Here is a 267,606-nt window from a genome sequence, read left to right on the forward strand (position 1 = left end):
TAAATTCGCCAGCTGAATTCATAATGGTCGTCCAGATCCAGTTTGAAATTTAGTTTGGGTGCGAGCTGCATTCCACTGGGCACAGTAATGCTATACCGTTTATGGCATGTTTCATAAATGTTTGCACACTTTAGTCAACGGAAATCGGTTGATCCGTTTTTATTTTATTTTATTTCTTTAATGGCGCTGCACTTTGTGGCATGTATGGGCCTGTCAACTTGTTCCTGGCTTTATTGCCTACAACTCCTTGGCCTGGAAATTACACATGTATATGTTCCGTCCCGACTATTTGGGGACCGAATCTGACCGTGTTGCGCATCGTAAATGACTAAGAATGCTTTAACAGGGCTAATGTTTGACCAAGCGACTCATGGGGGGCTAGAGCAATGGTATAATAAACATGTACTGTAACTAACATTTTATGTCTTTTTTTTTAACATTTACCACAATCGTTTAGCCAAGGAAATTAGTCATAGTAAAAACCGTTTTGTACGTTGGCTTGATACAATACAATTTATTTAGTCGGGTTGTAAAAAGTGTTTAGAAGTCCAGGTCATATTCTTGTTAATTCTTCAGAAGACTCTTATTTTATTATCTAAAAACAATGTGCTCATTCCTTCTTATGCTCGCTCCCTTTAAAACATTTTGGTATAGAAGAAGGGTTTTGGAACTTTAGGCATACACTTACCGCCGTGCGAAATTTGTTTTTCTGAGCTTTAGATAGTTTTGACCACATCTTGGCTGCTCTTTGCAGCCTTTTCTTTACGTCTCCGGTGGCGTTCCTCCTTTGGAACTCTCGCAAAAATCTTATGAAGGCGTGGCTCATTGCAGGATTCGTGATAGTGTGCGTTGGCTTGGCCAAGGGTCTTTTTCTCGAATGATAACGACATTTGGGGACTGCTTTCTTCTTCTGGTTAATACGTTTTTTTTTTGCTGCCGGCAATATTCTTTTTACGGTGTTTTCTTTAGGTCTCTCCTGCTTAACCGGCGTTTTAAATACTGTGGCGTAGAATCACAATTGGCTGATACTTACTTCAAAATACTTCTTTTGATGGGGCAAAAGCTTTCCCCAGGCATTTTCTCCTGACCTTTTCACCTCGTCTTCGTCTAGGTCGGCATGGTGCTTCTTGTAACTCTTCATGAACTTCTTGATAGCCTTGCATTCCGCTTCAGAAAAGGGCTTAACAGTCGATGCTCCCATGGCGATGATAAACTGTACTTCTAATAGCTGAAACCATAACAGTTTTTGTCCAAAAAGAATAACTCAAAGTTTAACACACTTGCTGAAATGTCCGTACTTATATTATATGGAATTTTTAACATAAATTTCGGTTTTAATTTGTTAAAAATTTAGCCTATTAATATTGTGTTCATCCGAATACTAAGTGTACAATCGATGCCTCCTAATTTTCCCACACTGGATGAAGTCAAATTCCAAGCTCTATTACTTTAGGCATGCTTCAGGCTCACAAGTTGGTAATTAAATTTATTTGCAAAACAAAGGTCTGTGTTGTTCTTCTCGAGTCATCCTTATTATTTTGGGAAGTAATTAAGCAAAGTTTCTACTGTATTTTCTTACGTCTTCATTTGGTGTTTTTATTCCTAGGCCATCACGTTTGACGAGCCTTGACATGGCCAACGAGAAAAGGAAGAAAAACTTGGGGCGGTGGTGAGATAGGAAAAGAAACCAGAACCAGAATGGGCCTCAATTTTCTACGTGCACACCATAAAGTTGATGTGTAATTTTCTTTTATATGCATTCAACAGAACTTGCCAAATTCTATTACAAGTTTACAATTGTGTTACTACGGCGGAGAGCTTTCCTACTCGTCTTCACCTTAATAAACCATAACTAATGGGGTCGCACAAGCAGAAGTATCCGTTTGTGAGTGTGTGTGTGTGGAAAATGTTGCAAAATACTTGAAGCAGTCGCCTTTAAAGCGTCAAAAGCAGCTTAGCAGCTTTCAATTTCGCACAATAACAACGGTAGGATGAAATTGAGTGAAGGACCGGCCCCTCGGAGAGGAAAAAAGCAAACAATTAAATGAAATTTCCGTTTTGAGCTCTTCCTACTCAGCTTCCTTTTCGATCGTTTAGTGTATCAATAACTGAATAACAGGCTGAAGAGACTGTGCCCTGCGATTGTTTGGCTGCTTTGTTTGCTGTTTGCTTCTGCAATTTGATGTGCCGGAAATATGCTTCAGCTTTATGGGCTTCTGCGCATCTGAAAGCCAGTTCTCCTCTCACATACATTGCTGGCCAAAAAGTTGGCTCAAATTACTGCGTCTAGCCGCACTGAGAGTAACATCCCAGCTCCTCAGTGAAGATAATATCTTTTGATTAGTGGCAACCGCAAAAACTTTAATTAAATTCGCACACAATTCTCTGCTGGAAAGTTTATGCAGCATTTGTGCCATGTCACCAGATAAGTTTCCACCGCCTGGACACACGCATGTGGACCGGGGAGTTTTAGCTTTTGCTTTTCCCGTCCAGACCTGCGCTTTAAGTTTTACAATTCGAAAACACAAAGTTATGCGGCGGGAGGAAAGTCTAATGAATTAATTAGTAGAATTCAGATGAAGTCAGAAAGCGTCCGCCAAACCAGAAACCACTCGAAGTCGTAATCCATTGAAAATTCGTCGATTAATTTATTTTGTTTACTTGATTCCGTTCGGTCACAGTTGATTTAATTTGACTTTTCGTCTGAAAATCCTGAATTGTATGGTCACTTCAAGCATTTATTACTCCGATACTTTTGTTCAATTACTGGCGTTCATATGTAGCCCGTTTAAAGCCCCACAGGGGTTGTAGCTACAAGTATGTAAAAATGCCTTGTTATATTTTATACATTTTATTTATTTAGCTCTGGTAACTTTAAAGACACACGAGTATATACTCTCTCATATTCCTATGCCATAAATTTAAACCAAGGCGGATCCAGGACAAAGGCAACGGCAGCCAGCGACTCGCAACACACTCCCCAGGAATAACTCATATCGAATTGCACCATTTGTTGTTTTGTCTCCCGAGAGGATATTGAGTTACGCTGCCTGGGATGGGGATGGCACTGGGGCTTGGAGGGTTGTGGCTCGTTGGCTCCCGTTGCCCGATGCCGATGGATTCGCGCTTGGTGGCATTTTTATTCAGTTTAGTGTTTTGTTGCTTCGTTTGACGCTTTCGATTTTGATAGATTTATCACAGCTTACAAAAATAAGGCACAAGTAAAACAATATAAAACCAAAAATGAACTCTATGCAAATGAAAAATCTAAAATTATGTCCGTTAATTGGATGGCGTAATGGCCATCCAGATGCATTGAGCCACGCCCACGCACCCGAGCATTAAGTTTATTCTTCGCTCGCACTCTTTGATCGGGGGTCGTGGGCATCGCTATCAATGGGATGCCACATTACATTACACCATCCTCACATTCGTCATCTCTACTAAAGTACAAAAAGCTAGAAAATCAAGGGGGCTCTCCCCGTTGCGTTGTTGTTATATAAAATACAATTGAAATACGCTTAACCTACGACTAAAGTGTTTCTTATTTCGTTGTCGTTCACCGACTATTTGGAGCTCTTCTTCTTTTTGCTCTTGGGTAGTTCCGCCCACAACCGGAAGAAGTACTCATCGCGTTGAAGCAGCCTGCCGCGGGCATACGAATGGATATCCGCATCCATGTGGTGGTCACGCAGCCACGAGGAGGTGTTGCACGAACTCATCTCCGTGCGCGGCTCGTCCGGCAGGCTCTCATGACCTGGTTTTGAAAAGAATGAAATGTATTTAAGTTTTGAGTATTTGTCAGGACCACAGGTGGTCCTGCAAGGGAAGGATAGGTGGTGTAACTCAGTCAAAGAATTAATCGATACTAAAAACTGTCAAGTAATACAACCTCTATCCTTAGCCAAGTTGTTTTTGGTAAGTATGAACCTATGTTTATACGAACGTCGCCACTTACCAGCAGTCATAGCCTTGTAGGGCTCCTCCGATTCCAGAGGTTCACTCAGACCAATCTCGTTCTTCGCGAATATGCGAATCATGTACTCGTGGTTCTCCTGCAGGTCTCTGATCTGGAACTTCTGCACGCCAGCTGGCACACGACCCACCTCGATCCACATGGTCTTCTTCATGTCACGTATAGCAATGTGGTAGCCGAGCAGAGGCGCACCTCCATCTGACTCGGGTAAACCCCATTCGAATATGTGGGCATTGGCGGCGAGAACGCGCGCCTCCAGTGGGCCGGTGGGTGGTGAGGGTACGGCTTTAAGGAAACCAAATTCAGTAAGGGATCCACAATTACGAACTACCAATATGAACTCACTTGCATGTGTCTTGAGCGATATGCTCTCGGTGACGGCTGGTGCACCTAATCCAACCTCATTCTCCGCTGACACACGGAACCAGTACTCACACTTCTCTTTCAGATTGTCAATCGTGTAGTGCAGCTGGTGAGCATCCAGTGTAATAACCTTTGTCCAGTTTGTAGATGTTGAGGAACGTTTCTCCACGCAATAGCCTGTTGGAAGAGTTATGAGTATGAGTGAGGTGATGTCGTGGACACCTTCTTAAAACTATGTTACCCGTGATCTCTGATCCGCCGTTGCGAGCTGGCACCTCCCAATCCAATGTAACACTTCGGCTAGTGACATCTGGGGCCCTCAAGTTTTGAGGTGGCGATGGCGGCGCTGAAATTTTGCCAGTCCAAAACCATTAATATCCAAGCATACTGAAACTTTGAACTCCTTACGTACCTAAGGCTTCATTATCGTTAGCTGTTGTCGTTTTGGGGTTAGAATTGCGCATTTTCAAGCATTAGTGGCGTTTAAAAGAAAGCAATTTGCGAAAGCAATAAGCAATTGTGATAATACGAAAACCTGTCGAGACTTACTAATTTTGCGGCCCATGACAATCTTCTCCGTGGTCTCAAACGCCTCGCTTGTGCCAACCTCGTTTTTCGCATATATGCGGAAGAAGTAGCCCTTGTTCCTGACAACCTTCTTCACGTGGATGTTGGTCACAGTGCCCAGGGTTACGCCCACCGATCGATAGGTGGTTTCAGTCTCTTCCCTTATCTCCACGATATACTCTATGATCTTTGAACCGCCGTCGGTCTCCGATGGCTCCCAAGCCAAATTGAAGGAGGTGTCGTTCATGCCCGACACTGTGGTAGGACCACGAGGAGGCGATGGTTTTTCTGTTCATTTTAAATAAAAAATATATGTATTAATTTTGATTTCAAGTAATCTGACCCCGTTTTTTATCGGGTTCCTAGTGAGCTTACCGAATTTCTTCGTTATAGTAACTGGATCACTTTCCGTTGGCTCAGACTCGCCAATAGGATTAGCGGCCACCACACGGAACATGTATTGCGCGTTCATCGACAGTTTCTGAACAGCATACGATTTAATGTCTTTGTTAAAGTCGGACACCTTCATCCAAACATTGTTTTGAACGTCGCACTTCTCCAGCGTATACTTTTCAATATCCAGACCTCCATCATCGACTGGTGGGGTCCACTCTAGGACAATGGAGTCCTTTTTAATGTCCTTGATCTCCAGAGATTGGGGTCTGCTGGGTTTATCGATCACCTGAACAGTGCACTCTACGTACGTAGTGCCCGACTCATTGCTGGCGGTCACCTTGTACTTGCCGGATTGTTCGCGGGTCACCTTCTTTACTGTGTAAGTGGAAGTGGTCTCCGTGGTCTCAATGGTTACCGACTTGGTGGTCTTCTGCTCGATCGTCTCCTTGTGCCAGGTCACAGTGGGCTGTGGATAGCCGCGGACCGTCGCTGGAATGGTGAGAGTGCTGCCCGTGCGCAGCTTCTGCGTCAAGTACTTGTCCTCCACCTCGAGGACCGGCTTCTGCTGCAGTTTTAGGCGACACGAGGTCTCCGCGGAGCCCTTCTCATTGGTCGCCACGCACGTGTAGGTGGCTTCAGTCTCAATGGTTGTCTTTTCAATGGTGTACTTGGCCACGCGATTTTCGTAGCGTATGCTGCTCGATTCGAACACCTGACCGTTCTTCTTCCACGTCACCTTTGGCTCTGGAATGCCGCCGAACACGCAGGACAGAGTCACCTCCTTATCCAGTTCGCTAACCACATCCTGTAGTGGTTCTTGTACGCTGGGCGCCTTGGTCTCAACCTTGGGCACCAGTCGGATGGGTGGCGATAGCGGCGAGGGCGGGGATGGCCCCACTTCGTTTACGGCAATCGAACGGAAGACGTACTCCGTGTCGATCTTCAGCTTGCTTATGGTATACGTGGTGTCCTTGATCTTTCTAATTTCAGTCCATCTTTAGATAAAAGTAATAATAATTAAATGAGTTTCTCAACGTACAATTTATAATGTAAATTGAAATCAGCATTCCTTAGTCTAATAATAGATACAAAAAATTAAGTGAATTGGTTAATTGATTACTTACTTTTCTTCCTTAACATCGTGATACTCTAGAATGTACTCAATAATTTCCGACTTGCCATCATCCTCTGGCGCCTTCCAGTAGAGCGTTATAGAGTCATGCATTATCTCAAGGGGTTGGGGTGTGCCAGGTGCCGTTGGCTTGCCTAAGTATTTGATTGGGGTATACAGTTCCGGAGCAATTAACTTCAAATATAAGCAGGGCTACTTACGCATTATGACCAAATGGAGGCTGGCCTCCGCCTCGCCAACCGGGTTGACAAGCTTGACGGTGTATTCGCCCTCGTCATCGTCAACAACCTTTTTGATGGTTAGCGTGGCTGACTGCTCATCGATGGTCGGGATTGTCCGCTTTGACTTGGGTACGACAACCTTGCGCGTGGTCCAACAGGCCTCAGGGGTTGGTACGCCTGTGTACTTGACAGAGAAGGTTACGTCGTCGTTCTCCTTAACCTTGATGGTCTGATCCTTGTCAGAGGTAATGACGGGTGGCAGCTTGAGCTCCTCGACGCACAGCTTAGTACTGCTTGTGACGTTCTCTGCAACGCAGCTGATCTCACCGGCATCTTCGTCGCTAGCATCGTGGATGACCAGTCGGCGGACAGTGCGCTCAACGAATACCTCGTGCTTCTGGTTGGGCTTGATTGGCTTGCCCTTCTTGCACCAGGTTACCTCGACATCGGGCTGTGATAACTGCACCGTGAACTCGGCATCCGTTGTCTTGGTGGCAAGCGTGATATCCGGCAGGCGGATGACGAAGTCTACGAGGGGCTCCTCTATTGTCAACTTTGCCTTTGATGTCTGCTCGCCCACCTGAACGGAGTATTCACCCACATCTTCGGGCTTGGCTTTGACAATGCGCAAGGATTGTTTCTTGCCATCGATGGCCAGTTGAATACGCTCATTGAACACAATTTCCTTGCCGTTCTTGAACCATTTGACTAGGGCATCGCCCTTGCTAAGTTCAACCTCGAAAACAGCATTCTCGCCCTTGGTCACTGCAACGTCATTCAGTGGCTCCACGATTTCAGGTGGTAGCTCGATTACAACTAGCTCGCAGCTACACTCCTGTCCCTCGATCTTGCATGTGTACTGACCCTCGTCGTGGATGGTGGCATCGCGGATAACCAGTCGGCGAGCCTTTCCATCCTTGATGAACTCGACGTTCTTGTTTTCTTGTGTGATTTTCTCGCCGTCCTTGTACCAAGTGACTTCAGTCGCCTCGGTAGTAAGCTCCACATCCAAAATGGCGGTATCTTTTTCGGTTACCTCGTAATCCTCCAGAACCTTTATAAAGTCCGGCTTACGTTGCAACACCTCGACAGTCGATTGAGTTTCTTGCTTTTTAACCTTGCAAGTATAGGTTCCAGAGTCACGTAGATTCGTGTTTCTGATCACCAACTTGTGAGTCTTGCCATCCTCAACCACGACGCGATGATCCATTCCGCTAAGTTCCTTGCCATTAAAGAACCACTTGGTGGTAACTACGTGGGAGGTCTCGCACTCCAGGGTGAGAGATTGCACCTCTTCAATGGTGATGGTCTTCTTAAGCTTCTTCGTAAACGTCACTTCATCGACCTCGACAATCACACGGGCACCGTGCGAAGTTTTACCTATGGGATTGCTTGCAATACATTTGTAGTCTCCCGAATCGGTTTCTGGATTGGCATCCTTGATGATAAGCTCGATGTTCTCGCCATCGTAAACCTGCTGGATGCGCTCGCTGGGGAACAATGGTGTGTTGTTAAAGAGCCATTGAACCTCAGGCACCGGGTTACCGGAAACCTTTGCTGGCAAGCGAATTTCGCCCTTTTGCGGAACATTCTGCTCCTCAAACCGTTCCACGAAAAGTGGTGGCTCGGCATTACCGCCAGCAGGCTCTGAATTAGGAAATAATTATAGTTAGTACATATTGCAACAACACTTATAGTAGACCTTAACATGAAACACAGAACTTACCTTCAATGGTTAGATTAGCAGTGGTCTCGACGCTACCCAAGGGGTTTACAGCCTTTACCGTGTATTCACCCTTCTCAGACTTTTGTGGTGTTATAAGTGTTAGGGTATGCAAATCCTTGTCGGATTTGGCGTTCTTGACGGGCTTGCCATCCTTATACCAAGTTACCTTTGGCGGCGGATTACCTACAATTTGCGTAGATAGTACGACACTCTCGCCTTCACGTATAACCATGTTGCGCAAGGGCTCCAGAATTTGCGGCGCCTCCTTGTCGGTAGTGCGAACCTTGAGGGTGATTGGCAGACGTGCCTCGCCCTCGCGATTTGTTGCGATAACCTCGTAGGTACCTTCTTGCGATTTCTTCACCTTGGAGATGTGCACCACACTGCAGTACATGTGCATGTCGGATTCGGTAACGATGCGAACGTTTTTAATCTCTTCGTCGTCAATGTCTTCGCCATTAAAGGTCCAGACAATATCGGGTTCAGGCACGGCCACCAGTCGGCACTCAAGAATCACATTTGTATTCTCGTCCACATATTGAGCCTTGGGTTTCTTGGAGAAAGTTGGTGGAATGCCCTCCAAAATGTCAGCCAGCGAGGATTCACGAGACATGCTGCGTCGTGAAAGAGCTGTGGCGTCAGAGCCGTGATCAGATAGTGGACTTTCTACAATCAGTTCCGTTGTGCTGGAAGTGAATCCAGCAGCATTCTTTGCTACAACTGTGAATTGACCGGCATCCTCGGGGAAAACCTCGCGAATGATCAAGGTTGCAACATTGTCATCATCATAGAACATTTGGAAGTCTTGGGAGGGCTTGATAATAGCAGTTTCGCGGAACCAGGCAATCTGTGGTCGTGGATTGCCCTCAACCTTACACTCGAATTGCACCGTGTAGCCGTCAGGAGTATGAATCGGCTGTAGTTTCTCAATAAATCTTGGGGCAATGGGCTTGTCTTCTGGTCCAGGACCTTAACAGTTGACAATCACAACAAAACACGAAATAATTTGTTAATAGACCATACGCGGACAGTGACAAATAATTTTAATGGCTGACATATAACCCTTATGTATGGGCAATAACTTACGTTCAAATACGGGCAGCTTATCGATTTTCTCGTGCAGCTTATTTTGCACATACTGCGCGTATTCCTCGGGCTCCATCAGATATTGAGCTGGAACCCATCCTTCCTCTTCCGTAGTGCTTTTCTTGACGTACCACCACTCAGAGCTGTGACGCCCAACGACCGTCACCTTCTCACCCTCGACTAGGTTTATAGCCTCATTGTTGTCGGCAATATAGTTGCAGATAGAGTACATAACGTTGAGATTCTCAGATTCTATGTTTAAATGAAATGATTGTTTATATTTAATTAAACAGTTTATAATGTAGAATTACATACCTTCAACATTCATTTCTCTGGTAATATTAAGAGAAGCTCCATCTGTGCAAAAAAATTTGACATTAGTATTGAATCTAGAATCTAACTTTAATTATTTTTAAGGTGTGAGCAGTGAATTGTTATAGCGTTAGCAACCAACATTTATATTGGGTATTTTTACCTTGCCACTCTGATATCATATAAGCTGATATTTATTTATGTAAAAGTAAAGCATTTTGATTTTTACACAATTTACCGTTACTGGCCACATAAGCCGACTTACCTTCATTGAAAAGTTGTTGCACAACCTTACGCTTCTTTTTAAAGGTAAGAGAGTCCTCGTCGTATGTAACCGAATCGCGTTTGGGATGACGAATGCCAATCAGGAATTGTTCTTCCTCTTCATCTTGAATGGAATAGGCTGGTTTGGGCTGCTTCTTTGGCTTAAGCTTGAAATCCACTTCGTCTGGTGGCAATTCCTCAACAAAGTACTCTTCTGGTTCCTCGACTTCATCGATGGTATCCTCGTCTTCTCGAATTTCTTCTATAATGGGTTCTTCACCATCGTCGAAGTCCTGAATGATCTTGATCTTGGCTTCATCGGCTGCTTCAGAGAAGGTCTTCTTGATAGGCTTCTTTAACTTCACCTTTCCAGACATGGAAATTTCCTCCTCAGCATACGAGTCCAGGGCAATGTTGAACTCCTGATCGACATCTTCCTTGGTCTTGGTACTTCTCGCACGGAATGTGACGTTCTCAACGTCTGCGTATTCGGGAATGTCTACTTGCTTTCGACGCTTTAGTTTCTTCACTGTGTAGGCCTGCTCATCCTCTTCCGTGATTTGCAAAGGCTTTGGCTTTCTTTGCTGACTGACGACGAACTCTTCGATATCCTCGCCCTCTTCGTATTCTTCTTCCTGACGCTTAATAGAAAGTTCAGCTGCAGCTTCATCGAGAGTAGTGGGCTTGACTGGTCGTTTTTTCAGAACTGTGGCGGCCTCCTCCACGCCCTCATTAATGGTATGGGGTTTTTTGAAGGTGAGACTGAATTCTGTTTCTTCGAGATCTTCAACAGTCGGCTCGAAGGGCTTCTTTGGCTTTTTGCGAACTACGATTGCTTCTTCAACGATCTCTTCTTCTTCAATTTCCACAGGTCTTTCCTCAACAACAGTTTGCTGTAGCTTAAGCTCGTCCGCAGCCTCTTCCACCGGCTTCTGCGTCTTCTTCTTTTTCTTGAGCTGTACAGTTTGGTCTGAAGTTTCCTCTGTAATTTTCTTTTCCTTTGGCAGCTTAACATCAACAGAAAATTCTTCCTCAGTAACCTCCTTTTTGGCCTTTGGCTTAAGGGTAACGTCAGCCACAACATCATCAGCATCTACTGGCTCAGATTTTTTTAGTTTCACAACCGCAGTATCGACACTGTCCTCTGGCTCCGGTTCTTTTGGTTTCTTTTTAATTTGGATTTCTTCTATCACTTCTTCTTCTACAATCGGCTCTGGGACAACCTCTTCTTCAACCTTGACCGTGAGTTCGTCGGCTACTGCAACTTCGACGGTTTTCTTTGGCTTTTTCTTTACTATCTTTGCTTCTTCCTGAACTTCCTCCGCCTTTGTCTTTGGTTTCAAAGTTACTTCAGCTTCTGGCTCTTCAACTATTGGAGCCTTTAGTTTCTTTTTCGGTAAGCTAACTTCCTTTTCTTCTACAGCTTCTGGTTGGCTTTCCTTAACTTCGATCAAATACTCTGCCGGTTTTTCTTCCGCGATCTCTTCGATTTCCTCGATAATTTCTTGAACTTCTGGTTCAGTGGGAATTTCTTCAGTGATAGTTACTTTAAGCTCTGCCGCGGCCTCTTCATCCTTTACAGGTTTCTTGGTCTTCTTCGTTATCTTAGCTTCTTCAGTAACTTCTTGGACAGGCGTCTTTGGTTTAACCACGAACTCAGCTTCGGGTTCTTCAACTACCTCTGGTACTGGCGCCTTCTTTTTCTTCTTTTGAATCGTAACCTGTTCCTCGGGCAGCTCTTCCACAGTCGGCTTCTTTTCGGAATCCTCTGTGACGAAGGTGAAATCCGTTGGTTGTTCTTCAGGGGCCTTTGGTTCCTCAACGATTTCAATTTCTTCAATTTCCTGAACTAGTTCTTGTGGTGGTGTTTCTTCTTCAATGATTGTTATCTTGAGATCAGCGACATCCTCCTCAGTCGGTTGTTCTGGAATTACAGCAATACTGGCCATAGCTTCCACTTCTTCGACAGGCTTTGGAGTAGATACAGTAACTTCCGCCTCGGGTTCTTCTTTAATTTCTGGCTTAGGCTTCTTTCTGCGAATTACCTTCACCTCCTCCTCAATGACTTCCTCAACCAATTCCCGAGGTGTTTCCTCAATGACTCTAACCTTGTGTTCCTCAAAGACTTCTGGTTTCGGTGCTTCCTCAATTGGCTCTGTTACCACCGGCTCCTCCTCGACAATTACCTCGGCAGGTTTTTCCGGCTCCGTTTCCTTGATGCCAATTTTGTATGTCTTCTCTTCAACAACAGGGGCTGTCTTCTCGGTTTCAGTGATCACCTCTTCCTCCGAGACCTCATCCACTATGGGAATTTCCTGTGGAACTTCCTCAGTGATCTTAATCTTTAGCTCCTCAGCTTCCACTTCCGTTACCTTCTTCTTTGGCTTCTTGGTCTTAATATGAGCGTCTTCAGTGACAACTTCAGCGGGCTTGCTTTCCTTAATAACGATTTCAGTGGCAGGTTCGTCGGCGAAAGTAACAGAAGGCTTGCGTTTTTTAACTGTGAACTGCTCGACACTTGGCTCCTCGGGCTTGCGTTCTGTTTCAGAAACGCGAATTCTGAACTCTTTAGGCTTTTCTTCTGCAATAACTTCCTCTTCTACAATCACACTCTCAGGAGCTTCATTGAACACTTCTTCGGCAACCGGGGCTTCACTTTCGACAACCTTAATTGCTAATTGAGCTTCCTCTTCGTTTTTCTTCGGTTTTTTCGTCTTTTTCTGTTTGATTGCAGTTTCCACGGTCGTTTCTTCCACGATCTTCGGTTCAGTCATTACAAACTCGGCCTCAACTGCTTCAGGTTCCTTGGGTTTTTTCTTGAATACAACCTCTACAGGGGCTTCATCCTCGGGCTGGTCGTCAACTGTGATTACCTTTTCTTCATCAGTTTCTTTTAGAGTGAATTCGTAGGAATCGAATTTCTCGGCAACCTTTTTCTCTACAACCTTTGGTTTTTCCTCAGGAGCTTCTTCAGCCACTTCTATTGGCGTTTCTTCAAAAGATTGCGTTTCAGATATTTTAAACTCGTAGGATTTTGGTTTCTTTGACTTCTTCTTTTCTTCCTGCTTTTCAACCTCCACGATTGTTTCCTCAACTGGTTGCTCCTCTTCTTCTGCCTTAACAGGCTTGGTCTTGACCTTTTCCTTGACTGCGATTTCCACATCATTGGGCTCTTCTGGTGTAGTTTGAGTTATTTTAAGTTCCACCTCATACTGTTCTGGCTTCCGTTCGAGCTCCTCAATTGGCAACGAGATTTCAGCTGAAACTACATCCGGGTGTATTTGTTCTTCTTTTGGCTCCTTTAAGGTGACCTCGAACTCTTCAGGTTGCTGCGGTTTTAGTTTCTTCTTGCGCGTCACGACCTTTTCTTCAATTACCTCCTCCGTAGTTTCTTGACGCTCGTCAAAATCGATGACTTTGACTTGATGTTCCTTTGGTGCATCCTCTGGTTCCAAGACTGTAGTTGTTATCTTGTACTCCACAGGTATTTCCTCGGGTACTTCTTCTGGTTTTGGCTCTTCTTCAAGAACTACTACTTCGGACACAGGAGCTTCCTTGGGTTTCTTCTCTTTCACCTTAACATCTTTTGGTTTTTCGATTTCAACGGGTTTATCCACTAGAGCTTCTTCCTCTTTCACCGATACGTCAAATTCTTGGGGCTCTTCCTTAGTAATCTCTTCCTCCTTCGGCTGCACCTTTTTGGGCTTAGATTTCTTCGCTTTCTTTTCGTCATCAATGGCCTTATCTTCGATTTCTTGGGGAATGGGCTCCTCTGCCTTAGGCTTTACTAGCGCTTGTTCGTCAGGTTTTTCATCCTTAGAAGCCTGAGGTATAGGCCGTAGCTTAATTTCAGAATCGGTCTCTTCTGGAGCATCTCTCTCGGGCTTACGGAACTTAACATCCTGTTCGGGAATTGCCTCTTCTTCCTTTGGAACTCCGGCAACAATCTCCGATACAATGGTTTCCGGCTCTGGCTTAGATTTATCTTTAGGCTTGTACTTAGTCTTAGACGGCTTCTTAACTTTCTCGGGCATCTCTGGATGTTCGATCTGCTCAAGTTCATCGGGTACATATTCAGGACGATCAAACTCAGATGGTTCAAATGGCGGCACAACGAACTCTACTTCCTTGGGTTTCATTGTTTGTTCTTCAACCATATCAACCTCCTTTGGTTTGTGTTTAAGTTCAACTTCCTCTTCAACTTCTTGTGGCTTTTGCGGAATGTTTTTGAGAGTAACATTTTCGGGCGCTTCTTCCTCCTTTGGCTTTTTCTTACCCTTGCCCAGCTTAAGTTTCACGTCCTCTGGTTTTTCCTCTGGTTTTGGTGCCTTTTCTGGTTTCTTATATGGAGTCTTTTCCTCTGGTTCTTCCTCGCTACTAATGTATTTTTCGTACTTTTCGAGCTCGACCTTTTCTAAATCATCCTTGATCTTTTTAATTTTCTTAGTCTTATGCGGTTTGAACTTTAGAACTTCCTCAGCCTCTTCTATGTTACGAGACAGTTCTCCATTGTCCTTAATGGCACCAATATCAGTAGTTTTAGGAATTAGGGGAGCCGGAGGGTATTCAACCAAGACCATACGGGCCTTAAGTCTGAACTTTGGAAGTTGAACGGTCAGTTCCTCGGCAGGTTTCTCCTTACGTTTACTTGGTTTTAGCTTCACGGTTTTAGGAACATCAGTGGCATCGAGAATAGTCACCTTTGTTGGCTTCTGTTCTTTGCGCTCTATTTTTATTGGTTCCAGAGCAGTGAATTCTGGTTTGAGTTTCTTGGGAACATCAAATTCAATTTTTTCGTATTTCTCCAGTTCCGTCTTCTCAATTTCCTGCTCCAGCATCTTTTTGATGAGTTCGTCATGGTCATCGGTCTTCTTTTTAACCACCTTCTTCTTTTTAGACTTGGGTTTTGTGACGTCCTCTACAGTTTCTTCTGTAGCTGGCTGCGGTTCCTCCTCTACGACCTCTTCCACAATGGGCTGTGATTCTTCCGCCTCGGCGACTTCATCGATAACTCTAACCTCCAAAATCTTTTCGGGCTGGTCTTCCTCGACAAGCTCTTCGTGGATGATGCTAATTTGATAGTCTTTATGAACCTCTGGTAGTTCACCTGTTATAAAAAATGCATCAAGGTTTCAATGAATAATGCTTAATACGATAAAGAAACCCGGGGAACCACGCATTGCTTTCGCAAAGCAAGCTTTCGGTGAACTGGACAAAATACATAATTTGAGGCTTTATTTACATGGACAGCAGTTGAAGGAAAACATTTAAAAACTGAACTAAAAAATAAACAATTACATTTTTAAAGGAAACTGTTAAAGACGAACATTATTAATATGTGGACATGTGGTTTAGTGTGTATTTAGTGTGAAATCATAAATGTCAAAATTTAATGATGTTAATTTCGTTCTGTTGCTTTTAATTTGTTTCAACTGTTAACGCGTGAAGATCATAATGGTAAGGAGAATGTAGGACAACACTTTTATGCTACATAATGGTTTAAAACATTTAACATGCATACGATATTATTATGTAAAGTGATTGTTTTTGGAACTGGTTAACTTAAAAAGATTAGGACTCAAATTAAGATATCCCAGATAAACAGCGGAAAAGAGAAGAGAAATATAGGTGGGAATAGGCGTAACAATTGGAAATCAACGGTGTTTCAAGGGGGATAAACAAATGCGAAAGACACAGACAAAGGAGCAGAAGGTACTGCAGCAGGATTTGGTGGCTCCAACAACTCTCTTCTAGTGACTTACTTGTTTCAACGCTTTTTTGTGTGTCTGGTTTTGTTTTCTTATGTTTAACTGTTTTCTGAATTGTATCTTTAGTGTCATCTTGAGTAGATGTATCTTCTTTTGCGCTTGGTGTAATTTGTGCAGTGGCTGTGTCCTCGGGCTGTGGAGTTTGGGTTGGTGTAAGCTCTGGTATGTCAGTAGTGTCTACAGTGGTCTCTGTCGGTTCGTCCGGTACTTGCTGGTCTGTGTCTTCTGTCTTTGGAGTCTTGGGAGTCTTCGTTTTCTTAGGTTTCGGTGTGTCGGGTAGTACTGATATTGGTTGGGTTTTCTGAGGTTTTGATTCTTCCGGAATGGAATCAGAAACAGCAAGTTTATCTGGTTTTTCTGGCATTTCTACCTTTTCATATTTTTCGAGGTCAACCTTTGGAATTTCTTCTTCAATTAGTTTCTTTACGTATTCGTGTAAATCGTCCTTTTTAACCTTTCTTACCGTTTTCTTGGGCTTTGGCGCTAGCTTTTCCTCAGGCTGTTCGAGATGTTCTTTGATAGACTGTGGGGAAGCTATTTCTGGTTCTTCGTCAACAATAACTGTAACCGAATCGTTGTCCTCGCTTTCAATTGTTGTAATCTTGAAAGTTGTTTGTTCCTCGGGCCCCATCTTCTTTAAAACTCGCTTGGTAGTCTTTTCATGAACCGGCTTGCCATCTTCAGTTATAACCTCTTTAACATCTACCTCTACGGGCTTAACTTCTAGAATTTGGACTGGTATTTCTGGTTGCTCGGGAGCTTCTTCCTCGACAACTTTGACCTTTGCATATTGATTCTGAACAGAAGTTTCCTCATTCGGAACTTTTGTAGGCCTTGACTTTTTATCTTTTTTCGGCACTTCTTTGGGCGATTCGTCCAAAACGTCGATCGGACTATCGACTGGCTTATCCTTGACTATTGGTTCGAATTCGATTTTCTCATACTTTTCAAGCTCCGACTTTGGTGTTTCCAAGTCAATTAACTTTTGTATGTAGTCATGTATATCATCCTTTTTAACCTTTCTGGTTTTCTTCTTAGGTTCTTTGGGTTTTTCATCTTGGTTCAATGGTTCTGGCTCATACTCCACAATAGTTATTTCTGCCTCAGGCTGATCATCTCTAACAACTTCAATAATCTCTATTTCACCTTCGCCAGCAGGTCGTCGCAACATTCGTTTTGTAGTAACTTGCTTATGTACTTTTCCGGTGTCATCTTTGGTTTCTTCTACGTTTGTTTCGCTTTGTATTACCTGAACTGTAAACGGCTTTTCTTCTTCAGGCTTCAGCTCTTGTTGCGTTACTGATATTTCGTATTGCTCCGTAGAAGGCTGATTTGGTTGTTCGGCAGTTATTTTAGAAGACTTCTTCTTTTCAGGATGAGTATGCTTTTTCTCTTCTTCCTTAATAGAAACACAGAATTCCTGAACATCTGGGTTTTCCAGCTCAGAATCCTCTTGTAAAGCCTCCAAAGGCTTTTCAACAGTGTCTTCTAACACCTTTTCCGCTAGAATTTTAGCTGAAGATATTGGTTTCTTTTTCTTCTCGGGTTTCTTAGTATCTTCAATTTGATTAACTATTTTTTCTGGTTCTTCTTCGATTGGTACTGATTCTACCACAGTTATAAGATCATCACTAACGGGAGAGTCCTCCGGAACGGACTCAATTAAGAGAACTTCATCCTCGTGTGGCGTTTCTTCCTCAACGGAAGTGTGCTTATCTTTTATTGGCTTCTTTTTCCTCTTCTCAGAACTTGGTTTGGGAACGACATCCTCGATAACCACTAGGTCCACGGGCTCTTCCGTCTGTGGTGCCTCCTCCTCAATAACTCGTTTGACAAAGTCTTCAACTTCGTCTTTCTTAATTTTCTTTGTACGTTTTTGTTTAACTGACGGTTGGTCCTGATCAGGTGTCTCCGTGGGAACGGTGGTCGTGACTGTTATTACAGATTCGTTTGTATCCGTATCGATTTCCTCGACTATGTCATGAACTACTTCTACAGAGCCTCTATTCTGCTTTATCTTTTTAGTCCTAACCACCTTTTCTTTTACTTTTCCTTCTTCATCTGGCTCCTGATAGCTTTCTACCGTTTCTTCAAGTACTACTATTTCGAATGGCTTTTCTTCTGGTTTTTCTGGAATAAATTCCTTAACAGCAACCGTTAGCTTTGGTTCGTCACTTCCAACTTCAGAAACTTCCAACTCCGAAATCTTCACAACGGGCTTATCCTCCATTGGCTCTTCAGTTTCTTCTTTTGGTTGCTCCTTAGATGGCTTGACCTTTTTGATAGGCTTTCTTTTTATTTTTATGGGCTCGTCCAAGTCTATTTTTTCATATTTTTCCAGTTCAGTTTTTGGAATATCTTGCTCAATAAGCTTCTGAATATAATCCTGAAGATCGTCTTTTGGAATCTTTTTCGCTTTGCGGACTGTTTTCGCTTTTTTCTCCTCTGGAGCTTCCTTGGTCTTCTCTTGAACCTCTTCAGTAGTTACAATGACTTCATACTCTGGAGTGTCACCTGTCTTAATTTCTACAATTTCAATAATTTCTTCCTTGGGGCCAACTTGTTTTTTGATTTTTCTTTTGATTACACTTTGCTTCGTCGTTTCTCCTTTATCGTCGGTAACTTCTTTTTCCACTGCTTCGGTTTCGAGTTCTTCTACCTGGAAAATTGGTTCTTCAGAGGGTTTATCTTCTGCAGCTTCGGTTACGGCATTATCTTCAGGGATTGGTTCACCTATTATGCTTTCTGAAGATAGCACCCTTACAAGATAGTCTGGGCTTTTATCCACAGACGGCTGCTTGATGGACTTGGGCTTGCTTATCTTCTTGGGCTTTGGTTGTTTTTGTTCTTCACCGACGCTTTCTTCTTCTACACTGATGGTATATTCAAGCGGGTTTGAAGGCTTCTCTAAAGCGCACTCAATCGGTTGGTCTAAGTCTTCCTTAACCAACGCATCGTAATTGCTATTGTTGTCTTCTTGTTCAGTGGCTATGTACGTTGTTGGAGATTTCTTAGGTTTTTTAGTTTTTTCCTTCTGGACCTTTTCTACTTCACCTTCAACTAGGCCAACTGGAATCGGCTGTATAAATTCTTCGATAATATTAATTATATATTCTTCAACGTCATTCTTCTTTAACTGTTTTGGCTTTTTAACAATCTTTCTTTCATACTTCGGCTTTTCTTCAGAATCTAAGATCTCGTCGCTTGACAACTCAACAACTGTAACCTCAGCCGTGGGCTGATCCTCACTTGTTGTTTCCGTAATTTCAAAGATGTGATCTTTAGACCCCTTTCTCCGCGATACTTTTCGTTTCTTGACAGTTACTTCTTTAAGTGTTCCATCCAGCGTAGGTTCAGCAACGACTTCAACAGTGTGATCATATGCTTCCAATGGAACAGGATTCTCAATGTCCTTTTTCTTTTTTAATGGCTTTTCTTTTTTAATAGGTTGATCCTCAGTAGGCTGTTTCATTGGCTTATCAGCTTCACCAAATTCATCAGAAATGTTAACAAGGTACTCGGACGAATCGTCTGGCAGTTGTGGTATTTCCTTGATTTCGTCTAACAAAGTTTTTGGTTTTTCCATATCCTCAGGTTCTGGAACTATGTCCTCAACATTGAACTCGTGAATGGTTACTGGCAGCCCATCAATAACTTCAATGGTTTTTTTGTGGTGAGACTTGACCTTCTTCTTGGGCTTCTTCTTTGATTCCATTTCAGTTGGTTCATATTCTTCTAGAGGAGTTTTTGTGATTTCCTGTTCGATTAACTGTTGTATGTATTTGTCTAGATCGTCCTTAACAGGCTTCTTCTTTTTCACTTTCTGGAGAACTATGACTGGTTGATCGTCAGAGGCATCAGGAGATCCCTCAGGAACCATTTCCGTAGTAGTTATTTCAATGTCGCCTTCTGGCTTGTTTTCTTCATAAGTTTCTTTTATTTCAATTATATACTCTTTAGGGCCTTCCTTTTTCTTAAGTTTCTTCGTTGTCTTAACTTGTTTCACTTCCTCTCCCATTTCGTTTACAATATTTTCTATGACCGTTTCAGGAGCCATTTCTTCTATAAGGATAACATTTTCTGGTGCCTTCACAATCGGCTTCTTGGGCGTCTTCGTTTTTGTTCTAGTTTCAAGTGCCTCTCCATCAGTAGGCTTAGGACTCTCAAAGCTTTGTGGCTCACAAAACTCTTCTAAAACATTAACGACATAGCTTTCGACGTCTTCAGGCTTCAATTTAATTGTTTTCTTGATTGGTTTCTTCTCCTTAGGAAGAATAATGTCTTCTTGAGACTTGTCACCACTGAGCTCGAGGATTGTAACTTCAGCCAAAGGTTCATCACTAGTTTTTGTCTCGATGATTTCGAATACTTGTTCTTTCGTACCTTGTTTGCGAGAAACCTTTTTCTTCTTAACCTCAACTTCCTTGGTTATGCCATCTTCTTCAGTAACTGGTACAATTTCAATGGATTCAGCAAGGTCCTCAATAATTGGTTTTTCGGTATTCTCAGGCCATTGAGGCTCATTAAACTCTTCCAGCACATTAATGACATAACTTTGGATATCTTCAGGCTTCAATTTTTTTGGTTTCTTTACTGTTTTCGTCTCTTGAGGTATAACAATGTCTTTCTTTAAGCCTTCTTCTGTTAGTTCTACAATTGTTACTTCAGCTAACGGTTCATCACTAGGTCTTGTTTCGATGATCTCAAAGATTTGTTCCTTCGGACCATGCTTGCGGGAAACCTTCTTTTTCTTAATTTCCACCTGTTTCGGTGTGCCGTCTTGTTCAATTATTTGTACAACTTGCACATCCTCCGATATATCTTCAATTACTGGTTGTGGCCTGTCATTTGCATCTCCCGGAAGTGTTTCGAATTTAGTGGCTTCAGTTAACTCTTCAAGGACTTTAATTACATAAGTATTGACATCTTCGGGCTTTAGTTTCTTTTGTTTTTTAATAGATTTCTTTTCTTGAGCTACTAAGACTTCTTCTTCAGGCTTTTCTTCTGTAATCTCCACAACAGTAACTTCAGCCAAAGGTTCATCAATAGCTTTTGTTTCGATGATTTCAAAGACTTGTTTCTTAGGACCATGTTTGCAGGATACCTTCTTTTTCTTAATTTCCACTTGTTTTGGTGTGCCGTCTTCTTCAATTATTTGTACAACCTGCACATCCTCCGATATATCTTCAATTACCGGTTGAGGTTTGTCTTCTTCAGCGGTTTTAAACTTTAACGATTTTTCTTTCTTTGATTTAGGCTTCTCTTCTGAGACCTTCATTTTAAGATCTTTGGGAGCATCCTCTGCATTCTCATTATCAATTTCCTCTAGAGTGAATGCATCTGGCTTAAAGTCATCTTCATCAGGCTCGCTCTCTTGTATTGTTACCTCAATTACAGTAATCGGAATGCCGTCGACAACCTCGGTAGTTTTTTTGTGATGTTTCTTGATTTTCCTTGCCTTTTTAGACTCTGGAGAGGTCTCTAGTACAGTAGCCTTAAATTCTTTATGATCTAGCTGAGGAATTTCTTGATCTATCAGTTTTTGAATATAATTGTCCAAGCTTTCGGTCTTCGGCTTCTTTTCCTGTACGATTTGTATCTTGTGGTCCTCCTGAGGCTTCGAATCAATGGATGGTGTTGTCTCAATGGTTCGAATGACAATATCTGCTTCTGGATTGTTATCTTCATATGTTTCAGTAACTTCGATTAAGTATTCCCTCGGCCCCGCTTTCTTTTTGATTTTTCTCTTGTTAGTGACGCGTACAATTTCCTTCCCGTCTTCATATATTTTTTCAGTGATAGGTTCCGGTGTTGACTCCTCAATACGAATGGTATAAAGCGATATAGGGCCAGGGAGAGATTCCTCCTTTTGCTTCTTTGTAGATTTCTTTTTGGATTTTGGCAAACTATCTTTCACGTCTACCAAATATTCATCGGCTTGGAGATTTTCATCATGTTCTGAAAGCTTTGAAGAATATTCCTCGATAGTTGAGTCTTCTGAGGTTGGAGTAGGTTCAAATTCAGATATTTTTATCTTTTTCTGATTATCAGTTTTCTTTTTCTTATCTTTTGGAACGAGAACATCGTCCACGGATTTTATTTTTTCGGATAGAACAGGCTCTACTATTTCGTCCTCAACCACCGTAGTTGTAAATGAACCGATATCCTCTTTCTCCGAGCTTTCTCTGACAGGAGGTCTTCGAACATCTTCATATATATCAGAGAAGTGATCTAATGGAGCTTCCTCAACTACATTGACAATGAACTCCTTTAGTTTTTCTTTCTTCACCTTTCTGACAGATTTTTTCGGTGCTTCAATAGTAGAAGGAGCAGGTCCGTCGATTGTATCACCAGAAACTTCTGTGGTTATAACTATGACCCTTGCTTCATCAGGCAGGTCTCCAGGTTTCTCGGTTTCAATTATTTCTATTTCGTACTGTTTCGAGTCCTTTTTAGCTCTGACCTTTCGTTTCCTTATTATTTTCTCATCTTCTAAGGCGATTACATCATTGGCCAATGGCATATTCTTGTAGTCTTCTTCAACTACCACAAAAGGTAGGCAATCACTTAAATCTGCCAAGACCTTATCCACTACCGGCACGATATCTTTTTCCGTTTCTTCAATGATTTTTTCTTGAGGACGTTCCGACTCAGTCTTGTTGATGAGGTACTCATCGTATTCTGGAACTGCTTCGTGTTCATACATTTCTTTTTCTATTACAGATTTCTTTTCCACCGGTTTTTTGGTTTTTATTTTTTTGGTTGGCTCATGCTCTGTGACTCCAACTTGAAGAGTTTCGCCTTCATCAATTATTGGTTTCTCGGGCTTCGCCTTTAGCTTTTTCGGTTTTTTTGCTTTACCATCTACATCGATTTTTTCATATTTTTCTAGTTCTGTTACTGGTATTTCGGCATTGATCAGCTGCTGTATATATGCATCGAGCTCATTCTTTTTCATTTTTCTGGATTTCTTTTTTATCTTATCAGTTGTTATTTCTTCGCTGTCTCCTTCGGTATTTTCACTAGATATTACAGTTATTTCATAGAAAGGTTCTACACCGGGGGCCACCACGCCTTCGACAATTTCCAGAACCTGGACTTCGTCGCCCTTTTCATGTCTTAAAATACGCTTTTTAGGCTTATCATTGTCCATCTCTGACGGCAATTCGGTCAGTTTTACCTCATAGAAATCTGACATGGTAGTCTCATAGACCTCCTGATTTGGTTCCTCCTGTAACTGTGTGACAAAATCATCCAATTCCTGCTTATTCATTCGCTTTACCTTTTTCTTAGAAATTGTGTTCGCTTTTGCGTCATCTTGAAGAATTTCTGAGCTTGTGACTGTAATTTCAAAGATTTGTTCATCGTTATCCACAGGAGAAAGTGGTACGATTTCAATTGTGTTATCTTCTTGTTCCGTCTTAACCTTAATCTTTCGCTTTTTCTTGGGTTCCTTTGCTATTGTTTCACTTAAAGGTACTGTTTCAGTTTGGGCGCCTTCGGGTTCCAGATCAAGCACTTCGAACTTATAAAATGGTTTTAGTTTGGTATCTGCCATATTGTCATCAGGCCTTTCACCTTGGCGTTTGCGCAGATTAAGGTTATCTTCTGGGGTTTCTTCAAATTCCCTAGGTTGCCCCGGTAATATTTCGTACTGGTTTTTCTGTGGACTAGGTGTCACCTTCTTTTTCTTTTTATATATAGGCTTCTCCTGCGTGGAAGTATCTACAGACACAGATGTGTCGGATTCTTCTCGGATATCAGAGGTTCTTTCCATCTCTTCAAATTCAATGGGCTCAAATTGAAGTCCTTCCTGAGGCTTGGAACTCTTTTTGGACTTCTTCTTCTTGACAACTTCCTCTTCCTGTGTCTTTACTGGCTTTTCACCGTCTTCAATCTCTGCGTTATCAAGCTTTACTGGCTTCAAATTGACTTCCTCAGAAGCTTCCTCATTTTGTGGAACTTTGCCCTTTCCAAACTTAAGTTTCCTTGATTCATCCGGAGTTTCGCTCTTTTGCTTTTTGGCTCGTTTGTATTTCGGGTGTAATAGCTCCTTGTTCAATTTTTCGGAATGATCAGATTCATATGTACCTAGATCGGCTTCTTCAAGCTCAGCCTTTTCGGGCTTCGGATGCCTAAATTTCCTTGGGCGCAATTTCAATATCTCTTCCGCTTCCTCAACATTTCGTGAAAGTTCCCCTACTTCGCGATTAGTTTCTAATTCGGTAACTACATACGGGAAACAGTACGGTGCATACGGTACAAATCTTATCCAGCTCTTCAACTTTTTGTTTTTAAATGAAGCTTCATTCTTCGTCTTTTTCTCTTCCTGAGGACGTTGTTTAGGGGCTTTAAGTTTAAGCATTTGTGGGAACTCTACCACCGAACTGATTTCAACCATTTTGGGCTTTTTGAACTCAACTTTCTCAATTTTCATTGGAGTAAGCTTGAGTGGTTGCTTAAAAGAAGAGTCACGACGTGCCCTCTGTGGAAGTTCCATTTCGGTGCGTTGGTACGGTTGTAGAACAGTCTTTGGGATTTCTTGGTGTATGAGAAATTGTATGTAGTCATCCATTTCATCCCGTTTTGTCTTAACCACTTTCTTTTTCTTTGCCTTTTCCTTCTTTTCAATTGGTTTTTCATCGACAGCATCTACCTGAACGTTACCCTGAACCTTTTTTGGTTTTCGTTTCATAGCTATCTTGTCAGTTTGTTCCCCTGTACCCTCATGAACAATAACAGTCTCGTCAGCTTCCTCAATTGGAGTTTCTAGTGTCTTTTTCTGTTTTGGTGTTTTGTCTTTAGTTGGTTTTTGTAAGGCGTCTGCACTTGCCTCTTCAGGTTCAGTGATAGTGTACTCTTTGTAGTATTGGTCTGTTTAAGAAAAAATTATGTGTTTTGTGTTAGCACTAAACTAATTTTTAAATTTATATTTGCATTTTGTATAATGCTTTACAACACACAAACTTTGTATGGGGAACAAAGTTTTGCGCTTAGAGATGAGTTGGTTAGAAAACTGATTTTATTTAATTGCGGGTTACGCTTTTATAAAACTAAACCACATTATAAAAAATATTTACAAAATACTTTGATAGTTTATATGGTCGAAAATTAGTGTTTAACCACTTAAAAGAAAAGTCAAACTTTTCGCTTTCTTTTTGCAAATTATGTTTAGTTTATAAAAGTTTAACCCATGTACGTATCACACTTAACGGTATATAGTTTTAAATTAATGTCCCACGTACATTAGATAAGTTAGTAGATATAAATTTGACAAAATATCGATCATGTTTTCATGTGTGCAGATTTGTTATGAAATATATGCCTATAAATCCTAGCCTGATAAATTTTTTCAACCTCACATTTTTTAAACGTTGAAAGTTACCTACAATTTTTTGTGCATGTATACATATTAAATACGTGTTTATAAAGAAAAAATCACCTGTTGGTTCGCTGACTTCGGTTATTTCGAGGTGTAATTGTGTTTTGTCTTCTGGAATGAGTTCTGTATCGCTGAGGACTTCCTCAACAACGATGCCTTCCTCCTGAGAAATTCGCTTGTTTTCAGTTTGTATGGTTGTTTCTCCATCTTCGTTTTGTACAGACTTAAATGTCGTAATGTAAACTGGGTGTTCCGTTTCTGTGTTATCGGCCTTTGGTTTATCCACTGTATTAAGGTATTTTTGTGTTTGTTTGTGTTTTGTAAAATGATCAAAAAAATATGTTATTGAATGCCTATTTCAAGTATTAAAAAATAACAGATATATAACAAAACAATTATGAATTGAAATGTCGAAGAAACAAAGATTTTTTGCGTATACTTCAATTTGAGTGGTTTTTGCTAATTGAGTGTTTGAATTGTGTTTCTTTGTGTTCTTACCCTTATGCTTGTGTGGCTTTTGTTTGTGTTTTAAAACCTTTTCATCATCAAGTTTACTAATATCAATAATATCAGCAATATTTTCATCGCTAACAACTCGAATAAGCGAGATGGGCTCCTTGCCCTCTTCGTCAATTGTTTGAATTTGGAAATATTCATCGTCGTCTGGACCTCGCTTCTTAAATGTTCGTGTTTTGGTAGTTTTCTTTTTCGGCTTCTTATTTTCGTCTAATTCTTCGGTAAATACGGTTTCCTCGGGTAATTCTTCTATTGGTATGGGTGTAATTGATATCTCATCAGAAGGCACAACTTCTATGTTTACTGTAGTTAGTGGTTCCTTATCTTCCTCCTCTATTATATGGATAGTTGTAACTTCGTCAAGATCATCGTCTAGGCTCTTTTTGAAAGCTCGGGATTTAACGGTCTTTCTCTTTTTTTTTCCATCGGGCAAAATAACTTTTAGTTCTGTCACATGTTCGGGAAGCTCGATTAATTTACTGTCCTCTGGCTTCGATTCCGTTAAGGGTCTTTCTTGTATTTTAACAGAATATATAGGCTCCGCATTGTCTTGCTCAATAATTCCTATTTCAGTTACTTCTTCAGTGTTATCAAGTGCAGGTTTTTTCATGATACGCTTCTTGGTTTTGATCTTTTGTAAACGGCCTTCATCATCAACAGCCTCAGACTCAATAACTTCATCAGGTAACACAACTACTTCAGATAGCCTTTCTTCGGGAAGCTCTGGGAATGGGATATTAAACTTCTCTACTGATACTGTAGTTTGTGGTGTTTTCTCATACTCCTCAACGGTTTGAACTTTTGTCACCTCCATGTTCGGACCTTGAATTTTTTTAATGATTCTTGTTTTAATAACAGTTTTGGTTGGAGTTCCATCTTCTTTTTCTGAAAGTATAACTGATTTCCGCTCAGGCAATTCAAATACCGTTACAGCGTCTTCGGGTTTTTGAACGATAACCCTTTTTTTAAGTTGAACTTTGCCTACACTGGGAGCACTTAATTCAGTTTCTTCGACTGTTACCGTTGTTTCTGCTTTCTTGTCGTCTTCCTCGACGGTTTCAATTGTGGTGACCTCTTGCTTGTCACCCTTGACCTTATTAATAACGCGAGTCCGGATCTTCTTCTTCTTAGGCTTGCCATCTTCCGTTATGGTTTCGACCACGCGAACGTCCTCTGGAAGCTCTTGAATTTCCTCAGGTATCTCTTCTTCATACGGAAGCTCCTCCACGGTGACCGTTGTTTCGGGTTGCTTGTCGTCCTCCTCTACGGTTTCAATTTTTGTTACTTCTTGCTTGTCACCCTTGACCTTCTTAATAACGCGAGAACGGATCTTCTTCTTCTTAGGCTTGCCATCTTCTGTTATGGTTTCGACCACGCGAACCTCCTCTGGAAGCTCTTGAATTTCCTCAGGTTTCTCTTCTTCAAACGGAAGTTCTTCAACAGTAACCGTTGTTTCGGGTTGCTTGTCGTCCTCCTCGACGGTTTCAATCTTGGTGACTTCTTGCTTGTCACCCTTGACCTTCTTAATAACGCGAGTACGGATCTTCTTCTTCTTAGGCTTGCCATCTTCCGTTATGGTTTCGACCACCCGAACCTCCTCTGGAAGCTCTTGAATTTCCTCAGGTTTCTCTTCTTCATACGGAAGCTCCTCCACGGTGACCGTTGTTTCGGGTTGCTTGTCGTCCTCCTCGACGGTTTCAATCTTAGTGACTTCTTGCTTGTCACCCTTGACCTTCTTAATAACGCGAGTACGGATCTTCTTCTTCTTAGGCTTGCCATCTTCCGTTATGGTTTCGACCACCCGAACCTCCTCTGGAAGCTCTTGAATTTCCTCAGGTTTCTCTTCTTCATACGGAAGCTCCTCCACGGTGACCGTTGTTTCGGGTTGCTTGTCGTCCTCCTCTACGGTTTCAATTTTTGTTACTTCTTGCTTGTCACCCTTGACCTTCTTAATAACGCGAGAACGGATCTTCTTCTTCTTAGGCTTGCCATCTTCTGTTATGGTTTCGACCACGCGAACCTCCTCTGGAAGCTCTTGAATTTCCTCAGGTTTCTCTTCTTCAAACGGAAGTTCTTCAACAGTAACCGTTGTTTTAGGTTGCTTGTCGTCCTCCTCGACGGTTTCAATTTTTGTTACTTCTTGCTTGTCACCCTTGACCTTCTTAATAACGCGCGTACGGATCTTCTTCTTCTTAGGCTTGCCATCTTCCGTTATGGTTTCGACCACACGAATCTCCTCTGGAAGCTCTTGAATTTCCTCAGGTTTCTCTTCTTCATACGGAAGCTCCTCCACGGTGACCGTTGTTTCGGGTTGCTTGTCGTCCTCCTCGACGGTTTCAATCTTAGTGACTTCTTGCTTGTCACCCTTGACCTTCTTAATAACGCGAGTACGGATCTTCTTCTTCTTAGGCTTGCCATCTTCCGTTATGGTTTCGACCACCCGAACCTCCTCTGGAAGCTCTTGAATTTCCTCAGGTTTCTCTTCTTCATACGGAAGCTCCTCCACGGTGACCGTTGTTTCGGGTTGCTTGTCGTCCTCCTCGACGGTTTCAATTTTTGTTACTTCTTGCTTGTCACCCTTGACCTTCTTAATAACGCGAGTACGGATCTTCTTCTTCTTAGGCTTGCCATCTTCCGTTATGGTTTCGACCACACGAATCTCCTCTGGAAGCTCTTGAATTTCCTCAGGTTTCTCTTCTTCATACGGAAGCTCCTCCACGGTGACCGTTGTTTCGGGTTGCTTGTCGTCCTCCTCGACGGTTTCAATCTTAGTGACTTCTTGCTTGTCACCCTTGACCTTCTTAATAACGCGAGTACGGATCTTCTTCTTCTTAGGCTTGCCATCTTCCGTTATGGTTTCGACCACCCGAACCTCCTCTGGAAGCTCTTGAATTTCCTCAGGTTTCTCTTCTTCAAACGGAAGTTCTTCAACAGTAACCGTTGTTTCAGGTTGCTTGTCGTCCTCCTCGACGGTTTCAATTTTTGTTACTTCTTGCTTGTCACCCTTGACCTTCTTAATAACGCGCGTACGGATCTTCTTCTTCTTAGGCTTGCCATCTTCCGTTATGGTTTCGACCACACGAATCTCCTCTGGAAGCTCTTGAATTTCCTCAGGTTTCTCTTCTTCATACGGAAGCTCCTCCACGGTGACCGTTGTTTCGGGTTGCTTGTTGTCCTCCTCGACGGTTTCAATCTTAGTGACTTCTTGCTTGTCACCCTTGACCTTCTTAATAACGCGAGTACGGATCTTCTTCTTCTTAGGCTTGCCATCTTCCGTTATGGTTTCGACCACGCGAATCTCCTCTGGAAGCTCTTGAATTTCCTCAGCTTTCTCTTCTTCAAACGGAAGTTCTTCAACAGTAACCGTTGTTTCAGGTTGCTTGTCGTCCTCCTCGACGGTTTCAATTTTTGTTACTTCTTGCTTGTCACCCTTGACCTTCTTAATAACGCGAGTACGGATCTTCTTCTTCTTAGGCTTGCCATCTTCCGTTATGGTTTCGACCACACGAATCTCCTCTGGAAGCTCTTGAATTTCCTCAGGTTTCTCTTCTTCATACGGAAGCTCCTCCACGGTGACCGTTGTTTCGGGTTGCTCGTCGTCCTCCTCGACGGTTTCAATCTTAGTGACTTCTTGCTTGTCACCCTTGACCTTCTTAATAACGCGAGTACGGATCTTCTTCTTCTTAGGCTTGCCATCTTCCGTTATGGTTTCGACCACCCGAATCTCCTCGGGAATCTCTTTAATTTCCTCAGGTTTCTCTTCTTCAAACGGAAGTTCTTCAACCGTAACCGTTGTTTCAGGTTGCTTGTCGTCCTCCTCGACGGTTTCAATTTTTGTTACTTCTTGCTTGTCACCCTTGACCTTCTTAATAACGCGAGTACGGATCTTCTTCTTCTTAGGCTTGCCATCTTCCGTTATGGTTTCGACCACACGAATCTCCTCTGGAAGCTCTTGAATTTCCTCAGGTTTCTCTTCTTCATACGGAAGCTCCTCCACGGTGACCGTTGTTTCGGGTTGCTTGTCGTCCTCCTCGACGGTTTCAATCTTTGTGACTTCTTGCTTGTCACCCTTGACCTTCTTAATAACGCGAGTACGGATCTTCTTCTTCTTAGGCTTGCCATCTTCCGTTATGGTTTCGACCACCCGAACCTCCTCTGGAAGCTCTTGAATTTCCTCAGGTTTCTCTTCTTCATACGGAAGCTCCTCCACTGTGACCGTTGTTTCGGGTTGCTTGTCGTCCTCCTCGACGGTTTCAATCTTAGTGACTTCTTGCTTGTCACCCTTGACCTTCTTAATAACGCGAGTACGGATCTTCTTCTTCGTAGGCTTGCCATCTTCCGTTATGTTTTCGACCACCCGAACCTCCTCTGGAAGCTCTTGAATTTCCTCAGGTTTCTCTTCTTCAAATGGAAGTTCTTCAACAGTAACCGTTGTTTCGGGTTGCTTGTCGTCCTCCTCGACGGTTTCAATCTTGGTGACTTCTTGCTTGTCACCCTTGACCTTCTTAATAACGCGAGTACGGATCTTCTTCTTCGTAGGCTTGCCATCTTCCGTTATGTTTTCGACCACCCGAACCTCCTCTGGAAGCTCTTGAATTTCCTCAGGTTTCTCTTCTTCAAATGGAAGTTCTTCAACAGTAACCGTTGTTTCGGGTTGCTTGTCGTCCTCCTCGACGGTTTCAATCTTAGTGACTTCTTGCTTGTCACCCTTGACCTTCTTAATAACGCGAGTACGGATCTTCTTCTTCGTAGGCTTGCCATCTTCCGTTATGTTTTCGACCACCCGAACCTCCTCTGGAAGCTCTTGAATTTCCTCAGGTTTCTCTTCTTCAAATGGAAGTTCTTCAACAGTAACCGTTGTTTCGGGTTGCTTGTCGTCCTCCTCGACGGTTTCAATCTTGGTGACTTCTTGCTTGTCACCCTTGACCTTCTTAATAACGCGAGTACGGATCTTCTTCTTCGTAGGCTTGCCATCTTCCGTTATGGTTTCGACCACACGAATCTGCTCTGGAAGCTCTTGAATTTCCTCAGGTTTCTCTTCTTCATACGGAAGCTCCTCCACGGTGACCGTTGTTTCGGGTTGCTTGTCGTCCTCCTCGACGGTTTCAATCGTAGTGACTTCTTGCTTGTCACCCTTGACCTTCTTAATAACGCGAGTACGGATCTTCTTCTTCGTAGGCTTGCCATCTTCCGTTATGGTTTCGACGACGCGAGTCTCCTCGGGAATCTCTTGAATTTCCTCAGGCTTCTCTTCTTCAAACGGAAGTTCTTCAACAGTGACCGTTGTTTCAGGGTGCTTATAGTCCTCCTCGACGGTTTCAATCTTGGTGACTTCTTGCTTGTCACCCTTGACCTTCTTAATAACGCGAGTACGGATCTTCTTCTTCGTAGGCTTGCCATCTTCCGTTATGGTTTCGACGACGCGAATCTCCTCGGGAATCTCTTGAATTTCCTCAGGCTTCTCTTCTTCAAACGGAACTTCTTCAACAGTGACCGTTGTTTCAGGTTGCTTGTCGTCCTCCTCGACGGTTTCAATCTTTGTGACTTCTTGCTTGTCACCCTTGACCTTCTTAATAACGCGAGTACGGATCTTCTTCTTCTTAGGCTTGCCATCTTCCGTTATGGTTTCGACTACGCGAACCTCCTCTGGAAGCTCTTGAATTTCCTCAGGTTTCTCTTCTTCAAACGGAAGTTCTTCAACAGTAACCGTTGTTTCAGGTTGCTTATCGTCCTCCTCTACGGTTTCAATCTTGGTGACTTCTTGCTTGTCACCCTTGACCTTCTTAATAACGCGAGTACGGATCTTCTTCTTCGTAGGCTTGCCATCTTCCGTTACGGTTTCGACCACGCGAACCTCCTCTGTAAGCTCTTGAATTTCCTGAGGTTTCTCTTCTTCAAACGGAAGTTCTTCAACAGTAACCGTTGTTTCAGGTTGCTTGTCGTCCTCCTCGACGGTTTCAATCTTGGTGACTTCTTGCTTGTCACGTTTGACCTTCTTAATAACGCGAGTACGGATCTTCTTCTTCGTAGGCTTGCCATCTTCCGTTATGGTTTCGACGACGCGAATCTCCTCGGGAATCTCTTGAATTTCCTCAGGCTTCTCTTCTTCAAACGGAAGTTCTTCAACAGTTTCAGGTTGCTTGTCGTCCTCCTCGACGGTTTCAATCTTGGTGACTTCTTTCTTGTCACCCTTGACCTTCATAATAACGCGAGTACGGATCTTCTTCTTCTTAGGCTTGCCATCTTCTGTTACTGTTTCGACCACGCGAACCTCCTCTGGAAGCTCTTGAATTTCCTCAGGTTTCTCTTGTTCAAACGAAAGTTCTTCAACAGTAACCGTTGTTTCAGGTTGCTTGTCGTCCTCCTCGACGGTTTCAATCTTGGTGACTTCTTGCTTGTCACCCTTGACCTTCTTAATAACGCGAGTACGGATCTTCTTCTTCTTAGGCTTGCCATCTTCCGTTATGGTTTCGACCACCCGAACCTCCTCTGGAAGCTCTTGAATTTCCTCAGGTTTCTCTTCTTCATACGGAAGCTCCTCCACGGTGACCGTTGTTTCGGGTTGCTTGTCGTCCTCCTCGACGGTTTCAATCTTAGTGACTTCTTGCTTGTCACCCTTGACCTTCTTAATAACGCGAGTACGGATCTTCTTCTTCTTAGGCTTGCCATCTTCCGTTATGGTTTCGACCACGCGAATCTCCTCTGGAAGCTCTTGAATTTCCTCAGGTTTCTCTTCTTCAAACGGAAGTTCTTCAACAGTAACCGTTGTTTCGGGTTGCTTGTCGTCCTCCTCGACGGTTTCAATCTTGGTGACTTCTTGCTTGTCACCCTTGACCTTCTTAATAACGCGAGTACGGATCTTCTTCTTCTTAGGCTTGCCATCTTCTGTTATGGTTTCGACCACACGAATCTCCTCTGGAAGCTCTTGAATTTCCTTAGGTTTCTCTTGTTCAAACGGAAGTTCTTCAACAGTAACCGTTGTTTCAGGTTGCTTGTCGTCCTCCTCGACGGTTTCAATCTTGGTGACTTCTTGCTTGTCACCCTTGACCTTCTTAATAACGCGAGTACGGATCTTCTTCTTCTTAGGCTTGCCATCTTCCGTTATGGTTTCGACCACGCGAACCTCCTCTGGAAGCTCTTGAATTTCCTCAGGTTTCTCTTCTTCAAACGGAAGTTCTTCAACAGTAACCGTTGTTTCGGGTTGCCTATCGTCCTCCTCGACGGTTTCAATCTTGGTGACTTCTTGCTTGTCACCCTTGACCTTCTTTATAACGCGAGTACGGATCTTCTTCTTCTTAGGCTTGCCATCTTCCGTTATGGTTTCGACCACACGAATCTCCTCTGGAAGCTCTTGAATTTCCTCAGGTTTCTCTTCTTCAAACGGAAGTTCTTCAACAGTAACCGTTGTTTTGGGTTGCCTGTCGTCCTCCTCGACGGTTTCAATCTTCGTGACTTCGTGCTTGTCACCCTTGACCTTCTTAATAAGGCGAGTACGGATCTTCTTCTTCTTAGGCTTGCCATCTTCCGTTATGGTTTCGACCACACGAATCTCCTCTGGAAGCTCTTGAATTTCCTCAGGTTTTTCTTCTTCAAACGGAAGTTCTTCAACAGTAACCGTTGTTTCGGGTTGCTCGTCGTCCTCCTCGACGGTTTCAATCTTAGTGACTTCTTGCTTGTCACCCTTGACCTTCTTAATAACGCGAGTACGGATCTTCTTCTTCGTAGGCTTGCCATCTTCCGTTATGGTGTCGACGACGCGAATCTCCTCTGGAAGCTCTTGAATTTCCTCAGGTTTCTCTTCTTTAAACGGAAGTTCTTCAACAGTAACCGTTGTTTCGGGTTGCTTGTCGTCCTCCTCGACGGTTTCAATCTTAGTGATTTCTTGCTTTTCACCCTTGACCTTCTTAATAACGCGAGTACGGATCTTCTTCTTCTTAGGCTTGCCATCTTCCGTTATGGTGTCGACGACGCGAATCTCCTCTGGAAGCTCTTGAATTTCCTCAGGTTTCTCTTCTTCATACGGAAGCTCCTCCACGGTGACCGTTGTTTCGGGTTGCTTGTCGTCCTCCTCGACGGTTTCAATCTTTGTGACTTCTTGCTTGTCACCCTTGACCTTCTTAATAACGCGAGAACGGATCTTCTTCTTCTTAGGCTTGCCATCTTCTGTTATGGTTTCGACCACGCGAACCTCCTCTGGAAGCTCTTGAATTTCCTCAGGTTTCTCTTCTTCAAACGGAAGTTCTTTAACAGTAACCGTTGTTTCAGGTTGCTTGTCGTCCTCCTCGACGGTTTCAATCTTGGTGACTTCTTGCTTGTCACCCTTGACCTTCTTAATAACGCGAGTACGGATCTTCTTCTTCTTAGGCTTGCCATCTTCTGTTATGGTTTCGACCACGCGAACCTCCTCTGGAAGCTCTTGAATTTCCTCAGGTTTCTCTTCTTCAAACGGAAGTTCTTCAACAGTAACCGTTGTTTCAGGTTGCTTGTCGTCCTCCTCGACGGTTTCAATCTTGGTGACTTCTTGCTTGTCACCCTTGACCTTCTTAATAACGCGAGTACGGATCTTCTTCTTCGTAGGCTTGCCATCTTCCGTTATGGTTTCGACGACGCGAATCTCCTCGGGAATCTCTTGAATTTCCTCAGGCTTCTCTTCTTCAAACGGAAGTTCTTCAACAGTGACCGTTGTTTCAGGTTGCTTGTCGTCCTCCTCGACGGTTTCAATCTTTGTGACTTCTTGCTTGTCACCCTTGACCTTCTTAATAACGCGAGTACGGATCTTCTTCTTCTTAGGCTTGCCATCTTCTGTTATGGTTTCGACCACGCGAACCTCCTCTGGAAGCTCTTGAATTTCCTCAGGTTTCTCTTCTTCAAACGGAAGTTCTTCAACAGTAACCGTTGTTTCAGGTTGTTTGAGGTCCTCCTCGACGGTTTCAATCTTGGTGACTTCTTGCTTGTCACCCTTGACCTTCTTAATAACGCGAGTACGGATCTTCTTCTTCTTAGGCTTTCCATCTTCCGCTACTGTTTCGACCACGCGAACCTCCTCTGGAAGCTCTTGAATTTCCTCAGGTTTCTCTTCTTTAAACGGAAGTTCTTCAACAGTAACCGTTGTTTCGGGTTGCTTGTCGTCCTCCTCGACGGTTTCAATCTTGGTGATTTCTTGCTTGTCACCCTTGACCTTCTTAATAACGCGAGTACGGATCTTCTTCTTCTTAGGCTTGCCCTCTTCCGTTATGGTTTCGACCACGCGTACCTCCTCTGGAAGCTCTTGAATTTCCTCAGGTTTCTCTTCTTCAAACGGAAGTTCTTCAACAGTGACCGTTGTTTCGGGTTGCTTGTCGTCCTCCTCGACGGTTTCAATCTTAGTGACTTCTTGCTTGTCACCCTTGACCTTCTTAATAACGCGAGTACGGATCTTCTTCTTCTTAGGCTTTCCATCTTCCGCTACTGTTTCGACCACGCGAACCTCCTCTGGAAGCTCTTGAATTTCCTCAGGTTTCTCTTCTTTAAACGGAAGTTCTTCAACAGTAACCGTTGTTTCGGGTTGCTTGTCGTCCTCCTCGACGGTTTCAATCTTGGTGACTTCTTGCTTGTCACCCTTGACCTTCTTAATAACGCGAGTACGGATCTTCTTCTTCGTAGGCTTGCCATCTTCCGTTATGGTTTCGACGACGCGAATCTCCTCGGGAATCTCTTGAATTTCCTCAGGCTTCTCTTCTTCAAACGGAAGTTCTTCAACAGTGACCGTTGTTTCAGGTTGCTTGTCGTCCTCCTCGACGGTTTCAATCTTTGTGACTTCTTGCTTGTCACCCTTGACCTTCTTAATAACGCGAGTACGGATCTTCTTCTTCTTAGGCTTGCCATCTTCTGTTATGGTTTCGACCACGCGAACCTCCTCTGGAAGCTCTTGAATTTCCTCAGGTTTCTCTTCTTCAAACGGAAGTTCTTTAACAGTAACCGTTGTTTCAGGTTGCTTGTCGTCCTCCTCGACGGTTTCAATCTTGGTGACTTCTTGCTTGTCACCCTTGACCTTCTTAATAACGCGAGTACGGATCTTCTTCTTCTTAGGCTTGCCATCTTCTGTTATGGTTTCGACCACGCGAACCTCCTCTGGAAGCTCTTGAATTTCCTCAGGTTTCTCTTCTTCAAACGGAAGTTCTTCAACAGTAACCGTTGTTTCAGGTTGCTTGTCGTCCTCCTCGACGGTTTCAATCTTGGTGACTTCTTGCTTGTCACCCTTGACCTTCTTAATAACGCGAGTACGGATCTTCTTCTTCTTAGGCTTGCCCTCTTCCGTTATGGTTTCGACCACGCGTACCTCCTCTGGAAGCTCTTGAATTTCCTCAGGTTTCTCTTCTTCAAACGGAAGTTCTTCAACAGTGACCGTTGTTTCGGGTTGCTTGTCGTCCTCCTCGACGGTTTCAATCTTAGTGACTTCTTGCTTTTCTCCCTTGACCTTCTTAATAACGCGAGTACGGATCTTCTTCTTCTTAGGCTTGCCATCTTCCGTTATGGTTTCGACGACGCGAATCTCCTCTGGAAGCTCTTGAATTTCCTCAGACTTTTCTTCTTCAAACGGAAGTTCTTTAACAGTAACCGTTGTTTCGGGTTGTTTGTCGTCCTCCTCGACGGTTTCAATCTTTGTGACTTCTTGCTTGTCACCCTTGACCTTCTTAATAACGCGAGTACGGATCTTCTTCTTCTTAGGCTTGCCATCTTCTGTTATGGTTTCGACCACGCGAACCTCCTCTGGAAGCTCTTGAATTTCCTCAGGTTTCTCTTCTTCAAACGGAAGTTCTTCAACAGTAACCGTTGTTTCAGGTTGCTTGTCGTCCTCCTCGACGGTTTCAATCTTGGTGACTTCTTGCTTGTCACCCTTGACCTTCTTAATAACGCGAGTACGGATCTTCTTCTTCGTAGGCTTGCCATCTTCCGTTATGGTTTCGACGACGCGAATCTCCTCGGGAATCTCTTGAATTTCCTTAGGCTTCTCTTCTTCAAACGGAAGTTCTTCAACAGTGACCGTTGTTTCAGGTTGCTTGTCGTCCTCCTCGACGGTTTCAATCTTGGTGATTTCTTGCTTGTCACCCTTGACCTTCTTAATAACGCGAGTACGGATCTTCTTCTTCTTAGGCTTGCCATCTTCCGTTATGGTTTCGACCACGCGAACCTGCTCTGGAAGCTCTTGAATTTCGTCAGGTTTCTCTTCTTCAAACGGAAGTTCTTCAACAGTAACCGTTGTTTCAGGTTGCTTGTCGTCCTCCTCGACGGTTTCAATCTTGGTGAGTTCTTGCTTGTCACCCTTGACCTTCTTAATAACGCGAGTACGGATCTTCTTCTTCTTAGGCTTTCCATCTTCCGCTACTGCTTCGACCACGCGAACCTCCTCTGGAAGCTCTTGAATTTCCTCAGGTTTCTCTTCTTTAAACGGAAGTTCTTCAACAGTAACCGTTGTTTCGGGTTGCTTGTCGTCCTCCTCGACGGTTTCAATCTTAGTGATTTCTTGCTTTTCACCCTTGACCTTCTTAATAACGCGAGTACGGATCTTCTTCTTCTTAGGCTTGCCCTCTTCCGTTATGGTTTCGACCACACGTACCTCCTCTGGAAGCTCTTGAATTTCCTCAGGTTTCTCTTCTTCAAACGGAAGTTCTTCAACAGTGACCGTTGTTTCGGGTTGCTTGTCGTCCTCCTCGACGGTTTCAATCTTAGTGACTTCTTGCTTTTCTCCCTTGACCTTCTTAATAACGCGAGTACGGATCTTCTTCTTCTTAGGCTTGCCATCTTCCGTTATGGTTTCGACCACGCGTACCTCCTCTGGAAGCTCTTGAATTTCCTCAGGTTTCTCTTCTTCAAACGGAAGTTCTTCAACAGTGACCATTGTTTCGGGTTGCTTGTCGTCCTCCTCGACGGTTTCAATCTTTGTGACTTCTTGCTTGTCACCCTTGACCTTCTTAATAACGCGAGTACGGATCTTCTTCTTCTTAGGCTTGCCTTCTTCTGTTATGGTTTCGACCACGCGAATCTCCTCTGGAAGCTCTTGAATTTCCTCAGGTTTCTCTTCTTTAAACGGAAGTTCTTCAACAGTAACCGTTGTTTCGGGTTGCTTGTCGTCCTCCTCGACGGTTTCAATCTTAGTGACTTCTTGCTTGTCACCCTTGACCTTCTTAATAACGCGAGTACGGATCTTCTTCTTCTTAGGCTTGCCATCTTCCGTTATGGTTTCGACCACGCGAACCTCCTCTGGAAGCTCTCGAATTTCCTCAGGTTTCTCTTCTTCAAACGGAAGTTCTTCAACAGTAACCGTTGTTTCGGGTTGCTTGTCGTCTTCCTCGACGGTTTCAATCTTTGTGACTTCTTGCTTGTCACCCTTGACCTTCTTAATAACTCGAGTACGGATCTTCTTCTTCTTAGGCTTGCCATCTTCCGTTATAGTTTCGACCACATGAACCTCCTCTGGAAGCTCTTGAATTTCCGCAGGCTTCTCTTCTTCAAACGGAAGTTCTTCCTCCTCGACGGTTTCAATCTTTGTGACTTCTTGCTTGTCACCCTTAACCTTCTTAATAACGCGAGTACGGATCTTCTTCTTCTTAGGCTTGCCATCTTCCGTTATAGTTTCGACCACGTGAACCTCCTCTGGAAGCTCTTGAATTTCCTCAGGCTTCTCTTCTTCAAACGGAAGTTCTTCAACAGTGACCGTTGTTTCGGGTTGCTTGTCGTCTTCCTCGACGGTTTCAATCTTTGTGACTTCTTGCTTGTCACCCTTGACCTTCTTAATAACGCGAGTACGGATCTTCTTCTTCTTAGGCTTGCCATCTTCCGTTATAGTTTCGACCTCGCGAACCTCCTCTGGAAGCTCTTGAATTTCCTCAGGTTTCTCTTCTTCAAACGGAAGTTCTTCAACAGTAACCGTTGTTTCGGGTTGCTTGTCGTCCTCCTCGACGGTTTTAATCTTGGTAACTTCTTGCTTGTCACCCTTGACCTTCTTGATAACGCGAGTGCGGATCTTCTTCTTCTTAGGCTTGCCATCTTCCGTTATGGTTTCGACCACGCGAACCTCCTCTGGAAGCTCTTGAATTTCCTCAGGTTTCTCTTCATCGAACGGAAGTTCTTCAACAGTGACCGTTGTTTCGGGTTGCTTGTCGTCCTCCTCGACGGTTTCAATCTTAGTGACTTCTTGCTTGTCACCCTTGACCTTCTTAATAACGCGAGTACGGATCTTCTTCTTCTTAGGCTTGCCATCTTCCGTTATGGTTTCGACCACGCGAACCTCCTCTGGAAGCTCTTGAATTTCCTCAGGTTTCTCTTCTTCAAACGGAAGTTCTTCAACAGTAACCGTTGTTTCAGGTTGCTTGTCGTCCTCCTCGACGGTTTCAATCTTGGTGACTTCTTGCTTGTCACCCTTGACCTTCTTGATAACGCGAGTGCGGATCTTCTTCTTCTTAGGCTTGCCATCTTCCGTTATGGTTTCGACCACGTGAACCTCCTCTGGAAGCTCTTGAATTTCCTCAGGTTTCTCTTCATCGAACGGAAGTTCTTCAACAGTGACCGTTGTTTCGGGTTGCTTGTCGTCCTCCTCGACGGTTTCAATCTTAGTGACTTCTTGCTTGTCACCCTTGACCTTCTTAATAACGCGAGTACGGATCTTCTTCTTCTTAGGCTTGCCATCTTCCGTTATGGTTTCGACCACGCGAACCTCCTCTGGAAGCTCTTGAATTTCCTCAGGTTTCTCTTCTTCAAACGGAAGTTCTTCAACAGTAACCGTTGTTTCGGGTTGCTTGTCGTCCTCCTCGACGGTTTCAATCTTTGTGACTTCTTGCTTGTCACCCTTGACCTTCTTAATAACGCGAGTACGGATCTTCTTCTTCTTAGGCTTGCCATCTTCCGTTATGGTTTCGACCTCGCGAACCTCCTCTGGAAGCTCTTGAATTTCCTGAGGTTTCTCTTCTTCAAACGGAAGTTCTTCAACAGTAACCGTTGTTTCAGGTTGCTTGTCGTCCTCCTCGACTGTTTCAATCTTGGTGACTTCTTGTTTGACGCCCTTCACCTTCTTAATAACGCGAGTACGGATCTTCTTCTTCTTAGGCTTGCCATCTTCCGTTATGGTTTCGACCACGCGAACCTCCTCTGGAAGCTCTTGAATTTCCTCAGGTTTCTCTTCTTCAAACGGAAGTTCTTCAACAGTAACCGTTGTTTCGGGTTGCTTGTCGTCCTCCTCGACGGTTTCAATCTTTGTGACTTCTTGCTTGTCACCCTTGACCTTCTTAATAACGCGAGTACGGATCTTCTTCTTCTTAGGCTTTCCATCTTCCGCTACTGTTTCGACCACGCGAACCTCCTCTGGAAGCTCTTGAATTTCCTGAGGTTTCTCTTCTTCAAACGGAAGTTCTTCAACAGTAACCGTTGTTTCAGGTTGCTTGTCGTCCTCCTCGACTGTTTCAATCTTGGCGACTTCTTGTTTGTCACCCTTCACCTTCTTAATAACGCGAGTACGGATCTTCTTCTTCTTAGGCTTGCCATCTTCCGTTATGGTTTCGACCACGCGAACCTCCTCTGGAAGCTCTCGAATTTCCTCAGGTTTCTCTTCTTCAAACGGAAGTTCTTCAACAGTAACCGTTGTTTCGGGTTGCTTGTCGTCCTCCTCGACGGTTTCAATCTTAGTGACTTCTTGCTTGTCACCCTTGACCTTCTTAATAACGCGAGTACGGATCTTCTTCTTCTTAGGCTTGCCATCTTCCGTTATGGTTTCGACCACGCGAACCTCCTCTGGAAGCTCTCGAATTTCCTCAGGTTTCTCTTCTTCAAACGGAAGTTCTTCAACAGTGACCGTTGTTTCGGGTTGCTTGTCGTCCTCCTCGACGGTTTCAATCTTAGTGACTTCTTGCTTGTCACCCTTGACCTTCTTAATAACGCGAGTACGGATCTTCTTCTTCTTAGGCTTGCCATCTTCCGTTATGGTTTCGACCACGCGAACCTCCTCTGGAAGCTCTTGAATTTCCTCAGGTTTCTCTTCTTCAAACGGAAGTTCTTCAACAGTGACCGTTGTTTCGGGTTGCTTGTCGTCCTCCTCGACGGTTTCAATCTTTGTGACTTCTTGCTTGTCACCCTTGACCTTCTTAATAACGCGAGTACGGATCTTCTTCTTCTTAGGCTTGCCATCTTCCGTTATAGTTTCGACCACGTGAACCTCCTCTGGAAGCTCTTGAATTTCCTCAGGTTTCTCTTCATCGAACGGAAGTTCTTCAACAGTGACCGTTGTTTCGGGTTGCTTGTCGTCCTCCTCGACGGTTTCAATCTTGGTGACTTCTTGCTTGTCACCCTTGACCTTCTTAATAACGCGAGTACGGATCTTCTTCTTCTTAGGCTTGCCATCTTCCGTTATGGTTTCGACCACGCGAACCTCCTCTGGAAGCTCTCGAATTTCCTCAGGTTTCTCTTCTTCAAACGGAAGTTCTTCAACAGTGACCGTTGTTTCGGGTTGCTTGTCGTCCTCCTCGACTGTTTCAATCTTGGTGACTTCTTGTTTATTACCCTTAACCTTTTTTATCAAACGAGTTCGAATCATCTTTTTTTTCGGGGAGCCGTCTTCAGATATTGTTTCAATAGTTTTTATAATTTCAGGCGATTCTGTGATCTGATTCGTGCTGGATGCTAGTATTTGTGTTGGTGTTTTTTGTTTTATGTGTGTTGTGTCTGTGGCTTGATTTGTATCTGTGTAAAAAAGTGTGCATTTAGTATATTGTATTGTATTGCTATTGTGGCATTGCTTTGTTTTGTGTAATATGTGCTTTGGGTTCGAAGGGACGGTGCTAGTGAAAGTAATACGCCTTTTTTCAACTAACTAAATAAAACCTAATTATATACTTACCCGTGTCCACTTTTACCGTTTTGTCTAAGCTCTTTGTCGCAAAATGTTTATACTTTTGAACATCCTGCATTACTTTTTTTCGAGAACTATCAATGTCATCTCTTAAAGCGTGTGTTGTTACTAGTGACTCAGTGGTCGTTGAATAAGCCTCTTCGTGTGTTCTGGTTTCAAAGTGTGCATTTGGGGAAATCTGTGGTGAAATTTTAAGGATCGACTCTGATGCAAATTGTGAAGTTTGTAAAGCATTTTCTAATTTTCCTTCTGTTATGGTTGGCATTTGAATCGATGCGGCAATACACGTGTTGGGTTGTTCTGTTGTGACTGATATTTTGTTTTCTTCTACGCCTGCCCGAGTGTTAACCAATTTAGCTTCCTCTACAGTAATCTGTACATATGGGCTTTCACCTTCCTCGCTGTAAGCAAGGTTTTTGGATGATTTTGTAACTGGAACTGCTTTTAACTCCTGGGGCTTGACCGTTGCAAGGCTGCCTAAAGATGGTACCGATGTCACCTCTTGTACTACCGAAACCACTAACTCAGAATCTAAATTTGAATTTGAACGCAGGTTTACAGTTTCCGGCTTAAAATCACCATACCCTTCAATGTTTTCATAAATATTAACGGTTGCATTTTCGGCTGGCTTAAGAAATGTCGTTACAGAACTAGTAGTTGCTCGTGTTAATGCGTGCGGCTCAAACGCCATATCAGGAGTTTGTTCATAAACAAGTTGCTGACAAACATTTACAGAATTCTGTGGAGTTTGCTGAGTTAAGTTAGCTGTTTCAATCAGTGGAATTTGAAGTTCATATGTTTCTTGGATAGAGCTAACGCTCACAACTTCCTCGGTTACCAAGGATTGAAGTTCCACATTAGCAGCTTGAGCTGTACCCTGGAGAATGTTAGGCTTGGGTAGGATGTCCTCTTTTAAGAATGTCGATTGTATTGTTGTTAAATAAGCTTTGCTCGAATCAGAATCCTCCGATACATTAGCAAATAAGCCCTGCTTGCTTTGATCTTGAATTGCTTTAGTTTGTTCGTAAGCATTAACCTCAGACACGTTTGTATGTACGTGGGCTTCAGCTGACTTAATCCTAGCTTGGGCAATGTTGTCGTAAGCAGCTTGAGCTTCACTTTCCATTTCTAAGGGAACTTGTGTATCTATAACGTGCGATTGATTTAATATATCGGTAGGCGTGAAAGTGGCTAAGAATGTAGATGGCTGTGGGACTAAATGAATACCACCCACATTATCTATTGGCACCACTTCGATAACAACTGTTTCCCGCTGAGTGCCTTCAGTAATTGGTTTACAAAAATTCTCCATTTTGTCATTTTCAAAAATATCTTCTTTATCCATAACTTGGTTATCCATTTGAACGTGAACTTTATTTGACTCCACCTGAGCGACATACTCTTGTTGCGCCTTCTGCCCAGCGACATGCGTATCTTTTATAAGTACAGATGATTCTAAGGGAATGACATCGAATGTGGTGGCGCCTTGAAGTAGATTTAAAGATGGTTTTGCTCTGGCCTCCAAAGGGGATACAGCCGGTATTGACAACTCCTTATCGAAAACTGGTGGTTGATGAGAATGTGATGTCACCTTAAACGTAATGTCTATCGACTCGACAGCAGAAACAGGAAGTAATCGTCCATCTGTGAGTTCTTCGGATTCCTCTATCGCTTGAGTTTCTCTGACATGTACTTGATGCTTTGTTTCTTCATAGTTTGTCTGGGCAAGCGTTGGCTTTGGAGGCGAACTTAACAGGACATCGATTCCTTCAACAGGGTGCGTCTTTGTTGTCATCGCTAAACCAAGCCGCGATGGAATAATATCAGTTGTTGCTGCCACATAAGATTGCTCAGGACTTTTAATCTCTTTTTCAGCCTCAAAAGTCTGTTGGAGATCGGTTGCATAGACTTGAGGTAGATCGTGAGTGATCTCCGCTTGTTGTATGTTATATTTATCAACTTTTTGCTCCTGTCCCATGGCTTCATAAACTGTTGCTTTGTCCACGAGCTTAGCATAAAGATTTCGGTCATCCTTCAGAAGTTTGGATTTTTGGGTGGGGGTAGTTTCTAGACCCAGATTTTGTTCAGACTCAAATGTAGTTTGGTCCTGTGCGATTATCGATTGACTAAGGCTATCCTGCACATTTGTTGCAATTTGTTGACCGGCAGATAAGATTTCTAAATTTTCAGATGCATGAAAAGCAACGTTTTCTGTCACCATTGTATGCCGATAGGGAACCAGAGATTTTTGAGGCACTATACCAGCTGGGAACTCGGAATCAACTGAATTTGTCGAAGAGTCGTACACAATCATTTCAGATGACTTTGTTTCATATAAATGATCAATTTTAGGAGACGCACATTTGTTTGAAACTTTGAAATCCACCATGTCACCGGTACCTTGTTGTTCTTGCACGTATTCAGTTAGAGGCAACCGAAGCAACTCTGAAGAAGCAGGTATTGCCTTCTCTGGCAGAACTGAGGGAGATGTAAGGTTCTCCTCATGCTCGAGTGTTTCTTCTTGTCGAACTTGTGCGATGCCCGTCGTGCAGTCCAAAACAATTTTAGCCAGACGGCCACTTATTTGATCAACATCTTTCAGGGACTCCTCTTTCTCTAAAATATCTGTCTCTCTTACATTTATCTCGTGTAAACTTTTTATTGAAGATTGGATCATTTCCAATGTGGGTAATACTGGGCTCAGGCTCGAAACATGTTCAAGAACATTTGTCTGCTCGGAAATGGAGATTTTCTGATCAGATTCATAAGGCTTTGGCCTAATATGAACTGGCTGAGAAATGTTTAGGTCCTTTAATTCTTCTGTACTTTCACTTACAACAGCTGTAGTCGTTTTTAACGATGTTGTGCTTTTAATTAACTGCACACGACTTATAGATGATTTATTGTAATCTGGTGTTTCCAAATCGCTGAGGACATCAAACGAAGCGATTTTCTCAACGTTTGGTAAAGTGATTTCCCCAATATTAACATTTGCCTGATAATAAGGCACCTTCTGTTCATCTAGCCTCTCCAAAGATTCCATATGCTGGGGCCTCATTATGTTGGCCACTTGCAGAGCTGACGAAGTTCCAATGGCAGCGCTTTGTTTAGAATGGGGCTCTTTAACTGATAGAATGCTTTCTCCCTCTAAGGTAACACATGAGCTGGTTTCCAGAGGTTGCAGCAATCCAAACTGGCTTTCTGGTGTTTGTGTCTGAGGCTTTAAATCCTCCGTGCGTGTTTGAGTACTTTCTAGCGGCTCCTGTTCTCTAACATCTGTTCCAAATTGTTCATGCATGCTTATATCTGCAATTACAGCCGTCGGTTTGGTATCTTCGGTTTTATCGATTGTCGACTCCATCGAAAGTACAACTAGGCCCTCAGCATATTTAAATGCATCGGTGACAGCTTCGGCTTTAGTAAGCTTTTGATTAGGAAAGACATCAATAATATCCGTACTTGACTCGGTTATCTGCACGTTTGTTACTTCCAAAGGTTGTTGGTTTTCATCCAGAACTGTGTCACCCGTTCTGAAGTCAGGATGTTGAAAGGCATCAATGTGACTAGTACTCTCTAACATAGCTGGCTTACTAGTAACTCCAATCGACATCGTCTCGAAGACTTGATTAGCTGATACAGACTTTGTTTCCTCCGTAATAATATCACTTGATGTCGCACCTGGTTGAACTTCGTATTTGCTTGTAACCTTTAACTCAGCAGGAAACATATTTGATATAGCTAACTGAGGTGCCAGTTCTATATTGGGAAATAGAATTTCCTCCTTCTCCACTGTCGTGTTCTCCTTAATCTGCAACGCAGATTGCTCGACGAAATCGAATTTGGCATCCACCAGCTTTGGAGCTACGGAAACAAATTCTTCTTCAGTGTCAGTCACCGTCGTGGTCTGAACTTTTGCCACATACTCCCCTTCGCTAATATTTACTTTTCCTTGTTCTGTTTTGCGATTATCGCCTGGTACCAAGCCGAGTGATTCGAGGAGCGTCTCTTCGTTACTCTCGGCTGTGCCATATGCCTCTGTTAAGGCGCTCTTAGCTGGTTTTGTTGATTCTACATTTGGTTCGATAAGCTCAACTGCCGTTTCTACAATGTTCATCTGCTGCGTTTCCCCAATAGTTAACGCATTGGATTGCCCCAACGTGCCCTCGGCCATTTTCGGGGTATCAACTGCTGTCACGTCCTTAACAGCATTTTCATTGGAAACAGTTTCGAAAGTTGTTACGTGGTGCTGCATTTGCATATCTAAAGTGGCTTCCTTTACATCTTTCTCAAAAATAGGCAAATCCTCGGCTATTGGACTATGAGAATCAGCGGTGATACTGACTAGACCCTCAGCTAACTCGAATAATTCCAATGCATTACTTTTGGCAGTCTGTGTTTTGGACACCATTTCTCTTTCCAAACTATCAAAAGTGGTAATTTCGTGCACCTGAACGGGAACCTCCTCGGCTTTAATGGTATAATCAGCTAAGCCCTTAGTCGGCTGGGTTATTAATGGCATATGGTCGACGCTCTCCAAAACTTTTAGTTCTTGTCCACCAACTGCCTTCGATTCCGTTACCGACATCGCAGGTGTCTCCATACGTTCTTTAGCAGCATGTTGCATTTCGCCTATAGAGTCCTCCAGCTGGCACTCGGTTATGCAAAGACTCATGTTGGGGGTAAGTCGAGGCAAAATAGTTTCTCCCGGTGGCCTAAAGTCAGTGACATCCCTTCCCACAGTTTCGGATGGTAAAACTTCCGCGATAATTAGCGCCTCCTGGTTCAGTAGTTTCTGCTGAACGGTGTCCTCAATGGCAGAGGTGGGTTTTAGCTTCTCAATGGTCTCCAGTGCATGGTGCTGCTCCTCGGTTATCTCATGCGAGAACAATATGTCGCCATGTACCTTCTGCGAAACGGCCTTCGGTGGCTTCAGATCCTCGATAGCTTCTTCGGCGTTCGGAGCTTCAACCAACAAGGAGCATGACTCTTTCATCTTTCGCTGGGCTTTCACGGATTTCGGTATTTTGGAAGGCAATTCCTTTGAAGACTCAGCCGTCTTTGCTTGTGAGACATTAAGGGAATGCTTTAGCCTTACCTCCATATTTTCGGTAAGCTTGTTTTCTTCGGGTCTGGGAGATTCTTTTCGTAGGGCAAACTCATCGAGTTGTAACACCTCCTCATTGATGGCTAATACCTTTTCAGGTAGAATCTCCTCCTGTACCCGCGCCGCAAGTGGTTTTGGAGTAGAAAGTTCTGCCGTGACTGCAACTGCAACGGTTTCAAGCGTGTCTTTTGAAAGATTTTGTATGGGTAGTGTTTCGTATGTGGGCAGAGACTCTTCAATTTGCTCAAGAGTTTCCGCCTGTGGTAATCCCGCGCTTGTTTCGTGAGCCAGTGTTTCTTTTTGTTCGTATTGAATTGTTGTCTCGGAAACATCCTGTTCTTGTTGTTTGTGTTTTTTATGCTTTTTGATTTTAGTGTTCATTTGCGCAATTTGTTTAGTCTGAACCTGAATTTCCACTTGTTGCTCTACATTTTGCACATGTTCTTGTTCTTGCTTTTTGAATAGTTTTTCCACTTTAGTGGTTGCTGTTTCTGTGAATGTAATGTAATTAAACAATGACAATGTCGACCTCTCTTTGTGTTTTTGTTAATAACAACAATAAAACAATGATGTGGAACAGCTATAAGCCGTGCAGGCATCATTCATTTAGTATGTCTGGTCAAATAGAGACAGCCAATGCGAAATGAGTTGCACAAAAAACGATAGGATAAGAAATGATACATTTTTCGTTGGGTGTTTTAATGATTTTCAAACAGACAGAAATGGGAAATAGACCTTACCTCATTTTACATCCAAAGAAGTCCAGCTTGGCGTGCAAGGGAATAAAGCTCTTCTACTCTTAAAAGTGAATGCATATTGCAAAAGCATTAGAGTGTGCGATAGTCAATAATAGTTAAGCTTATATGGTACAAAGTAGCAGCAAGATATTGAAGTTAAAACCAGGTGGATATAGCTTTTAGTGGTAGTGATTAGCGGTTAATGGGTATATTTATTATTCGGTGGCGTCTTTTTAGAATATACACATGATTTCTTGGTTTGGCTTAACAAAATTTAATTGTTATATTTGTATACACAATATTTATTATTGTTTTTGTATTTGTATTTTTTAATAATATTATTAGACTGTAGTTGAGTAGTTCGTGGGATGGTACATCGTTACTGGTGGGATTTATATAACTGGTGGTTTGTTTTTTTTTTACAGGACATCTGTGTTTATATTCAAACCTTCTTGGACAATTATCGTTCGTTCCTCGACATATGTTTCCTCTTTCGGATTTGTTATGGGATTTTATTGGCCACGTGTTGGGATTGGCGCGAAAAGCGTAGGTAAGTTTACAAAGCAGAGTTACATATTAAAAAAAGAAATAGATATAAACTTTTTTTAGTATGCGTATTACAAAGGTCTCTTTATACTAATCGATTTCAGTTAAGGAAAATCCGAACATTTTCCTAGGCACTCACCTATTTTCACATGTGTGATGGCCTCGTGACTTTCAATTATTTGCGAAGTCTCTACTATTCTCTAGATTTCAGTGCATCAAATTAAATAGAAATGTTTAAAATATGTAAATAATTATCAGCCCATTTTTTTTCGACATAAAATTAAGTTGAAATGCGAAAATTAACCCTCATAAAGGAAACGAAAAATAATTCTAAAACGTTTTTTTTTTAGCATTTCAACTATCTGCACAAGAAATTTCAAACGAAACAAAAACACATTGAACAAATTTCAAACCTCCTTTCCACATATCTTCCAGTCCTGTGATATGAAGTCCTCCCTAACAAACTTTCGTATGACGATCTCAATCGTGATTTCGTACGTCTGAATCATGCGTATGAAGGCCTTGAAGCCCACAGTTGCTGCTAGGATGGTCTCGTCCTCGTTGGAAGACTCGCTCAGTATTTGGGAGATCAGTTCTTCGTGGCCTTCTCGTTCGACGAGCTGCACCAGGGCCGATTGAGACTCTGGCTTCTTCAGCGATATAAATATGTTTTGCTCATACATATATGTGATTTCGTAGTGCTCACAGCCATAGCGCAATAGCAGACCAATAGTGGCCAAATCTCTAAGGGCCGACTCTCCAATTTGGCCGAAAGACTCGGCCTCTATGGACTCGAGCAGCCATTGTACCTCCTCGTGGTGCGAAAGTACTTGAACATCTTCAATTGTTATGATCTTTTCGCTAATTTTTGTGCGTATTTGCTCCACCGTTTTAGTTATCTCTATTTTCTTGCTAGAGGTATATGATTCCTTCTGCTCTACTTGCACCTCAACTTCATCCTCCTCCTCATGCTGGACTTTCTTCTCAATCTCTTCCTCCTCTTCTATTTCTTCAATTAATTGGCTACGACGCTCTTCGGCATCGGCAACTTCGCGATCTTTCACGACTAAAACCTCGGATATTTCGCTCTTTTCTACGAGTATGGATACGGGTTGCTTCACCTTGATCACATTCATGCTGGTCTCTACCGCGCTAGTTGGAATAATACGGATTTCTGTCTTTTGCACGTTCTGAGACTCTGAGGTGCCGGATCTTTTCACAATGGTTTTCTTGCCAGACTTCTTCTTGACGGTAGTCTTGGCCTTGGTTTCCTCAACTATGGAGCTCGTGGATGATATGTCGAACTTGGCCCGAGTCATCGTCATGCCGATCTCATTGATGAGCTTGCAGTTATAGTAACCGCAGTCTTCGCTTGTTATTTTCATTATTTCTAGCGTAGCTTCCTGTTCCTGCACTACCATGCGATACTTTTCGGATGCCCTAAGCTGAACGTTGTTGAAATACCACTGAATATCTAAAGTCAAAGGGTTAGAAACGAAACCAAGCTACATCAGGTCCCGACACTAAAACTCTTTGGCATACAATACCTGGTATCGGATTGCCAGCAAACTGTATCGAGAACTTGGCTGTTTCACCTAAGGCAGCACGGCAGTCACGCATTTCGTTTAGTAGTGAAGGCGAGCATTTAGCAGCTATAAGCACACAGATTGCATAATATCTATAGATTAGACTCTAAAGGGAGATTCTAGAAGCGGTAGGGATGGTTACATTGTGTACTTACACAGATCGGTTTACAACATGTTGGATTTCGTGTGACTTTGAGTGCATATACTGGTGTCTGTTTGTTTTTAGTCGTGTGATAAATATGCTATGATTAGTAACACTTAAATGTTTTTGGATGCATGCAACATTGGCTTCATTTCAACGAAATGATCTGAAGAGCAAGCAGCGTTCTGGGAATGTTATAGAATTTCTTTGGGTTGGATTGAACACTTTTTAAAAATGGTGGGTTAGTTAAAATTTTGAATAAAACGCTATGAATTCGATAAACCAATTACTTGTAGATGATATACAGAAATCGATACTGTAAGAGATACATTTTATATACGAATGATAATTAATTTAAATTTATACTATAAGTTCTATATTGGCGTTTACTTTTCGGATAATATTACTCATTAAGGGCGTAGTTGGGTTTGGGAAGGGGTCAAGCCTTAGAGCAGTAAAGGACTGAGACAATCACAAAGCTACAATATCTTGGGTAGGGCAATTCACATGTTTAAATATTTGTTGCTGTTGTACGATACATTGTATTATACATGGACAAATAAGAAATAGAGACAGAAAATAGAATAAGACAGGAGACAGAGGACAGACTTTGTGAATTTTGTAGTTTTGTGGTTTAAGACAAAGGCACAGTAGACATTTGTGTGTTGGAAACACGAAATTAAAACACATATACACATAACAGTGGTAACAGAGCTGGCATCAGTCGAGAATACATACCTTTGAGAGCCACCTGCATTTCCTCCATTTGAGACACCCATTCCGGCTTGCGGTAATCCTTCGAACCCACGATGCCTTTTTCGGTATAGATGAAAACATAGTGGAAGTAATAAATACGAATTAAATTATATATGTTCTTGGAAAAGCTGAGCAAAAGAAATTTGTAAATTTAGTTCAGTATTCCTTAAACTAGAAAAGTATTGCCTATTTGAAGTTTGTTTTGTGTATAATTCTGTTTAAAACTAAAGTGTTAGGGGGGTTTGGGGAAATTAAGAGAGACTGGACTCGAGAGAGTTCGGGAAATATTAAATAACGCAGCTCCAGACATCTGAAAAAGAATTTTACTAACAAAGCCAAATAACAGTTGATTCATATTATAGATTGCACCATATGCCGAATAAACCATAATAGTACCTTCGACCGCAAAGAGCGCCGTAGTCACAGCCACACCGAGTGGATTGTATGCCTCGAAACTAATTGTACCCAAATCATCGGGATAGACGTGGTTAATGACCAGCACTGAGGTGCCGTCTTCGAAATTTTCGATCTGATATTCCTCGGAGGCGAATATCTGCTCGTCGTCGCGCAGCCATTTGACCTTCGGTTTCGGTTTTCCAACGACCTTAACCTCCAGCTTCGCTTGCTCGCCTTCTTTTGGCTCGATTTTCTCCGGTAGTTTTTTAATAATTTTCGGAGCTTGTTCGTCGATTGAGAGGGTCTAAAATGGTTTTCGAAAAATCCTTGGTTTAAGTTCTCAAGTACAACAGTTACGCTTACTCTATCAAGTAGATCCTCCTCAGATCCTGTGAGTCCAGTGATTTCAGAATCGGGGATATATTCAAATGCTAAAAAATACACATTTGAAAGCGTTATCAATATAAGCGTGTCTCGGCACGAAGCTTTCTTGAAACGAACTCAAAAAACGAAAAAGTATTTACAAAAGACGGGATCAGTGGGTTGATCGGAAAAGTTGGAGATACATATTTTATGGAATTGATAGACAGTAAGGCTTTTGAACGAGTAGAATCACATGCAGGCCCACAAGGCCAGTTAGTATGGAAGGGATTTAAAAAATTCAGTTGTCAGGGGAAAGTGTAGTTATTGGAAAACCTATCTAGGTGTGGGATGCATGTAGTGTGTAGAGTGGCACTACTTCCAGCCGGTTAACTATTTAACTACCGATAGATACCACTACAAGTACCTTGTATTTTAACGTTTGTCTTGCTGACGCTCTTGCCAATTTTATTTGTAGCCACGCACTCGTATTGGCCTTCGTTTTCGGGGAAAACTTCCGTAATCTGCAGCTGGCAAACGCCTTGCAAGTCTTGCGATATCGTAGTTTCCTTATTCTCAGTGATCTTCTCCGCATTGTGGTACCACTCTACCTTAGGAGTGGGCTTTCCTGTTACTTGACAGGTCAGCAGCAAAGCCTCGCCATCCATAACCTCCACGGGTTGAACGAGCTCCTCAACAAAACGCGGTGACTCAAACTCCTCGGCTTCCTCTTGGGGGAGAGATTCAATTAGGTTAACGGTTGCCGTTGACGTCACTGATCCACCCACATTCTCGGCCCGGCAAGTAAAAGGCCCCACAAACTTGCTTTGGAAGTCTTCAATCAGCAACGTTGACTTGTTGGCCTGGCTAACGATACGCACTTCGTTTGAACTCTTGATGGGCTCGTTGTGCACAAACCATTGGAAGGACGATAATGGCTCAGACTCCACAATCGCTTCAATAATGGCCACCTCGTGCTCGCCAAAGTACTTGGGCTCCAAGGGCTGAATAAATCTCGGTGGCTTTATTTGCTCATCGGGCTTTTGATCTGAAACCACCACCGAACCAGAGGACTTAGCTTCACCCACCTTGTTCTTTGCCCAAACTTCATATTTGCCAGTTCGTTTGCGGGTCATATTGACAACCTTTATTGTGGTGGTTGTCTCTGTAGTTTCTATGATAGTCTCCTCATTCTCGATAATCTCGCGGCCATTGCGCATCCATTTCACTTCTGGCCTAGGCAAGCCATCGTATTTGGCTTCGAAGAAGAGAGTACCACCCGTGGGTACAACAACAGCACTCAGTGGAGTTACGGTAGGTGCCTTCAGTATCTCCCGGGGAACTTCATCGACCCGGCTTAGGATATTGGCATTGCCAATGGCACGTCCAAACTGATTCTGCGCCTGCACAGAGTAGACAACTGCTTCATTGGGAGTGGGGTTAATAACCTCCAGGGCCACATCGCCGGTTTTTTCGTCATAGAACATCTGAACTGTTTCGCTGGGTATAACTTCCTCTATTCCTCTATACCATTTGACCTGAGGATTCGGTTTTCCCGTCACTTGACAAGTCACCGTAACCTTAAGCCGCTCGGGCTGCTTCTCCTCAATAAACTCAATCTTAAGAGGTTTTGTAAACTGGGGGGGAACTCCTTGTTCTTTTTCTGTATTCAATGTGAATAAGTGGAATTTAAATATTTTGTGTGCTCTTGGTAGAATTACAGGGAATTAGGGAAGTATATACATAAACGTTCGGATTAAAGGTAAGTTAAGTTAAGTTAAGAGCGCTTGATCGTTTGAAAAAGCATCACAGAAATAATCATTATACTCATATGGGGATTAAAGAACAATTTCCGTTAAGCGCGAAATAAAATAAGTTTTTGTAATTTTAAATATATTGTCGTTAAGCTTGGTCACGGAAATCTCCCTTAAAATAAATACTATTGTTATTGCAACCTTACCTAAAATAATGTTGGTACGACTTGTGGCCACTCCAGCCTCGTTCTTGGCCTCGCATGTATAGACGCCAACATCACTGGGCGTGACCTTGGCAATCTTCAGCTTCGCCACTTGCTCGATGACAGTGATCTCGTACTTCTCAGAAGCAAACAGAAGAATGTCGTTGAAGTACCATTTGATTTCTGGGAACGGAACTCCTTCCACTTTGCACTCCAGCACGGTGGGTTCCTCGGGAACACATTGGCGTGGGCGCAATTTCTCGGTGATCCTTGGAGGCTTAATCTCCTTCTTCTTCTTCTTGACAAGCTTGCGCTCCTGGCCGATAACCTCAGAGGTAGTCGTCTCCTGCTGGTTTTGGGTTAGCTGCTGGTCCTCTATAAGCTCCTCATCGGCCACCTTGTCTATGCCCTCTTGGATTCGTTTCTGGGTAATCAACTCCAGCTCAGGCAATGGTTGACTGTCGTCCAGCACCACGCGACGCTTCTCCTTCTTAATGATGTTCGATGTGACCTTCATTTCCAGATCGCGTCGGACGTCCTCCACATCCAGCTCGATAAGCTGTTCAGTCGTTATGAATTGAGGTCTTGTGTCTTCAGTCTTCTTAAGTAGGGTAATAGTCTTTTGTGAGATCTCGTGGGATATTTCATCCACCTTTTCGATTTCAGCAATAGCCGCTTCCAGCAGCTGAGGTTGATCTTCTACGGAGGCCTCCTTTAGTCGCTTTGTGCGCTTCTTGTGTGCCTTCTGCTTTGCCTCGGGAGTCTCCTCTGTGGGCACAACTTCCTCTTCAGGCAGTACGTCTTCCGACACTGCCACGACCTTGACATCGTCCACTGGCATCTCTTCCACTTCATCTTCCTCAGCAATGGGCTCGTCGAAGGGCTCGGCGACTTCCTCGGACACCTCATCTACTGATGGTGTGGCCTTCTTCAGCTTGGGCTTCTTCTTCTTCTCTTTCTTAGCCTTAGGCTCTTTTGGCTGCTTGTCTTCGGGCACCTTGAGAGGTTCAAGTTTCAGTTCCTCCTCTTCGCTTTCAGGCTTTTCTTCCGGCACAAGTTGCGGGCCAGGTATGGCCTTTTCTGGCTTTTGCGGTTCTTCAATTGGTTTAGATGGAATTGGCTTCAGTTGAATTTCTTCCGGCTGCTGTTCAGGCAATGGACGGCGTTTACCAGATGGCCATTTCTTTTCCTCCAGGACTTCCTCAACAGGCTGTTTCTTCTCGCCTCTCTTCCATGGCACCTGGGGCTGGTCTTCTTCGGGCTTTGGTTGCTTCTCCAGTTCAATGTGTTCAGCCTCTTCCAGTTGCGTTGGCTCAGCATCGGGAATTTCCGGCAAGTCTTCGTGTTTTGGCTTCTTTACCTTCCTGGTCTTTCGTTTCTCTTCCTGAACGATTTCATCCTCTTTCTTCTCCACATGCTGCAAGTCCACTTCCTCAAGTTTGACTTCTTCGGGCTTGATAGAAGTGCGTTGAGTAGGCTTCAAACGCACTTCTTCGATGGTCGCCTCTTGAGGTAGCTCCTTCTTTGGCCGAGTAACTCGTTTTAGAGCAACTTCTTCAACCTTCTCGATGATTTCTTCCTTTCTAGGCTTTGGCTTGGGTGCCGTTTTATGTTCATCAGCAACTTCCTCTACTTGTGGCTGCTCCGGAATTTCCTCAACTGGTTGCACTTCTTCGGGCTGGGCTTCGTCTTCTTCAAACTCTTCGGTTTCTTCAGCTGGTTCTTCAGTGGATTCCTCAGCTGCAACCTTTGTTTTGGGCTTCTTCTTTTTAACACGCTTCTTTGTTACATCCAGTATATCCTCTGTAGTTGTGATGGCGAACTCTTTCACCTCGAATTCTGTTTCAGGGGTTTCGGGTTGTTCCGCTTCCGAGACAGCAGCAATCTTTTTCAAGGGCTTAAGCAAGACCTGCTCCATTTCTTCTTTTTCGGGCAGAAGACGCTGTTTTCTTGGCGCAGGTTTCAGTGAAATCTTTTCGATTTGCTCAACGTTTGCCTCTTCAGGCGCAGGCTTAGACTTTTTAAGTTCTTCGGTTACGGTTTCTTTCACCTCTTCGGCTTGCGATTCTTCCGGCTTTTCTGTCTGCTCTGCCTGTTCCACTGTCTGTTCGGTTACAATTTTCTTGGGCTTTTTGATAGTTTTTAATCTACGTTGCCTTTCTGTTATTTCTTCCTGCTCCTCAAATCTTATTTCTTCTTGTGGAACTTCCTCTTCTGGTTGGTCTTCTTCTCTTTCTATTTCGGTCTTTTCTATAGTCTTCTTGGGCTTCTTTGCCTTTTTGACCTTTCGCTTTTGTTCCTGGATATTATCTTGGTCAACGATTTCCTCCTGTTCCTCGATGGGCTCTTCTTCTGGAGCCACGTCTTCTGGAACTTCCTCTGCTGGAACTTCCTCTGCTGGCAATTCCTCAACATCAGTCTTTTCAACTTTCCGAGTTGGTTTCTTTACTTTTTTAACCTTTTTGCTCTCTTCAACGACTAGTTGCTGGTCCTCAGCAGTTTCTCCCTCTTCAACAGTCTCCTCTGCTGGGATTTCGTCTTCTTCGAGCTGTTTCTCCGCGACAGTCTTGGGTTTCTTCACCTTTTTAACCTTCTTCTTTTCTTCAACTATCTCTTCCTGTTTTTGAACCACTTCTTCAGACTCTTCGATTACCACTTCATCGGGCTTTTCTTCTTCGGTCACCTGCTGTGTAAGCTTAGGTTTCTTTGTTTTCTTGAGCCTACGTTTTTCTTCAACAATTTCCTCAATTTCTTCAATAACTTCTTTCTGCAACACTTCCTCTTCTGGAGATATTTCCTCTTCCGGCTGTTCCTCAAACAACTCCTCGGTAACTTCTTTCGTCGACTTGGGCTTTTTGGTTTTCTTGATTCGTCGTTTATCTTCGACAATCACTTCATCTTCCTTAACTACAGTCTCTATTTGGGCATCTACCTCATCGGGATGCACTTCTTCAGTGGGCTCTGACTTGGGAATCTTCTTCTTACCACGCTGCCATAGGACAGGCTCTGGCTTCTCCTCAACCTTAGGTTCATCAGGCAGAACATCGACTGCTTCTTCATATGTCTTCGATTCTTCTTCGATTACGTCTTGAGGTTGCGGTTTCTTCTTCTTGCCGCGTTCCCAAAGAACGGGCTGTGGTTCAGGCTGAACGGGCTTGATAAGATCCTCTTCTATAGTATCGACGGCAATCTCCAGACTCTTTGGAAGCTCCGGTTTTTGCTCATCAGGCTTTTGAGGCTTCTTTTGGCCACGAGCCCACAAAACAGGTTGCGGCTGTGTTTCTATTGGCTTCGGCACTTCCTCCTCAAGCGCGTCGACTGAAATCTCAAGAGTTTTCGGAATCTCGCTCACTTCCTCTTGGGGTTTTTGCGGCTTCTTTTTGCCACGCTCCCACATCACAGGCTGCGGTTGATCCTGTAGTGGAGGTAGTGGTTCTTCGGGCAACTCATCGGTAGCTTCTTCGTAGGCTTTCTGTTCCGTCTCCACTGGTTGTGGTACGGGTCTGGTGCTCCTCAAGGGTTTCAATTGAATCTCCTCAGCCTTTAGAGCCTCCTTAGGACGAGGGCGAGGTGTTGGTTTCAAGGTAACCTGCTCCACCTTCTGCTCCGGCTCCCTTGGTGGAATTACTCGTCTAACAGCCGTTTTCTTTGTTTCCTCAACGATCTGCTGTTCGACTACCTGTGATGTTTGTACCACTTCCTGGGATAAAACTGTCTCCTGCTGAGCCACCTTCTTCTTGCCACGTTCCCACATGACAGGCACTGGCTCCGGTTGCTGGACAGGAGTGGGTTCAACCAACTCGTCGTGCGCCTCTTCGAAGGTCTTCGCCTGGGGCTGGGGTTTCTTCTTGCCTCGCTCCCACATAACTGGCACCGGCTGAGGTTGTTCAATCGGAGTTGGTTCAACCAGCTCGTCGTGCATTTCCTCGTACGTTTTTGGCTTCTCCACGTATTCTTCTTTAACACGCTGCTCCTTGGGTTGCACATATTGTGGCTGATCTGGCTTTTTTCTGCCACGGTCCCACATGACAGGCTCTTGTTGCAGCAGCTGCTGTTCCTGCGTATCATGACGTTCCTGTAGGTGAAGCAACGAGGAGTCTTCCACCTGAATAAACTTTTGAGGCTCACGAGGCTGTCGCCAGCTAAACGCTTCCTGTTGTGTGCGCTGGTTTATTATCTTTTGATGCTCATACTGCTCGAGGCTCATCATCTGGGAGTCCTCGACCTGCACAAACTGCTGGCGCTGAGCCTCCTCGATGAAGCTCTGCTGTTGCACCAACTTCTGTCTCTCAGTAGTCTGAGAGATTACTGTATCCTCAACCGAAGTCAGGGGCTGCAACTGTGGGCGCTGTTGCTGCTGGCGCCAATTTACAGCCTGCTGCTCTCGTAACAATCTCTGAGCTTCTAGCTTCTCGCGCTCCGAAACATGCATAATGTTAACATCCTCAGTGGTGATAAACTTCTGCTTATAGATATTGGACTGATCTTCATGCTGCAGCAGTTCATCGCTACGAATCACTTTAGAGATCGAGCTCTTGGAGCTCTCATCAATCATGACGATAGTCTCCTCGGCTGTTCCAGTTTGATACTCCTCCGTGATGGCTTGTTGAGCCTGCAGGTGACGGAGCTCGACTTCCTCAATCTTGAACTTGTCAATCTGCTTGGTAACCCGCTGGACACTCTTGAGCTGCTGACGCATCTCCTTCCAGGGAATGAGATCTTTAGCGTTTTGCTGCTGGGTGATCAGCTTATCGATCTGGTCAGTCATCTCCATAATCTCAACGCTTTCCATGCTCTTCAGGCGCTGGATTTCCTTAGTGCGCTGCACCTGCTCCACCTGAGCCTGTTGTGGCAGCTGCCCCTCAGTTTCAATTTGGCCTTCAAGTGGTTGCAGATAGACCTCATCTAGATCGAATTTGTTGAGCTGTTGCTGAACACTCTCGACGGCCTTAAGTTTTTCACGCATAGTAATCCAAGGAATGGCTTCCTTTTCGGTTTTTCCAGCAATGATCTGCTCCAGGGTAGCGCCTAGACTCATGATGCCCTGATCACGTTCAGTCTTGATAGACTTCAGTACAACCTTTGCTGCCTCAAGTTTTGGTGCTGGCTTTTTCTTTTCAATCGGCGTAGCCTTTAAGCTAATAGTCTCCTCAGTCCAGGACTTGACCGGTTCAGGCTTGAAGCCTGGCAGGAAGACTCCCTTGTCCAGGGAACGGCCTCGAGTGGGACGTGATGACTTGCGCCATGGTATCACCTTTGTAGCCGGCTGCAGGGACTTGCTGCGTACCTTGGGTTTCTTTTGCCGCGATCTTCCCTGATGCTGACCCTGCCCGTTGACGCCCAGGAATTGACCAAACTGCTGGCCTGGTTGCTGGCCAGGTTGGAAAGCGTGTGGCGACTCGGGGGCACTGTCCTCCCGGCCAGAGGAAGAGGACTCATCCTCGGCGGAATCAATCGTTCGCAATTGAAAGGCCGAGATGCGTCGTTCTAAGAGGGATTAAGTGGAGACTTTATTTAATATATCCCTAAGAATATAAGTGGGAAAATGACAAAACATATCCAGAGTTCGATTGGGACAATGATTATAATAGTTTGTCATATGCGCTTAATATAAGAGCAGAGCTCTAGTAGAGCTTAATATTAAAAGCAAACTATTAAAACAAATCCATTTGAGAAATATTATAAAATTAAACCTCCAGCAAGAAGTGTTCATAAGAAATATGAATAATACTAAATAGCTTGTTAGTTCATTCGCAATGAGATCGCAAGCCATTTAATGTAATGCCTCAAGGAGCATCATCCAGATGTTAAGTTGATGCAATTTTCTACCACTTACCTGCTTCTCTCTACGCAAACATATATATTATTTATTCTGAGCCATTAAAATTAGTGTGCTGAATAGCATAAGGCTGTTCGGACTCGAGGAAACCAAAAACCCTCCATCTAAAAGGTGCGTGGTCACACCCACAAATCACAATTCCCCGGCTGACAGCTCATCTGCGTTGACCGTGAATAAAGCATAAATGGGATTGGGCCCTAGGTCAATACATATTTTTGATAATTGGCATTGATAAAAATAGGTGCGAGTAGTCAGTCAGAATGGCGCGGAGTGAGTGAGTAGGACGATTATCTATGTTTCGTGATTCACTAATCGGGTGTGACGAATCCACTTGGTGGTAATGGAAACTGCATTAGCCTGCACCTAAATCTGGCACATTGTCATGGCAGCAATTGAGCAAGTCGTAACGAATAGTGACATTCGTTTGACTTCAACTCATCATCCTCGTCATCGTGATAGGGTGGCGGAGGGGTTTGGGCTTGTGGCCAGGCAAGTGTACAATTGAGAGCAAACAATTCAAATGCCTGTGTATACATTAAGGCCAAAAATAGATATCTGATTAGTGGCGGCTACGTCACCAGGTGGGGCTGTTCAGTTCGACCATCGGCAGAGCTACCACAGATTTATGGGCAGGGTGTGTCCGCTCCGATGTTCTCGGGGCTCATATAGACATAGACCATCCATATAGCCAGAGCGCAGTGCGGCGCACTTCAACGATCTCAGTCGGATGTAGACAACAATCGGCAGCAGAACAGAACACATCACAAGGTAGACAGATCTTATTGGGGCCATACTTATACCCCGTGCATCGACAATACCTACCTGTATTACCTGAGCTCCTGAGATTCCGGGCGACATGTGGATGACGGGAAGCAAGCAGCGGCGGTGCAATTTTAGCAGTAGCAGAAGGAATGTGGCAAGAAGGACATTTGGCAGTTGTAAAAACAAGTTTGCAATCGTTATGCATTTTGCTTGGATTTATTTATAGACGCGGTATTGGTTTTAAGTATTAAATACATGAGAGATACAATTAAACAACAAAAGAGTGTACGCGAGTGTTGGTTCTTACCAAATATTCAAATGAAAACAAATCAATTCAGTTTCAAAGACATCGTAAAGTGATCGAACATAAAAACACATCGGATAAACATAAACATTACAGATAAAAGACAGATAAGACTTAAAACGAAGGTCGCATGAGTTTTTATGATTAATTTTTTAGTAAAGCTTCTCGCCACAAAGGAAAACGTGTAACAAAAAGTATTAAAATTGGCGCAAAAGCGGCATTTACTTCGAGATTCGTTTGGATTTTGTACACGAAATGGATGATTGATTGCTGGTGATCGATTACGAAAGTGTGTGACAAACAATAGAGTAACGAAACGAATTAGTAATAATAAAAAGCGGTAATAAAAAATGAATAATAAAATCTCATGCAACATCACTACAAAATAAATAAAATTCAATTAAACGTAAATTCAATTAAAGTAAACAATATAATAATCATTTTAACATCGTCTACTATCGAAGTCATCATAGATGGACCGAAGGACTGGAGCGTACGATTGTCTGTTCGGAGTTGCTGGTAAAAGTCATATATGATAATGTATCTTAAAGCCTCCTGTCGAACCCTTTCTAACAATGATTTCACTTTCAGGGGGACTACGGAACCTTAATCATCGCTTAAAATTCGAAATCTGCCTGGCAGCTAAATATAAATATAAATCTCGGTGCATCTATGAATCACAGAGGCTCTCGGCTTGATGACTGAACAGCCGTAACTGATTAATCTAATTAAATTCTTTTCTGCACCATTAACAGAATCATCAATTCATGTTCTTCTCTAATGACCAAGAGGATGAGTCGCCCGACTAACATCGGTATATCTCTCATCTCTGCCTGATCCACCTTATAGCAGCAGTAGCAACAACAAGAGGTAATCTATCATGATGTTTTCCTATAGAACCTAGAACCTAGAACATAGTACCTAAACCATCCACGTATGCCTAAGCAAATATATTTATTCGGTTTCGTTGCTTTTTGTGTTTTATTGAAAGAAAATTGAAATAAATTTCAAGATTTACTTGAGAAAATACATAAATGTTTTTCATTGTAGCTGAAAGCCTGAAATCCAGACAGCACCGCGTGACTAAAAATAGCGTAACGGATTTCGAACGCTAATCTATTGGAAATTAGTTCTCGACAGCCAAACATTCACGTTCTCCAAAAGAAATTGAAAATAGAACACCCGCTGGGCGGCGTACGTATGTCTGAGAAAATTCGGCTGGCAGCTGAAAGGCTTTCGATATTTTCTGTTTTTTCTACAGACTGACTCGATTCGTGCTAGTTTTTGCGCACGTTCGAAGGGGGAAATTGAAGATGAAAAATAGAATATGGGAAATGTGTATCTGGCAGATACAAGATAGCGCACCACTGGCATCGCCACGAAGCCCGCGGTGTGTGTGCGCTAGATGTGTCATCCATAATATTTTATGCTAATATTCAAATGAAAAATACAACTTTCATGCTCGAGCGGAGGCGGGACAAATGTGCGTTTTGCACACGGCCCCAAAACTATCCTACTCATAGATGGGGCACATAATACCTATGTATGTGCTGCATGGCTATAAGTATTTAAGTATATTTACGGACGACGGGTTGGGTACTGAAAATATTATTATGTGTGCGCTTAAAGTGGCCGCTGGTACATAAGCAGCCGTATTTATAACTCAACTCGAGGGGCTAGAGATCCTCTATCCGCTATGCTACATTTGGTTTTGAGTCACTTCCACTTTCACTCAACTCGCTACAGAAAATTTCAAATTTCATTTAATGCCTGCTGTTGTTGTTGCTTCTGTTGTCTTGGCTGTGCCAGAAAGAAAAATGGTCTATAAATATTTATGTTGCAAAATACTTGTAATGATTTTTATTATTTTTCAATTAAAAATTGTTTTCATATTTTTGTGCTGCTTTTTCGGTTACGTTTTCGTGTTAGACATCTTTAATTTGTTCCTTATTTTTTTGTTTTTGCTGCATTTCACTTTTGACATTTTGCAATGGTTAGTAAAAATAACTCGTTCGTTTGATAGTATAGAAAAATCCTTGAAAGTTTCGACAGGCTCGCTCTAAAATATTCTTCACTCAAACTTTTACGACTAGTAGTTGATCATATATATAGGTAGGTTGAGGGGTAGTAGTAACTGTATGTAATACGTCAGTAACTCGGGGATTAATAGTTAAAGTTCTTCTCGGTCGTTGTTTTGTTTCTGTTCATTTCATATTTTCTTTTTTGAGCATTCTTTGGAGTTGGTTTGTTGATGTTGGTTGGTTTGTTTGTTTGAACACGGTTCGCTTACGTTTGGTTTTGCTAGGTTTCGAACTCTGGTTTCGGTTTTGGCTTAGCTTTAGTTTAATCCTTACTTTTAACAGTCAGTTTGGCTGAGGATTCGACCTGGCCGGTGGACGAGGTTACGCGCACAGTAAAGATGCCCGAATCCTCCTCGTAGGTGGTGCCAATCAGGAGTACAGCGCTGTTGCCATCGAAGATCATCTGAAAGTATGGAAGAAGGGCGTCAGTTTAAAGGGCAACAGTTATTAAAATGTATATACGGCCCTACCCTTTGCACCCCCTGCTATCAAAAAATAATTGAGAAGCGCAACCCACCTGGAAGTCCGGTGTTTCGGGAATCAGCTGACCTTCGCGGAACCATTGCACGCTAGTGGCTTTCACTTTGCCGGTCACCGTCGTCTTAAACTGAGCGGGCATGCCCTCGGTAACGGAGACATCCTTAAGGGCTGTGATAGTAGGCGGGGCGTCCAGGTTCTCGATTGGTCGAACCTTAAGCTGGGCGCTGGTCTGAATGCTGCCCAGTTTGTTCTCAGCCACGCACTTGTAGGTACCCTCATCCTCGGGGAAGGCCTCCGAGATGACCAGCTGGTAGTACTCGCCTTGCCGGCTCATCTGGAAGTAGCGTGATGGCTTCACAAAGTTCTCGCCACGCATCCAGCGGGCAGTGGGAGTGGGCTTGCCATCCACTCGACAGCGGAAGATAACCTTGTTTCCCTCCTCCACGGACTGGCTCTTGAGCTGTTCCACAATATGTGGCGCCTTCTCGCTGCCCGGAGTAGTTGGTTTCTCTGGTTTGCTGGGTGACTGCACTATGCAGTCACCATCGCAGCGGGCCTCACCAGCGGCATTGACGGCCACACACTCGTAGCGGCCGGAATCCTCGGCGAACGGCTCGATGATAAGTAGAGTGTGAACACTGTCCTCCTCCAGCATCTTGAACTTGATGCTCGGCTGAATCTTCATGCCGTTCTTAAGCCAGTACACATCCAGTGGGCGAGTGCCCGTAACCTTGGCATCGAAACGAGCCAACTGGCCGGTGGCCACAGTGGTGCTCTGTATGGTGGTCACGAAGCTAGGCGGCTGAATGCCACCCTTTCCGGCGCGACGACGTTCCTCGACAACAAGGTTGGCACTGCACTTTGCAGTTCCTCCACGGTTTTCGGCCACACACGAGAAGACTGCAGAGTCCTCAACGAACACTTGGCGGATGATCAAAATCGACTTGCCGCTGAAGGTGTGGATCTGCAGATCCGGAGAGTTCTGGATGGGGAAACTCTCACGGTACCATTTAACCGTAGGATTGGGCTCTCCTTCGAATTCCACTTCAAATTTGGCCTGCTCGTTCTCAAAGACGCGGCATGGCTGAATCTTCTTGGTGAAGACCGGTGCCTTGGCCGGTTTCACGGGTCCCTGAACGACACGCTCCTGAATGGTTCCTTTATGCTCAACCTCGGTTGTTTCGGTGGCGGTTATCTTGCGGGTAATCTCAAGGTCACCCTGGATCTCCTTCTGCACCTGTTGCTGCTTGTTCATGTGAACTTCGCGACCATGGACGGATGATTCGGATGGTTGGGCAGTACCCTTGGGTGGAGCAGCCAGTACTTGAGTGGTGCTCGTTTTCTCTTGACTAGAATTGAAGGAGTCAGTGTGATCATATTTAGCTTTTAGGGAATGTAATAGGTACTCACAGATTTTCTTCGTAAGACTGGGCCATTCCCTTGGCCTGAGAACTGCTCACGACCTTCTCTCCGGGAATGGCGTACTGATGGGTATCCCTCCGCAGGTTGGTCTCCTTCAGCAGCTGTTCAGTTTCCAGACTCTGCAGCTTGTTGTAGTAGTCCTCGCTCTTCTTGGCCTTGACATTTTGCTGCCAGTCCGGGGTGGGTGGCTTGTATTGCTTGGGCTTCAGGTGCTCCACGCCCTTCAACGTGTGGGAGCTCTGTTCGGAAAGCACCTGCTTACGCTCATCGAATACCTTTTCCAACTCGTTCTCCTGGCGCTCCTTCTGATAGGCAGCTAGTTCGTAATCGTACCAGGCTAAACAAAGATGCGGTTATTATTAAGTGCCGCCAATAATTCTTTTAAACAGTAATGCTTGGTAAAGGCAGTTATAGCTCAAACACATGCACTTTCGGTTGATCCATAAGCGTTAGCAAATAAACTAGCATGCATTAAGAACTTAAAAATTATATACAAGTGGGCGACTTAAGAAAAATAATGGCTTATAGGTTTAGATATAAATGGGGCTTTCACAGAGGTTCACTAACTCTTTTGGTTTCTTCAGAGGGAACAGCAAATGAGTAGAGACAGAGAGAAGGTCAATGACTAGCTGGATGATAACCAGAGTTTAAAACAGACGGAAAGTGCACACGCAAAACTACGTCATAACCATATTACCCCAGGTCCGGCAATACTTAGGGAGCCAACTTCCTTGGTTTCCTTTGCGTGATTTCCTCTTCTGAAGCCTCTCGCTGACTGGAGTTCGACAATCGTTTCTTTCGGAGGATTTTTGAGGACTTGGGGACATATCGGGATTGTTTTTTTTTTTTTTGGAATTTGGATATACTTGTGCATGTTGTTTAAAATGTTCAAACTACTTGGAATGTGGTTATAGTGAAATAAACTTGGGTGCTACGGCTACGTAAACTTGTGTGGCGTATAGTGTGTTGGAATGTTTATATTTACAATGCGTTTTTGTTTGTGAAATAGCATGTAGTGTCCATATTTAGTTTTTCTCATTTAAAGACTACTGCATTAAAAAGTGGTTAACGCTCTAATAGCTGTTAAATAAGTAGTGTTTCCAGAATTTCTGGGGTGTACTCAAAATTAAACTTACGACGTGGCGAATTCTTCAGCACATTACGGTAATCGTCCGATCGTGCAACAACCTTCAGTTCAGTGGTGGCAATCGATTCGCCCACAGAGTTGCGAGCAATCACCTCTACCTTGCCAGTGTCGTACTGACGTGTCTTCGGGACATCCAGATGGAACATACCATCGTTCGTCAGCTTGTAACGAGAGCCCTGAAATAACGAATAACTTGTTTCAAGATTGCTTCAAAACGAAATTCCATTAAAACTTACATGAACGACAGTGTGACCGTTGATCAGCCACATAACCCTCGGACGTGGGTGGCCGGTGACACGAACACAGAATCTAGCTGGGTCACCCTCCTCCACAGTCTGGGGCTCCAGTTTGCTCACAAACACTGGCTTGGTCCTGGGCTTGGCATCGGGATCAACCTCATCGGGCACCCTAAAGCGAGAGCAATATAATAATATTGAGTTCATAAGAGGTGTTTATCTTCCGACAATCTGTGCGACATTCGGCTTGGTTCATACTTACACCTGCCATGAGGCTTCCATTTCGCGGATGCGGTCAATGCTCTGCATGTGAGCGGGCAGCTGGGAGTCATAGACGATTCCTGGCTTTCCAGAAACCTTAATGATGGCACGAGTCTCGTCCTTGCCATACAAGTTGGTGGCACGGCACACGTACTCTCCGCTGTCTTCGGGATAAACCCAGCCAAAGTTCATTGCCACATAACCAAAATCGTAAATGGGCTGGAAGCGGTTCTCTGCAGAGAATTAAAAATTACTTAGATAACGTTCGAGTTAAACAATATTTTCGTAATGCTTACTGTGCAGCAATGGCTTGCCATTGAAGAACCACTCGACCTTCATGTTAGGATCTCCCACGGGAGCCAACTGGCATTCGAATTTGGTGACGGCCATTTCGGTAAGAGTAAGCTGCTCCTTGATTTGGGTGACAAAGCGAGGAGGCTGCTTGCGATCAGGATCGAATAGATCATCCTCTGTCAAATGGACTTCGGATGTATATTTCTTGATGGTAGCTTCCATTTGGGTTAGAGCATCTGAACGCTTCATGCCGCGAGGAACTTGGTTCTGGAGTAAGATGGTAGGGAGTTCTGGAAAAGAAATATTGTTTTAAAGACAATAAAATTAATGTGTGTATCCGAACTTACTCTTGCAAGAAACTGTGGCTCTGGTGCGATCCTCGCCGTGGTTGTTAATGGCACGGCACACGTACTCTCCAGAGTCCTCTCCATAGACATACAGAATATCCAGGGAAACAAAGCCCATGTCGAAGATATTTCTATAACGATGTCCAGAAGGCAAGGGCTTGCCATTGCGGTACCATTCCACGCGCAGGCTGGGATCCGTCTTGGGTTCCACCTGGCATTCAAAGCGTACGGCCTCGGCTTCATCGACAGTCACAGAAGTGATCTGTGTGGTGAACTTTGGCGGTCCAAACACCTCCTCAACCACCTTTGGAGCTTCTGGGATGCGTCCACGCTCCAGCTCCTTCAACTTTTCGGAGGTCATGCCCTCTGGCAACTGCGACTCGTACACAATATTGTGCTTTCCCTTGCAAGTGACCTTTGCGCTAGTGGTGGCAGTGCCCCACTTGTTGGTTGCCCGACAAGTGTACTCGCCTGAATCCCTGGCATAGATGTAGTCCACATCCAAAGCAATGAAGCCAAAGTCGTTGAGCTGATGGACCCTAGATCCAGTAGCCATAACATGACCATTATAGAACCACTCAATGCGCATGGTTGGATCGCCGACAGGCTCCACACGGCAGTCAAAGTGAATTGGACCACCCTCAGGAACATCCAAATTGTCCTTAATTTCCTCGGTGAATTTCGGGGGATTGGGCTGCTCGTCTTCAGTCACAAGCTCCTCACGCTTATGCATGGTCTCCTCCAGCTTCTGCAGACTCTCAGTGCCGGTGCGGAAGTTGGAGGGCAGCTGGGGCTCCATAACGATGCCTTGGCGACCCTTAACCTGCAATTTGCAAGAGACCGTGGCCTCACCATGCTTGTTCGTGGCCTTGCAAGTGTACAATCCCGAATCACGCTGATAGCAACCAGCAATTTCGAGGATTACGAAACCGAAATCATTGATGGTCTTGATACGAGAACCAGCCCACAAGGCCTTGCCATTGTGGAACCAATCCACACGCATCGATGGGTCATTAATCGGCTGCAGACGACATTCGAAGTGAGCCAAAGCGTTCTCGCCGATAACCATATCGAAGGGAGAGGTGATAAACTCTGGTGGCTTGCCAGTATCATCATCTGGTACGAACTCGGTGCTGCGGGAGCCCAAGCCCTCCAGTTCGGCGATGCGATCGATAGTTCCCTCCATGCCCTTGGGCAGCTGAGATTCCATGATGATGCTGCGCTTACCCTGGATCTTCATGGTGGCAGTGGTCACTGCCTCACCATACTCGTTGATCGCGCGGCAAGAGTACTCGCCGGAGTCCTCAGGATACACAGGAGAAATCTCCAGGATGACAAAGCCAAAGTCACAGAAAGTGCGGAAACGAGAACCGGCCTTCAATGGACGACCGTTCCAGTACCACTCGACCTTCAGTTTGGGATCATCGGCCGGGGTAATCCTAGCTTCAAAGTGGGCATTTTCACCCTCGCGCACATTTTCAATGTTTTCCAGGGGAACAGTAAAGACGGGAGCCTTGCCCTTGGTCTCTTCGGTGGTCTCTTCGCGAGTGCGGACCATGCTGTACTCCAGGTTGGCGATCTTCTCCAAGCCACCTTCCATTCCTCGAGGCAACTGGGAGTCCAAAATGAGGCTTGACTTCGAGGCGCACTTGAGCGAAGCCCTAGTAACATCCTCTCCATACTTGTTACGGGCCCTGGCCTCGTATACACCAGAGTTCTCTTCGTAGCAGTATAGAATGTCCAGGATAACAATGCCGAAGTCGTGGAAGGTGCGGAAGCGGTGACCATGGGGTAGTTTCTTGCCGTTGAAGTACCATTCCACCACCAAATCTGGATCGGTGATTGGAGTCAAACGTGCCTCGAAGTGAGCCGACTGTCCCTCCACCAGCTTAGTTACATCGACGATCTGGGTGATGAACTTGGGTGGCTCAGCAACCAGAGGAGCCGAGGTATCTGCCTGTTGTCCTTGTGGGCACTCAAGCTCCCTAATCCTCTGCAGTGAATCCGGCTGCAAGCTATCATAAAACACTCCGCCACGGCCTCCACAATTGAGGGTGGTACGGGTAAAGTCCTCACCGTACTTGTTCCAGGCTCTGCAAACGTACTCTCCACTGTCATGATCCTGCAAATAGGAAATATCCAAAACGACGTATCCAAAATCGGACACCGTCTTGATGCGGTTGGAGTGACGCATCAGCTTGCCATTGTGGTACCACTCCACCTTCAGATCCGGATCGTTGACTGGGATCAGAGTGCACTCGAAGTGAGCGGACTGTCCGTCCTTCAGGCCCTCCAGCGGCTGGATGTGGGACGTGAAGCGTGGCTTCTGGCCCCTCGGCTTGTCCACGCACTCCAGGTTGCAGCTTATCTCTGCAGTTCCATGCTTGTTGGTCGCGCGGCAAGTGTAGGTGCCGGTGTCTTCGATCTTGGTGCCAAGAACCTCAAGGGCAACCGTGCCAAAAGCGTAGATGGTACGCACACGATGGCTGGCCTCCAAAACCTTGCCGTTGTAGAACCACTCAATGACCATGCTCTGGTCACCAACAGGGATAAGATTGGCCTCAAAGTGAGCCAATTCACCCTCCCCGATGTCTGCAATATTAACGAATTCAGTGGTGAAGCGTGGTGGGATGCCGAGATCCGGCTGTTCTGGCTTAGAGCCGTCCTTGCGCAGGGAGTCTTCAAGGTCCTGGATTTGCTCAAGGCCTTCGGCTCCCTTCGGGTGCTGAGTTGACTCGATGATGTTCTCCTTGCTCGAACAGAAGATTGTGGTGGAGGTAAAGGCCTCTCCAGCCTTGTTGTACGCTTTGCAAGTGTAGATACCCTGATCGCGCGCATATACCTCGATCATATCCATGGTAACGAAACCAAATTCACTGGTCATCTTGAAACGAGAGCCATGGTTCAGCATTTTACCATTAAAGTACCACTCTATAAACAGGTTGGGATCCTCCTTGGGCTCCACGTTGGCTTCCAAGTGGATGGGTTGGGCCTCCGACAAATGGAACTCGGCCTGCAGTGGCTTCGTCCATACTGGTGGTGGATACTGTGTCTCGGGCTTTGCCGTTTTGCTGGTGTAGCGATTGGCCAGCTCCTCCTCGGTTTCCTGCACAGCCTCAAGACCAGCCTCTCCCTGCGGATGCTGGGTGTCTAGGAACATGGTCTTGCCACCAGTGCACTTGAGAGTGCCAGAGGTGGTTGCAGATCCCTTGCTGTTAGTAGCCTTACAGGTGTAAACACCGCTGTTCTCAGCATAAGAGTTGGTCAGATCCAAAGCGCAGTAGCCGAAGTCGTAGATGGACTTAAATTTGGCAGCGGCCTGCAGCGGTTGTCCATTGTAGAACCACTCGATGGACATGGTAGGATCACGAGCCGGTTCCACGTTGCACTCGAAGCGCACATTGTCGCTCTCCTTGCACTCAATGTTGTTAAGATGAGTAATAAACACAGGAGTCTCGTAAGTAGGCTCTGGAGCCTCTGGACGTCCCTCCTTGGGCGCCTCAAGCTCTCCAATGCGAGGTAACGAATCTGGGTGCAGAGACTCGGCCTGAAGCCAGTGACGATCTTCGATCTTAAGAGATGAGGTTGAGACAGCCTCGCCAACCTGGTTGGTAGCCTTGCAGGTGTAAATAGCGGAGTCATCAGCACGCAATCCGTTGATGGACAGTGTAACAAGTCCAAAGTCAAAGGTACTGCGAATTCGGGAGCCAGTGGTTAGAGAAATGCCATTCTTAAACCACTCAATGCGGAGGTTAGGATCCGCGCGGGGCTCAACTTGGGCTTCCAAGAGGACGTGCTGACCCTCATGCAGCTTGTCGTAGCTCTGCAGATGAGTGGTGAAGACCGGAGCTTGTTGGGGTGTCGAGTCAACAAACATCTCTGGTACACGATTCATGGCAGCCTCCTTCAGTCGAATAGCCTCCCAAGACTCCGGGATCAAAGGCTGACCATCAATATTCGACTTGGTCTTAACCTTCATGGCAGTAGAAGATACAGCCTCACCGGCGGCGTTGTAAGCACGGCACATGTAGACACCGGCATCCTCTGGTACCACTGCAGTAATGTCCAGGGTGACGAATCCAAAGTCGTGGGTGGTGCGCAGGCGAGAGCCCATTTGGAGCTCCACGCCGTTGATGAACCACTCAAACTTCAGAGAAGGATCTCCCACAGGCACGACTCGAGCTTCGAAGTGTGCATGAGCACCCTCCCAAAGCTCCGAGGGTCCAGTGAGCAGTTGAGTGAAGATGGGCTTCTCAAACAGGCGCTCTGGTTCAGTGGGGCGTGGGGCCAGTGGTTTCTCCAGTTGATGGATGCGACTGATACTGTCCGGATGCTGAGTATCCATTTGGATGCTGGCCTCGGATACCACACGCATAGAGGCGGTGGTTACTGCCTCACCCAGAGGATTGACGGCGCGGCACATGTACACGCCCTCATCCTCCTTGCGAATATGCGAGATGTCCAGCGACACAAAACCGAAATCGTGCTGCTTGGTGATACGGGAGCTATCTTCAATGATCTTTTCGTTGCGGTACCACTCCACCTTCAGATTGGGATCTCCAACTGGGATCAAGCGTGCCTCGAAGTGAGCCGTCTGGTGTTCATTGATTCTGTCGATGTTCTGAAGAGGTTGAGTGAACACTGGGCGCTGGCGAGTGCCGGGGGTCTCAGGCTCCTGGCGCTGATGTGGCGCAGTCGATTCCAGCTTGCGGATCTTCTCCAGTCCCTCGGGATGCTGGGTGTCCGAAATGATGGTGCCACGCGGAATGACGCGCAAATTCGTGGAGGACACAGCCTGGCCCAGAGCATTAACAGCACGCACGGAATATTCTCCGGCGTCCTCGGCCACAGCATGAGTAATATCCAAGGACACGTATCCAAAATCGAAGGTGATGTGGAAGCGAGAAGCGGACGGCAAAGGCTTGCCATTGTGATAGAACTCAATGCGCAAGTTAGGATCGTGGACTGGAGCGACCTGGGCCTCGAAGTGAGCGGTCTGACCCTCGTAGATCTCAGTGGAACCGCGAAGTTCGGCGGTGAAATGAGGTGGACTGATCGGAGCGTCTCCAACCTCGGTACGGGCATTCGGCACCTTCGACTCCAGCTTTTGAATCTTTTCCAGAGCATCGGGATGCTGGGTATCCAGGATCATGCTGCGGCGGTTCAACACGCGCACATTGCAGGTGTTTACAGCCTCACCCAGCTGATTGGTGGCCTTACAAATGTAGGTGCCGGTGTCCTCGCCATACACGTAGATAATGTCCAATGCGACGTAACCAAAGTCGTGGGTAGTGCGGTAACGGTGACCGGTAGGCAGCTGCTTGCCATTGCAGAACCACTCAATCTTTAGGTTGGGGTCGTTGATCGGTTCCACTCGGCACTCCAAGTGGGCGTGCTCGCCCTCCTTCAAGTGTTCTAGGTTGCTTAGAGGTGTGAGGAAAATGGGTTTCTGGCCCTTCTCCTCAACGACGGGCTTAGGTGGAGGCGCATATGTTTCCAGTTGGCGGATCTTCTCTAAACGCTGAGCATCCAAGGTGTCCAGATCGAGTGTCTTGTTTGCTGTTAAAAAGAGTTTGAAAGTGGGTTAGTGAATTACGAACAGGTTATTTTTTATTTTCAGTACCTGTTACGTTTACAGCACAAGTCGTGACAGCTTCTCCAATAGCGTTCTTGGCCTTGCACATGTAGGTGCCGGTGTCTTCGGCATGGGCATACAGAATATCTAACGCCACGAAGCCAAAATCGTAGGTGGTCTTGAAGCGGTGACCAGTCTGTATGGGCCTACCGTTGCAGTACCACTCCACTTTCATGGTAGGATCATTCACAGGAATTAATGTGGCCTCCAGGTGGACGGGAGCTCCCTCGTTGACCTTGGCATTACGCAGAGGGCGGCCGAACTGAGGACGTTCGGCATGGAACTGCTCCTCGTCGGTTTTCCTCTGGAATCGGGAACTATCTTCCAGATGCTGGATCTTAGTCAGAGCCTCCTCGTGCTGAGTCTCGTGAATGATGGATGAGCGTGAGGTGACGTTGAGCACAATCGAGTTGATGGCTTCACCCAGGTTGTTGGTGACTCGGCAAGTGTACTCGCCGCTGTCCTCAGCATAGACAGTGAGAATATCTAAGGCGGCAAATCCGAAATCATACGTGGTGCGGAAACGATGACCAGTGCTCAGTGGCTTTCCATTGTGGAACCACTCCACCTTAAGGTTGGGATCCGGGTAGGGTTCAATGCGGCACTCGTAGTGGGCACTTTGACCCTCAACTAGTTTGCTGGGTCCAATAAGCTTGGTAACAAATACCGGGGCGGTGGTCACCGTGTACTCCTCCTCCTCCCTGCGTTGGTACCTGCTGTGATCCTCCAGCTGGTGGATCTTGTGCATGGCGGCTTCGTGCTGGGTCTCCAGTTGAATGGAGGTCTTAGATTGCACAATGAGCGAGGCGGAGGTAACCGCCTGACCCAGCTCGTTGACGGCCCGACAGGTGTAGGTTCCAGAGTCTTCGGGATTCACATACTTCATGTTGAGAGCCACATAACCAAAATCATGCATGGTGGTAGTGCGGTTGGATGCTTCAATAGGTTGACCGTTGCGCAACCACTCAACCTTTAATTTCGGATCTCCCACTGGAATCAAGCGAGCCTCAAAGTGCACCGCCTGGTTCTCAGCCACACGCACATCCCTTACCGGCATGGTGAAGACAGGTGCCTGGGAGACGAATTCGTCCTGGACGCTGATGCGCTGGCGCTTGGAGCCATCCTCCAAATGCTGCAGACGTGGCAGAGCTGTTTCGTGCTGGGACTCCAGGTAGATGGACTTCTTAGTGTGCACAACAGCTACAGCAGAGGTAATGGCCTCACCCACAGCGTTATAGGCGCGGCATGTATAAGTGCCGGCATCTTCGGGCAGAGTGGACATAATATCCAAGGCCACAAAGCCGAAGTTATTGGTCTCAGTGAATCGGGAACCAGATTTAAGTGGAAGATTGTTATGGTACCATTCCACGCGCATTGACGGATCAGAAACAGGAATCAGACGGCATTCAAAGTGGGCCCTCTGGTTCTCCTTGATCTCAACATTTTTCAGCGATGTAGTGAACACCGGAGCCTGCTTGGTGCTTTCATCGATTTCCTCACGTCGGGTATACCGCGAACGATCCTCTAGGTAATGGATCTGCTCAAGACCGGCCTCGTTCTGGGTGACAGTAACAATCTGCTCACCACTGCGGCACTGCAGCTCCACTTGGGTTTCGTCAGACCCAATCAGGTTAACGGCCCTGCAAGTGTAGACACCCGAGTCCTCCGCAATCAAATGGACAATGTCCAAGGCCACATAACCGAAGTCATGAATGGGACGGAAGCGGTGACCCACAGTGATGGGACGTCCGTTCTTAAACCACTCCACCTTGAGGTTCGGGTCAGTCACCGGCTCGATCTTGCACTCGAAGTGAGCGTGACCACCCTCTCGGGTGTTGGTCAAGCTTTTGGGATGGGTGAGGAATCGTGGACGAATGTTCACAACCTCGTCGACGAACTCGCTGCGGCGATGGCGGGTCGAGTCCTCCAAGTATTGGATCTTCTGAAGACCCGACTCATTTTGGGTCTCCAAAATTAAATCATTTTTAGCGATAATTCGCACGGAACAGGAGGTTACGGCTTCACCCAATTGGTTCCTGGCCTGGCAGGTGTACACGCCAGAGTCGATGGCGTAGCAGCCAAGCAAGTCCAAAGCCACATAATCGAATTCGTACGCTGGACGGAATCGATGTCCTGTCTTAACAGGCTTTCCATTTACGAACCACTCGATGCGCATACTAGGATCTCCCACGGGCTGCAGGCGGCACTCCAAGTGCACGTTGGTACCCTCAATAGTTTCAATGTTGTGCAGGGCCCTGGTAAACTGGGGCGCTTGCATGATGGTGATATCCTCCTCCTGGTGATGACGGCGCCTAGAGTCCTCGAGCAATTGGATCTGCTCCAGCGATTGTTCGTTCTGAGTCTCAGTCACAACGTCCGTGTGGTCGATCACACGAACGCAGGCTGAAGTGTGGGCAGTACCCAAATGGTTGGTAGCCCTCACAGTGTATTCGCCAGAATCGGCGGCCGTGGCCTTGATAATATCCAAAGCTACGAAACCAAAGTCATAGTAAGTGCGGAATCGGGAACCCACAGTAACGGGGCGACCGTTGTGGAACCACTCGACGCGCATGGTGGGATCACCCATCGGTTCAAGGCGGCACTCCAGATGGATGTTCTTGCCATCGTGGATAGGCTTTGGATCACTTAGTGGTGTCACAAACACCGGCTTTGACTTCGAGATCTCTTCGATGTCATACTGAGGCTCCACGAACGGCTTGTTTTCCAAGTTTTGAGTCTTCTCGTACAGGCCGCGGTGCATGCTAGATGTGTCGATACTGGAACGAGCTATCAAGAAAAAAACAATTTATATCGGTTCTCATAAGGAGTAGTGCTGGGTTTTGTACTTACTTTCCACTATCATCGTTGCTTGCTGCTGAGCTTCACCTAGCTTGTTCCTAGCCACCACGAGGTAGACGCCAGCATCTTCAGCGCGAACCTGGGAAATATCCAGGGCGACATAACCGAAATCGTAGTATGTCTGGATGCGATTAGCGGCTGTGATGGAGCGACCGTTGTGGTACCACTCGATCACCAGACCCAAATCGCTCTGGGGCTCAACACGGGCCTCAAAGTGAGCGCGCTGACCCTCGAGGATTTTGGTTGTTCCCTTGAGGGGGCCGAGGAAACGGGGAGCCTGGGTGATGTAGGTCTCCTCCTCCTCGCGACGCCCGTAGCGCGACGAGTCCTCGAGATGCTGGATCTTCTGCAGACCACCTGGGTGCTGCGACTCCGAAACGATTTCGTTCTTGGAGATAACCGTAAGCTGAGCCACGGTGGTATCCTGACCCATCGCATTGTAGGCGCGGCAGGTGTAGGTGCCGGCGTCATAGATAGTCAGTTGCTTGATGGTCAGCGCCACGTAGCCAAAGTTATGGTAGGTGGTGATCCTGGAACTGGCTTCCAGAGGCTGTCCATCCTTCAGCCACTCGACGCGCATGGTTGAATCTCCAACGGGTTCAAGTCTTGCCTCGAAGTGCGCATGCGCGTGCTCGCGCAGATCCAACTGGTTCTGGATCGGTGTCTTGAATTGGGGCGGGGCAATAGCCTCGGCAGCCTCTTGGACATGACGCCGCTGCTGGGACTTTCGGTAATCCTCCAGTTCCTCCACCTTTTCGATGTATCGCTGCTGTTCGGGTATACCCAGATCAGCAGTAACTTGGGAACGAGAGTGGACACGAATTGAGGACTGACTGATGGCTTCTCCAATGCGGTTCACTGCACGCACAGTGTAAGTGCCAGCATCTTCGGCTCTCAGGTGCAAGATGTTCAGGGAGACATAGCCGAAGTTGAAGATGGCAGTGATGCGGGAGCTAGCCGTGATGGGCAGTCCGTCCTTGTACCATTCCACTCTCATGGATGGATCATTCACAGGTGTAACCTGAGCCTCAAAGTGAACGTTCTTGCCCTCCTCGAATTCGCCCAGATCGCGGAGTGGGCGGATGAACTGGGGCGCCTGGTTGAGCTGCTCATCGATGCTCTCTGTGCGCTGGTAGCGCGAGTAATCCTCCAACTGGTTGATGTATTGCAGACTGTTGGGGTTTTGCGAAGATTGTTCAATGGAGGGGCGTTGCACCACGGACAGAATAGCGCGAGACTCAGCCACTCCGCTGGCGTTGGTCACGCGGCACATGTACTCGCCGGAGTCGTGACCCATAATGCTCAGAAGATCCAGAGCGATAAATCCGAACTTGAAAACGGATGTAGCGCGGGCACCTTGCGATAAAAGGGAATAATTTTGATAATCTTCTTAATTTCCGTGAATAAGATTACTTACTGGCTGCCAGCGGACGGCCATTGAGGTACCACTCGACGACCATGGTGGGATCGCCAACTGGTTCAATGCGGGCCTCCATGTGAACACGGCCACCTTCGGTCTGCTGCACATTCTGCAGCGGGATGATGAACTGAGGCGGCGGATAAACGCGATCCTCCTCACCAGGGCGCAGGTGGGGCTTGGCGCGCTCCACATGGCGAAGGTAGATGATTTCAGGGCCAGGAATGGGTCTAATATGCAAAAGATAACTTTTTAGATAATTTGTAATCATAACAATGGGTCAGTAAAACGTACTCTGGCTCGATGACTTTCGTTGGTCTCGGGAGATTGAGACGACGCTGCTCGTAACTTGGTTGTTCCCTGGGAACCTCTACATACAGCCTGGCCCTATTGGCCGTGGATCCAGCGATGTTCTGGGCGGTGCACTGGTACCATCCAGCGTCGTTGGCAGTGACGCGTGGAATCTCCAGGCAGGTGGCTCCTCCGTCGATGCCCACAAAGCGGTCGGCGGTGGACGAGATCTGGACGCCGTCCTTCTGCCAGGTGATACGTGGCTGCGGAGTTCCAATGGCATTGGCACTCATGGTGATCGGCTCGCCTTCGCGCACAGTCATGGTGCTAAAACGTTGGACAAATTGTGGTGCGACAACTTGTTCCTTTTCCAACACGTTTAACTGTGCCTCGATGGCCACTTCACCGGCCTTGTTGCGGGCCAGACATTGGACAGCTCCGGCATCCAAACGCGTCACATTGGTGATCATCAGCGAGTGGCTGCCCGATTCGTTGACTAGAATCTTGTGCGAGGCATCGTCGCGCACTTGCCGGCCGTTGATAAGCCAAAAGACCTCGGGGTAAGGATTGCCAGTAACGCGGCAATCAAACCTGGTCATGCGACCCTCGGTAATCTCGCGATCTCCGAAAGCCTTCACAAAGGCTGGCGGCAAAGCTTTGCCGGCCTCCAATTGCTCGGCCATTACGTCCACGGGCTTCGGTTCGTAGGCGGTTTCCGCAGCAGGTTCCACGGCCAACACGGCGGATGAAACCACGCAGCCCTGCAGATTCTCGGCGAGCAGGGTGTAATGACCGCCATCGCGAGCCGTGGCGTTCTTCACGCGAAGAGTAGCCACTCCACTCGAATAGGAGATCTCGTACTTCTGCGAGGCCACCAATCGCTGGCCATTATGGAACCAGGTGAGCCGGGGCTTGGGGTTGGATCCTACGCGTGCGGTGAACACGGCATCGGATCCCTCGATCAGCTTGGAGCTACGCGGCTTCTGCGAGATTTGCGGCGCCTGCGCAGGACCCTGGTTGCGGTCCAGCTCCTGGGAGAGCTGGGAGTCCTGCTCGTAGCCAGATCGACGGGTGATGGCCTCACGGAAGGAAACCTCGCGTAACAGCCTGTACTCGAACGTGTCCACACGGAACTCCTCCTCAATGGAGGTGTACGAGTAACCGTTCGAGTAGATGTTCTTCTCCAGATTCTGGATGGGCTGCAGGGCGGGCATCGGTGCTCCCTCCGGCTGGATGTAGACGCTGCAGATGGCCTCGCCATACTGATTGCGGGCAGTGCACGTGTACTCGCCCTCGTCCCCGGGTCCGATCTGATTGATCAGCAGGGACACATCGCCGGTGGCTTCGTTGTAGCTCATCCGGAACTTCTGCGACTCGAGCAGGGGTGCGCCTTTCCTGGTCCAGGTCACGAATGGCTTCGGGTTGCCACGCAGGCGTCCCTCGAACAGGGCATTGCCGCCCTGGGCGAAGCGAGCGTTCTTGAAGATCTGCTCGAAGACGGGCGGCGAGATGTCGCCCTGGGCGTACACGTGTGTCAGCGAAGGGGGCACGTAGGCGCCCCCAATGCTGCCACCATGATGTTGTTGCACTGTAAGATCAAAGCACTCTCATTAGGATTGATAGGTTGTGGATATGGATGGTCGTGGAAGTACCGTTTTCTATCTTTTGCCAAAAAAAATTTTAATTGCATTGTAATTTTGTTAAATGCGGTATTTAATTTACCTTCAAGTGTATTAAAATTAAAAGAAAAATCGGCGACTAAAGAACCTAACCCATTCGTAATTGTAAGCTTAATTTTCATATCGTATTTTGTATATAATAAGTTTTGTAATAAGATATAAAACTATAAAAAAAGTATTAAATGCTTTTTATTTAGTTTAGAATATGAATAACTTGAATAACAAGCGAAATATAAAATTCAAGTGGCAAATTTCTCCAAGACTGTGCTGTGTTGCACAGTCATATTTCAATTGTTCATTTATATTAAATTTAATTTAATAGTTAATATCCAGGCCAATCTGGTTAATTTAATCTGAAATCTAACTCAGTCCAAAAGTATCTTAAACTTGCACTATCACTATGATTTAGTCTTGAACCAAAACGTTTATTTATTTTGTTGCGTATATTTAGTTTGCACACACGGAACTATTTATTGTTGTAGTCACCCAGAAGTAAACAACTCTAAATAAATACCTCTATTCGCATCAGCACCTGTATATTTATAATATATATTAATTTGTTTATCACTTGAGGATCTTTAAGTGTGTCATGAATGTAAAGAACATATATGTTCATGACTTTTAAAACAGCTGATCGGAAGCAAATAATTACAATATAAGCTTCGGCTTTTCACTTCGGGAATTCATCTTCGTGTTCTTAAGTATAAGAGATTCTCTTCCTTCTCTTCTCAAAAAAGAGAAAATTTTTCTCTTCTTCTTTCGCTTTTTTTCTCACACACAGTGTTGTAAAGCGTTGTTTTTTGAAATTTTATATTTGGACACTAAAATTGAAAAAAGTAAACAAATGGCGAGGTATACAAACTCTTATACGATTTATATATAGCATCGACATATGTATGTCAGTGCAATCGTGGGAGATGAATAGATATACTTATAAATACACCACATTTTCCCTGTATCCGTCAATTAAGATTTAAATGATGAAATATAAGTTGACACATGAATTATATTTTGGGAACAAATTTTGGATATTCTTTTGGCTTTAATTATGACTCAAAATTTTCATTAGTTTTGGAATTTTTCCAAGGTAGATTATTTAGGAAACATAAACCAGATTCATTCGAATTTTAAGCCAAGTGAAATGAACAAATGTTATCTGTATTTCAATCGCTAGAATTTTTTAACTAGTTATTTTCAATTAAGAGTTTCCTGTTTATTTCAGAACTGTGAAAACTATTTTTGGCATAGATTAATTATCAGGCTGTTTGAAAGATGGATAGAGTTTAAAATCATTTGTTCTTGCGTTTGGATCATATCTAAACAAATATGATATGCGATTATTCAATTATAGGGCTTGTTCGCGAAGAAAATAAAGAAAGTTCTAAAAGCATAAGGCAAGAAAGTTGGCTCATAAATCTGCAACAATAGCCTCAATACTTAATAAAACAATATACTACAAGATTCTCTGACGCAGGTGCAATATAAAACAGTTTTTTGATTTTTTCCCAAGTAATTTTCGCCTGATTCAATAAAATCAATCTTTTAAGTTTGAAAAGTAAATTTGAAAGCGGACCCAATGCGGTACTTCGGTTAAACAGAAAGTAGGATTTTCCTACATTTGTAGTCGGATTTTATTCAAAAAGTAGTCTGTATTAAAGTAGCTTATGATGATAAAATTTACGGAAGACTTTACACGGAGGAAAGTATGATTTTGTATAGTCTGAGCAATAATATTGCGATAACAATGTAACAAAAAGAAAGCAATTAGTCTATAGCGCCTTATAAAATAAAACTATACACCCTTAACTATAAATCTATTAGCAAAACTTTTAGACAAAAATCACTTTAAATCAAGTGATAAAACCCAAACGATATGCTTTTGTTTTTTGAAAGAGCTTTTAGATTCGGCCAGCAAGAAATGAATGATATCAAGGCCATAGCAGTGAAGCAACAAGCTTGATGATTAAATGCTTTGTCCTGGATCCGTCGGCCATCCAGCGGAAATTGCTTGGGGACAGTGGGGATTCTAAATCCATGGTGTGAATCCCACCGAGCCCTGCAAAACTTCCCTGGGATCGGCCGACCCCAACGGGGGACATCCAAGGACACAGGGGACGAGGACTGACCTTGCCGCTGGGTGGTGACCTGGCTGCGCTGGACGTGCTGCTCGGTGCGGCTAATCCTTTGCTCCTGGTGCTGCTCCTGGCTGGAGTGCGAGTACTCCTGGCTGGAGAACTGCTGCACCTGCTGGTGCTGCTGGTTTTGCTGCTGGTACGGGTTCGGATTTTGTCGTTGCATTTTGCTGCGTTATATATCACTATATATCATTTAAAATGACAACCAAATCGTGGCAGAATGAACTGCACTGTAGAATTGAACACCTCGCGATCACTCTTTCTTTGATTTGCTTCTTCACTTGATATACTTCTATATATATTTATCTCTCTTTGGTCGCTTCTTTAAATTGCTGAAATAGAAATAATAATTGGTAGGAACTTTCACTTTAATTGAGCAACGAAAATTCACGACACTGGTTATTTATCACTGCGGTTTCGGCCAACATTTATTTTCATTTTATGGCCTTGCATCTTTGAATTTCTTTTATGTTTGGCTGTCACACATTTTGTTTAATGGCCTTAACATTTCCTCTTCGTTATACGAGTAGATATAAATCAGGCGAGATCGGAGATCTTCGCATGACGTTCATATCAGCCATCCTTCTTCATATTCATTTTCATATTCTTTGCCTGTGAGGCATTTCCAACTATTTTTAGCCCCGAGAATATTTCACTGCGACACACAGATACGCACTCACACACAGACACACACTTGTTCTCATACACACAAAGAAACACAGTCGGTGGTAGCTTCTTATTTTTCACGGGGCTATTAATAAACTTTTTTCTGGTTTCCCCTATAGGAAAACCTTGCATTGGCCCAGTGATCTCCGCTTGAGAATGTTCACGATTTTTCAGACACTATCTTGGCTGCTCCAGCGTATAATCCTTGCCAGGATCAGCCAGGATAATGCACATCGCACACATGGCAGAACCGCGTATACGTGATCTTTTGATTTGTGCAGGTTCGACTATATATATAGATGGCTTGATATCTGTTTGCACACGATTTCACAGTCCATTCGTTGAATTGGGTGCGGACCCACGAAGTGGAGCCACCGAAGCACCGATCCGATACGATACGATCCGAATCGGAATCGGAATCCGAAACGAAGCACCCGATCGGGCGATATTTTTAGATATTTAGCGCACTGAAAAATTCTTTCGGCATTTTTCTTAAAGTGATTTCGTAACCAAAGAAAATTTTCATGAACACTTTTTCCATTCACAATTCCTGCAGGATTTGCTTATTTTTCACACTTTACACTGATCCTTACTCGAAATTGCGATATCCTTTCGACGTTCTATATATATTTGCGTGTGTGCGGGGCTCTAAGCGAACGAAATGGCTGCGAACGTATACATATATCTGTACCGTGCGGTGCGTTTAGATATAGATATATGTATGTTCTTTTAAAAAATATCTATTTTCAAACTGTTTCAAGTCATAATCCCCGAGACTGAAACCAAGACGTTGATCGTTTCTGAGGTGCGAGCGAAGAATGACAAAATCTCTCGGAAAATGCGATCAAGTAGCTGTGCCTGCCCATCCGAACCTCGCCCGAATCCACACGATTCCATACGATCTCCCGCCGAGAGAGAAAATCTTGCTCCACATGAGATATTTTTGCATTTTCCTCGGGAAAACAGTCTCACAGCTTTTAATGCACTGCACAGCACGGTGGGGTGTATAGGTTTTCCGGGCATGTTTGGTATGTTATTCCAAATCTTCAGTAGATATTGTCTTTCAAAGCCATTGGATACCATCCTTATCCTTTATATATCTATAGCTAGGTTTTGGTTTTCTTATTGGAAAATTGACCTAAACTTAATTGCTGGGTGTCCAATAGTTCGATGGAAAATTGGAAAAGAGTCTCGGCCATTCTCGTTGAATCGACAATGAGATATATCTCTGAGGATTTCAAAAGTGTTCGGGCTTTGAGTAAGTTGGCTAAAAATATATGCCGATTTATTTTTGACACGTATTTTTCAACATTGTGTGCACGAAAACGAAGACATCCTACAGAAATACTAGATACTGTAAGAGTCAAATGCATACACACGGCACAGATCCGTATCTATTGATTCCAGCTAAAGATTCGTTTAGAATGCTCCCTCCAAACCGAAACCGAAAATCAGAAGGAAACATCTATCAGAGTCGAACTTGTATAAATAAATAAGACAGCAATTGCAATTGGATCTTGGAATTATCATTTGCACAATACAATCAAAGGCTTAGGTGATTTGGCTCGTGTTTGCTTTGCCTTCGGGATTTTTCACATTTTCCACATCATTTATTTTGTTTGTCTAAATTTAAAACCACATAAGATGTATAGATATGTACATATAAAATTTGGCTCGTCCGTCCGCTCGATACATATAACTTGATTATTCATTTTGTCTCTTAATCATCAGCACCGAGATGTGTTTCAGTGACCAATTGGCGAAAAAATGTCGCAACTTTCTATTTCTTTTTAGCCATTTCAGAAAATCTCAAATACAAATTGCACCTAAATCGACAGTTGGCTTTGGCCTTTTATGGCGCGGAGTTGTCCCAAGGCAGCCACTATATCGCTGTATACGGCAACCCGGTTTGCAATGGTCATGCAATATTGTTTTTTTTATTGCGCACAAATTAATTGTTAACATGGCCAACAGTAGAGTGGCAGAGCGAGCCCAGTAACAGAATCATTAAATTACAAACTCGGCGAAGTTGATTCTAGGCAGCCAGGCGCAGCGACGGCAAAGTTTCGACTGTCACCGACTAGGTACAAATGTATCTACAAATGTATCTACAGGCATTTAAGTGCCCCGGGCAGAGATAAGCCGAGAAACAGAGACAGGCAGCACGCATCGCGGCTAGCTTTCTTCTGGTTCTGGCTAAATTATATCCACCGAAACAACAACAGCAGGAGTAACAGTTAGCCGGTTCTGCAAGGCAGATTGCAAAGACAGTTTGCGTTTGTTGCTAGCGATGCGCTACGAAAATGAATGGCATGCAGTGAAAGAAATATTTGCATTTAAATGGTACATTGTGCCCGCCATTATAAAATACTTTTAAAATTAGTTCGAAAGCTTACAAGAACTACTACATATAGTAAACTATTAGATCTTTTAATTTTAAATGCTGATTATAGGCTTGAATTTGTCACTTTATTTTTGCAAGTGCACAGCTTTTCCAAGCAACCATTCGCTTGACAGCTGTCCGTAAGATTAAGAGCACTTATCTATCTGACCAGGCTGAGGCTGTATCTGTATCTTATCTGCATCGCAGATACTTTGTGCAAAAATATTCGCCCAATTATGTCACTGCCCGAGAATGTGCCAACAAACACAACACTTGTACAAGAAAACATTTCACTTGTCTTTTAATTAGTATTATTAATGGTTTAGTATACATAATAAGGCAACAGTAGGTTTAGTTCGTTTTAGTTTTGCTCAAAAATTAGTTTGGCTTCTCCCAGCCAGCTCTCGAACTCGGCGATGCATTCAATTTACTGCAAACAAGAAAAAGAATTCGAGTTCAATTAACGATCGTACTGAAGACCAGATCGACAGGATGGAACAACAGATGCTGGATGAGTTGACACTTGAGCGTTGGAAGCGAGCGGGCAGAACATGCAGCATGCAACAGGCAGTGGGAAAGATGGATATAAAGTATCTCTGGATTATGTATGAGAATGCCACCCCCCAAGCCGATGAGCCGAGCTGGCGACCCCAAGCCAAGCCAAGCCCATCTTAATGCTATAAATACACTACGGAATGTTCTTTTCTTTGCTTTGTTCTTTTTAACGCAGATGTAATGAGTCGCGTAAGCAGATCTGCATTGCCAGAGTTTCGTCTGGCATCGAATTTCGCGACCATCGCAGCCAGCCTCAATCTCAAACTCAAACCCAATCCCAATCCAAGTTCCAGGTCCCAGTCCCGGGCTTGGGCCCCTCCATTCAGCAAAACCATAAAACCGAAACGAAACGTCGACAACTACGATGTTGCGACTACTGCGCCCCAAGAGCACTGCATGCCAAGCGGCAATTTAGGTATAAAGTGTCCAAACCTGGTTGACTCCAGCCTTGGAACAGGGTATCGGAACAGTCTAGTACATGAGGCAAATGTTTAGTATAACATGTAAACAAATTACTTGCTAGACTCTGTAAAGCATTTTTTAACATATTTGAAAAAAAATCTATTAAATCGTTGATTATAATTATACTAGAAGGAAGTTCAAGAAACCAATTAATAATTATTTAGTTAATTGAAAGAGTATCCCGAAATCGACTCTACATGGCTGTTTCCCTTATTTCTTTAGCCTTTTCATATCAATTGTTTATACAATTAGACACACGAGTCGCAGTCAAAGTCCCCACCTCCCTTTCTGGTAAATGAAAGTTGCAATGTGGTGCAGAGCGGTGGCTGTAATCTATATTTAGTGATTTTACATGCGGTACCTCGAAGATATTCGAAATATGTGTGTATGGATTGCGTGACATGCCCATTTTGTAGCTAGCAATTTTCCAGATCGCTTGAGGATCGAAATGATGCATTTAGCCGATGATTAATTATGGATTCAATATGGAAACAGCATTCAATGTAAACTAATCGGCCAATGCCATTGAAATGATTGATATTGTTTACCTGTTTGCTCACGTAACTGCGGCTCCTGGCTAAAATCCGAAATGGACACGGTCTTGGTGCTCACATAGCTGATGGACTCGATCGTGGTCTCCCACTTCTGGAATGTGTTGATGGTGTCGCTCCGCAGTGCCCGACTCGACTGGGAGTGATTATGGCTCCTCAGGGGCGTCGAGGAGCGCAGCGACATGGTCGATGTGGCCGAACCCATGGAGGAACTGGCCGGCGAACTGGTCGACGTGGATGAGAACGACGCAGATTTGCGCAAAGGCGTTTTATTGACGCCATTACCCAGGGGCTGATCCGTGGCCTCCGGTGCCGGTTCCTCCTCGGTTATTAGCAGGCTATCCGTTTGAGTGCCTTGATCTGCAGAAATGTGCAGGGAAAGAAATGTCAGTGTTTCGTATGGAATGGATTTTTTATATATATTTCTAAAATTACCATTTGAGTATTAAATATAGTTAATATGGGAATTTACTTAGCTAAAGATATTACGTGTTAAATTTAGTAATTGAACAGGCTTTCGAATTTTCGACACTTGTTTCGTACAGTGTAGCGAGAACTGGGAATTTTGGCGAGTTAGAAACGCGGAAATGATTGGCTTCTTCAATTTTTATGGCTTCACTGCTGCGTTTTTATATTCCTGCTCAATTAGCTGAAAACAATTAAATTCTAGCGCCTTTCTGGCAATTAGGGGAATTCGTGTTTATGCTAAAACTTGGCCCCGTGCTTTCAACGGCACAGAAATCGCTGCACATTTTCAGCACACCAAGTTGTCTATTGTCTGCTATTTTTCGCTGTTTTGTTTGCTAATTTACAGCGTGCGTAGAAATAAATATGTTGCCAAGATTCCTATTCCTTTCGCCCCGAACAGAGTGACTGACTTGGCCAGGGTCATCAACGCGTGGCGGCGCGGATGTTTGGGAACCCATTCCCAAGAAAACCCAACTCATTCCTAAGACGAGGCAGCCTGTCATCGGGGATTATGCAACTGAGTTCGCGGATCTTTCAGGGCGCCAGTCTCTCAGCTTGCTGCGCCCAATTAGATTAAATCTATGCATATAGACATTAAAATATTTTCGTGTTTGAATGTTTTCATGTTTGCGAACTGAAGTGCTAAATGATTTTGGCCAACATCTGCGCAGTTCTGGGCCAATTCCTTAAGTTCTCGAACTGCTGCTGGTTTATTACATTTTTCTGCTGGTCGTGGGTGTGAGCAAAACAATTTTACGAGCCTCCCAACTACTTTATAGTATCGGATTCGAATGCCTTTGGCTCTTATCCAGTTTATAAACATATATGTATATGTTTATACGTTTGGCTAATGTGCCTATAGATTGTCGTGCCAGCCCAAAAAATTTTACTGAAACCAAAGCGGAAACAGTCTTATTAAAATTTATTTGCGGCAAGTGCGCCGGCGGTCATACAGAACACTCTGCCAAAAATTATTAAACGTATTAGACAAATATCTATATTTCGGCGGTATTACGTAGTTAGCTTAAGGATATACTTAGTATGAATTTCATTATGTCTGCGACGATACTAAAGAACCTAGATTATTATGCATTTATAAGAAGTGCGACCACGCCTTTGCCATGTCGACCGATTTGATATAATATCATAATAAACCACTCAACTGGATCCCACAAAAAGATCCCATCTAATGGATCACCAAATTGTTTCCTCATCCACAAATTTCTGAACAAAACAAAGAAAAACCAAGAAAATATGAACGAATTTCTGAAGTGGCAAAGGAAAATTGAGTTGTGTGTGTGGTTTGTGACTTGTTGCGCTGAGTTCATTTGCTATTTTAAGAAAATTACCCAATTAATTTAGGAAAACACAGGAACCATAATGCGAATGTTTGTGTAGCTGCGGCAAAGACTCATCACAAAAAAATGTGGATGGGACACTTCGGTGGTAAAAATGTAGCACATATTCTGGCACTGGTGCCCAAAATCCAGGCAGTTTAAAAACGTATTCATAGAAGCGTTTATGTTTGGCTTTGGGTATTGAAATCTGGCGAAATAACATTTACCAATTCGCACTGGCAAAACATTTGCCACACGATACCGAAACACAGAATTTGTGTTTGCTCTACAACGAGGGAAATTTTGCGAATGTGCCAAATAAAAAAAAAGGTACAACGAATGAACGAAAAAAATATACTAAACAGCCGGACACGGCCCGTATATTTCAGTTTCGCATTGAAGAACGCCACACGCGGGATGTTTTTCATATTTTCGTTTCGAATTTTATTTTGACAGTATGTATATATGCACATACATCTGACAGCGTTTTATCGGTGCGGGAAGCAATTTTCTGAATCATTAAGGTGCAATATCTGGCCATATGTTCGCATTCAAAATCCGATCTCATCGAAATTACCGCGCCATTATATTTTCGTAAAAGATGCACTAAGCACTGGCCATGATGATGCTGCAAATGACTCAGAGTGCCTGCATTTGGCCTCTGAGTAGGATCTAATTTGTTTCTTGGACCGCTGCCTAATGACTCGAACACTCTGGCCAGGCACTAAGCACACAATTAGAATTGGCAGATTGGCAGGCGAGGAGGAGGAGGAGGACCTTGAACCCCCAAAAACACCCAGTCAGCCAGAGACCACCCACCATCCACTGGCGACTAATCAACGGCAGAATCGACAGAAGTGTGTCATATGCCCCAAAGTGAGTCCGTCTGTTTTTGGCTATGGGTTGATAAGTAGGTGTTGTCAAGAAAATTAATTAAAGAGTTATGTTTCATTGAACCCAAGGACATAGTTTTAATATTACTGAAAAACGTGTATTTGCATAACTCACAAAAATCAATAAATCCTATTTTCCCTGGCGACTTTCTGCCACGTTGCACTAGTTGGCAACACTGCCGGCGATTTGTGTTTGGTGTCAGTGTCAAGGACTCGCAAAGGCCTACATACTGGTGGGCCCATGTGTACTCAATTGCCTTGACAGCCGAGAGTGTTTATGTCTGGCCTGTCCGAGTTTCAGCGCTGCCCCTTTGTTTCGTAGAATATTTCGCATTTCGCGCGCTTTACTCGCCACTGATTCTTGGCAAGCGATCGCGACAAAAAAAAAGAAAATGCCGAGAAAATTAGATAAATAAACATTGCCGAAAGGCAAATAAATCATCTGCGAGCAGCAAAGCGAAACAGTCGGACTGTCAGCCGCCCACCCAAAATATTTTATTCCACACATATCCAAACATTTGTTCAGATGATGCCTTTCGCATTTTTTGAATCACTTTCTGACCCGATTTTAAAAGTAGTTTTTTGGCCTAGTTAAAACATTTATATGGCAATGAGTAATGAAAAGCAAATGACTGAAATTAATTGATGGACTAAGAGCTTAAAATGATATATGGGACTTTAAAGTTCTGTAATTCATTTAGAAATCTAATTTGAAAAGTTCTTTGCGGTGGTATACAGGGAAAATTAATCTTGAAAAGAGATCAAAGCTGATCAAAATTTATGTCAAAATCAATCTACTCAATTCATTTTAAAATTTTTAAAATTGTATCGTACTTTTTCAATATTCTAAGATCCACGATCTATTGGCGCCATCTAACGCCTAAACATTTCGAAAGCTTTTTCGAACATTTGTTCCCAGCTTTTTCGAACATTACGGTCGACCCCAAATATAGAGAGCGCCACCATTAAACTTTTCACGATCAGCTGAGTAAGGAAAAGCCAGAAAAATCGCATATAAAAGGTTCCTTTTCGTTTAAATATTTGTTTATTTCATTTTCGACAAAAACACAAGTAATACTATATTCCTTCGTTGTATGCATGTATAATGTGTAGTTTTGGGCGACATTTTGTAAGTCCATCTGCCCACAAAACGAATAAGTGACGCGGGCACAGTAAATACATACACACAATAAGGCGAAACTTTGGCATTGAACAAATCATAAAGCAAATAATAATAATAGTTGCATTTAAACAAGCTTAGTATCTAAAGCCGCGGTTTGTGCTCGAAACGGTCAAATTTCCGCTGGTGGTGGCCGCTCCCAGAGGATTCATGGCGGTGCAGGCGTAGCTGCCGTTGTCATCTGCCGGATTCCGAGCCATTCCAGAGGATGCCAACCATTCCAGGAGGAAGCGAGGAATAGAGAAGGTTGAACGATTAATGAGCTGCCCGGATATGATTGTACACAGAACGAAATTGGATCGGACTCTAAATATGGGGAAATTGCACTTGAAATGTCTCTTTATCTATCAGTATCTCAAGGATTGCATTTTCTGATAACTTGATAGATATATAACCATTAGAAATTGAAAGTAGTACTTCAATTGTTAGTTAATAGTTAGACGTTAAAGAAAGTCTATGTGAATAGTCCCTCCCATTTGGTTCTGTGCATCTTTGGCTGACCTGCTTGTCCGCAGTACTCACCCGGATAGGCCTGCGGCAGGGTTAGTCGGCACACGCCGTTCCGGTACTCGATGCAGTGCCTGCTACCCGACTCCAGGAGACCGCCGTTGTGCGTCCAGTTGACCTGCGGCTGCGGATGGGCCTGCACAATGCACTCGAAGCGCGCTGTGCCTCCAACTCCGACCGCGATGTCTTTCAGCGGCTGTCCATTTATCCGCGACGGGGCGAAGTGGGATAGATCGGGGGAGAGATTGAGGGGTTTCAGTATTCCGGGTCGGACACGTGGGTCGTGGGTTAATGACTCTGGCTTACCGTTATGAATAATGGCTGCCTTTGTGCCAGCTCATCGCGACTCAGATGCGCATTGACGGGTTCCGTATTGGGCAGCTCCGGCACTGGAGTGTGGGGAAACCATTAGAATCTCTGGCTCAGCGTTTTCAAAGCGCATCCATTAGTGGGATTAGCACGCGGCAAGCACGGAACACAAACACTTCGACGTACGATTCACTTTAAAGTTTAAACACATAAAACGCAAACAAACGCAAATTTCATGCAAAAACAAGGCGGCAAGCTGGATTCCATCGGGTTAGCATGCTTTTTTTCGAATTTGAGGGTTAGAACAACAGGACCTGTCTATTTACACACTTAAACTACAGGCGATGACGTTTTGGGTGTTAATCACAAGGGCACTAAGCCACGATTGCCTCTTTAAACCTCAAAAGACATGAACTATTTTTAATTAATTAGTTTTGATTAACTAGTTTAGTTCATATCTCTGAGCCAGCGACAATCTCGATCACAACATAAACGTGTCCTAGACTAATTGACAACATCGATAGCGCTAAGCCATTCTGACTGATGGCTTTCATCTGGTGACAGCTTTCCGATTTTTGAGTGCTTCAGTACCTGTGCGGATCATCTGATCCGGAGGCAACCGAGGTGCCTGGGCATGGAGGCGATCCAGGTGGATGTAGAGGCTGTGGCCACTGGGCAGGCTATAGCGCTTCTGGCTGTTGACAGTTCGTGGGGCCATTGGCTTGGTAGTCGACCAGTTCCTGGTCTGACTCCTTCGCTGCACCTCGTTATCTGAACTATATCCTTGAGCGGATCTCTCGTGCTGAACAGGAATCACCAGCTCATTTCCGGGGGGAAGTTTCAAAGGATATGGGGAGTGACGTCCATTTTGGATTGGCTTGGCATTGCTATTGCTGTTGCCACTGCTGTTCCACTGGCTACTGACGAACTTGTGACCCTCGCCAGGGAAAAGGATGCCAAATTCATAGCCAAAATCATACTTGAAGTATATCAAACCGGTATTGGGGTCGACGCATTTGGTTCCTGATTACAGTTTACAGACAAACATACACGATAGAGTATAACTTGATGATTGGGAGTTGTTAGGTTTCGATACAAAAGGGAAAAAACATTTCCCAAGGCTTATGAACGCGTTATAATGAATGATTCAACTTAGGACATATTTACAAATAAAAAACTTAAAAGTAAACATAAAAAAGATGTGGTTTGCCTACGCTTAAAAATATAAATAAAAAGTTTTCAGAAATTATAAGTATACGAATTGAGATTAGTTCGGATTCAAACTAATAAAATAATGTGAACAAAAAATATACAGGTTAGTAAAGGTCTTGTATATAAACTGTTCCATGTAATACTCGAAACTTGATTAATTCAAAACGTAAAAAATGATTATTTTTTTAAATTTGAACCTTATAAACAATAATAATAATGATCTTAACGTGATAACGGATTAGTAATGGCTCCGGTATGTCCAACGAATGCAAATTTCTCAATCCAATGTAACCGAATTCTCAATATTCAAATTTAAAATCTCAAATACCAATTCAAATGAGGGAAGCTGCCTCCAAATCTCTACTGCGGATGGGGTCCGGAGATTGAAGTAAAGTGGGGACTTACCGTATTGAGAGACGCGCGACTCATCCCGGAAGGCCTGGGGTTGCTGGCTGCTGCCCTCACTGGGAGCCCTTTTGAAACCCGGACGGATGCCGTTAGAAGCGGAGCTCCTGACCTCCCTGCTTACATCGTCGACGAACTGATGCGATTTCTGGAGGAAGGTGGAGCCCATGCGACGACCCTGATTCTCTGCCTGCTGTTGGAGGGAACTATAACCATATCGGGGCAGAGTTCCGGCCCTATCAATCTGATCCATGGACTGCTGCTGCTGTTGCTGTTGCTGATGTTGCTGCTGTTGCCTCATGGTGGTGTTCCTGTTCAAGGATTGAGTACGATTTTGGGTGGTCACTGTACTGCCCCCGCGTTGCTCTTTCCTCAGGGTGTTTATATCCACGTGGATTTTGCTGGGCATCTCGGGACCTCGATCGAATTCCATGGGGGACAGGACCCTTTCATAGGTGCGTGGCAGACTGCACGATCTTCCAGCTCCTTGAGGTGGTGCCACTCGTCTAAATCCTTTAGTTAAACCATCGCCGTATGGAGACCACAGTGGTTGGATGCGAGCTCCATCAACCTCGCTCTCGTAATCACTCTCCCGGAATTCTCCGGGCACAAATTTAGTGGGCGTGGCTGGCGGTGGCAGATGGGATTGCCTTGAAGGCGTACGACTGGTGGCGGGACTGTAGGGGAAGGGTTCCAGGATCTGCTGATCCCTCTGCTCCTGCGGACTATCAAAATGTATTATTCTCTTGGTCTGTTGCATGTTCACCACCCGCTGTGAACTCTCAGTGGACTCGTGCATCTGCATCACGTTCTTGGTTTCGGTGGCCACCTTGGCCACGTGCATCGGAGCTCCAGCAACAGCATTGTAGTACATGGTCGGACGGGATGTGGCTTGTGGCTGCTTCTGCTGTTGTTGTTGGGTTGCCGCTATAAACTTGGCAGCCACAGGTTTCGGCTTAAAGACGGGCTGGTTCTGCTGTTGGTTTTGCATAAACTTGGATTGCTTGGAGCTAGTCTCCGCCTTGATTTCATGGCGTATCTCCTTGCTAATCGGTTCAAATTTGGGCCTGGCATAGTCCTGAGGAGTGGGTTCAAATTCCATTGGCGATGGAGTTATTACCACTACTGGCGATTTGTGGCCATTGGTGGCTATGTTTGTACGAGGAGTAGGCGTGGGTGGAAAGACCACACGATACCCCTTGATCTCTGCATCGGATTCATTGGCGCGGGATACGGAACGGAAACGTTCGTCAATCTCACTGCTGTAGTCACTGAACTCCGCCGCCGGGGTTTTCCTCTGTGCAGGAATAGGACTGGGATAGGTAACCACTGGTGGCGGTGCTGACGTTGAGGAGAACTTGGTCTCGTGATGGGAGGAGCTGCTGCTGCTTTGCATGTTGTGGGAGTAGTTACTGGTCATACTCGAGGAGGTGTACTTGTAGCCCTAAAGGAATACAAATAATGTTAATAAATAAAATAAATATGATACTTTTAAAAGAAATCATACATAGAGGGTTATGCAAGTTAACGAACGGATATCAGGCAGATGCTGAACTCGATTAGTTTGATCAGTTTAGAGTAGGGTAAATGAAACATCAATCAAATGAACGAACAGGAACTGAGTTTGAACCTTAACATTAATGTAACATGTGCATGATAATTAATGAGCATAGTGATTAATTGGAGTCTTTTGTGGAGTTTAGGTGTTAGCTAGTTAGCTGATGGGAACAACAACGATACAGAGGCTGTTTGCTGGTGTAAATGGGAGCAATCTTTTGACCTCCCAGTGCTAGCAACAACGACAATGAACGACAATAGTAACGACACACAGATAGACACAGAGACGATCTAATCCGAACCTTCGCCTCCTGACTGCTAACATTCGATTGAGGTGGTGGCACCTGAGGTTGCACCTGCGGTTGTGGCTTCGGCGTGAAGTAAATCGGTGCCGGTGGCTCAGGCTGCAACTTCGGGAATTGCGTTTGCGGTGGTGCGCCTCCCACAGTGGACGATGACTTGGTTTCGTAGAAACTTGACTCCGATTTGCGGTAGCTAGAATGCTCCTCTGTATCAGCTGTGTAGCCACTGGACTTAAAGGAAGTCTCCATGGTGTTCAGTTGTGGCTGCTTGCGAATTCCGGGCTCCACATCCGATTCACTGCCACTATACTTGTACCGATCACTCTCATAGTCGCTTTCGTAGACTCCCAATCGGGTGGGAAGAACAGGAGGTGGTGGTCTGTAAGTGGTGTTACCCAAAGGCTTAGGCTGAACATGTGGTGCAGTGTTTGGTGTAAGGGTGGGCACCGAGTGCGGCAAAACCTTGCTGGGTCCTTGGATCAAATTCTGTTCGAGCTTCTGCTCCATAGTTTCGACCAAAGAGCGACGACGAGTTTCTTCTACCTTGGGGGCAAAGCAAATCTCTGGTGGTGTGCCTGGTTCCAGTTCCACATTCACCAAGTGCGTTACGGGAGCAGTTGTCGCAGGTATGCTCTTTGCTATCTGATTTACCAGGAAGGGTGCATTCAGCTCCTTGGTTGGAGTTGGTGTGGCCAGCTTGGAGATTACTGTTTTCTCCGATTTCTGCTCTACATCACTGGTGTAACCAGTAACCCCAGTTGGTGTCCATAATCTTGACATGGCCACTCCTTCGGCGGAGGGTTTTGGAGAGGGTGAGCGTGGGTTCTGCTGGGCAGGAGTAGCTAACACCGCCGCAGGGCGCACAATTGGTTGTCCATACTCCACCTTTACCTCCTTTGTGGTTGTGCTTTCGTGTTGCACTGTTTGGAGACCCAGAGGTGGTGGAAAGACCGGTACACCACCCTGTGGTGGTGGCTCCTTGGGCTGGACTTCGGAAAGTATCTTGATTTTCTCAGTAATTAGGGGTATCTTGGGTTCGCTTCTTTCGGTTTTCGGTGAGTAACAGAACTCTGGAGCATCTCCTGGTATTAGGTTAAGACTCCTGAGCTCCTCCGCCAGAGATTGTGCCTGAGGCTGTCGTACGACAGTCTCCAGGGGCTTAAATGTTAATGGATTCGGTCGCTGGATGATGGTCTCTTCATCGATCTTCTTGAAGTAGTCGAACGATGAGGACGAGGTGGTTGACTTGTGCTCGCTCTGCTCGTATCTGGTGCTGGTCAGCGTCTGCGGGGGTTGCTGCTGTTGGCCAAAGGTGGTGGCCACCACTGGCGTACAGGGTTTGGGTGGCACTGGCGGTGGGGCTTTGGTGGAGGTGGTGGAGATGGTGGGATGTGTCAGATCTGGCTGATCCATGCTGACAGTGGCAGTGTTTGTGGTGATGGTGATAGTATCGTTTGTGGTTGGTGTCTTGGGTCGCGAGGTCAGCTCGGGCAGATCCAGGTAGTTCGATTTGTGCTCTAGACGCATGGTTGCCTCGGTGGTGCAACGATGCTCAGTGATCACTTTCGACTCGGACAGACCGTGGAGATCATTGGCACTAGTCACTTCGGTCTGACTGTTCTGGTAAGACTGTTGGTTTTCGCTGTTCTGACTTTGATTCTGCACCTGAATCGGTTTCAATGTGTTTTTTGTTTCAGGATGGAGTGTTGATAACCCGTGGAATGAGCAAAGCGAAACGAAAGAACGAACGACGTTGACATCATGAGAGGAGAAAATTCACAAAAGTTTGGTTTATTATATTGATTGATAGTAAAGTAAGTTAACAGAGTTGAAAAGAAAGATAGAATAGATCGGAGTAGATTGAAAGAGTTGTAGGTGATCGTGGAGGATAATGCATAGTAGTCGGTGGTTAGATATTGAGCACATGCACACTTACTTCGGTTTTGAATTCGCTGGCCACAGGGGCCACAGGACCCGTCTCATAGACAATCGTCTTGACCACCTCCTGCAAGCGCTCCGGCGAAGGCTCCAGGATGGCACAGTCGGCAATGCTCTTGGCCTCACCTCCCGCATTTGTGGCGCGAACCATGTATTTTCCGGAGTCCGTGGTTTGCGCTGATTAAAAGATGCATTTTTAAATCGAAAAATCAATTGGCATTACTAATTCTATTGTACTGAAGATATTTGCCGGCGCAAATAAAATTAAATAGCCAATGAAAGCTTATATAAACATGTTTTGAGACCTAAAGACTTTGTATGAGATGTTTGCGAAAACATTTTAGTGCTGAATAAAACATTGCAAAAATGTGGGTTAAATAAACAAAAATCTTGTTGTGCCATTTGGCTGTCATTTCCTGGCTAATTTCGAAAGTGAAATTTCTAAACGAAAAACATATGTATACATACCCTTTTCGATGATCAGCCTGTAGGAGTTGCCCTGGGCTAGCAAGCGATGCTCGGAAATTCCAGCATCCTTCAGTGGCTTATCGTCCTTCAGCCAGGTGACCGTAGGTTCGGGCAACCCGGTGACCTCCACCTCCATGGTGAGCTTCTCGCCCTTCTTGCTGACCTGAGCCTGAAGACGTCGGCCAAAAACAGGCGGGAATATGGTCTCTAGATTTCGGGGAAAAGAAGACCAAAACAATGAGCATTAGCATACGCGAACACATATCAGCAGCCTTTGTGTGTCATTGCAACAGATTTGTAGCTGAATAATTTACTCGAACAGCCGTCCAATAATCGGCCATAATGAATAATTCGTTCAGACAGCCGACAGGCAGTAAAAATAATCTCAAACACACATTGCAGGCAGCAGCGACAAATCTGCAAACAGCCCGAGTAAATAAACGATCTCGGTCTTTAACGCGATTTACATAATAATAATTGCAGGCATCATCCCACAGCCCCAACCCCAATCCACAACCATGTCCACGTCCACATCCCGATGAACCACCACCCCCACGGCTGCCAGAAAATATTTATAAATTTGTGTAAGAAAATCTTTTGCATTGGCCAAGAGATCTCATCCCCCTCACCCGGGCACGCCAGCCAACCGACCAACCAAGAGAACAGATTGAAATATAAACAAAAACAATATAGCCGGAATCATCATCCTCCAACCCCGTCGACCACTAAAAACTCATCAATATTGTCGGGAGCAGTCGAGCGGCGTTCAAGGCATTGACGTTTGAAGATCTATTGACGGTCTAGGCCCCTCGTCCCTCGACAATGACACTTTAATGCTCTCCACTGATTGATGTGGTCAGAACAAACGCCAACATATGATATAGGGTCCATTCCGGGGAACATGTGTATGCGGTTTTTTCGAGTTGTGCACACTTTTCGACAGCTTTTTAGTTCATTTAATTCTGGGAAATTGATTTCTTAAAAAAATATCTGAGCGTGCTGGTAATTTGATATGCTAAATTAGGTCGCGTATCGACAAACGTTGGGGCGCCATTAAAAGGAGCAAATCCGTTTATGCAATATTTTCCATGCTTTCTAGGAATATTTCGCTATCAATTGAATTATAAATAAATGGCCAAGGTTTTTCTATTCGAATATAAAAAATTTTCTCGTTTGTCCGAAAGCATGAAATCGTTTAATAAATACCTTCCCTTAAAGAAATAAGTTCGGTACTCACTTTTAACGACCAAGTCCGCTGTGCTGGTGGATTGACCCACAGTATTGGAGGCGGTCACCGCGTAGCGTCCCGCATCGGCCACGCCCACCTGTTTGAGTTCGATGGTCACGCGATTGCACTTGTTGGAGATCCTAGTGTGGGCATCCTCGAACAGCTGACCTCCGTTCTTCTCCACCTTGATCTCGGGCGAAGGAAAGCCATCGTAAATGGCCTCCATGCTGACATCGGCACCCTGATCCACGATTTTACCACTAAGGGGAGTGGTGAACCTGGGAGCTATTTCTCGTCTAAGGCGAGTGGGGGAGTCCGGTATAGCTACTGCGGATTGTCCATTGGCTCCACTGGACTGAATAAAGCTGAAGGACTTTTGCTGCACACTGGGGCTGCTCATCTCCTTGCTCTTGTGCAACTCCTGATAGTGATGACTCTCCACGATCTCCGGCCGTTGCTGTCCAAGTTGCTTTAGGGACTGATCGATGTGGGCGGAGGAGTGATGAACCTCGGTTTGAGGAGCATTTCCCTCATAGGAATTGACCTGCGATGTGGAAGTGGTGGTAAAGGTCTGCTTTTTGATCGTGACCCTCGAGGATTCGGTGTTGTGCTCCTGGCTCACGGTCTGAACATCACTGGATGCGGGCAAACCACTTCCTCGGATATTCAAAAAGGCCACACAGGTGGCCTTGCCCGCCTCATTCTCAGCCACACAGCTGATCTTGCCCACTGCATCGTGGGTTAACTTCTGAATGGTTAGCACTTGACGTTCCCCACTTGTAGAGACCAGGAAATTGTGACCGTGAACGGGTTGATCGTTAAAGAACCAATGGACCTTTGGTGTGGGCTTGCCCTTGACGATGCACTCGAACTTGATAACCTCATCGATTTCACCTTGTTTGTCACTGAACAGTTCTTTGAATTCGGGACACTGGTGACGCTCTATGATTTCAACCGATGATTGGCTACTTCTACGGTTTTCGGGAGCATTCACGGACTTCACAATGAGATGCGAAAAGCATTTGGCATCTCCCGCTGGATTGGTCACCTTAACAGTATACACTCCCTTGTCATCGCCACTCACGTTGTTCAGGATGAGCTTAAAGACTCCCAGTTCAGAGTCGGATTGTGTAGTTATTCTCTGATTCAGCAGGAGTTCCTTGTTGGTCAGGAACCACTGTGCCGTCAGGGGTTGATCACCACTGGCCTGCACCTCGAGAACCACTTGCTCGCCTTCATCGGCCAAGACATCGGATAGAAGTCTCTCGAACTTGGGCTGCGAGTCTTTCGGTAAGGATTGCCTCTCCGCCTGCGCCCGAGTGGCAGGTTCCGCTTGATTCAGAGGAGTAACCTTGAGTTCACAGCTACTGGAAGCTTCGCCAGCCGAATTAATGGCCACCACTTTGTAGTGTCCTGCGTCTTCTTGGTACACCTCTTGGATGATGAGGGAGCATCTGTCTCCTTGGAACAGCAACTGAACATCTGCGGACTCCTTGACAGGTCGCTCATTGTGGTACCAGATGACCTCGGGCTCGGGCTGACCCACAATCACGCAGTCCAGCCTCACTGGTTTACCCTCGAATATGGAGACATCCTTCAAGGGCAAGTGCACGGCGGGCTTGATCGGTTCAATATCGCTGGCCATCTCGGAATCGGAGGTTTCGTTGGGCAGTCGACCCTTTACTATCACGTTGCAACTGGTATAGGCTTCGCCAGCCAGGTTCTTGGCGCTCAGGACGTAGGATCCGGCGTCGTTGGGATAAGCCTGCGGGATTATCAGCGTTACGCGGCCGTATTCGTACTGAAAGTGCAGAGAGAAAAGCACGGAAAGCCAAGTCAGTTTGAGTTTCGGTATTCACCACACCCCAAAACAAAATTTGGTGGATTTTGAATGCTTTCGTCTCGTTCTAGCTGTGTGCTTTTTTTTGCAATTAAATTTTCCTTCTTTTTTACACCGATTTTAATCTTATTTACGAGTGTCTGTCTGTGTGCACGGATGAGGCGCATCCGGCGGATTGGAGGCGCAGACGCGAGCAGGTTTTGTTTGTTTTTCCACAACAAATGATCTTTGTTTTGCCCCAAATTGCAGGAAGCACCTGAGTTCAGGTGTTCAACGCTTCAATGGAGAACAATCGAAGATTCGTTGGCATAATTGAAATGGTTTAATTCATCAAACAGAACAGAACAGAACAGTGAGATCATGTTTTGTCAAACAAGCGGCGACGGCGGCAATTAAAAGTGCGGCCAATGAAATCATTCTCCAATTTTTAATTTTGCCCAGATTTTCGTTTTCATTTCGCTTCTTCGCCAATATGAAAATGAAAATCTGCAAATATGTGTGCGCACATTTGTATACACAATGTTGGCGCCCACAATAAACAAATTGCCTGGCCTGACTGTGGTGAATTGAATTCGCCATGCTCACATGGCTCGTTGCAGCTCGGAGGAGCTGCCAAAAATTGCAGCTATTAGATATTATTATTATATGGCGGCTATATGCTTTACCGACTTGTGCAGCGCACACTCTGTCCGTAAAATGCGTTGGCGTGTTTTCAAAACGATTGCCTTGAATTCGGTTTGACCAACGATCATCTTTTGCTGAGGGATCGAGAAAAACTGCGTGACTGACGTCAGTCCGAACATTTCTTTTCGATTTTTGGAGCATGCAACGCCCACCGCAAAAATTATGTGGATTCGGTCTGCTTTTTCCAGCCAAAGATTCTCATCTGATACACACACTGATTCTATGTATATGGAAATGGTCAATAGCCAGACAGTTGGAATTGCTCTAGATGGTATGCCCCTCGATTTGTTTACCCTTTGCGGGGGGAATCTGATCGCAAACAATCGGAAGAAAGTCGACGGAAATCTTTGGGGGTTTCCTTTCGAAGCCAATTAAAATGAACATATTTATGCTGGTTTTTCTACTGGAAATCATTTGAGTAATCTTTTACAGTGGAAAAATGGACAAAAGTGTGTTTAGTATAATTTAACTTTCTGGTTTAACAAAATATTCTGGGTAAAATAATTCAGTTTTCCGGTCAAATTGCTTGCAAATTCCTTGAAAATTATATGTCAACACTTTGTCTGTTCATATTAATTTATGCATCCCAAAAGGGGACAAATTATTGGTCGTCTGGCAAAAAGCCTAAGAACCAAAATATTCGCAGAAATTATAAAAATAAAATCGGTAAATTACGATCTATCAAAAAGCTGAAGCATATATGCCCAGAGAAAAATTTCCAGTACAGTTTACCCCACGAGATTTTTGACCTTCTAATTAAACAGCCGTCGAACTCACTTTGGAATCGCGCGGCTGGAAGGGTTTGCCGTTGTGCAGCCAGTAGACTTCTGGCCTGGGAATTCCGCCAACGATGGCCTCCAGCTTGATTTTCTGACCCACACGAGCCATGGCATTCGAAAGGGGAACCTTGAAACTGGGTAGCTCTGTGGGTTCCAGAGCTAAAGTAAAAGATATAGTATTAAGATTTATTGTTAAGCAATTGAAGAAGCAATCAGATATATAAGTTTGCTACTTACGTTCCACAATCAGAGAAGCCGAACAATGTTCAATGCCCGCCGGATTGGAGGCACTGCAGGTGTACACCGCGTCGTCCTCCAAGAAGACCTCCTCGAACTTCAGAGTGGCCTCTCCATTGTTGTAGCTGATCACATAATCCGGAGAATCGTCGATGCACTTGTCATTTTTGAACCACTGAACAGTGGGCAAGGGAACTCCAGCCACCACGCAAGCAAACTGAAAGGAGCTTCCCTCGGTGGCCTTGCCGCTCTGCAAGAATCGAAGGATCCGTGGTGGAACCAACTGCACTTCGGCGGCATTTTCCCGGACGGATAAAGTGGCATTAGTATCGCAAGTACCCACCAAATTCGAAGCACGGCAACTGAAGCGTGCTGAATCTGCGGCAAATGTCTCTTCGATCACCAATCGGCAGATTCCCTTATCGAAGGTGGTCTTATAATCGGAATTTGTTTGGATACTGATGCCATCCTTGAACCATTCCACGGCGGGCTCTGGAGTTCCCGTCACCTCGCATTCGAAGACGAATCGGTCGCCTTCGCGGGTAACTGCATCTTTCAGAGGCCGAGTGAAAAGCGGAGAGGCATATCGCAGCTCCGTGAAAATGGAGTTAACCTGAATGTCCTTTCGAATGTTTTCGGTGACAATTCGCTGCTGGTCCACCTGATCGCGTAGGGTCTGGAGTCTGGTAATCTCCTCGCGCTGAATGCGGGCTTCCTCTTCGCGTTTGGATCGTGACTCGTTTTCTCTACGGATACGATCCTCCTCCTCGCGGCGAATGCGGGTTTCCTCATCCCTGATGTTTTGGAGACGCACTTCCTCTTCCCTGCGGGCAATATCTCTGAGCGATTGGATACGCAGCTCCTCCTCCCGGGCAGCCTGTTCCCTGGCCAATTGTTCCCGCGTGGCCTGCTCCCGAATGGCCTGCAATCTGGCCTCCTCCTCCCGGACAGCTTGCTCCCTCAGAGCCAATTCTCTGGCTGCCAATTCCCTTTGAGCCTGCTCAATGGCAGCCTGCTGGCGCTGGTTTTCTAGGCGGGATTGCTCCTCTCTGTGCAACCTTTCCTTGGCCTCCGCTTCCTTTATAGCCTTTTCCCTTTCGGCTTGGTCACGAGCATCCCGTTCCCTTTGCTCCTTCTGGCGCTGTTCTTGCTTTAGCCGTTCCTGCACCACATTAATGTCCATCTTGAGCTTGATGAAGGACTGGAAGATGTTCATAACGTCGTTGTATAAGGACGACACCTTGTTCATATCGTGGGCACATTGCGAGGCACTATCCAACTTGGAGCGCAGAGCCGCCTCCCGACTGGTCACATAGTTTTCGATATCATTGACCAAATTTCCTGCTTCCACTGAGTCGCGCAGATATGGAACCTTGTTGGACACGCTGGTGTAGAAGTAGCTAATCTCACGGTACTCCGCGTCGATCTGGGAAATATTAACAGGTTATTAATATCAAACGGAACACTTAATTGTGAATAAAGATCGTTTGTCTCTTAACATATAATTATGTGATTTTAATTACCCACCTTTTCGACCACCTCGAAGAAGTCGGTCGCCTGGTTGAGGCTCTTTCGTTTCTGCTTCACTTGATCCTTGAAGCTCTGCCATTTGTCGTTGAGTTTCCGCAGCTCGTCCTTGACGTACCGCTCGCTCTCGGGATTGGTAATAAAGAGCTGTTGGCTCGTGGACTCCGTAAACTTCTCGATCCGCTTCTCGAGCAGCTATTTTGTGTGGGTGAAAAACAAGTGATGTGGTAATCTTTAGAGACAGCCGGAAAAATATGCACTTAGGCAGCAACTAAAGCGTAGTGTGTCTAGGCGAAATGCAGCCAAGCGGGAATATATTCTCTTACACGGCGGAAAATGCTTAGAAGCTCTCTGAATGTATATAGTTCGTACAGAAACGCAACATTGTGTATATTTTGTTTTGGACATTCCTATCGGAAATGATTTGGGAAACTGCATAAAATTGTGATACTAATTTTTCGATTTTCCAATTCTCATTCGTGCATTTCCACATCCATCCGCACTTTGGCTTAGTTGGTCATTAAAATTGGAACGCCAGAAGCAATTTATAACAGCAAAAGCCCAACAGCAAGTATAAGTGCATTAAAAAGTGGTCTGAATGTGTTTCTGTTTCGGTTTCGGCCTACTGTATCTGCTGTATCCGTATCTCTGAGTTGTATTTCATGTATCTGGCCCAGAGTTTTTAATTACAAACTAACGACAGCTGCCGCTGTCTGTCTAAAGCCCATCGCCCGCCGCTGACAGCGACAACATTTTGAAAGTTGCGATATTTTCGAAATGTCATCCCGGCAGTGCGTCGTTTCCCATTTGGAAATTTGATGAATGCTGTGGGGCTGCCAGTTGGATGGGTGGTCACCCATCCGCCCAAAAGGGTAAGCGGGAAGTGATGCAAAAATAAAGACCAACCAACACACAACCCAGTCGCATGCAGGGATCGATCCGGTCTGTATCTATTCTTCTATCCATCTATACATCTATGGTCTATAGCTATATATTCATGACTATTGCTACCTCGATCGTGTGGGCTGTTTGGCCCCAGCGTCGCTGATGGCGCGTTGATTTCAATTGCCTGGGCATTGAACACTAGAATGGGATTAGATCATTCAATAATTTTAAGCCCATCAAAGTCGACTCGAAATCTATCAGAGATCTTTTCGGCGTCGTGTGGTGTCATCATTAAAGAAAATATGTAAATTATTTTCAAAATTTATAGTTCTCTACTCTGGATTGTAGTCACTGGCAATCGAGAGCGAACAGATCCCCTGCACTTCAACACTTTGTTGCATCTTGTTTACGCAGAGAAATAAATAGTGCCGCCCATCGCCCGATCCGAATGATCCTAACCCACCTCAATAATCCGATCGAAGGCAGTTCACTCACCTCTATGGTCCGTTCAAAATACTCAAACGCCAGCGACGTGGTCTTGGCCGCCGCCAGACTGTCGACGCTCTGGTTGTTGATCTCGTGCAGCTGCTGGCTGACGCTGTCCAGGCTGCGATCGATGTCCTCGAGATCGGAGCGGAACTGCTCGATCTTCTCCAGACGCTCCAGGGTGGACATGCGTGCACTGCTGTTGGACTCGAAGTGCAGGCGCAGGTTCTCGAGTAGCTTCAGTATGCGGTCGGTGTCGATTTCGCGAGCTCCCGGCGGTTCCAGTACGCGCACCCGATCGATCAGCAGTTCGGATTGTGTGATTAGCGATCTAAATTTATCCATGCACTGATCGCGGAATTTCTCGTGCTCAGCGATGCTGCGATCCGCGCCGGATGCGGGTTCCTTCTGCTGCCTGGCGAAGTAGTCGTCGATTTCGCGGCGCAGCTGCACTATGTTCTCCAGGAACTGAACCACGCTCTCCACCAAAGTGCGATAGTCGTACTTGATGCCATCCAACTTGGCCTTCAGCATGCGCAGGTTGTTGATCACCTGCTCGATCTTGGCCAGCGATGGCTGATCCTTGGTCTGGATGCCGAGCGTGGTCTGGATGCGCTGCTGTATCTCATCCTGGGCCCTTTCGATGTCCTGGGTCACGTTAGACAGCTTCTCGCGGGTGCTGATCAGCAGCTGCTTGGAGTCCACGCTCTGGGAGGTGAATACGGGATATAACTGCGTGTCCACCTGGGTGCTCTTGGCCACGGTCTTGAAGGAGGAAATATAGACAGGGAGTTATTTATGAGACTAAGGGCAGATTCTTTGATCTGTGAAAGTAAGATCTCTCACTCGAAATGCTTTTCAAACCAACTTCCTCGGGGAAATGCGAATTTATAAAAATATACATTAACTCTATTAAATCCTGACTAGACGCAATTAAACTCAGAGATCCCGATCCCCGATCCACTCACCTCCTCGTTGTCGCTCATGACTTTCTCGAGTAGGTATTCGACTTCTCGCTTCTCCGCAATGCTCGTTGTCCAATTCTCCAAACTGCTCGTCACGTCGACCTGCCGCTTACTGAAGTCGTTCAGCGTCTCTTGTACCGCCTGTGCCGAGGATTTGGTCTCGAGATATGGATCCACAATCTGCGCGGCGCGCCGTTAAAAATAGCATGGAAATAGATGGTTTTTATTTTTATTTCTATTTGATTTTGGTCGCGTTTTGTTTTATATTATTTTCTGTTTGGCTGCCGTTCTATGTCGCGGGCAAGAAGGGAATATTCCGAGAAAAGGCGGCGCGTGGCACGCTTCTGTGACTTGACTGACTGTGGCCAGGGTCTGGTGCCTTCTGCCACTGCTGCCGCTACTGCTCGAGTCCAGGCCAGGCCAGATCCGACCGACCCGACCAGCACCATACAGCCTATCTATAGCCCGGCAGCGCAAATTGCTTTCTTTATTTATGGACTCAACTCGAGTCGAGTCGAGGCGAGTATAGAGTCGCATAGAGTCGAGCCAACAACTCGCGACGCACAAAACTCGCAGCAGAATCTCCGCAAAGAGCGAAATTTCTAATTTCAAAAAATTTCTTTTGCGCCTGTTTGGACGCATCTTCCCGGTTTTATGTTCACGTATGGGGCGAAATGACGTTGTCGTTTTGAATACATGTTTATGGGCAAGCAAATCATATTGCTCATAATTTATAGTCCCCGAGCGGGCTGGCAAAATATGAATGGAGGTCTGGGAGTGGCGAACTGGAATACCCTTTCGAATACGATTGTGATATGAACACACACAGTTGTCTAAAACTCAAAATCAGAACATTAGCTGAAGCTCTTAAATTGTTCGCAGAATTGTACTTTCGCCGAATTTTTGCATACTTTCGGACAACTTTATAAACCTCATTAGGTTTTCTGATACTGTGGTCATTCAGAAAAGCAAAGATGCTATGTAGTGTAAATTCATCCCAGATCTCCAAGTCAGAATGCCTCATCTGCCCAACTTTTCGCGATTGTTTGTGCAGCGTCAGCAAGCTGCTTCTGGGAGCTGATGGACAGCGTGCAAATGCCCCAGCTGTCAGCAGTTAGTTGTTCCAAAAGCAAAGTTTGCGAGCATAGATGAAGCATGCATAACCAAGCAGCGCCGCCCTGACATTAGAGAATTCCTCAAAACTTAGATTAAATAACTTAGGGAACTAGCAGGAAGTGTGTCGGTTCAGCCCCCTCCCCTGATACAGACTTTTAGGTTGATGAATCGCTGTCCACGGGACTTCAGTTCGCCGAAGGTGGATGCGATGCCCGTCCAAGTGGCCTGGAGGAATTGCAGCTTGTGTTCGTCTGGAGTTTGCTGCAGCTGGCGCTGCAAGTTGTCCAACTGGCTGGAGAGCTCGTTGGCCAGCTCAAAGAAGTCTATCAGCAGGGACACATAATCCACGCGCTTCAGAACCAGGTCCTTAAGTTCGATCCAGTGCTTGTGCAGGGATTCCGCCTTGGAGTCCACATCGTAGCGCTCTTGCGGACTCAGGGACTCCAGATGGACCTTGATGGATTCGAGCAGCAGGTTGATCAGTTCGCCTTTTATCTAAAGGGTAATCAAGGTGATTTTTGTCATTAGTTTAGGTATCTCCTTCAACAAAATACATCGTTCTTTATGAGGTATGGCATGGCGGTCAACTTAAGTAGTACTCCAGACCCACCTGAATCGCACAACAAACGTAAAGAAACTCTTTATAAAGCATTTCGGTCTATAATTTTTTGTCGAACCATTTTTGTATAAAGATTTTCGATTCGTAGGTAGTCTGATTCATGTGAGTACTAAATGTCGCTTAATAAATAGTATAAAGGATATACAAGATTAAAAAAAACATTACTTAAAACCACAAACCTCCAAATCTTGCATGAGTTCATGGTGCTGGAGAAGGAACTGCTTGGCCTGCAGCAGATTTTCTCCCATATCCACGCTCTGCTGCAATTGGTGTTGGCCGGATGCTCTTAGCCAGGCCAAAAGCTCATTGTGATGGCTCAGGAATTCGCTCAGTGCTCGCTGAACCTTCTGCTGATCCTCGCTGCTGTTGGCACAGATGCCCTGGATGTAAACTTTCCTGTTTTCCAACTCATCAAGGACTCTCTTCACACCTTGAGTCTCCGGCTGAGTGCGACCCACTTCGTCGAGAATGCCGTAACCCAAGCGCAAAGGTTCCTCGGTAAAGTTGCGAACATCGCGATCCACTTTGGAGTACATGGCATAACTCTCCGGGGAATGGGGAGGCAGCTTCACGCTGGTCAGCTCCAGTTCTAGTTTCTCCAGGACACTCACAGTGTGTTCAGCCTTGGCGAAAAACTCCCGGGACTGATGCAGCCAGTGTTCCCGTTGGTCCACCAGATCTAAGTGCTCTGTGCAGCCACTCAAGACCGCATAAGCCTTAGCACATGCGTCCTCTTCGGTGAAGTGACCAGCGGATTGAACCTTCTCCTTGGCTCGCGTGATCTTAAGAGCTCGATCCCGGAGGAGCAGGGCCTGTTGTTTCCACTCCCTGTATTTGGTGAGCATCTCGTTGGCTGTGTGTTCACACTCGCCCAGGCTGTACATGGTATTCAGCTTCATCCTGGCCTGCTGGAGAGCGGCCTCCAGGTCGACTAATTCTCTGCCCAGCAAAGCCAATGCCAGACACTGCTCCATTTGGATTTTCCTCGTCTGCCAGGCGAGTTCCAGGGAGTTTCTGCGGTCATGCAGGGCCTCCAACCACTGCTGAACTTGGTGAACTGCCCTCGTAGCATCTCGTTTAATGTGTTCCGGTCTTGTGTCGAGAGTCTCCAGCTTTTCCAGTTCCTCCAGCTGGGCCAGCAGCTCGTTGCCATCTTTCAGGGCTGCCATCACACCGGTGAGCATGTCTATCCTCAGCTGCTTGAATCTGTTCAGGAATTCCTGGACACGGGGCACATCCGGTGGATGGAGTGTCTCCTCGCAGGCCATTTCCAGTTGATCCATCTTCCTGAAGCACTGTGTCATCTTATCGTGGAACTGTGTGCATAGTATCAGCAGGTGTTGACGATCCTGCAGAAGATTCAGTATGTCCTGCCAAATGATGTTGAGCGTATCGGCCATGGCATTGACCAGTTCGGAACTGATGCGCTTGCTGGCCAACAGCTTGTCCGCCTTCTGGACGAACTCATCCATTGGTCCCGGCAGGCTCTGAAATATGTTCGAGGTTATTTAAATGTTTAATTTGATATTGGAGATAAACTCACCTGTAGATTGCGAAGAGTTTCATCATGCTCCCTTTGCATGCGCAGAGATTCATCCAGATTATCCCCAAGCGCTGTGATTTTCGGCTCCAGTTCTACCACTTTGATGTAGATCTTTTCCGGACTCTGGAAGAGTGGATGATGTTTAAGGTGTTCTATGATTAAGTGCATTTAAGTGTGGTTTAGAAGTATTGTATGACTAAGTCATACTAAGTAATTCATTTCTTTAGTTATTAGTAATTGGATTTTGTTTAATATTCTTTATACAACGAAAGATTCTTGCCCCAGTGAACTAATTCACATTTCCCTTCTGATAGTATCGTTTACGCATTCTATATGACTGGAGCACCCAAATTCTCATACGTTGTTTTCGCAATTCCCAGGTATATCGCATAGGACATGAGCAATTCAAAGATTTTCTCCCACAAAGGTCCGCTGCATTCTTCGCCTGCCCCCAAATCCGTTCCAGTCACGTTCCTGGGCTCCCAGCAGCTGGCTGCATTCCCATTCATGCGGCTCGCAGTTGACATCGGAGGCCAGGAGACGTGTGCGATGATCTCGTGCAGCGATGGAAAAGCAAACCTGATCCCGAAGCAGCTTCTAATTTTGGTAGCACCACCAGAAGCTGCCTCCGAACTCGCACAAGTAGCAGAAGTAGCAGAAGTGGCACCACAACCTCAGCTCTGTTTGATTGCAATGAAGGTCAGCATCGGCTGTTTATGGTAATGGCATCCGTTAGTTTTTCCTGTTGGGATGAGTATGTGTCGATGGAGATGCAGCTGGAGCTGGAGCTGGGGAAAAGTGCCACATGCCATGGCGAAACATGAAGAACTCGGCTGATGGCCAGCAAACTGTTAAAAGGTCTTGCCACTGCTTGGGTTTTATGTCTAGGGAAAGCTGCGTGGGCGTTAATTTGTTCGACGAAATAGTTTTGGGCTCGGTACAGTCGTACCTCTGTAAACGGAACTCCACCATGAAAGGATTTGATACCCCAAACATATATTTATTATATAGTTTTAAAATATTCGATATAAGCTGGAATCCTTCGTTTCAGAGATACCCTATAGTAGATATATTTGAAAGTGCTTCTTGCCACAGATGTTGCGCTGTAGACTTCCAATTTAGTCGCTCAAGGGTTTCGATTTAGATCTGCGACTGCCATTAATCAATTTACAATACAAATTAATAACCCGGCTATTAAATTAAATTGTGTGCCCCACTGGCAGCGATGTAAACCGATTAGAAAAACCAGTCAAAGTCGCTGACTCAATGCGACGTGAGTGAGTTTTCAATATGCCATGTGCACACCAATAATTCTCGGAAATCTGAATAAATTTCGAAGTGTAACGGGCGGCGTGGTGGTGGGAGTGGGGGAATAATCACGCCGTCTAACTGAAATTTGAACCATAAATGGCATGACATCACTATAAACAGGCCGACCATAACTAAGCTTATGTACGTGTAAAGCATAAAATAAACCATTATGCATATGGACGGGCGCCTCACTGCCTACTTCCCCTCCCCACCAACAAACATACGTCACTCATTGCGAAATTGAATCGTATTTCAAGTGGCACACGAACACGCACCCAGCCGTTAAGATTCGTAATATGCATTTGGACATTTAGAAGCGTCTTCGCCCGGCACTTGTGCAGCTCCACATGGCGGAAGTGCTCCAAGATCGTGGCCACGTCGGAGTAGGATTGGGAGTGGGAGTGCTATACCCCCATCCAGAGACCCGGCAATGACGGCGATGATATAATGCCGAAAGCCCCAACGGCGGTTCAAAACAATAACACCCTGGAATGGAATGCAAGCGGCGGAAAAACGACCATCTATATACCCAAAATCCAAAATCCATTCAGATTGTGATGGTTCTGTCAGATGGAACATGTATGTTGCTGCCATTGAATGATTACCCCTGCATTTCAAAGCTGGTTAGGGTATCTACCACTGATTCTTCCCAAGCCGGATAGAATGATTTAGGGCAGAACGATGGCGGGAGGGGCAACAAGCGTCCTCTTCGAGGCGCTTAGCGTGAAACACGTTTTTGGCTTTTAAATTAATACTTTGCGGAGCGGATAGAACACGATTTCGATATGAAATTACCTCGATGCCGTGGCCGTTGTTGTTGCTGCCATCGTTTTGTGTGAAATCATTGCGCATTTTTATAGAGCGCCGGCCTTCTCGGCTCTTTCATTACGGCCATTGGCAACGATATCCCAAATACCGATCACCGATCGCCGATTTAATTGGGAATCGCAATTTGCGAAGGCGTTGGCTTGTTGTACCTGATTTATTTGACCAGATTGCCACATGTAAGGTGTGTAGCATCCTTTTCAAGAAGAATTACTTACAAATCCTGGAGAATTCTAATAAATTGTTCAGTTTCTTTAGCAGTTTAGTTATTTGAATACATTGGCCAAAATTCGGTGAGTTCTTCCTTAAATATAGATTTGAAAGCGAACATTTCATCATCGCAAAAGTTCAGCAGCCAGCCTTGACCCAAAAGCCAATGTCTCTCTCGTCTGGCCATTAATATGCAATTTAGGTACATTTACGCATAGCATGTTTGGCTTTTTGCAACAATTTCATTTTGTGGCTGTGCTGGCGAGTGCTCCCATAAAGGTGAGCTAATTGAATACACATTGAAATTGGCTAATTAAAGCGACATAAATCAAATGCTCGCGAGTGTTTGTTCTGCTCCTGATCAAACATAGGCCACGGGGGCCATAAAAAGTGTGTATAAACAGACTAATAAAAAACCGCATCAATATTCGCATGTGTGTGTGTTTGATGGAGAGCAAACAGCATTAATGTATTGTACAAATACCCATATGCAAATGAATTTACTGAATCTACTTCGGTGTTTTGTGGATAGCACGCTCTGACGCGCTTACCCTGTGCCTCCATTAAACCCAACTTGATTTTGTCATAAAACAAAAAAAAGCACACAATATTCAGCTATTTTGTTATTGTTCACTTAGCAGAGGTTCAGCTTTTGTGCCGCGATCATCAGCCGTGTGTGGCAGAGTGATGTCAGACCTTTGGGTTCTATAAATACCCATCGAACATAAAACAATTTCTGTTCAGGCTTTTGTGGGTCGCACTTTCCCAGGCCGACGGTGAATTATGAGCACACGTATTGGGCAATCTCGTTGCTGCCATCGAATGCAATTTAAATTTCAATTTAATTCGCGGCCAACAAAAAGATAATTTCTATAATTGTTTCTACAAATTATTGGCCACGACTCGCATCTACCATCCGCAGCATCTGCAGCAGCAACATCTCGGCGGCTGTTGCGCCTTTGCAGTTGCAGCAACAACAGCAGCAGCAGCAGGAGTCGCTTGCAACGCGCGACTTTCATTGAACGTTTATCGGCGACTATCAGTTGCCATGTAAACATGCAATATATTTCGCGTCTCTAACTCGAAAACCACCGAGCCGTCGCTTCCACTCCGGTAATTACAGCAGCTGGATCCCCTACAGTGGACCCCCGGAAAGCGGAAATTGCGGGGTAACAGCTTTTGAACTATCCCATGAAATTGAACGTGTATGCCTCTATTGAGTCGATGTAAGAATTTCCCAGTTAGCGATTAACAGCGATAATGGCATAATAAATGGTTAAATACAAAGTATCGCATTGTGCTATATAAGATTCACATATGCTGAGAGCCCACTGTATACTTTGGCGTTGCAAATTTATGCTTCTCCTCGTGGAAAACCCCCCTTTTGCATAATTTTCCGCGAACCGCTTTCCTTGCTTATCAATCAGTGCGTGCCAAACTGTTTTGTCAGTTGCGCTAAGTAGCAGCTGCACTAAAGCCACCGATAGACGGCATATCCCCAGCCGGCTTTCGAGTGGATCCCGATCCTCCTGCCCCCATCCGATGCGCAGACCCATCCGAATCCCGAACACCAAGCCAAACTCAATAGGCAAAGAGACAGTGACTGCGTCTGCGCATAGAATACGTTATTTTTAGAGCTTTTGGTGTTGGATAGGGTTAGGGCTGGAATTTTTCAATTACTGATAAGATTTACGGACAATTCCCGTGACACGCCATGGGGCAAATGAAGAAGTGCCATCGAAAGCACTGCCAGCATAAGGCGTGGATTTAAATCTTCTTTTTATGGTTGTTACCTCTTAGATTAAAACATCGTATTAAAGCTAGTGCGCTATATAAGCTAACATAAAATCTGCAAGTAAAATGCTTTTGTTGAGACTCCAAATAGCTGCTATATATTGATTTTGCAAAAACTGACAAAATTGCAACCCAGAAAGTGACAGCCGCGTCCTTGCCGTTCGCCTCGAAACAGCGATCATAAATCACAGTGACAAATCGCAATCACGTGACTGAATGGCAGCTCTGAACGCGACCAAGTCGCAGTTTCTGGCCCGTTCGCTGGGGCAAAATGGGATACCGCGACTCTGTGCCGAGCGGGCGGAATGCGCAGCTTTTCATGCGTAAATTTATGTGCCTGCCAAGCGTCGTAAACATTTCTTTCTTTTGAGCCTTGGTGCGGCTTTCTATCGCCCGTCTCTCTCGCTGTACGTGCTGCCATCTCTTTCGTCCATTAGACAGTGCGCACTGCGCAGCTGCGGCGTTTCACCCACGCCGAAGGCCCAAGGCAATGGCACATACATATGCACATAGCTCGTACAGTGCCGGGCATAAGTATATGCTCATATGTCTGGCCAATTTATGAGTGAAATGCGGCGACTTTTACAAATGAAAACGCCATAAATTCAATTAGAGTTTTACGTCTTACTTCACCCCCTGGCGCCTCCTCGTGTGCAAATCAGAGCAGATCGCACCAAAAGTCCGATTCGATGCGATTCGAGATTGCGCAGACCCAAGATCTGGAATCGAAAATCCAAAGCAGGTCGCCAGTCGCGCCCCAATTGCTTCATTATGGCCAAAGCAAAGGCTCAAATTAGTTTCGCGCATTAGATTCAATTAAAAGAGATCTTCAGCATTCGTGGCACGCCTCGCATTTTCAACGAAAATCGGAAAATCTATTTATTTAGAGAGAGTTTAGCCAGGCAAACATGTAAATCTTCTGCCTTTGAAGTTTCTTTTTCCAGCTTTCTTCAGCCTTTTAATTGCCCTGAAGCCAATTTTTCATCTCAGAGCCACAAGAACATAAAAAGAAACGTTTTGTAACCAGGCCCAAAACATTTTTCCCTCATTTCAAACACTTGTAAATATTTTCCTGTTGCATCAACAAACATTGTAATCGAAATTTGCGTCAGAGCCAAAACCGAATCATCATCCATTGAGATTGATGCCCGGATGGCCGAGAAGTTGAATCGTCTTGGTTAATTAGCTCTGGGTGGGGCCCGTCCAAGAAGTTGATAGTTTCTTTGGTGGATATGTAAATCATGTCAGGGCGATTTTAATACAAGATGATTTGGGTTGCCTATGGAGATAAAGATCCAATTAAACGCGCTCTGTCGACAGACAACGTACTTTGTATCTTCGTGGAACCTACCACATGTCTTAGAGTTTTCCTTCAGCGGAATATCTTCAACTGTTTTTCACAGGCAAATAAATGTCATTTAAGTAGTCACCACAAAATCGCATTGTGCCACTAAAAACTTGGCAGATATTCATATTTTCTGCCAGCACTTAACATTTAAAATCTTAATAACTCAACTTTGTTGTGAGTTGGAGTATGGGTACACAGAAAGAAAAGTAACTTAGTTCTTAGGTCTCATAAGTTTAAATTGGTAAAAATGAATATACGCATAACAGATAGTTAAAGTTAGTTTAAAAATACTTTAAAAATGCTCCTTGCTAAGATTTATTATTGAATTACAATATCTTGCTACTTGTAATTTCTTTCTGTTGAGGAAAACTAACTGAAAGAATTGTCTGTTGCCTGTTTCGAAAAATAAACCCAGAAAGGAAGGAAACTTTTGACATATTTGCATAGTTTTAAGCATGGGGCGCGGGACGAGGGGGGTTCTGCCAACTTATTGTTTCCTTAATCTTATGCTGAAGCACAAAGTTTAAAGAACTTCTGCCGGCTTTCTTCCCCTAGAAACAATCGCCCACCGCCCACGTGGAATTTATAACAATAATAATAACGAGCTGAGCTCATCGAACATTTTTTAGCCCATACATTTGTTTCATTCTGTGTGTGTTTGTTGCACATCTGTTGGCTTTTATTGTGGAATATTGTGTATTTATTTATACTCTTTTGTTGTTCTTATTTCAGCTTTTTTTGGCTCTGTTCCGTTGCTAATTTGTTTACCTGCGAGAATCGGGGAGAGAAATCGCTCTTGTTTATTTTCAACAGCATTTTTGGGACCAGTTCGAGAATAACGAAAACAACGACAGGTAAGCAACAATTTAGTTTCGTTTTCGAATTTCAATACTGTTTCCAAGCAGGCCAGCGGAAATTTAAAGAAATCTGTATATTTTTGGGGTCGCGAGTTTTCAATTCATGGAAACACGAGTACGTATAAAGCAGAAACGTGTTGAAAGGCTCGCCAGTAAAATGTTTTTGCATAATTTCCAGAATCAAAAGTGGAGGGGGGAAAAAAAGTGGTAAATCAAATCAAATGTTTAACACATGGAGCCGTGAGTCTCGAATGGCAAATGTAGCTAAAATAATTATTCTGATGGCCAGAAAAAAATGGCACAAAGTGGCACACTGAAATTTCAATGGACCGTTGGTTGAATGAACAGAAAAGTTGGTACAAAAAGGGGCACATTCCCCTTGCCCCCTGCCCCAAAAAACCCATAAACCATTTACCGATGCCCATAATTATTGAATGTTTTTTGTTTCGGGGCATAAAACTTGTAGCGCTTCATCAGAAATGTTTCTCAATCTCAAGTTCAAGTCGCAGCTTCAAGTTCGAGCGATTTGGAGGTGTGGAAAAGGGGGGAATTCTGCGGAGAAGACCCAAATAAAGTTTCTCTCTCAAGAAACTGATTCAGCCAGCTCGAAGTGGACCCAGACAGGTAGCAGCTGCGCCTAATTGTCGAAAGTATCTTGCAGATACATTTCTTTTTGTCACGTTTAGTTGGCTTTTGTGTCTTGCTCTGATGTCAGACAACCTTGAACCTTTTGTGGCGTTTGTTTTTCGGCTGCCGCTTTTCAAATATTTATAACCGCTATCAACAACTTTTGCTTTCGTTGCTCGAGTGCTAATTGGCGCGGAAATCGCTGGAAGCCGGTTTAAACAATCGAAAACTGTAAACCAGTTTTGGGCATTAGAAGTTCATGAATTTTTCAGTGCTAAAGTCACATAGTAACTATGGGATAATTATAGGAATTTATAGGATTGGTAGTAAACATGTGCTTGGTTGGAGGCTGGACTATTTAATAATAGTCAAACGTTGTTTTATAGTGAATGATAAATGATTTGATAACAATCTGAGATAGTGTATCTATTGAACAATTTTCTTTGCCTTGCATCTCTTACACTGTTTTTGCCCCACTACGCAAAATGAAAAAATGTAAATATATAATTGCACTGTCATTAATAATGAACGAAGATTATGTCGTCATTCAAATGATTAGCTCATTTATATTGATAAAAGGTCATTATATTTAGACTGGCTTAATTGGTTGTGATGATTTTTTATAGCATCGCATAAAACTGAGTCGAATGCAGCTGCTTTTATAACGTTTTTCAATGACCAAAGCTTATCCTAGATGTTTGCCCGTGTTTTGGAATCCTGACTGCACTCCTAGATTTATGATTTATTCAAGATCTCCCAATGCCCCGTCCCAAATCTCTTTCGAAGTCCTCCCAGATCGCCTTCCGCATAAATTTCCGCGCACTTCAAGAGCTTTCTCCGAACACTTCTCCCGTATCTAGATAAATGTTTCTTCATGTTTGTTTTCCATTCCTTGGCCTTTCTGCTGTGTGTTTTGTTTGGTTTGGTTTCGTTTTTGTTTCCTATTTTTATTGTTTGCGGGGTACAATAGTACAACTCACTTGTAGGAGCGCTATCACCAGCTGGATGGGTCCGCATCGGACGACAACGGTGCCAATGGTGGTGGCTCTCAGGGAGGAGGATGGCGGTGTGGTGTGGGTGGTGCCGGTGCCCGTTCCCGTGGACATGGCTGTGGACATGGCCTGACTTGGAGTCGGCGACGATGATGACATTGTTGCTGAATAATTGAAGGCGTCTAGCTGGGACTGCTGAGATTGCTGGGACTGCTGCGTCTGAAGTTGGTGACCGGTGTGCGGCTGGCGGGGATTGGGATTCGAGGAGGAGGCGACCGAGTAGAGCGAAGACATCGATGAGTCTAGGGCTTGGCGGCGTTCCATGGTTGCTTTTCTTTCTATCTGCTCTTCTCTACTTCTCTGTTATTTTATTTTTTTTTTTGACTAACTTTCGAGGATTGAGTGCTTGTAGTTCGGTGTGTTTTGCGTGGGCGTTTTATAATCTCTGTCGTTTAGTTTTTCTCGTATTTTGGCTTATTTCCCCTGCTCGACTCGCGTGTTTTGCATTTTGAACTCTGCTCGAAAGTGGAACTATTAGATTGAGTCACTCGCGTTCGGATTTAATGTATTGGGTTAGTTATAGCCAGGGGATTCGATTCGGCGGTTCCTTCGGTTCGTTGCGAGCGCTATCAACGCCGGCGATCGTCTGAGAACCTCCGCGAATCGGTAGATTTTCGAAACGGAGAATTCTTTTTGCCCGCCGCGGTGACTATGACTTCATACTCGCGCTCTCCTTGTCGCTCTAGTGTCTGTTTATTATTCCGTAGTGTCTATATATACGGTTATATAGCCGAGAGAATCGTGTGTACTTTTTGCATATTGAGCCTGAGAAAATTGACTTTGATGCGTGTGCTAGTCTCGTTGTAGAACCCCTGAAGACCCCCGCCCCGCCAAACTCAAAGACAATGCTCGATTCGCGTTTATTTTTAAAACAACAAACTATTGAGTAATTTTTGCGGCGATTTCTGCCACGAAGCTAAACTGTTGTTCTAGCCCAGATACTCAGATACTGGGATGCTACAGACACAGGCTACTATAGCTAATAGATGAAGCGCACGGATGTGCGTCAAATCTGTAACATGTGCCAATTGCATTGCAGTCAATCATTTTTCATAGATTTTTCGATATTTTTGAAAACATTACGCATACGCCGCGTATGCTCGTGTGCAGCCAGCTGCCTCCATTAGGTAATTTTTGGTGTTTCTCTCAATTTTTAATAGTCGCCGCCGTTGCTGGCGTAATGTAAACTATTTTAATTGTACTTTGCGCTGGCTAAAAATAAACAGCGAACAAAAATTGGGAAGAACAAGTTCCCTTTATAAAAGTTTACAGTAGCGCAATCGAGGAAATGCTTTGCCTCCATATGTTGTTGTCCAAAAAATTTAAAAGAAAGAAAAAATGGGAAATTGTTGATTGAAATTTTCTGGGGCGTGGACTGTTGTAGTGTATTGAAATATGCACATGACTCAAACAAATAAGCTTTCAATGCATCAGGTCACCGAATATTTTTGAAAAATATTTTTTGCGCATTCTGTGTCGTTTTCTATTTGTTAAACATTTTGTTTGTGCTTTCTGAGGGTCGTCACAAAACGGAATATTCGACAACAACAATAAATTTAGCACACTTTGTTGATTTCATCTTCAGACGAGTGAACGAAAAAAACTAGCGCCAAGCATTTTTGAATGTCAAAAATGTTCTAGGTAAATTATGGCTGATTAATTTACGTTTCATTTCACTTTTTTTTGAAGTGCCAAATTTATTGTCTTCTTCCTCGTTTTCTGCCTAACTTAATTTACATAGATATGTTTTTATTCGCACATTATTCGAGCGGAGGAGATGTGGAAAATCAAAACGCGCGCGCCGCTTTCCCAACAGCCGAACAACCGAACGCCGCGAACTTCGAACAAGACTGACCAAAGATCGGAAGACTGAAGACCGGAGACCGCAGACTGAGCAGATTCTACGGGAAGCAGCAGATCAGAAAGAGAAGAAGAGCGTGCAGCCCATGAAACTTAACCGATTCGCTCAATTCATTCATGCAGGTTGGCGTTCTCTTGTTTTGATCTCTTGACACTCGCTAAGCTCAGTTTTGAAAAGCCGGCTTGTGTTTTGAAAATGAGAGAGTGTGAAAGAGAGGGCTGCAGACGCTAGAGGAGGAGGCAAGATGCGGGGCTTCAGGGGAGACGACATAAATAAACAAGTGCTCTTGGCATTCGCGGCGTCGTTAATTCATGATTTCAATTTTTAATGCCCTGCGCCCGGCTTTTCAGCAATTACAATACGAAGAGAAGATATCGTGATATGAAGTGAGATTGTACCCTGTAATTCTTAATTTAAAGGGTAACTTTAAGCGAACTGTTGTTACCCTCTTATGCCCGCACTTTATTCATTCCCATTTACTTTTGAATATTGGTATAAGCAATTCATGAAGAATCAAACTTAATATCTTAGGTGTGGATGAATTTTCCCCTTGGCATGGCATTTTTCTTGTTGGTCTGATACACCCTACATAAGACAGGGTACCTTAAACCACAACATATTCAAGTGCAGCTTTTGTACTTTAATAACAGGGTGAAGAGTGGAAGATCAAAATAACAACACCAGAGCAGCGGAGGAAACCAGACGATATCGTGTCTTAATGCAAGGCAAACTGACCGCCCGCATTTAAATCCCCTCACCTCCCATGAAACTCTATTCCCCAATTTATGAAGTATTTTTCACCCAAAATGCGTGTCTTGCAGCTTGGCTTTGGCTCCGGATTCCGTGCAATATCCAACGTGCAACATCCGACGCTTCTTGCGTGCAACAGCAGTTGCCGCAGTTGCGGCAATCAATGCGCTGCAGATGTGTGTTATTATTTTTCGCTATCAACGATTCGAACTTATCGAATTATGCTTTCAGCGCCAGCGCGTCAGAAAATCTGGTCGAATGGCATGAAAAGAATCTCATAGATATTTGGTTCGCCTTTCTGGATGATCAGCTCGTTATGTATAAACTCTTTTCACTCACTCACCACACTCAGAGCGATTTATTTATATGTTTTTAATTGAGATTAATGAGCCACTTGACGAAGCTCACAAAAGCAGCCAACCCCTCTTAACCCCATTTCCCCGCTTCGCCCACCGGCAGTTCACATTTCAGATAATTGAAATCACTTGAGGACCACTTGTTAAATGTTTGGAGAAGGGGCCACCCACAGAGGGAAATTGAAAAAAATTATTTAGGGTGGAAAAGTCGAAAAGAGCACTCAAGGGTTAAGTGCAGATGATGGCAATGACTTTTCTCGGATGCAGCCCAAAGTTATGCAATGTTTTCATGGATTTTCGAGATTACATTCAAATTTTCCGGTTACTTACTTGCTTAAGCATAAAATTTAAAACTAAATATCTGAAAAGTTAGGAGGTTTTAAAAAAATTATATATGATTAGCTTTATTTTTGGGGTAAAACATGTTTGATATTAATTGCACTATGTTTTGTGACTGTGTGGGAGAAATAGTTATAAATAAATATTAAACATACGATTAATGGCAATAATTTCGACTGGCTGTAACTGAATTAAGATTCTTACTTAAAATATTTCAAATATATTTTCTAACCATTTGGGAATTCTCTAATTTTGCAAGCCTTAGACTTAATTTGAACTAACTAAATAAATATTTCTACTACTATATTTAAAGCAGAGAAAATAAAAGACATTTTTCAAACATAAAATATTTAAGAATCCTCTTCGCAGGCATTTTAGTATATCTTTTAAGCTAAAGTTCAAGCGAACTAATAAATTTTGCTAGAAAACAGTGAACAATCATGCAAAGTAAAATGGCAAACAAAACAAAACAGACAAAAACTTTTAGCTCATGGGCTAAAATTGGTTTTGGGAAAACAGCAAAAATAATATGCCAACTAATTAATGGCAAGAATGTCGAGGATCGGCAGAGAAGCAAATGGCGCTGGTTAATTGGGCGGGAAATCGTTTTGTGTTCATCTTTCAGCTGGGACAGCTGGTCCAGATCTCTCAGAGAAATCCCTTGATCGTCTGTTTCGTTATGTTCTCGTAGTATTTGCTGCGTCGCCAGGAAGGCGGCGGTTTCGATTCGTTGGGGTTAGTTGAAGCCGGAGCGGTGTTATCGGCGGATGATAGGTAGCTCACCTCCGGCGTGTGGGCGTTGGACATCCTCGGCACCTGCTCCGTCGTAATGCCAGTGGCTAAACTGAATCCTTCCACCTCGCTGTCCGATTCGATGGCCTGCGGCAATGGTAGTGGCAGGAGCAGGTGTTGCTGCTCCTCGTTCGGAGTGGGCGTTACACTCTGACTATGCAGCTCTGCCACGCCCGCCACACTGTCCTGATCCTCATTTTTCATCCTCTGCTGACGGGCGGAGAAGTAGCTAATTTCGGAGCTATCGAAGGACATATTGACTGGCGAAGGTGGTAGTTCGGGTATTTCGAATGTGCTCAAAGTTGAGTCGTCCGCCTCATCAAAGGAGTTCTTTGCCGATCCTATGTAGGAGCTAGTGCGTCCCGAGGCTGTTTGAAAGGATGAGGAGTGCGAGTTCGGCGTAAAGTTGCCTTCGGAGGCAGTGGCGAAGGATTCGTCCTCGGTGGAGCGGGATTGCCAGTCCTAAAGCGACGAGATAAGTACCATTTTACACAATCGGAAAACGAATCAATATTTTGGTTTTTAAACTTACCTCAATGCTTCCCAATTTTTTGATGACATGTCCTCCAGTGCCATTGGTGATTCCATTGCTAACGACGCCCTCCTGCTGCTGGACATCCCGGATGACTGCGTCCAGGGACTCGGCCACCTCGGCAATGGCTCCCAGCTTGTGGGAAATGGCGGCGCAGGCCAGTTCGTTGCTGCCTGTGGGCACCACTTGCACAGTGGCTGGCAGGGATTCCCCGGGTATCTCGCTTCCAGCACTGCTGGTCCTTCCACTGTCGTGGAGTGGACTTGGTGCAGTGCAATCCAGGGGTAGTTCATCGGCCACTACACTGAAATCACCAGAGAGACGGGGATTATCGGGAGCTCCGGAATCCACTGAGGCAGTGCGTGAGTGCGATGGCGTTTCATTGTCGGTATAGTCGCTGTGCGGATATGTTTCACTGTCGTTGCGAATGAGGGCCTTGATCTTGTCCAGACTCTTCAGCGGCGGTCCAGAATCCACCTCATCCTCCTCCTCTTCGGTTTCCTCCAAGATAATGTCCCTTTCTATTGAGGCCTTGGCTATTTTGGTCTTCACACTTGAAGTACTGGCTGTCTCATCATCGTCTTCATCCTCGTAGTCCTCATCTTCAGCTTGGCCATCTTCGCTGCTTAGTTCGGGTAGCTTACTGGCCTCGTTTATAGCGTCCAAAAGACGACTTAGATCGCTGGAGGATTCACTTAGAATCTCAGGGGGGCTCTGTACCAAATCCTCCTCTTCGCTGGCCAAAGGAGCAGAGGCATTAGCCTGATTAGCAGCTTCATCTAGGGATTTATTTTCACCTTCCTCAACTGGAATCTCGACCTCATTGGGCGGTTCATCCACCACAATGCTGGGCACATCCGGCCTGGGTGTAACCTCCTGCTCCACTTCCTCATCTCCCTTTGATTTGGCAAACAAATTACGAAATCTGGCAAACATTTTGAGCTTTTTTGGGTTCGCTGCCTAATTGGCGCCTCTTTTTTTTTTGGGCGTGGAACAATTGGTTTGACGTAAGGGGCAACAACACGCGTTTGGCTAGTGGCCAGTTGAAGTGAGCTACGTCTCTCTGATAATTGTAGATTTAATTATTCACTTTGCCGGGATAAGCATGCAGATATTTCGAGAGTGGAACCATGAAGACACTTCTATATTTATCACCTTCCTATCACAATGCTCCCCACTGTCAATGCTGACCCACTTGTCACGCCTGTTCTCCAGGAAATTCACTCTTTATCTGGTATATGCTTTGACAAACCGACAGTTTTCTTGAGTTTTCCCGCTACGTGACGAAAAACAGAATCGAAGGAGGACCGAACGACGACCGCACTGGACCACGCACTGAAATAGACTGCTTGGATTTGGACGCCGACTCTTGGACGGAATGAGCTGCTATATAGAATAGTTCTTTTATTTTATTTCAATATTTTTTGTGCTTCTTTCGAATTTTGGGTGGTGGAACTTTTGAGTGCGTCGCGGCAGCTTGACATTTGTTTCATTCAGTCAAAAATTATTTTTGGCTGTCTAGTTTGTGGTTACTTGGGAAGTGTGGTTCGGTTTGATGGACTTCGAATTGCTTTTATATGACTATAATTCTTTCCAAAGTGAACAAGTTATATGTGATTTAATACATTTGGTAGGTGTTGTACACGTGTTAATGGCTTTTGAAGAAATCGTTTTATTTGTCGTAATTGAAATCTGTTTTTGGAACTATTTAAATTTTTATAGCGTATTGCCAAGTTGCCTTTGTACTTTGTTTTCCAAATACAATTTATCATTTCTTTTAGTTTTATTTCTAGCAACTTGTTAGCTCTTTGCTCTTTTCGTTGTTGTTTTTCCTAAGTTAATTTGCCGCGAGCTTGTGGGATTTGAGTGGAAATCTTTCTCGTGTTTTATTTGATATGCAGAACGTTTTGCTGTTTTTGTTTCTGCGTTTTATGCGTTGAGCATAATGAAGTAGCCGCCGATGCAAAGTTAAAGTCTATGCACTCACGCAACTGCAAAAGTATTGTAGAATGTTATTCGCTATAACTCACCTCTTTCCTGTTAATGCGTCCAGAACGAAGGGCTCTTTGAGTCGCTTCTTCAGCAGTCTTCCCAGTCTGACCATTCTGCCCACTTCGACGAGCAGTTGCTCCCTGGCCACCAAGTGCCTCTGCAGTCGCGGAGGCATCTCCCCCAAAGGAGACAGCTCCGATTCCAATTCTGCCTCGGCATCGCTACTTATTCCACTGCTGCTTCGGTTGTGCTGCTGTCTCTGCTGCTGCTGCAGTTGGGCGGACAGTTCCTTGGTCAAAAGGGGCTGAAGTTCCCTCAGCTGGCGATAATAGGCCTCCACACTGCGGTGGAAAACGGCGGAGACGCGCAGTCTGGTCATTTGCTCCTGGGCCACGGACTGCAGACTGTGCCACGTGTGCTGCAGTTCGTCACTAATGAAACCCTGACTGGGATTGCTTTGTGACCTAGATGCTGATGGTTCCAGTTTGCAGCAGAGGCGCAGCGTTTGGGAAGCCTCCAGCAATTGGCAGCCATAGTGGTAGATGCTCTAAAGCAAAAAGCATAATTAGTACATATAAGCAAAAATTTTAAATTAAAAAGACAATGCTTTAGAGAACACTTTTATCATTACCCTGGAAAATATGTAGATACGCTAGTTTTTAATGAATATGATACAGCTAGATAGAAACCGAGATAGTTGTTTAGCCCAATAAGGCCTTGATCTTCAGCCAGGTCTTAGTATATTTTCGGTCACTTTGCCGTTGGCCAAACTGGCACTCCCTTTCTCTGTCTTGCACTCTGGATGGATTTCCTCTATCTTATACCTCCAAAAAGAAGTCGCCCGAAAAACGGGGGGAAAACTCACCCGTCCGGTTTCCTCGAACCCCTGCAACTCGTCCTTCTGCAGCTGAATCTCGTGGATGTTGCAGCCGACATGGGAGTGGCAGCGCAGCAAGACGGCATACAACTCCTGCAGCCAGTCCCGCGCCCGCCGCGCGTCCTCCTCGTAGGCGTGGATGTGGGTCACCTGCTCCAAGGTGAGCCGCTGCAGCGCCAGTCGATGTCCGCACACCTGACAACGACGCCGGCTCTCGTCGATCTGCCTGCGCAGCTGGGCGATCTCGGCACTGTAGTCCAGCTGGAGGTCACGGCCCAGAGCGTCTTTCACCGGCATGGCCAGCATGTCGCTCAGCTTTTCACCTTCACGCACAAGTTCGCGCTCGACGTGGCCTGTGGATGTTGGAAACATGTTTAGAGATCGGTTGGATGTTGGATATAGCATGTTTAGAGATTTGTTGTTTACGGTTCGAGTTGGGACAGACCTAAATACACAAATATGATTTTGTTATATTGTATACTATTTCATATGATACTATTATTTAAGTTAATTTATGTTCTTACGGAACGGTTCGCTGCTAAAAACAGTTGAAACAGATGATGTTAGAAGCTTCTGTGTTGGAACTTAATAGATCGAGTTCCAGCAGATATTTTGAATGCGGTCATATTCACCTTCTATTCATTGAAATTTGAAATCGTGACACTTGTTGAAAGTGTTTGGTATGATTTTATGATCACACTACTTTTTTGCCATATCCATGGTAATTATCAGAGTAATTCTGGCATATTTTTGTCAAGGTTCGCTGGCTATATATTTCGAGTGTAGTTGTCAAGGTTGCATAAATATTTCTTTACCAATATACAAAATTTCACTTGCTTGTTATTATAATCTAACTCACCCAACATTTCCTGGTTGTTATTGAGCTGCATGAGTAGCTGCTCCGCCTCGGGCCAGTCAAGCGATCGACTGTCCACCTCCACCACATGGTTACCGGTAGCAAGCAATTCCTCAAATTGATCGAGGAGGCGATGGAACCTCAGGGCGGTCATCAGGACATTTCTTCGTCGCTCCAATCGTTTTGCAAAGGAGCGACACACAAACTGCATGAAGTCTCGCTGCGAGAGAAGATCCTGGCATCGGTCCATATCCTTTGAAGATGCCTGCCTTTCGGCGACAAACTTTTCGATCTTGTAGAGCAGCTCTGCATAGCAACCGTAGGTTTCCCGGCACTCCAGTTCCAGTTGGTCGTGAGCAGAACGCAGGGCCTCACATCCCCTAATATCACCTGCAACGCTCCTTTGGCGGCTGAGTAACAGCTCGGCCTCCTGCAGGATCCAATTGGTGACGAAGGACACCCCCTCCTCCAAAGTGCTGAGTTCGCGTGCCTCCCTCAGAGATCGGAGTAGTTCCAGCCATGCAGTCCGGATAGCCGTCTGCTTCTTTTCGATCTCATTCAATCGCAACTCGATGCGGGCGCGTTCACAGACGAGATCGGGTGGCAGGAGGGGCTTCTGGGGGGAACCTGCACTGGCGGAGTGGGCAGCGATGGGCGGGGGACCCGCAGGGGACTCCGAGGCAGGTGCGACCGCTTGTGACGGCGGTGAATGCGTCTCGTAGACCTCGTTGAAGCGGGCCAAGATCGCGTTACCTGCACAATGCCGAGATGCAAAGAGAAAAGGGAAAGGGGATGAGAAAATAGCACTCTGAAAAATATACTGTTCCTACAAAACATTTTATATTTTTAAACGACGCCAGGTTATCAGACCCAATCACTTAATTAATACATTCTTGACTGAAATTGGTAAGATTACAGACTTTAGAAACTCAATCATCGTATTTCTCGGAGTGTATTTCACGGTTTTCATCACGGGGGGATCGGATCTAGCGCTATTCACACATCCACAAAAGTGAAAACTCACGCCCGAAGTGGTTTTAAATCGCAGTCTGGCTCTTTGGACTGTGGCATGTGCCACCATTTCGTTGCGCATCACCGATTTTTGTGGCTGTAAGTGAAAGGTCACGATTGTCGTTGTTGCTTTGGTTGTCGTTTTGCCAAACCCACGCACTCAAACCAGAACTCGGTCGAATTTGAAGTCGTTGTTCGAAATTGAAGTGTGAACAGTGTGAAACACGGTTTGCTCACGGCGCAATGATCCTCAACCGCAAATAATTCTCGAAAATAACTTAATGAAGCCAGAAAAGTATTTGATTCTTAGCTGTGGCTTTCATAAATTTTGTATTAGTATGTGGAATTCATGAAGTCATGATTGTTAAGGTCTTGCGAAAACTGATAATATTCGGAATGTCTGCCATTTCCAATCAATCAATCTTTCTAATTTCACAAACAATTCTCAATTGTCAAATCATAGCCAAAACAAAGACTATTCAACTCAACCCCGTAAAAACTGTAGATTTTGAAATTATCTTATCAAAAGCCGCATTTCTACCTAAAAGACCTTCTGTAGGCCTCAGTATACAAGCTCTCCAAAGGCAATTTCAATGTGATTCAGTGCCGTTAAAATCAACCCACAATAAAATCGACAACAAACGGCGCGAAAAACGAGTTTGCCAAACGTGGATCATTTCTAATTGAAACACACACACAAAATTTAATGATTTACTTGTCACATGTGTGTCTTTCTTCCCGTCTCTGTCTGTCTCACTTAACTCGTTTGCTTCGAGGGCAAACCGAATTATGTTAATTGCTCGCGGGCAAACAAAAAACAAAAGACTCAAGCGACGAACTCGACTCACCCAAGTCGATGGCGGACTCTATGTCGTTTTGCACACCGGCATGCATCTGGGCGCACTTCTTCAGCTCCACATCCGCTTCCGCCGGCCGCAGAGACTTGTGTTCCCGCAGAAGAGCCAACAGTTTCTCCATCGAAGACAAAGTCTGCACATGCGACTTGGTGAACTCGTCGATGGACTGCGAGAATATAGCCATTAAGTGCCGTTCGAACGGTGCATAAATTGGGGCACTTACCTTGCGCTGCTGCAGCCACAGATCGTAGTTGAACTGCAAGGTGCCGCCCAGTTCCTCGGGCAGGTTCTGCGGCTCTATGAACTTGAACAGCCTCGCCTTCGACAGCACCAGCGGCTATTTAGAGAGCACAGTGAGAAAATAATGAGTACAATGTTAAAACTCTAATTACTAGGTTGCAGTTTATTATGGTGTTAATGGTTATCACATATTTTATTATGAAATAAATCGGTTTAATTGGAACCGATCCTCCAATCTAAGTTATCAGCTCACCTCTCCCTTGACCTGGGACTTGGTGCACGGCTCCACATGCTTCTCCCAGAAGCCCTCCGCCCTGACTAGATACAGATCCACATTGATGTCGCCCCCAAAGAGGGCGTAAATCTGGCGCACCTGCTGCCGCGATATCCGCGAACTGCTCTCCTGGGCATTGACCACCACACTCACGCCATTCTGTAAAACCGAAGCGCTGGAAGAGATTAATGCCAGGTTGTTTAATCGGTTTGGGACTGAAGGAAAGCGTCTTTAAGCGCTTCATTAGCTTGCCAGTTAGGATTTGGCTTAGGATTTTGGCTTCCCCACTCTTTTTCAGGGGAAGTCATGCCAGTTGATTGATCACAATCAATATATCCATAATTCATGTGGCTTCTTCCATGTATTTAACAGAAATGAAAGTGTGTTTAAACTGACTGAAGTATGTATCAAGTTACTCTGATCTTATGGACTCTAATATAATCGAAGTAATATTAAGGGATGTTAAAAGCAATTTCCATTCAAGACAAATCATTTGACTTCAGAAATTTTAAATTATTTAGTCGGTTTTAAATCTCTGGCACTTAGCATATAAATAAACCCGTTTTCAGACTCCTCCCAGAGAGCCGTGTCTAATGAAAAGTAATGCATTAAAGGCGACAAAAAATGAACCTTCATCATCTGCGGGCTATTTGCATATTTCGGCCATATGCTAATGAGTCGTCGGCATTTCCACTGCCGGTTTCTAAAGTTTCTGTGCCTAATGGCAAATGCCTAATACCACTTAATTCCCGATTCTCACCTGAGAGACCGCTTCAGATAGTCCAGAGTCACCTGCAGATAACGGCGATTCCACAGCTGCAGATCGTTGAACGCGTTGACAACGAAGATGATGCGCTTCTGGCGATCGAATCCGCCGGATAAGTAAGCACTGCGCGTCTGCAGGGCATTCAGTACGTCCTCCTCCATCTATAGGGAGTTTAATGATGGGATCGCGATGACGAAGCGGCTTTTCTAAATGCTAATTGAGCCTCTTGTCGCCGCGAACATTTTGCTGCTGAGAGAACGCGGGATTAGGATTTTCTTTTTGTTTGCAGTTGGCTGTTTGGAAAAGCTTGAAAATTAATACAAGTCACAGTTATGCGAGTTGTTTTCGTTTCTGTGGCTGCTGCTGCTGTTTTTCTTGCCGCTGCACAATGCTGCACATTTCCAAATACCGCGAGACTTTGTTGGGGAACACGTTTGACAAGTTGCAGCCTGAAACTTCGGTTGCCTTTACTTTACTTTAGTCCGGTACACCGAGGAAAATTGTCAAACGCTTAAATCGATAGTTTGGCTTAAATAACTACAGGCCATTTACCCGAACCAATCAGCGCTACTTCATTTAACGAATAAATCTATGAATGGCGTTATTGTAAAATACTTTTACGATCCACCCAATTTCTCCCAGTGCCTAGCTAGTCTCTCCACATGATTTTCACTGTTTTCATGTTAGTTTAGGAGTTTTTTGTTGGCTTTTTCAGTTTGGGTCTCTATCTCTCTGGCCTAATGGAAAAATTCCATTTTTGCGCATGAGTATTTTGACACAAATTGGAGTTTTAGCTCTTTTCCATGCCGGCCAGCAGCAGCAGTTTGAACTTAATTTGTCGGCTGATAAGGGGCGCGGCAGACCCAAACGCTATGTGGCATGTATATGGTACATAGAGGAGGAAAAGAGCCGAGTAATTCTTTCACTTGTGAGCCAGAAGTACGTGCCAGAAATCCTGTTTGCTGCCAGTCTATCTTACAGTTATGCGTAAGTGGTCGATGCCTCTTTTCCTGTCTCTCAGTCTGCCCCATCTTGCTCCGCTTATTCTTTACTCTACCCAAGAGTATTTGGATATCTGCTGGACTCTTTTTTTAATGTCTTGATATATATGTTTTTCCAAGTAGATTCGAGTTATATAATACCAGAATTGCTATTATAGAAAGTTGCACTTGCAGCAGTCACTTATTCAAATCAAAGTATATTTTTGAATTTCTGCCTTATAAGTGTATTTAAAGCTCGGTACTGCAGGCCCAACTTCCTTTCCCGTTTTTATGTTCTATGTTCTATGCTAACCAATTTGCACTACTTGGCTTGACTGCGAGTTTTGATGGCAGGAGCGAGAGCAACCTGTTTGTTTGCCCGCTTTTGGGAAGATGTAATAATTGTCATAGCGGTCGGTTGGCCCCTACCAAAAACCCCTTTTCAATGCACTTTACTACGCCCCTTCCGCATTGGATTTCAATTAATGGCAGAGGACAGGTAAAAAACAACCTTGCAGCAGCAACTTTGGAATGGGGCATACATACTTCTGGTTTCAAATGTCAGTACGAAAAATACTTGCAAATATGAGCGGAGTTATGTCTATATTTTTATATCCCACCGAGCTCAGCGAAAAACTCACGAAAAGGGTAGCTGAAAATTGAGAACCCCGTGGGGCTCGTAATGCCTCGAATCTTTGGAATCGGGCACACCTTTCGGCCTAAAAAAAATAGATGGCAGCAGCAACAAAAACCGTTTGAGCTGCTGTGTTGTTTTCTTTCAATTTCTTTAAACTTTCTTGAGAACTTTTTTGGGTTTTGTTTTCCTCGGCTGGGCTTTTTTATTTTTGTTTTATGATATGGCGATAAGATCTATGCCAACGACGACGGGCTGTTGAATTAATTGAAAAGTTCAGCGGCAGCAGCAACGAAACTCATTAGCATTTCTCCACACAAAATTTGTTTTAACAGCTGACAAATGTGTTCAGCTGTTTCGAAATGAGTTTTCAGTTCATTTTGCGTGTTGTTCCATGTGAAGTAACTCGACTTGGTTTTGACATACAGAGCGACTCCTTATCGATTGGGGTCTTACTTCTCAGTATTTCGAAACGAATTTAGTTCTTATCGCTCTTTTCGACACCTGAATAACACCGACAAGACACCACCGATATCGTTCATCCGCCCCGTCCGCCCGCGTGGAATTCTCGCGCTCAACTGAAAGTTTCCAATCTAAGTTTCGATCTTAGCCACGATCGTTGCCAACCCGGTTTTCGGTTCGAGTTGCGGCTCGAAGGGCGTTCGAGTTGCAGTTGCTTGCATGTCAGCTGTTTTTGTTGCATTCCAATTGATCGTGAACTGTAGTATTTTGTATTTTTTATTTTTTACTGCACTGGCTGATTATTACCCGCACGTTTTGCCCCTTTTTGGGGGGGCGCCTTGCAAACCGGTTGGGATTTCTTTTCTTCCGAGTGCAAAATTAATACAAAACATGCGTTTTGTCTGCCAATGGAGATATCGGAGATTCTGTGGGAGCACTTTTTTATTTTCATTACTTCCACTTCTTCTCTACTTTTATGGGTATGATGAACTTGGCAAGAGAGTTTTATGTGTGGGAATTTATTTATATGGATGATCATTTGGCGAGTTCATTAAAATACGAGTTCTAAAGTTGATAAGTTGTGATTAAATGCTTTTTATTCCTAATTCATTTTCGATTCTCAGTCAAATGTTTTTTAGGGTATTATCCGTTCGATTCAGTTAAATTTCCTGCCTCACGCACTCGTTTTGTTGTTTTATTCATGTATCCCTTGACGTGGGAACTTTTAATTGTGTGTGCTGGGAGTTTGCAGACAATGCCAGGAATTGTTGTCCACTTGAACATCTTCCGCCTCGCAAAGGAAACGTACTGGAAAGTGCAGAAGGATATTTAGTATGCTTCCCTGACAGCACAAATATCAAAGATTTATTTCTCTTTGCGGGGTAAATGAAAAAAGGAGCAGTCCAGAACCGTTTTAGGCTTCACTTGTTTATGAAAGGGGACAAAAACAAACATCTCCACCAGAAAAGGGTCACTCCCTGGAAAAACGGTCTAGGGAAGGGGTTCTGTGGGTTACGACCCTTATAAACATGTCAATCACAAGTAAATTGTTGCAGATTTAATGGTCGTCCAAGGAATGTGGGTCTGGCAATAGGAATCCCACCCGACAGCCCGGACTCACTGAAATGCAAACGGATTTCCACTGCTGTGTCAGCAGTGTCGGAAAACGGCGAGAAATACAGTGAAGCTTCGACAGATGATTTAAAAGTTAACTAACAAAAAAAACATTTTATCTAACCAAACATTAATTATTATTAATTATTATCTGCATTTCGTTTATTAGTATCGATTACATCTAGTTTTCCGACAGCACACTGTACCAAATTGCGTCCGCCATAGATTTTGCTTTCCATTTCACTGACTTCCATGAATTTATAGGCAATCTTCGGAGGCCTAGGCGCGATGGTTTTGTTTAATGAAACTTAAAGTGCGTGCCAGAGTGCCCGGGCACGTATCCTTGAGCTCCTTGAGGGATTCTAGGGGGCTGAGCAGAGCGGAACTGGAAGCTGATGAAGTCAGGGCTGCACTCAATTGCAATAGCCGACCGCAAAATGGCGTCGAAAGGACTTCCGTTCGAGCAAAAAACAAGAAGTCATTCAACTGGGCATCATCGGACGTGAAAAGCTTCTGTTTTCCTTTTTATTTTTGTTAATGTTACTGGCGGAGAACGAGGAATGGATTCCCCCACCCCGACAGCTTTAACGGCTATTAGAAAATTGCGAAAATTGCGCACACGTTTTGGCTGAGAAAAGCGGGAACGTTGCATGTGGCAGGGCAATCGAGTGCAGTTTGTGGCCTCAGATTTATTGCACCGAGCTGGAAATATTCGAGATGGCCGGCTCGCATTTTAAACAGTTTTCGTTAAGTTTGGTTTATAAAGCCCCACGCCAGGCCTCTGCATAATTCATTCGGTTTAAGGGTTTTCCACCAATTCATTTCAATCAGGCCGAGGGAGCAGAGAGTCTCGAGTCTCGGCAGTCCGTGGCTCGTTTTAAATCATTTAGTGTGGTAGTTCTGGCCGTTTTATGGGCCCGTCTAAAGGAGTGCCAGGTGATGTTTATTGGACGTATGCATTCCGCATTGAAAGTGCTCCAGAATCGCTTTAAAGTTTGCCGGCAAAATTTACGGACTTCACCTTGAACACTTTTCTCGTTTGCGGTAAAAGTTTATGGTTGGTAAATCTTCTTTAACTAGGTTTTCCCATCCAACTGCATTTCATATTTTTTTGTAGTTCTATTTTTGTAAATTACCTTATTTAGTGAATATTAAACAGGACCTCTGAGAATATATTTAGCCCAAAACATGCAACCCAAATGCGGGATTTGGGTTTGCCTATAATATTTCTTGGAACTTTTTGCAATTAACGCCGAGTTGATTTAAGGTATGCGCAAGTTTCCTGGCTGAATTCCCGTAAATCTTTATTTCACAGAAACAACGTTAATCCAGTGAAAACGGTGGCTTTCTTTCACTTTCATTAAGTGCCGCCCAAGGTTGCCCCGCGAATTCATCAACTTTCCCGGCCATTAGCCAGGGAAACCCGAAACCAAAACACCAGCAGATCCGTCGTTCCTCGAACGATTTCCTTAACCTCTTTAAGGCTGCTTAACCCAATATCACACCAAAAGAAATTGTTGCTGAAATCGGAGGCGGAAAGCGTTCGAGTTGCTCACCCATTCAAAGGGAATTGGAGTGCACACGAGTCGGGCAGCCCGGCAGCCAGGCCAACCCACTTTAATTTGCAAATCTAGGCATATGCCGTAAAGGCTTTATGGCTTCCACCTTCGAAGCGCCAAAAAATGAATGGGGGAACCCCGTGGCGTCTCTGATTACAGGCGAAATATGCCACGTGTATGTGGTACGCATATGTGTGGGGGGCAGTTTTGATTCTCTGAAATGGCAAAATCGATAGTGTAAGGAGGGAATTTTCTTGAATTTTCTTATATTCCCTGGGCCTTTTCACTCGAAAGTTAATTGATTGAATTAGCCAGCCGAGCGATGACACAAAATGGAGAAGCTACTGCCATAAATATTAATATGGGCCAATCAAAACAAATGACAAGAAAATTATGCGATACCAATGTTTAAAACTCAACAACTTCCTGTGTAACAACAAAGTGTTTAAATTAATAAATGCCACTCCGGTTTCCACACCCACTCCATAATCGCATTTCCCCGCATTTCGTTACTAGGCGTCGCCCTAAAGGTAGGCAACGAAAATCCACTCCGTCTGCTGGAAAATACATTTTCAATGAAGCAGTCTACTTTTCCGATGACAGAAAAGTTTCGCTGGAATTTTAGGAATTTAATTTGCATACATTTGGTTGACTGATTACTAGCTATAGCTCGGATTCTGAACTATTTAAGCTTGTCATACTTGATGTAAGGAAAATTTTGAGTTCCTTTCAAGGACTACATATCATTTCTATTGTCATTGGATGCTGCTTAACTTTCACCTTTTTTTTGTTCCATGGCATCGATATCTGTGGCATCGACTGCGCTAATTGTTCTAATGCGCTCAAGCTGTAAGCTGCTTAAAATTGCTTAAATTGCAAGTTAAATAACAGCAGGGAAGAAGGAAACTCTCTAACAAGAACATGAAGGAAGGAAATATATATTCTCATATGTACATATATGTACAACTGCCTTCTGAGTCATTGACGTCATTGAAATAATCTACAATTACGCAGCAGTTGGAGAAATTGGCAACTATTATTGAACACTTAGTGTAAGTAAGTAGGGGAATCTCATACTGGGTTTGCAATTTAAAGAGTACGATGGGCTAAAGGAGTCCTTTTAATTTAAAGACGGCAAGGATTTGCAATGCGAACTTATTTGAAAGCTGCTGTGCAGTCTTGTTTTATTAATATCATTAAAAGGATTTGTAGCTAAACCTGAGCTGTAATACAAATTGTTGAGATATTTCAACAGTACTAAACGATGCATTATATATGCTCTAGTTATTCCTATGAAGCTATCTTATTAGTATAGAATATTCAATTTTATACCATAGGGATTCGTATAAAATACATCACAGCTTGCTCTTAGCGTGTGTGCTCCTTTTAAAGAATCTTTCTTGCTGTCGCCGCCTCTCCTCGGCACTTAGGTGCTGCTCCTTGCCACTTAAGGACCAAGAAGTGAGTGCCGGAGGTCGGTGATGTCGGATGAACGGCACTATGTAGCGGGCACACTCCTCGGCGGCATGAAGATGAACGTGATGGGTACCTCCCTCCACCTCGTAAAACTCGAAGTGCGGATTGTTGTGGCGTAAGATGGCGACCGCCTTCTCGGTTCTAACTCCCACAAAATTAGATCTTGACCCTTTAATGATCAAGTAGGGTTTTCTCCGAATGCGCTTCGCCAACGCCTCAGAAAATCCAGGTTCCATTTGCGTTAGGCTGTAGTATTTAACTCGCCCATCTCTGGAGAAGAAGAATCTGTCTGGATAGAGTTGCGACTTCGACACCTGCCGGTGAAGCAAGTGTTGGGCAAACTCTGGGGTCACCGAGTTGTAACTTCCTTTGGCGAGGACCTCGTTCAGCTGTGCAAGGGTATAGGAGGGAGGCTCGTGCAGGTTACCCTCCTCCTGACGATCCTCTTCCACCAGGTGCTTTTCCAAGCTGTGGGCCAAAGTTTTAATAACCGTTTTGGGGCTCGGTGTCCAGGGCAGCAATATGTCCAGTGAGATGACCATGTCCACTGTATGTGGGGCCAACGATGTGTAAATGAAGCTTATGATGCCACCCAATGAGTGACCCATCAATGAGACCTTCGACCAGCCGTACTCCTGCATCACTCGAGGAATGATTAACACGTAATCGTTGACGGCGTAGTGCATTCCTGGCTGAATGCGAGCGGATCTTCCATGTCCGGGTAGGTCGATGCACAGCACTCCTATGTAGTCGGGAAGCAGAGGAATCAACCGATCGAAGGTTCCCAAATTGTCCAGCCATCCGTGAATCGCCAAGATCGGTCGCTCCGTTCGATTACCATACCAACATCCGGAGATGTGACCCCAAGGTGCCGGTATTTTAACTTCCTTGAACTGCAAAAAAAGCAATACTGGTTACCATTTTCATTAAAAACACTCTGAACTTAAGTATTTTACTACACACTTTCAGTTTCTGCACTGTAAACTAAATTTGCCTATAATTTGTCTATAATATTATTTCTGGCATACTCACATCGCTTAGAGACATAGTTCCCATATTGATTGGTGGTTTGCTGACCTCTGCCCGTCTGTAAATTGGTACAAACTCCAGAAATGAAGTCACCGCGTGTTATCTTAAGTATCTAAACACCTGCAAACTTGGCGATTCGGTGATCACACCTCTTTCGGCTACAACAGCTGATCTACGACTAATTCCTAATATTGTTTTTTCACTTTTGAAAGCGAACTAAAGAGTAAACACGCCGAAATAAAGAGTACTTTTTTTTGGCGCGAAACAAATCAACAACTTTAAGAGAGCGAAGAATTTGTTTTTAAAAAAGCTGATTAAAAGTATTTCCAATTTTTTGCTTTGTTTACATTCGCGCTTGCTCAGGGTGAACATTTTTTTTTTTTAATTTGATACATTTTTTTTGTTGTATTAACTGGTATTTTTGTTGAATACCTATTCTTCCGAAAAACTTCAAAATATTGTAAGAATTTAATCAAAAATTGTAGCTGGCACTATGCTAATTACCAAAGTTCACCGAAAAAGCATTACGAGGGTCGCATGGTCCAATTGTTCTTATCTCCGTTTGTTATGATTTTATTTATTTGCTTACTCACTCGCCTAAAGACAAAGTTCACATAAGACGATCGCCCTTTGCACTTTGATTATTAGACTGGGTCCAGTGATTGTGGTACCACTTCCACATTTATCTTGAGTATCTGCCTTAATACCGATTAGAATTTTGTTATGCTTTTTAGAATTTGCCTTTATCAGATTATCTACAATGTGTAAAATGTAATTATCCAAAAAAATATGGTTTAATATGATAGTTTAAATTTAATACTTCACGTTCTCAAACTTTACAACCTTTACAGTGTATAACCGATACAGTGTATAATTATCACAACTTGCTGCGCTTTTTGTTGGTCCATGCGAGAAATCCCTTTGGTTTCCTCGATCTGTCATCCTTTCCGGCCACAGCCCAGGAGGTCAGCGCAGGAGGTCTGTGATGCTGGATGAATGGCACAATGTAACTGGCGCATTCCTCGGCGGCATGCAGATGAAGTGCGGATTATCCTTGGCCAAAATCGACATAGCCTCGTTGTTGCGGTCGGAGAGATATGGTGACAAGGAGCCCTTGATGATTAGATATGGCTTCTTGATGATACGCCTCGCCATTTCTGCCCCCAGACCATCGTCGATGTCTATGTAGTGGTAGTACTTTACTCGAATATCCCTCGAGAAGTGGAACCGTTCGGGGTACAGTTTCGACTTGGCCAACTGGCGGTGGAGCAGGTGCTTTGCCAGGTCCGGGGATACGGAATTAAAGCTTCCCGTGGCCAGCACCTTTCCCAACTGGGTGGGGGTGTAGGAGGGCGGCTCACTATAATTTCCCAGCTTCTGTAGCTCTACATTCACTAGTTGTTTCTCTATGCTCAGGGCCATGTAGTCTATTTCGGTTCTCAAGGGGAGCAGTATGTCCAGGGAGATTATCATATCGACGGTGTGAGGAGCAAGGGAGGCGTAAATAAAGCATAGGACTCCGCCCAGTGAGTGTCCAGTGAGAGAGACCTTTGACCATCCGTACTCCTTCATCACCAGTGGAATTGTGAACACGTACTCGTACACACTGTAGTACATTCCAGGTGGCAAGTGCGAGGATCTTCCATGTCCTGGCAGATCGATGCAGAGTACTCCTAGATAGTCAGGTAGGAGGGGAATCAGCCGATCAAAGGTTCCCAGGTTGTCCAGCCATCCGTGAATGGCCAAGATGGGTCGCTCGTTCCGATTTCCGTACCAACGTCCAGAAATGTGACCCCAGGGTACAGGAATCTTCACAGCTTCGAACTGGAAGATGCACAAACTGTATCATTCACTTTTAACTATTAACAACAAATGGTTGACTTATACTTAAGGTAACAAATTAATAATTGGAGGGTAAAGGTTGTCTATTAATCTACTAATATACTTACATCGCTCAGTGACAAAGTTCCCATTGCACTTAATTCTCGATTCGATTCAAGTAGAACTGGCTTTTCTTATCTTAATTTGCTATAAATTATTTGTATTCCGTTTAAATTTCTACTCGTCCTTCTGCTTTAACATGTTGCCGCAAACTAACATATTGTCTTATGTTGGGTTTGCTTATTATTCAAACTCAAAACATAAAGAGATCTTTCTATACTCTATTAAAACTCTTAAGTAATATTGAAGAGAGCGAGATAAGATTGTGTTCTAAGTGGTATTTTCTCACGAGCTCTTACTACAATTTAAAACTATAGTGTATAAAATCCAAAGAATGATCTTCGCGTTCTTTATCACCTCAAGTTGTTGTTAACTATTTTTTATGTACATTAGTTTGTTCTTCATTTATTAAAATACAAATATCTAGCAATTCGCGAGCGCTTAAGTTGACTGCCGAGGTCGAATAACAAAAACATGAATAAGCTTTGATGAGAGAAAAAGCTTCCGAGTGTTTCGTGGCGAATGGCAATGTGAGATCTGTTACATTTAAATATTACTTTTTATCTTAAAGGAAGGTCCAAAAATTTGGATTTAGTTTATAAGGCGAATTTAAGTCGGAAATGATCTTGATACATTGTATCCTTATTTCTTCTCAATTGACTTATATTGTGGTGCATCTAATCAAAGTCATCTGCTGAAATTATGAACACCACCGCATAAACCAAAATGCCTACAAAAGCACGTTAAGTGCTTGTAGAGATTATTTGCCAACTTAAAAATACCGTATATTAATAAACAAAGCGGCTACACTTTTATTACGTTTCGAAATGAAAAAAGCGTGACAACTAATCATTCATAAATACAGTACTAATGACTCTAATCTTAACATTGATTACTGCACATTCTTAGAGTAAACTCGCGATCCCAAGATCGGAATTCATGCTTATGCTATTAAAACTAAATTATTTGCGGTTTGATTTGACTATAACTTTCCTCGGAACAGAGTTGCATTCGACGGAGGTCGGTGGTACTGAATAAAGGGGCACATGTACTTCGCACACTCTTCGGGGAATCGCAGGTGAACGTGATGGGTACCGTTTTCCACTTCGTAGAACTCAAAGTGTGGGTTATCCTGGGCCAAAATGGAAACGGCTTCGTCAGTGTGAGGACCCAGAAAGGGCGACATGGATCCCTTGATAATGAGAAAGGGCTTCTTTCCAACTCCCCTGGCCATATCGGCACTCAGTTCCGCACCAATGTCCCAGTAGTTGTAGAACTTGATCCGTCTATCTATAGATAAGTAAAACGAATCCGGATTCAGTCCTGACTCCTTCACCTGGCGGTGGAGCAGGTGCTGGGCCAAATCGGGGGTCACCGAACTCAGCGTGCCATTGGCGACTGCCATTTCCAATTTCGGCAGCTTGTAACTGGGTGGCTCCCGCAGATTGCCGCTCGCCAGGATCTCATCCTGCACCATGTGCTGTTCCAGGTTTCTGCGGAAGCTTTCGAGGGCAACGTCACTGTCGAATTTCGGCAGCAGCACACAGTCTATGCAAATGACCATGTCCACTGTGTTGGGTGCCATTGTCGCATAAATAAAACTGTAGAAGGCGCCCAATGAGTGTCCCATAAGGGAAACCTTCACCCAGCCAAAATGCTTCATAATCCGCGGAATAATGAACACGTCGTTGTACACATCATAGCGAATTCCTAGAGGCAGGGGCGAGGATCTTCCATGTCCTGGTAAATCGATGCAGAGCACTCCCACGTGATCGGGTAGCAGTGGAACCAGGCGATCGAAGCTGCCCAGGTTGTCCATAAATCCGTGTAGTGCCAGGATGGGGCGTTCCGTTCGATCTCCGTACCATCGTCCCGAAATGTAGCCCCAAGGAGCAGGAATTTTCAGCTCCTGGCACTGCAGAAATTTCTATGAAATGAAATTTCTATGAAATTCTGTACAGAATCTATTCCTCACTTACATTGGTAACTGGAAGTTGTTTCAACATGGTTTTTAGTTTTTGCAGGATACGGCGTTTCAAACGTCTTTCTGCTTTAACAATCAGTCATCGACTTCTTTCAATTTTTATGTTGCTGCTGCTTTTTGGCGGTAATGTTTGCAATATCAGTAATCGAGATACTTAAAAAAGCTTCCGACATAAAAGCTTTTTGATTACAAAACGCACAATACAATCTAAAAGCAGGGGAAACAGGTGTTCTCATAGGCTTGCAGGTGGCTTAATGACGACCTAATTGTACCCCTCAATTTCTAGTTTATTTTACTATTCCCAAAAATGTGTTTCCTACAACTTAAAGTTTGCTACTTCTTGGAGGTCTGTGATTTCGGATGAAGGGAACGATGTAGCGGGCACACTCCTCGGCGGCATGAAGATGGACATGATGCTTGCCGCCCTCCACCTCGTAGAACTCAAAGTTGGGGTTATTCTGGGACAGAATGGACATCGTTTCGTCGCATCGGGGTCCCACAAATGGCGAAAGGGATCCCTTGATGACCAGATAGGGCTTCTTCTCAATGCGCCTCGCCATTTCAAGAGCGAGTCCGTTTTCAATGTCGAATATGTGGTAGAACTTTACACGCCCATCTCTGGAGAAGAATACCTTCTCCGGGTACATGTGTGACTTGGCCACCTGGCGATGGAGCATGTGATCGGCCAGGTGTTGCGGGACCGAATTGTTGCTGTTCCTGGCGAGCGTCTGACGCAGTTTACTCAAGGTGAACGATGGCGGCTCGTGTTCGGTGCCATCCGCCTGTCGCCTCTCCTCCAGCAAATAACCCTCTATGTCCTTGGTCAACTTGCTGGGATCCTCGATCCTCCGCGGAAGCAGTACATCAAGTGATATAATCATATCGACTGTACTAGGAGCCATGGCCGCGTACATGAAGCTCATCACTCCTCCGAGGGAATGACCCATTAAGGAGACCTTGGACCAGCCGAACTCCTTCATCACCCTCGGTATGATGAACACATAGTCGTAGACATTGTAGGGCACACCCGGCGGAAGCCTAGAAGATCTACCATGTCCGGGTAGGTCGATGCACAGCACGTCTATGTAGTCGGGAAGCAGGGGAATCAGCCGATCGAAGGTCCCAAGATTGTCCAGCCATCCGTGAATTGCCAAAATGGGTCTATCAGCTCGATTGCCATACCAACGGCCTGCTATGTGACCCCAAGGTGCTGGAATTATCACCTCTTCGTACTGCAGGCGTTTCTAAATTATAGAAAAAATAATTATTCAATTTAAAATCCATTTTTGAGGGATAAACTACATGCAAGAGTATGAAATATTCCACTTGCATAAGTACACAATTTTCTGTTTTTTGTTTTGATGACTTACATCCATTGTTTCTTTGCACTTTTGTAATTTCTTCCACCGAAAATGTAATTTTCTAATAAAATTCTCTTTTCATTCTTATACAAACAACCGTTTCTGACGTCTCAAACAGCTTTGAATGCATAGATTTAATCCAGTTATTTTGACAGAGTATTATCTTTACTATCTTATATTCATATCACATGTGAATTGCCAAAATTTTTAGCAACGACTTGCAACTGCGACGGCTTTTTAGCGACTAAATTGTTTTCGTGACAATGATCAGCATGATCACCCATGCAATATAAAATCTGTGAAACATATCCCTTAATGAGCAAAAATGAGACAGAACGCAGTAGTCTGGCGGATGGTATTAGTGCAAAAAAACAGGAATTAACCCATTATAGCAAAACACTTTTATTTCAAAGACTTGATAAAATAAATATGTTCAAACTTGTGCTGCGGAATTAAATTAAACAAGAAACTTAAAACTTGATATTTTTTATGAAATTCCTCTTTGGCTTCGGTTTCGTGCTCCAATTCGCCCACAGGTATTCGTGGGTTAAGGTCGAAGAGCGAATTTTTGGGCGCACGACGCACTCAACTTAATAATCTAATAATATACTTCTGAGATTAGGGTGGTGTAGGTAACAAACACAATTCAACTGTGCTGTTATGTATTAGCATTTGGTTTTTGGTGTAGGTAAACAAACACAATTCAACTGTGCTGTTATGTATTAGCATTTGGTTTTTGGTGTAGGTAAACAAACACAATTCAACTGTGCTGTTATGTATTAGCATTTGGTTTTTGGTGTAGGTAAACAAACACAATTCAACTGTGCTGTTATGTATTAGCATTTGGTTTTTTAAATTCGGGCGATGATCCTCTTATCAGTTGCAAACGCAAAATCACCACTTTCTTCTGTATCATCACTTTGCCCAGTTTGGACCACCTGATGGTCGGTCATCGACGTCCGGTCGCAATAAACTGCCGTGGGATTTTGGGAATGTGTCGATTACTACGTGACTCTCGGGTAGAATCGAGTTTTCCACTTGCCGTGTCCACATCGATGCACTCGGTTACGCCATGTTGGCCTGGAGTGGTGGTCATGTGCCTGGTTGAAGTTCAGCTTTTTCCTCACTCTTTTTTTAACACCAACGAGCACGTTTTTCCATTTTTCTGAAAGGGCTTTGGCGACGTTTGCCTGGAAAAATTCATTGGAGTCGAAGATACCTGCTTGTTTCTTTTTTAACTAATCCATAGGAGAGTAGTTCTTTGCTTTAATGCAGGACGATGTGCCTATATCCTTCTATCAACTGTATATGTTACTCAAAAGTAGTTCTCCTGTGTGTACTTTACGTTCCTCTCCATTTCAGACGAACTTCATCCTGCCCGGCTGTCTGTCATCCAAGTGCGATTCCCTTCCGCTGTCTTTCCTCTCGACTGGCTGTGGTTTCTATGCAGCAATATCTGATTCCTGTTCTAAGCTTAATTTGCATTTGCCCAAATTTCCTTATGCATTTAGATCGGGTGTGCAAGAAGCTGCAGCCATGATTTATCTTAAGTTTATGTCTGAGTAATTTATCATGTCTGCTGGGGTCGTGACATCACCTTTTCCCCACTCGCCCCACTCCGCCTTCCTGTTGTGTAATTTTCCCCAGGCAGAGGGGGCTATGCAAATTGTCCCGAGCTTTCCCCCAAAGTGAAAGTGCCATTTCACTGGCGAAATTTGTGCGTGTACTGGCCTTGAATCTGAATCCATAATTTGCCTGTCAACGGCAGCAAGGCAATGTCGTCGTTGTCGTCGTGGCCCAAAAATTGTGCGCACATAATTGAGTTCAAGCATTTGGAGGCCAATTATGATTTCCCACTTTTCACCCAATTTTCTTTTGTCCCTTGCCGCGGCTCCTTTCACATCTCAATCAAAAGGGCGCGCAAAGTCTTTGTCCTTCGAGCTTTCTCAGCGTGGCTTTAATTGCCTCGCCCACTTAACGTATGCAAATTAAATTTAATTCTTTTTCTTTCAACCGGATGTCCTTCGGTTTTTCGGGTCACCTTAAGTGGGAAATCAGCTCACCTACGGTTTGATAAATATTTATGATACCCAATGATAGTTGTGCTGAACGAGGAAAAAGGGTTGCCCATTTCCCCTCTTTTTTCTTGCTCCCAAAAAGTAAATAAACAAATAAAGGATACACTTGAAGAATGTTTAGTCGTATCGTTTGTATCCTTTCAAAGTAAATTGCTATCTCTATACGATTATATCTTTGCATGGGTTGGTTTATCTAAAATATAATATGTGAAAATGATTGGTAAATATTGTAACAGTGTACGGTAGAGTACTATATACGATGCTTTCAACCTGTCAGCGGAGCTCCCAAAAAAAAAAACTTGAGCCGGGGATCAGCTTCACAAAGACACCGCCGGAAGTCTCGAGCTGATACGCATGCATCTGCCGAAAAAAGGAGAAAATTCCAGGGAAAATGGCAGGAAAAGCGGCGGGGGAAAGTCGGGCATCCCTATTATGCTTTCTATGTGTTGCTATTTTGCTTTTTTAGCCGGAATTTCTTTAGACCCAAAGAGCGAGTGAGATTTAAGCCCGAACAATAGATGATCAAAAATACTCGAGTGTGTGAGGAATTGCATTAAGAAATCATTTTCGTTTTGTGGCGGTTTCCATGGAGTTTTCCTTGGTTTTCCCGGGTTTTCCCCGGTTTTCCCTGGTTTTCACAGCTTTTGCACGGCTCTGCGGGTCTAATTCAAATGAATTATTTGAGCCAGAATGTTTCAGTCGGTGCATTTTTCTGGGTGTGCCGGCTTAACAGCATTTCTTTGGCTAATGAATTTGACTATTATACCAGCACATACATAAGAGGGTGTTTGCATTTGCATGTGTGTATAAATAATTGTATTTCCTCTAATTATACAGCAGAGCTGCAAATTTGCATTTGAATTCACGTGCAGTTTTGTCGGACACACATCCAACTTACAATTAAAAATTCCACAGAATTACGAATGTAAACCGGAGTTTTCTGGCATGAAATTTGATGCTGAGTTTTGAGATCCCAAGCCTTGGGTGTATTAATTAAAAGGAACGGAGATTTCAGGTACGCTGTGCAAATTTGATTAAAATAACATGAAAAATAACATTATACTCCAGCTTAAATGGCATTTATATATATTTAATACTCATGAAATTGAGCTATCCATTACACAAAACTACTTAATATGGGGAATCATTTGGATTAATCCACTTGATTACCAAGGTCACACCTCAAAGATTTATGAATTGCCCCACCCACTGCCCACCTAAGTATGCAATTTCTTGTTTTTATATTTGGTTAATCAAGTGCGCATAAGAGCCACAATCAAAAGTCAAATGGCACGTTCTTCGACTCAATGCCAATAAATTAATTAACCACAAAATTTATGATTATTCGCAATGAGTTCGCCTTTTCTGGCGCCTCTTCTTGAGGATTTGGCCCCACGACTTTGTTTTACTTTCGGCCTTATTCGTTTATTTGTGGCCAAATGTTTCTACTGGCGCTTAATAAATAATTCGAATAATTTATGCATTGTCATACGCTAACTAATGGCAGCGGAAGGGGCGTGGCACTTGACAGGCGGAATAAGCGATTGTTTACATTCCGCTCGCTACGAGAACTCAATTGCCTCGCACTCAATTTGCAAGGGCGGCACAAAGGACGATTTCATAATTCAAATCTTTCGATTTATGGCCAGCTGGTGTAGTATTGTCCTCCGGTGTTTATCGAAGCCTCGAAGGCGACTCCAACCCCGGCCAACATTTCGCACTTGAGCCAACTCCAGCGCAACCGGCAATCGTAATTTACGGTTGCCCAACCCAAAAACGCACTGCACTTGTGCGTAATGCCAAAGCAATTGTGTGCACAAGCGGAAAAAATAGCTACATTTCAAAAAAATATTTCTTTTAAGTCACAATATTCAGAGCAAAGAATATTCGGCGACAGGCAGTCAAGAAACACTGATTATTCCAACCACGATTGACTCAAATTGTTGCTAACTTTCTAGAGTAGTTTCAAACTGCTTATAGGAAATAACAATAAGAATTACTATTTGAAATACGTTCAATATATTTTTGCAAGTGTGCGGACTATCAAAAATGCAGGGACCCACCCATAATTCCCACCTACCATACGAGACTGCTCCCTCAACTGTGTTGTTACCGTATATCGGATCTTGTCTGGCCATAAATTTCCGTTTTTGGTTAACTCCTGCAACTGCTGCCTCTGCTACCAAATTCTGTAGTTGGCTTTACCCTACTTTTAACCCGAAGGGGAACTACTGAGAGAATTCCGAGGGGGGCCATGGAGAATTGGATTCTCTGTTGGGCTTCCGAAAACTGTGGGGCATTCAGAAATTATACTGGCCTCTGCACATTTTGTTGATCCCCCGTTTGTAATTGGAGATTGCAGTTGAAAAAGTTTTCCATTCAAAGTTTACTTTTTGATTCAGTTTTTAGAGCCTGGCGTTTGCCAATTTATCTGTGTGTGTTTGTTGTGGTCTGTCTGCAACTACTTTTAACATTTTGACCAGTAATTGAACTCGACAAAATGTCACAAACACAGCTCAACTTTCAATCTAATTACAATCTCGCATTGCTATATTGTCTCTTTGCCGAGAACTGTCCGAATTTTCGGGGTCTATTTCGGTTTTAATTGGGGTCGAATTTGTGTGTGACAAGCTGAGAAAAGCATAAATCTTCGGCATTTCATCTGTAAAATTGCAGCCAAGTCACTTAGATGTGCAAATATTTTGCCTGACCCCTTCGCTTTTGGGTGCACTACTTCATATTCATAGTCCTGCTGCCTGAAAATCTGGCAACTTTTCTCATTAAAAACTAATTCATGAATACAATTTGCATGAAATTCAATTAAACTTTTTATCTAAGACGCATCTCCAGAGTGCTGTTTCCTACTGAAAGGACTAAAGTTAAGCATACGCACTATTGTCCCGCCGTGTGTGATTGCGATCAAGATAATGTCCAAACATTTTGGCCAAATTTCGAATGGAAAGAAACAAAGCAAGATGGGTAGATGAAAAAAGTAAAACAACTGAAATGAATAAATGAGCAAAGCGAACGATGCCGCAAGTATTTCCAGTGAAACGTGCCACAGTGGCGGGCAAAAGTTACCGCACGTTCGCTGCATCCTTCGGATTGTTTATTTGCGTTGCACTTGCATTTACTTTTATTCCACTTTCTGGCGTTTTCCCCACCAATTCTTGGCTCGTTGCTCTCTGTTTGCCGATGGCGATGGCCGTGTAATTTCACTCAAAAACATCAACATCAAGTGCAGCAGCAGCACAAGAACTTTTTTTTCCCCATTCTTCCGCAGCATTTTATTTCGAATGTTGGTTTATTTTGGTATCAATGTAAATTTTAATTTGTTTCGCAAATATTTTGTTACTCAAGCGGACTGCGGAGCAGGCGAAACACCAAATGTGAACAGGAAGGATGCTGCTCGCTAATTTGCCTGCAAAGCATGCAGCAAATTGCTGCGAGGAAATTTCAGCAAAAAAATAAGAGAAAGCCAAACTGAATTCGCCAACTGAAGTGTAGCAAATACCCTTTAAATCTGAAACCAAATGGGGCATATTTATGTATTTAAGGATCATAACTTTAGAAGAAATTTCAAGCATGGGTATCGCTAAAGAAACAAGTCATGTATAAGTAAATAAAATCATATTCCTTTACTAAACTTAAACTCAAAGCGGTATGAACATATACCAACACAATTTTGTTGCAGGATGTTAAACTTTCGATCAAAATGCAACTTTTAGGTCCGCTTTTTACATAGCCTGTGGGAAAAGTTTTTACACTGAACTAAACCAAAAGGCGGAACGGCAGGACTTCCTTACCCCATGTATGTATTCACATAAAGGAACATGTGAACATGCAACAAATTCATGAACTTACACTCTCCCCCAAAAAACTTGCCTCACTTTTGATTGTCGGCGCACATTTAAGTGCAGAATGTAAACTTTTTGGCCCAACTTGATCGCAACTAAGTAAGTGGCAAGGCATTTGCACGCATGCCACAGCCACTGCTGCAAACCCCTCTCAACGCTGATGTCCTGTCACTCTTCAAACGTTTTCGCCTCGGAAAGTCCTGACAGCGAGCGCCTTTTCCACTTTTTTAATGCCTACCTAGTTGCTGAGCTTACAGAGAAAACAATTTCATCTGTTGCAAGGGCACAGGGACGAAGATTTTCTAAGTGAAAGGAAATCTTTGATTAACAGCTCAAGTTACTGATCTGGATTTTCCTGTGCTCTGTCTTGAGATAGCATTTCTCACTTAAGACCTTTTCCCATTAGCAGTGTATTATTGTGTCAGTTGGACGACTTCTCCTTGGCGACAATTGCAGATGTGACGATGACAGGCAGGAGGTCGTCGTCATCATCATTGGGATCCTGGCTGCTGCTGTCAGGCACGAGCCCCATGTGTGTGTGTGTGCTTGTGTAAGTGAGCTGAACTGAGGTCCTGTCCAAGGGTTTCTTTGGCCAGTCTAGACAGCGCCCAGCGGTGCAAAAAGTCATGCCATGTCGCTGCTGAAAATCAACAATTTCTTGGGTATTTTCCTCAATAAATGGAATTATAATATTACCCGTACTTAAACTTTAAATTGAGCAAGTGGGGCGACATGGCAAAATTTCTGCTGACGAAAACTTAAATGAGCATTGTTCCTATCGCGCATCTCGTTGGACATTATTGTTCCGGGGGCTATAAAATAAATAAAATTGAAATTTTATGCAAATTACTGAGATGTTGTACGACTATGTGGAGCGGCAAAGGGGCATCACAATAATAATGGAAGGAAGAAGGAGCCACGAGGATGTGACGGAAGCGAAACGAATATGTTTGAATCGAGGCAAGAAGTTCATTTGGGAAGTGGTAAAAAGTCCTTTGGGCGGTCTGGTAAATGAAAAAAAAGGAGATAAGACATTAGACTGGCACAGGAAGCGATGCCATTTTGTTGAACAGATTTTCGAAAAGTTGTGCGACTACTTTTTGCTGTAACTTTAAACTTTTCAATCTGCTTAATAAATGAAGTAACTTTCCCCTTTTCACATTTCTGCGCTGAAAACTCTGAGCTATGAGCTCTGCTCATACTCCCTAAATAAAACCTCAAATATAATAATTTCCCTTCAATTTAGTTTTAATTCAATTCTGAATAATACACAACTTTGAATGTTCATTTCCGGTCAAAGACTTCTGCCAAGCTCAAATTTCCTTTGCCATCCAAGCCATCAACGTTACTTAAAATGCCAAATGAGCTTCCGTTGGGCCATCCGTCCCATCTCCTTGCCGATTTTCTTGGCCGCAACTGGGGTGGCCGAGCGGAATCCCAATCCCAAAGCCAAATAGAAATTCGGGCTCAGCAAATGTCCATCCATTCGACTTATTACATAATTAATAATTATAAGAGATATGATGCTGGACGAGCGGGTAAGGGAGGCAAGGCATTTTAATAACCCATCACATCATTTGGCCCACTCAAGTTTCCACTTGGCACATGGCAATCGGATGGGTGGCTTCCCTGGGTTTCCATGGGCGTTCATGGCCAGAAATCAATGTGTGAAACGTGCTAATTGCGGCAGCTGTGCAAATGTGTGCCTGGCCATTTGGTAGTTGACCATCATTTTGATGACCCACAAGGAAGGCTGGCGAAGTGTAGGAGGAAATGGCCCTGCGGATATCTGTAATGTGTGCGTCGGTCAGGGGGAGAAAAAACTAATTGCCCGAAAGTGACTGAAGGAGAAAGTTTTGCATAAATGGCAGGCCGTCGTCTTGGCTTTCAACTCGAACTTCTGCTTGGCCAAAAGTACGAGAGTGAAAATGTGCTGGAGTCGTAAAAAATGGCAGTGGCGCACTCATGACTGCCGTAACACGTAATGAGATACTTCAAAATGATGTTATTGCTTTATTTATAGGGCTGCATAAAAAGTCCAGAAAAAGTGGGCAATTTGAAGCTAGGATGGGAGTATAGGTTTTTCTCCATAACCTTTTTTATGCCGACGTGAATGGCCTGTAGTTGGGTTTTTTTGTTGTTTTATCATATACCTACTGTCACTCTTTCGCAGCCGTTCTTGTTTATTAAACTTCAACTGTCACACACGGTGGTACACTTAAAAAGAATATAGTCCATTTACTGTAGGATTGTGATTTAAAACTTACTAATCACCTTTAAGCTAAAACACTCCCATGGAACAACATGAGTTGCCTTCTTCCTGTTTTGATTTAAATATTGCTTAAAGTTTCTTGCTGTGTACAAACGAAATACATGCGACTACAAAAAAACACCTATCTTTGTGATGGATGCATAAATCTTATCTGCTGGCAAATAAAAGCTGCAGCCAGGCGTTATTGCCGTCTCTGTCGCTGCCCTATCTCCGTCTCTATCCTTATTTGAATTTCCCGCTCTCTCTCTCTCTCTCTCCGTCTGTCTGTCTTTCTCTGGCTGCCTGCTGTTCCGTTATGTCCTGGGATTGGCTAATAACTTTCATGGAACTCGTTGAACTTGAGTAATTGCGCTGGCTTCTGCTGTTCTTAGACTGACATTGTTTAGATAAAAATAATTTCCAGTCATAAAATTATTCATAACAATGAAGAAACGAACTGGGGTAATAATGGATGAGGTCATGTCGTTCAACTGAACTTTGCTGTTTACTTTTTACACTGAGGCTAAAGTTTAATTAAAAACTAATATGAAAAGGGAAATTTTCCAATTCGTCAGCGGGATTTAAGGGTTTACTTAATGAGCTTCAATTCCGCTTAAGCTGGACAGCCTAGTTCCACATTAAGCTCAGCTGCTGACTCATGAAAAATTAACACACAAATCGCATGAGGCAGACATTTAAAATGCACTTTGTTGCAGCTGCATTGCATAAAATTACTGCAGAAACAAAAATGGTCAGCGATAAGAACAGCAAAGCCAGCAATGACTACGAAATGAAATTAAGAATCGAAAAATGGCAACGACTTGGTTGATACTTTAAAGTTTAACTATTCTATGAATTTTACTACAAATTAATTCACAAATCTAAGGTCTCAAGAACATATATTAAGTTTTAAATGAGGTCCATTAAGTAGGATTATATGACTTTAATTAATATAGTTTGTGTAAAAGGTTAGCTCCATCATATGTCAGTATGTTTATGTCGCTGGCCATCAAACTCATCAAACTCCTCTTGTAATAGGTATATGCGTTTTCCTTGACTTGCAGCCGAATGCTTTAAAGTGCATCAATTTTAATGCAAATGCAGCAAGCAGCATTAACTCTTGCTGCACTCTTAAAAATTTACATAATTGCTGAAAGTCAGGCGAGAGGCGCCACATTCGACTCCCTCTTGCCCCGCATGTGTGCAAAGAAAAAGCCAGTGGGAGGGGGGAAAACTTTAATGAAAAACGTCCAGCACTTTGCACAATTAACGATTTTTCATGATTTCCCCCGCAGCCGACCGCTCTGCCCGCAGGCAATTTGCATAAATCAGTGCAAAGTATCTGTGACACATGGAGAGCACGCCTCGTAGGTGCTGGCTTTTGGCCACCCGGTCAAATGGGTGGAAGTGGGTGGTTGGGTGGTGTGGGTGCCTCTGAAAAATGTTTACACATTTGCAAATGTCTGAAGGTCAGGGGTGCAGGGAGGCGTAGCGGGGCGGACCAGCGAGCTGTGCAACATGATTTAGGCGTTTGCCCGGTGAGTAATTGTTGTGCGGCGGTTCCGTGGCTCACTGGCGCAGCTTTAATTTAATTTATGCAACGAAAGGAGGCGCCACCAACCCCTTCTCCTCCTCCGACTTGTCGAGGGCCACTAAGTGGCCGCTTCAGCGAAATTAAATGCACTTTCCCGGTTGTTGTCGTCGTCATCGCAGTTGTTGCAAGCGATGGCCACGGGGTATCGCAGGGTATTTCAGATCGCGTAAATTGATATTCTTGTTAAATTGGATGAGGCAAGCCAAAGCGAAGGTGCCACAGAAAGCACTAAGTATATGATATTTATCTTAAAAGAAATTTCCGTAGGATGCACTTTATAGGTACTCCACTCGTTGTGCCAAAAAAAAACCAACTTGGCAAAACCATATTAAGGATCAATGTATCCATGCTTCATTAAAAGTTTATATTCCATAGTTTCCAAGAGAAATCAACTTGGCACTTAACGGCTGAACGGAAACAATTCCAGAGTATTTAGTGGTTAAATCAATCCCTCGCCATCGCTATCTCCCATGGCGGTGCTTAAATTATATTACTAGCCATCAAACGGTCGATTCTAGACCATTAGAAAATAATTTCATTTGCTATTATTTACGCTGGTTGCAGCTTGCAGCTGCCAGTGAACAGAATTTATTATTATGGCCGCACAATGTGTTTAGTTTTATGGCCCAAGACGTGAAGTGTTTATAAGGAGTAGCGGGCAGACTGCATTCCCCGGACTTATTTAATGCGTAATTACAGCGCAAATCTTGTTAAGCAGTCGAAGAAGCTGGGAAAACGGATGGAAAAGCGGAAAAAGAGATAGTTGGCCCCGAGCATTCTCGAAAAGGCAACACTTTTCCGAGGGCCAAAGGAGCAGTGCTGAGAGGCAGCTTAGTGTTTGCTTCATTGAATTCATAAGCGTCTCGAAAAGTAAATCCCAGTGAACTTTAGCGAAAATCCTTCGCCCGGATAGTGGAAAGAGTGCAGCTAGAAAAAATCTCTCACATAAAAAGCTATGGGGTTAACCGAGGATTTCCCAGCCCTGCTCCTTCTCCGCGTCCTCCTTCATGACGAGCTTCCCATCCTCTGCAGCGGACAACGGGTCGTCAAAAGTCAATTAACTGCAACACTTGCAACACAACTTCAACTAATTAGCGTGATGCTGCCCCAGGTGAAGAGGTTGGGAAGGAAGGAGCAGAGGGTGCTGCTGTATACGTACATCTTGTGCATATAAAACCCCCAGGGATCCAGCAGAACACACAAAAATGTGTGGCATGCTTTTGGGCTTGTGGTAAATAAGAATGCACTTAGCGTCGGGTTTCAGATGAGCTTGCTTAGACGGGCGGATGGGTCTTTTTTTTTGAAGGGGAGCCACCTGACTTTAGGAGGTGGCAAGATGGAAAGTATGTCATGATGGGAGAGGTTAATTTGGGTTAGTTGTGGCCAACAGGTAATATTACCTACCTCTGGGAAGCTGCAAGTACGAGGATAGAGAATGTATTTTGGCAAAACCAATTATGCAGCAATATATTAACAAATATCTCAGTTACAAGATTTATCGACAATTTAATGAAGTCATTACTTGAATAAAAGTTATGAAACCTCATTTAAACCAGCTATCAAAGCTAATATAAATCATAAAAGGATTGTTTTTGGCTTTAAATGGCTTTGTGTTCCACTACTCCCGCTTATCATTACTATGCGAACCCTCGGGGATATTCGATGTTATAAATTATGCCAATAAATTGGAATGAGGAATAGAGTCATAGTGATAAGCGTACGATTAAACAAACATGTGTGCAGTGCTTGAATTAATCAGGAACATATGATATTAATTTGTAGTTATCATGATTTATAACATTGTTATCGACACCGCTGCTGACGTAGAACTTATAGATACATTTCGGACCCCCTGCTGCAGTTCAATTGTATCTGTTAGCTAAATATATCTATGCTTCTCCAGCCAAAACTATAAATATTCCCTTGTGAAACTCCATTCACTGTGCTTCCATACTTTGGTGGCGTTTCTATGGGCAATCATCATCATCATCTGCGTTTAATTAGGGTGTCGCTTGTTCCGAGCACCTTATCTTATCCACTCCCTTGGAGACATTCGCCAGAAGATGTGCTATCGGGTATCGGGCGATGTAAAACAACCTGGCGGCAGTACCAAAACTTCGAATGCATCTCCATTTCGAACTCGCGTTCCGCTTGAAGTAGATGTGCTGTAAATTTCCACCCGAATGAGGCTGCCATCGATGGTGGATAACGTTTGGAAGCGTTTCATGGCCATGTTGTCACTTCCGGATTTGTTGGGTAAGACCCTTACAGGCTCTATTACCGGAAGCTCTTATTTTCCATTTGGACATCTGGCCACTTACCAGTCCTCGTCTGCCTGTGGGCCAGTGGCTTCTCCTTGGGTTACTACGCCAAGTCGGCTTATGTGTACGACAACCTGTGGCCCCATTGGTACGCCCTGGTGGGCGGGTTGGTGGCCTTGGCTCTGACCCTGGGCTGGACCCTCAGGAAGCACAAGAAACAGCAGTACAGCTACGATCATTACTATATCATTTTCTACGGACTGCTCTGCTCGCTGATGGGGAGCTGCTTCATGCTGACTAGACAGCTGGGTGAGTAATCGATGGAATTCGTTTCCCGATAAAATCAGAGAGATATTTACGACTGTGCGAGATACCTCCGCAAACCTTTTGGTTAAGTTTTCCATTCTTGTTGCCAGCTGTTAGCTATTACTTCAGCTTCGTGGGACTGAGTGTGCAGTACTTGGCCGGATTTAGTTACGTGAGCCTGCGTTGTGATGCCTCGGGATCACGACCGGCCAGAATAGCTTTGGCCAACTCTCTGTATGCCGGAGGAATGGCCACAGGATTTGTGATTTTCAACGAGATGGAACCGCAGCGCAGCGGATTGATTGCTCTGGGAATTAATCTGCTTTTACTCTGCCTGGTTTGTCTAAACGAGCTGCTGCACCATACTGGCTGCATTAACTACAAAGAATCAAGGGATTTGGTGTTTAATCTGCTCAACGAGGAGAAGATGGTCTTCCTGCCGCGCCAGGCGATTTTGGCGCAGTTTGTGGGCAGAACGGATTACCAACTGAAGGACAGCAGGCAGTGGCTGGTGTTGATCCTGGGAGGATCGCTGGTGTGCCTCCAGAAGAGCTGCCTCCTCTTCTCACCCACCTACATTCAGCTAACGTGGAGCAGCACGGTGGGCTATTTGCAGCAAACCCAGCTCTATATACCCTTTGTCCTGTACTCGGCTGGCACCAGTTTTGGAGCCCTGCTCCTGATGAGATACACCCCCAAGTTGGTGTACCTACTCTTCGGACTCATCCAGATTACATTGATAGTGGCTCTGCTGTGCATCTACAGCGATGAGCAGTCGGAGCACTGTTTCCTGTTCCTCTGCCTCATATACATCACTATGGGAGTGCTTTCGAGTCAGGGAATCCACTGGCTCCTGGAGTGCTCACCCTTCCTCCACACAGAGTTGGCCCTGGCCGCAGGATTCGTTCTGCAACTGTGTGCTATGGAGGGCTCCAAATACGAGTCCTACGCCACGGACACATGGATTGCCCTGATAATAGTGAGTGTAATCACTCAGGCACTCACTGCCCTGGCCATTCCTGTGGTGCAATGGCTCCAGCCGCACTCTGCCAGTCTCGTCGATGTGCGCAACCGCCTGCTGGGCATCCGACGGCAGTCGCTGCCCCCGGAGCAGACCCAGTTCTGGCACACCAACCACTTCCTGGCCCACAACAAGCCCGCCAACCAGCTGGAATCCGTGCAGCTGGGCAGGAGCAGGGTCTTCCAGCAGTATCCGATCAGCGGGAGTGACACCGCGGAGAACCACAAAGGCCACAAGTTTTGATAATAAAGTGTTGCACTTTAAACCGCCACTCGATTGTGTTTTATATATCTCAAACATTACTCAATCTCAGTAGTGCTGTCATTGGACTTGCTCTGTTATTTATCTTCATCGCCAGTGTAAAGTGACTTCTACAGAATGTGTCAGAAGTCTCTATTTAATACATAACCCTGAACGATTTTCGGAAATGTACAAAGAAATTCGCTTTTATTGAAGCAATTTCTTTAATAAACTTAATCCATCTACCAACTAAGCTGCAGGCTCTGAGAAATCCTTTGCTTTGTAATAAGCCGTTCTCAGGGATTATTAATTATTTATGAGTCCGGCATTATGATTTCCACAGCTCAAAAGAAATAAAGTCGCTCGGAAAAAGGCTTTTGAAAGACAAACTTGTGCAGTCGGGTGGGCAACCGACGTTAATGATTTTTATTGATTTTTAAGCAAATTAAATTGTGCGTAAACCGCAAACTGAATTTATCATAAAGTCGCTTTATCAGCCCACTTCTTCCGCTGCGGCTTCTTCGCTCTGCATTTTTATTGCCGAAACATTAAACATTTATATCCGCTATCAATTCCGTAACGACGGAAAGAGCGTAATCGCATCTCGACTCTTGTCGGCTGAAATTTTCCGGTTCTACCTAATTTAATTTTCGTAGAGAATCGAACCGGAGCCCAAGAACCGGAGCCGAGCAACGTGCATTGGCAATAAAAGCGTTAAATTTGTTTATTTTTCCCAGCCTCGCAAGTCCGCCGGGTATTCTGCCCCCCGCAGGCTACACCGCCTCCCCAGCCAACCAGCCAGTGGGTTTTCGATTTGATTTCCCTGTTTTTCCATCCATCCGCTCTACTGTTTAGAGTGCGGCATACCTTCCGGACCCGCTGGAAATCCGCCCACACGAAGGATGTCCATACCCATATATACGTATGTACACCATATAGCCTCCGCTCCGGGCGCTCCACGTTCCTTTGTTTTTGCTTTACCATTGTTTTTAAGTGGATGCCGGCACCTCCTTTGTTCCTGGTGCATCGGTTGGGTAAAAGTGGGGGCCACCGGCAGTTCCGATGCCCTTATCACTAATGAAGTGGCCAATGAACTGTAGCCCCAAAGATTAAAGCGAAATTAAATGGCCAGCCGAAAATTGATTGATCGAAAAAGGTGCGCAACCCAAACAAGAACACAGAACACCGGCGAGGGAAATAAATGAGAGGAATTATTTAAACCGATTTAGGTTGCGGTTTGCCGTATTCCAATATGTTGTGCGGTCAGGGGTTAAGAGCGATAAAAAGTGTGTGTATCTCACCACACACTCCAAAAGAATAACGTTTTAAATTGGCTTAAATTCACGACAGATGCCACGAACTTTTTCAGACAAGTAGTATATCCTGATATGGCAGAGGATACATGTTCTTTTTTCCACTTTGTGATTATGTGGTGGCCGAAAGTATCAGTTACTAGTTAGCTCAATAGTTGTTTTTAATTAAATCAAATATTATTTATTGCTTAGGCAGTTAGTACAAGCAAAATTTTATTTGAACATCGTATAAAATTGTCTAAATTATTACAAATTATTACTCTAAAGCATTAAGGCTTGAAGAAAGCATCACATGGGCATAATGAAATCAATATCTGGTTTCGCATCGGAAATTTTCGCATCGCGCTGCTGACTGAATCTCAGAGATGCTGGCAGCAGCTATAGGTTGCTTTTTCTCTTCCTCCGCTTGACATTCTCTGAGTCCTCCACGGCCAACTTGAATTCCTTGACGACCTCGGGCAGCTCCTCATCCGCCGCGTCCACCGTCCAATTCTCCAGATGCGGTGGGCGGTGGTGCAGGATGAAGGGATTGATGATGGCCGCCACTCCCTGTGCATTGTTGAGGTGAACGTGGTGGGTGCCCTGCACTTCGTGGAGCTCGAAGTGCGGGTTGTTCTCCCTGAGGATGCCAATCACCTCGTCGCTCTGCTCGTCTATGAAGTTCGACTCGGAGCCCTTGATCACGCAGTAGGGCACATTCTTGATGGTCCTGGCCAGCTCAGCCGCGAAGGGAGGACTCGTGTGGAACTCCGTGTAGTACTTGCAGCGGCCGTCGCGCGAGAAGAAGAACTTGGCCGGGAACTTGGTGGAACGGCTGATGTTGCGCTCCAGGATGTGGCGGCAGTTCTCCAGTTCCACCGAGTATTCGGAGCCCTTGTGCAGGACCTGCTCCAGCTCTGTGTAGGTGTAGGCCGGCGGCTCCTGGCGCTTGGCGTTCGCGAATCGCTCGTCCTCCACCATGTAGCCCTCGATGTTGGTGCGCAGGTAGTCGATCTGCGAGGGGGGCTTCCTATAGCGGGTCTTCACTATGTCTATGCTGACCAGCATGTCGGTGCGATGTGGGTACAGCGAGGCGAATACGAAGCACAGCATGGCGCTCATCGAGTGGGCCATCAGGGACACCTTCTGCCAGCCGTACTCCTCCATTACGCGCAGGATCACGCACAGGTAGTCCACGAAGTGGTAGGCAATCCCCTCGGGCAGCTTCGAGGAGTATCCGTGGCCGGGCAGGTCGATGCACAGCACTCCCAGGTGCTTCGGCAGCAGGGGCAGCAATTTGTCCCACGTGCCCAGGTTGTCCAGCCAGCCGTGCAGCGCCAGGATGGGTCGTACCTGCCGATTGCCGTACCACCTGCCCACCACATACCCCCACGGCATGTCGATGCGTACGTCCATGGGCTCCTGAAATGCACAGAAAGAAATTGCTTAGCATAATGTTCACCTTATATCACAAGTATACTGCACAATTATTATATCATTTCTCCTGGTGTAGGATAGTACCGAGAAAGCGTTGCATGAGGGAAAAAGTTGGTTGCAAACGAGGGGTTTTGGGAAAGGGAGCGGGTTGTCCAGCTTGTTAGCTGTTAATTGCCAGTGGGCAACTTGGTAGCTGCTTTCGGTCCGCTGTCAACCAGTTGGCTTAGATGGGTTTTCGGTTTAGCAGAGGATGCGGAACCGACTGGCCTGGCAGGCAAGAAATGCGCCAATGGCGTTTCCCAAAAACTTCATTTTGGGAATGCTTATTTGCAATTTCCTATGTACCGAACATTTTCGAATGTACAGAGGACTCGTTCAATAAAAAGTATTAAAATTAAACCGGCCGGCAGAATACTCTTATTCAGGTTCTTTGAAGACCCATGTCATATGGCCATATCATTTATCTCCGCCGGTGCGAACTGGTGCGGATTTCCCCATCCCCGAGCGATTTGATCAATTGGTTGGCTGGAAAAAGTTGAAGTGGCTGAAAACTGAGCGAGTTTTTCGGACGGGGACCAGGTGTCAACTGATGGACAGGAGGCCCCGCAGTGCCACTAGCTGCCTGGGCCACAATTTATCATCTAGTTCTTACTTAGTTTCGGCTCCAATCGATATGCGATTGTGTATCCACTGCAATTGACTGATGCTGCTGCACATGCAAACCCCGCAAAGTTCGAACAAATGGATTTTCGTAGTTTGCCACCGCAGAGAAACTTTTTCCGAGCTCGGTTTAGCACGGTCGCTCAACTTGAAAATTAGCGCCAAGCACTTTCAACTGTAACGACATTTTCCGAGGGGCTATATATATATATATATATAGCAGAAGAAGATGGAACGGAGAACTTTTAGAGCATCCGCCCGACAGTTTGATGAACTCCTAATGAGCTAGATAATCGAAGAATACTAATTTGAACCCATTAGCGTACACAAAGCAAAAAGCTGGTGTCAAACAGTAAAGATTTTGCAAACAAAAAGAACGATTAATTGGACGGCAAAGTTTCTATTGTGTCAGGTGTTTGTACTTTTGCCTTTATATTTACAAGTGCAGATTAATATCTTTATGATATGAAGCCATTATCAGCGCTGTTTTCCAGATCATCAGAAGTGGTTTATGACGAAAGTTTTTGCCAGCATTACACTTAACCAGAACAACATTCCGCCGGTAGCTGATGGCTCCAAGTAGACATTGACTTTGATTCCGCATTAGCGGGAATCTTATCAGCTCGAAGAGTCCAAGGCGATAAGAATGCAATTCCGTTCAAAGGTAAGAAATACGAAAGCAAGGGGCAGCTGAACGTGTCTGATCCGTCGATCTCGATAACAGGTCGACTAACGTCTAGCTAATCTTTATAATAGACGCCCGCCGGGGATCCAATCAACTCCATATAATTACCTGTTCATGTGGCTCGTTGGGGTTGCCTCGACCCTCGACATTCGATGTCATTTTAGTTGGCGATCTGATCTCTCCGCGGTGAATAATACAATATAAATCCCAACTAATTCCGACACACGCCGTGTCGGAAAATATATACGCAATGTGTTTGGGGAAACTTTTCTATTTTTATACTATACTAACTAAATTAGTTGAACACTAGCGAGATCGAGCCGAAGCGTAGTGCCCGCCAGCGGGGCATAAACAAAACTAAATCGTAATTCGCCAGAGAAGCCGATTAAATCCCAACTGAGACCGAACTTCAATCAGCGGGGTTTCCTAATCAGAAATCGGGAGAACTGATTTAAGAGAATGGGAACGACGGACCCTATAAACAGACCCTATAAACAGGAGAACTAAAAAGAGCGATCCATCGGAAGCTTTTGGGGGAAGATATATGCTTAGTCAGTTTCGGTTGCGATATGGAATGAGAGAGTCAGTGTCGGTGAGCGGGGAAAAAGCTCTACAAAGCCCCAATGTCATGTATTAACAAAAGAGCGTACTAACAACAAATTTATTACGGATCAAAGGTTAAAAAGTTAAACAAAAAAACAGAAAGCATTGATTGAAATATTGGAATATATCAGCTGAAAAAGTAACAAGTCAACTAAGATATGTTATGTCGCCACTTAACTAATTAAGAATGCATTCTCTAAAGGTAAAAAATTTTTTAAACTGCATTTTTTTATGTTACAACTGACATTTTTTCAACGCACTTGAAAAAAACACAAATTTCATATAGCAACAAACTATATATACAACAAACCTAAATGACACGCCAATTAAATCAAATTATTGGGTTTCGAATAAACAGAGACCAAGGATAACATTGAAATTACAATGCTCATATCGCAAATAATGTGCTCACCCATACAAAATCGAATATTTACCCAGATAAACATAAATATTTATGGATTTCATTTTCCAAAAGTGACTATCAAATAATTGATGCAAACATGCCAAACCTCATAATGCCAAACCAGAAAATAAAACACACTCCAGAATATTGCTTTTTGATCGAACCCCGAAGATAGGTCGAAAAAATGCTCAACTTTTCATATTTTATTATTAATTTTTATGAGATTGGCAGAAAAAGAGCACTCACACATTGCAATAAAATGCAAATGAATTCGATTTGTGTGTTCTTTACGGCATTTTTTACGCAGCCTGCAATCGGTTCAAATATTAATAAACGAGCAAATAAATAAATATTTATTTAGCTCTCGAGGGATGAGATAAAACTTGGCTCTATTTTGTTGGACACAGCGGACAAGTACATATTCAAAAAACCATTGGCCTCTTTCGACAACAGTTTACACAATAAATGTGTTTAGTTTTTGCTAAATGGAAAGCATTTGAAAATCCTATTGCACTCGCTCGGGGCTGTGGCTCAAATCATAAATCTTCATGGACTGCAAATTGAATGTGTTGCCGCGAGTGGCCAACGACGGTTTCGCCCAGTGCCATAAATAACGAATCGAAACCATAAATACGGCGATGAAAAGTATGCAAAGCCTTTTTAATTTCCAATGCAATTAAAATGGCAAAGGCTAGATGCTACTATTCACGATACACGATTCAGGATCAGAGGCCAAGCGAAATGGTTGCTTGGCCAAGAAAGGCAACACCCGTGCGGCGTTTAATCAAATGCATCTGCTGCTGACCAAGTGGCGGAATCCCGAATCCTGTTAGCACCTTGCCGACCCGCTCGGCATTTGGGGGCTCGCAGCGAAATCAAATTACGCTGCATCTGCATGCAGCCCCGGCCACAGGACATAGTTCACCTGCCACACGACGCCCCGTCCGCCCCTCTTGCCACTAATGACATTCGAATGACATTGGTGGATGCAGGCGAACTTGGCTAATGACTCCGTATCCCCTCCGTCGGCATTGCCTTGAATGAGACCAAATTAACATGTGGTTTTGAAACTGGAACTCTTCTTAATGTGTTCGTTACTCTTCAAATTCATTTCGTTCGACTAATTTTCAATGTTAAAGTCGAAATCGGGTCAAAAGTATCTGAGCGGAATGACAGCCTTCATCACGGAATCATTTGCACGTCTCGCTTGGCCAAAGATTTACACTTGGTATTTTCTGGATTTATGCCAAAGTGAAGGCATTGGCGGTGCCTGCCACGCCCATTAGTGACGTGTTCCGCCCTAATATTGTTGCTAGGTGCAAAATGCAAAGTAATGGGCTTTGAAAATGCCTGCCAAGCAGGCGAACCAAGCGACTGGTTCTATCGAATATGAAAATACCCTTTAAATGGCTTGGAAGATAATATTGGAAATGGATAAATGCTAGATGATAGTTCCTTCTTTCTAACTAACCTAGTTACCAAAACATAAATAGAGAGCCATGTTATCCAATTGGTTGCAAATAGGGCATATAGTCGTCGTTGTTCGGCAGTTAGCCTGGCTTCCTGCATTCTGAGCTCCTGTTTTCTGGTCTGGCCTTTTGTCTGGCACTCGAGTGAAAAGCTTTTGTCGGCGCATGGAAATTTGACGGAAATTGTTTGGTCTGATGGATGCAGCTGCAGATGCACCTCCTCCTCGGACTCCCGATCCTGTTCCTTCTGCTAGTTTGCCTGCTGTGTACCTTTGGCTAATGGTCTCGTCTGCCCGTTTCTCTCTGTTGGCTGTGTCAATCCTTCAGCTAAGTAAGCAGACAGTTTTTAGCATTATGGTCAGTTGAAAGGCCATAAACTGGCCTGTTCAGCAGAGTGTTGTCTAACCGAATGAAAATGGCAATTTCAATAGAATTTAAGCCTGATTCTTGCTGTCGAGCGGGAAGCGAGGATTACGCCAAGCGAAATAAATGCAAATCGCATTAGAATAAATTTTGGCTGCAACTGCAGAATAATGTCCTTAGAATGGCCAACCAGACGGGGCATCTTGACGGGGCGAACTTTGGCGTCAGGTAGCCCAGATAGTGAAAGGTAAATATATATATTCGTACAAGCACTTTGGAAAAAGTTCCTAACCAAACTGCACTCGTGACTATTCAGAATATACAAAACAAGATGTCCTGTGTGTACAGCTAAAATCATTGAAAACAATGAACTATGTAATTAAAGTGGCATATCTGGCTTAATAAATATGTAACTGCGAGTTTTGGCAAGTGTAAAAAAATTCGCGAAGAGCATCATTATGCTGAAGGAGCATGGACCCCGGCACATTAAAAGCCAGTTGAACTTTTTAATGCATAATTTATTGTCGACTGACTTGGCCACGGTTAACTAACTGAGAAACTGCCTGCGTGCCAGCAGGTTAAAGCCAGGCTCACTTTTTGTTGACTTTATTTTGTGTTTTCTATGCGCAGCGCGGAAAATCAGTTAGAACAATGGCTGGGATGCAGATCGGTGGCGCATCATAAATATTTATGAAAAGCTTGGCCGGTCACGTAGCACCGAAAGCACCTCATGTAGAAACACCGGCGAATGGTGGCCCAAATTTATTGTGCGTCCTTGCCAAACTCATCTTTAATGCCGGCACATGCGGCACGTATAAATATTGAGGCGAAATATTTATCTGCAATTGATTGTTGATTTATTTTCGGGGGGAGGGAAATAAAATAATATACAAAGAGAAATGTGGCTAGAATGAGGTGTTCGTAGATTTATGTCGGGCAATATAAATTCAAGTCAACTTATGATTTGACTTATGAAATTCATCTTCTGAATATCACCATAACTATGCTTAAATATTTGCACTGTCAAAACTTTAACGATCAAGCAATTGAATCAAGGAGAGAAGAGATATTTGCTTTATCCCAATCATATCGTCATCTGTCTGCAACTGTCCAACCATTTTGTGCTTCCCTCGCTGAAAAGTTTTCAGATTTGTTTGCGTGTTTCGCTGGGGCAAAGTGAAGTTGCAAAACCAAATCGGGCGATCCGAGTCACAACTATCAATTAAACTAATTAGCTTGATTTCCCAGCAGAGTTGCCCGACCAAGGGACACGCCCAAAACTTTCGCCTTGGCTCTCGACTTCCTTTTGGGCTGCGGTTGCGCTGGAAAATTCAATCAGCGCGTGCAGAAAAACGCAATCAAATGATTAAGTCAACAAATGATGGCAAATTGCTGGGGCCGCAGCTGGTGCCGGACTTTTGGGATGCACTGTGTGCGGAAAATCGAAGCCAGAAAGCAAAAAGTCGCCGCAGCGGCCAATGAGGTTGTTTCAACCGAGGTCTTTCTCAAAACTTTGGTCAGCTTCTCCTCGGGGATTCCCCTTTTTACAAGTTTTTTTTTGACAGCAGCAGAGCGCATTTTAAGCAGGTGAAAAGCGAAAAAACTTTTAGTTTTCCTAATGAGTGTGGTACTTTGGCTATTGATTAAATGGAGGTTGCTGCCAGCTGTTCTCCCGTCTTCTTTTCCTGCTGGCCAACATATTTTAGCCATTTTTATGGCCCATTTTTTGGTGCACATTCAAATTCAATTGACTGGGCGTGGCACGTGCTACAGGGTACATATCTATCCATCTGTATCTATATGTACAGAGGAGTGTGTGGCCGCCTACTTCGGCATATTTATTCCCTTTTTTGGTTCGATTGCCTGGCAGGAAATTTATTTATATTCAATTTGTGAATTTATGCCACTTTTTCTGCCAGGGAAGCCGGCGACAATGCCGGGGGAAATTCACTTTGGTGCAGTCGCATCAATGGGGCAGGAAGCTATGTGAGGAGTGCACTAGGCGAAAATGTGTCCGGGATTCGGGGCTCGGGGGCAAACTTGATGGGCTTACTGCGAGCTAAACGAGTGAATATTCTGGTAAGAGGATTTCGAAGAGATCCTAAGGAGCAGATTGTTGAAAAATATATTTTAAGATGATTTAGATAATATTATGCCAATGAAATATTGGTAGATGGAAGAATAAGAACCCAAGAGACTAACTTCTTGATTATATGCACGAATTTTTATATGAAGATGAAGTGAAACTTATTGACATGCAATAAGAATGAAGATACTTTTACTTGCAATAATAGTTTATGGAATATAAAAGTTACAGTGTAACATTGGATATATAGTCATGCAAATGTGGACTTTATTTTAGCTAAATTTTCTCGCTGTGCCGCACAGGACCTTTGTTATCATCTTGCTCAGACTTGCCGTTCCGTGGAAGGAAAGATAATGCTGTATTTACGGCCACAGATGCAGATACTTCTGCTGATGGTCCGTTCGTTGCCTGTCGTTGAGGTCGATACCAAATGGATATATTTTTCGCAAAATCATAAACACATTTGGTCGCTGCCGTTCTGGCTGATTACCTAATCTGAAGGACTAAATACAGTGTACCATTACCTGGTAGTTCCCTAAGGTACAATCCTAACCCATGGAAAACCAGAGGTACCTACTGGTCTACCTAGCCATCTAACAGAAGGTACTTAGGTAGAGGTAGGTTCTCTGGGTATACTATATATGGTGCGATTTGGTTGTGAATCCTTCATTCCGTCGATGTCCTTCCACAGCGATAGTCAGCCCCGAATCGTCGTCCGTTGAGAGCGTTAGTTTTTGAGTCTGTGATAGTTAGACCCAGTGCCAAGTGCCCAGGATGTTATTCCTAGCGCCGCGCAAACATCTGTTTGCCACTAACCTGATCATCCTGCTGATGATCTACGTGATGCGCAAGTGCCTGCAGCTCTTCTGCATCATCGAGAACCGCGCCGTTCATCCGGCCGAGGAAGAGGAGAAGGAGGTCAAGTTGCCGGAAAGGGAGATCCTCCAGAAGCGCCGCCGCGGCTTCACCATCATCCCCGCTGCCATGCACCAGAGCATGCACGGCTTCGGCTACGGCGAGGGTCACTACCAGATCTTTGTGGAGAAGAAGGAGCGCAACCTTCCCACCAAATCGCGCCTCAACGCTGCCACTGCTGAAGTCAAGCTGAATCCCAATTAGTTGGTTCTCCGCGACCAAAGGGAACCACTGACATCCCAGCATGTCAATGACAATGTGCCAATTGAGCCAGCAAAAAAATCAAACCAATCCCCAAATATCCCCCTACATCCAAGTCTTCTTCAATAGTCTAAATAATATCTAATGCATGCAACAAACACTTACTTTGTACACAAATCAAAGCGCATTTATTGGCCATAATAAAAAATTCAAAAAAATAGTTTCTATAGTTTCGTTAAATTTTTTTGTTTGATGTTATTATGGTAAAATGTTTTACTTGTAGGCAATTTTGGTTGATGTGACCTTTTAGGTGATCTGCAAATGTTCTGCTTACTTAGATTTTTACTTATAGGCAGAAACGGATTTCATACCACTTGAAAAATTATATCCTGCAGAGGAGGCGGCCTTGCTGATCGCGTGGGTGTTGCAGCAACATTAAATGGCGGCAAATTTATCACAAAGTAGTAGAACGCCCATGGAGCAGGACAGGATGGGGATTGGGGATAGGCGGAGCTGGAGCTGGAAGATGGGGCTGAGTGGCAGCGGCAGCAACAATGTCTGACAATATGCTGAAGTAATTTGCAAATACTCTTTCCAAAAAGGGCGCAAGTAAGGTATATGTATTAGTATGCCCTAAGTTATTTAATTAGTTTAATGTGGCGCTTTGTTTAAATAATGAGCCCAATTAACCAAAATTAGTAGTAAATAGGTTGTGTTCATTATAAAGCTAATTTACATTTAATAATGGGCGAAATAACATTTTATATATTTCTCGCTTTATTTATTATTGATGCCATCTATGACGTTAATTGGCATTAAGCGTATGTTAATTAGGTTATTCATTAATTGTGCAACTATGATTGGTTGAATTTTCCATTTATTTGGATGTTAAAGTTCGCCACCTGTTCTGTTTACCTTCTCTGAGTGTTCTGTTACTCTACGGTAATAATATGGCTCAGCATTACCCAAATCCAAAAGCTTGTGTAGGGTTTCTAATCCCCCCTTTGTCAGGGCATTTCCAGGTCGCCACTAACGGTGGCCCACTTCCATTGTTCGGCATTGCCCAAGATAAGGACGACGGAGATGGCAGGACGGAGATGGGAGGAACAGGACTCGGCTCGAGCGCAGCAATTGTTAGCAAATCTATCATCATCATCTGGCTAAGCACGTGTCTGTAATGCGTGTGTGAGTGCCTGTCTCTTTCTCCCGCTTACGCCCGTCTCTTTCACCCGCTTATAGCCGTCTCTGTCGCTGCTAAGCTGGTTGAAGAAGCGGAGACAATGTGTGAGCGTGCAACATTCTCTGCATTGCATTATAAATGAAGGAAAATTTTTAAGTTGTAAGCTGCATCATCAGTGCTCCAGCTGCATATAAAATATCCCGCCAAATAAAGCATCCATCCACATCCACATCCACATCCACATCCAGCGAGCCACCCAACCACGCGACATTATAGTCGTGATTGTTATTGCTGTAATTCTAATTCCATAACTATGTGGCTCTGGGCTTTATCCATATTGCCATGTGGTGTCGCCCATACGCCCTGTGGAACGTGCGCTCCTCGGCAGCTGTTGATGTGTAAAAATGAAATGTCAGTCGGATAAGCGCCCACAGGCTTCCTGGCCATAATGAGGTGGCTCCGAGAGGATAACCCACCTAACCCATCGACGCCGCTGGACAATTTTCTCACCCCTTTGCCCGCTACGTGCTCCAGTTTTTCATCTGTGGCTCTGCCCGCATAAAACGTTAAGCTCTCATGTAAATCATGTCGCTATTGTTAGTCCCGTAGTTTTGTGCGCTGCTGGACTCATTATAATTAACAATTTATAAAGCGTTAATCCACATACACTGGCACCAAAACCCTTTGGCTCACCAATACAAACACAGCGCTGAGCACTATAAGAATCAGACCTATTCTTACTTTTTGCATAATTTAAAAAAGTAGTTGTGTGCATATGCATATCTACCACACTTGCATTATCGTCGTTAGCTATCTAATCCTGATGTTGGACCATTGGGATAAAATATGTTAAAATTCGTTGTGGCTTCCCATTTTTGAAGTGTACAATATCCATTGACGGTAATTTGCCAAGGCAGCCAAAAGAGCATGTTCAGCAACAGCTATAGCAAAATCCAGCCAAACAAACAAGTCAGAGGCGTGTGGTGGTAGCAGGGGGGATGTGATGAGAGTGAGTAAACAGCTTTCATTGCTGGAATCCCCTCGTTTCCTGCCCTCCATCTTCAGCTCCATGCCGCCCAACTGCTCCACTGCTCCGCTGGCACGTCGCGCGCATTAAGAAGATGAGCTGCATTTTTCATGCATGTGAAGTTGAGATTGCAGCTGCTTCTCCTTCTCCTTAGCCCTCGTCCTTCCCCATCATCGAGCCTTGCTCATTTCGTTTTGGACTGGCTTTTAGCTGCTCCTCGGCATCTCCCACTGCGGATGCATCCGCATCCGTGCCGAGCTCCTTACCGCTCATCAGCGTCATTTGTATTAATTGCCCAAGCATTTTGCTCCGCGCAATGTTACCAAAAATGGTAGGGGACTCTATTGTCATTTTGCGCTTTTCTTATTTTTTTACATGACTTTTAATGGTTTGTCTTTAGATTTTAAATATGTAAAGCGAAAGCTCGTCTTCATATGTATATAGTGAGAGATGTCGACAAATATCAAACACCATGTCTCAATCCCACTCACTTTCGTTGCACAATCCCGTACAACTATTGACAGTTTTTCCGCTGACTTTTTCAACAAATTGCGCATTTAGCAATCCGCCAACAGTTTGGCAGCCACTGGCTCAATACTAGTCAAGCCGCATCGACTTTTATGGACGCTCAATTAGTGGCTCAATCGAGGGAAAAACATCGTGTTCGATTGAATTTTATTGAGTCTTTAATTGATGCCATACCCGCTGGGATTGCACATTTTCCGATGGCCAAAAACAATAGTAAAAGCGACTGTGGAAATTCCGCCGAATTCCTGCACTCACATGGCAAGGATAATTAGCAAAGCACACAGCGGATGGGGAATTCATGTAAATGATTTCAAAATGACAGCAAATTGCCGTACTTCCTTCCTTCCCTACTTGAAAATGGCTTGAGGCGGCTGCGGAAAAACAAAGAAACCCATTTCAAAACCGTTCAGCTCTGAATGAGGCAATTAAGCGGCGCTAATGAAGCGGCGACTGCCACAAAATTCGCGTTGCATTTTAAGAGCACAAAAATCCAAATGAAATGCCAACTGCAAATGCACAAATGCAAACAAAAAATGCCGGGATAAACTTTAATCAAATTGCCAAACGAGGCGAGCGAAATAAAAACCGGTAGCCATGGCATAATAAATAAATATTCGATTTTAAATCAACCAAAATGGAGCAAAACAATATGCAACAGAGGAAAGTAAATTAAAATTCGATGAATTTACCAGGCATGGTAAATGCAATAAAAATACATATATTTAAATCGGTATGAAAATGCATATGAATATACAGTCGCATTCAAAGCCATAAAATGTTTGAATTATTATTCAAAAATAAATATTTCTAAATCATTTAAACGCAATAAATAGCCTCGAAGTGATTTATTCTTATACGTATCAATCATATTAAAGCTTCAAAGATTCCCTAGTATTTTGTACGCGACTGTTTATATTTTAAGCGGCTTCCCGAGTCGATATATGTGTGGCCACAGAAAGACACACACAAAAACCGAGCCACAATGGTTTGCGCTCATAAATAAAGTAATTAAATTAAATAAACCTCAAAAGAACATCAGTCAGTCGGAATCGCGTTTAAACGAAAGCCGCAAGACTCACGGCATGCCCTACGAATTAAATATTAAAAATCAATTAAGTGACACTAATACCGAGGAGTAATTTAAAATGTTCTGCCTGACTTTTCAGCAAATTTATTTCGTCCTTCGGCTTAGTCGACTCACTTGTCGTCGAAACGGCGCCAAAGTCCTGCCACCATAAACACATGTATGGTATGGACATTGCGCATACGCCGTGTGGTCGGCGGTGCGCGGAGGCCAAACCAGAAATGTTTATTACAAGCCACTCAATAAAGTATCGAAGGCCTATAAATTGCGCTGCCGATAATACGATCACATATAAACGCCGGACAGTGCGTAGCGAAAGTATGCAAACAGCACTTACTGGCTGACACAGTGTGCGCATTGTGGTGCCAGCTTTCGGCTGGCACTGTCATGTCCGCTTGGCTTGGTAACTTTCAACTCGTTATGGCTCGCCTCGTTGTGCTGCATGCAAATGGAAGGACTACTGCGAGCAGGACTGCCGTGAGGATTCGTTGTGACTGCGCTGACTTGGCTGGCTCCTGCTGCCAAATAGGTCAAAGTGGCAGTCAGCCAGGCGGCCAAAACGTTTGCCAAGCCCAGTGCATCGCACACTACACTACCACAACACTTTATTTCAAAAACGTTGTTAAATTTATTTTCAAAGTATTACTAGCAGACAGTATATATCTCAAATGCTACCTGAAATAAATTATATTTTTTCAGAACAGTAAAAGAAATTCTACTCTTGCGTGCCACTCTTATATTTCCAAATGCTTACATGGAATAAAATTTATAATAAACATTAATTGGCATATTTAAACGTGCCTGTTTTATTCAGAGTGTACAGCAGCAAAGCATGCAACACAAAAAGCTGGTAGAGGAGAGCGAAATTGTGCGCGCTAAATTCGAAATCAAACACAAAAAATGCAAGTAAATAAAGCCGAGCTGTGTGTGTGTGTGTGTGCGACTGCGTGGAGCCAAAGGCAAATGCAGGGTCAGGGGCCACGGGTTGGGGGGAGGGTTGGTGATGGCGGATCAAATGTTGGCTCAAACAACCACACATATGAGCACACACCGAGGCGAACCGCTTGGCCAAACATTTGTCCAGCTTACCCAGACTCACACCCAGATCCAGAACCAGAACCAGATCCGTGCCCGTCCAAACCCTCTGGCTTGTAGGCACGTACAAATCCGATTTGCGCAATTCAAACAGCGTGAGTTTCGGACGGAATGCATGCGAATTATTTGCTGATATTGCCCGCAATCGTCGCCACCATCCGTCCGCATCCGCATCTGCATCCGCACTCGCATCCGCATCGCCTTCATCATGGGCATCATCATCAGCAGCCGGCAGGCTGGATGGCCATGTTTATTCCTCTTTATGCCCGACTGTCCCTGGGAATGTTTATATAATTTTAATTAATTTTCTGCGGCCAGCTTAAATCTTCATTGCTCCGGAGCAACGTAAACCGCAGACGCTTTTCCCTTAAGCCACCAACTTTGCTTTCATTTTAATTAAAAATGCGTTTTAATGCGATTTCCCTTTCGCGCCGCTTCCCTGCGCAAGTTCAAGGCGGCGGTTGCATTCCGATCGGGAAATCAGAGAGCCATCAGTCTAGGCCACAACTGTTGCACTTCTGATGGCTTCAGTTGTGACAAGCAATAAATCGCATAAAGCAGAGCCGGAACATGCCAGCAATTCCATTAAATGTCGAATAAAAATTCAAAACAAAGCTCCTGCACACACAATGCGCAATCAAAATGAACGACAAATGCCTGGCACACATTGCAAATATTTTCCGGGCACAATTTCCTCCACACCAAACCCCCTGCTCCCGCCCCCCAGCAATCTGTGGCACATTCGAGTCCCCGAAAGCCACATGGACGAAGATTGAATGCACTTTTTCAGCGCACGCTCGGACAATCTCGGAGTGACGCATGTGGCCCCCCTCTCTGCGGTTCCTCTGCATATGATTAACCCGCACAACAAAGTTCAGATACCCCCAGCACATTGTTGACAACTTGGCTGGAGGAGTCAGCAAAAGCCAGGAAAATTTAAGGACTGCAGTGCTTTATGTGGAACATTTTAGTCAGCTTGCCGGCAAAGAAATTAAGTTGCTTGCGAAAATACCAGGAATATGTAGGAACAGATTATGCAGGGCAAGTTTATGAGGCCACACTCAGCGAAAAGTGTTATCCTTGCAGGGTTAACATTGCTATCCTCCTCTTTCTATTTGTATTTCGGCTGAAGACCTCCCCATTCCATAGTGGGGTATACATAGTACTTAGTGCCGTAGAATTCCGAGATCTTGACTTATAGAAATAGTTCCCAGTGCAGAGGAAAGCGTTCTGAGTGCGGCATTAGCTCTCGTTATTATCGCGCAACTTTTATGTTCCGGTCCAGTCGCTCCCAGCCCCTCCTCCTGCAAAACCCAATAAACACATAGTTCCCAGGGTCTGTCCGTGTCATAAATTGCGTGTACGCCATGTGGTACGCTTCTGCAGACAGCGGAGAGATAGCCTTAACCCTCTGCATTTTTTACGCTGCAAGTAGAGCAGCTTGTAAAAAAGACACAAATAACTGGGGGCAAAAATAGGGGCTAGAGAGCTAACGTGGCATTTGCGGTGATTACGTATTAAGATTGACGGCACTGAGTTATGCCCATTTTGACAAGAATTTTAATGATGCTGTAACAGCCATTTTCATATCATCACATGTCACATGACTACTTCAGTCTCAACTTACCAAATGCAAATCAAATGCATTCGTTGCAGCTTTTATTCAAATGCCTGTCTCAATTGCCACATCAATTATACCGGAACGAATTGCCATAAAGTGTCTTCAATTTTCCAAGTTTCTTGGGTAAGCTCCTCCACACCTTTTTAATTGCCTTTAAGTGTCTTTATTTATTTATTCAAATATGCAATGGCCAATTATGCTGTCACAGGTTCTCATATTTTTTCATTTTACCACAGAAAGAGGATAATAATTGATTGAAACGAGACTGGAAGTTATGCTTAAACAAGAACCACTGACCTATCAGTACATATAACTCTATTATTTTATTTATTTGCAACCGAGCAACGATAGAACCAAGTTTTAATAGCCAAAAGCAACAGAAACTAAGGCAATCGTTTAGTCCCCAGACAAGTCAAGTCAATAAATATTGAACTCGAGGCGGAAGGAAGTTCTGGGGAACTGGGAAGTGAGTTTTATGTTGCGTATAATTAGAGTGAGTTCGGCCCCAGAGATTAGTTGGGGCTTTTGCTCATTGATCCGGGCGATGGATCCATTCTAGTTAATTTTCCCCAACGAAAAGAGGGGGCGTGGCAGCCACAGAAGGTCGAAGTAATTGAGATTGTAATCGTTACTTATTGTGCGTATTGGTTCACAGCTCGGCATTCACTGTCCGTTTTCCCTCCCGCATTCATTTCTATGGGTGTGAAACTTTTCCGAGCATTAAGTTATTAAGCTGTTTTGCTCCGATGGTCAAGCTGTGTGGCCCGGCTTACATCGCATATTGAAATATGCTGTAAGCAATTAATAACACCACTCCCGCCCACTTTGGCCGCCCACATTCCGGGGGCCAGAGATCGAATCGATGCCATCCCGCAGCCACATCCACAGCATCGATGTGTGCAAGTAAGCGTTTTCAATGCCATGGCACGTAATAATCACAATGAATTGCACTTGAACAGTCCAAACAGTCGACCCTGGCTGTGCGCCTGAGAGTATGCAGCATTCCGTGGCATTAGCAATAGGGTTGAGCGATTGGCTAGGAAATAGCTAGCCAAAGGGAACAAATCGAAGTAAAGTGGACACATATTAGATTTAATTTTATATTAGATCTGTGTACTACAATACTATATGTTTTTATTTTCTTTGTCTTGTTAAGCTATTAACAACAAAGGAAATGGTGGGTAGTTGTTTTTGTTTTTATTGACTTTTAGCCATTGTCAACAGCTCTGATTAGCAGTGGGTTGATTGAGGGGGCGTTTAGAGGGCGTGGCTTAAACCCCTTGCGCTGTGAGGAACGTTTTTCAATATCAGACAAATAGACAACGAATTACATTGTAAGTAGCTCACGTGCCCTGGATTATGCGTGATATGCCTGGAAATTACTTCATTAGCAGCCGCAAATGGTGCTCTGCATTCTAAACAAGTGTGCAAAAACTGTAGGGGAAAATGGGCGAGCGGAAAATAATCGGTGAAAGGGGAGGAAAAACCACGCAGACCAGGGATTGTCACTTTTTATGCAAAGCAGCAGAGCAAAAAATTGCCAAACACAGAGGTCACACGATACAAAAGGGAAAAACTAGAAATGCGAGGCGTTGTGAGGGGGCGTGGCACTTAAATGGCATTTGAAATGCGCTTAATAATCAATATTTTGAGGCGATAATTGTGTGCGTGTTTTGGTTTTATTTAACCAACTGTGCGAACATGTTATTGATAATCAGCCAACGATATTTAAATGTAGAAGTTTCAACATGTACTGACTTTCACTTTGAAAGTAAATACCTACGCAAGCTAACAACAGGAGCACTCAAATAAAATTATATTTAATTCACCAGATCCGTCAGTTTGACAAGGAAATTAAGTCACACGACACACCTTCAAACGCATTCAAACGCAAACTGCAATCATTAATTTAAACTTAATGTTGCTCTGCTCCGGCAGTTTGGATTCGATTTCCATAAAGTTTGTCACGACCAACGGCCGCAAAATTAAATCAAAAGGCAGCCGGAATTATTTTTCCTCGCTTTTTTTGCAGTTTTTATCCGGTCAATTTACGCTGGAAAAACTGCACACGGCCAGGCGGCAGGAAAATATTGAAGATAATTTGCTGCTTTTGATTGTGCATTGGATTTGCGCAAATTAACTCAATTCATGGCCGCTCACATGGCAATTTAATTAACTGAACAGAAACCGAGAGTGAACCTTTAACAGGATCCGGCTTTAATTAATTTGCATTGGAAGAGATTGGCCAAGTTGAAGACGAAACTTTGGGGAAACAAAAACTTTTTCCACACGCACACCCAGCAGTCATGTGGAAGAGGAATTAATAAGCTGCCTGCCATTTCGCATGCCACGAACACTGCAAATCTATGTAAATGCGCCGCATGTGGCGTATACTTAATGTGCCCGACATGCAATGTTCGGCACTAGAAGAAGCAGCTGCAAGAACATTTATAACATTGTGTTAATGCGACTTATGTGACAGACCAGTTAATTACTGCGTACCGAAAACACTGCTTGACTGTTCGCACAATGCCACCGAGCTTCCCCCAATTTTCCGCTTACATTTCCCATCCATTTCCCGCACCCGCTGGGCGCCCTAACTGGGAAATGCTTTTTAATGGCATCGCTCTAGATGTTTACTTTGCCAAATGTTTCACTGCGATGTGTTTGCCCAGCTCTTTCTTGTACAGATATGCTCGTATACTCGTATCTAATTAAATCCAGCACTTGAAGCGAGCTAAAAATATTTATGAAATGCTCGTGGCGCAATGAACTTTACTTAACCCAAGTGGCGGCGAGTATTTATCCCGACGAGCGTTGTTTATGGAATTTCAAGAAGCCTTTTTTCAAAGAATTCCAGAAAGTGCTGGCCTAATGAGCGACCCCTGGGGAGTCCTGGCCTTCCAATTACACTGCTTAGAACCTGATCTACTGTCTGAACTTTGACCTTACGAGCAGTCTTAGCCGCAGCCTCCTATAAATCATCGTTTCAATGTTTCTGCGATGACGAGGACTGCCAGGGATGGCAGAAACAGTAACGACACTTGTAACTATGCAATTTAAAACGACAACGCAGGGTCTTGATCCAACGACAACCGGCCATAAGGAATGTCAAAAGCTTTAAAGCAACAAAACAAGAAGAAGAAGAAAGGAAAATGGAAATCTAACAATAACAACAAACAAATTCAGGCAAAAGGCCAAATCCTGCCGCCGGTCAGCAGTCAGCAGGGAGCAAGTGGCAAGGAGCAAGGAGCAGGCGGGAAACGGGAAAAGGAAAGGACCGGGACAGGACAGGAATTCCTGGGATAGAACTCGGGCGCTACGGGCGCTAAACTTGAGCATAATCACATAATAAACATTTGCCATGCCAGTCCCAAAAAAAAGGACAGTCGGAGGTTTTCATTAGAGCGGGAAAGCAGCGGAAACGGAAACGCAAACCGAAACCGACATGATAATAAATATGTGGGGCAAAGTGTAAAAAATAAACGGGCGACAGCCGAATTCAAGATAAACAAAAGCGCGAACAGACAAATATGCATAAGTGCACTGGCAAAAAATCACATTTAAAAGCCACCAAATTCAAATTTCAGATAGGATTTGGTTTTTCAAACACTTCGAAGCTATAAGTATGCTTATACTGCATATAGAATGTATTTCTCGAAGTGTTTTTTAGGCAGAGGCACGCACGCATGTAAGCAACCTCGAAATGAGATATACTTAATGGTCGAAATTAAGCGCGCCTGAATGGTCGGATTTCCAAGGCCAGACGAGACTGTCAACCAGTCAGCCAAACATCCAGTCAGTCGGCTTGGGCATTGCTCTATTTTCCAGGCATTTTCACTGATTTTTTCACGCTTAATTTCCGTGCCTCCCCATGTAGCTTGTGGTTTTATGTGCGCTATTATTTTTAATTTCTTTCATATTTTCCGCACTCGTTTTTGTGGTTTAAGGACATGCTTAGCGTCCCTTTTATGGCGAAAGTTTGTGATTGTTTTGGGAATTAAAGTCCAGGCATTCAATTTGATTTAAAGCCTGCACCACTAGGCGTATGATGAATGTGGCCCACAGCGGCCCACGCAATTTCTTCAGCCAAAAGTCAATAAGTTGGCAGGCATAAATTGTGGAAAAGTTTGCCGACTGGGCAGCCGTAAGTCAAAAGTTGTCTTATCCCGTTGAAATATGGCCCACGTCCTGCTCATTTGACTAATTGCAGCCTCCCTCCCCGTGATTCAGATCTTATCCCGACCCAAGTCCTCCTCCTTTAAGTCGTTCCTTTCGCTGACACTTAGTTGGCAAACGTTGTCACTTAGTTGGGAAATGCAATCCGGACTCGTGTCGGGGAGACTGCCTCGCCGTTTTAGGCCAGCCCCTCCGTTGTTGCCTGCAAATCTGCGAAACGTTGCCATGTTATCCTTGACTCGCCTTTGCTGCCAAAAATCCTTTTCGTGCCAAAGAGGAAGGAGGAGCAGCTGGCAGGGGCAGCTGGCAAAAACAAAGGCCGGGAAATTCGTTTATCGCGCCGCAAAATTGTTTTCGTTTTTGTATACACAACACATAATATATATTTTAGTTAGTTTGCACTCTCTATTTCCCAGCCGCTTTTGTCTGCTTTTAAAGTGTTATAAGCAAACGAAAAGTGCCAGAGTTTAGAAAACCGAACTTTTAATTGCACTTTCAGTCGGCAAAAAGATTATTTGCTTCCAATTAAATTGCGTTTATATTATTATTTATAAATTGAACAATCCACAAAGAGGTAGTTTTAAATGAATTGCAGATTTTATAAATGCATATTGGAACATGCTGAATACCCAGTAGGAAATATTAGCACATGACCTTTTTTGTATATTTTCTGTTAACTAAAATCTAATATAATATATTTAACGAAGCTTCAAGATTTCATAATACCTTTAGTTGGCTTAAATTATGCCTGGACTTGGCGCCCCAGACCGAGTAAAACGGAGGCTAAGGCCACGCCCAAACGGCCCCTGAGCGACTGCAGAAACAGTTTCACTTTTGATGGGCCAAAAACAGCAGCAGCAGCCAGAACGGAGGAGAACAGAACGGTACAGCAGCCAAAAGTCATTTTAGCCGCCTTTTTTGGCCCTCTTTCCCGTCTCTGTAATTTATGAGTTTGCGCCTCAAGTTGTGGGCCACACGTAGCCGTAACATTCTCATGCCGGAGCCAGGAGTCCGTGGTCTGTAGTCCAAAATCCGGAGAACGAGTAAAAGTCCGGAATCGAAAACACGGAGTGCAGCAGCAGCCACTGCAGCACCGTCGGCTTATCGCCATTGTCTGGGTCAACCTTGATGTGGTTTTCCCCCCTTCAGCTGCTGTGCTGTCTGGCAGTTTATGAAAACTGCAGCGGAAAATGGATTTTCCTCTCGCTCTCTCGAGGGAAAGCCACCTGCAGGCCGTTGGCCACCCAGGAGTGCAATGTCCTTGTTTATGCGGCGACACTCGCTGTCTATTCGGCAGTTGTTGCCACACGAGGAGCCGCAGCTCCTGCGGCGCTTGATTGAATTGTGTCCTTGTCATTGCATGTCCACCGTTTGCCAAACAGCAGGATCATGCAGTATGCAGAAGGATCAGGTGCAAAGCAACAGCAGGCGGGGTCGTCCAAAGTTTAATTAACTTTTTCAGCTCAATTGCTAAACATGTTTTCGCGGCTGCCGTCACTTTCAAGCCCCGAGTGGTAATTTAATTTAATTGCTTAGGCTTTAAGGTGGGTAGATGTTGAATTTGCAGAGAGTTTCTGCAAATGTAAAAAATTACTCTACAAGTAACGAGCTTAAAAAAAAAAAAAACAAAATCACCCAAACACAAAAACAACTTGTTTTCGATTTGTTAAACAAACTAACGATTCAACGCCTTCGTCTTCACCCCAGGGAATGATTAATCGTGAGTAAATATTCCACTTTATTAGGGAACTTTCTGAAGCAAACCTCTGCTTAACCCCATCGAAGTCGGGCAACCCTTAGCCCACGCAATCCCCCATAAGCTGCCGTGTTCTTTTGGCCCACTGTCAAGTGACTCCAAATGGCAGCAGCGGCTTTTGACAGCTGCAAGCCCGGAGCTCCGGCGGTATTACAACTGACAGCTGGCGTCTGATGCGGTTTATGTTAAAAGGCGCACCATTCAGCCATTCGCCAGCCAGCCCACACATGTGCGCACTCACACCGCGAATTTATGTTTATGTTAACAAAGTCGAGCCATTCAAGTGGCAAGCCAAAACAAGACAGCCCCGAATGGGCTAAAACCACACAACAGCCGAAAACCCCCCACCCCACATCCATGTACCCGGAAGCCACCAGCTCCATCCAATCCACCTGCCCTCAGATGAGATGCAGTCATGTGCACAATGCCGAAAACATTGTAACCGAGCGCGAGGTTCAGAGATAACAGCGACAACTGCCGCTCCTTCTTGATAACGACACACTCAAAAAACGGGGCTGCTAAAGTATATTTACCAAAAATCATGTGTACTATAAATGGGATTTCTTTATTTATACGCGAATTCTTTAGGTTCGGAAACTTTCTGAGGAGCGAATTCTTTGGAACTGACAGTTTGTTCGCTTGACGGCTTAGAAAATACAATAGACACAAAACGTAAGGTTAAAATACAACTAAATTACCAAATCACTTATTCTGTCTTTGGCGGGGTCTCTTCATTTGGTGGAGCCTCCTCCTCGTCAGCTACACTCCCGACCAGGCTCCCGTGGGTTTTTCTCTTGTTAGCCTCCGCGGCATATTCCCCAAATGTGAGATTTATGTCGTACGGAGTGCGCCGGAAGATGTTCGGAGGAGTGTAGTTGCTCTGGATGGGCCAGAAGAGACCGTCCTCGTCGGGGGCGAAGGGCACCCGGCCGTAGAGCCCGGCGAACTCCCCCAACTCGTAGTAGAATCGCGTGGAAGCCAAGACCAGTTCGATGCGCTGGATCTCGGGCAGGTGCTTTCGGAACACCTCCACCGGCAAGTGTTCGCTTAGGATTGAGCTCTTGGACTTTGACTTTGGCATATCGTCCTCCATGTCGCTTTCTCGCGTGGAGATCGCGTCCGGATCCACTGGCTGACCCTCCGAGAGCAGCCGGCAGATGGTCAGCAGCTTATCCTTGATGATCAGGTGCTGCTTTCCCATGAGATACTCATCGGTGGGTGTGGAGGTGGGAAACTTCTCGTTCAGAAAGACGGAAGGGATGCGGCGAAACATGAGATCTTTTGTATAGAGCTCTTGCACGTGATCTTCGATCTGGAAGACGCGGTTCATCAACCAGAAGGTCTCACAGCAGTCTGCCAGGGCCCGTGTGAAGCATCCAATCATGTCCTCGGAGGACTCTAGCATCAGCATGCTGTATTCGCCCATGTGGAGAAACAATCCGCACATCGGATCGGGCGTGATGGCCAGCGCCTTGCACTGCTTATGCAGCTCCTGCAGGCGCTCGCTGAAGATGGCAAAGAAGTCCTTGGGCTGATCAGGTGCTTGGGTGTCAATTTCCAGTTCCTCCTCTTCGACAAAGTCTTCTTCAGGATCTTCTTCACTGAAACGGAACATGTGGGTGACTACTTCTGCAGTTTCCGTCGCAGCTTCTTCCGGCGCAGGAATGGGCGTTGGATCCGCGGTGTTCACGGGTGATTCCGTTTCTGTGTTATCGAAGATCACATCCTCCATGAATTGTATGGGCGCCGCTTCATCTGGTTCAGGCTCAGCCTGCTCCACCACCGCATCGACGAGCAACTCCTCTTTGGACTCAACTGGCGTCAAGTGGCAGTTTTTGGCCAGGATGAAGATGCGCTGATAGAACACCGAGGTGTCCATGTCCGCTAGCTCCATGTCCACGTACTCCACCAGCGACTTGCGCACCTGGAAGGTGGTGGGTCTCTTTAAATTGAAAATGGTGTGCCGGGTCATCCTGGTCGACCGCGACTGCCGCTGGCGGGCGGCTATGGAGGCGTGTTTGACATTGATCCGCTGAAAGGACATCTTGGCGGGGTGTGACTGCTCCTGTCGGGGGTCGAGAATACGCTCCCAGGGTCACCGGGGTCTACCAGGAATATCGATAAAGCTGTTGTTTCTGGAAATTTTGATGTTGTCTAGCAACTAAGCGGTTGCTTAGACTATTGCCGCTTGCGTTGCTTTTGTTGCTCTGGAATCAATAAAAGAAATCAATAAATAAATAAATTGAATTAAGGAACTGTAGCTGATTTAAGCCCCACTAACTCCCACTTGTATCCTTAACATTTAGGAAAGTATCCCTTTACACCATTTGGGAAATGAATGACCACATTCCTAGAGAATCCATTTACGAATATTACGTTAATTACGATCTGGACACATTTTTCTCTCAGTGCCAACTCATACCCAGCACACTCTTGTTTGTTTAATGTACATGTACAGCGTTATTACCTGACCAATGTGCAAGTACTTGGGTCGCTGCCTCAATTATTATTATCATTCGTTTGAAATCTAAGGCTCTGCTCAGCCACCATTTGCTCGCCTTTGTTTTGCTCTGCTTTTAGTTTGGCTTGGCTTTTGCTTTTCAGCGAGTTAATTTATTCATGGCGCATTTATGAGCATAGTGATTTCCGGCAGCACCTACACTTGCCACCCACCAACATCCCGCCCGCAACATCCGACATCCAGCAACAACCTCGACGAGGACGAAAAGGGAAAACTTCTTCATCAGGAGCCCAACTCGTCCTTCGAGTTTTCCTGCTCTCCTCTCTCTTTGAACAATTTGAAACACTTGGGCATACAATATGTTGAAATGATAATGAGGCGAAATTGTTTTTTGACTCGCTCCCAGGTGTTTCTGTTTCTCTTTAACCGCCACCACCCACCTGGCTTCAAAGGATGTCTGAGCTGTGCTGATTATCCTTACCCAGGATTCGCCTGAGTGGCCTCGCCCGTTTTGGCCGTTTAGTTTATTGACGCTAAAAGTTGCGTAGCAATTTGCCGCAATGTTTTAATAACCAAGTGGGTTCGTTTTCCGGACTAATAAGATGGAGTTCCTAAAAGTTCATCAGTTGTGCTTAAGAAATTTATTCCAGATTCAACCAATATTATTATAAAATGCAACTGCAAGTGAAGTTAGAAGTTAAAATAATATCATTAACTCAAATCGCTTGCCGGCGAGCTCTGTAGCCTAAAAACAATATTATCTTTCATACCTGACCTACAAAGTATTTGAAAAATAAGACTTTTGGGTCAAGTGGTTTTCACTCAAGCGGTTGATTCTGTGCTCGCTTTATTAGTTTAAGCTTTCCCTCCGACTTTCACTTTTCACTTTTCCAGCTCGCCTAGTTTCACTTTCGTTGCCATGCAAATATGCCGGGCACCATCGATTTGCCTCCGAGTTGTCGACATGCCACGCCCATTTGTCACAGTCGCCGGCAGCGTTGATTGCATCGAAGTTCTTAGTCAATATTTGCCGATTTCAATGAAATGAGAATTTGACATGCAGGCAAACACGGCAGACGACGTCATGCCGATGTATCCAGTGGATCCTATGGATACGATGGCTCCGATGGAGCCAGCATTCCATGGGTGTCCTCTTCGGATGGCTGAAAGCGGAGAGTATCTGCTGCCAGGAGGAGACACAGACTCGGCTGCAGATGCATCTGGCAGCTGCAACAGGAGGAGGACAAGCACGGGCGGACTGACTCCATGCCAAATTGAGGCTGGCTGGCTTGGGTAAATTAATTGCGATCTGTGTGCCTTGGCATTTTTGTGTGTGGCCAAGTGATTGATGTCGTGAGAGGAGTGTTTGTCGTCGTTACCTTTGTTTCTCCAGAATAATGCAAATTTTTCATCCAAACGATGGCCACCTAATACGGTCTATAATTGGACACGAGCTATTAACCTTCGACAGTTGGCTTAAACTCCAAACTTTGAGCATATTTAAAGGCTGTTTAAAATGTGAAATTAATTCAAAGTGATAAGTGATTACTAATAACTGAATAGTTCCATTATTTGGAGTGCTATGAAGGCGGCATTTAATTTGAAAATGCAATTCCACGCCCAATTCCAAACCACTTTACAACACATTTCGATGGGCTCATCCTGTTTATCCCAATTATGAACTAAATCCGCCGCACGGCATCACCTGCAATGGCTGCGGGATCAAAATGCTGAATAGTTTGCGATAAATTCAATTAAAATTGTAAATGGCTGGCAAACAGAATGGAACTTTTGCTTCTTACAAAATTAATGACAGCCCGGCAGGGAAAATTGTTCTAGGCAATTTTAAATTAATTCAATTATACGGGGCATCAGCAGCAGCACAAGTTCGGCCCTCGATTGTCTTTGCCTGACTGGCAGAAAAGTTCGTCCAGGTGCGAGGATAAAATTTAATTGTTGTTGCCCGAATCCTTATTTTGGCAATGCAATTAAATGCAATGACAACTTGGCGACGGCGGGTTGGTGCGGACAGGCCGCTCCTTACCGATTGGGAAAAGGATCTCTTAGCCAAAGCTAATCAATTAAGCCTTGGCAACGAATCGAATCTTGGTCCACATTGTGCATTGCTTGAGTGAATCGCCCGCCCGCATTTCCAATTAATGGCAGCTAATTTATTTGAACTGCCCCGAAAATCAATACAACGGGCCCGAGAGAAAGCGTACACGGAGAAAAATAAGTTGTCGATTTGTGCCAGAAGTAACTTTGTGCTAAAAATACATTTTTCGATTTGATTCTAGTATTACATCCAACCGCAAATCCAATATAGAAGTAAGTGTTTCTCTCTGCAAAGCTATTAAGCATGAAAACGCAAACTTTTTGGCCTGTGCATCCAATTCCTCATCATCGTGGCCAGTGGCCCCAGGGATCTGATCTGGATCCGCTGGAGTTCGAGGCAAATGGAGGCGGCGGGTGGCAGCTCAATTATATTTTTATTTATGCGCCAACATTCGCGCACTTAACAAAATAGCATCCGGCTGGGACCGAGGCATCCTTTTCTGACAATGGAATTTTATTGTTTCGCCAATGTAAGCAAATTCGGTGGAAACTTTTTGTGGGCTCTGGCGAAAGGATGGGACAGCATAAATAAAGTTATGTATTTGATTATGAAACCGGCGGATAGGCTCGTGCTGTGTGACCAATGGATTCAATTGCTCGGCAATCTTTTATGGCCGGGACAGACAAATCATAAAATGAAAGGAGGCCAAAGAAAGCCTTTTATGAGCCCAACTCGGCTTTAAGCGAAAGTGTCCAGTGAAGTGTCCACTGTTGGTAAATGGCATGTCGAATCGAAGGGCATTTTACTTCTCTGTTAGGATTAACCACACTTGAAATCCGTAGAAATGACCTAAACCATATTGACTTTAACCCTTTTCACCTGAATCGAATGAGATTTTGGCGAGCACTTGAGGCATATGTGTTTCTTTTGTTCCCATCTGAGTGAACCTTTTCCCCCCTCTTCATCTCCTGTGGCAGAATGTCACTTCCGGTTCTTAAGTGTATTTCTTTGTGCCTCTGTATGGGTTGGCCATCCAGGACACACATTCCACACATTTCTATTCCGCCTCTTGGCGCCTGAGATTTTTAAAGCCTCTTCGCAATGAAATAGCTCGAATATTTACTTTTTTGTTGCCACAACTATTTGGTTGCAATTTTCTCGAATAAGTGTTGGTTGCCCATGTTTCGCATGCTTAATTGCAATGCCAGCAGCAATTGGCATTTGAAAAGCAAACGAGTCCAGATAACAAACAGCAGTTTCACAATTGTATTTACACAGTGGCAGTCAAGAAATTAGCAATTTAGATGGCACATGTTCAAATAATGGACTAGCTTTAGTTAAAATATAGAAATATTTAGGGAATTTAATTGAGTCTACTTTTAATTTCTCTTACTCAGTGCCAATATTTGCACCACGACTGTGTCCAGTTTATAGCCATAAAAAAGGACAATTAATGCTGAAATACAGTTGCAATAAAATTGTATTTCCTGCGCGGGGACTCCCCGCCGACTTCAAACAATCGCAGAGCTTGATTGAAGCACTGCGATACGGGGACAAATGTATACGATTTCGTAGTTCTGTGGATGTGCGGGCAAATATCAAACAATTAAATTACACGCCAGAATGAAAACGAAAACGAAACGAAAGCGAAAAGTTGCACACAAAACTCTATCCAAAGTGAACTCAATTTGCTGGCATCTAAATCATTTTTAATTTGAGCAGCAACAAAACAAAAGCGTTTTATTTTCCCAACAAAGTGCAGCGCAAACCGTAGCATATTTAACAATAACAAAATATAGCATACATTTGAGGGCCGCCTGTGGAATGGAAAGTGAGAGAAAGAATGTTATTGTGCGAGAGCACACTTTTCCGCGGCCCAAAAACAAAAGCAGCGAACACAACGGCAGCGGGGAAAATGCAACACACTCCCTGCTACTTTTCCAACCCCTCTCACCCCGCCCTCGCCCATCGTACCGTTACACGCTGCTGCACAATTATTCAAATCTACGAGCCATGGCTGCGTTGCACCAGCGGAGGGTTAAGGGTCGCAGGGGCAGGGGGCGGTGGGCGGAGGTTGCAAGGTTGCGAGGCCACAGGAGAGAGCAGCAGAAGCTGTCATCCGTTGAAAGGTGGCAAGTACCCTGTATAGTCTGGGATTTTGTTCAACATGATATTAAGGAGCACAAAGACACACATTTTAAAATGTGGCTAAACTTTGTAGAGAAGAATAAAGAAGAATAAATGTACAGCTAAGTAGATTTTGCTTATATTACCAAATATTTGCTACAGGGTATCACCTGAGCGAACCTCCAGCCGAACTTGTCAACCGAAACGTGCTTTAATTTCAGCATTTGTTTGCGGCCCCAATTTGTCGCAATAATAATGGAATTTAAGTGTACCGAGCACAAAAATACAAACTAAATAACGAAGTTTGTTAGCAGATTTCTGGTCGGATGCAATTACTCGCATGCTGGACGCAATACCTTTGTGCCAAATGGATTGGGAACGGCTTTAACGAGCAGTTTTCAGCAAAAACAAAGCCATGAATGCACATATCATTAAAATACAATAATTTATGTGCCCAGATCCACGCCTTCGCGTTCACAAAGATCGTCGACCTGGCAAGGAGTTACTATCAATTACGTTCATCTCATCCGGGCTAACAAGAAGCTCTTGGAAGAGTACTTCTAATAAATATGCCTAAGCACTCGCTGCTTCTTCCCCCTCGCCCACTTTGTCGGAATGACAAAGCCAAAGCAAATAACGTGAAATATACATAAAGAGGAAGAGCTGGCCGTAAAATGGCTGCAATACCACTGGCACTGGTATACGGGGCGTATGAGCAACGTCGTTCCGCTCGCCCACTTACAAGTAATAAGAGCCAGCGGCGTAAAAATCAACGGAGGCCCAGCACCATGTGAGCCATAAAAAGTATATGGTAAGCCAAAGCCCAAATGAAACCAAACCAAACCCAACACAACCCAAACCCAACCCAAAACCCCGCTAAGTCTCAGATTCCTTGGCATATTTCACGGGCAAAGCCATCGCATAATGCGTGTGATTGATTTACCTGTTTCCACCTCTCGACCCAGCTGCTGTAAAATTGATGGCTCCCATTTGGCAGCGGGCGAAGAAGAGATTGAAGTCATTGCCATTGGGATGATTAGGTGGGCGAGTACGCCGATGGCCAGGATTCGGGATGGCATGAATCCCACGCGCTTTCCGGCAGAACTTTCCATATTACATTTCAATCATTACTATTCAGGAAGTTTCGCTGGACTTTTGTTTCAATTAAACTTTTTTAACTCACGAGAATTCTCCCTGCTATAAATTTGCAATAGTATATTAAAGGGGAATTGGCTTTTGGTCCCATTTTTCCCCAAGATACACACATCCTTTTAGGATCCTTATCCCCAAAATCGGGAAAATCTGGAACTGTATTCACTGGCCTGTGTCAAGTGTCCCGCAAGTTTGTTTGCGTGGCTTAAACTGTCGCCCGCTATCGGGGCAACACAATCAGCCAGACATCCAGACAACCAGGGAACCAGAGAACCGAAGAGCCGGCGAAACAAGCCGGCAAAAGTTGGTTAGTTAAAAGTGTTTGTCATTGTTGACACCTTTCGTCTTGGCAAGAAGGCGACTTGGACAACTCGAGACAATGAGCCCAACGGAAACCCACCAGAAAGGGCAAAGTTTTTCCATTCTCCGCCTATTTTTCCAGGCCATGTCTGTTGCCCTCTTGTTGCTGCTGAAACTTTTTCCATGCTCATGTTGATTGGTGTTAATTATTTGGCGGCATTCTCGCTTCAAATTCGGTAAATCTAATTTATTACATTGTGTGGTCCAGTTTTAAACCATCAGCCGCTCAGTTCGAGTGAGTTGATGTGGTTTTGGTGTTAAGTCCTGCCACAAAACAGATTCTCTTTCGGTAGGAAAAGCAAATTTATTTTCTAGCTAAAGAAATAAAATGTTTATTACAATATTGCTGCTGGAGAAAGGGGTTTCAAGCAAACCAGAAATAAAAAATTGATATTTTGTTGATTTTAGAATATACTTTATCCTTTTTTTGAGTGCATCGGGGGTCTTGGGTTTTCTGTTTCAGTTGCCAATTTGCCACTTTTATGTGTTCATATCATTTACGCTTATTTTGTGGCCTGTCCTGGCTTTGAAGCTCCAGATACTCAGCCACTGAACCGAATATCTACGTAGATACATCTCAGCTGAGCACACGACAGCCATTTATCAAGGCCGGCAATTCGTTGCTGCTCCAAGTGCCTGACTAATGAAGAGGGTTAAGAGGGGCGGTGGGGGCTAAGCAGTGGGCGTGGCAGCTGACTGGTTGTCATTGAAAGTGCAGTTAAACTGCAATCGCGTTCTCCTTTTTATTATGCGGCCCCATAAAAATAGCGATCCTTCTAACAAAGTAAAAGCAGCGGCTGAAGCCAAAGACAAACTTTGAATAAGTGGGCTATAAACTAGACCAGTTGGGTACCCTAAGGAAGTTGAATGATTTCCAATTTTCTCAGTGTTTTGCATGATCTATCAATTAACATATTTTAATATTATTTGTAGTATATTTAACCTACTTTCAAACCAGTCAAAAATATACATGGAATAGTCCTGCCCGCCGAAATACCCAACACAATTTGGGGTAGGTTCAATAAAAAAGGAAAGTTATCAACGTAAACAATTCAAGCACTTCAACTAGTTTTGGGCGCCTCGATAGTGCTCCAGATAATGGCACGAGTCTGTAGTTTGGGGGCGGTGAAAAGTGGGCGGGGCTGCATAATGAAAAGTTGCCAGTTATCGGGTTGGGTGAAAACTGAGAGGAGGAGACGACGGTCTGCCCTTCACTCAAGCGGGCAAAACGCAGAGCGACAAATTTTTATGGGCAAACTTTCAATTACCCAACTTTTTTCTTGCTTGAATTACTTTTGAAATGCTTTGCCCACCCACACACACACACATATACAGAAACAGGACATATGCATATGTGTGGGTGAATGTGTCTGTGTCCTGTCGTCGCGTTTGTTGTTGCTCTATTTGCCTCACTGATTCTCGCGCAGAAATGCACAGGAAGAAATTGTTTAAAAAGTAAAAATTTGAAATGAAATAAAACAATTTCTCAATATGACTAGAGCATTCTTCTACATTTTATTTATGCTTTGTCATTGATGATGGCAGATTTGATAAGATATATACGCGTGTTCTTTATGATAAATTCTAAATGATAAATATTCTCCGTGGTCTCTTTGATGCTATTTTGTGGTATCTAAATATCAAAAGAAGGTGCACAAGGAGTTGCGGTGACGACGGCCATTGACTGTGCACGGTTCATAGCTCCGTCCGTAGTGGCAGCTATGTGTATATACATGTATATGTATCTGCTGCCCACCTGACTACCCGACGACTGGAACTTCAAGGACGCACAGCTATTTATAATGCCTGTATATTATTACTTTTCACTTTGCCGAGCAAATTTACGAACGAGCTGTGCAATTTTTCAACTTGTTACTTAGCGCGAGCGCCACTTAAACACTTTTAAACGCAATTTTCACACCGCCCCGGGAAGCGGGAATGCGAATTGAAGCTCGGAGCTGTGAAATATGGAATTCTAAGCGGGCCAAGACAATGATTTCGCCGTCGCACTCCCCGGGGAGAAGCGCCATTGCCATAGCCATTTCAGCACCAGGCCATAAATCATAATCTGCTGGCATAATAAATAAAATATTGATGCTAAAGAGTTCAAAACACACATGCCGTCCTCGTCCCGGGATGATAATAGCCACTAAACACCTATTTACCCCGCTCAGAGTTATTAAGGCCAAGTGTGCCTGCTGCTCAAAAATGCTCAAGCACTTTGGTTATTTATGTGCGCAAGGAAATATTCTGCTTTATTAGCCATTGTACATCTTTCGACTCTGGATAGTTTTCGCTCTGACCGCACACACGGCGTATGAGCAATGTGCACTGGTCCAGAAAATAGATAAACTTGCGTGTCGGATAAATTATAGTTGCAGCCCATTCTGCCGAGCAGTATATTGAATATTAAGTTGGGTTCAATTAAACTAGAATTTATGTGCTCCATTGGCTTACTCCTTTGACCAAGTTTAAAGCCCAGCCATTAAATATTTAAATTGGCATCAGAACAAAGGCTAATCCACATAATTCCATTGCCTGCGATATTTTAGCATCTCCTGGATTGGATTCCTGCACGATTAACTCGCTGTGTTTTGCTCTGTTTGGCTGCTTTACTGTTTTAGCGTTTTAGTCTTTTAGTGTTTTACCAGGGTTTTCCATTCGATGCCAGCAAATCCCCAAAAGACCGCAAACAAACGAAATCGACAAAAAGAAAATAGTGGCTAAACCTGCCGTTCGAACATTTAAATTTCTATCGCCGACTGCAGTCCGAATAAATTGACATTGCGAGATGGCAAACAAAAATCGACAGCGAGTGCGGAATACAAGGCAATGTCAATGTTTGCCCGGCCCGTTTTTCCCTCCTTTTTTGTTCGGCGTTTTCCCATTTTCCATTTTCCAGCCAAGCGGAAGTGTCTGAATGATGGATGCTGATTTCGCTCAGTGCCCCAAAGTGCCACAAAATGCACAGAACTCAATGTCGAGCTGCAATTGCAGTGTGAATTTATGGCGATGCGAGGAATTTAAAGTGTTTCCCACTCGAGCTAAGCGGCTTTTAATGAAGTCATGTCCCGGATCCCTTCTTGCAAGATGAATTGTCGGGTCAAGCCGAGCTCCCTTCGTGGGGGTCAGCAATTAAAAACGCATAATTCATGCCCCAATGAAGCCGGCTGAATCCGGCTCCAAATCGAAAAGGTGTGCGCCACGAGTATAATTAAATTTGCTAACCCAAAACTAATTGGTGGCTGCCCTGCGAAACGCGGGAAGCTTGCTGCAGGAAACTCGACTGCCCCGACTGATCCTGATGAAGTGGACAGAGAGGCCACAGCTGACATCCCCTTTAATTATCCCGTCACACGCGTGGAATGGGAACACGATATGGTTGTTAGGCATCTGCGAAGGGCGGGGATATATTGAATGTAAGCAAAGCCATGGCTTGTACAAAAACCAAGCCAAGGTGAGCGCTGCACTTGAAAAAACATAAATGCAGTTTGTTATTCTTAAACTGATGGAGCGAAATACACTTTATGTGTTTATTACTGGTTCTTTTCAAGGAAAACTTGATGGATGTAAAAACTGTATAACATCTTTTGATTCAAATGTTAGATATGTTAGTGTTTTCCAAGTTAAGTTTTGTCAAAATTAAACTTCGAATGGGGTTTTTTTGACATATTTCCGTCAAAAAAAGTTACTCAATACTCATTCTAATCACTTTTCTGTGCAGCTTTTTACCTGTGCTAACTAGCCATGTAACTTTTTGGAACGTTTCCAAAAAATAATTTTTTGACCAAATTTCACTTTTTTATAAGGGGTTACATCACAATTTTTTGCAAAAATTGGTCAAAAATGAAAATGTTCGGATTTGAATGCCATTTGATTTTAACATTGATTACGAGTTCAGAAAGATGTAACGCTACATTTTGGCAAGTATTTTTCAATATTTCCATTGAAAAACTTGATTTTTGTACAACTTTTTGGATTCACGACAAGGATTTTTGGAAGCATTTCTAATTTGTATACGAATTTAGCTAAAAGTTTATTTTATATATTTTTTTTCAACCAAATATGGGGTTTGAAATCGCCACTATGTATTTCCAAGTGCAAAGGCGGATGGGATGGAAGGAGGGAATTGGCCAGGACAGCGACAGCGACAATGACACATGATTATGTTTAGCCAGCAGGTGGGACAGCAGAGGACAGGTAAAAGCAGGGAACACCGCAACCACCTTTGACCTGGCCAAAATCCAACCGCCCCCGCCCGCAGTTGGTAACATATTGTGGCACATTACATTAGTCTTGGTCCTCTCTTTCTGTCCAGTGGCTCAAATCCGCCCATTCCCCTGATCATCCTTGTACGACACGAACCATTATGCATACGTATGATTAATGAGATTCGTGTTATTGTTGATGTGCACAACGAGGCGGGCTCTTTTTACGTCTGCAGCTGGTCTTTGACACTGGCGACCTTATCAATCAGCCGTGGCAGCACAAAGGCGCCGTAATCACCTCAAAGCCTAATAGAATCCGTCAAATCAGAGTGGGCAACTATGGAACCTATTGAGCGACCAAATGGAACTGCGAGGAGCAGTGCCGGTGCTCTTTTTGGGGCCCGAAACCGCAACTGCATCAAGGCCATTCCCGCAGCTCAACTCGCAATGAACTGGGCCCAGAGCACTTCAATTTGTTGGCCCGGCGACCGCATCACGAATTCATGACCCTTCGTCCAAATAACCAGAAAACAAAACCAGAAGCCACCCAGCAGCATGTCCCCCCAACCAGAAAAAAGGGCGAAACAATATGCAGCAGCCGCTGTGAGTTGGCTTCGGATCTGGGGCCAAATTGGAGGGTTAGCGGACAAACCGACATAACCAACCATCAATCAAAACGTGGACTACTCCACTGACAATGGGCGGGCCCGGATTGCTGGCCTCCGCCTGCGACAGAAATGGCTTGTCCTGGCCACGCGTCGTATGCGTGATGTGGCGACATCAGCAGACCAAAAATAGAAGACTGCTGCGGCCGGACAGCCATGATAATTATCACCTAGCTGCGCTACATTTTCATAAACACAATTATTTATTAATTAACCGGAACCCCGACAATTTTAGACCCCCCGTCAGTCATTGTCAATTGCAATTTAATTGAAAAGCGGACAGGACATCATTTTGGAAGTTGGCGCGAAATGGATTCGTTGGAAATCCAGCATATAGTCGGACATTTAATTTATGGCATGCGCTGTCAGGCGATTTAGATTGATTGTTCGCGGGATTAATTAATAACCAGCACGCAAAACTAATTTCAGACTGCAAATTGGCTTAAATTGGAAGCCTTGTAAACTTGTTCAACAATGTTCGCCTCGCCTGTCGCCAAGGTGTTTTTTGTGCGAATAAATGTCAAAGAGCCGACAGACAGACTGATGGCGAGGCAAACAAATCTAGAAATTAATTTCGTTCCATTTCATTGCCAAGTTTTGTTTGCTGAGGTGACACTCGAATTAAACGTCGTCGGATATTTCAGATAGAGCGCCGAATTAATTAAGGCCCTCGTGCAGTGTTCGGCCAACGGTGCGTATGATTAATATGGCCCAGTCCGCCACTTCAAGGACTTTAGAGGGCTGGCCGGCGGTCGGTCGGTAGCTCGGTCGGTCGTCGCACGTGTATGGCATTTTTCCGGCGGCACTTTTCAAACTGAACAATGCAGAATGCCACGCCCACAAGTGGCCGCCACATACAGTTTCGGTTTTCGGCCCCGAACATAAATCTCTCAAGTGTCACATAAAATTTCCGCACATGTACGGAATCAAAATGAAAAGAAATCGGGGCGGCGGTGATGGCGGCGATGGCGACGGCGAACAGACGAGGTCGTAGTGCAATAAGTTATCAAAGTTAATAATTCTTAATGTTAGTGCATAAATAAGCCTGAGACAGGGCCAGACGTATCACGAGTTGTCACAGCCAGCGCCCATACTTTTATGGGTATGCTACCAAATAAATACGAGCCGAGAAGCCAGGCATAAAGAAGGAAATTTAAAATTTATGCAAAGAGCAACAGTGGCAGCGGCAAGACGTGGAAAAAATCCAACTGACTGAAGGCTAATTTGCATAAAGAAAACGCCAACGAAACTCGAATGTAACGCCCAGCAATATTTTCCTCTCTCGATGTGACCGTGTATATGTGTATGTGGTGTATGGTATATGCTCAGTGGCCTGGCAAATATGAAACGTAAAGTGTTCATGCTGACATCGCGACATAAAACATGGCCATGTGTTGGTACAAATGTTTCGCCTTTATTTGGCAGGCCTTTTGGCTAATAGCGCTCACACTGGCCCACTGTTTGGCCAAAAGCAGCAGGGCAGAAATGCCAGTTCGACAATAAAAGTCCCAAAATACTGGTCGTGCATGGCATGTGTGTGCACAGCGCACATTTCCGATGTGTATATGTTTTAGGTACCAATCTATATCAGGTTTATCCCTGACCACTATTTGAACTTTGAAGTTTATGTTTAACTAGAAAGGGGTATATGTTATTGCTTTGAGGATCTGACTTCCGCAAATAAAGATTTTTAATAAAACCATAGCTATAGTTCCTTTGAATTGTATTTCTTCCTGTGCATCCGACTTCTGGTCCAAAGGGTTTCTTGCCAGTAGACATTTACAGGGTCCTCGAATTTGTCCAGACTTTGTCTTTGATTTGGATTCCTGCAAAACAGACCAAAATGTGGCCATGAATATCGAGAAATGCTATTACGGCAATCGAATGGACTGCTTCAGTCGATTCCGAGTATTTTAATTTCGGCTTTAATGGTCAGGCCACAACATAACTGGGAGATATCCCCCGGGGGTCACCTAATTGGGAAAACTTTTGCCTCTTGCCCCGGGAAACATTTGACTGGGAGTCGTGAAAATTTTCAGCTCATCCGCAGATAAGGCAAAATATGAGTACAAACGCTTAGCTTTTTGGCCAGCCATCTATCTTCCGCATCTCGAAAATTATGACTTGAGCCGCGAGCCAAAAAGGCCAAAGGACTTGGTCGGCCAAGTTCATTGTGCCACATTTCATTTGGCCAAGAGTGCTCGAGTTTCTCGCAAATTACGCCCGTGAGCTATCACAACGAGTGCTTCACTTTTTCGATTGAATGGATGCGTTGGGGATGCAGTTGGCTGACTGGCTGGCTGGACTGTGGTCCCAGTTTTAATACTTTTAACTGGCTTGTCAGGTCAGTTGGGGACTCGCAATTGCGGAAAAACTAGCTGGGAGTTGGCCAAGTGGAACTAGGCAAACTAGGCGAGCTCCAACTCCCCGGCACACAAATCTCCAGCTCTCCAAGGTGATTATTTTGCAATTGTTTTGTCAATTTTTAACGCAAACTGTTGCCATACACATACCGTACGTACTGTATCATACCGTACCGTACTGTACTGTATTGTACTGCCAAGGCCGAAAAGCGGACGTGGGCAGGAGCATATTTTGATTTCATTATACCGGCAGAGCGTTTCCAGTTCAGGGCCCCGTTGCTATTCCCCATTATAATGGCCAGATGTAGACATTTATGTACATTATTATGCTTCTCCTTTTTGTATTTTTGCGTTCTGCTTGCTTACACCGAGCCACCTAGCCCGTCCCCATCCTCGTGTATTCGTATACATTCTCCATGGGGGCTTATTAAATGATTGACCTAGGCTCCTCACTCACCTCCTCCATTCCGGTCGCTGCTATTATTGTTATGGCAATCGCTTTGATTGCACGTTAGCAGCATATAATTATATCCTGACAGGGGGACTATAATTTCAGCCAGGACGAAGGGTGCCTCCGTTAAAATGCCATTTGATGGAAATAGATTGGACTCTCGATATTATTCAGAGGGATTATTATCTTTTCTGCCATATGCTGACAGTGCTCACATACTTTGCCATTTGCACATGTGAAACTATCACTTAAAAATGTAGTTAAATTTGGTTAAATGGCTTTAATTCATCATTAAACTCTCAGGAGCAGCGCTTTTCTTTATTTTAATGGCGGTTTTCTTTGTTTTTAGCGAAAAGCGCCCCATGGGCCTTGCTTCATGCGCTCGAAATGCTGCGTAAAAATCTTCGCTGACCGGAAACTAATTTGAAAATGTTATTCATTATGCATAGCACTTGCCCCTTTGCCACTCGAAGTTGCACTCGGCTGACGCTGTTTCGCTGTTCTGCTGTTCTGCTGTGATTTCGCGCACTTCCTGCCGCACTTTTCCGAGTTTGTTGCAGTTGCACTTTCTACGCACGGTCTGGGAAATCGCAGGGTGACTGGCTGTTCCGCGAGTGTGTGGGTTTGACCCAAAGTTGAGGAAAAGTTTCGGTTTTCGCTTTCGCCTGGCGCTGCGAAAAAGTACGCGGGCCACTAATGCCCAGATTTGAGTTGCGGCTGCGAGAGTTTTAACCAGATTGTTGCCTTAAAGCTGAATTAGCGCAGCTCTTGCGGCTGCCAAAGTTGGCTTAACCCATTTTGGTCAGGAGTGCTTAAAGCCACATTAAAATGGAACGGATGGCAGATGGGCTTCTTAAAGGTAAACTGCAGAAAGTGAGTCTAAAGGAGTGGAATGAGTTTTCTACCATATATGTATTTATTCTGTTATTTTGGCATCTAAGAAATCTCAGCCTCCAAAGTTTTAATTTCAAATGGGTTAAAGAAAAGCCAGGGGCTTCATCCCGAGTGGCGTCTTTCTTATTGATAGCATCTTGAGCGCATTTCGCCTGCTCGACGAGATAAAAATTGTAAGTCGACAAATTAAGCCTGGCCCGAAGGCGAAAGACGGCGTCGTGAAAACGGATGTGGATGTGGCTAAGATGACTAGAATGGCTAAAACTGCAGTGCCAGCCAAAATGCCACCGGCCTTGGCCACAGGACCAATATCAAAGGGAAAACGTAAAAAGGATAACCGTGCAAGCAATGACAGGCGAGCCAAAGGAAGCAGCCAGGATCTAGAGACAAAAGTCTGGCGAATGCTTTAAGGCAGGGAAAAAGGAAGCGAGATAAAAATGGCGTGCGTCGCATGGAACATGAACCAAAATGGCACCCACAAGAGCTTCCGGCAGACGTCCGCTTTAACAACTCTTTTACCCTCACTCTCGCACAGTCACTCCCGCACATGTGTGTATGTGTGTATATATGTACCCAAATACATATCCTTGTATAGGGACACATCTGAGAACGCCCTGCACATTAGCTACGTTTCCAGGGGGTTTTTCTGTAGGGTGGGGTGGCGGGGCGGTGCCAGCGCTTTTGTCATAAACCCATTAAAAGTCAAGGACAAAATTCATGTTGCATGTTTACTCATGCACACTCACACGCCCACACCACCACTCACACATAGATCACGGGGCGGAAGAAGCAAGCAGTGCCAACAAAGTAGCTTTAATTAATGAAACTCATTAAAGGCATGCCAACCAGGCACTGGCACAAAGCAGAGTGGCTGAGCAGCTCGGGAAAAGGCCAAAGGATGGCCTAAAAGAACCGAACGACCAAAGGACCAAAGGACCGACTAGAACCAGCGGCAGAAACCAGACTGAATTGCCCGCTTTGACCTGCCACAATGCGTTGGGCCATACATTAGCCACGTTGGCGCTGACTTGGCCTCCGCCATTGAATAAAATAATCAGCAGCCGCCTTATCCAGCTGCCGCCGTAAGTCCTTTTGACTTGGCCAAGGCGAACGACGCTGGCCGAGAAACGAGAGATTCGCGAGAGTTGCCGACAGGATGAAAGCCGAACTAAACCGAAGAGAGCGTGAGCGAACAGTGAGAAGAGCGAGAGTATTAGCTTGGTGAGAGTCCTCCTGGAGAAATGGTGGTGAAAGTTCATATAGCACTCCGAAAATAGTCCTTCAAAAAGGGGGTGAAAGCAGTGTGGCGTAAAACTATAAGCAGTTTACTGCAAAAGCAGTGTAAGCAAGTGGTGCTATATCAAGCAAGCAGTTAATCTGCCCAGGATATGGTTACACATAAGCTGAAATGCTAGAAATGGTGCCCTGAGCACAATCAAATTGTAAGAAAAATAATTATATTAAAAATATATCTGTAATATATCTAGTATTTATACAGTAAGGAAACATATTCAACAATAATTATAGAATCGGATTGCTTTTCCCATAAGACTGTTATACATTATGGAAATCTTACTTGTTTTGAAAGAAATCCGATAGAGGGCTGATTTAGACCAGACAGGACCTAGCCTCCCCCCAAACCCACCCCCAAGGTCATGCGCTCTCGCCACACAGCACACCTGTATGAATTGGCCTCTCACCTGCGAGTCGCTCTCTCCGCAGAGTGTGCGCCGTAGACAGAGGACTCTCCGCTGCTCGTCGAACGGACTAGGACAACTCACAGAGGACTGCGCTGTCTGTAGAGCAAGCAACAGCTTCGTGCCAGTGGGTGGGGAAGCCCACCCACCCCCAACAGCGCCGCAGAGGCACATCCTGGCCCATCCTGTGGCAGCCCCGGCACCTGCTGCATCTCAAAACAAAGGCCATTTATTTAGAATGGCAGCGCAAAGCGGAAGCGCCAAGAAAATAGACAACACCACAGCACACGACACCACAAGGGGGTGGAAGTGGAAATGGAAGTGGGTGGCAGGGGAGGTTGCCAAGCTCCCGGTTGCCACAACAACTGACTCGGACCACAACAACGGCAAATACTGCGTCGGAAAATTAAGAAATTCGTGTTAGATTTATTATTTTAAGAGAAGTACTTGAAAGCTGAAGGAATAACTTGATGAAATGCAGTTGAAATATCTGCGAACATTGCTGGAGGGCCAGGTAATCAGTTGAAAAAGTTGAAAATATGCAATATTTTGGATTATATCATTAGAAAAATAAATCGGATTTTCAAGTTTGATTTCTCCTGTTTCATTATTGTATGCAAGAAATCTTTGGAAATCGCATAGAGTAGCTTGCTAGCTTTCTATATAACTATCAAAACTACTTTCTTTTCCAGGAGCAAATCCAACGAATAGCAGGACTAGCCTGGTCACCCAATCAGCAGAAGTTGGCTATAGCCACCGCAGATCGCCATATTCTACTCTACGATGATGCAGGCGAAAGACGCGATAAGTTCAGCACCAAGCCAGCGAATCCTGCGAATGGGAAGAACTCCTATGTCATCCGGGGACTGGCCTTCAGTCCGGACTCCACCAAACTGGCGGTTGGCCAGAGCGACAGCATCGTCTATGTGTACAAGTTGGGGGAGTCCTGGAACGACAAGAAGGTGATATGCAATAAGTTCCCTCAGGCCAGTGCAGTGACTGCTCTGATTTGGCTAACCTCGGGATCCATAATAGCAGGTAAATCACCGTTTCCAAATGCAATGAACATATTTCATCAGGTGTTTACCACAGGACTCGAGGACGGCAAAGTGCGTGCCCTGCACAGCAAGAACAATAAATCGCACAGTCTCTACGGCGGCGACAGCATCTGCATTTCCCTAGCGGCCAATACCAAGGGAACTGGTTTCCTGAGCGGCCACAACGATGGCACCATCATACGCTATTTCATGACGGATGAGGCCACAGAACCGCTGGGCAGAGTAGTGCAACATCCAGTTCCACCGTTTGCCTTAGCCTGGCCACAGGGTGGCTTCTGTGCCGGTGGCTGTGATCAGAGAATAGTGTTCTATGACAGTATGGTATGTGCTTAACGATATAGTAGTCTGGAGATTTCTTAAGCCACCACTTCCAGGGTCGTCAACTACGCACCTTTGATCATTCCCGGACTGAAGGCGAACGGGAGTTCACGGTGGCCGCCTGTAGTCCGAATGGACAGGCTGTGGCCTTTGGCAGCTTCGACAGGATACGCATCTTCGCATGGAGTCCTCGTCAAGGAGCTTGGAGCGAGAGCGCAACCAAGGAGGTGGCCTGCCTGTACACGCTGAGCAGCCTCGTCTGGCGAAGAGATGGCGCCCGACTCGCCCTGGGATCCGTGAGTGGAGCAGTGCTCCTCTTTGAGTCCGTACTTCGACGCACCGTGTGGCAGGACAAGTTCGAGCTGATCTTTGTGGCGCCCAGTCAGCTCTTGGTGAAATCCTTGACAGAGCCCTCGCAAGCGCTCACTATTGAATCGCAGCTGGGTCTGGAGATCGATGACGTTAGGATTATGGGTCGGGATAATTACCTGGTGGCCCGAACGGAGGAGTCGCTTATCCTTTGTGATTTGACCAGAAATTTGAGCAGTGAGGTTCCCTGGACTGCCTCTGGTCACCATGAACGCTTCTACTTTGAGAACCCCACCGTTTGCCTGATCTTCAATGTGGGCGAATTGAGCTTGGTGGAGTACGGTGAGAACTCCATCCTGGGATCTGTACGCACGGAATTCGTAAATCCCCACGTGATCTCCGTGCGTCTGAATGAGCGAGGAAATGCAAAGGAAAACAAGAAACTGGCCTTCCTCTTGGATGCCAAGACCATATGTGTGGTGGATCTGGTTAGTAGGATGACCAGTGGACAGATCAGTCATGAGACCAAGATCGACTGGCTGGAACTAAGTGAGACTGCCCATAAGCTCCTGTTCCGCGATAAGAAACTGCGCTTGATCCTAGTCGATAATTACACTGGCAAAAAGCAGACCTTGCTCAGCAACATATCGTTTGTCCAGTGGGTCCCCCAGAGCGATGTAGTGGTGGCCCAGAGCAACTCAAACCTGGCCATCTGGTACAACATTGATCTTCCGGAGCATGTGACAATGCAGAGCGTGCGAGGTGAAGCCATCGAGGTTCTCCGTGAAAATGTAAGTAATGCTGTCGATACTCCTGATCCTTCAATATATACTTCTCGAACCACAGGGTCGCACGATGGTTCGCTCCCAAGACGGACCCAGCGAGCACAACTACCAGCTGGATGAGGGCCTAGTGGAGTTCGGCACCGCCGTAAACGATAGTGATTTCGGAAGAGCCGTGCACTTCCTGGAGTCCCTGGGTGACAAACCGGCCGCAAAAGCTATGTGGCACAATCTGGCTTTAATCTCCTTGGAAGATGGAAACCTTCGAGTGGCCCAGCGGTGCTATGCTGCTTTGGGTAACGTATCAAAAGCGTACTACCTGGCTGGAATGATCCAGCAGGCGGATGAGTTCGAGGAATCCTCTGGCTCTCCTGGCATCCTCTGCCCGGAAGTCCGCGCCAAGATGGCTCTGCTCGGCTCGGACTTGCGAACTGCTGAGCGGATATATCTGGAGCAAGGTGACATAGAGTCAGCTCTGAAGATGTACCAACAGCTGGGCATGTGGGATGAGGCAGTGGCTTTGGCCGAGAGGCGTGGATATAACAGGATCTCCGAGCTGAAGCAACAGCACATGGACTACTTGCTGAGTAGCGAGCAGCAGGAGAAGGCTGGTCAGGTGCTCGAGGAGCAAGGTGATCTCCAGCAGGCGATGTCCCTGTACATGAAGGCCAACAAACCGGCGAGGGCTGCTCGTTTGGCTCTGAAGACGCCGCACATCCTGCAGGATGAGCAGGTAATGCTACAGGTAACTGAGGGACTGGTTCGCTCCGAGCTCTATGAACTAGCTGGAGACATAGCCCATCGGCTATCCCGACCCGAAGCGGCACTAACTCTTTATAGGAAGGGCGGAGCATATGCCAGAGCATTAGAAATAGGACGAGTGGTGGCCCCGCAGGAGGTGACGGCGCTGGAGGAGGAGTGGGGCGACTGGTTGGTGAGCCGCAAGCAACTGGATGCCTCAATTAACCACTACATCGAGGCGGGAGCCACGCAAAAGGCCTTGGAAGCCGCAGTGGGCGCGAAGCAATGGCGCAAGGCAGTCCAGATAGCCAAGGTCCTGGATGAACCGGAGCTAATACGGCGGTATGCTGTGGATCTAGCCAAGCATCTGGCCTTCGCAGGAGATCTAGATGGAGCGGAGGATATGTTGGTGCGAGCCAATCTGCACAAGGATGCTATAGAGCTACTCAATCGTCATGGCAAATGGGAGCGGGCCTATGTGATTGGCGAGAAATACCTTAAGGCGGAGCAAGTTCGTGACCTCTTCGTTCAACTGGCTGGAACGCTGGAGGAGCAGGGCAAGTTTAGGGATGCCGAGAAGGTCCTGATAGCGGTCAACGAGCCCGACCTGGCCATAGCTATGTACAAGCGGCGGGAATTGTACGACTCCATGATCCGCTTAGTGGAGCGTTATCACAAGGATCTGCTGGATAGTACCCACTTGCATTTGGCTCGCCAACTGGAATCCCGTGGTAAACTGAAGAACGCCGAGATGCATTTCGTAGCCTCCGGGGACTGGAAGTCCGCCGTGCACATGTACTGCTCCTCGGGTCGCTGGGAGGATGGCTACAGGGTGGCCAAGATGAAGGGTACCGAGGGAGCCAGTCAGCAGGTGGCCTACATGTGGGCCAAGTCCATGCCCACAGAGGGTGCAGTGAGATTGCTGAGCAAACTGGGTCTGCTGGACACAGCAGTGGGATTCGCCTGTGATTCCGGACAATTCGAATTCGCCATGGAGCTGTGCAAGTTCGCTGGGAAGCCTACGGATGAGGTGCACCTGAAGATCGCAATGTCGTTGGAGGATGAGGGAAAATTCGAGGCGGCGGAGGCGGAATTCCTAAAGGCCCATAAGCCCAGAGAGGCTATTTTGATGTACCAGCATGCAGGCGATTGGCAGGCGGCACTAAATGTGGCCGAAAATCATCTGCCTGATGCTGTGGGAGAAGTTCTGATAGGACAAGCCTCGGCTGCCCTCGAAACCAGTAACTACAAGGACTACGAAGCTCTTCTTTTGAGGGCCCATCGCCCGGACTTGATTATAGAGCACTACAAGCAGGAGTCCCTCTACGAAGATGCCCTGCGCATCGCCGAGGAGCACTATCCATCGGCACTGAACGACCTCAGGCGTCTTCAAGCCCAACTTCAACGGGGACAGGCGCAGGCACAAGCTGGCGAGGATGCCGCCTCCATTTCACGATCCTATCTGCAAAAGGCTGCAGAGTTTGCCAAGAAGGAGCAGTTTCGCAAGGCGGCCGAGTGCCTTATGCAGATTGATTCCTCCAACGCCGAGGATGCAACCACATTGGAAAGAGCTCTGCTACGAGCCGCTGAGATTTGCAATCAGTTTTTGGAGGGTCAGGATGCCCAGGAGTTGGCACAGTCCCTGGGACCGCGGTTACTGGCCATAAAGCAGATAGGACCCGCAGCTCAGCTTTACTTGGCGGCGGATATGCCCAAGCAGGCGGTGGACGTGTTTATCAAGACGGAGCAATGGAGCAAGGCTCGTCGGCTGGCCAAGGAGATCGATCCAGATCTGCAGCTGCTGGCCTATGTGGAGCAGCAGCAGAAGGCCAGTCTCAAGCACGAGGGCAACATTGAGCAGCTGGCGGACATAGACATAGTGTCCGCCCTTGATCTTCTGGCGGAGCAGGGTGAGTGGCATCGCTGCTTGGAGAAGGCCAAAGGGCTGAATCCCGCCCTGCTGCAGAAGTACGTGGCCGTCTATGCAGCCCAGCTTATTCGTGAAGGGAACTGCACCACGGCCCTGGGGCTCTACTTGAGCTACGGAGCGCCACCGATCGAAGCTCACTTTAATATATACACCAGGATAGCCCTGGACTGCTTGGCCCTGAGGGAGGAGCAAACGGAGAGAGGCACCACATGGCGGCAGTTAAGGGACTTCCTCTCCCGCTTGCTGCAGTCTCTTAAGGCAACTCCGGACCACTCCCAGTCGAAATTTGCAGTCAGCATGGAGCAGTTCCTGTTAATAGCCCACTACTACGCCACCAGAGCCGCATGCAAGGAGGTACAGGCGCTTCAACCGGTGACTCTGCGCTTATCATTGGCTCTGCTTCGGCACACGGATCTGCTGCCGGTGGACAAGGGTTTCTACGAAGCTGGGATGGATCTCCGCCAGGCAGGTCGCGAAGCCGAGGCATTCGTTATGCTCAACCACTATCTGGACGTGTGCGAGGCCATTGAGGAGGGTTCCGGTCAGTTGGTGGACCACTCCGACCTGGCTAGCACCGATTTTCCCAGTTCCGTGCCCTTGCCGGAGGATATCCACCTGAAGAACGAGCCCAGCCTCCACGAGGAGGTGCGGGAATGGGTTCTCGCCGTGAGCATGGATCAGCAAGTGGACCAACAGCTGCCCACCGATGATCGTGGTTTGTACGAGTCCAGTTTGGGGCCCAATGATCTGCCCTGCATGTTAAGTGGATTCCCCGTAAGAGGACGTCAACCAGTGACATTTCAAGGATCGAGCAACCAGGTAAACCGCGACGTGTGGAGCAAGTTCTCGGTCGCCTTAAAGATGTCACCGGGCAGCGGAATTGCCGACATCATCTCGTTCACCGAAAAGTGGCAGGGACCAGCCAACTACGTGATGCACTGAAGACGTACAGAAAAAGAATGTAAGTTGCCTGCAATTAGATGCTATATTGAAATCGTCATGCTTGTGTGTGCTTGGATTACAGTCAGGGGATTTGTGGGCGCGGTGCGATTAGGGGTACAATTGCAAATATAAATGTAAACTTAAATTGACTCCTTGGTTTCCTTCAATGCAGGGCGTTAAAGAGATCGCCAGCGGAGGGCAGGGGCGCCAGTCCGCCAGTCACATCCGGCAGTCGGGTCAGGTCGGGCAGGTTGGAGAGGTGGTCGTGGATCTCCTTCTGCAGACCCAACATCTTGGCCAGCTTCTTTTTGTGTTCCTGCAAAGACACAAAGAATTAGCCGACGATGTTCAACACGTGCAATTAAAGGGGACTGCATTAGATTAACTTCGGATTTTTTAATGCAAATAAAATATTAATACAAAATGTGTAATACGACCAACGATTAGACTAGGTAACATAAAATAGAGGCCGTTATTTAATTTGTTAAGTGACGAACAACACCCCATAGTTTTTGGATAGCGATATTTTTCTAACAACCCCAAGGAGCATGCATTGCCTAAACCATGAAGAACGTACATCGAGGCGTTGCTCAGCCTGGGAGAGAAGTTCCTTCTGCTCCGCTTGAAAATCTCGCAGCATGGTGGCCAACTTGGAGCGCTCCTCCATCTCCGCCGCCAACCGAGCATTGTAGTCGTTCAGCAGATCCACAGCTTCGTTCACCTAAGAGGAAATTGATTAATAGTATCCAATCAAGATTATTTCTACCAAATCTAAGTGCACTTGGATTTGGGCCCCACCTGTATGGCCAGTTCCTTGGCCTTGTCCTTATCCTCCAGCTTGCTGATGCAGCTTATCTCGGATATTTCCTGAGGCAGCTTGGCGATACGCTCGCGCACCACGGCATCGCTGGATGCTGAGTTTTCGATGCTGGTCAGGGCCCTGATGAGCTCTTCTGGCTCTGGGGGCTCGCCCAAAGGTAAGTAGGGTGGCGTGTGGCCGTTCTCCGGTTCCGCAGAAACTACTTCCTCCACCGCAGGAGCTGAATTCGAGCTGCTGCCTTGGACGTGATGGCGCGAGCGTTTGGACTTTGAGTGGCGATCCTCGTGCTTGCGCTTCTCTCGGCGCTCGGATTTCTCGGGCTTGCTGCTGGCGCCGTGATCCTTCTCCTTCTCGGGCTTCTCACTGTCGCCATTGGTCTTGCCATTGCTGCTGGAGCTGCTGCCAGGAGCCTCCTTGTGTAATCGCGACCTCCAGTCGGCAATGGTCTTGGGATCGTAGACGCCCCGCTCAAGCCAGATGTTCAGGATCCTTCCCAGGCTGCCAAGCAACTTGTCCGATCTGCATTTCTCGCCAATGTGGGCGAACACCTTGCCCAGTACAAGGCTGTACTCCTTGCCGTACTCCGGGCCCTTCTTCTTGCTGTTCTGAATCACGTCGTTGGCCAGGTACATGAAGGTCAGCTTCTTGGGCTCCGGCACTGTTGGAGAGGCATGTAAATTAGTGGGAGCCCTGCACAGGATGTCCAGAAACTGCCAGGATACCCACCGTTCTCCAGCTCCCGCTGCCAGGTCCTTACAATCGCTGCGCTATGTTTGCGGTGGTGAATTAGCCACAGGGAGAGCGTCTGGATGCTCTGCTGGCTGCTGTTTAGCTCGGCCAGCTTCTTGAGGAGCGCCGAATCCGTAAAGGCCGACATGGCTGCTGCTGCTTTTCCGCCGCTTTTCCGTAGTTCTTATCAAATCAGTCGAACGATTGCAATATTTGCAAGTTTCTGAAAAATAAACAGCTTGGAATGCGTATCTCCATTCGACCAAAATACCAAAGACGCCTAGATCGCAAGCCGCTTGAAATTACGGCATCTGGTCACACTCACTGTGGCGGGAAATCAGTTTTCTTGGAACTCCGACCGAAATTGTCTTCTTTGATTATTTGCTGTGTTGTTTTTGAAAGTTACAAAGTTGGTTTTTAAATACTTTTTAAAGTAATTGCTTAACCTCAAAGCAAAGTTGTCGTACAATTAAAATTCCAGGGCCGGAAATACCAGCTTCCAACGTAAACCGCTAGAGGGAGCCATTACTAGGCGCCATAAAAATTTAAATTTGAATTTGAACGTCGAGCAAGTAGAATTATAGTTTATTTAACTAGTTTTGATAAATTACAATAATCCAGTGCAGACTTTTAATAATTTCACTTGAAAAGCAAGCACCCTACGGCTGTGTCATCAATCAAGCGCCAGCGCCGCCAAACACTTTTCACACTGATAAGCACTCCACTTTCAGCACACAGCCATCGAGAATCCAAGTGCGAGCGATTGGACAGGTGTGGTGGGCTCGTTGGAGCCCTCAGTTGGTCGCAGCAGTTGGTTGGAGTCGGTCGCGTGTGTAGATAGCAGCTCCGGCGGGCAATTAAGTCGGACAGAATCGAATCGGGGCGAGCGCTTATCGCGGCAAAAGAGTAATTTGTGATACCTGTCCGCAGTGTATTGGCTTGTTGGAGCGCTACGCGCTTAAGTGGTGTTAATTTTTTATTAATTATTATCGTATTTATTACCCCACGAAAGTGAAGTGCGAAATCGGTCGCCTCAAGTGCCCGACCGTACGTGCAAAGCCCGTAAATAAATTACACAGCCATATAGTACTGATCCTTACCTCCACACTCGCTCTCGCCCACTGCAGCTGATAATGCAGACGAAGTCCGCCTGATCGATTCCCATTCCCATTTTGATTGCGATTTGGAGTGCGAGTGCGGGTGAGTGTGATTTACAGACCATTAGCTATTACCACTATCAACAGCACATTAGACAAATTGCTAAATTAGCTGCTGTTTTCGCCATACGAATCGCACAGCTCGCAGCCCGAAATCCGAAATCCGGAGAGCTTCGCCGCACACCTCCCTCTTTCTGGTGGCTCCGATAAGCGAATTGACTGATTCAATGCCTATTGGGAGACTTTGCGGCTGAAACTCTTATAGCCGATAATTGGCGAGATAGCCAGCCAGCCTCTGATTTTGGATAGCTGTCGCCGAAAATGAGCCCGCCACACTGATCCTCTGATCCCATCCACCCAATCCAATCTGAACCGAGCTGAACTGGCGCCATCATGGACTCCTACTTCGACTCGGCCATCGAGTACAATAGGTCCAACCCCATCAGCCTGGCCAGGACCAGCAGCCAGGCCCAAACCGTGCAGAACGAGAAGAACTGGGAGTGGTCGTACCTTGTGGTGAGTGCCTCTTCTGAAGGATGCGTCGAAAACATCCAGCACTGCAGTGGTTTTATTCCCGCGTAGCTTTATCTTTATGTGGAGCCGCCAATCTTTATAAGCCATCACTAAAATCTGAGTTTACCCAATTGCAACCGAATGCAAAGTTCCTGCGCTTTATAGATCGTGAATAGGTAGTGATTCACCCTTGCATATGTAGTAAAAACCTTATTTACTGAACTGAAAACTTATGCAAATTATTTCTACTTGAAATATAGTATTTTCTCGAGCGTCCAGTCTATAAGGAAGTCTCTATTAAGGTTAATGATGTTAGACAAGTATAAATGACACTTATTAGAGCAGCGTTAGCAACAAACTTAATCTTAGTCTGTACGAAGGGCACTTAAAATATGTAGGTGTGTCGTTTTAGGTTTAGCCAAAGTAAACTAGTCTACAGTTCACATTGGAATGAAAGCCAGGCACAACGTTTACCAATGTACTTGATACCTTCTGGCGGTTCTTATTTCCATATGTCACAATTTTGACTAATACCTCGAACCACTCAAATCCCACAGAGAAAATGTCGCAACCTGGAGCTGGAGGACTCGTACGACTTCTACATGCGTCGCCTGCGCGTCGGCTATCTGTCGCTGTTCATCTTCATCCACGTGGCGGTGACCGTGATCCACACGCTGCTGCTGCTGACCACGCCGGAGATCAAGTACGTGTACGTGGACATGGTGGCCTACATGTGCTCCGGCCTGGTCATCTGGGTGGTGCTGGGCGTGAACTTCCGCAGCGAGCTGGTGAGCAAGCACGGCTGGGTGGTCTACGCCACCTCCTGGCTGGCGGTGTGTGTGATGGTCCTGATGGACATCGGGCTGAATGTCTACCACGCCACCAGCCACAACGACATCCTGAATCCGATCTACGATGCGTACACGCTGTACGCCATATACATGTTCATGCCGGTGCCGTACCTGCTGCAGCCCTTTGTCCTGGGATCGGCAGTCACCTTTTGCTACATCATTAACTACAGCTTCGTGATCACCGCCAAGGATGACAACCAGATGCACAGCATCCTGAACGAGGCCATATACCTGAGCTGTGTGAACCTTTTGGGCATTTTCTTTCGCCTGATGAGGGACATAGCCCTACGCACCACCTTCCTCGATCGGCGGCAGTATGTGGAGGAGAACCTCCTGTTGCGCTATGCCAGGGATCAGGAGCGGAGTCTCTTGCTGAGCATCCTGCCTGCCCAGATCGCCGATCGGCTGCAGGAGGATGTGAAGAACCGCATCGAGCGGTCCAAGCAGCAGCACCAGCAGCAATCGCAGGTGGATCTGCGCAGGAGTGCCGATAGCCAGACCCTCAAGAGGTGGCGACAACCGGACCATGGGTGAGTTGGAAGACCCCAGTTTAAATATATTACAATAATCCTGGCGTTCTCCAGCACCCTCTTCATTGAGCCCCACGATGATGTCACCGTCCTCTACGCGGATGTGGTCAACTACACCCACTTGACCACCACCCTGGATGTGAAGAAGCTAGTGGAGGCTCTGCACGATCTCTTCGTGCGTTTCGACATCGCCAGCGAGGAGTACAACGTGCTGAGGATCAAATTCCTGGGCGACTGCTACTACTGCGTGGCTGGGCTGGCCAATCCCAATCCGGATCACGCCAAGTGCTGCGTGGATCTGGGACTGCGGATGATCAAGGACATCCGAGATGTCAGGTGGGCACAGCTTCATGCTAAGCGTTGTTAAAATATGTATGTCATTAGCCGTGTTGTGATTAGTCAGCACTGATAACTGATAGCTGTGATTACTGATAACGATTAGGAGGGAACTGTTCAATCGAATCTATCATAATGGAATTAAAGGAATTTGAGCTGTTAAGTATTCTGCATATATTTCGTTTACCCTCAACTAGCGAAACGGTATTTCCTTCTTCCTTTTTTCCAAATTTAACCATTTGAACTGGAATTGCGTGCTGCACTGAACGTGATGTCATAATTGACCCACGTACTTTACCTGATAAGGCATACAAATTCAAATGGAAACCTAGTACCCAAAAGCAGCCCTATTAAATTGAGCAATAAAAGTCGTTTCTTTGCTTGCTAATAGTTATTTATTATGTGTTTTTGTATGTATATCCATGCTATCTTTATTTTACTTTCCCCTTAGGGAGAAGCGCCATCTGAATATCGACATGCGAATCGGCGTCCACTCGGGAGATGTCCTCTCCGGCGTAATTGGAGCCGCCAAGTGGCAGTTTGACATATGGTCAAAGGACGTGGATATCGCCAATCGACTGGAGGCCACTGGAGCCACAGGACGAGTTCATGTGAGCCAGAAGACACTGTCCCTGCTGGATGGCGAGTACTTCTTCGAGGACGGCACCGAGAAGGCTCGAGAGGATCCGGTGCTGCAGAAGCACGGCATTCGCACCTACCTGATCAAGTCACTGCGCGTGAGTATTCCCCGAACGGCCCTGCGTTCCTCGCCAGCACCATTATCTCGAACCGAAAGTTGTAGGCCCCCATGCATGACCCGCGTCGCAGGATGAGGGAGCGGCAGGTGAAGAAGCTGAGCGAGGCCAGCAAGGCCAACTTCATGCACAACTCCACGCTGCACCAGTACAACCAGGTGCGCAACCAGGCCAAGCTGGAGATGTGTCGCGAGCTGGACAAGATGCCCATCGGCAGGATACAGTGAGTAGTCCCAGTGAGCTAGCCCTGAAATGTAATGCAATGCTAAAGGGCGTCCTTTTTCCAGGCTCACCAAAGTCTTCCGGCGGAGCACTAGGCTCACCCAGGACGAAATCGAAGAGGAGACCTTTCGACGCAACATCAGCTCTTGCTGTCTGTTCTTCCGCATCCGCAACTGGGAGTTCCAGTACATGAAGGAGCCGGATGTGATGCTCAAGTACAGCATTGCTTTGGCTTGGGTCATCTACATGGGTCTGCTGACCATCCAGCTGCTGAGCAAGGAGTAAGTGATGGCTGTCCTTAGTCAACTAGTTATTTACCTTCGATGTCCACTTCAGTGCTCGCTATCACTACTGGTACATAGATGGCACCACGATTATCCTGCTCACCATGCTGCTGATCGTGTCCTGGTACAAGAAGCTCTGGATCATGTACATGTCCGATGCGGATGTGTCCTCGCCGAACGGCCGGCTCAGTGGCTTCTTCTTCCGCATGTCGGATGAGATGCAGCGCAACGTGGTCATCCGGGTGGTGATGTACTTCCTGATCATCTTCTCCTACTGCGCGGTGGCCATCATGCAAGTGGTGGGATGCAGCAGCGACGAGGACTACGCGGATCTGGAGCCGAGCTACGACGAGCGGGTGCAGTGCTTTCATCCTTGGGTGGGAGAGCCCCGAGATTCTGTGATTAAAAGTTTAATTACACAAACTACCTTCTCTGCAGATACTCACCAACTGCATGACCCTGGTAATTGGCATGTCCTTTCTCTTCACGAGGATACCCTTCATCATCAAGTCCTGCTTCTCCGCTTTGATAATGATAGGCTACGCGGTGCTGGTGGTGTCCGAGTTTAACTTCATCTACGCCAACAGCCCATCCACCAATGTCAACTTCAACGCCAAGTACTCGCACATCCTGCTGATGATCATAACGTTCGGCATTTTCCACCTGATGGAGCGGCAGACGGAGTTCATTGCCAAAGTGGATTACAAGTAACTAAGTGAACTTACCTCTTACGAGAATCGCTACTCACACACAATTAATTTGGCAGCTGGAAACGGCAGCTAATTAAGAAACAGGAGGACGCCCTCATCACCAATGACACCATCAAAGTGCTCCTCACCAATATTCTGCCCACACATGTTGGTAAGTTCGCCAAATGGCCAGCTGGTGTCCACCCACACTAACTCCAGACTAATCCGCCCATCCAGCCGACTTCTATCTGTCAAACCAACTGCAGAACGAGCTCTACTACGAGGAGTACGACAATGTGGCCGTGATGTTCGCCTCGATCAAAAACTTCGACACCGACAAGATCGGACTGCGGGTGCTCAATGAGATTATCTGCGACTTTGACGATGTGGTGAGTAGTCTGGCATCATTTTCCGTGAATCCCCCCTAGAAATAGTACCTAAGTTTAGGCACTTCGTAACGCAGCATAGCAATCTTATCGAATCGTAATGGAACGAAGTGCGTCTTCAATTAGATAGCAGTGACATTCTTTGGAGATAGACTCCACTCTTGTCTATTGAAGGGAAGCCTTCACCATATTCATAACTAAATAGAAAGGAAAATGTAAGAGTTTTAAATAAATCTAATTCAAGTATCCGCTTGTCCACTTCCAGTTGAACAAGTACTCGCAGAGTCTGCGCGTGGAGAAGATCAAGGTGGCCAACTGGACGTACATGGCGGCCTGCGGGCTGGACGTCTCTCGTTCGGAGCAGGTGAACGCCCCGCAGATGAAGTTCCGCAACGTTTCGCTCATGCCCAACGGGCGCAGGAGTCGCTACGACGGAGGACGCAGCTCCAATGCGGACGGAGTGCAGCGGGTGCCGTACGGAAACGGCAGCAACATAGCCCTGGACCTCGACTTGGAGCGGGGTCAGTACGAGGGCAACGTTATCACCAGCGGCCCGCGCATCAGCAGCACCCACAACGGGAGCAGCAGCAACGAGGTGGTGCGCGTGATGGCCGAGTTCGCCCTGGACCTGATGCGCACCATGCGCCGCTTCAACACGGAGAACATGCAGACGGAGTACGAGGGCAGCGCCGACTACGGCATGCTGAGGATCGGCATCTCGCACGGCAGGGCCATGGCCGGGGTGGTGGGCATCTCGAAGCCCCACTACGACATCTGGGGCAATCCCGTGAACATGGCCTCGCGCATGGACTCCACGGGCGTGCCCGGCCAGATCCAGGTCACCGAGAACACGGCGCTGAAGCTGCGCGAGTTCAACATCCAGTGCAACTACCGTGGCATGACCTTTGTCAAGGGGCGTGGCAACATACCCACCTACATCATCGGCACCGACAGAGATTACCAGTTCCTGCCACATCGCCCGCCCGCGGCAACCAAAGAAGACTAGCTGAAATTTACCAGAGATTAGATTTAGGGCATGCATGTATATAAATATATATAATAGGCTTAGGGTAGTTGCAAATAAAAACTGTAATTCGAACTAAACTTCCATTCTGAATTTCCAATTTGTTGATTATTTGTTGTAAAAAAAATGGATAGGGTGGCTTTGTGCCAAAAGTCAATCAAATCGGAGCACACAACTGGGGGACTGCCGTTTACAATACCAGGTGAACAGCAACTCGAGAAGGTGAGCATTGATGTTCCCAGCATCCTTCTTCTACAGATTATGATCGCTTGGTGCAGCAAATCTGGAAAAGTGCTCACTTGAGGGCAATTTGGTCGGGCAAATTGGGATATTTTTCGATTAAGTACCAGGCGAACAGAAATCGCAGAAGGTGACCAATTGGTTCCTAATAGAAGCTTGCTATCGATTATGTTTGCTTGGTATTAAAAGCCACGAATTTCCCACGAAGCGCCTCAGTTGCGGCCAATTTGGTCGGGCAAAATCGAAGAAATTCCGTCTCCTGGTACCAGGCAAACAGAAATCTGCAACAGGTGACTGGTCAAAATGCTAATGATGCTTAATATTTAATTGCATACTTTTGGGCTGCAAGTAGCCGCGGCCTTAAGTGAGCAGTGTGACCGTATTTTTCGAATTTTTCTCGCCAAGCCCAAAAGTATGCAACAGTTTTGACTGAAATTTAAATATGTTTTGCCCGCGCTTTATTTGAATTTCAAATGTCCACCGTTTATAACGGCCTAAAAACCAAGAATTTTGTAAAATAAATAGTACAAAAAAGAAGAACAACTCTTTTTATTTTATGTCATAACTTTATTAAATAACACAATCTGTTTCAAATTTTGACTTATATACACTGGCGAAATGGATGCGGCCTACAGCGAAAATGTAGTGGACTACCGCTCGCTGGGCAACATGCCGGGCTACGAGTGGAGACTCCTGCGGGTATGCAAAGTCGCGAGAATAGCTTTCCATGTGTCCAAGTACCATTCAATTGCAGTACAAGTGCCGCGAGTTGCGTCTGGAAGGCGTTTACCATCGGCACTGTCACCTGGTTTCGGTGGCCGTTGTGACCCAACTTATTATAGTCATCGAAATTTTGATGCTCATCCATGTGATTCTGCTGTTCAGCGTGGTTAAGGTGGGAAAAATACACCAAAAGCATCGCTTTAAATAACTGGGTTTCCTCCGATGCAGGACATTGATTTTCTCAATGTGCTTCCCTATTTCGCGGTCATGTTACTCACTCCATCCATTCTGATGCCCAGCAGGGAGCCCAACGCCGAGCAGTACGAAGCCATTGCCATTTTGGTCAGCTGTTTGATGGCCCTGCTTCTGACTGCGATGGGTTTGTAATTTCTGCGCCACTCGTATCCAAGGTTCACACTGAGATCTCATCCATTTCAGACTTGATACTGCCCATCTGTTACCACAGGCCCTTTTCTCTGGTGCCAAGTTACGATCACGTTGTGATTGTCCTGGTCTACCTGATGTTTCCAATAGCCTTTGTGGAAAACGGCAGGTCTTACTTTTTGGGCCTGGCCGTTTCTTTGTTTTACTTTGGCTACATGGTGTTGATAGACAAGATCAGCACGCTGGATAAAGTGTGGGAGCTGACGGCCTATGGGGCGTACCTGTTCTTCCTAAACATGCTGTGCATGTTCCTTTCCAGATTCCAGGAGTACAACATGAGGAGCGGAATTCTGAGTCGTTACCAGGTGGTGTACCAGAACTTGGTGTTTCAAGTGAGTAGAGAAAAGTTTCTACGTACTAGTTACCTTATATTTCTTATTAAGTTGGCTATGAAAGAGGAAAAGGCCCTGCTGGACTCGATTATACCGGTAACGCTGGCGAGATCCTTGCATGACGCCATCGCCAGTCACATCGAAGAGGATCCGTCTAATTTAATTCCCTTCACGAAAACACGGTGAGTTATAGATAGTTAAAGATAGCTGAATGAAAGCAGTTAATTGCCCACAGACATCTCTTTATGGAGCCCCATCCGGAAGTATCTATTCTAGAAGCGGATATGGTTGACTTTACGAGTCTGACCACCACCATGGAAGTTTCGGAACTTGTGGCCATCTTGCACGAGTTGTTCGTTAGCTTCGATTTGGCTGCCAACCACAACAGGGCCACCCGCATCAAGTTCCTGGGCGATTCGTACACCTGCGTCACTGGGATTCCCAGCTACTTTCCGACCCACGCCAACGCCTGCGTGAAACAGGCCCTGGACATGATTGAGATAAGCCGAGAAGTCAGCAAGCGACGAAACAAGAAGATTGACCTTCGGATCGGAGTGCACTCGGGGGAGATACTCGCTGGGATCATTGGGCTGACCAAGTGGCAGTTCGACATTTGGTCGAAGGACGTCGACATCACCAACCGGCTGGAGTCAAGCGGGCTTCCTGGAATGGTGCACATCTCTAGCCGCACACTGGGCCTGCTGGACAATCACTACGTGTTTGAGAAGGGTACTGATACGGCCAAGCTAGATCCTCTCCTGCAGCGATCTAATCTAAGTACCTACCTGATAAGAAGTCGTCTTCCGAATTTCGAGGACGCCGATGACTTGGAGGACGACAATTTCTCGCTGAACGACTATCGTTTCAGCTTCAGTTTTAGTGAGGACTACGAGGACATCCAGGTGAAGGCGCAGCGCGACATGATCCTCGAGGTGGAACACATGCCGGTGAACCGAGTCCAGGCGTGCAAGATCAGACGGCCTATGCACCGAATAGCTAAGGAGGACATCAACGAGGAGTATCGATTCCATCTCGAATCGTACTACCTCTTCACCACTTTCCGCAGCTGGAAGATGGAGTGGTCCTTTAGCAAAATACGGGACCTTTTAATGAAGTACAGCCTGGGGATGATGGTCTTCGCTGGAGCCACGATCATAGCTATGGACCTACTCGTTAAGTGAGTTTTAAGTGTTAGTTTGCCTGCCCATCTGCTCCGTTCCCGCTGCTTTATTTGTTTTCAGGAGTGAAGCGATGGACTATACCATGTTATTAGGCCTGTTTCTGATCATCCTCTTGCCACTCCTGCTGGCGTCCTATAAAAAACTTTGGCTACGTGGTCGCCGACTCTCGCCCATAACGCAACCCACCTTCTTCCTGAGTCGTTGGATCATCAAGGCCTCCGATCTGATCGAGAAGTCGGTGTTCGTTCGAATACCACTGGCCATTATGGTGCTGTTCATGCTTTATGTAATGTCGTCGGAAACAGTGGTGAGTCGCTTTCGTACCTCTGAGTTCCATAAGTGACTGATTTGCTACCATAGTTCTCCTGCGATATAGCCAGGCTTGAGCTGGAAATTATAAATTCCGAGCTGCATAACTTGAGGCCCCAGATGTTATGCTTCATGCCTTGGGTTGGTATCTCGAATTAGGAGCGAACAGCTTTTTCAAATCCAGTTCACATTATCCCACTAGGGAGTGACTTATGCAGTAATCATCGTGCTCAGCCTTATGTTGGTCATCATTGGCATTCCGCTGATCATAAAGCTGGGAGTGGGTCTGGCCATCCTCGGCTGCCACGTGATCACGGTCCATGCCTACTACGGATTCGCCTTTGAGCGGTCCCAAACCACCGATATAGGCGTGTCATCGAGCCTTGCCCACTCCTGGTACCTGCTTGCCTTCTTCATCTTGGTAGTGGTTCGCGAAGGCTACCTCAACTACATCCTGAAGGCGAGCTACTTGTTAGTTAGTTAGTTGTTTAGTTCGTTAGTTAACATACTTACCTACTTTACTCAGCATGAGCATGTGTTTCGAGAAGAAGCACGAGCTGACCAAGGTCAAAACCCGAACCATCAAGATCATCATGGCCAACATTCTGCCCACCCATGTGGCGGAGGTGTTCAAGGTGCGTCGGCGCAGCGATCAACTGTACTACGAGAACTTCTCCCAGGTCGCCGTGATGTTCGCCACCATCGAGAACTACGAGGCGGATAAGTTGGGACTGCGGGCTCTCCACGAGATGATCTGCTACTTCGACGAACTCTTGGTTAACTACCAAGCCTGGTACAAAATCGAGAAGATCAAGGTGATGGGCTGGACATACTTAGCGGTCTGCGGCCTGGACGTCGATCACTACGCGGACTTCTCGGTCAGCGTTCCCGTCTCCATCAAACGGGAGTCCGATAAACTTCAGAAATCCGGTTTGTCAATTTGCAATATTATTTCATTCACGATTAAGGTCTCATATTTGCATTCCTAGGATCAGTTCGCTTTGCCCCAAAGAATGATGATGAGATAATGATCAAGGATCTGCACCCCACACAGGCAACTACGAACGAGGACGATAATACAGTCCTGGTCATGACTGAATTCGCTTTAAACTTACTTCGCATCATGCGAGATATCCGTTCCAAGGGAATTTTCTTTGAGAAGGATTCCAAATTAACTGGCAGCTTGAAGATTGGTGAGTCCAATCTATATTTTGTCTGCGACTCTAACGTGCCTCCCGATCTCAGGCATCGCACATGGACCTGCGATGGCCGGCGTTGTGGGACTCTCCAAGCCGCACTACGACATCTGGGGACACACTGTCAACATGGCCTCCCGGATGACATCCACGGGAGTGATGGATGGCATTCACGTGACCGAAAGCACTGCGAACGTTCTGCGCGACTTTAACATTCGCTGCACCTATCGAGGGATGACCTTTGTTAAGGGAGTGGGCCAAGTGCCCACCTACCTTGTCGACCTGGACGAGAATCTACACTTCCAACAGCATAGCACAGAAAACGATTCGCACAAGGGCAGCAAAGTCTCCGTGCACTGGTTGGATGAAAAAAGAGCTGAAAGATAGAAATATTGTGGTGTACTTAGGTCTCAATGCAAAGTTCTACATATAAGATTGGAGTTAAGGAATAGCTGTTTTTTTTGGCTTGAGAAATAAGTCATAGTATAAATATAGTAAACTCATATAGTTCTCGTCAAACATTTTTTTAAGTCGAAATGGATAACGATAACCCATATTACCAGGAAGACGTGGTTGCCTACCGCTCGCTGAGCACCGTAAAGGACTTGGAATGGCGGCACTTGAAGGTAGACCAGGATTCCGTCTTGTGTGGCTAACCCACTTAGATTGTTACCAATTTCAGAACAAGTGCCAGAAGCTACGCCTGGAATTGGCCTGCTCTCGCCTTCGGGAGCTGGCCCTGATGTCGAATGTGGTTCAAATTATTTGGCATGTGGAACTCTTGATGGTAGCTCACGTGATTCTGCTGCTAGTTCTAGTCAAGGTAGCCCCATCTGATATAGTATCCTGCGTAAGACTACACCGATTCCCTTAGGATGTTATACTGGCGACCATGGTACCCTACTTTGCGATTATGCTTTTCAGTCCCTTCATTATGCTTTTGAGCATGCAGAAGAACGTTGGGATGATTACGAATACGCTCATCTCATGGCTGATGGCACTTTTTCTAACCTCTATGGGTAAGCTGGATGGTACATCCTAGTCCTACCACTTCTAACTACGTCTACGCTTGCAGACCTATTTTCTGACCTCCTGGGGACCATCTATAGTGGTGCAGCGTATCCCACTGTGCCTTGCTACGACCACGTAGTCCTGGTCAGTGTCTACATGACTCTACCCATCGCATTCTACCACGGAAGCTCAGTATATGTCCTGGGAATGGTGGTATCCATAGTTTATATCGGCTACGCTTTCTATATGCAGTATCTCAATGATCAAATTTCCTTTTTCCTACTCTCCTCCTATGCCATATACCTCCTTACCCTCAACCTGATCTTTTCATTTTTCACTATAATCAGAGACTACGGCCTTAGACGAGCAATACTTAGCCGCTACCAGTTGGTATACCAAAATATTGTCTATCAGGTTCGCCATCCAGCTTTGTTATTTTCAAGTGATTCGTGTACAAGAACTCATCTTTTCCACAGCTGGTAATGAAAAAGGAGAATGGCTTGTTAGAGTCGATTTTACCACGCAAAATGATTCGCACATTGCAGGAGGAAATCTGCAGCCGAATTGAGGATCAGGATAGGAACTTCACTCCTCCTAAGTCGGGATTACGGTGCGTATGCGCGATGTTCTAAAATGCATTTATTGCTAGTTTTAATTGTAGGAAACTGTTCTTGGAACCCTACCCGGATGTTTCCATTTTGGTAGCAGACATGGTGAACTACACGCATCTGACCACCACTCTGGAGGCTCCGCAACTGGTGGAGATTCTGCACGACCTGTTTGTGAACTTTGACCTGGCTGCCAATCGCAACCGAGCGATGCGGATCAAGTTCCTGGGAGATTCCTATAACTGCGTGGCGGGCATCCCGAACTACTTTCCCGCACACGCCTCCTGCTGCGTTGACCAGGCGCTGGAGATGATCCATATTACGCAGGGCGTGAGTAGCCGGCGCGAGCTGGACATCAACCTTCGAATTGGTGTGCACTCGGGTGAGGTGTTTGCAGGAATCATTGGGCACACCAAATGGCAGTTTGACATCTGGTCCAAGGACGTGGACATCACCAATCGGCTGGAGACGTCCGGGCTGCCGGGACTGGTGCACGTCTCCCAACGGACCCTGAGCATGCTGGACGAGCACTATATATTCAGAGAGGGCACCGAGGCAGCCAAGAATGATCCCATCCTGCAGCAAGCGGGAATCCGCACCTTCCTGGTCAGCAATCGACTTCCTGACTCAGTGGAGCCCGGCGAACTGGAGGACGAATTGAGCAGCGCCTCCATAAACTCATGCCGCCTGAGCTACGGAGGATATTACGAGGAGATCCAGATCAAGGCGCAGCGCGAGATAATGAAGGAGGTGGATCAAATGGCGGTAGGGCACTGCTTCATAGAATGGAGACGGAGCAGCTCGATGAAGAAAAAGGACTTCAATGAGGAGTACCTGTTCAGCAACCAGATCCACATCGTGCTGGGTGTGTTCCGCAGCTGGAAGAGGGAGTGGGAATTCCATAACCTGCCTGACCTCATGATGAAGTACACCATGCTCTTAGTTCTCTGTGCTGGAATGGCTATAATGAGCATTAACCTAATCGAAGAGTAAGACTCTGCTAGTTAGGCTGCCAAGTGCCGCACTTTATCTCTTGATCCACAGAGCTACATACCCAGATCTTCTGGTCTTGCTCGGAATTCTTCTCGTACTGCTGATCCTGTGCATTCTGGCTGGATACAAGAAGCTTCGGCTGCAGTGGAAGAGGCTGACGCCCATGTCGCAGCCCTCTTGCTTTCTGAGTCGCTGGTTTCTCAGGATTTCGGAAAGAATCGAAGACTCCCTGTTCGTAAGGGTTCCATTGACCATTTTGGTACTGCTCCTGCTCTACGTTATGTCCTCTCAAGCAGTGGTGAGTATTTATAATTTGTGACCCAGAACAATGTTCTGCATTTCCTTTGCAGTTTTCCTGTGATGTAGCGAAACTGGAACTGAGTATTATAGAAGCCCACCTACATAATGAGAAGTCGTATGCGGGGTGCTTCGGTCCATGGGTTGGTTTCAATATAAACAATTTTAAAAACTAGAAAACAACTCGTACTTCTAGACTGTCACTTACTGTGTGGTCATCGTGATCAGTCTTCTGTTTGTCGTCCCGGGATGTCCGCTGGTGATAAAGATACTCGCCGGCCTGCTCATCCTCGGACTCCATTTGGGCACCGTCCATTTATACTACGGGTTTGCCTTTGAGAGATCGGAGACCACTGATTTAGGACTTAAGTCGGACTACGCCCACACCTGGTATCTGGTGGCTCTCTTCATTGTTCTGGTGTTGCGGGAACGTCACGTCAACTACCTCCGGAAGTTTAACTACTTGTGAGTATGCGGAGATCTTTGGGAATCCCAATTCCCCATTCCCTTTTCAGCATGCGCGTTTGCTACGAGGAAGCCCACCAGCAAACTGATGAAAAGCTGCGCTCCATCAAGATCATTATGGCTAACATCCTGCCCACCCACGTGGCGCAGGTGTACAAGGTGCGGCGACCCCACGACCAGCTCTACTACGAGAACTTCTCCAAGGTGGCCGTGATGTTCGCCTCCATCGAGAACTTTAACGCCGACACGGCGGGCCTGCGGATCCTGCACGAGATCATCTGCTGCTTCGACGACCTCCTGGTTGACTACCAGACCAGGTACAAAATCGAAAAGATCAAGGTGATGGGTTGGACCTATTTGGTGGCCTGTGGCCTCGAAACGGACCACTACACAGACTTCTCCATCGACATTCCTGTCAAGCAACCGGAAGCTGATTCGGAAATGAGACGCAGATCCAGCGGTGACTATTTCCCATGACTAGATTAGAGTACAATTGTAGAAGTTACACCTGTTTAGTTCTGACTGTCCACTTTGGGAGTACCGAGGACGACGAAATGAGCGGCGATAACGTCAGCCAGCCCTACGCCCACGTGCAGGATGTCGCCGTCTTGGTGATGACCGAGTTCGCTCTGGACTTACTTCGCATCATGCACGACATTCGGTACAACTACATGTTCTCGGAGTACGACACATTCTTAACGGGGAGCTTGAAGATAGGTGGGCTGCATTAACTTCACCGTAATCCTAACCCATTCATTGATATTTTAGGTATCTCCCATGGATCCGTAATGGCCGGCGTTGTGGGACTCTCGAAACCCCACTATGACATCTGGGGTCATACCGTCAATATGGCCTCCCGGATGTCCTCCACTGGATTGCTGGACAACATCCAAGTGACCCGGCACACGGCAAAGGTGCTGCGACAATTTAACATCCGCTGCAACTACAGAGGGCACACGGAGGTGAAGGGAGTGGGCAAGGTGCCCACCTACCTGGTGGTCGTAGACCCGGATCTCACATTCCAAGATCACGACCAAGTGAGCATGAGTATAAAGGACTCAAAAAGTTGGGTCATCGACACTCTTTCACTGTCATTCACCCCGAGCTTCGTGCCCCCAAAGTCTTCCACTTCGGATGAAGAGGAGGCAGAAGGAGAGCTCGAGGAAAATGAATCTGAGGGTAATGAGCTGGAGGTGTCGATACATGAGCGCCAAAAGGGAGGCATCTTTCTGGCCGGGGACATTCATTAATTTACACTTATATTAATAGATATATATATTTATTTAAGCATATATAACACACATATATAGATGTATTCGTACAGTTCAAAGCAAATGTTTTTCTTGAGGTTAAATACGTTATGATTTGAGCACTCGCTGAATTCATTGCACAACTGGTGACCAAAGTATACTTGCTACAGATAATACACGCATCTTGACGAATCTCCATCTCCTTCACTAACAAAGCACCATCCGTGTGATCAGGTTCAGTTTCGTTTGGTTTTGTGCACAGTTTTGAGCTTAAGTAAGCATTGCAGTTGATTTGGGGCATGGGAAGAACCCTTACTCGTTGGCAGAACTGGAGTTCAGCAGAGCCGTGTCCTCTGGAATGGGCTTCCGCTTATAGGAGGGCTCAGTGGCTAGGTAGACAACCAGCGCTCCGAAGACCACGTACAGTACTCCAATCACGTTGGCCAGCACACCAGCCGGCGGCAGAGTGGAGTAAGCCGGAGTTTTGCTAGATAAGTCGTCATGGGTTAGTCAAGTGATCTATCTAGAAAGCATAAACACCTACATGGCGAAGATGGCCTTCTCGGTGATGCCCATCAGGGCACTAGCAATTGCCAGAACGAAGCCAAAGAGTCCGAAGTAGATGTGTAGCGGCATCATGGCGATTCTGTAGTTCTCTCTCAACCCCGGCGCCAAAAAGGCTACAAATCCGGCCACATACTGCAGCGAGAAGATGATCACCGCGGAGAGCCCCAGCCAAGAGTGCAGGGAGTACATGTTGGGAATGGGCGGATTGGCCAAGTTGTGCGAATCGAAGACCGTCTTCAGGGCAATCACAGTCAGAATGAATGCGCCCATGTGGATGCCGGCGTGGGTGAGCTTCAGAGTCTTCTTGCGCGTGGTGCGGAAACCACGATAGATCAGAATGGCTGTGGGATCGAATTGAAATGAGTTGGATTTGCATTTCGAAGCTAGTCAATGGGAGTGGCGTGGCACCTCTTCCGCTGCATTTACTCACAGTTGCCATACAGGTAAATGAAGCCAATGGTCATGAACAGCGGATGCCAGTTGAACTCCACGCCGGGATTGGAGGTGCCGGCCAGGCCACCGAAGTGCTGGCCAATCCAGGTGGCCACCAGGACGATCATGGTCAGGCCGCACAGCTGGGTGAGCACATAGAGCACCTTGAAGTTGATCAGGGCCGGATCCATGTTGGTCTTGCCGCTGCCTGAAAAATCCAATATAAGTTCGGGATGAGCTAAAAATAGAGGCCATTTTACGCACATCACGCATTTTTGGCGATCTAATCGCATAACTCATTCAAGGGTAGAGATATCGGGGCATCGAAATGGGAAGGGGATCTCAAGCACTCGTGTATATTTTCCATACATTTGGTTTATAGCCTATGCTGCGTAAACATGATTCAATTACATGTTCCACCTGCCCTCAGATTAAAATAACCCCCAAGTACTTGCTGATAACATGCGACCAGAAGTTTAGGGAGCCAGTAGGCTTCCCAAAAACCCACAATACCAGTAGTACATCTGATCCGCTTCGATGGCAGCCGCACTCGTTGGGTAAACAAACAGTTCCTTTGCCGCCAGCCATCCAATACTGCGATAAACAAGATCTCATCATATCGGCTGGGCCCTTAGTTAATGGGAACGGCCTGTTCCCAGACACACCCACGACCCCTTTCGCCGGCCATTCATCAGGCGTAATTTGGCTAATTCATGCGTAAACATTCGCGCTTGTTTACCCAACATTAATTTGCACCGTCGGAGCGTTCTGCCCACTTTATCTGTCGCCTTATCAGTATGTTCTCCAGATAGTCCGACCATCTGATATTAAATCGCTTTAAATAGCATCGTGCTAGATGTTGCAGCATGATACATTAAATAAATTAAAGTTCTATTCATTTTGCGGAACGTGCGGGTAGTGAAAGTAACCGTGCTATTAGTTTGGTATGGTATAGATGGATCTTGACTAAGATACATGATAATGGACCACCCGATTCTTTGAAAGGCTAGTTTGAATGGGCAATGCCTCCAACTTCTGGCCGTAAACTTGGAGTTGCAGATGCACTCGATAAGGGCCGCTATCAGCCGCCCTAATTGGGGTTTGGTATGCAAATGGTGTTTTAATTTCGACTCGGGCGAATAATAAGCAAATGAGCCAGACTGCCAAGTGTTAGCTTGTAAATTGGCTGATAAGTGCGCCGGAGACACTTGTAGCTGGCAATCGCAATTATAAATGCTCGTAACTGGCAGCAGCCACGCGTACCCTGTTACTCAATGGGCTCCAGTTGGAGTGCTCCATTTCGACTCGGCTCGGATCCCAGAGCTGAAATTAATTGGCACATTAGCTGTGACTATGACTGTTAATTATTAGGGTTAAGTGGGCGTGCTGGCCAGCAAAGCGTTGCAGCAGATCGTGCGCAAAATTTGAAATAAACAATCCACATAGGCGCACCAAAAGACCGAAAGTAAAACCCGGGCAGATGACTTTGAATTTGGAAAAGCGTACAAGTCCGAAGACAGCGGAGCAAAATAAATAAAGTCTGGAAAACCAAAGTGAAATTCAGCTGGTTACTGGTTACTAGTGGCTGCTTGCTGATCGCGGATCGTGATGGCGATGGTGATGGTGAAAACCGGGCGGGGAAAGGGGACGGCTGCAGTCTGTCTTTCGGTGCGTTTTGCTTTAACTTTTACTAAAACTAAACACTCGGCTTGTTGGTTGCAGCCAAAATCCAATGCCATGCACAGTCTACCTGTTGGTGGTGAAGTTGCCGCCGCCGTTGGAGTGGCCAATTCAATGCCAGCGATGGTTGTTGCAGGTTGCACTTGTTCTGCTGTCGCAGGTGTTGCAGTTGTTGTTGGTGTAGCTGCCACTGGCTTTTCCCCATTAGTCACCGCGATCAGTGGCTGTGGCTGCTCCGGAATCGCTGGCTCCACCTGGACAACTCCGCTCTCCGGCTTGGTCGCCTGCTCCACGTCCGTGTCCTTCGACATGGTCTGTGCACTTTAAATCAATAATTCACCAATGGTTCAACCACAAAAAGACATGCAACGTATAATGGACGGTGTTAATTGCCCTAAGACACAGCACAGAAACACTGGTAACGGCTAGTAACTAACTACTAGTAACTAATCCACACGACACCGGGTTAATACAACCGAACACTTCAGCGTGCAATGCGCAACTGAATTTAAAGTTTTCCAGCCGCCGCCCGGCGGTGGTTAGGAAAAGCTTTTTCCGCTCGCAAATCTCTCGCATGCGACATCGCACACATATTGCTCTGTTCGGTGTGGATAATTGTTTGGTTCTCGATGCGGATTGGATTCCAGTGGGGTTGGGTTTGCTTTTGGCTTTGCCTTTGCCTTTGGGTGCCAGCGAATGCTGGTTAGTATGCCGGACCAGGTCGATCGCTTCTGGTTGGGAAGGGGGTGCATTGATGCCTCTTTGCATTTCGCATTCCTCGGATCTATTCAAACCATTGTCACTGCGCGGCATTTCAATTGCGACTTTGACTTTGATGTTCTGTGCATAGTAATGGGATGGTGCAGTAGAACTGCTTCAATTGGAACTACTTTTTGCCAGAAGGAGTGGAATCCAAAACGTAAAAGGGTTTACTACAAGTTTTTTGGTAAGTTTTGTTAGTAAAAACTATTTCCATATTGTTAAAAGTTAGTTTCGAAAGTACATATACAGTGAAGTGGAAACTTTAAGGACAACTAGTAGCTTTCCCTCTTAAAGCGCTTAAGTTCATTCTGTGCAATTATGACTGTATGTATGTGCACTTCAACTCACCCAGTGAGAACAACATGGCGTATACTTGATTGATGCTTCACCCTGCTCAGATAATGCCTGTGTCAATACAGCCTGCACTTATCTTTAGCAGCAATTAGTGACTTTAAAGCGATGACGCTGGGTTTTTCGCGATTTCTTCTTATTTTCGTGCCTACTGCCACGCACTTTACTCTACTTGTTGAACAAACTGCTTGAAATGCAGGAAGCTGGGCCTTCCATATGGAGCAAAAGCCGTGGAAATTCTGCACAGGCTGCGTGGGCGTGAAAGCCCTAAAGCCCCCCACCTTGCCCTTCCATTGGGCATTTCCACGAGCTTTCCGTTGGAAGCTCAAAACAGAAAACGCCGAAACACACATGCAAACAAACTTTCGGGCACACACAACTGTAGGAAAACCACTTGTTGGATATTGTATTAATGGAAAACCAAATTATAACTGTTTGTTAATTACAATTTAAGACGTGGCTGAAATACAAACAGATAAACTTACAGATTTGAAATGAATCAGTAGTCCAATAATGTGTTTTGTTTGGAATATTTCCAAAATGTCTTCAATGGGAGAGGCAAGAACAAAAACAGAAACGGCACAAACACAAAGAGATAATTTGGCAGCAAAAATAAGCGGAATGCTGTGCGAATTTACTACGTCAGCATTTTTATTAACTAGTTAAACTTAAAGCGGCACATTCATTGATACCTAATTTAGTACATCTCGTCAAGGACAAGGTCAAACTTTCACTATCAAAGGGTTTTAAACTGTAACTCGATCTGTTAACCGCTTTGTTTTTCTGTTTACTCATTTGGAAAAAAGCGGGACAACCAGGGATGCGGGAATCATACTGTAGCTGCACGTGCTGAAAAAATAGTGTCCGTTAAATATAAGTTCAAATGATGATAGAAACTACCGATTACGTTAGTTTTAATTTAAAAAATATACAACCTTTATATTCATATTCAACTAGAGCTTGGAAAACATTTACTTCGAAGCCCTGGATTTCCATACTTCGACAGTGTGACCCCATTGAACACGATTGAAAACCCCTAACGCCTTCTTCTCGGCAGCACTGGCAGCTTCAACAAAAAGCTTCAATTTAAAACAATATTTAAGTAGTCCCACAATAAATGCTAACAATATGCTCTCCAACCTGGTGGTCACCAAGCAGAAAGTGGTCCTCATAATAGGTGAGTACACACTGACTACCCCATCGCCTGCCAACTAATGCGACCTCCAATCTCCCTCCTCATCCACAGATGAGCTAAATCGGGAGCGCATTGCCCCCAAGTTCATCGGCAGCCTGCTGCACGAGCAGGGACAGGGGGCGGATACCATCAAGGCCCTCCCCACCGGCGTCAGCCTGAAGCACGTGGCCACCTTTGAGGCACTGATCGACAAGTACGCCAACAACAACACTGGGAGTACTACGGATTCCAACTTCACTGGCTTTAACGTCATCCTGCCCACATTGGCCGACCTGCTGTGCTACCAGACGCCCGCTTTCATATTTGGCTTTCTCAACCGCCTACGACGCTCGGAAAATGTGCGTCGGGTGTTCCTTTGGGCCTCCCCGCAACACCTGCAGGATCCGCATGCCGACTACATCCTGGCTGGCTGCGAGTACCTGGCCGAGCTGGTCCTCCGACTGGAAACGGACAAACTACTCTCGCTGATATCACGCAAGCCGGGTGGAGGGGTGACCAACAGGCGCTACTCCTGCGAAGTCAGCAAAACCCAATTTAAGGTGACGCCGCTTGACGGAGGACGTCCTGCAGGTGCCTCCTCCAAGCAGCCCTCGCCCGAGGCGGAGCAGACCCCAGAGCCGGCCAGCAGCACCTTTAAAATCGAGCTTGACGAGGATGAAGTGCTGGCCCGCAATGCACTCACCCTGCCATACGAACGGTAAGTGGTAACCATTCTCGGGGTCTTTGCGTTGCATCTCCTTATTGATATGTTCGTATGTTCGAATTGCAGCACATCCGAGCCGCCTGAGGGAAACATAATATACACGCCCGATGCCGACGACGATTTCGACGAGGAGGATCCGGACGAGGATCTGTGCATCTAGGCTGCCCGCGAGCAGCGAACGGCAGTACAAATAGCCTTGGCTTTAAGTCTCCTTAAGTCTAACCTACTAAAACCATAAAATACCTGGAATTCCGGCCCCAAAGTTCCGCCTATGGGTGTGTTCAACCTCGCCAGAGAAGCAGAATGAATCTTTGAACGACCACTTAGTACACGTAGAATTGCTCATTTATTTTGGATAACTTGATATGTGAATCAAAAAATCGAAGAAACTTGTGAATACATACAACTGATTCAATTGCTATCTGGTGGTGCCCTAGCTTATGACTTAGTTAAGGAATTGCGTCTAGCTAACCATATGTACAGTTAAATCTGGATTACCTCCACGATATTTGGCTGCAATGCGATCTTTTGGTGTCCAGTGCGTGGCGTATTTACAAGGCGTTCAACCTATCTAACTTAACTATTATTATGAAAATCAAATACAAGTGGAGCGGCGGAGTTCCGCTCCGGTCAAGATGGCGCTTAAAAGTTCACATTATCACAACAATCTATACGAAAACATCGAGATGAAAAAGGAGCTATCAAAAAATCGTTAATTGCGGTTCGACATCTAAATCTCGGCGAGTATTTACACTAGAGAATTAATAACAAATTAATGCATGGCAATGGCTCATTTGAGCAGGGCATCCACATCGCTCTTGGGGTCGGGTGCCAGCGAGCTCCAGGGCACCTCGCTGCACAGCGGCAGGGAAACCTCGCTGTCCGCCTCCACCACGCAGCTCTCGCGCAGTTGAAAGAATTGGCCCACCAATCCGTCAATCCAGCTGTGCAGCTCCTGTCCCAGCATTTTCCCCTTGGCCAGGGACTCCTCGCGCATGGTGAACTGCTCGTCGTCGGTTTGAAGGTGCTGCTGCCACTCCACGGGCATCTCAAAATCTTCAGGCAGAGCTACAGTCAAGCCGGCATTTAGCGCCTCAGCTTCTGAGGACTTTGCCAGCGGATAGCCCTTGTAGTAGGCCAGTGGGGCTATTAGGAATTTCAACTGCGCATAGATCGAGTTGCGGCCTATTAACTTGGCTGTCCAGATGCCCGGTGTGATCGGATGTTTGAGCAGGGTTTTTGAGTGGTTTATCACGTCGCTGGTGGAGTCCTCTACATGCAATTCATTAAAATCTTGCAACCGGCCCAGCGGATCTATCCACAGCAGGGTGAGGTTGTAGGAATGGGACGCGGCGCCCGAATCAGCGTTGGCTTGAAGTGTGTAGCTCAAGAGCAAGTCGCTTTGGGGACCCAAGAGCTTTCCAAAGTTGCGGGCAATCTGCTCCTTTTGATCGAAATCCGTTGAGACCTCAAAGTTGCGTAATCGCTTGCTGAAGCGAGCATTCCTCGCCAGCTTTCCTTGCTGCGTTGGTCGCACTCTCATCTCCAAGTGCAGCGGCTTTCCAGTAGATCCTCTGGCTCTGTAGCGCACCAGGAAACCCTTGTACTGGTCCCGGTGGAGGTAGTGAGTGAGTTCTATCAACTCCAGGGGATCCAATTTGGCTTGACGAGCAGACAGACGCATTACGCTGTCTCCAATGCTTCTGGCCAAGTCGTCTCCTGCTCCATGGACATCCTCGTAGTGATACAAGGACTGCCAGTAGCCGTGCAAATTGGCGTATTCGTTGGTGTATGGCCCGTAGAGCCACTCCTCTAGCTGGAGCAGCACCGCCTGGTTGATAACGGGCTCAAACTTGCGGGCGAAGAACAGGGATTTTTGCTCCGTAGCCTGCAGCCTGGGCCAATCTTCCGGCTTAAAGTCGTTTGGACTGCATCCGCACCAATCCACCACATGCTTGTACTGGCATTTGCATCCCTGCTTCCGCTTCCAGTTGGTGACGTGCAGGTTGTTGTCCACATAGCTCGTGCAATGCTTGGTGTTCCTGAGGACCGTGTGGAAAAACGACTCCGCCGGCAGGAGCGTGTGTCGGAAGAGCTTCAGCAGAGCCTGCAACAGCTCATCGTCTTTCCTGGGATGGGTCACATAGGCCACAAAAGGTCGAGATATCGCCACCCAGTCACTGCCTCCGTCCACTTGAATGCCAGCTGGCAACTTCCGATCTCCTATTCTCCACATGTGCGTGTCGCACTCGACGAACGTCTTGTCCAAGCCCTGCTTCTGGATGAACTTCTGTGTCTCCCGGCCGTGGCCCTTAACAAAGTTCCTGCCCGGATTGGCGCTCAGGAAATCCACCAACTTGTCGAGGGTCTTCACTGGAAAATCACTTTCGCTAAGGTTGATCACAAAGTCCCAGTGCCAGTTGGACTGCAGTAGGTCCTCCATGCACTGGAGCAGCATGGTCAGGAGAGAGGCTCCACCCCATATGGTGGAGAATCGCTTCCGAGCCAAACGTATGTTGGGGAACTTTGACTCCAACTCCAGCAGTTTCCGGTACAGGTAATCTTGGCGCTAATAAAGAAACAGACGGTTAATTGAAGTAAACCAAATTCTACGAGTACGATACGCATCTTTTAATAAAACGCGCAAGGCACACCAGCAATTTGTAAGTGGGCTTGGCAATTAGAGCACAATGTAAATTAAATGCAGTGCTGATTGTGCACTTGACAAGCCAGTTCAAATAACCAGTAACTGCGTATGCAGTTCAAGGCGTGTCTGAAATAGCTTGCCAGCTTTTAGCTGCATGGCGTCGCCGTACCGTAAACATATCAATCAGTGGCCAACTATTTTGGCCGCCAGTGTGTTAAATTGTGCAAATTAGCGCAATTAATCGCGCGCGCTTTTATTGCCGAGTTCCGGCCATTGACCCACCTCGTCCACATGGATGTAGTAGACGTGCTCCGGCGCATAGAGCGCCTTCAGAAGCCGGTGCACCTGACGCAGCGCTCTTCCGTTGAGCGTCAGCAGAAATGCGATCCGCACGCGCTTCGTTTCCTCCGGCGGAGTGGTGGCCGCCAGTTGAGCGGTGAACTCTGCAAGAGATGCAATAGGTTTCAAATAAACAATTTCAGGATTATGTTACCAAACTGGCATAAGCATAAATGAATACAATCATAATACAAAGACTAGAGTCCCTACTCCGCACTCACTGGCTATTCCGGTCTCGTATATGTTCATGGCATAGAATCCGCCACAGATTTCCTTGGCGTTGCCCAGGCACTTGGTGTTGCAACTGGAGTCCGGCAGCTTGGCCGCTCTTGGAGGCGTATCGTAACCGCAGAAGCACTCGCGTCCGTACTGCACCCCTGCGTACGGATAACCGCTTTGTAGACATAGCTCCACGCATTTGGCCGGAGAATTGGAGGTCTTGGAGCTGCTGTAGTAGCCGGCCAGCAGGCGGCGATCCTTCTCATCCTTGAAGCATCCCAGAGAAACGTTGGCCGTGTGATTACCAGCTGGACAGCTGCTCCGGAGCTGCGGCGCATAGAAGCGTCCGGCTTGGATTGCGCAGGCGATGTGCGCGATATGTTCTCGACAGTCTTTCGTTTTGGCGCGCTGCAGGGCGGAGATGGCCTCTCTGGCGAGAATGTCGCACTCTGGCTGGAAGCCCAGTTGCTGGGCAGTAAGCTTGGTCCTGGTGGGCGGTTGGACCCGTGCCTGAGAATGCGGGGGCGGAGGACTGGCAGGCGCTTCAGCCGCATCGAATCCGGAACCGGAACCGCCGCCCACGATGTCCAGGGACTTGTAGGCTAGGAACAACTGGATGGCCACGATGAGCAGCAGGATGAGGAAGAATGCGCGATAGCGCTTCAGCCAGCGGGCGGACACAGACTGCTCCATGGCTAGTGGGATCTCCAGGGGCTTTTGCTCCAACCGCCGCTGCCAAAGACGAGATGCTGCTCCTCTGGATTCTGGACGTGCGTGTGGGCTGTGATCCGTGATGCGCTGTGGTGACGGGGCGGGGACATGTTCTGCTCTCTAGTGCTGGCGGGCGAAGCATTGGGACTTGTTCGTCTGGCTAATTAATAACATTTTTCCGCGGAAAAGTCGTCCCCGCTCGAGCAGTGTGACCGTACTACGACGGGAGGCTAAATACTTAACCCACATTGCAGCTATGGGCGCATTCAGCAGGCTTCGATTCAGTGACTTCTAGTTTGTAAAACAGTGAAAGGAATTAACATTATTAATTTATAACCACCATTAACATATTATAATTTAGGTTCCTTAAACCTGATTTGATTCCGATTATATGTGTGATGTGCATTTGTTTCGATAACGTGACTTGGCCAAAATCACTGTGACTGCAGAACCGCTGCTGAACGCTTCAACAGCTGTGTTGGGCGCACTAACATATGAAAAATTCAGACGAAGGGAGTTTATTTGTATAAATACCGGAACAATGGTGGATCCCAACCGAAAGATAAACCGTCTGGTCGAAAGGGACCTGAACTTCCTGGAGTCCTGCGAGCTTGAGTTCGCAGACCGCTTCACTGACGACGACCCAGAGTTCATGGCGCACTGCAGCAAGCCTGTTCCGGAGCCGCCAATCGTGGAGAACTGGATGGGCGGTGGTGGAGGAGGGGGCGGCTTCCAGGGCGGAGGAGGCGGTGGTCATTCCTACCACAATCGCTACAACGGACATCGAAGAGGAGGCGGCGACAGGGGCTGGCAGCGACGAGGAGGAGCTGGCTACCACAACAACCGGGACAGGGGATTCAGGGGTAATACCCGGGATGAAGCTCAGTTCCTATTTATAGCTTACCAACGCATTTGTTCCCACAGACAACCGGCGCAACAACAGATACGATCCAATCGAGCGCAGGGATCGGTACGAAGGAGGCGGAGGCTCCGGAGGATCTGGGGGCTACAAGCGCTCCCATGACCATAACCAGAGGAATGATACTCCCAACAATGAACCACCCATGAAGGTCAGACGCGACTATGGAAACTTTGTGCCTGCATCCAAGGATTAGTTATCGAAAATAGCAAATAAGAATACCCTGCATTACATTGAAATATTCACATTGACGTTTATTTAATGGACTTAAGGCTACACTAATTCCTGTAATTCCGCTTACACGGCCGACTCGGATATATCCTTCTGTTCCTTGTCCTCGCCAGCCGACATGCCCACGCCCATGGCGCTAAACAGATTGGATACAGGACCTGCGCCGCCCACCTGCGATTGGTAGCTATCCATCATGTTGCGGAGCGTGTTTACGTTTATATTAATGGGCTCAAAGTCCTCAATGTCGTCGAAATCGTCCTCGTCCGCCTGTGGAGCTGTCTTCTTCTTGCCGTGGAAGGACTTGCCCACGCTGGTCTGCGCCAACTCGAGGTCCATCTGCTCCATATACGACTGAATCTGTCGGTCGAGTGGGAACACACTGCCGCCTCCGGAAAGTGCATTTAGATTCCTCTCCATGTCGTCCTCGTCCGCGTAGTCGCTCATCTCCGAGGTGGAGTCCCAGTTGTCCTCGGGTATTACGAAGTCCAGGAAATTCCGGACATGTGTGCTGTCCGGTTCCTCCGGCTGGATGACGGAATTGCGCTGGCACGCTTTGCGCATGGAGGGATTCTTCTTGACCTTTGCTCCCAGTCCTGTGGAACCCTTTGCCTGCGGCGGCGGCTCGTCATCGTCTGAGTCCAGCTTCGGCTCCTCGAGCCCTCGGTGCTCAATGCCCTCGTAGTTGGACTGTCGATCTAAGAACTCCGCCAGCTGCTTGGTGAACTCCTCGGCATTCATTTGTCCGTTCGGTTTGTAGAGCTTCTTGGGTCCGTAGCGATCCTGCAGCATGGAGTCCAGATCCTCAGCGCTGATATTTAACCACTCATCCGAGTCGCTGGGCTGCAGATTATTCTCCTCATCGCGCAGCTCCTCTGAAGCAGCCTCCGCTGGATGAAGCAACAGGTCGAGGATCTCAGCACCCGCTCTGGAGGCTGTGCGGAAACGCTCCTGGTTCCCACGGAAGTACACCTTGGCCTTGTTCAGCAGCTCCTGGTACTCGGCACTGCCCTCGATGTTGTCCCGGAAGTAGCCCTTGCTCTGCAAGCTGCGCAGATACGACCGCCAGGCAGGAAGGTCCTCGAGCTGTTGCCCCTCTACCCGCTTGGCTTGAGTGGCCAGGATCTCCAGTCCACTGGCCAGCTTCAAGCCCAATAGCTGCTCCTTATACCGTTCCGGCTCTGATACAGGATCCGTGAGATGCCAGCCGAGTCTCTTCTCGGGCAGATACTGCTGGTGAGACAACATGGCGTACAGACAGCGGGTGAAACGCACGTTGGTGCGCACGCGTGTGGCCTCCGGTGGGAAATATCGCATGGTGCGAAGTGCCTTGATGTCTAGAGAGTCCCGCTCGCAGAAAGCCCGAACCGCCGAGGAGAGCAGCCTTGACTTCTGCTTCAGAAGCTGTGCAGCGCTGTGCGGGAGCTCCAGCACCTGGCGATGAATGGAGAAGTGCGGCTGAGCGATCTGGTACTCCTTCAGCCGCGCATCAATGCGCGACTGTATCTCCGGCGAGCAGCGGTACAGGGTGGGATTCATTCGTATACGTTGCACAGCCATGGCCATGGTCAGTGGCTTGTCCTGGCTGCTGGCGGCGGAGTTCTGAAGGAGCTGCAGGTGACCACCGACCAGGTAAACGCGCTGCTCGCAGGTTTCCGGAGTCGCCCAGTCGGGCAGGGCGTCCGCCGCCTCGATGAGCAGGAACTCGCCATCCGAATCGCTTACCCGTGCAATGCAGTCGCCGCGAGCACGTGTGATCTCCGTGAGCAGATAGACGACGAACCACTCGTCGCTGATGTTGTCGCCATAGTGGGTTACGCCGTGGAAGTGCGGTGGGAGCTCGCCTGGGCGGGGACATGGAAATGGATGATTTCGAATTGCAGAAACAAAGCTATTTATAGAACATTGTGCGCATACCCAGTTCCGCCTCCTCCTCCGGGTTGGTCTCTTCGTTTAGCAGGCGCTCCTCGGCGCCGCCCAGCCGCACCTGCAGCTGAAACTCGTCCTTGTGCCACAGATAGCTGCGCTCCAAGGACTTCTCTCTCACAATGGCCGAGATCTCGTTGCGGATCTGGAGCATCAGTTTGCGCATCGCGCCCTCATCTTGCACGTTGTCGGGGACCTTGGGAAAGATGTAGTACTCCACAAAGTCCTCCTCGCGGACGAACTCCAGATTGCTGCCTGGAATCTTGCTCATCCTTTGTCCTTTTGCTCCTCCTCCTTTTTTTTTATTTGTTAGGGCGTTAGAGGTGACACTATCGAATAGAGTGCGTTCTTCCCACCTGACTATCGTTCAAGGAAGTTCGTTCACACTGGTAGCGCAGCAGGGTTCCGCATCAGCAGTGCGGTGGAAGACGTGGCTAAGCGCTTAGCGGTGACCCAACCCATTCCCGTTATTCATCTCAGCGATTTTTTATGAATATCAAAAGCTGAACCAAAAATCAGATATAAAATTGAAAATCTATTTTATATATTAAATTCCTTAACTACAAGTGCATATTTACAAACTAAAGCTTGCGGTCAGTTTTATTGAAAGAAATGGTATTCAAATATTTACTCGAGAGCACTTAAAAGTGCTCTGAATAAGTCGGCCGCCTTGTTTACCCATTAAACACCCACTCCACTCGAAGCCAGTTGGACCAATTTCTAGTAAATGTGGTTCACTCACCCATCATTGCGGCATTCCAATCCGCGTAGTTGTTGTAATTAGAAACGCCGCTGGGATTGCCACTTTGCCCAACTCCCATCGCCTTTTGAAAGTTGATAGATAGACAAACAGACACTCAAAAGATATAAAACGCTATCTAAAGTCTGCTATTTCGGGGCTTTTATTGCTGTCACCATATGAGTCTGAATCAGACAATCGAAGATTCTTGTGGAAGTTGGACCTAAACTAACCAGAAATAAAGACATCGTCATGTTCTTGGAAAGAATACTAGTGAGCATGGTAGGTGGTTTTTCTGAATAGGATAAACTTAAGTGAATGGCATTTGATTTTTATGCACCCCACAGTTACTGCTCAACCTGGTGGCTCTGCTCATGGGAGCCACTGTGACCACCCGGCGCATCCAGCCGCGGGAGACGAACTCCTGCGAGGGCCGCCAGAGTCCCGGGCCCATCTGCGAGTCCTGCGAGCTGCTGGCCACTTGCGTGCGCCACTCCAACGGATGGGTGAACATCCCCGTGGAGTCGTGCGACGTGGCCAACGGATACTACTGCAACGCCCGCCTGGGGAGCTGTACCAACGAGACGGGCCCGTGTCATCCGTTTGGCATCGAGGGCAACTTCCAGTGCACCTCGCAGGGCATCTTCCCGGATCCGTACGACTGCCAGAAGTACCACATGTGCTACTTCGTGGGAGCCACTCTGGTGGCTGCTGCCGTGGATTGCGGCAACGACAAGGCCTTCGATGCGACGACTGGCCAGTGCACTTTGACCCTGACTGACTCCGTCTGCCTGCAGAGACAGTACTACTGCCCCAATGCCGGACACGTGGCCGCCTGGCCCACCAATCCCAATATCTTCTACGTGTGCAAGTCGACGGTTAACCAGAACCTGAACGACACCATCGTCATCTACCCCTCGCTGCACAGGTGCAACGATGGCGAGACCTTTGTGGACTACGTCTGCCGCAGCGGATCGAATGTCCTGCCGCCCAGCACCGATGATCCTTCGGTGATCATCGAGGATCCCAATGACGACGACTTCTCGGTGCTGCCCAACACCTGCCAGCACGTGGGCTTGATGGCCGATGGAAACGACTGCCGGAAGTACTACTACTGCTCAGCTCTGAATGGCACCCTGCGGCACATGGACTGCCCCAATGGGACTTACTACCGCCCAGAACTATCCTCCTGCGTCCTGGGAAGCTGCTAAGGAAGACACATTCCTCCACTTTATTTATTCCTCTTTAATAAACAACTAAAATTTACCATGGAATAACAATAGATTTGACATGAATTTATGAATTCCCATTTTAAAAAGTATCAGTTGATAATAAAGATTCAACCACCATGTCCGTGGGTAATTAAACCAGAATGAGTTTCTTATTTTTCCAATAAAACTGCAATGAAGAGGGACTGGTAGTGTCTTGGTTCTTTCTTGCCAAGTGCTGTGACTAGGTCATAAATGTTCCATAGAATGATTTTTTCGGGGCAACATTGCAGTTTATCTATTAATTATACCGAAACATTCTGCGTCCGGTTGTGAGGTGCTATATAAGGCGGAGTGAAGAGGTCTACTTAGAAAGTTTGCAACATGGATTCATCTCCACTGTTTATCTGCCTCCTAGTTTTCCTGTTGTTTCAAATGGGAAAAGGGTTGGGGAACGGCAGTTATCTGGAGCCAAGATTGGATGCAGCTGCTGAATCCTGTCCAGATGATTACTACTATAATGAAACTATCCAAGCCTGCGTATCTACAGACACTACTAGCTGTACCAATCACCAGATCGGCAAGTGTCCGATGACTACAGGTGTGGATGAGTTTTGCCTGTGCAAAGATAAGCACCTTCAGATCTGGAAATGTCCCGAAGGAACCTACTTCGATGCCAACCGATTGGTCTGCCGTGTGGGAACAGTTGAGTGCCAGGAGGACTATGCTGCATCCGCATGTCCCAACAGCACGGCAAGCGATGTCTTTTGCCTCTGCATCGATGGCAAATGGCAACTTAACTACTGTCCCACGGGCTTTACCTTTGATGACGAGTTGAAGATTTGCCTGAACACCGGATCTGATGACGGCGAGTTGCCCAGTTCGTCTGGAAAGTGCCAGCGGCTTGGATTGTTTGGGGATCCCGCCGACTGCTCTGGGTACTATCATTGTCGCGAAAAGGGCAGTGATATTGAGTATTTCAGATGCTCCGTAGGAACCATCTTCAATCTAATTTCCTTTGCCTGCGTTGCTGGAGCTTGTTGACCCAACATATTATAGTTATTGCAGCTAGCCTATCTTGGAATAAAACTGATTAGCTTGAAACTATTTTCAATGAATTCCGGATCTATCAGTTCGCAGTTTTGATGATAATCTTGCAATAATTACAATTTTGGCTACGCTTAGTAAGTTTTCTAAAATTATTATAACGTCGTAATATTTTGGTTCTTTATCAAGTCGATAATACTTATTAGAGTTTATCTGTTTAATTAAGAAAAAGACACTTGTCTGGCTGATTAGGCGGTGCTATAAAAGATAGTCCCTCAGATGACCCAGCCAACAGTCTTCAAGATGAGGTCTTCAGTACCGGTTTGTCTACTCCTGCTCGGTCTGGCGATCGGATCGGCTAGGGCCAATGATAATCCCTGCCAGGATGTGCGCATTCCCGGCTTCGTTTGCATGAACTGCACCACCTTGGGCTACTGCATCCGCGATACCACCGGCAGCTGGGAAACGATGTCGATGCTGGGCTGCCAATCGGATTACAATTTCTATTGCAGCGACGAGGGAACCTTCGGATGCACCTTCCAGTCGCAGTGCCAGGTGCCCAAACGGGGTCCCTTCAGCTGTCAGCAGGCGGGCCTGTTCCCGGATCCGTACGACTGCAGGAGGTACCACGAGTGCAGCGATCAGAGTGTGGACACCCCTCGCCTCTGCTCCAACGGAGCGGGCTACTCCACCCTCACGGGCACCTGTGTCCTGCCCCGGGAGAGTGAGCAGTGCATCAAGGAGCAGTTCACCTGCAGTCGGTCGGGACAAGTGGGTGGATGGGCGCCTGACAACCGGTACTTCTACGTCTGCATCAATGACACGGCCGACTCGCTGTATCCGCTGATGATGAAGTGTCACGAGGGATTCGTTTTCAACAGCTACAGCTGCGTGCCCGACACCAGGAGCATGAGGATTCAGGCGAAGGAGTCCCACACGTGCATGAACAACGATAGGTACCCATGCCCCTTCCGAACCTCTGAGATGGAATACTGCAAGTGTGTCGATGGAGAACTGGATGTGATGACCTGTCCCGCCGGCTTCTACATTGATCCTAAGATCTTAACCTGCGTGACTGATGGGATCTATCAGTGCTCGGACTTTGAGATCCTCAGCTGTCCCAATGTCTCCACCAAGGATGAGTACTGCATATGCATCGATCGCCAGCTGCAGATCTACAGCTGTCCAATAGGACAGTATTTCAATGCTGAGACTCGAAAGTGCCAATCAGAGTCCGAGTAATGAATTGTATCATAGTACCAATATTGATTCAAGTAAAGGCCTATTTAAAAAATGAAAATCATTTTAAAATAAACTTCAAATAACTATAAACATTCACCAAATTTTAATGAGACCCAGTAACGACAACAAATCAGTTTGAATCTTAAGCCTAAGAAAGTGGAGTGATCCGGACTCAGTCGTCACATTCCCGCACCACAGGATGCAGGACGATCGAGGCTCCGTTGCAGCCCGTGCGATCCGAGATGAAGTCGTGGAAGTTGCTCTCCAGCGCCCACATGAATCGCTTGTGACCGGGTAGCACTTGGGTGGACAGGCGGCAGTCGCCTCCCCGCTGCACCTCCTGCAAATTGGCGGCCTTGAAGCAGGTCTCCGAGTCCCACAGATAAATGTCGTTCTCGCCCTTGTAGCGGAAGAAGAGCGAGGTGCCTCCGTCGGCGCCCAGCAGCACCGCCTGTTTGCCATAGGGCTTGGGCCCCACGTCGATGATGGAGCCCGCTCCCTGGCCCACGCGCAGGTACTCGCCCTTGATGGAGTACAGGCGTGGGGAGCTCAGGTAGCTGAAGAACAGGGTGGAGGTGCCATCCGGCTTCGCGGTGAGCGCCACGTACAGCACATCGCTTGTGGGGGCGGTGGCCTTGGGCAGGACGATGCGGTAGGACTTGTTGCCGGTGATGTCGTACACCAGGATACTACGTGCTCCAGCATCGGCCACATAGCTATGGTTGCAAGTGAGGGAAATATAATGCGGAGTGAGATTAGATATCATGTATACAATGGGATTTTAATTGGCTGGTGAATGGTTGGTTCATATAGCCACACTTCTTAGAACTACCTTGAGCAGATAAGATATGAGCCTCTAAGTGGCTAATATCCCTTTTAATCGGCTCAATGATCGCTGATTGAAAGCATGATGATTGAAAGTGTGTGGTAACAGTACTTCAATTGCACATAAAACTCTTGATTCAGTTCGATGATTTCAACGAATATTTTATGACTGCAATACGAATCTGTGAATATCATTGTGCTAACAAATAATGGTTAGTAATAATGGTTAATATTAATGTAATGTGTGGTATTAATTTCATAGTTGATGTATTTCACAAAGTGATTAAGCACAACTCATTTCACTGATGAAGTATCCGCGAATTGAGCTTAAATGTATCTATAAAATGGTGATAAAGGAGTTTTTCCACAAACCAAATGAATAGGCGATGGAACTCACACGAATGGCTTGTTGTCCTTGGAGTAGTCGACCACAATGAACTGCAGCCGACTCTCGGAGGTGACCAGGTCGCTGAGGTCGATGCTCTTGACCACCTTGTGGTTGGCCGTGTTTATGGCAACGATCTTGGGACTGCATCTGCGGATGGGCTGCTCCAGGGTGTTGACAATGCCCACGTCCAAGGCCCACAGAAGTCCCTGCGAACGGAGAAGACAATTTTTAATTGCTATCAATTGCGGCTCGTGTTGATTGTTCTTAATGTTTTCATTTGCTTTTTTCATTTGGCGGTTAATTGAAATGTTGGCGGCGTTAAAAATTCCACATTCGCAAATATGTGGCCATAAAATGAGTATCAGCGAAAAGCACTGAATGGAAAATTGCGCAAATAAATAAATGCAGTCGCCTCGTTTGTTTGCCGTTTGTTATTGTTTCGTCGACTTTTGTGTAAATAAAATAAAGAAATTATTTGCATAAATTCAGCTAAACGGGATTGGCATTTAAATGAGAACGAATCGACGCCAACAATAATTGAAGGAAATTATTAAGTTGCAGCTTATCGTAAGTAGGTCATGTGAATATTTTATGTCATCATTGTAATATCTGCGAATGCATCTGTCATTTAAAATTAAAGCTCACAACTTCTGAAGTGCAATCGAAATGCACAAAACAAGGCTGGATGGCCTGTCCCCAGCATTTCCAAATTATTTCCGAGAATTTTTCACTGCATTTGCCTGTCACTTTTCAGCTGCAGTCCTTGTCCTTTATAATATTCCATTTACCCCACCGCTTTTTCAGCGTTTCCGTATCCGTTTATTCTACCCTTCAGTTGGCGCCGACAATTGCCGGGCATGAATTTTATTTGGAGCTCTTCGCTTTTGTCGCCCCGTTTATTTGATTAAAAAAGCAATTTTTGGTCGACAGCGACGATAACCAGTTAAAAAAGTGCGTCCGGCAAAGGGTTAATGCGAAAACGATACCCTGGAGTTAAACTACTGATTCTGATCGACTTTTTAAGAAGGACTAGATATTTAATACTGCTACTGCACATTAATATTAATATCAGATGCTAAACTAAATCATTTTTAGAAAAATCGAATAGCCCTAAGTTCAATGCTACCCTGTAATCCACCTACGATACAAATGTAAATTGAGCATTTAGCTGAAATATAGGAGGGAGTGGGTCAAAGTGCTATGCCTCCATGGTGGCCAACAACTAGCATTACGTAATTAAAGGCAGAACTGGCAGTTTGGATGAGCCCCGAAAAAATGTCCCAAACAATACGGGTGTTAATTGCACTCACGTTCTGATCGACGGCTATGTCCACGACGGACTGCAGGGCCTGGCAGTTGCCCTCCTCCTGGATGGCCCAGCAGGGATAGGGGGCGATCTTGGTCAGGCACTCGCCCTTCTTCAGGTTGACCTTGCCAAGGGTGAAGGGCACGCCCTGCTTGTACCTGGGCAGCGCCACGAATGCAGAGTCCCGCTGCAGCTGGGCCCGGGTCACGATCACGTTCCGGGGCACATAGCGGCCGGACTGGACGTAGATGTTCTTGGTGGACTCGCAGGGCCAGTGGAGGCTGCTGCCGCTGAGCTGGAAGGTCAGTTCGCTCAGCGGGTTCTTTTCGCACTTGGTGCCGCCAATGGAGTTGGAGGCATCCGTCGACTCGTCGGTGGAGGAGCTGTATCCCGCCAGGACCACGGCGGCCGAGGCGACGAGGAGCAGCAGGTGCAGCTGCGACATTTTCCGGCTTTTCTTACTGCGCTTTCCACAAACTGAGCTTCTGCACTCGATTCACCACGTCGGCCAGAACATAAAACTGTCTGAGCGTCGGCAGACCTGCATTTATATATATTATACCCACCGACTTATGCAGCCAGCGTGCGGAGCGTGTTGTGGCAAGGTCGTTGGATGCTTGACACGGGGGGGAACAAGTGTCTGTCTGGAGTGGCTACCACCCAGCCAGCACGTCTGGCCCACGCCGGAAGTCGGCCAGACCTCTAAGCCCGCTCCGCTACTCGGTTTCTAAGCAATGCGGAAATGAAATGCAAACTTAACCCCTTCTACAATGTGAGCTCAATCTGGATTACTTCAAATCAGATTTTCAAAATCAAATTTCAGTTTGTGCCATTATGGCTATGTAAGCATGTCTAATTAATCACTTCTACTCCTTTTATTGCTTTTATTTTCCTAGTATCACTTTGTTCTATTATAGCCATTTATGAGCACCTAATTAGTCACTCAAGTCCGTTCAATAAAATGGGTTAAAGTTGCGAAATTGCTTCTGTCACTCATCGATCGCTCTTGTGCATCCGACGGAGTAGCAAGTTCACCCCTCGGCAGGCAAAGTTCAGAGGTCGCTGCGAAACAGTTGCCAAAGTGGCCCAAAAGTTCAATATCAATGCTGACGTCTGTGACGTGCATATCTGCGACCGAGAAAGTTTCAGTTACTTGGCTCGAGTTACCAGCTATTTTCGGCTGACAAAAACATCTGTCAGTCCGCCTGCAGCTATCAGTTTGCTTTTGGGTGGCGGGGCGGGCGAAAGGAGAAAGTTGGGGAGTTGGGGCACATTACTCGCAGATAAGATTGCAAGTTGCCGGAGATTCGACGAAGCCCCATCGCCGTGTGATTCACACCCAGAGTTTCGCGGAGCTGTGTCTACACAAGCACTCAGTTCCAAATTGATTTCATTTCTATTTTAAGATAAATGCAAAGGCGGAATTTTATCGCAGCAGGGCACTTCAAAAGGCGCTCTGAGTTCGCCAATTTCAAGTCGGGGGTATAGCTCAGGGGTAGAGCATTCGACTGCAGATCGAGAGGTCCCCGGTTCAAATCCGGGTGCCCCCTGGAACTTTTTTTGCCATATTTTTGTTTTTTGTGGCTGCTCAAGGCTTTTTGTGGATTTAGGTGGACTTTTTTGCTCGGTGATTGCGTGGGGGGGTGGGGTGTCACTAGAGGTGTATCCGCCAGACGTGGCCGATGACCCCGTATCCTCGTAGAACCCACGCATCGCATAGCGGCGAATAAAAAATGCTTTGACACATTCATTCGGGCGAGGAGGACTCGGTGTCCAGCTGCAGAGCCCTTTGTTTGAGACAGCACGTGCCGCGAATTATGGCCAGCACCGGGCTTACATTAAATCACAAAATGTTTAATCTCCTTACAGCAGCCCAGCAAATGACCATCGGCGGGTCAACATTTTGATAACCCTTTCATCGGGGGTCAGACTGGCTGCTCCTTCCGCGTGGCGGGATGGGAAGGGTCTGTCTATAATGCCAAATTACATGCAGATTGAATTTTTGTGAATTCCGATTCAATAAACTGCCATGGGTCCCCCCTGCCCCTCTTTCCACGATCGTAATCCCCCGATTTATGGCACACACATGCCCAAAAGCAGGCGGATGTGATATGTGCTGTGATATGTGGGCGGGATTGTCAGTCGGGCCAACATCTCCGCCGAATCTGTGGATAAATATTTATGTGCTCCAACATAAATAAAAGCAAAGTATGCAAATGGAAATTTGACGATGCTAAGACTCTTTTACTTTACCAAAACAGCTTACAGATACGATTATGGCAAAGCTCATAATCAGCAATCATTTATTCATCTCTAGACTCTAAGTGATTAAGATAAGAAATGTAGACCATCCACAATAAAATTGTACATTAAACTCAATAAATTTGGCAACATTTTCCATGGATAGTGTATTTGTAAGAACAATCCGCACTCATTTGGAAATATTTTCTCCTTGATGTCGACAGATGCGTTTAAATGGCAAATGTAAACTCATTGATAGCATATTGGGTGCAAAAAGTGTATATTCCATATGCACACACAGTAGCAACGGGGTGCCAAGAGCAATTTGTCGGATGAATTCAATGAATTCAATTATTGCAAAACAATTAAACGAAGATGGGCCACCGGATAAAGGCAATAATTTATAGCGATTGCAAAAGGTTAAGAGCCGATGTGGACAACTTTAAGCAGACGTAAACAAAACTTGGCCGACGAAAGAAAGCCAGCAAAGTGAAAGCAAAGCACATAAATTAGGCGAGCGGCCAAATTTATGGAAAGATTAACTTTAAGCGCAGCTGATGACTTTTTAATACCCTGTAATACAACTGTAAACCACTGAAAAGTTTCTCTGATAAGCAATTTAAATCAAATTACCTATAAAAGGAAAGCTAATTAACATTCTATCATTTGAATACTTTTTCAAAGAGCAATCAGATATTTTAATTTAAATTAAGTAATCAATCCACCCTGGAGTTCAGCATTTCCAAAGAAGTTTGTCCGAAGTTTTCATTTAATTTATGTGAAATTCCCGGTAAAGAAAATCGCTTTCCTCAGCACAAAGTTAAAAAAGCATAAACCTCATTTGGCCTATTTACCAAAACAAATCAAACGTGACCACATACAATTGTTTTTACATTTTCAAAAAAAGCGGTAAATTATTGGCTTATTTGCGTTTTCAATTGGATTTTTATTGGCACACATATAAAAAGGTGAACTTTGCTTTGTTGCGCAGCGCGTTTTAAAGAAGTCTCACATAATCCCCGATTTTGCAGATGACGCATACGCCCCGTTAACGGGCCATAAACAAGAACTGTCAATGTAATGTGTGGAAAACGACCTGGGGAAAGTGGGGCCATGGTTTTCCCGAGCAGCGGGTGGAGTTTCCCCAGCTAATGGGGGTCAGTCGGCAGTCGCCCGGCAGTCTCTTATCTACCCCCCAAAACTTTTATGTGGCGGGAGGTAAGTGTTTACATAAATTATGTCAGATGAGCAGCCCGGAAATGCTTGTCATCAATTTTTTGCGCTCCATCTGGGTATGTATGTGCGCTTGTCTCGTATAAATCATTCTGGTGGGCGGGGGAAAAGCCAACCGGAATGCGGGTTTCGGCTGACAATTTAACATGCCAAACACGTTGGTTTTGGTTTGGGGCGATTCCGGGTTGTCTGCCCGTATCGAGGGCCTTAACCTATTTAGGGGCAATTACGGTGATGGAAATGGCGAAATGGCCCAGGAATTCTGCAGGGAAATCCCGGGGATGCTGAGATTTTTTTCTCACTCCTTCAATCACTCTGTATTGGCCAACTTATGGCTGGCAAAATCACAGATTGAGGTCATTCTGTTGCCCGCAATTAATTAGCTAAAAATATCGCCCGCAATCTGGAGACACTTGTTGGGGCTCCGTTTTCAATTGACTGCAGTAATTACAATTCCATTTTTATGGTCGATTGGATTATTGCGGGAGAAACGTGTCCTTCGCCTTGGTCCTTTGGAAAACTTCTCAGGCTTCTGTCCTCGAATGGCTGGCTTATAGTTATGTAATGGAATGGAACTATCTAATTAATGTATACTTGTTCATATTTAACGATTACATTTCAGCCATTAATACTATTAGTTTTTACCAGCGTTTGCTGGTAAACTCTTGCCAAGGTTATAAAGCTCGCAAAAAATCAGTCTAAAAGCTGAGAATCGGGTGCGAGGCACGTTGCCGGCTTGTGGTCAGATTCTATGGGCTGTTGGGTTATATAAGTACGCCACTTGGCCAATTTGGGGAGCAGAACGCGCACGTCGTTGCCGCACCATTAACAATTGCTACCACGATGAGACTGCACTTGGCCGTGATCCTTTCATTTTGCCTGGTTGGCTGGGCCCGCTCGCAGGGCACCAAGTACGGATTGTGGACTCCGGATCGGGCGCACTCCGATTCGCAGCCCATCCAGTGGACGGGTGGGCAGTTCGAGTTCCCCTGCGCCAGCACCAAGTCGCTCTTCAAGAGCTCCGGAAAGTTTATACCCAAGAATGTGATTGCCACGCGGGCACAGCTCATTGGAGACACCATCTATCTGGCTCTGCCGCGCTACAGGAAGGGAGTTCCGGCCACGCTGGTGAAGACCAGTGTCAAGCCGGGCACCTGCTCCACCACCTTCAAGCCCTATCCCTGCTGGGACCTCCAGGAGGAGGGCAACTGCAAGGCACTGCAATCGGTGGTGGATCTGGTGGTGGACCAGAACGAGGTGCTCTGGGTCTTGGACACGGGCATAGTGAACACTCTAGAGACTCCGGTGCGCAAGTGCCCACCGAAAGTGGTGGCCATGTCGGTGAAGACTGGCAAGGTTCTGAAGACTGTCTCCCTGGAGGGTCTGACTTCCAGCAGTTCCCGACTCCAATATCTAGTGGTGGACTATGCTCCGGATGGCGGCTGCTTTGTCTATGTCAGTGATGCCGCTAATCGGGCCATCATCGTGTACAATCTCCAGGCGGATCGGGGATTCAGGGTGGTGCTGCCCAAGGCCGTTACCGCCGGCTGTCGGTCGAGGGATGTCCTCTACATAGCCCTCATCCGTCGGGACTGCGGCTCCACGGAACTGTACTTCACCTACCTGAGCACCAACAAACTGTTCTCCCTGAAGTCAGAGTATCTGAGGAGCGGTGTGGCCGATGGACGCATCTTGGGTGAGTTATATATTTCGAATTTCAAAGAAAACATTTATTAAGTTAGCATCATATTCAGATCTCGGCAAGAAGCCCAGTCGCATGGTCATCATCGGCACGGACAACGGCTCGGCGATCTTCTTCCGCAACGAGGGCGACGCGGAGGTGTACCGCTGGGACACGAACTCCACGTTCGCGGAGGCCAACTTCAAGCCGGTTTACCGCAGCCAGACCTGCCAGCTGGTGACCCATGCGGTGCCCGATTACAAGCGGAACACGATGCGAGTCCTGCAGAGCAATTTCCCGGATTACATGCAGAATCGCGTTGGATGCGGGGCCATCCAGCAGCTGGGTCTGATGCAGGGCTGTTGGTAACCATGTTAACACCCACTTTTGGCCACCACTAGCCAATCCAAAAGGCAATCCGAACTGAAAGCTGAAAAACTGAATGTGCCATTGCAGTTAGATTGGCAATAACCGAGAATGGGTCGCTCTGTGGGCCCTCGAGTGCTCTTCGTATTTGGTATTGGTGTTTTGTACATAAAGTAACGACTTTGGTCGCTATTGTTGTTATCTAAGCTAAGCAAATAAACGTTTCATATTCGTACAGAAGGAGAGGGTAAATAATTGGTGCTATTGTCGCTGATAAATCAAATAGTTCAATATGTAAATTGGAAGTCCACATATATGCATGGTCAGCAGTTCTTCTGTTTTAATAGCTTTTTGCATTGACTTTATTGCAGTTTATTTTACCTCTTAAGAACTTAACTTTATATGTTACTGTTTCTGGCAACTTTACGTTGCCATAAAACTTCTGAAAACAGCGACATTAATTAAGCTAATTGGACGCGGTGCTTAAAGTAGTCAGTAAAGTGCTCAGATTATACTGCCATTCCCATATCTCTTCGCCCTTCACTTGCGCAAAGTCGAGAGGATTGAACTTCGCAACCTGGAGACGTTGGGTGTGGAAAAGGCCAGGCAAGTGTTAATTGGAAGTTGGCTGATAAATTGCACGGCATCCCTTGCAGAGGCTTCCGATTCCGTATATTCCGTCGACTCAGTCGGAAAAACAGCCGCAAGGCGCCGCGGAAAATTGCGGTGGATATAAAATCAATTAATCAGCAACTGTTGTCTGTGCGCTGCGAGTGTGACCTTTGCCCCGGGGGGCTGCGCTATGGCTTCGTGGCGTGTTGACTACGCCCACTCGCAGTCTGGAGCGGATCACGCTGCAGCCCATGGAGCACAAATAAATGTGCCAATGCCACCCAGCTGTGCTCCAAAAATACCAAACGGAATAAAAGTCACCGGAATCAGCTACAACCGCTGGGAGTGGGAGCAGCTGCCACCGAAAAGGCCATGATAAACTTGTCTCCTTTCGCTTGATTTGCAAATGCCAAACGTGGGTGTTTTGGCTACCAAAGTGTTCACTTCACAACCAAAAGAAAGAGTGGGATTAGCCCGAATAGGCCTGCAGCTTTGATACTGGATCAGAACTGAAGAAACAAACAGACTAAACAATTCAATTTAAAATGGTCATAACAATCTGGCTTGGTAACCAAACCCAAAGTTAAAGAAAGAAACAATAATTTGGCCTTATTGGCTCTGAATTAGCAGAGTATTTTATTTTAGAGTTGCAACTCCCAGAGGTCCGGATGCGGTTGTACGTTTGTTGAGGCACCGGAAAGATAACCGGAGCCCGCAGACAGTCAGTTTTAATCCCTTCTGTGTCAAAAACAAAAACCGAATGCTGCGAAGGCGGCAAAAGGACAGTCGGAAGGCAGTCAAAGGAACGTCAGGAACGAAAGCATAAGTCCCAACGGGAGTGACAAACGATTTTCCGCTGCACAGGTTTCCCCAGCCTCATCCGCCTTCCAGTCGAGGAGATGCACAAAAAACCCGGGGTGTAATTAAATTATGCCCCGAAAAGCCGTATGAATATTTTAATTCTTCCTGCACATTTTCAAAGGGGCGCAGCCAAGTGGAAAGCCCTGAAGTTTGGGATCTTTTAAAGGCCCCTTAAATTTGCACACAACAATTATTTCGGTAGTACAAGTTAAGCTGGCCAAATAACATTTTCATTGGGCTTTCCGGGCATTTCAGAGATGTCTAAAGCCACTTTAAAGCCTCCGCCGCCAGGATAAATCAACTAAATCAACTTCAATCCGCAGGAGATTGACAGACGAGAGAGTTCCTCCGCTTCGGCACCCAAACTGACTGAGGGACTAGGGACAAGGGACTGTCAAAATGCCACCACCGAATCCCCGAACACAAAAGGACCTCCTCTGAGCCAAAGGAGCGGTGGGACACTACTGTGTGTCGCCCACTTGAAGTGGGTTTGACAGGGAATGGCAGGCAGCTTCCCCAAATGCTTTGATTTCTTTTGTGCTCCGCCGCCTGAATGGGACAAAACATCCGAGGAACCACTTCTCCGGTTAATCGAAAAGCGAGAAAATCGACAGGGAACCGAGCTCTTTTGGAAAATTGCAAATAAAAGCGTGAACACGAAGCGCAAATAAATCTGTTAACAAAATATCAACAACTTTCGCCGGCAGCTGTGCCATCGCCAAGCAGCCTTTAAAGTCCTTCGAGCAGATAGTTCGTGTTGCCCAAGGTGATGTTGTATCTTCTTTAACACTACACTGAAACAAATACAATGTAAATTGTACAATACAATCCTGAAGATACAGGAATATAAGAGCACTTTTAACTGACATTTATAGCTTGTTTTTTAGTGGAGGTGAACTCTTTGCTAATACAATGTGTAAATGATTTCTCCCAATGTATGTTCCCTCACATTGTCTGTCGTTCATGCATTTCCATATGGACCATGAGGATTATCGCTATGGGGTCCAAAAAGCTGCCCGCAACGAAATCCTGTTCTGCGGTTGGGCTGCCATGGCAGCGGAAGCTTTTCGGGCTTCGTCCCTGTCAAGTCAGCACATCCTGTTCTCCCATTTTCCCCGAATTTCCCCGGGCCGCGCTCCACTAACACGTCAACGCATCTCCATCTCCATCTCCATCTCTGTCTCCGCATCCATCGCCATCACCATCTCCATGTGAATCTCGATGGAGAGACAGCGGACTGGACGGGCGGCGTCTAAGTGCTATCGGATATAGTTGGGCCACTCAACGCTGCTCCCGGGGCGAGCGTTAATGCAAAGTAGCTAACTGGTTTAGAGACACGCCCCCGGCGTGTGTGGCGGGAGGCGGTTAGTGGGAAGTGGGTAATGGGAAATGGCCAAAGCGTGGGCCAAAAATGAGTGCCAAACGACTTCCGACCAGGCTTATTTTCAATGGGTCACGTGCTGGCAGGAAAATCAACAACAATGGGAGAATCATACACAGGCGGAAAAACGGGAATTATCTTATGGTGTTTTTTAAGCATACGTATACAGTTTAAGTATGAAAAGTTATGTTTCACACATATATAAAATAGAACTTGCAGTATATCTTACATTTTTTCATGTCGTATTTAAATAAATATATTTCAATATTAACATTTTGGTATTATATTTAAGATTATTCAACTATTCATTATTTTCTGTATGCATTTATAATTTTCGGCCGAAGGATAATTGAAGTTCTTTTGTGATTTGACGGCAAATCGATGCAATGGAAAATAATTGAACATCTCGAACGCTTATTGAATGTCATTTGGAAATTCATGGGTGTGCGGATATGTGCGGCACCAGGAGAAGGTTAGGGATGGAGGAGCCAGCGGGATCTGGGCCAGAACTCGCATATCTAATGGATTCCTGCCCCGTGCAGGCATTCCACACTGTCATCGTTTCGCATTCCTCCGGCCATGCAAGATGGGAAAAAGGAAAATTATTGATTTGGTTTTAACGGCACTTAGGCCCTAATAATTGAGATCCTCGCCTTTGGCCCACTTTTTTGCCCGGGAAAGAGACGTGTGAGTCCTGGGCTGAAAACGTCGGTGTCCTGAGCGAAATGTGACATAAATTGAAGGATGATTTGGAAAAGGGAAATCTGTGTTTTCTTTTTTTGGGAGGAAGTTAATGCTGCCCTCGGGGGCTTGTCAATCAGAAATCTTTTCAAACTGGAGCTCAACGAGGCAGGAATATATTAATGAAAGCGAAAATTACATTTTAAATGTAAACTCTCGCTCAATATACTTCCTAATAACTTCTTTAAAGAAATTTAAATTTAAGGAAATCAATATTACATAAATTGCTAAAAGCGAAAATTGTAAGTAAGTTCTTAGGCAGAATCTGTTTTCTTCTCATAAATCTTGTTTATACAACCAATTCTATTTGGATAAAGCCCACAGAAATTCTGAAAAACCATGTCATAAACTGCTGACGTTAATCAACATATGCTTTAAGGAATATACAGTGAGTAAGATGGAGGAAGTAAATTGAAATGCAAACATAAACTTCGCCAAATAGATCCGCATATAAATCTAGCATGAAGCAGTTGGGAAATGCGCCAGATAGAATAAAAAGTAAATACTATAAATACCAGCCCAAATAAGATAAACGAACGTTTTACGAGCACTCGAAGGGGATTTTAAACACATTCGCAGCAGGTTCTATTAAAATGCCGTTGTAGTTGGGAAAAGTGGGAAAATTCGAGGGGTTGGGAAGGTGGTCGTCGCAGTTTATCATTTCATTTGATGATTTATTATCCATACGCCAAGGGGTCCGAAAAAAGGGTTAACTGCCATATGGAGTGGCTGACTGGCTCCATAAATTTAACCAGCAAAAAGTTTTGGCTAAATATACTTTTGGCGCGACGAAAGTCGATTGAAAACCTTTTCATTCATAAAAACAAATCGAATGGGATCCACTGAAAAAGCAGCAAAAGCAAACGGAAAAACCAAACTTCTGCAAAGGAAAGAAGGAAACCGTGTACACACTCTCTCTCTCTGTTTTCAAGGAAAATCGTTTTTCCGGTTCTCTGTTTTGCACAGACTCTGCTACTTCAACAAGTCGTCCAGCTGTTGCCGTCTGTGGACGCCAAGTGGAAGCTGTTTTCCGCCCAGCTGCACCAGTTGCTTCTGGTGGAACTCGTTGTCCCCTGGGTTTCCCTGGCTTTTCCGAACAGCTGATTCACCGCTGTCGCTGCCGGCGTCGACGCCAGAAAGCTGGCAACACTTTCGACAGGCGCGCAGGAAAAGCCGGCCGTCGATTTCCCGAGAGCTCGGAGAAAATATGCGAGCAGCTGCCGCTCGAGTTTTTCGCAGATTTTCAGTTGGTTTTCCATTGCGGTGCCGTACGCACGTGTCTCGGAGTTTTCCCGGCTGAAAATATAATTCGAAAACGTCGGAAATGTGCCCATAAGATGAAAAATCGCAATAATTGTTATTTGGGTTGGCGCGTTGCAGTGAAATTTTCGTAATATAAGTTTTGCGATTTGTGTAAGTTGGCCGCACGAATTTTCATCGGCTGGTCAGTGAACTTTTGGTCATTTTATTCGCATTTGGTATCTGACATCTGTTCATTTCGACCAACTTATATTTCATTTATGGCCGAAAAAAGGTTTATCTGATTAGCATAATGGCCAAAAACATCCATGGGGACACTGTGCCTAATGTCCTGAAAATTGTATTCTGTGAAATTTTCTGGGTGTGTACCATTTGATTGATGTAGGTAGCCCAGTTATAAGTTACGAAGAACAAAGAAAACTCTGACGAATGATTAAGAAAGGATGCTTAATAGAAATCTAAATTCGTTTTAAATGAGTTACGTGAACCTGCAGCTAAAAAGATATTTGAGTCGTTTAGTAAACTTTTTTTAAGCCCTAATTTAAGGAATTTTTGCTTGAGAAGAACCCAAGTGTATTCAGAATATGGTAAATATAATAATGAACTTGGTGCTATGAATGATAGAAAGTTTCATTTTTAATTTAATTCTGTTCTGTAAACTACAACATTTTGATTTCAAATTTCATGTCAGATTCTGTATATTTTCCGCACAATAAAAACTATTTTCAAAATTATACGTACCCCTTCCAATCGTGGAAAACTTTTGGAATTAATTGAAGGCATGTGTACTTTGCAACACGCAACCAAAGTGACTTACAACTTTCATAGACTTTTCCACCTATGTGCACTTTCGGGGAACTTTTCTGCTCTTTTTCGGCAAGAAATATATTAAAGGCATTTTATGATCAATGCGTCCGCAAAAGTGCAATCCAAGGGCCAGACTCAACTGGCAACTGGGGAGTACTTTGGAAAAACGATGGAAAACCTGAGAAGGCTCATGCCGAAGGAACATAAAATAAATGTGATGCTCGCATCTTGTCAATGAACAAATAAACAAATAAAACGGTATTGGGAATGGGAATGGCACAACAAACATTGTTTGTACAAATGCGGGAAAGTCGTAAAAAGTGTTGTGAGCATGAAATTTGAATTTCGAAGAAAAATATGGGGGAAAACAAGCGACAGTGGAGGGAAACAAACATAAAGTAAACCTCAAACAAATGTTTGTATACAATTGTTGGCATTTCGTGCTAGATTCCTTTTGGGCTTCTTTCAACTTTGCGCAATGCCTGCTGCTTTTTTATGGCCACAATAAATAAAAGTCAACTAGAGTAGAAGGGCCACTGGCAAACAATGAACAAAAGGTTGGCTTGCGAAAATATTTGCACAGTCGCAAAGTAGCAAGCAAAAAACCACCGAATGACCAAACGGTCCAGATAGCCCAAAGTTTTCTAATTTCCCTCAAGGAAATGGCAGCGCAAGCCTTTCGAAAACATCCAGTCATGTCAATAGGACACACAATGCATAATACTTTCAATTTATGGACATCCAGAGGGTTAACAGCTCGCAGCAATTAGTCGCATGTTCGACAGCGCAATTCTCGCAGCTGCCGAGAGGCCATAATGCCAACTAATTTATGCACTTGCCCGCTGGCTTTAATTGCCAGTCGAATTGTTGACACATTTAGCCGAAGCAGAAGGCCGTAAATTGCGGCACCAAATAGTTGGCATACCCATCGTGGAACGCCAGTGTAAAGAGTCGCCGCCATGCACTTCAATTCCGATCTCGATCCCAATCCCAATCCCAATCTCTTTCCAAATCCAAATCCCATCTAGTCCGTTGTGCGGAGACCTGAACTTTTCGGTCTCGGTTAAGTTGGGCATCTAATTAATTCGGATGCCAGCTGCCACTGCCAGAGTTCGGGATTCGGTATCTCAGCCCAGATGAGAAAGTAATTGTCCATTGTGGTTCGGTTTTGGCCAGGCCAGGACGACGGCTCAAGACGCAGCACGTGCCGCTGGCCCAAACCCAAACCAAGTCAATTGCCTGCGGCTTTCGGCTAAGGCAAACTTTGGTTGCATAGTCGGCGGGTTCTTGGTTTTGAGTATCATTTAAATTAATTGCCGGAGTTAAGCTCACAAAAGAATGCAGAAACATTTAATTCGTCGGGCCTTCAATTAATAAGTTCTGGATTACATCGTTGCTTAAGGTTCTTGGACTCCAGTATTCGCAAGTTGCTTAAGGAACACTATACTGTACTAAAAGTAAGTGGAAATTAATTTTAATACTAAAATTAAGGCAACACGTTGCCTTCCACTTGTTATTAATTGTCCTCCAGGTCGCAAGTGTCATTTAGCTTTACTGCATTACGCATACACCACATGGGCCGCGGACTTTTAAATCCCAGGCATCAGAGCTCAAGATCATAATACCCATTATCGTTGGATAATAATTTCCGTTGTTTAAGCCAAATAAGCGACGTCAAGGTCGGAAAGTTGAGCAGTTGAGCCACATGTGTGTCTGGCACAAATTGTCAGCTCTTTTTATGAAGGAAGTGGGGACATTTTACAGCCTGTTACAAAGTTTAAGCCCGACAAAAGTTTGGTCTGCCCATTAAGTTCGTTTGTGAGCGAAAATAACTGAATTCAAATGAAAGCGGGTCCAAAGATTTATGCTCATTTCTTTGGGGCATTGGGGCATTTCTGCCGAAGTCCGATAAAAATAAGACGACCGAATGCCCGGCGAACCATTCATCAGCTATCTGGGCACGTGATGCCAAAGCAAAAGGAAAATGTTGGAAGGCCCTTAAATGGATCAATAATTCACATGGCAAGTGCCGAGCCTAGAGAATCGGGGCTGGACGGGGTGTGTACTTGAACATATATGTACATACATATGCGAGGATTCGAAAGCCTGGCTGCGTAATATTTTCATGCAACGCTAAATGCAAGGTCAAAACCAGAGGCCCCATCATAATCGCAATCGCAAAAGTTTTCGCATATGCCATGCATGAGCGGTCCGTAACCATATCTCGTATTTATATCACTTCCTTCCCCTTCGCTTTTAGCTCAGTAGGAAAATAGCATTGCATAAATCTGGGCAAATATTACGCATACGCAGCATGGGCGTGCGGGAACCATATCAGGCGCCATATCATCATGCCATCTGTCAGCGCAGCGCGCAGCAAATCTCAGCCATAAATGATGACTGCATTTAAATGTTATTTATGCCGATGCGTTCTACCAAAGAGTCAGTGTGAATTATTCGGTCCTCGGGGAGCTTGTTTAATTAAATTAAATGCATCTGGCAAGGAAAGGATGTCGCATCGCATGAGCATCAGACAAGAGGAAACTACGAGCGTCAGTAGGTAAAGTACCGAGAAGAACCATTAGTGGATAAGTCCTTACTTTCGACTTTCATTTGGGTGCTCAGCAGCTTACCAAAATACAGATTTCACTGTGATTTACAGTTTTTGTACAAAGGCAATGACTGACTCTGTATTTAAAGCACTTTAAAGTGTAAACTTCGACGTATATAGATTGCATTCATAAAGAGTGATTCAAAGTTTGGTCCACTGCAATATCTTTTCATCACTGTGCAACTTATCAGCCAGTTCCAAGGATGTGTGGCTGGGAAATTGGCAGATAAACTTTAGCATATGAATTGGAAGAGTAGAAACTTAAAGCCGATGACAAGATAGATCGAATGCAATTATTCTGATTATTCGACTGGCACACAAACAACTATTTTTGGACGGCTCTTTAAGCTCAAGCGCTTTGTTTTGGGGGCAAGGGACTTGGACTTGGACGTGGACGTGGACGTGGATTGGTGCTTGGACTTGGACCGACACGCTCGTGAAAATAAACAAAGTCAATGGCAGCGGCAAATAGACAAAAGACGCGACAGACAGCGGTCCTTAAAAGATTATAAAAGGAGCGTGGATCGCCGTGGGTGGGTGGTTGTGGATGTGAATGTCTGAATGGCCAGACAAACTGTTGCTCATGCCCCATGAAACATAGCACGGAGCATAAGTGTAAGTCGTATCGTAGATGGCTTTCATTATTTCTCTTTTTGTGCATTCTTGGTTTTTTGTGCCTGGCTGAAGGCTGTCGATACAGAATCAGAAACAGTTATCAAGCAGCCGCAGCGGAAAAGTTACGATTCAGCAATATTCCTTTATGTTTATGTCCAGTTTTGTGGGCAGCTCTTAAAGAGCTCTTTCCCTGAGTTATGAGTTTCTTGTCCTGTCACATAAACACGCTCAGCACCGAAAGATGAGAGAGATCTATGCTCCTGGCACAACACAAATGGGATTTTCAGTCAGGTCTCTAATTTACATACTCGTATGCTTATAAGGGCCCGCCAACCACATATCATTCTCACTGTCCAATTTCTCAGCTCGAGACTTTTGTGCAACAAAAGAAATGGAAATTGCACCGAGACAAGGAATCAACAAGCTCCCGGCAGTCAGACAGATGGCAAGTCGAAACTTCTGGGAAAAAGACCTCGTTGTGGGGCGGAAGGACGAAGGGTTGCCGGCGAGGAAAGACTTTTGCGGCATAAACAGGAAGCACTAAGGACGCATTACCTGCTGTTGACATTTCGCAGGCACCCAGGCATGGAACGTGAGGTCTTCGGTTCACAGAAGATCTAAGGTCCTCCCTTTTTCCCACTGAGCATTTGTTCCCTGCGATTTTTACAGCATGCTGGTTCCCCAAAGACTTTAAATATCTCTGCCTTAATTAAGGATGCACAAGGAGAAATACACAGATTCGATGTAGCTACTTCCATTTTTAAAAGTCTTTTCATGTTCATATAATACTACCTATGTCTCCTTGTTATCCCAAAATGAGCGTTTAAATCCTAATTGATTTTCCAGCTTTTCTTTCCGTGCAGCATAAAGGTTTACAGAGCTTTGTAAGTGGCTGAAAAGAGATTTCATCTGTAGCTGCAGCAGGCAATCTCGTCACTGTGCCACATCTGTTGCAGGCCACTTGTGTGCCTTCTAACGAGGAGTGACTTGCACTTCAGTTGGCCATTTACGGCAGCACCTTCTGCCGCAATCCGATGGCCGAAACCCGCATGTCATTGTCAGTCATCAGAGCCCTTGGCCATCTACTTTTCCCATCCTGCAGCAACACGCCTAATTCATTCATTTATTCATCGTGTGCCCGCACCTTGCTTTGGCATCGTAATCGATCGCTCCAAACGGTTCAATTGCGCTGATGGCAGTAGACCAACTTCTCTTGGCCAAGAATTCTCCTGGGCCAACAAATCATTCCGTGAGTCATGCTGCAAAAAGCTACAGCTTGTGCACGGAGCAAAACAAAGTGTTTGCTATGTGCAAGTCACGGATAAAAATTATTATATTGTATGTAAATTAAACTTAATAGATATATATGTTATTGAGTCCTTAAAACACTGACTAAAGGTATATAAGTATGGATATTGAGCACTCATAACTACTTAAGTTAGGACTTTAGTTCTAGTTCGTTGCTCTATGTGTAACTTTGTTGCTTTTGTTGGAGGCCTGGCAACTTATTAAATCCCAATCCCTTTTCCAAAGTTTGATGCTCGCACGTGAGAAACAAGCACTGGAATGGAGAATAATGGCCGGATTGGCGACCTACAACCTGTGCAGCCCGAAAATGCATGTCAATGGCCCAAGTTGTGGGCGCTGGGTGGTGGGCGTGGCAGCATGAGCTGACAGTCACTGGCATTCACTTAGGACCAAGTACTTTCCTCGGGCTCTCAGCTACTGCCAAGAGTAGTTCCTGTTCAGGTTGCTTAAGTTAGGGTTGCTCTAAAAGTAACATGTCCGAAAAACACTTTGCCATTCGACTTCTCCGGCAGCCACTCACTCAGTCTGAGATTTCCACGCGCCACCCGGAAAAGTCCCGCGTGGAAAACTAGGGGGGTGTTGAGAGATGTGGTGTTGCTGTGTGTGCAAGTCTCGAGGACCCTCAAGTGCGTTACGGGCCACTTGGCCTTGTCTTACAGCAAATCTCTCACCATGCAGCAGTCGCCATTTTTATTCAGTATTCACATTCATTCAAATTCAAGAATACTACTCGGCTTAGTGTAATTTTCTCGAGTTGCCTAAAGCTGCTTGACCCAATTTTTTTATTCCCTCAAAGATTTTAGTTTCGAGTCTTTAAGTTCTCTTTTTGTGCAACTTTAACTTAATTAAAACACTTGCTTTGATTCTGGCTTAGCTCAGTTGGTAGTTGGTGTAGGCAAAGCCCCCGAAACAATTCAAGTGTCCGACCGGAAAAGGGGAAATGGACAAAGTGGGAAAGCAAATGGGACGGCAGTGGAAAGATTCCGAGTCACTGGGCATTCAGTTCAGTTTGGCACAGTTGTAGCTGTTTCAAGTCCTTTGTCGGCAGCTCAGCTCGATTGTCACTTCAAGGTAACCGAGCGTTTTGTAGCCGTCTTTTGTTCGCCTCGCCTTTGTCGTCTCACCTGAATTTGTTACCTTTGGTCAAAAGGACAAGAGCTGTGTAAATTTCGGGACTCGCTTTAGAATTCCCCTCCTCAATATGCATTTTCAAAAGCAGATGATAAGATGGTCAGCGGTGCAGGACTAGTGCTGGTCTAGGTTATGGGCTATAGTGTTTTTCTTGGCAAGGTTCACAGGACTTGAATAAACATTCCATAAAGTCGCAGATTATAAACTGTTTGAGTGCCTTAAAGTTTTCGCATTTGAATGGAGCTTTTCTATATGACTGCCTGTCTTTAATCGTGGACCAATCAGCCCTCGGTAAATGTAAATCCTCGTAAGTTGGGTTGCACGTGAGAAGAGAGACCCATTGAAATTACAAAAGCCTGCGCCATAAAATGCGAAAAACCTCAAGAGCGGACCAACACCGCAGCAGCCCTGGGGAGAAAACTTAATTGCAGCATGTTGAGTCTGGGTAACAGTGCGTATGAGCAATATAACGCCAACAAGTCGAAGGTGAATGCAGGGGGGGGGGGGGATGTGTGCACGGAAAGGAGAAGGGGCGCAGACTTTCCCCAACACAAGCCCCCGTTTAATTCCAATGCCCTCGTCGCTTTATGTGTGTGCGTGTCTGCCTGGGAAAAACTAACAAAAATGCAATTTATGCTGCGTCCTCTGGCCGTGACGCGTCCCGCAAGTCGATGGGAATATAAAAACTGGCCATAAAACTCGACAAACATGCTGCCATCACACGCATCATGTGAGAATGCCATTTAAAATGTGTTTTAAATAGGCAAAAACGGCGGATGCTGTTGGGAAATGAACATAAATAAGGCTAACGGTCGTGTGGTGTGTGGTGCACTCTGAAAAAAACTAACACGGTTATGGCCATATTGCTTGAAAACAGGCTGCAACTAAACGTTTGAAATGTATCACCTTTATAAGTGAATTTCCAGCCTTAGTGTTAAGTATTGAATTTTCGATTGGTATTGAGTTTTTCCGAGTGTGCAGGTGTGTGCCAAATTTGTGTAATTTTCTAATGAATATTATTCGCACACACGCGCCGAATCGCGAAGGCAAAGGACATCAGGCCGCAGGTATGCAGAACAAAATTAACATTATCCTGCGAGAACTTCCACCCACAATCCGCACACATTGATTAGTGTGTATTAGTATGTACGGCACGGCAGTGACTCGGAGTTAAATGGAGCGTGGCGTGAGTCCTAATGCCCCGACTGCGATGAGGGGATCAGGATCAGGTGAAGGTAAACCGAGGCATTATGACTTGCCTCCAGGGTCTGATGTCAGAATGAAAAGTTATCCAGGCAGACAGAGCTCATGGGAAAGGAAATATTATTCGGAAAAGTATTGAACAGCCTCGGGTCTTTCAGGTCGATTGTGAAACGCAAGGAGGAGGGGCGAAAAAGTTTGGGACAGGACTTTTTAATTGCGAGCTCTGCATTTCTGCTGGGAAACTTTTTTGGGAAAATAATGAGAAATGCCTGGAAAACATTCTACGCTCGGCAGACAGTTGGGCTTCAAGTGCTTTCAATTTATATGGTCTCCTCACTATATCCATTACTTGTGGATTTTGGCAACTTCAGCTTGGATGATGTGAAATTTATGCATTAATAAGGCAGTATCAGCAACAATTTACCCCGAGCCAAAGGCAAACAATTGGCCATGGCCAGCTGGTTTCGGGCAAGTAATTTAATTTTATTATGACATGGCAGTTAAAATGTTTGACTATCGAAAATGGAGGGGACTTTTTGCTGGCCATTTTTTGCGATGTCGTCTAGTCGGCGAGCACCGAAAGGCGTCTGGAAATTCAGTTAACGCCATTATGTTTTTGCCCCTCGACGCACACTAAATGCTGTTAGCTGACGGCTTGTCCGCCAAATTGATGGCGCTTTAATAGAAAGAAAATTCTGGGAAATAAAAACCGTCGAACCGCGAAACACCAGCGGCAGCAGCAGGTACTTGATAATAAATTGAAAAATAATATTGAGCAGACTTTGCCCCAGTTTTTTGCTCCTTCGGTTTCTTTTGCCTTTGCCTTCTTGTTTGGGGATTGCCTGTCATGTCCTCGCAATCGAAATTCGTGGCCATGGCGACATGAGGACGTGCTCGCCACAAGTGCCTGGGATTGTATCATTGGCAGAATTGCTGAGTCCATGCACTGGGAATAAAGTGTTACCTTGGTAGAGATACCTAGGTGACATGAGGTGAATACCAACCTCTTCTTATCCATTATTACAAAATTAAGGATAAGTATTATTATATTGCCAGCAGTGCCAAATTCTATGATTAAGCAGTTTCTCAAAGTGCAGCTTTTGGCTTTAGCATGCAATAGGATGTTTGCAAAACAGCATTTCCCCAAAAGGGTATCCTTGCACTCGAATTTCCCACTTTTCGCAATCTTTTTCTTCGGAAAATTTGGTTTGCTTGTTAGGTTTATATGGCAGCAACGGATATTATTTTCCTAGCTTGACAGCCAGCATTCGAAAGCGGAAAATATAAGCTGAACCGAAGAGTTTCCGCTCTCGATGAGCCGGCGAATTGCTATTAATTCCTAGTCGACATGGTTTTGTCTTCAAGTCAGAACTGAACTCAATTTATGGGCGAAACAGCTGCTATGGAACAGCGGAAGTTGATTGCTTTTTAAAAATGAAATTAACTTTTAGTGCAGGCCACACATTTACTATTGGATTAGCGGGCGGAATTTTAACGGCCGCAAATGAAGTGTTACAATTAATAGCCAATAAACTGTGAAATTAGTTTGTGCTTTTATGGTTATTCCTTAATGACATTGGGCTAATTAAAAATCTTAAAAGTCGCTACATACGATTTGTATTGACTACATTTTGTTTAAACAATTTTAATTAAATTGGTAACAGTTGATTGAGTTCAAGTGTGAAGTGTCAATTAAATTTGCGAGTTACTGGCCGAAAAACCACAATAGAATTAGATTCATTGACAATGTTTGTTTTTTTCGATTTGTTTGAAAGTTAACTAAAATGTTGATTTGTTGACTCATTGTTGATAAAAAAATTCTGCACTAGGCAGACCGAATTTTTCCGAAAATAGATCCATAGTCAGCAGTTCATTCACGACAATGAGGTGTGAAAAATTCTATTTATCGCTGTCCGACTTTCTCCCGTGTGCCCGCATATGTGGGTGTAATAATTTATTGATATTTTATAGAGCAACAGACAAAGGGAATAATCGCTGGAGAGCCGGGGCTTATGCTGCTAATCAACTGCCGATTGCCGATGGCAGGCAGAATTTCGCTGTAATAAACATGTCGATGAGCAATAAACCAGCGATGGGATGAAATGGCCCAGACAATAAACAAGTCCGATAAGCCGGCCAGATTAATATCATATTCCGTGGGCCCTGGGCAAACAAATTAAAATGGAAAAGTGCCAGCTCGCACAGAGAGCTGCTAAATTGAAATGAATTGCTGAGCCAGCACCATGGCATATGGCATATGGCTCCACTTGGGGGACTTTGGGTGGGGAAGTGGGCATAATGGTGGTATAATCGAAGTAAATGGCGTGACACTTGGCACACATTGGCGTACGTATTCATAACCACTGCAGTTTCAATTAACGCAGATTGAAATATTAATTCAGCGGCTGCTCTCTAACTGCGCAGCAATAGTTAATCATTCATGAAATATCGGTTTATTAGGCACTTCCTAGCCATAAATGGAGTTTACTACCCTCGAAATGGGCTATCATTATATTATATCGCCATGTCCCGCCTCGTTTCAATTAAAATAATGAATTGCGCTCCAATCAAAGTCAATTAGGTAGTGCTGCTGCCATTTCAACAACACTTTAAATGAATCTGAAAATAACCGAGGAGGTGGAATGGAGGAAACTGCACAGGAAAACTAATCAGTACAAAGCAAGCAGCACAATGGCTGCAAAAGTTGGCTGCAACTCAAGCTGTGGCCTAAATGGACTGGCAATTACCTTGAACTAAGCGAATGGCACAGAGATGCCTTCAATTTGAGTCCACTATTAGTGGGAGAAATGAGAAAACTTTTCAGGCTAAACTAAGCAACTATCATATTCCTTTTTCATAACCGTAGTTTCTCTTCATTGTTCTTAAATATCTGTACAGATACATTCGCCACTCACTGGGATTTTCCGGATTTGGCCCTAAAATATGCAGTTGTGTCGCCTGTTTGCCGCAGCGTTGGCTTGATTGTCGAGTGAGGGACAACCGTTGACATGTTTGTGGCTGATCCCTGGGCTTCCATCTCCTCCATGACCGCACGACACTCAGCTGTCCGTGTTTGCAGCCGCTGAGCCAAAGCGTTTTGTGAATGCTTAATTACAAATGCGCTCGTGTTTGGGCGCCGACTTTCGGGGCGCCTCAGCTCGGCAAATATTTGAGTGAGCAAGCGTTAGCACTCGACATGTTGACACTTTCCACCCACGCAACGCACATTTATAGAAGCAGTCAAATCAATGAGCAAATAGCCACGAAGCCAATGGCCTGCTACGCAAGTACAAATAATTGGGACAAGTTTACTGAAGAAACCAATAGCCTGACCAGCAACATTTTTAAGATTATACTGAAATGAGCTACGAGTCTTTATAGTCGGGATCACATATTCAGTTCTTCCTGTGTAGTGCAAATACAGTGTAAAGCGTGGGATCCAAACGTTCCATCAAAAACAGAAGCTGAAAATATGAAAGAACAAGGAAAGTTGGGATGTAGCAATACAAAAAGCTCTTAAGCGCATTCAGGATGGGAAAACAGTGCCCTTGGCACTTGGTATGCATACGTGTCAGAAGAAGACGTTTCCTAATGCCCTTCAATCTTATCTTCAGTTGCCTAGGAACCCAAATCAATGAGCGGCAGCTGTCAATCAAACTTTCAAAGAATTAGCCGGCTAATTGAAGCGGACCCACTCAATAATGGATATATGTACTTGTATTAATTCCCCGACAACTCCAACTTAAAGAGGCGAAACATTCTCCCAAATTACCGGGGACCTTCATCGACACACAGCTTAAGAACTGTGGGTGATAAGAGCTTTTCTTGGGGTCCAATCGGAGAAGTGCCAGAAGCAAAAACAGCACAGCAAATGCCAAGGAAGTTGAAAGAAAAATCGTACAGAAATTATGTCGAAGTGGGAAAGTTCGCAGCAAGCCACAGCAATTAGGCAGCCAGAGAAGCCAAGAAAATTTTCACATGCAGAGCTCGAAGTGAAATTGCCAAGCGGTTGGAGCAAGAAATAGGAATGAAAAATTGAGAATTAGAAAACAGCCCCTGGTCATGTCCAATACAAGGAGAAAAGTGGCCAGTTATCCACTGTTTTGTACTTTTCTCAGTGTTTTTGTTCTGGCCTGAACCGCAAGTTATATTGGATTTTATTCTTGATTGTGTTTTGAAGGCTGGAAAACAGGACATTTCATACAAAGCTTGTAGTTGTCGTCCACACGGTACAGAATAAAATTAAAAATTGCTGTGTATGAGCATTTGATTGGCTCTTTCGGAATATTGCTCATCCGCCCCATGTGCCCACGACAAGTGTTCAATTATATGCGCTTAGTTGTTGCCAACATCGCCCCTTTGGCGTCCTTGATGATGGCTTCCGGTTTTGATATTGTGGCTTCTTCCACGTTTTTCCTTTTTTTTCAAGGGAGAGTACTTTTCGCTAACTAAAAACTCAAATGCTTGAAATGTGTGCGTTTGAGCTTCAAAACCGGATTTCCGACTCCCAAAAAACTGTGCATTTAAAGTGAGCCGGGTCAGCTGCACGTGGCTGTTGTTACCTTTTGGCATAATTTGCCGCTACCATCCCCAGTGATTCCTCGGAATGCTGAAAATGTGTGCCAGAGCTTTTCGTTTCATAAATTCACGGCGCTTCTAACCGCACATGAAGGGCTCTCCTGGGCCCTCCATCCTGGCAAAGTATTTCCGGCCAGCGAAATAAGCCAGCTCACATGGCATCCAACGAGGGGTCAGGGACTACACAAATATGTAGTACTATGTTCTCTGCTCATTATATGGCCCCAAGCCAAGAGGAAAACAGAAGGAATCAGTGTTCTGTTCGCTTGTGAGGTCCTTCCTCAAGGACAGGCCAAATATGTAATTGTACTTGGCCAGAAGATGGCTTGAACCCAGTTCGAAGGGTATACAAAAGATACACTTGGCTTTTGCGATGTGTGGCTTTAGCTGGCAGAGAAATAATCAGCAATTCCGAGAACATATTTAAGTATTTTTTACATAAGGTGCAGGTATATGAAATTCTCCTGCCTTTTCCCTTATTCTAACGACTTATTTCCGAACGCTACGTGCTGGTCAGTAACCGATTCTACTTTAAAGACATTACCACTGATCCCATTGCAAGATAATCGGATACCATTACCACTACACCGTGTTTCGCTAATGGGCCAACACAATCAAATCTCCATTTGTAAGGACATTTGCAGTTGGCCAACTGTCAAAGGGGCGTGGCTCGGTAATTAAAATAAGGCGGTGGATGGGGTGAGTGTGGCCTGATTATGTGATTCCATTGTGCCGCACGGAGGTGGGTGGTGGCATTAATAATGCAGATGGCACAGCCTGGCGATGTCTTCATTAGATCGTTTAAATGGATGTTTTGTTGTGCGGTGTTGTCTATTAAGCGGCAAGTGTTGTTCCTTTCCTGAGGTCCTTTGACCCCTTAATTCCTCTCCCTACTTTATCCTGTCAGCTGCCATCGCCAAGCACTTTGGGCAGCCAAAGCCCCCAAGATACTCCGCTGTTTTGGTCACAGTCAACAAGTACTCGCATTTACGTGACTGGACGCAACTTTAACGGCCTTTAGTCCTTCGATCAGCAGGCACTTGACACTGGTAGCCCAGCCCAGCCGAGCCCAGTCACCCACTGGAAGACCACCCACTGGAATCGCCGAAAACTTCCGTAATGGGCGGCATACGGTGCGTATTAGTTACATTAGTGGCGACCAAATGAGACAGTGGGACATTTGTTTATTGCTTTACTTCTGCGTGTTTGCATTGTAATTTGGCCCTGGTCTTGCAACGAAGTCCAATTCAATTATAAGCCCTGACCACATGTTGGAATTAGCCAGGCATTTGAGGCCGCCTTAAAGGCTTCCATTGTATCGTAGTCTGCAATGCTGTTTCTTTATCCCCAATTTAATATTTATGACGGGAATTAATTAAGAATTTCATACACAAACAAACCATTTATAATTACCAGAAAAAGAGAAAGCGCTTATCCTGCCAACATTTTTGCCAGTCAGCATCGCTGGACCTTTCCAAGTCACTTGGCATAAGCCCAATCTAGGACAAATCCCCCGACCGAAAGTCTTCTTAATCACTGTAATGGAAGTTAGGCCGGCTTACAAAACCAAAAACCAGATTTTGTGCTTCAAATCACAAGCACAACGAACGAAATATGAATGGAAAACAGAGGATTTTATCATCACTTGAAGGCTGACAAAACATTTGGCACAAATTACATTGTCCGGATTTATTGCCGTATAGAGGCAAAACACTCCGGAAAGTTGTCACCTTGATTGCAGCTAGAAAGTAACTTTTAATTAGAGGTTACTGCAGCTATGCAGCTGCTACTGCGGTTGCTGCTAAAAGCAAAAGTGAAGATATTTCCTTTGAATCTCGACACAAACTGCATTCTCCGTATTTTCTCATTTGTCTAATGGAGTTATGTCACCAAGAAATGCGTGAGTGTTACACTCGGAAAATATTTGTTATTGCCAAGAAATTCTTTTCTGTAAGTTAGTGTACAGCTTTATTTCTTTCGACAGTATTAAAGACAAATGTATAAGAATGCCTTGTGTTAGGCTTAAATTCGTCTACGTGTACCATGTAAGCCAGAATGTTTGTTGCATGTTACATCGTTTTGCCACAAATTGCCGAAATCATCTGCCTCTGCCGGCCCACTGGTCGTATGCGTATTATTGATTACGGACCGAGGCCTTGTTCTCTGACCATTTCGGACAAATGGTAATGACATTTCTTTGTTGATTCGTTTGGAATCATACCTTTGACCTGCCCTGAACTTGGAAATTGTTCTTTGCATGTGGCATGCAATGCCATTGTACTTCGGGAATTTCCAAGCTTAAATTCTGGTAGAATTAAAACCACAACACTGAATTCGTTTTTTATTCACCTAACGCCTGGTGTTTATTTGCAGGTAGCACATAACACTTTCGCCACGCAGCTTGCATATTTGAGTGTTGGAATTTCCGAAAAGGGAATTTAAATGAAACGCCAGTGGAGCAGCGGGGCGCACTGAGTTGGCAGCCGGACAGCGCGGTCAATCAAACGGAGTCCTGCCAGGACATCCCACCATCGACTACCATCTGACCAGGCCATCATTGACACCATGGTCACGAACATGTCGCAGCCGCATTACTGCGGCACCGGCATCGATGATTTCCACACAAAGTGAGTAGGCCTGGGCTCATAGCCCCAGGGTATGTCTGCATATTAATTACTTTTTTAAGTGTAATTTACATAATGATTTGCCAGCCGGGGGGCGCATAATGAAATCATGTGTGTAATTGCCTACGGCGAGGTGGCAAAAAGGCTAACGAAGTGTACCTAATGTGGATAGGCACCTTCGGATTAAGCTGAACAAATACTCGCAAAAATCCATAAAGCGGTGGCTACAAAAAAACCAATATGAGTATTTAATATATGCATAATTTTTATGAAATAAATGCAGATGTTAAGGGTCTAAGATAAGTTTAAAGCAAACATTCTGTTTATTCGGTTACTTTCCCTACATAAGCTTTGTTTACTTTAAGAATGTAATCATATTCAATTTTGTTCTCAATTCTCCTCAACAGCTACAAATACTTCCACGGTTACTTCTCACTGATTGTGTGTATCCTGGGAACCATCGCGAATACCCTGAACATCATAGTGCTGACCCGACGCGAGATGCGCTCCCCCACGAATGCCATACTCACGGGTCTGGCGGTCGCCGATCTGGCTGTGATGCTGGAGTATATACCCTATACGGTGCACGACTATATCCTCAGTGCGAGGCTGCCGCGAGAGGAGCAGCTCAGCTACAGCTGGGCGTGCTTCATCAAGTTCCACTCCGTGTTTCCGCAGGTGCTGCACACCATCTCCATTTGGCTGACGGTGACGCTGGCAGTTTGGCGCTACATAGCGGTGAGCTATCCGCAGAGGAATCGCATCTGGTGTGGAATGCGAACTACCCTGATCACCATAGCCACGGCCTATGTGGTGTGTGTCCTGGTGGTGTCACCTTGGCTGTACCTGGTCACAGCCATTGCCAAGTTCCTGGAGACTTTGGATGCCAATGGCAAGACGATCGCCTCAGTTCCATTGAGTCAGTACATCCTGGACTACAATCGCCAGGATGAGGTGACCATGCAGGTCATGTCGAGTACAACGCCAGATGTTTCCTGGGCGATACCAAGTTATTCGGCCAATGGAACTGCATCTAGTTTGCTGAGTCTTACCACAGTGATACCCCTAACCACTTTAAGCACTGGAATAACCACATCCTCGGCGATGGGTGAGCGCAATGTGACTGTCTATAAGCTGTATCACAGTGCACTGGCGTTGCATGATCGGCAGTTCAGGAATGCGACCTTCCTTATATACAGTGTCCTGATCAAGCTGATTCCCTGCTTCGCACTGACCATTCTTTCTGTGCGGCTCATCGGGGCGCTATTGGAGGCCAAAAGGAGGCGAAAGATCCTGGCCTGCCATGCAGCCAACGATATGCAGCCAATTGTCAATGGAAAGGTGGTAACTCCGACCCAACCCAAGAGCTGTAAGCTGCTGGAGAAGGAGAAGCAGACCGATCGCACCACGAGGATGCTCCTGGCGGTCCTGCTGCTCTTTCTGGTCACCGAGTTTCCGCAGGGCATTATGGGTCTGCTGAATGTGCTCTTGGGCGACGCCTTCTTCCTGCAATGTTACCTAAAGCTGAGTAAGTATTCCAGGATTAAGACACCCACTCCTCCGCTGTCTGTAACCCGCAATTGCTTTATTGGGTATGATAATTGAGTGAATTTATGGTTGCTGTTTGGGTGGGCCCAGTTTGGCACATTCATCAATCATACGCGCCGTTGGCTGCCATAATTGCACCACAAATTTGAGGCTTCAATGTAGGCCTGGCCTTGACGTGTTCAATAAGTGTACATTTTGTTTATCTAGTACACCCAAAATAAAGTAGTCTAACATTTAAAACTCCTCAGATACTATTAAATTAAGTAATTTTATTTTATTTGTGTAAAAATAAAAAACTGAAATAAAAAATAGCTATTATATGTTTTTTAAAGTGTTGGGAGTATAAAATCGAATCGCCCTTGACCTTTATCATTGCCCTGCCCATAGATGGCGTGTTGGTGGCACCCGGCATTTATGGCATTTCGATTTTTTCGTTTCAGGTGACCTTATGGACATCTTGGCGCTTATTAATTCGAGCATCAACTTTATCCTGTACTGCTCGATGAGCCGCCAGTTCCGAAGCACGTTCGCGCTCCTCTTCCGTCCGCGCTGGCTGGACAAATGGCTGCCGCTGTCGCAGCACGACGGCGAGGGAAGGGTCGGCGGAAGTGGCGGCCTGGGCGGCTACGGCGGATATGGACGGCAGCGGTTGCTGCACACGGATGCCGTTAGCAAGAGCATGGCCATCGATCTCGGGCTGACGACCCAAGTGACAAATGTGTAGCAGGAGAGCAGCGGCCGGGCGGCGATGTCGGCCGCAGCCGGCGGAGCAGCTGCATCGGTGGCTCTGGCCCTGGCAGCCACTGATGTTGATGGATGTCCGGCTGCCACCGATGCTGCTGTTTCCACTAACGACATCAGCCTGGTCGAGAAGCTACATTTGCAGCCCAGTCAAAAGGGGACTGCGATATCCAGTGGCCAGCATCGAAGGCGCCGCAGTGGGAGTGGCACAAAGTGCATCTGGCCTACGACGGACTGGCTGAGGAAGCTGCGTAACCAGAAGGCTAGGGAAGCGGAGGCATCCTCCGACCAGGACATAGAGCTGGGCAAGAGTTCCATCAACAGGCGCAGCAGTGTCCTTCTAATGGTATTATTAAGCAGCTCCGATGAGGTTAAAGCCAAGGCGGTTTTGGTCAGTGAGCAGCCGCCGAGTCCAGCGGACGAAGATGTGGAAGACGCCATCGACGCCCTCTGGCTGTGAGACGAACCCTCACTTCCATTTTGTACGCCCTGTAAATTATCCAAGTAGCCACTAATATTTAACTACCGTGTACAGACCAATTATTGAGACAAATTGTTCTGCGCTGATTCCATTATTTTCCCGCCAGCGTTGTCTTGGCGAATCGAGAGCCCCTTTCGCTGAGGCTTTGCTCTGCTGGAAAATGAGTGGGTTTTCCTCGAAAGGACTCCCTGGAAGCAGCCTGCAACATTTTGTGACCACATTTGATAAGTGATATACTTGACTAAGTTTCCTCCCATTAATAGTTGTGTAAGTGCTAAGCTCGTTTTTAGATAAAAAACGAATTAGTCATAGTCTAACTATTAATTAAGATATATTGATGCAACAATTTGGAAGCTAAGAGATTAAATTTCTTTTTATATTGAATAAATGTTTTTTCGAAGGAATCGGGGTTTCATTTCATTTTTAATTTACTTATGGTAAGTGTGATTGCGACACTTTGTTTTTATTAAACGGAATTTATATTGAACTTTAATAAACAACCTTTTCGGGAATGCTTTTGGATGCATTTGGCTGCGGCGAATGGCTGTTTAATTTCATTCGTTGAGTTTCATTTTCGGGAGATTTACTGCCGACAAAAACACAGTGATTGGCACTCAAACATCAAGGACCCGTATTGCCTTGGTCCTTCAGGCTATCCTACTGGCATAAGGACGAATAATATAAACGCACAACTGACAGTAAAAAGTGACTGAGCGCAAATGGCAACGTTGAGAACGTCAAGGGCGTTGATTAATTGTAATTTTAATCAAAGGGCGAGCCGAATTTGTCAACAGCGTTCGAGTGGGAGTGGAACACGCACAGAAACAAATAAAAGGACTAAAACTGATGACCCAATTCGTAGCTGCTAATGGCCAGCAGTTTCAGGACGAAGATCTAGCAATAGATATGATGTATTACCCGAATCGAAGGGGCTGCAAACTCAGGAAATACGCGGCATCGATTGCGATGTCAAAAGTTAAATTTGAAATTACAAAATGCTAAGTGTTCATCGTTCATGCTTCTGTCCCGAGGGTCCTACCATAAATTCTGATAAAGGACCTCCCAATCTTGAATGGGAGTTCCAGTTGGACATTCAATTCCCAGCCATCATAATAACTTCATACTTACTGTTTTGAATGAGTGCCTTAAAAGTGCATAAATTCAAGTTTTTAATAAATGCCTAATTTGTAATTGTCACTGATTTCATATGATTTGGATTTGGCTCACAACGGTGATTGCATATTTGATGAACTGAATTATGGAAATGACTTTCTTAGTCATGTGACAAAAACCAGACAAGATAGAGAACATAAATGGTAAATTCATCATAATTTAAGACACATTAAGATGCCGATTACCAGTTATGCCATCATAAAAGAGCAAAGTTATATTTCTCGAAGTAGATTAACAGCTCGCACTAAAGGGTTTCTGCTGTCATGTGCAGTTCCATGAAACTCTGCTAGATTTGGCCCTGTAATAATATTTTCTCTCGAAAAACACAATTAGAAACCAATTTATGGTTGCAATCCAATAAGCCAAAGCTCAGGTATTTGCCTTAAATTACAGTTTGGGGGACATCTGTAAATCCCACATTGTATTTACAATTTGCAGACACAAGCCGATGAAATGAAATAAAAACACTAGCCCCGAATCAATAGAGTCCATCTCTTACAACGCATAGCCAGTTAAATGCCATTGAAAATATATGAATGGCCATTCGATAAGGTCGTCAACTCATACAGACTCCAACGATTCCAGCTTGGTCAATTCCCTCTTTGTTCGCAAAGGCACTGAAATAGTTTAAATTAAAATAAATAAGATAAACGAATTGGCAACTGAAATCTATTTAAAAGAACATTCTATGTGCTAAGTGTTGTCTTTGATTTTATATTCATGCCAAGTTCATTGAATTCACTATCTATTTTAAGTTTTTTTTTTTCTGTGTAGAGAAATTGCCAAGTTAACTCGGTTTGCAGCTCTTTTTAGACTGCCAAAGGTACAGAAGTGGAGCGTCGGATAGAAAGTGTGGACAGGATGGGAAAAGCGATATAAATGAAAATGTAATCAAAGGGGTTGGGCTAGCGAGTGTCCGAGGGTCAAAGGACAAACATGGAAAATAAAACTAGTCTCTGAAATCCCTAAGCTCCCCTAACTCGTCACACATTTGTTACTGGAAAGTTTGTGGTTCGGCAACATCGAAACTTTTCCATGCATTTGGTTCAATTTGGGGTCACTTTAGTGCTGCTAACATGCGAAAGACTTTAACGTATTAAATGGAAACACTCCACGGGACTTAAGCATAAATTAAGCTGAAGAACTAAACTATTTGGAGTTTGATTAATAAATTACGGCCATTTTGGCATACTAGTTTCTAAAGTTCTGCATCTTTCACATAAATCTTTTAAAATAAACAAATAACCATTAAAATAACCATTTCAATCATTTCCGTTTAATTCACCCCCGAAACTTTTGCAATAAATGAACAACTCCCAGCCATTAAATTGCAACAAAGCTAATTATGCAACTAGTAGTACTAGTGAACCTTCTGGGCGAAAAATCAAATTACAAATT

The 267,606-nt window shown here is 45.3% G+C and overlaps 27 protein-coding genes, 1 long non-coding RNA gene and 1 other non-coding gene across 60 annotated transcripts; 15 read left to right on the top strand and 14 right to left on the bottom strand.

Moving 5' to 3' along the window:
* Window positions 1-494: 494 nt before the first annotated feature.
* On the bottom strand, window positions 495-1,420 carry LOC6610439 (protamine-like protein 99C). Of its 4 annotated transcripts, none has more exons than XM_032718603.1 (4): window positions 1,299-1,420; window positions 1,034-1,228; window positions 689-979; window positions 495-633 (listed from the first exon to the last, which is right to left on the bottom strand). In XM_032718603.1, exons 2-4 carry the CDS (start codon window positions 1,199-1,201, stop codon window positions 592-594), a joined length of 501 nt encoding a protein of 166 aa, XP_032574494.1. In that variant the 5' UTR covers window positions 1,202-1,228; window positions 1,299-1,420; the 3' UTR covers window positions 495-591. The 4 variants fall into 4 exon arrangements, with proteins under 4 accessions (XP_032574494.1, XP_032574491.1, XP_032574490.1 ...); XM_032718600.1 differs by having other exon boundaries at window positions 689-976; window positions 1,034-1,221; window positions 1,281-1,420; XM_032718599.1 differs by having other exon boundaries at window positions 1,034-1,221; window positions 1,281-1,420.
* Window positions 1,421-2,835: 1,415 nt separating this feature from the next.
* LOC6610444 (titin) lies at window positions 2,836-81,848 on the bottom strand. 6 transcript variants are annotated; one of them, XM_032719304.1, is made up of 41 exons: window positions 81,619-81,848; window positions 80,351-80,691; window positions 76,549-78,133; window positions 76,255-76,484; window positions 74,829-76,193; window positions 71,967-74,765; window positions 66,344-71,902; window positions 65,999-66,286; window positions 65,704-65,935; window positions 65,442-65,613; window positions 65,195-65,381; window positions 64,047-64,395; window positions 62,674-63,985; window positions 62,430-62,559; window positions 53,174-58,657; window positions 51,641-52,876; window positions 51,217-51,284; window positions 50,854-51,157; window positions 50,440-50,514; window positions 49,521-49,625; window positions 48,387-49,447; window positions 48,113-48,173; window positions 47,876-47,917; window positions 41,575-47,181; window positions 38,689-41,417; window positions 32,119-32,544; window positions 25,692-29,997; window positions 25,254-25,478; window positions 15,806-24,685; window positions 10,045-15,150; window positions 9,783-9,824; window positions 9,468-9,719; window positions 8,382-9,350; window positions 6,635-8,302; window positions 6,427-6,568; window positions 5,282-6,297; window positions 4,889-5,194; window positions 4,581-4,685; window positions 4,322-4,516; window positions 3,959-4,261; window positions 2,836-3,757 (listed from the first exon to the last, which is right to left on the bottom strand). In XM_032719304.1, the coding sequence occupies exons 2-41, from the start codon at window positions 80,520-80,522 to the stop codon at window positions 3,567-3,569; spliced, it is 55,284 nt and encodes an 18,427-aa protein (XP_032575195.1). In that variant the 5' UTR covers window positions 80,523-80,691; window positions 81,619-81,848; the 3' UTR covers window positions 2,836-3,566. The 6 variants fall into 6 exon arrangements, with proteins under 6 accessions (XP_032575195.1, XP_032575190.1, XP_032575189.1 ...); XM_032719299.1 differs by lacking the exons at window positions 25,692-29,997; window positions 32,119-32,544; window positions 38,689-41,417; ... (9 more) ...; window positions 62,674-63,985; window positions 64,047-64,395 and having other exon boundaries at window positions 81,619-81,847; XM_032719298.1 differs by lacking the exons at window positions 25,692-29,997; window positions 32,119-32,544; window positions 38,689-41,417; ... (9 more) ...; window positions 62,674-63,985; window positions 64,047-64,395 and having other exon boundaries at window positions 3,959-4,516; window positions 81,619-81,847.
* On the top strand, window positions 59,700-61,045 carry LOC116801194. The gene is made up of 2 exons (XR_004361833.1): window positions 59,700-60,594; window positions 60,667-61,045. It is a non-coding gene; the product is annotated as an uncharacterized LOC116801194 (long non-coding RNA).
* A 1,836-nt stretch (window positions 81,849-83,684) lies between the features above and the next one.
* LOC6610445 (muscle M-line assembly protein unc-89) lies at window positions 83,685-129,178 on the bottom strand. Of its 14 annotated transcripts, none has more exons than XM_032718015.1 (27): window positions 129,059-129,178; window positions 126,983-127,234; window positions 126,202-126,397; window positions 125,932-126,045; window positions 125,700-125,874; window positions 123,844-124,593; window positions 122,973-123,337; window positions 122,146-122,654; window positions 120,116-120,419; window positions 119,575-120,045; window positions 107,462-107,584; window positions 106,098-107,405; window positions 105,453-105,794; window positions 104,187-104,363; window positions 103,228-103,983; window positions 101,848-102,042; window positions 100,321-101,746; window positions 100,082-100,242; window positions 96,790-98,581; window positions 95,553-95,759; window positions 95,083-95,261; window positions 93,147-94,811; window positions 91,288-92,731; window positions 90,262-90,693; window positions 89,668-89,750; window positions 89,377-89,557; window positions 88,697-89,035 (listed from the first exon to the last, which is right to left on the bottom strand). In XM_032718015.1, the coding sequence occupies exons 2-27, from the start codon at window positions 127,147-127,149 to the stop codon at window positions 88,932-88,934; spliced, it is 13,626 nt and encodes a 4,541-aa protein (XP_032573906.1). In that variant the 5' UTR covers window positions 127,150-127,234; window positions 129,059-129,178; the 3' UTR covers window positions 88,697-88,931. The 14 variants fall into 14 exon arrangements, with proteins under 14 accessions (XP_032573907.1, XP_032573910.1, XP_032573917.1 ...); XM_032718014.1 differs by having other exon boundaries at window positions 126,983-127,237; window positions 129,059-129,155; XM_032718018.1 differs by lacking the exon at window positions 93,147-94,811 and having other exon boundaries at window positions 126,983-127,281; window positions 129,059-129,153.
* Window positions 129,179-132,877: 3,699 nt separating this feature from the next.
* On the bottom strand, window positions 132,878-134,941 carry LOC6610447 (probable serine hydrolase). The gene is made up of 2 exons (XM_002034992.2): window positions 134,245-134,941; window positions 132,878-134,105 (listed from the first exon to the last, which is right to left on the bottom strand). The coding sequence occupies exons 1-2, from the start codon at window positions 134,266-134,268 to the stop codon at window positions 133,092-133,094; spliced, it is 1,038 nt and encodes a 345-aa protein (XP_002035028.1). The 5' UTR covers window positions 134,269-134,941; the 3' UTR covers window positions 132,878-133,091.
* A 93-nt stretch (window positions 134,942-135,034) lies between these two features.
* LOC6610448 (probable serine hydrolase) lies at window positions 135,035-136,637 on the bottom strand. Its single transcript, XM_002034993.2, is given in 3 exon segments — window positions 135,035-135,282; window positions 135,285-136,065; window positions 136,191-136,637. Coding segments are annotated over 3 exon segments (969 nt in total). The 5' UTR covers window positions 136,215-136,637; the 3' UTR covers window positions 135,035-135,118.
* Window positions 136,638-136,988: 351 nt separating this feature from the next.
* Window positions 136,989-138,245, bottom strand: LOC6610449 (probable serine hydrolase). Of its 2 annotated transcripts, none has more exons than XM_002034994.2 (2): window positions 138,162-138,245; window positions 136,989-138,109 (listed from the first exon to the last, which is right to left on the bottom strand). In XM_002034994.2, exons 1-2 carry the CDS (start codon window positions 138,186-138,188, stop codon window positions 137,165-137,167), a joined length of 972 nt encoding a protein of 323 aa, XP_002035030.1. In that variant the 5' UTR covers window positions 138,189-138,245; the 3' UTR covers window positions 136,989-137,164. The 2 variants fall into 2 exon arrangements, with proteins under 2 accessions (XP_002035030.1, XP_032573923.1); XM_032718032.1 differs by having other exon boundaries at window positions 136,989-138,097; window positions 138,162-138,236.
* A 129-nt stretch (window positions 138,246-138,374) lies between these two features.
* LOC6610450 (serine hydrolase-like protein) lies at window positions 138,375-139,754 on the bottom strand. Its single transcript, XM_002034995.2, has 2 exons — window positions 139,537-139,754; window positions 138,375-139,410 (listed from the first exon to the last, which is right to left on the bottom strand). The coding sequence occupies exons 1-2, from the start codon at window positions 139,540-139,542 to the stop codon at window positions 138,490-138,492; spliced, it is 927 nt and encodes a 308-aa protein (XP_002035031.1). The 5' UTR covers window positions 139,543-139,754; the 3' UTR covers window positions 138,375-138,489.
* Window positions 139,755-151,457: 11,703 nt separating this feature from the next.
* Window positions 151,458-153,166, top strand: LOC6610451. Its single transcript, XM_032718029.1, has 3 exons — window positions 151,458-151,563; window positions 151,632-151,877; window positions 151,985-153,166. Exons 1-3 carry the CDS (start codon window positions 151,491-151,493, stop codon window positions 153,136-153,138), a joined length of 1,473 nt encoding a protein of 490 aa, XP_032573920.1. The 5' UTR covers window positions 151,458-151,490; the 3' UTR covers window positions 153,139-153,166.
* A 1,470-nt stretch (window positions 153,167-154,636) lies between these two features.
* Window positions 154,637-157,572, bottom strand: LOC6610452 (probable serine hydrolase). Of its 2 annotated transcripts, XM_032718031.1 has the most exons (3): window positions 156,517-156,596; window position 156,280; window positions 154,637-155,849 (listed from the first exon to the last, which is right to left on the bottom strand). In XM_032718031.1, exons 1-3 carry the CDS (start codon window positions 156,579-156,581, stop codon window positions 154,827-154,829), a joined length of 1,089 nt encoding a protein of 362 aa, XP_032573922.1. In that variant the 5' UTR covers window positions 156,582-156,596; the 3' UTR covers window positions 154,637-154,826. The 2 variants fall into 2 exon arrangements, with proteins under 2 accessions (XP_032573922.1, XP_032573921.1); XM_032718030.1 differs by lacking the exons at window position 156,280; window positions 156,517-156,596 and adding an exon at window positions 157,318-157,572.
* A 5,220-nt stretch (window positions 157,573-162,792) lies between these two features.
* LOC6610453 lies at window positions 162,793-163,469 on the top strand. The gene has a single exon (XM_002034998.2). The coding sequence runs from the start codon at window positions 162,908-162,910 to the stop codon at window positions 163,250-163,252; it is 345 nt and encodes a 114-aa protein (XP_002035034.1). The 5' UTR covers window positions 162,793-162,907; the 3' UTR covers window positions 163,253-163,469.
* A 12,794-nt stretch (window positions 163,470-176,263) lies between these two features.
* LOC6610454 lies at window positions 176,264-177,933 on the bottom strand. The gene has a single exon (XM_002034999.2). The coding sequence runs from the start codon at window positions 177,761-177,763 to the stop codon at window positions 176,426-176,428; it is 1,338 nt and encodes a 445-aa protein (XP_002035035.1). The 5' UTR covers window positions 177,764-177,933; the 3' UTR covers window positions 176,264-176,425.
* Window positions 177,934-194,572: 16,639 nt separating this feature from the next.
* On the top strand, window positions 194,573-200,721 carry LOC6610455 (intraflagellar transport protein 172 homolog). Of its 3 annotated transcripts, none has more exons than XM_032718028.1 (5): window positions 194,573-194,667; window positions 194,846-195,532; window positions 195,586-196,629; window positions 196,685-200,252; window positions 200,406-200,721. In XM_032718028.1, the coding sequence occupies exons 1-4, from the start codon at window positions 194,629-194,631 to the stop codon at window positions 200,231-200,233; spliced, it is 5,319 nt and encodes a 1,772-aa protein (XP_032573919.1). In that variant the 5' UTR covers window positions 194,573-194,628; the 3' UTR covers window positions 200,234-200,252; window positions 200,406-200,721. The 3 variants fall into 3 exon arrangements, with proteins under 3 accessions (XP_032573919.1, XP_002035036.1, XP_032573918.1); XM_002035000.2 differs by lacking the exon at window positions 200,406-200,721 and having other exon boundaries at window positions 194,846-195,191; window positions 195,246-195,532; window positions 196,685-200,382; XM_032718027.1 differs by lacking the exon at window positions 200,406-200,721 and having other exon boundaries at window positions 196,685-200,382.
* Window positions 200,258-202,050, bottom strand: LOC6610456 (regulation of nuclear pre-mRNA domain-containing protein 1B). Its single transcript, XM_002035001.2, has 4 exons — window positions 201,780-202,050; window positions 201,032-201,711; window positions 200,811-200,954; window positions 200,258-200,549 (listed from the first exon to the last, which is right to left on the bottom strand). The coding sequence occupies exons 1-4, from the start codon at window positions 201,928-201,930 to the stop codon at window positions 200,397-200,399; spliced, it is 1,128 nt and encodes a 375-aa protein (XP_002035037.1). The 5' UTR covers window positions 201,931-202,050; the 3' UTR covers window positions 200,258-200,396.
* A 517-nt stretch (window positions 202,051-202,567) lies between these two features.
* Window positions 202,568-208,615, top strand: LOC6610457 (adenylyl cyclase X E). Of its 4 annotated transcripts, XM_032718893.1 has the most exons (12): window positions 202,569-202,982; window positions 203,081-203,455; window positions 204,010-204,833; window positions 204,888-205,169; window positions 205,621-205,906; window positions 205,972-206,147; window positions 206,212-206,427; window positions 206,483-206,807; window positions 206,869-207,137; window positions 207,197-207,291; window positions 207,357-207,508; window positions 207,771-208,615. In XM_032718893.1, the coding sequence occupies exons 2-12, from the start codon at window positions 203,333-203,335 to the stop codon at window positions 208,509-208,511; spliced, it is 3,489 nt and encodes a 1,162-aa protein (XP_032574784.1). In that variant the 5' UTR covers window positions 202,569-202,982; window positions 203,081-203,332; the 3' UTR covers window positions 208,512-208,615. The 4 variants fall into 4 exon arrangements, 3 of the variants coding, with proteins under 3 accessions (XP_032574785.1, XP_032574784.1, XP_002035038.2); XR_004361787.1 differs by lacking the exons at window positions 207,357-207,508; window positions 207,771-208,615 and having other exon boundaries at window positions 202,568-202,982; window positions 206,869-206,892; window positions 206,969-207,137; window positions 207,197-207,287; XM_002035002.2 differs by having other exon boundaries at window positions 202,569-203,455.
* A 772-nt stretch (window positions 208,616-209,387) lies between these two features.
* Window positions 209,388-213,450, top strand: LOC6610459 (adenylyl cyclase X E). The gene is made up of 12 exons (XM_002035004.2): window positions 209,388-209,468; window positions 209,524-209,664; window positions 209,721-209,871; window positions 209,931-210,268; window positions 210,320-210,450; window positions 210,504-211,445; window positions 211,510-211,756; window positions 211,810-211,899; window positions 211,961-212,229; window positions 212,285-212,688; window positions 212,748-212,951; window positions 213,004-213,450. Exons 1-12 carry the CDS (start codon window positions 209,388-209,390, stop codon window positions 213,339-213,341), a joined length of 3,336 nt encoding a protein of 1,111 aa, XP_002035040.2. The 3' UTR covers window positions 213,342-213,450.
* Window positions 213,451-213,490: 40 nt separating this feature from the next.
* LOC6610461 (adenylyl cyclase X E) lies at window positions 213,491-217,579 on the top strand. Its single transcript, XM_032719974.1, has 12 exons — window positions 213,491-213,580; window positions 213,637-213,777; window positions 213,829-213,973; window positions 214,030-214,379; window positions 214,442-214,575; window positions 214,627-215,562; window positions 215,618-215,864; window positions 215,917-216,006; window positions 216,060-216,328; window positions 216,379-216,788; window positions 216,845-217,045; window positions 217,097-217,579. Exons 1-12 carry the CDS (start codon window positions 213,491-213,493, stop codon window positions 217,576-217,578), a joined length of 3,495 nt encoding a protein of 1,164 aa, XP_032575865.1. The 3' UTR covers window position 217,579.
* Window positions 217,580-217,590: 11 nt separating this feature from the next.
* LOC6610462 (cytochrome b reductase 1) lies at window positions 217,591-222,150 on the bottom strand. 4 transcript variants are annotated; one of them, XM_032719975.1, is made up of 5 exons: window positions 221,856-222,150; window positions 220,328-220,578; window positions 218,576-218,785; window positions 218,123-218,486; window positions 217,591-218,065 (listed from the first exon to the last, which is right to left on the bottom strand). In XM_032719975.1, the coding sequence occupies exons 2-5, from the start codon at window positions 220,566-220,568 to the stop codon at window positions 217,891-217,893; spliced, it is 990 nt and encodes a 329-aa protein (XP_032575866.1). In that variant the 5' UTR covers window positions 220,569-220,578; window positions 221,856-222,150; the 3' UTR covers window positions 217,591-217,890. The 4 variants fall into 4 exon arrangements, with proteins under 4 accessions (XP_032575866.1, XP_032575867.1, XP_032575868.1 ...); XM_032719976.1 differs by lacking the exon at window positions 220,328-220,578 and having other exon boundaries at window positions 222,063-222,150; XM_032719977.1 differs by lacking the exon at window positions 220,328-220,578 and having other exon boundaries at window positions 221,856-222,146.
* Window positions 220,967-223,683, top strand: LOC6610463 (elongator complex protein 5). The gene is made up of 4 exons (XM_002035008.2): window positions 220,967-221,203; window positions 222,328-222,547; window positions 222,617-223,262; window positions 223,335-223,683. Exons 2-4 carry the CDS (start codon window positions 222,499-222,501, stop codon window positions 223,426-223,428), a joined length of 789 nt encoding a protein of 262 aa, XP_002035044.1. The 5' UTR covers window positions 220,967-221,203; window positions 222,328-222,498; the 3' UTR covers window positions 223,429-223,683.
* Window positions 223,592-227,411, bottom strand: LOC6610464 (xylosyltransferase oxt). The gene is made up of 3 exons (XM_002035009.2): window positions 226,476-227,411; window positions 226,198-226,358; window positions 223,592-225,837 (listed from the first exon to the last, which is right to left on the bottom strand). The coding sequence occupies exons 1-3, from the start codon at window positions 227,164-227,166 to the stop codon at window positions 224,059-224,061; spliced, it is 2,631 nt and encodes an 876-aa protein (XP_002035045.1). The 5' UTR covers window positions 227,167-227,411; the 3' UTR covers window positions 223,592-224,058.
* Window positions 227,412-227,647: 236 nt separating this feature from the next.
* Window positions 227,648-228,354, top strand: LOC6610465 (protein FAM98B). Its single transcript, XM_002035010.2, has 2 exons — window positions 227,648-228,047; window positions 228,109-228,354. Exons 1-2 carry the CDS (start codon window positions 227,726-227,728, stop codon window positions 228,297-228,299), a joined length of 513 nt encoding a protein of 170 aa, XP_002035046.1. The 5' UTR covers window positions 227,648-227,725; the 3' UTR covers window positions 228,300-228,354.
* On the bottom strand, window positions 228,332-230,582 carry LOC6610466 (protein ecdysoneless). The gene is made up of 2 exons (XM_002035011.2): window positions 230,249-230,582; window positions 228,332-230,175 (listed from the first exon to the last, which is right to left on the bottom strand). The coding sequence occupies exons 1-2, from the start codon at window positions 230,526-230,528 to the stop codon at window positions 228,401-228,403; spliced, it is 2,055 nt and encodes a 684-aa protein (XP_002035047.1). The 5' UTR covers window positions 230,529-230,582; the 3' UTR covers window positions 228,332-228,400.
* A 586-nt stretch (window positions 230,583-231,168) lies between these two features.
* LOC6610467 lies at window positions 231,169-232,369 on the top strand. Its single transcript, XM_002035012.2, has 2 exons — window positions 231,169-231,278; window positions 231,344-232,369. The coding sequence occupies exons 1-2, from the start codon at window positions 231,249-231,251 to the stop codon at window positions 232,205-232,207; spliced, it is 894 nt and encodes a 297-aa protein (XP_002035048.1). The 5' UTR covers window positions 231,169-231,248; the 3' UTR covers window positions 232,208-232,369.
* Window positions 232,370-232,588: 219 nt separating this feature from the next.
* On the top strand, window positions 232,589-233,322 carry LOC6610468. Its single transcript, XM_002035013.2, has one exon. The coding sequence runs from the start codon at window positions 232,589-232,591 to the stop codon at window positions 233,246-233,248; it is 660 nt and encodes a 219-aa protein (XP_002035049.1). The 3' UTR covers window positions 233,249-233,322.
* Window positions 233,323-233,533: 211 nt separating this feature from the next.
* LOC6610469 lies at window positions 233,534-234,554 on the top strand. The gene has a single exon (XM_002035014.2). It carries the CDS (start codon window positions 233,555-233,557, stop codon window positions 234,491-234,493), a length of 939 nt encoding a protein of 312 aa, XP_002035050.1. The 5' UTR covers window positions 233,534-233,554; the 3' UTR covers window positions 234,494-234,554.
* Window positions 234,555-234,573: 19 nt separating this feature from the next.
* LOC6610470 (major royal jelly protein 1) lies at window positions 234,574-237,533 on the bottom strand. Its single transcript, XM_002035015.2, has 3 exons — window positions 237,017-237,533; window positions 235,716-235,912; window positions 234,574-235,209 (listed from the first exon to the last, which is right to left on the bottom strand). The coding sequence occupies exons 1-3, from the start codon at window positions 237,455-237,457 to the stop codon at window positions 234,666-234,668; spliced, it is 1,182 nt and encodes a 393-aa protein (XP_002035051.1). The 5' UTR covers window positions 237,458-237,533; the 3' UTR covers window positions 234,574-234,665.
* A 957-nt stretch (window positions 237,534-238,490) lies between these two features.
* Window positions 238,491-238,562, top strand: Trnac-gca. The gene has a single exon. It is a non-coding gene; the product is annotated as a tRNA-Cys (tRNA).
* Window positions 238,563-241,281: 2,719 nt separating this feature from the next.
* Window positions 241,282-242,776, top strand: LOC6610472 (protein yellow). Its single transcript, XM_002035016.2, has 2 exons — window positions 241,282-242,182; window positions 242,241-242,776. Exons 1-2 carry the CDS (start codon window positions 241,330-241,332, stop codon window positions 242,534-242,536), a joined length of 1,149 nt encoding a protein of 382 aa, XP_002035052.1. The 5' UTR covers window positions 241,282-241,329; the 3' UTR covers window positions 242,537-242,776.
* A 4,623-nt stretch (window positions 242,777-247,399) lies between these two features.
* LOC6610473 (sex peptide receptor) lies at window positions 247,400-265,439 on the top strand. The gene is made up of 4 exons (XM_032719168.1): window positions 247,400-247,541; window positions 262,015-262,268; window positions 262,673-263,793; window positions 264,254-265,439. The coding sequence occupies exons 2-4, from the start codon at window positions 262,207-262,209 to the stop codon at window positions 264,535-264,537; spliced, it is 1,467 nt and encodes a 488-aa protein (XP_032575059.1). The 5' UTR covers window positions 247,400-247,541; window positions 262,015-262,206; the 3' UTR covers window positions 264,538-265,439.
* Window positions 265,440-267,606: the final 2,167 nt, after the last annotated feature.

Source organism: Drosophila sechellia, chromosome 3L, assembly GCF_004382195.2.
Source record: "Drosophila sechellia strain sech25 chromosome 3L, ASM438219v1, whole genome shotgun sequence".
Taxonomy (NCBI): Eukaryota; Metazoa; Arthropoda; class Insecta; order Diptera; family Drosophilidae; genus Drosophila; species Drosophila sechellia.

Coding starts and splice junctions, on each gene's coding strand:
- LOC6610463 (XM_002035008.2), top strand. CDS start 222,499: ATGCTCTCCAACCTGGTGGTCACCAAGCAGAAAGTGGTCCTCATAATA. Junction 222,548..222,616: donor GAAAGTGGTCCTCATAATAG/GTGAGTACACAC, acceptor CCTCATCCACAG/ATGAGCTAAATCGGGAGCGC. Junction 223,263..223,334: donor CTCACCCTGCCATACGAACG/GTAAGTGGTAAC, acceptor TTCGAATTGCAG/CACATCCGAGCCGCCTGAGG.
- LOC6610466 (XM_002035011.2), bottom strand. CDS start 230,528: ATGAGCAAGATTCCAGGCAGCAATCTGGAGTTCGTCCGCGAGGAGGAC. Junction 230,176..230,248: donor GGAGGAGGAGGCGGAACTGG/GTATGCGCACAA, acceptor GTCCCCGCCCAG/GCGAGCTCCCACCGCACTTC.
- LOC6610456 (XM_002035001.2), bottom strand. CDS start 201,930: ATGTCGGCCTTTACGGATTCGGCGCTCCTCAAGAAGCTGGCCGAGCTA. Junction 201,712..201,779: donor GCAGCGGGAGCTGGAGAACG/GTGGGTATCCTG, acceptor CCTCTCCAACAG/TGCCGGAGCCCAAGAAGCTG. Junction 200,955..201,031: donor CCAAGGAACTGGCCATACAG/GTGGGGCCCAAA, acceptor ATTTCCTCTTAG/GTGAACGAAGCTGTGGATCT.
- LOC6610465 (XM_002035010.2), top strand. CDS start 227,726: ATGGTGGATCCCAACCGAAAGATAAACCGTCTGGTCGAAAGGGACCTG. Junction 228,048..228,108: donor CCGGGACAGGGGATTCAGGG/GTAATACCCGGG, acceptor TTGTTCCCACAG/ACAACCGGCGCAACAACAGA.
- LOC6610462 (XM_032719975.1), bottom strand. CDS start 220,568: ATGTCGAAGGACACGGACGTGGAGCAGGCGACCAAGCCGGAGAGCGGA. Junction 218,786..220,327: donor GGCAACTTCACCACCAACAG/GTAGACTGTGCA, acceptor TGGATTTTTCAG/GCAGCGGCAAGACCAACATG. Junction 218,487..218,575: donor CATTTACCTGTATGGCAACT/GTGAGTAAATGC, acceptor TCGATCCCACAG/CCATTCTGATCTATCGTGGT.
- LOC6610439 (XM_032718599.1), bottom strand. CDS start 1,323: ATGTTAAAAATTCCATATAATATAAGTACGGACATTTCAGCAA. Junction 980..1,033: donor ATCAAAAGAAGTATTTTGAA/GTAAGTATCAGC, acceptor ACGCCGGTTAAG/CAGGAGAGACCTAAAGAAAA. Junction 634..688: donor AAAACAAATTTCGCACGGCG/GTAAGTGTATGC, acceptor AATGTTTTAAAG/GGAGCGAGCATAAGAAGGAA.
- LOC6610469 (XM_002035014.2), top strand. CDS start 233,555: ATGAGGTCTTCAGTACCGGTTTGTCTACTCCTGCTCGGTCTGGCGATC.
- LOC6610468 (XM_002035013.2), top strand. CDS start 232,589: ATGGATTCATCTCCACTGTTTATCTGCCTCCTAGTTTTCCTGTTGTTT.
- LOC6610467 (XM_002035012.2), top strand. CDS start 231,249: ATGTTCTTGGAAAGAATACTAGTGAGCATG. Junction 231,279..231,343: donor AAAGAATACTAGTGAGCATG/GTAGGTGGTTTT, acceptor TGCACCCCACAG/TTACTGCTCAACCTGGTGGC.
- LOC6610464 (XM_002035009.2), bottom strand. CDS start 227,166: ATGGAGCAGTCTGTGTCCGCCCGCTGGCTGAAGCGCTATCGCGCATTC. Junction 226,359..226,475: donor ATACGAGACCGGAATAGCCA/GTGAGTGCGGAG, acceptor CATCTCTTGCAG/AGTTCACCGCTCAACTGGCG. Junction 225,838..226,197: donor ACTACATCCATGTGGACGAG/GTGGGTCAATGG, acceptor TTTCTTTATTAG/CGCCAAGATTACCTGTACCG.
- LOC6610452 (XM_032718031.1), bottom strand. CDS start 156,581: ATGTGCAGCAGCATCAGTCAATTGCAGTGGATACACAATCGCATATCG.
- LOC6610473 (XM_032719168.1), top strand. CDS start 262,207: ATGGTCACGAACATGTCGCAGCCGCATTACTGCGGCACCGGCATCGAT. Junction 262,269..262,672: donor ATCGATGATTTCCACACAAA/GTGAGTAGGCCT, acceptor TCTCCTCAACAG/CTACAAATACTTCCACGGTT. Junction 263,794..264,253: donor GCAATGTTACCTAAAGCTGA/GTAAGTATTCCA, acceptor TTTTCGTTTCAG/GTGACCTTATGGACATCTTG.
- LOC6610449 (XM_002034994.2), bottom strand. CDS start 138,188: ATGTTGAAACAACTTCCAGTTACCAAT. Junction 138,110..138,161: donor AACAACTTCCAGTTACCAAT/GTAAGTGAGGAA, acceptor TTCATTTCATAG/AAATTTCTGCAGTGCCAGGA.
- LOC6610445 (XM_032718015.1), bottom strand. CDS start 127,149: ATGGAGGAGGACGTACTGAATGCCCTGCAGACGCGCAGTGCTTACTTA. Junction 105,795..106,097: donor AACTCATGCAAGATTTGGAG/GTTTGTGGTTTT, acceptor ATTACCCTTTAG/ATAAAAGGCGAACTGATCAA. Junction 89,036..89,376: donor CCTGCCGCAGGCCTATCCGG/GTGAGTACTGCG, acceptor GGAATCCGGCAG/ATGACAACGGCAGCTACGCC.
- LOC6610451 (XM_032718029.1), top strand. CDS start 151,491: ATGAGGCTGCCATCGATGGTGGATAACGTTTGGAAGCGTTTCATGGCC. Junction 151,564..151,631: donor GTCACTTCCGGATTTGTTGG/GTAAGACCCTTA, acceptor GCCACTTACCAG/TCCTCGTCTGCCTGTGGGCC. Junction 151,878..151,984: donor CATGCTGACTAGACAGCTGG/GTGAGTAATCGA, acceptor TCTTGTTGCCAG/CTGTTAGCTATTACTTCAGC.
- LOC6610444 (XM_032719304.1), bottom strand. CDS start 80,522: ATGCAACGACAAAATCCGAACCCGTACCAGCAGCAAAACCAGCAGCAC. Junction 51,285..51,640: donor GACAAACGTTAAAATACAAG/GTACTTGTAGTG, acceptor TGTATTTTTTAG/CATTTGAATATATCCCCGAT. Junction 5,195..5,281: donor TACTATAACGAAGAAATTCG/GTAAGCTCACTA, acceptor TAAAATGAACAG/AAAAACCATCGCCTCCTCGT.
- LOC6610461 (XM_032719974.1), top strand. CDS start 213,491: ATGGATAACGATAACCCATATTACCAGGAAGACGTGGTTGCCTACCGC. Junction 215,563..215,617: donor AGCATTAACCTAATCGAAGA/GTAAGACTCTGC, acceptor CTTGATCCACAG/AGCTACATACCCAGATCTTC. Junction 216,789..216,844: donor AATGAGACGCAGATCCAGCG/GTGACTATTTCC, acceptor ACACCTGTTTAG/TTCTGACTGTCCACTTTGGG.
- LOC6610454 (XM_002034999.2), bottom strand. CDS start 177,763: ATGTCCTTTCAGCGGATCAATGTCAAACACGCCTCCATAGCCGCCCGC.
- LOC6610453 (XM_002034998.2), top strand. CDS start 162,908: ATGTTATTCCTAGCGCCGCGCAAACATCTGTTTGCCACTAACCTGATC.
- LOC6610457 (XM_002035002.2), top strand. CDS start 203,333: ATGGACTCCTACTTCGACTCGGCCATCGAGTACAATAGGTCCAACCCC. Junction 206,428..206,482: donor ATCCAGCTGCTGAGCAAGGA/GTAAGTGATGGC, acceptor TGTCCACTTCAG/TGCTCGCTATCACTACTGGT. Junction 207,138..207,196: donor ATTGCCAAAGTGGATTACAA/GTAACTAAGTGA, acceptor TTAATTTGGCAG/CTGGAAACGGCAGCTAATTA.
- LOC6610459 (XM_002035004.2), top strand. CDS start 209,388: ATGGATGCGGCCTACAGCGAAAATGTAGTGGACTACCGCTCGCTGGGC. Junction 209,665..209,720: donor TGCTGTTCAGCGTGGTTAAG/GTGGGAAAAATA, acceptor CCTCCGATGCAG/GACATTGATTTTCTCAATGT. Junction 212,689..212,747: donor CGATAAACTTCAGAAATCCG/GTTTGTCAATTT, acceptor TTGCATTCCTAG/GATCAGTTCGCTTTGCCCCA.
- LOC6610455 (XM_032718028.1), top strand. CDS start 194,629: ATGCAGTTGAAATATCTGCGAACATTGCTGGAGGGCCAG. Junction 194,668..194,845: donor GAACATTGCTGGAGGGCCAG/GTAATCAGTTGA, acceptor TTTCTTTTCCAG/GAGCAAATCCAACGAATAGC. Junction 196,630..196,684: donor TCGAGGTTCTCCGTGAAAAT/GTAAGTAATGCT, acceptor CTCGAACCACAG/GGTCGCACGATGGTTCGCTC.
- LOC6610447 (XM_002034992.2), bottom strand. CDS start 134,268: ATGGGAACTATGTCTCTAAGCGAT. Junction 134,106..134,244: donor GAACTATGTCTCTAAGCGAT/GTGAGTATGCCA, acceptor CTTTTTTTGCAG/TTCAAGGAAGTTAAAATACC.
- LOC6610472 (XM_002035016.2), top strand. CDS start 241,330: ATGAGACTGCACTTGGCCGTGATCCTTTCATTTTGCCTGGTTGGCTGG. Junction 242,183..242,240: donor GGCCGATGGACGCATCTTGG/GTGAGTTATATA, acceptor CATCATATTCAG/ATCTCGGCAAGAAGCCCAGT.
- LOC6610470 (XM_002035015.2), bottom strand. CDS start 237,457: ATGTCGCAGCTGCACCTGCTGCTCCTCGTCGCCTCGGCCGCCGTGGTC. Junction 235,913..237,016: donor ACATAGCCGTCGATCAGAAC/GTGAGTGCAATT, acceptor CTCCGTTCGCAG/GGACTTCTGTGGGCCTTGGA. Junction 235,210..235,715: donor AAGGACAACAAGCCATTCGT/GTGAGTTCCATC, acceptor TTGCAACCATAG/CTATGTGGCCGATGCTGGAG.